We start from the raw sequence: 218,625 nt of genomic DNA on the forward strand, positions 1-218,625 counted from the left end.
GTGCATTCAGGACCACGGCCAACTGGGGGTCCCCGGGACTCTGCCTGGAGACCGCCTTTCCTCAGGAGCAAAGAGACAGAACCTCACCCAGGGCTAAGGCAGCAGCTGCAAGTGTCCCCACTTTCGGGACACTTGCCTTGTCCCCCCCACAGTCCCCGGGGGAGGAATGCTCCCTGGCTCTGGGCTCACAGTCCAGCTCCACTGCAGCCTGCAACGCTCCTCCCCAGTAACAAGTTCCTAGGGAACAGCCCCGACTGGCCCAACTTGGACCTACCAGCTATGGCCTGGGGTGAGCAAACGTGCTAGAGGGGTCCCCTGTAAAAATGTCAGGATGACAGAAAAGCCACAACAGGACCTCCACCAAGACTGAGCCAGGCGAGGCCAGATGGAGGCGACCAGGGCAGACAGGGACACGACCTTGCGGCTGCCCTCCATGGGCAGCCAGTGAGGAGTCGCAGAGGAGGCAGAAGCAGGCTTCACAAATTGCCTTCAGGCCCCCAGTACCCACTGTCTGATCTGCACTTAATTCAACCATTGTGCCCTGTAGCCTGAGCAGAGTTCTGGCTTCATTTAAGTGGCTCCCACCTAAAAGCTGGTCCAGAATGAGAGCAGGGATGGGAGGGTCCATGGGGAACGGATGGAGGGGTCAGGAGAAGGGACCAAGGTAGACCTCTGACCCCTGGGCACCCACCCTGTCATCACTACTCCAGGCCTTTGCTCAAGCTGTTCCCTCTGCCCAGGCCATCCTCGGCCCTGACTGTATCTGACCCAATCCATCAAGGTTGGCTCAAATGCCGCCTCCTCCAGGAGCCTGCTCTGACCCCATATGCCATTCTTCCTCCTGCACGCTCAGATCATTTGCTCATATCTGCGTCAACTGAACAGTGGCCTACCATGGGTGTGTAGACAGGCGCCTCCGGTTAGCTTCCTGAGTTGTCACTGCCCCTAGCTCAGGTCTCGAAGCAAGCCTGGCTGAGCTGATGTAGGGGAGGCCCTCCTATGCTCCACCTCGGTGACACTCCTCTCTCCTCCTCCAGGGTCCTGGAGATGCCTGCCCCAGTGAGGAAGAAGTGGGCAGGGGCAGGGGCAGAGGTCCACAGCCTTTGGCTCCTCTGGGCCCAGAAGCCAGGGCTGGAAGCTTGGCTGCAGCTGGTGGCCTTTTAAGCGCTTACTGGGAGCAGCTGGCCTGGAGGAAGGCTTAAAATCCAAGGAGGGCGCCAGTAGGTGCTAGCTCGGAGGCAACCATTGGAGGAGGTCCTACCTGCACGTCCCCTCATGTGGCCTTTTAGTAGCCATGCTCTCTTCCCACCCCCCACCGAGGCCTGGCTCCAGAGGGTTTTGTCGGACCCTGAGGCCCAGGGCTGGGGGGCCTGGAGCCAGACCAAGAAGACCCCTCTGGAGCCTGAGTATGGGGACAGGAAGGAGGAGGAGGAAACAGGGAAAGAAGAGGACAACGAGGAAGACTCAGACTTCCCTCTGTTCCTGCTTGAGATAGAGAACCTGCCCGAGGACCTCCCGGAGGACCTGCCCAAGCACCCAGTGCCTGACCAGGTTAACAGCCTTGTGGAGCACAGCTGCTTGGAGCATTGGGCGAGGGCTGGCAGGAGACCTCGGGCACCCTGTGTGGGGGCCTGGGGTGGGGGCAGGGGATGAACTCCTGCAGCTCTGACCTCAGAGCTGTCCCCAGCCTTGAAGGAGGGAGTGGGGGTGCCATTGTCCCCTGCCTGGAAGAGGGTACTGGGGGTGCCCAGCCCTGCACAGGCTGGAGGGAGTAGGGCGGCCTCTCTAGAGAAGCCTTGCTGTGTTGGGGGAGGATTACAGGGACTTCTCTGTGCCCCAGTCCTTTCCCTTGGAGAAGCTCCCAGCATGTTTCCAATGGGTCCCCAGCCCTGAGGATCACTGGGATCAGGCCTGCCCACCTTTTCCCTCCCTCGAGAGAAGCTGGGGCTCAGCCTGGGGCTGTGTACTGGCAGGAGCTAGAGGCCATCAAACTGAACCTGTGGGCAGTGGAGCAAGCCCAGGAGCCAGAGCTGCCCAGAGCACAGGGCCGGGCAGGAAAAGAGGAGGGAGCTGGGTCCGTGCTGGCTCCACAGCTGCTGGGCCCTGAGACAGGTAGGAGCTAGCAGGCCAAGCAGACCCCTTCCCTGGGAAGGTGGGTGGCCCCCAAATCCTTGGGCGTGTGGCTCTGAGCCCCCTTCCTGCTCTGTGTATCAGGGTGGGCCGTGAGCTGCTACTGGGAAGGGGCCAGCTAGCTCCCAGGGAGTGTCAAGCTGGCAGGCGACAGAGGTCCTTCCAGAACAGGCCCAAGGAGGACCTCTCTCCCCAGGCCTGAGGAATGAGCCATAAACATGAAGTACCTGCCCTAGCAGCTGCAGAGCGCCCCAGCCGGCAGTGAGGCCCCCACACCCAGTCTGTCCTGAGGCTGCTCTCTCTGCAGGCTGCCCCTGCCCCGAGGCCCCCGTGGAGAAGGCAGAGGCGGACCCCAGATCCATCTACGTGGGCAACGTGAGTGCGGAAGGGGCGTGAGATGGGGTCTTTTCAGGCACCACCACAGGTCTGCTGCCTCCTCCTGGCTGTGAGGGTTAAAGGAAGGGACACGTCTGGGGCACGCTCCAAGGCACACAGGCCTGAGGGGAGAAGCGGGAGGGCGGGTCTGCCCTGGCGGGGGAAGGGACTGCGGGCTGCGTTGTCACGTGCTCTGATTCCCCAGGGAGCTGGGGGTCGGCATGTCCACACGAAATCTCCCTGGTGGTCAATCAGTGGCAACAAATTCCACTTTAAAAAGCCATATACTCTTTGCACAGGCCAAATGCACACAGGAGTGTCACCTGACATGCTGGGGTTGGGGGGTGGTTCATCTCGGTCTCCAGTCCGCCTCCAGCAGGGGTGAGGGCCGAGGCCTCCACTACCCCCACAGCCTGGGCTCCAGCGAGCCCCTCTCTAAGGAGGAAACATGCTACAGGAGGGCCAGGAGGGGGAGGCCTCTGCAGGAGCGCCGCCCCCCCAGGCCATCCCTCTGCCAGGTGGACTACGAGAGCACTGCCGAGGAGCTGGAGGCCTATTTCAACCTCTGCGGGGAGGTCCAGCGGGTCAGCATTCCGTGCAACAAGTTCTCCGGACACCCCAAAGGGTCAGCACAGGGCCTTGGGGAGGGGCCAGGCGCCCGAGCGCAGTGTCCCGCATGGGTGACCTGGGTCGGCACTCACCAGCCCTTGTTGCACCCCAGCTATGCCTACATAGAGTTTGCTACTGAGAGCTCAGCCCACGCTGCTGTGGGGCTGGACCAGAGCGTCTTCCGAGGCCGAGTCATCAAGGTGTGTGAACCCTGTGAGTCACCGGGACACCTTGAGGTGGGGGTGCTGGGGTGCGGGCTGTGTTCTGAGCTTCTCTACATTAGCCCATTAACCCCCAAGGTGCTGGGAAATGCAGGCCTAGGGAGGCTGACAGAAGGGCCCAGCCTGACCTTCCTCCAATCTCCCAGCATCTCTGGGCACACCTGCTGGGCAGCAGGAGTGGGGCGAAAGTCCCCAAGACTCCAAAGGGTTTGGCTTGTGTGTGGCACTGGGGAGGTTCCCCTCCCAAGCTGGACCCCATCCCACAAAGGGGGAGATGTTGGCTCAACAGGAACAGATCACGTGCTCACCGCTGCAGCTGGACACTTTAGGCCTAAGCGGGATCTTGCCAAGGTTGAGAACAAGGGCCAGGTCTGATGCCTCAGGAGGCCCCATGCCATGGAGGCCTGGTGGGCTCTGGGCCACCCGCTGTGGGCCTCTAGCAGAGAAACCCAGGAAGACTTCCTGGAGATAGCCTCAGTCCTGGGATCTGCCCTGGGGAAAGGATTTGGGCTGCACTGAAGAGGAGGGTGTGAGAACAGGGTCTTGGACCACTCGGCTTTTGGTTCCAGGTAATGCCCAAAAAGGCCTGCTTACCAGGAATCGGCTCCACAGACCGAGGGGGCCTGCAGGGACACCCAGGTGCCAGGGGGACACCCAGGTGCCAGGGGGGCACCCTTCTCCCACAGCAGCAGCCTCCGGGGCGGGGCCCGCTTCAGACAGCGAGGGCAGAAGAGGCGAGTGCTGGTGGGAAGGACTTGGCCCAGGGTGGGCAAGGCTCTGGGCGGGCGCTCACCCCCCATTCTCTCTCTGCACAGGAGGTGTGGAAGAGTCTCACTGTACTAAAGGAAGGACCAGATTTTGAGAGTGGGGCTGGATCAGGATTACACAGCTGTGCTCTGTGGGGAACCGTGGACTCCGGGGGGCGGGTCTGGGGTGCTGTGGGGTCCCAGAGCAGGCTGGCGGGACAGCAGCAGCGGGGAGAGAGCATGAGGCTGGAAGAGAAAGGAGGGGGTCAGTGGAGAGCTGCCTCCTCTGTGCCCAGAAGAAGCCACCCTGCGGGAAGACGGCCCGGGCCACGAGGGCCACGCATGATGGCCCAGACTGACAGCTAAAGCCTCAAGTCACTAGCAGGGTACAAGATGGAGCCGGGGGAGAACGTAACTTGGAGCTTTGTGGGGCACCGGGCAAGCCGCGGGCAGGGGGGGCCCAGGCAGTGCTGAGCCAACTCAGGGCTGTCACACTCGGGGCTCCTCAACTACCTCCATTTAAGGAAAAAATAGAAACTTGAGTCTTAATGGTAAAGCATTAATTATTAAATCTGAGTGATTTTTGAAAGCACATGACAACAGACCTCCCTTTATTCGTCTCTCATGGACACGCATTCACTCTTTCTCAGGTGCAGATGCCACAGAGAAAGGCAGGTGGTAGGATATGGCTGTGAGGCCAAGACCCACCACCACCCACTTCACTAAGAGCCAATGGGCAGTGTCGGGGCTTACGGTGTTGCCATTGACCCCCATGCTACGGGGGATGCAGCAGCTAATTCTGCCTTCACCCCAGGTCTGGTGGCCTGCAGAACACATGATCCCCCCACAGTGAGTGACCCAGACACTAGCCATTGTGTGTCCTCACTGTGAGGGAGTGCAAAGGGGCATGCGCCTTGGGCACCCAGCACAGGTCCGGCCTCATCAGCAGTTCAGGAAGCGGAGGGGAGTCTGCTGTGCTTCCTGGGCACCCTGACTGCTGTCCTCTCTGGCACGGACATACTGGCTTTCTCCCTGAAGGTGCAGCATGTTCTCCGGCCCCCGACCGCACTTGGAGCTGGGAAAGGAAGCCTGGAGCCAGGTGCCCGCACACCTGGGTCTGGCATGAACTATTGTGGAGCCCTCTCTGAGCTTTTCAAAGGCAGCTCTCTCCGCCTTGTTATGCTTATTTGATGATCAATTCCTTAAGCTTCAGACAGAATTGGCTTGTGCTTCAATCTACAGGTGGGGCCACCCAGTTAGTCCTCAGATGGGTTGGTCCCTGTCTCTGTCCCTGGCTCCCATTCTCTAGCATTGGCGAAGGCAGGGGATGGTGGACTGCCTCGGCTCCCCACCCACGTGTCTTTAACTTCCTCCCCCAGGTCAGGTTCACTTGCCCCTTGTGGTGGAGTGAGCGATGGCCTTCAAGAAAAAAGATGTCCACATCCAAAACTCTGTGAGTGTGATCTTATTTGGGAAGGGGGTCTTCAACAATCTTGAAATGAGATCACCCTGGATCATCTGGGAACGGGCCCTGAACCCAATAACTCACACTGGATCTGAGGCAGACATGGAAGTCGGGGTGATGCGTCTCACGTGGAGCCCCGAGGGTCACGGGCAGACACCGGAAGCTGGAGGGAGGCCTGGAATGGAGCCTCCCCCGAACCTCCAGGCAGACTCCACTCTGCCGATACTTTGGTTTGGCTCTGGCCTCCAGAGCTGCGAATCAGTTTCTACAGTTTTGAGACCACCCCACCCCCTGCCCCAGTGCAAAGGTGGGCAGGAGGTCTGTCAGGAAGCCTTGCCGAGGTCCCCCAGCAGCTCAGGGCAGAGCCCAACTGGGCCGTGGGCCTCCTGTGCCAGTCGGGACCAGGAACAGCAGGGCTGCCGGGGAGGCACACCCTCAGACATCCCCAAGCTGCAGGCTAGTAGCACCGGGCAGTGACCCGGCTCCTGCTAGCTCAGCACTTCAGGCCTCAGTGGGGGGCATCCTCGTGGGTCTTGACACACTCACTGTGCACACTGGCTGTGCTGCTAAGGGCCTGCTGAGTCTTATACCCCGAGTAGTCAGTTCCTCTTCAGAAGCATTCCCCTGATGCCCTCTGTGTGCCCACGTCAAGGAGAGAGTGGGCCTGGGAATTCCCTTCCCAGGGGGTCTAGGCCTGAGCAGGCCAAGGTGGAGGGGGGCAGAAAGCACTCCTGGACGGAGCCACCACGTGGGCGGTGAGGGCTCTGAGCAGACCCGAGTGGCCATGTCTGGAGAAAGCTGAGACACACATTCCCCTTGCCCCATCCAGTCTGGGGCAGAGGAAGGAGAGAGAGGCACTGGTGCTGGGGGGAGGACCGCCTGACTGCCGGCAGGAACTTCAGCCGAAGAAGGGACCTGGAACAACAGTCGGGCTGACTAGGAGACACACCCGTGGGGCTCAGCCATGGGGGTGGCACAGGGGACAGGCAGGCAGCAGGGCCTCAAGGAGGCTACCTCCTATATAAAGATGTAAAACTGCCATCTGACAGTTCTGCTGGCAGAACAAGACTAGCAGATTAGTTCTAACCCTTGATCTCCTCAGGCTTAATATGCTAATGCTACCTGACATTGTGTGCGGAAACTCCCTAAGCAGACAGCATTCATGGGTTGGTCTGGCTGCACCAACAGAAAAATCCAAATAGCAATGGTTTCAACAAGGGTTTGTCTTTGTTGTTTGTTTTTTACATAAATTGCTGAACACGAGTAGCCCAGGGCTAGTGTCCCAAATCGGCTCCTGCTAGCTTTTTGCTCCCTGTCCTTAGTGTCTGAATCTTGCCGTGTTCTCAAGATGGCTGCCAGGGCTCCAGCCATCAGATTCAAGTTCTAGCCAGGAAAGAGGAAAAAGACGGAGGGACTCCATCTGCCAGATGAACCTCTTTAAAGCATCTTTCCTGCAAGTCCCTCCCACCACCCACTTACATGCCCTAACCACCTATCCTGTGCACTATGAAAGGTAGGAAATTATTGTTTGTCTAGGCAACTGTCCTCAATAATACTGAGGAAGTTAGAAAGAAAGCAAGGAAGAGTGGATGTTGGGTCAGCAACTTGCAATCCCTACTCAGGCAGGAGAGATCGCTATCGGAGCCTCACCCACAGACTGCAGGGAAGACACCCTGTATGCAGGCGGCCTGGGGCCCCCCAGCACTGCAACCAACGCCCATGTGTGGGCACTTTGCAGCCCTACTCTAGGTCCCCAATTCCATCTGCAGTTGAGAATGGGGGTGGGGGGCTGGAACTTGTTCTTAACTCACATTCCTACTTACTTTGTTTACTTGGGTAAGTTAACAAATTACTCCTGTGCTTGTTAGACGGGAGAGAATCCCAAAGAGGTGTAGAGGAAAATCCATCCCCCAGCTCCAGGCTGACCGATGCTACATGTAGCCTCTCCCATTCCCCAGGGGGATCCGGGCCACCCTCCTCCTGGTCAGGGACCCTCTCCCCAGCCACCGAGGCGGGGGAGGGAGGGACTCACAACTGCCTTGGGGCACTGACTTGAGGAAGCCAGCCACTGGCCGTGCCAAATATGATGCAGAGCAGCCTGTGCAGGTGGAGTGCAGGCTCAGCAGGTCCTTGTGGCCTCCCCACTTCATGGGGCACAGTACCAAAGTGTACAGGGTGTTAGAACGTGGGCTGCCTGGCCCCAGGAGGGGCTGACACCTCAGTCACAGTAAACTCTCAGCACCTGTCCTCTGGTCGTGGCTGAACAAGCCTCTGGGGCAGCAGGATGCAGACAGACACCCAACTACATCAGCTGCTCCTCAAATGCAAGCCTTGTCCCACCCAGGCAGCTTGCCCACGGGCTGGAGGGCAGCAGGGGCCTCATTCCCTAGCCCTGTCTGGCCCTCAGGCCACTAGAAACCCCAAGCACTAATAGGCAGAAGAGGTCTCCTTCTGCACAGAAAGCAAGCACCCACAAGCATGACCTGCCGGTACACGAAGGGTCCTAGACCTTGTGATGGCTGCCTCCTGAGGCTGGGCCAAGTCCAGACCTCCGGCTGGTGTGAGACCAGAAAGGGCACTTTGCTGTCCCTTGGGCCCCTCTAAATCCAGCTATAGGCACAGGAAGCCCTATACTCCACGCCCCCTGGTCAGCCACTGGAGGGTGCTGCAAGAGCAGTCGGTGGAGCCGAGGCTGCCCACAAGTCCCTCTGCAGCCTCCACCGCTGCAAGCTCTGTGGACTCCCGCCACCCAGCTCCTGCTACCCCTTCATGCCTTGTGGGGACCGCAGTTCCCTGCTCTGTCTGGTCCCTCACCTCTCCCCCTCCTTGAAAATTGCTACATTAAACTCTGCAGTTAAACCCTCTGGAAACACAGAAGGAAAACACCAAATCTGACATCACAAAACATTTAGTTGATATGTGCTACATCAGGCCTTGCCCCTGTATGGCACATTCGGAAAGTCTGTGATATTCGGGGAGAGGGAAAGGATAATAAATACACCTCTACACCACATGGTTATATACAAAACACTTCTCTTCAACCAACGGGCAGCAACGTTCTCACTCAGCAGACCTGTATCATCATCGATGTCACCATGCTGTCAAAGGCCCTGAAAACAGAAAGAGACCTGTTGGAGAAGAGACCCGCTCCGTACCCCTTGCCGACGCAGGGACAGGCTCGGTGGCACTGCTTGCGTGTGTCCCAGCACACTTCGGGAGTCAGTCTCGACCATCCAGATAAATGAACTTGGCTGAGAAGCTAGGATGTTGTCCTGCCATACCTGGCGATGGGAATCTAAGTCTCCTGCCTCCTACTCCCCTTCGGTCTCCAGGCAGGGATGAGGAGAGGCAGCGTGGGCACGCAGGGCTGTGGCTCAGCGGGAACAGGGGCCATCGAGGCCCTGCACGGCCCAGGAGACACGGAGCTCTACATAACGGCACTGACTTCTCCCCCCCAGGACCCAGGATGACCCAGAGCAGTGTCACAGCTAAAAGGCAGCGCCACGGAAGGACCTGGCTCAGGTCGCTACAGTGTCCTCTCACCTGCTGGCTACAAGAAGACCCTTGGGAAACGTGTCTAGAAATGTAGGGGATTCGCAGGAGCAGGCTAAGAGGGTGGCAATGCTTCTTTATGAAGCATCTTCATGATGTTCCAGTATTCAAAGACTGTTTATTTGAAGTTGATTTGAAGATCTCTGCAATCCACTTCCCTCAACATCCAAGTTCAATATCAAAGAATTAGGCAATGGCAGGAGGATGTTTTCCCAGAAGGCTCTGGTCCACATGCCTGGGCCCTCACTGGGTTCTGTGATGGCGCCCCAGGAACGGCTGGGCACACGTGGGAAAACAAACGGACAAGCCCCGAGCCCTAATTCCCGTTTCACGTGGGGAAGATTTGTGTGAGAGTCTGTTCGGAAAACACAGGGTTCTGCGGCACCACAGCTGCCACCTGAGGAGGGCACTGCCCGCTGCCTTAAAAAGGCCCCCTCCCTTACTTCCAGAACCACTGCCCCTCAGCGCGCCAGGGCCTGCCAACGATGGTGGAGAACCTAAGAGCAGAGGGCCCACCTGGACTGGATGCGGTCCCCTGGGTTATAGAAAGGGTTACACATCACGTCTGTGTAGGAGTTGTGCAGCTTCCGGAACATCTGAAACAAGAGCCAATGGTTTTAACTCACGTGTACCCACAATTACTGCCGTATTTTTTGCTTCCCAACATTCTAAAACAAAGGAAAAACAAACAGCCCCAGGCACGGCTTCTAAACCCCCTACACTTACACTGCGGATCTCATTGTCTCGAAGCGCCGGGTTGGAGGAATCTACCACCATAACAAACTTCACCTTGGAGTTGGTCACGTAACCGTATCTGCACAGCTGGTTAGGGAACACACTGTGAACACAGGGACTCTGTGGCAGCACGACACACGGCCTCACTGTGTGGACAGTGTGAAAGCAGAAGGCCATCTGTGCACGTCCCTGGCTCCGAGGCCACTTTGGAGAAACATGAGCAACCTTGCATCACAGGAAGTGCCCCAGGCTGGGCCTGTCTCGCAACACCAGGAGGACCACATGCGCCACACAGGGTGTGACTAGACACTTCCTCGGGGCAGCTTCTGGTGTTGACTAGAAAAGCAAAAGGCAGGCGGCTAAGCCACGTCCTGATTCAAACCTCGGGGCTGCTTGCCTCGGCCCTGTCCTCTACAAAAAAGTAGAAAAGTAGGGGTCTCACAAAGGGTAGAGCCTACCCACCGCCCTCAAAGCCACTCCGTCTTGTAGAACACGGGCTCCCAGGCAAGCGTCACTGTGGGCAAGCTACACTACTGCTCAAGGAACAGCTCCGAAGTCCTTGGGTTTCAAGCCATTTGGCCCTAGGGGAGTGGTCAAGATTCTACAGTGACTCGTAGGGGGATGGGCCTGACAATGAAATAAATGAACTGATCATCCCTTGCTCAGTGGTGGCAGCCCCTCTGAGAAAGAAATCCTTACAAGCACAAAGTAAGAACATCCCCAGCTCTTCGATAAACCTAACAAAGGACAGATGCAGACTGTCCTTTGCACAATTCCCTAGGTAATTCAAGCCTGGCTTTTCCCACATTATCCTCCTACTTAAAGGGAAAGGGACAAGGTCTGAATCAGCCCCAAGCTGCCCTAATTTCCCCTGGGCTAAAGGCTCTCACCTTTTTTTTTCAACCAATGGTTGAAAATGCCTTTCAAGGTTATCTGATCCTACATAGTACACCACACAACTGCAGGTGTAGTCCCTGGATTCGAACCCTGTGGGGAGAGGCCCGCCAACAGGCCCCTGCTGGGCGTGAAGGATACACCTTATAGTCCTCTGTGGGGTACAGGAGGCCCAGGTAGAGCTCCCTCTGGTCCACCAGGGCCTTCCCCATTGCGGAGATCTTCTCATCCACCACGTCCAGGGACGTGTGCACCATGTAGTGGAACTTCAGTTCGTTCTCCGTGGGGACACTGCGGATGTAAAGGGGGTAATTCTGCAAGAGAGGATGACAGCAACTGAAGTAATGAGAAGCCACCCTGTGTGCACCAATTATGAAAACGAGGCCAGAGCACTCAGGGTGGAGGACCAGCCAAGTGCCAAGTAGCCACAGAAAAGCACTGCCTTCAGGGAAGGTTTACATATGGTCTATGCAGGGGTACCAACAGGGTGGGCAGGGAAAAAAGATGGCTCACAAAAATGGGTTTGAGCACAGCCTGACAACTAACCATGTCACCTGGACAGGTCACTCACCTTATGTGTGAGGTCCAGCCCCAGCACATGCTCTCCTCCTGGCCCTACAATACTGGCTGTTTCCTGATAAGGTGAAGTTTCCTGCAATCTCGTCACCTTAGCAGAGGCGCTGGCATGCCCTCTCACTTAAACCCTTCAGGGCTTGGCTCAAACCTCCCTTCTCTCTGCACATCCACTGCTGACCATCTTAATCCAGAGTTAACAGGATCTGCCCCAGGTTCCCTCATGCCACAATTCACTGCTTCCGTCCCTCACCTGGAGCTGCCCAGATACGGTGAACACTACACCGCCCCTACTCTAATAGGGCTGACATCTGGTAGACAGGCAACAAATCCGCCACCCAATAAATAACGTGTTGTAGCACGTGCTAAGAAGGAAGCCGGCAATCAGGAGCTTCAAGGTGGCATACCTCATAAGCCTGATGCAGAGGGCACAAAAGGATCTAGTTAACAGGAGCATGTGGACAACTACCCAGCGCAGTGTCAGGATTCAGAATCGGCTTTCTAGAGGAAATGAAATCTACAGTGGCCAGTGAAGGGGATGGAAGGTGGAGGAAGGGGGTCAAGGGGAGAGGAGTTCCAGGTGCAAGGCCGAAGGTGAGAAAGCAGATCCTGTCAGGGAAATGCAAGTGCTTCCGCTGGGTTGAAGCGGAGGGTGTTAGCGGTATGGGGGAGGGGGGCGAGGCGACCAGATTATTCAGATATTAACCTAAGGTAATGAGAAGCCACTGGAGAAATTTTAGGCGGGTGCATCACACGATCGAATTTGTTTTTAAAGTAGCACTGTGATATGTGAGTCAGTTGGCCGAGTGGGGGATGGCATGGCCGGCTGGTGTGCGCGGTGCAGCAGGACGAAGTGGCAGGTGACTGGGGCAAGACCTGTGGCGGGCAGGGAGGGCAGAGGCCCGGGGCCCGGGGCCCGGAAGAGAGAGGAGGTCCCGGCTTGTGGGCGCCGGGGGATGACGCTTCCGCAGCTGCAGAAGCGGGCGTGGGCGGCGCCTCCCCCGGAACCGCCCCAACGCTGTCGGCTCCGGGAAGCCCACCGGCCATCCCTCCAGGGCCCTCGGAACACGGGGAAGTGGGAAGGCCGGGAGCTAGGGCGCGACCTAGGGAAAGGTCCCGGAGAGCGGCGAAGCACCGCAGCGCCCACCGCCCGCTAGCGTACGCACCTCCTTAGCGATCACGGCAACGCAAACCGCCATCTTGGGAGGCCGGGCCGGCCACGTCACGTGATACCAGCGGATCACGAGGCCCTCAGGCCCCGCCCTCTGTCAGTCAGCCGGTCCCGCCCCGTCCCGCTGCCCTAGCGGGCAAGCCGCCCGCCCTGCCGCGGCCGCTCGCGCTGGCTCGGCGGAGCCCAGTGTGGTTGCCATGGCGGCGGTTGCTGCAGCGATGAGGTGGCGGGTGCTGCTGGTGCTGAGTGTGGCGGGACTAGGGGCAAAGGGCACCCCGCAGCCACCCAATATCCTGCTCCTGCTCATGGACGATGTGAGTGCGGGCCGGGCTCCCGGGGAATGCTCCGCACGGGGCAGTGGGTTGGGACGACCATGGGTGGGGAAGGCCCGTGGAGGGTGGAGTGTGGGTTGGAGGAGTCCCATTGGGAGAGCGGCCGTGGGCACGTCAGCCTGTGTAGGGAGGGGTAACACCTGGCCCTCCGAGCTGCAGCCTCATAAGCAGGTGAAACTGAAGCGAGATAGTCGTGTCCAGGTTGGGAGAAGATCCCCCTACATTGTTCCCTTTCTTGCCCCTTTTGCTCTGGAAGGGTGGAAGGGCAACCCAGACCAGCTGCCACCCGGGCCAGGTGAGGACTCGCTACGTAGCAGCCCGTGCTCACCCCTGCCCTCCCACCCAGTGGGGGAGGGGCAGGGAAGGGGGGTGTCAAGCCCACTACGAGCCAGGTTCTGCGTACCTAGAAAGCCGATTTCTCTGCACCTGCCCTGCCCCAGGGCTGCCCCTGTTCGCCTGGTCAGGCTGCTCTGACCCTGTTGAGAATTCTAGTGAAAAGTCTGATCTTTAGCTGAAGCAGGAAGAATGTCCCCTGTCAGGTGTATGTGTTCAGCCCCAGACACACAGTCACACTTGTGGGTCAGCCATTTGGAGAGTAGGAAGATATCAGGATTGCTGTCAGGGAGCTGAGTCGTTCAATTGTCCCTTTGCAACTTTATCCCCTGTGCTCCTTTCCAGAAGAAGCAGTGAGTGAAATGCAAACTCTGAAATTAATCAGCGTGAGGCTTTGTGGTACCGTGGGCATGCAGACAGCCTGGGTGGGTGGATCCTACTCCCTGAGCCTGGAGAAGTGACTGAAACTGATCCAGCCTTGTCTCCGTTCTGTCCAGTTCTCCTCACGGCGATGTGACGACCGAGGCAGGGCAGAGGACAGGCTGTGATGTCGGGTCCCATGGTATGATATAAGACAGTGTTCTGGCATACAGCTCCTAAAACCCTTGGCGTGATAGCGGTGTCTGTGGTGTGCTAATGAGATGGCTGGGGCCCTGGGTAGCTTCAGGAAGAGGTCCTCAGAAGACCAAGGTATGATCAGAGGGTTGACGCTTTCAGCGCAACCCTGACCTCCTGGGAGAGAAGAGTGGCTAGAGATTGTGTGCCCTCACCAGAGGTTGATGATGATGATTCAATCAACTGTGCCTTTGTGATGGGGGGGCCTAAATACAGGAACACATGGAGGAACTGGGAGGACAGCAGGAGAGGGTGGATAGCTCCTTGCCCCTTCCCCATACCTCGGCACCTCTTCCTGAGGTGTGTCCTTTATAATGAAGTCATAATAGTAAATACAACACTTCCTTGAATTCTATGAGCTGTTCTAGCAAATTTTGGAACTTGAGCAGATCTGTACCCCCAACTATAGTAGGTTGGTCAGAAGTTCAGGAGACTGGGGACTTGTGGCTGAAGGGGGGCAGTCTTGGGGGACTGAGCCCTTGACCTGTGGGGTCTACGGCGACATCCAGGTAGATAGCGTCAGAACTGAACTGAATTGTTGGACTCGCAGCTGGTGGTGCCTGGAGGGTTGGAGAAGTGGCTGGTGTGGAATCCCCCACATAGGTGGCGTCAGGAATGGGAATAAATATAGCTCGGAGTTCCTCAAAAGGCCAGCACAGCGCTCACAGGAGCCTTTGGACTAAGGCCAGGAGCCTCACGTGGCTGTTGGAGAGTCCTCGGTGGTCGGAATTGAGAGGTGCTGAGTGTGTGAACTACTCTCAGATTTTAAAGAAGACTCAATACAAGAAAAGGAATGCTTAAAAAAATCTCAATAATTTTTATTACAATAATGATTTTGATTATAAAAAAATAACAACACTTAGGTGAGCTTGCAAAAATCATGGAAACCCATCCATAATTCCACCACCCAGAGATAACACTGGACCTGCTTCTTTTTATTTTTTAAAGATTTTATTTTATTTTTTAGAGAGGGGATGGGAGAGGGAAAGAGGGAAACATCAATGTGGTTGCCTCTCGCACGCCCCCTACTGGGGACTGGGAATTGAACCAGCCACCCTTTGATTCGCAGACGGGCACTCAACCACTGAGCCACAACTGCTGGGACTGGACCTGCTTCTTTTTAGTCTCATAAACACATCCAGATGATGACTGCTTCTAAAGCAGGCCCTGCAGCCCCTCAGCCAGTCCCATGCTAATGGCCAGTAGAAAAACCACTTCCTAACAACACTTTAGTCTTGGAAGTGCTTGCTTTTTGTTTCAGTATTAGTCTTCTCTAAGTTGGAGTCCCTGCCAAGGCTTGTTTAAGCAGTCTCTTTTGGATGGTGAGACTCCAGCAGAGTGCTCTTTCAGATTTCTGCCCCTACCCCTTCCCTCCAGGGTGGCAGTGGGTGTGTGAAACAAGTCATGTGCCCTCCAGTTTATTGAAGGCTTGTTAAAACTGTAATATTTGGATATACACACGTACTTCAGAGACTCTGCAGGTCTAGTCCCACCACCGCAGTGGAGCAAGTATTGCAGTAAAGAGAGTCTCACAATAAAGCAAGTCGTGATCTTCTTGCTGGTGGAGAGTCTTGCTTTCAGTTTGTTTAAAAAAAAAACATGAAACACGTGTGAAGCAAGATAGCAAAGCGCAATAAAGTGAGGCTACTAGGAAGTGCAAACTTACGCAGGTAGCTCCTGTGTATTTCTGTTGTTTTAGGCCCTGGAGGTTCTGAGTGGTGGAGCGTGACCAGTGCTGGGAGTGTTTTCACTCAAGGGCGCTGATATGAGAGCCTCCCTGCTTGAGTGTGCCAGGGTGGGGTAGCAGGAACCAGAACAGTGACCAGAAGCCCCAGTGCCAGGCCTCTCCGGTGCAGGTTCCTTCTTGTGGCTTTGGGGTTCTCTGGCAGCTGAAACCAAAGAAGTCTAGAAGACCTTTGTCCCAGTCAGCAAATGTGAATAAGCCAGGCAAATAACAGAAAATGCATGCAAAGTGCCTTAAGCAAAATAAGAAAACCAGCTCTCCTGACTAGACAGGCTGGAGCAGCTGTGACTTCTGGTAGCAGCATCCAGAAGCCCCTCAGTGTGTCCTCACCTGCCCTTACGGTCAGCAGGCCCAGTGGGAGGGCAAGCTGCCTTGCAGACTCAGTCTGCACCCCTGACCCAGGCTCACTGGCTAGGGAGGGGTCTGCTGGCCTGTGCAGCCAGGGCTCGGGCCCATGCCCTGCCCCACCCTCAGAGAGCCAGTCAGGGGGCAGGGTGGGATAGGCGTGCAGACCCTTTCATCCAGGGGGGTCCTGGCGGGGGTAGGGATAGCTTCTGCCTCCTCTTTCCCCAGTGTGCCCTCAGATCCGAGACAGACCCCTGTAGACATGCATTGGCTGAGTTTGGATGTTGAGAACCGTTTCTTCGGTGAACCTGACTCAGCTCTGTTCTCCAAGGCTGATGAGGCTGAAGTCGGTGGGGACAGAGCTCCCTCCCGGGGCATCTCAGCCCAACTGGGTCCAACACCACTCCTGCGGCCGGGGGCCTGGCTCTCTTCGTGTCTGGGTCCCTTGTCTGTAGAACAGTACTAAGGAGGGCCGCCCTGACTGCCGAGGAAGTTGAAGTCCAGCTGCACGGAGGCCAGCTCTGAGGTGACCAGGGTGGGCTCATCAAGCAGGTGCCCCCAACCTGAGCCTCCGGAGCCGGTCAATGGACCCTGGGAAGTCCTTCAGTCACGTGTGTCTTTATAACAGTCCCTAGTAGCCAGCGGTGAGTGATGCCTGCATTGCTCTGAAGTGTCAAGATTCTTGGTGAAAGGAAGGTGGAAGGCAGGAAGAAGATTAAGTCCAGAGACCCAGCTGGCTTTTGTTCCCTGTGAGCGTGGGTGGTCCTGCAGGAGAGGGAAGAAGATACTAAACACTGCATGTGAGATGATTTCATTCATTCCCTAATAATTGCAAAGTGGATGTTAAAATTCCTATTTTTGTAGCTCAGAAAGCCAATCAACAAGTAATAATAGAATGGTATTGAGCCGAGGAAAGTTAACACAGTGGGCCAGTGACTGCTGGCTGCAGAAAGGCCTCCCTGTGAGTAGGCTGGCCCTCGGCCGGCGTCTGGGACCTGAGATTTGGGGAGTGTCCTACCATTCCCCAATAAGAAGGGCTCCCTGTGCTTACACTGTTTATGCGAATGTGATGGATATTGAGCACCTGCCTTCCTCCTAGGAGGCTGGAACTTGGGTGGGTGCCAGGCAAAGGGCACCATGTGACCAGCCCCCCTGCCTCTGTTCCTCCAACTCCTAGAGGGACCGCAGCTCACTTGTGCCTGTGAGGATAAACCGCACACAGGGTGGCGTCAGGGTGGGGGCAAGAAGGACCCTTGAGCATGCAGCCTGAGCGCCTTCTCCAGGGCAGGCCTCACACAAACTGTACCGTCTCAGCCTGCGCCAGGACTCTTGCTAAGTCAGCAGGCACCACTGAGGATGCTTTCCTGCCGCCCCCCCGCCCCACCATCCCCACTCAGGGATGCAGCCTCTGTCCCTGGACACGCAGACTTCCTGCGGGGCCTCGGGTACTCGGGCACATTATCCCTCGTCCCCGGAGAGCACCTCACCTTCCTTTCTTCTGTCATCCATCCTTCTCTCCAGGCACATTTTTATTTCAGCTCCTCTGGTTACCAAATGGAAAAGCCACTTCAGTGACTTCAAAATAAACCGTCTCCAAAGAAATCCAAAGTTGCAAGGGTCTAAAGCAGGGCCCCACAACCATAAGGGCCTTGGAGAACAAACGGCACAGTGTAAAGGCGAAGGCCCTGGGTGGGTTCTCAGACCCTGTGTGTCACGGCCAGCCCACAGCTCGGAGACAAGGACAACTGGAGATGGTGGTGCCTGGGAGAAGCCTGGAGGCCAGACGTCACCAGAGGCAGTGTCACCCTCCTGCGCTCAGCCTTACGGGGAGGGCGGCTATATAACCATGCATGCAGAGAAGGGGCATTAACGATTTCAGTCAGAGAGCAGACTGGCTGGGGCCATCCTGGACAAATCTGCGCTTGCAGCCACCCACGTGTGACCCAGAGCTCCCAGATCCCTTGATGAGATCACTGGACCCGACTCCAAAACCTCTGCAGAGTCAGCCCAGTGTTTCGGAGTTTTCTGGGTCAGCACACTGCCGTGTCCAGTCTTAGGCGAGCCGTTCAGACCCCTGTCCTTGCATGCAGGCCTGAGACTTCTCGGCCAACTCACCAGAGCCCAGTGCATGAGAAGAGCGGTAAGAGGCCCCTGGTGAGCTGGGGAAGCACCAGGGTGTTACAGACTTCAGCAAAAACCAAGTGCCTGCACTTTTCTCACTGCTCTGTTGAGATGTGGTTCACAGTAAGTGCAGCTCACCCAGTTGAAGTGCACAACTCAGCCTTGTCTGGCATGGCTTAGTTGGGCATCACACTGAAAAGTGAAAGGTTGCCAGTTCGATTCCCTGTCAGGGCATATGCCTAGGTTGTGGGTTTGGTCCCCCATCAAGGCACGTGAGAGAGGCAATGATGTTTCTCCCTCTCTTCCCCTCTCTCTAAAAGTAGGTAAATAAAGTCTTTTGAAAAACAAAGTGTACAATTCAGCGATTTGTAGAATAGTCACAGCCTTGTGAAGTCATCACCACAGGCAACCTCAGATCATTGTCATCACCCCAAAGAGGAGCTCCATCCCCACTGGCAGTCACTGCCTCTTCTCCCTTCGCTCCTGGCCGTTCACAGTCTGTTTTCTGCCTCTGTGGTTTGCTTGTTCTGGACATTTTAAAATAAATGGAATCATATAATATTTGTCCTTTTGTGATTGGCTTCTCTCGAAAAGCATCATGCTTTTGAGATTCGTCCATGTCATAACATGCATTAGTATTGAGATGGCCAAGAAGTTCATTTGTTTTTTTCTATAAGATGGCTCTAGCAGTGCTTAGTTGTCTTTTACATCATTTGAAACAATTTTGTTAGATTGTGTTGTGACAGCTGTCATATCAGCATGCATTTAAAACAACTTATCAAAATTGGTGAATTTTTGTGTCGCCATTTTAGTATTGAAGATGGAAGGAAATTGTCACCATTTTCAGCATATTATGCTTTATGATTTCAAGAAAGGTAAAAATGCAAAAAAAGACTTGTGCAGTGTATGGAGAAGGTTCTGTGACTGATCGAATGTGTCAAAAGTGGTTTGTGAAGTTTCGTGCTGGAGATTTCTCACTGGACGATGCTCCACTGTCGGGTAGACCAACTGAAGTTGATAGCGATCAAATTGAGACATTAATTAAGAACAGTCAATGTTATACCATGTGGGAGAGAGCCAACATACTCAAAATATCCAAATCAATAAAGTTATTGATGAAAATTAAAAATATGTCTTTTATTTTACCAGAAAAAAAAACTAAACAGGCTTTTTGGCCAACCCAGAACTTCACTCCTTTTTTTGTGGCTGAGTAGTATTCCAGTGTTTGGGTGGACACATTGTGTTCGCCCATCCTCAACTGGCACTCGGTCATCTATACCTTTGGCACCTGGGAGCATGCTGCTGTGGACGTCATCCGTGCAGTCACACACAGACACGTTTTGGCCTGTGTTGCAGAGACACTGGGAGTGGAATCACTGGGTCCGAGGGTCACTGCAGGTCTGGTGCTCAGACACTTTGTCAGGAGGGAGAAACGTGTCTCTCCATAAGGGGAGGCTGGAGGCTGGAACAGCCTTGGCTCTCTGGGTCCTGTTCCACAGCTGGGGCTCTTTCCCCCGCTGCCCCTCATCCAGGAGAAGAAGGGACGGCAGTTAGCCACTATGGAAGTGACGCCCTAGGGGCTCGTGCTGAGGGGAAATCTAAGGAGACCCAGCCTGGAGGAACCTTGTCACATTTCATCTAGGCCATAGTCATGCTCCATAGTGTGTGTATTCATTTCCTGGGGCATACCAAGTTACCACAAATTTGGTGCCTTAAAACAACAGAAAACTTTTCTTTCCCAGCTCTGGGGGCCAGAGTCTGAAAGCAAGGTGTTGGCAGAGCTGGTTTCTCCTGAGACTCTGAGGGAAGTGCCCCCCGCCTCTCCTCCTCGGCTCGTAGACACCTTGCCCCAGTCTCTGCCTCCGCTGTCTTCCCCTGTGTCTATGCCTCTCCTCCTCCTATGAGGACTCTGGTCCCTGGGTTCGAAGCCCACTCCACCCCAGCATGGCCTCGCCTCAGGTGACATCTGAACTTCCTTGTAAGATCTCATTCACAGGTTCCAAGTGGACATAAACTTGGAGGGCTGCTATTCAACCCCATGCCAGTTGGATAGACCATGTTGTGTTTATTTATTGCCCACTTAATGGACATGGGGGTGTTCCCTCTGGGCCATCACAAACTGTACTGCTGTAGACGCACATGGAGTTTTGTGTGGTGTGCGTTTCAGGGGTGGAACAGCTGGGTCACATGGCCACACTCCACTGAGCTTTGTGGGGAGAAGTTCCGTCTCAGCCTGTGCAACAGACTTAGAGGGCTTCTCCACACCAAGGCCAGGGTGGAGCTGAGCCCCGAAGCTCAGCCATTGCCCATGCTTTCTGTGCCGGGGTCAGGCATGGGGTTGTGAGGAAGCTCTGGGGCCCAGACCCCAAAGGTAGAAGGAGGTTCAGTCCACCCATCCATGCTTTTTCCTGCAGATGGGGTGGGGTGACCTGGGCGTATATGGAGAGCCTTCCAGAGAGACCCCAAATTTGGACCAGATGGCCGCCGAAGGCATGCTTTTCCCGAACTTCTACTCGGCCAACCCTCTGTGCTCACCATGTAAGTGAAGGCTAGCCCGGGGCACAGGCGGGTGCGGGGGTGAGCACAGCAAGAGAGAGCAGACACAGTGAACAGGCATGGGCCAGTGGGGTGGGGGGCATGAGGAGCAGACAGCCCTGACAAAGGCAGCAGCTTCACTGCATCTCCTCTGAGGGCCAGGAGGTCGGGCAGGCATGTTCCCCCTTCCCATTGGCTCCTGGACACGCTGGGTCCTGGCTCCGTGCTGTGAGGGGGCGGGGCCTGAGGCCACTAAGGGCTTGTCCCCTGTAAGGATCTTTGAGGCCTAAGTCGCTGTATGTGGTGGTGCTGATTTCCAGGTACTAAGTGCTGTGGCTTATTCAAAAGCTCTTGACTGGGAAGTGGTTCTCCACTATGGGGAGGGGGTCAGGGTCACAGGGCTGTAGCAGCCTATTCTTTTCCACGTCCCCCCCGCAAGAAGCACTACTGCTGGGGGGCTTCTACACAAATGCTAACCTTGAGGAAGAGAATGAATGCTGGCTCGGGGAGGGGGATGGACATGAGGGGCCATGTGGGCCCCACTACTCAGTGTCCCGGGAGCCAGAGAGAGTAAGGGGGGGCTGGATGGTGCTGAGCTGCAGGGCCTGGCCAGAGCTCCAGGGGGCCCCCCCGAGCCAGTCAGTGCTGGGATGGCCTGCCCACCTGACTCAGAGGCTGGTGGACTGGGAAGCTCCTCAGAGCGTCCTGACTCGCCATGTGTTCTCACCATGTCTCCGTTTTTTTCACCTCCACACAGCCAGGGCGGCCCTGCTCACCGGACGTCTGCCCGTTCGCAATGGCTTCTACACCACCAACGGACAGGCCAGGAACGGTGCGTGTGTGCTGGGCCTCGCTGAACGTCTGGGAGGCTGGGGACTAGAGGGGGCAGGGCAGCATCTGTCCCCTGTTCTCACATGGGACCTTCCTTCTCTAGGACAGCACTTACTACCCATGGTCAAGGGCTTTGTCTGGGATAAAACAGGTCACAGCACTTTCATCAAAAATTGTGCATTTTAGGCAAGTAGAAAGGAAGGTGAGGTTAATGTGAGGTCTTAGGGACTCGGGGCAGAGCTCCTTCCTGCCTCCTTCTTTGAGGAGGGTGGCCGAGGCCGATGAGCATGGCACACTGGTCCTTCCCTGCCGTATCCTGTCCCAGGACTGCCCGACACAGCCTGTGAGTTGGGCATGCTGCCCCCTGCAAGGGGCTGCTGCCGGAGGAAGCCAGGTACCGGGAAGTTAGTAGGGCACAGCCCTTAGAGAAACATAATGCAGAAAGCAGAGGGGAGCCCAGCATGGGTGGGACCCTTATGGCATCAGATGGCATTTTCTGGAGACCTCTGGGCAAATCAGCAGAAGGGGTAAGAGCCGGGGACTCTGCCTGATAGTCCCAGCTCCTCTGGGGTAAGGGGCACAGTCTGCCCTGTCCGTCCCCACCCAGTACTGTGCACACTCTGGGGAGGGACCTGGAAGGCCCTAAAAGTACCACGCGCCAGTGTCAGCTCCTCACCGGCTTTTCCCATTGACTCAGAAAGGCCAGTGTTCAACTCTGTTACCCTCTCTGTTAGCCTGCTCTGTGGGTGTGGGTGGTTCACGCATCGTGGTTCTCTTCCAGCTTACACACCGCAGGAGATCGTGGGCGGCATCCCGGACACCGAGCTGCTCCTGCCCAAGCTGCTGAAGCAGGCCGGCTACATCAGCAAGATCGTGGGCAAGTGGTGAGTGCCGACACTTGCCGGGCTGGGCACATTCACACAGGGCCATTGCTAAACATCTCCAAACAGGGAAACCTCCTGGGTGGGAAATGGTATCTTTGGGTTCCAGGTCCGTTTAGATGCCTGAAGCATTCCTTTAGAAGCTGGGGTGGCCGTGCCACTGGGTCTTCCCATCTCCAGATCAGAGTGTGGTCTGGGAGCCCATCGTTCTCGAATATCGCACACCCCCACCACCTGCCCCTTCTCTCCGTCTGCTCCCTGTGCTGCCGCTACCACGGCGTCACCAAAGGAGCCACACCATGACACCCGAGGTACTGCCGTGGATGGCACACTCTGTCAGCAAGCACAAGGGCTCTGTCCGGTGGTGAAATGCAGAAGCAACCAGTGGTCAGGGTGGCAGAGTAGGTCAGTGTGCTCACCACCTCCCACGACCACATCACGTTAAAGCTAAACTACAGGACAGCCATCACTGAGAACTGCCTGAGGTCTGGCTGCACAGAAGTCCAGTAGCTAGGGATGCCCAGAAGATGCCATGCTGAGACTGCTGTGGTTATCAGAGGTGTTTCTGTGTCATTCAGAAATATTGTATAATAGTCTTTAAAATCCTGGGTTAAAAAACATTGAGAAGCAAAAAAAGAAGCAGCAGCAAACAGTAGGTAGAGAATCGTCATGTGGTCATGCAGTATGGAGTCCCTAGTGTTAAATGATCACAACTGAAGAGGCTCACATGACCACACATGGTGTTCACGCTGTTTTAAGCATCTTAAGTGGTTTCTGTTGCTTACTCCCTGAGGATGCCTAAGTGGGTTGGTGTAAAGGTCAGACATCCTCATTTCTTTTCTGGGTGTTGAGGCCTTGGGAAACAGGAAGCCCACTTCCTACAGGAAGCCTCCCATGATTTTCAACACACTGTGAACCCTTTTCCCGTAATCACTCTGACACTCAGCAGTATTGCTCTCTCAAGGGTGAACGTCTTGTCTGTGCCCTTTGGGAACTGCTGCTCTTTGCTTGTTGATCGTCACAGGGATAGGCAATCTGCAGACACTGGGAGAGTAATCATCAGAGGTGATCTCAAAGCTGCCTAATGAACACTTTCTCCCTCCTGAGACAAGCCGAGAGCTGCCTGCCAGGCAGGCAAGCCCAGAGGAGGTGGTGGCTGCACAGCAGAGCTGGTGGAGGCATATTGGGCTGCAGGAGCCCTTGTTGCCCGCACGGTGCAAAGCATTAGAAGGCCCAGGGAGACTGGCAGAGGCCGGCTGTGAGGCCTGCCAGAGCTGTGTCAGGGCTGCGCTGGCAGAAGGTAGAGCCCCCAGTGACCAGAACTCAGTGCCTGGCCTGGCAGCTCTTCACTGGCTCTGGCAGCCTCCCACTCATAGTCATTGATGGGGGTAGCCAGGAGAGCTGGAATGGAAGTGTATCTCCATGAGGAGAGGTGAGCACAGATGCAGAAGAGAGCTGGGCGGGGCCCAGAGAAGTAGCTCTGGGTGAACTCGAGGAGGTGGACTCAGCACTGGTGGGTGGGCCAGGGTCAGGGCGGCCATGGCCAGAGTGAGGATGGGGTCTGGGAGGCCCAGCGGAGTTCCCAGTCTCAGTGGGGGTCCGTCCATAGTGGGGGGATGTTGGCTGGCATGGTTGTGACTGCCCTGACATCCTGCCTCTGGGCCCCAGCACCACGGATCTGGGTTTCCTCGGCCTAACCAAGGCCTGGGGTGGATGGAATTTGGTCTCCTGTAGAGGCCACTCCATCTTCCCTGAGCTCCAGCAAGCTGAGATGTGATGCAGACCCCACTTGCCTTTGGGTAGGGCTGGCCCTGCTGCTGCTTTGAAATAAGCACTTGGAATTGACAGCTTAGCATGAACAGGTCCCTGGGTGGTGTTTCTGCCAAGCAAAGGCCGTTTGAGCTAAGGGACATAGGAACAAAAGAGAGTCACACACAGCCAGTGCTAGAGTGAGGCATTTGGAAATGACTGGGCATGTGGCAGCAGCCCAGAGAAGACACAAGTCATAAACAGGAAGCACAAAGCCCAGAGGTCACCGCAGAGCTGACATGCACCTGGCAGAGAGGCTGCAGAGGCCCAAGGTGGGCACCAGGCAGCTGCGTGGAAGCAGAGCATTTTGGAACCAGCAGTGGGGAACTGGGGCCCCAAGAGACACACTTACTGTCGCCCAGACTCAGGCTGGCTGGCTCAGTTCTGGCCTGCCTCACTGCCGAACGTCAGGTTCTCTCTGACTGAGTGACTAACTGGGGCACTGAGCTCATGGGGACTTGGGACTTGGGACTTGTGAGACCCGCTGCAGGGCCTCTTGAGTGGTCATGATGGGGCCTGCCCAAGTGCAGCAGAGGGACAGGACCCTGTTCCCTGTGCTCAAGGGATGCAGCTTTCCAAACTCATCTCTGCAGGAGGCTTTCCGCAAACAAAAACCTAGGAAACCCATCCACTCTGCAGGGTGGGGTTGGTGCTCTCTGCAGAGCCGGAACCCAGAACCGCGGTGCTCTAGAACTACCTTCATAGCTCTGTACTCCCAAGAACAAGTGGGGCTGGGCTCAACCACCACTAGAACCCAATTTGGATGGGAGCATCTCAGCACCTCTCATTGGCGAGAGGACCCTACATTAGGTGCCCCCAAGGGTAAGGGGCATGTGAGGAGGGAGGAGCAGGGCACAACCCAGCGAGAAGCGCTCTCGGCCTTGCATGGCACCCACAGTATGTGGCAGGAGTTTGCAGTCAGCCACTCCATTCCAAGCAGACACCTGGGTATCTGAGCAGTTGGCAGTTGTCACCCTGTAGACGCATTGCTGTGTTTTCTTCTGGTCATGCCCGTCCTCCTTCCTGGCCAGGGCACCGAGCTGGTGAGCAGCAGCAGCCTGTCCTGGCCCTGCTGCAGCCTGACCCTTAGCTGTCAACCTGGCGGAGTTCACTGGGGGAGGCAGGTGGTCCTGACGCCGCCTTGAGGGCAGGATCTTTCAGTGCTGGCCTTAGCACGCTTTGGGTGCTGGGGAAATGTTTCCTCACTGAATGCTCTGCAAAGGTACTGGGGTGTTGCTGCTCGGAACTTTGGGGTGTCCCCGTGCGGGGCTTCCTGAACTGTCCTGGATTCCTGTTCCTAGGCATCTGGGCCACAGGCCTCAGTTCCACCCCCTGAAGCATGGATTTGATGAGTGGTTTGGATCCCCCAACTGTCACTTTGGACCTTATGACAACAGGGCCAGGCCCAACATCCCTGTGTACCGGGACTGGGAGATGGTCGGCAGGTAACAGTCCCTTCCCTTCTCGCCCTTCGGTGCTGAGCCCAGCAGCCTTGCCCCCGTGGCTGCCCAGGAGCTGGACGGAGTTTCTGGAAGCACCTTCCCACCAGCACTGGTGTCCCGGGACGCTGGGCCCTGCTTTGGCAGCTGGTGGCCCTGCCCAGAACCTTCTAGGACTCATGGCCTGGGCTACTGTTCAGCCACACCTAGGGGATCTCTCACCTTTTTAGGAACTATGAGCTTTCTGTGGTTTGTAAAATTCTTACCTGATAAACAATTTAGGACAGTGAGAGAAAGAGACAGAGAAAAAGAGGACGAGAAAGAGAAAGAAAATAGGAGAGCCAAAGATGCTCTCCAGAACAAGGTTTGTCCACACGGTAGCCATTCACTTGGTTTCCGGGCTCAGGTCCTGGGCCCATTTCAAAGGCCCTCTGCCCTCTGCCCTCACAACGTTGATGTGTCGGCTCCACATTAGGTGCTAAGGACATTGGCATCAGCACAGAGGGCCTGATGGGATGAGGCCTGCTTCCGAGCCTGCCAGGAGTGAGTCACCACCTGAAGGCCGGGTGGCCCCGGGACGGCCCTGGTCTTGCCTGCAGCCCGGCAGTGGGGTGCCCGGCAGTGGGGTGTCCAGCAGTGGGGTGCCCAAGCATGGCCGTGGCAGGCAGGACCCTGGTCTCTCGTGAGTCTTGCTTGGCTTCATCTTGTTTCATCTTTTTTCATTATTAATTTTTGGTTGGACCTAACTATATATCAGTAGACCGAGACACTAGGCCCATTTGTTGCCTTTTTCTTTTTTTTTTAAGATTTTATTTATTTTTAGAGAGGGGGGAAGGGAGGGAGAGAGAGGGAGAGAAACATTGGTGTGAGAGAGAAACATCTATCGTTTGCCTCTCATGTGCACCCCAGCGGAGGACCAGACCTGCAACCCCAGCACATGCCCGACCAGAACCTAACTGGTGACCTTTCACTTTGCAGGACAATGCCTAGTCAACTGAGGCACGTTGGTCAGAGCCGCTCATTACCTTTTTCAATAGTAGCTTTGTTAAGAGAATTTGCACACGAGACAGTTCACCCATTTAAAGTACACAGTTCAGGGCTTTCTGGCACACTCACAGCCATGCAGCCATCACCCACACATCTGGAATGTTTGTGTCGCCTCAGAAAGCAAACCCGCACTCATTCATGTCACCCCAGGCCCAAGTGCCTCCTGCCTGCCTCTCGCTCACTATCCTCTCTGTCCTTTCACGGCGCTCCCCATCCTTCTCCCAGACGATGCCCAGGCTCAGCCCCACGTTGACCGTGACCTCAGGAGCAGCGTGAGCTTCCGATTGCATTTGTTTGTAGATTGAACATTTCCGTCATTCTTTTAAATGAGGCTCGTGAGTTTGCCTATGAAATCATGGAGAAGAGGCTTTTTTTTTACCTGAAATCTGATTTCTGTCTGGGTGTGTTCATTCAGATTTTATGAAGAATTTCCAATTAATACGAAAACTGGAGAAGCCAACCTGACCCAGATCTACTTACAGGTAACCGAAGCCCGGCTGGTCCGGCTCCGGGGCGGGGGTTGGGGGGGGCGTCCACCTCCGGGCAGAGGCTCACGGTGTGTTCTTCTCCCCAGGAAGCTCTGGATTTCATTAAGAGGCAGCAGGCAGCCCAGCGCCCCTTCTTCCTCTACTGGGCCATCGACGCCACGCATGCACCTGTTTATGCCTCTAAGCCTTTCTTGGGCACCAGTCAGCGAGGGCGGTGAGTCCTTGGTCATAGAGACATAGACACCCCCCCCACCACCACCTACACGCACTTGGGAGGTTCAGCCATGCTTGATTACTTCCAGGGACATGGCATTCAATGCTATCATGCTTTTAATGATCAGTTGTAGAAAAAGACAGAAGCATTTGTGCCTCTGAAGCTATCCACCAGCCCAGGATGAGTGGGAGGAATGCTACAGTAGTGTGGGCAGCTCTCTCCTAGACCAGCTCTGAGAACTTGAACTTTCCTCCTCCTCCTGTGAATTCAGCCAGTCCATTTCATCGTCCATCCCTGAAGTTATGATTTAACTGCTGTTTAATCACACTGATGCCCTCGGGCACCTGGCAAACGTTCCATCTTCCCCATAGCTATGGGGATGCTGTCCGGGAGATCGACGACAGCGTGGGGAAAATCCTGAACCTTCTTAAGGACCTGAGGATCGCGGAGAACACGTTTGTTTTCTTCACATCCGACAATGGTGCTGCCCTCATTTCTGCTCCCAAACAAGGCAAGTGTTCAGGGTATTCCCTCCCGAGACAAGGCTGCACTTGGGAACTCTGGCCCCCTGAGACACTCCGGGTTCCCCCAACCCTCCCTGGGGGCAGAGTGTGAAGGGGGCTCAGCCCACAGGGCCCAGCCATGGGGGAGATGCCCACTCTCCCCCGAGAGCGCTGCTTCATAAGGGAGATGTGCACTGTCCTCCCGGGCCCCGTCTAGTGGGAGCAGATGTGAGGAGGGAGACGCGAGAGCTGCCCCGTGGGATTGGCTGGGGCCCAGCCACTCACAAGACGGCAGGGCTGCCTGCCAGCACCTGCGTTCTGTGATGCACTCTTCTCCCCAGAAAGGCTGGAGCACCTTGGCCTTTCCTGGCCCAGGAAGGGTGTGTCAGTGTGTGAAACAGCAACTGCCCAGGCCCCTCTTCTGAGTTGTTCATTGTTTCAGCTCCCGCAGAGGGGCCCGGTCAGGAGGGAAAGTCAGTGGGGGAGATGGAGACCGAGGCCAGGACTGCCATCCTGTTCTAGCTGTGCCACTGATTGGCCCTGGGAGCGGGTGACCTCAGCCTCCTGCACATTTAGGAGCTGAATGAGGTCACTTCTGGGCTTTCTTCTGTGAAGCTCTGATGTTCTCCATCAGCGTTTTTATTCTAGACATGGTGGCCATTGTCCTGTGCCTAATCAGCCACACTTGCCCCTTTTTCTGAGTTTAGGGACCCTCCCTGCATGTGGTGGCAATGACCACCTCCCTTGGGAGCTAAAAATGCAGCAGACACACTTCCCAGACCCCCTGACAGCTAAGCCCAGACCCCTGCCCCCCAAAGCTCCCTTACCACGACCTCATGAGGGGTGGTGCCCACAAAGGAAGGGACCAAGCCCCCCCGCCACACAATGCTGGCTAATGGAAGCACCCAGAGCCCCACATCCCCCAGACCTGCTCTGGGTCTCTGTGCAGGAGCCAGCCAGGCCTGCAGGCCTCCCGAGGCTCGTGACCCCAGGTCCCTCAGTGATCTCTGACCTCCATCTCACAGAGTGAGCTGGCCGCACGCACCCTGGCGTTTTGTTGTCCTGTTAGAGTTTCACACTAGTGGCTGCTTATCTTTTGACCCCATTCTTCTAACAAAATGCTGGGGCCAGTGGAGGGCCCTGAGGCACCCAGACAGCTCTGGAGGGAAGGCCACAGATGGCAAGAAACCCCCTGGGGACAGGCCTGCATGCGCAGGCGCTGGGAGACCCTGTGGTCGGGGGCTTTCAGGGGCTTCAGGATTTCAATTGACAGGAACAGCGCAGCTGGCTCAAGTCAAGAAGAAACCCTGTTGAAGACAGAACAGCAGTTCCGGGTCCAGGCCCAGCTGGTCCAGGGCCCCAAGGATGCTGTGTGGTCCATCTGTGACCCAGCCCCACTTCTGGGTGGTCTTCATCTTCTTGCAGCTGACAGTCTCGGAGAGGGCTGGACCCCCATCTCCTAGCAGAGGCCCAGGGCCAGCTGAATGTTGATGTCACCACCAGCCCCCGAATGGGATCCACAGGAGAGTCCTCCCCTGAGAGCCCAGCCTTGCCAGAGCCACCAGCCTCCCAGTGCAGGCTTCAGCCGAATCACCGCAGTCTTCATTTCTGCAGTGTGGAACGGCACGTGCGGACAGAAACGTCCGTGTACAGCTCTCAAGTCTAAGTGACGATGCGGTGAAAATCCACGCACCTGCCAGCAGCCTGAGAAACAGAAGGAGAAAGGGAGCGGGCCCTCGCCGGCACCCTGAGCCCTGACTTCCCAGGACGAGCGGGTCCCCCGCGTGGTGCTGCACGTCGCCTCACTCTCCCTGTGCTCGCACACTCAGAATCTGTCCACGCTCCTGTGCTGCCCTTCACGTGTAGGCGCTGCTCGCCCCCTGAGACTGCCCAGGCTGACGTGTGGAGGCGGCGTTCAGGTTCCGGCGCAGGGATGGGCTGAAGCGCTTCCTGCTAGAGACACACTGCTCCAGTTCATTTTCTCCGTTTTCCAGGGGCCTGAGGCGAGCCCTGGGCAGTTCGTGCTGCAGCCGCCGCACCCTGTTTGTCCTCGGGAGCCGGCAGAATGTCTGGGCAGCCAGGGCTGGGGCTCTGCCCTCTAACACTTCCCCGAGCACGGGTTAGGGACCACCTGCGCACAGCAGGGCCTGCCAGAAACGACTCTGCATCTCGTGCGCAGTGGGACACCCCTCCGGGGCCCAGGGACAGGGCTCCCCAACCCCAAGCACACATGGACACTCATGGGCACCAACATTTAAGAAGGGTCATACCCGAACAGCAGCAGGAGTCCCGGTGACCTGGGTCAGGGTGCGCTCCGTGGCTCCACTGGGAGTGCGTCTGCATCCTGTGCCAACAAGGGCGGTCACGTTCTCCAGTTCTGCGCTGAGTTTCTCCAGCTCTTCATCTTAGGACGGAAAAAATGGGACACGATGTACAACCAGAACACCTGTGCCTGGGGCGGGCGCCTGGGTCAGAGCCATCTGAAGGTGTTCCGACCCTGTGGCCGGCCCTCCACCTGCGTGATGGTCTCGGTGCCTTGGTGTATCGGCAGTGCCACCTTCCAAAGGCTGGGTGGGACCAAGTGCCCAGCAGGGCGTATGTTGTTGCCCTGGGGACTCAGAGCAGAGACAGCTAATGGGCAACACCTCTCCCTCCCCAGGAGGCAGTAATGGCCCCTTCCTGTGCGGGAAGCAGACCACATTCGAAGGTGGAATGAGGGAGCCAGCGATTGCGTGGTGGCCTGGTCACATCCCAGCGGGCCAGGTGAGTCAGAGGTGGCCACGGGGCCGGGCCTGCGGTCATTCTGGCGTGTGGAGACTTGGCCCCCTCATAGGCCTGCTCACTCGCTCCACTGGCTGCTCTTGTCCAAGCAGGGCACTTCCTCGGGGGGACGGCTAGTGAGTGGAGGGTGCATGGGATGGGCACCAGAGCAGCCTCCCACGGACACGGCATGGGGTGCTTGTGGCTGCCATGGGGGAAGGAGGCATCTGTGGTCAGTCCGTATGGCAGCCCCGAGCACCACCGAGTGGAGCCGGTTTCTTTCCCACAGGACCTGTCAGAGCCCTCCCCAGTGTGCTGATGAGTACAGCGAGCTGCTGGAAGGGGCATAGAGCAGGCTGCGTTTTTTAAGTCTTGTTTGGCCCTAGAACCTTCGTTTCCAAAGTTCACCTCCCAGGCCACCGTTCTGCGGACGCGCTCCCAGGGACCGCAGCCACCCGACCGTGTGGCTGGGGTCTACCTGCAACGCACAGTGCAAACCGCAGGGCTGGGCGGCCTGGTCCTCCCGCTGGATGAGGTGGCCTGTGTCCTGCTCCTCAGAGCCCTCACTCAGTCCCCACAGCTGAGCGTGGGGTCTTCTATAACCGGGCACCTTGACTGAGACGCCCTTGAGGTGTCCAGACTAACGTTTGAAAGCCGTGGGTCACTGTTTCGGCTGGCCGTTCCCCTTCCAGTGAGCTTCCCCAGAGAACACTGTTCGCTGGGCTGGTGTCAGCCCAGCCCTCAGAGCAGAACCCCGAGGGGCCTCTGAGTCCTGTGGCCACTGAACAGTCACTGCAACAAAGGGCTGGAGCCACACATCCGAGTGCTCTCTCAGCCTGGGGGGCGGGGTCCAGCACCGTCTCCCGGGGCTAAAACCAGGGGCCTCGGGGCTCGCTCCTCCTGGATGCTCCGGGGAGAACCCGCTTCCTCGTCTTTTCTGACTTCTTGGCCCTTGGCCCCTCCTTCCCTCCATCATCCAGGCCGGCAATGGCCGTTCGAGTGTCACCCTGTCACCCTGATTCTGGCCCTCCTACCCCTGTCCCAGTATTAGGACCCTCTGACTACCCTGAGCCCACCCAGGTGCCACCAGACAGGGGCCTGGCCCTGAGCGGGGCTACCCAGGGTCAGCTGGAGTGTGTGGGTTCTTGACTTTGTGTAGGACAGACTTCACACCGTGAGTCCAGGTGGCTGTGAGGCACGTTTATTAAAGCCGGGGACAGAGGAACAAAGAAGGGCCGAGCATAGAAGAAGCAACAGGAGAGCCCGGGCTGGGCTGCCCCAGCTCACTGGGCAGTCAGAGAAGAGGGGCCTTGGGGACAGGCTCAGGGGATCGGCCTGGGACAAGCTGCCACTGCCCACTGCCTAGAGTTTAGGAGACCCGTGCCTGTGGGGGAAGAAGCGGGGAAAGAAGAAGGTAAAGGGAACAGTGGGGGCTGCTCCCCAGAAGGAGAGCACAGGGAGCTGAGTCCTTTGTCTTGAGTCTTGAGGCTTTTATCTCTCTCTTGCAGGCAGGAATCTTAGGGGAGTCTTGGGGCAGTTGTAGGAGAATATTCGTCACCTCTCCAGGTGCTTTCAGGGTCGTCATCTCCACTGATTGGTCAGGGACAGGGCAAGGGGTCTTCAGTCATCGCAGTTGGTCCTGGCGTTGCCCACCTGGTTCTGCTGCTTTTCTGGGCCTGGAGCTGAAACACAGCTGAGGCCTAGATGTCACCTCCAGGGAGGCGACCTTTTGTATCTGGCCGTGAATTGCTCGGCCACTGTGTCCAGCTGTCTGCCTCCGTTTCCCTGCTCTCCTTCCCAGGGGATTTTCCCAGCTTCTCACTGTCCTATCTCACAGGGCCCCAGGATCAGCCTGTTTAAGGTCAGCTGATTGACAACCTGAGTCCCCTCCTCTGGCAGGGGTGTCCAACCTTTTGGCATCTCTGGGCCACACTGGAAGAAGAGTTGTGTTGGGCCACATAGTAAATACATTATGACACCTAATCACAAAAAAAGTCAGTGTTTTAAGTAAATTTACAATTTTGTGTTGGGCCACATTCACAGCCATCCTGGGCTGCATGCGGCCCATGGGCCCCAGGTTCAACACCCCTGGTAAGGCAAACTGTTCAACAGGGCCCAGAGTGGGGGCCTGTCTGGAGCCCACTCAGCTCGTGCACTCCTGGACACTGGGCCTGGAGGCGGGAGCTGGGACAGTGGGGAGAGCCCAGAGAGCCTGTCACCATCATCACCCCCACTCTAAATGTTGGCAACTGAGGCCCAGCAAGAGGCAGTCTCTTGTCCAGGACCCCCAGCTGGCAAGTGGCAGAGCTGAAGCAGACTCCCAGGTGTTGGGGGTGGAGCCCACCCTCCTTCCCCACCCCTCCCCGCACTGCCTCTCCCCTAGGACCCCTTCCCCACCTGCTCTGCCCCGGGGAACCTCCAGCCTTTGGGATCCTCTGCGTCTTGCCTGCCTGGCTCCCTGCCCCTCCGGGCCCTGCTCCCTGGAGGAGGATCAGTGCACAGAGCTCCTCGCTCAGCCGCCTTGCCTGCACCGCGTTTCAGGGCGCACACTGAAATTGAATTAGACGGGGCCATCAGGCCTGCGCCCTGTGATAACTATGAGAGGATTTCATTTAAAAACACCCTGCCATTTGTCCAACCAGTTTCAAATATTTAACTCTCCCCTTCACGCCTGGCGGGGTGACTTTATTAATTGTAGCCTTTGATTCTGAGTTAAGTCTTGAAAGTGCTGATAACAGCCTCAGTGACTTCCTGCCACGGGCCCACGGCAGACAAATTGCATTTTCTTAAAGGCATTACGTGCACATGGAGAGCGTCTATTTTTCAAAAAGAGCATCTTCCGTGAGTGCGCACAGCTGGTCTGTGCTGATATGAGGACTTCAGATACCCGCTCCTTCCCACACCGCCCCCACCCGGCACTGCAATCTCTCCTCCTCATTTATTTTTCCAGAGGGCTTAAAGTATCTGGATTTCCCTTCCTTTTTCTTTCTTTCTTTCTTCCCCCTCACCTACCTCCTTCCCTTCCTTCCTTCCTCCTAAAAAGAAAACTGAGAAGAGAGGGGAGCCTCCCTCTCCCCTGCCCCCTCCCGCTTCAGACTTTTTGAGCCAAATGCTGACCTTCATGCCCCAGCCTACCCTGGGCTGCAGGACAGATGACACCAGTGGCTGTCACACGTGTGCAAGGTTTCTGCAGCTTCTTCCTGTGCAGAGGAAAGGGAGTGAGCGTGCGCCAGGTTGTGGAGAGCGCTGAGCTGGGCAGTGGCTCCAGTTCTCAGCCGAAGGCAGGAGTAGGCAGGAGTGAGGGGTGACGGCCTTGCCAGACCTGCCCGCAGGCTCCCTGGGGCCCTCCCTCCCCAACCTGCTCTTGCCCCCAGATCCAGAGTCTAGGAGTAAAAGGGTGGGAGCAGTTCCTGAGGGGCAGAGCCGTGCTCGGCCAACGTGCGCCTGGCCCTGTGAGAGGCCCCTCTCCGGGAGCAGTCTGATCCTCGGCCTGTCCAAGAGGTGACCTCCCCCGGCCGGCTTTGTGCAATTGGACCATCATGTTTGGTGGGCGTGGCCTCTGGGAGAGGGGCCAGCCTCACCCCCTCCCCAGTCCATCTGCTCTCCCCTCTGTCCCCGCCCCCACACCTTGCTCTCCACGCTGCTCTGGGCCTTGGGGGCCTGTTTTCTACCCGCACTCGTACCTGAATCGGGAATTCACGGTGTCAGTGTTAAAACGACACGACAGCCAGGCTCAGAGAGGGCAGCCTCCTGAGGCGGGACGCTGCTGCTGGTGGCTCCCTGGGGGGCCGCATCTGCCCCTTTCTGTCCGGCTCCCACTCACAGGCACTTGGCAGCAACAGGGGCTCGGCATGGGGGACAGGACAGGGTCCTGCCTGTCTGGGGGAGGCCACTCTTCCAATGAGGAGAGTCATCCCTCCCTCTCAGGCCCTGAGGTAGGAGAGTTGTGTGGTGACCACACTCAGCCAGACACCTGGGGATGCGAGGAGTTCTAGGAGGCCTGGGGTCAGGTGGGATGGGGGCCCGGCTGGGTGAGGTGGACAGGGCTGGGCACGTGCAGACACACGCGCATTGTGTTCTCATGTGTGGGCACATTGTAAGGGACGTGGCTGCCAGTCCGTGTGTGTGAGCACGCGTGCCTCTGTAGACCCAGCTGGACGGCGGCAGAGCACACACACAAGGGCTGGGTGTCCTGAGCGAGTGGCCACGCATGTCCATTTCAGGTGAGCCACCAGCTGGGCAGCATCATGGACCTCTTCACTACCAGCCTGTCCCTTGCGGGCCTGGAGCCACCCAGCGACAGGGTGATCGATGGCCTTGATCTCCTCCCCGCCGTGCTGCAGGGCCAGCTGGCGGACAGGTTAGTTCCCGCCGGGTGCCCTCCCCTGCCCAGCCTCACAGCACCCAGTGACCCAGTGACGGGCCCAGGCTGGCTGACAGAGCCGGTTTCCTCACCTGGCTGGCTTGGGTGATAAGACCTCTGGGACCTTCTGGCATGAGATGTGTCCTCCCTGTGGGGTCCATCACTCTGCCCTGACCATGGAAGCAAGGAGGGGACATCCCTCTGCCGGGGTGACCAGCTACCACAAACCTCGGCAGCCTGGCCGAGTCCTGCCTCCCTCTTCTGCACCAGAGCGCCTATGTCCAGAGTCAGCTGCTCTTCAGCTTGAGCAGAGACCTGCTCCCCGTTCTGGGTTTAGGGCATGGATTAGATGGGCTTATGTTCTGTTCTTTTTTCATTTTACTGTGGGGCAGGGAAGGTGGGCCCAGTGAGCCGTCCGCCCCTCAGGGGGACCAAGCTCTGGCAGCCGTCCGCTGCCGCCTCATCCCGCCCGGGCCTCCCGAAGCCGAGGATGACGGGCACCATGGGCTCACCCCGCAGCACCAGGGGCCTCGCAGCTGGTGCCCGTGTGGTTTTGGCATGGTCATTCCCATAAAGCCTCAGCCCTGACTGTGTGCCCACAAGCTCCTCACGTCTCCTGACCCTCTCCTCCCTCCCTAACAGGCCGATATTCTATTACCGTGGCAACACACTGATGGCAATCACCCTCGGCCAGTACAAGGCCCACTTCTGGACCTGGACCAATTCCTGGGAGGAGTTCAGTCAGGTAGGGAGGCTGGGGGCTGTGACTCTGCACCCCCATACCCAGTCCTTGAGGAGGACACAGCCGGGCAGAAAGGGCTGGCAGTAGGCTTCTTTGGAGCGGTGATAGCCATGTGGTCTTGTGCTTCCTACCTTGCATGTTTATCCATGGCAAAAATTGGGGGCACCGTGGTGTGGCTACGAGGACGGCCCCTTAGGATCCTGGGGCACCCCATCCTCTCAGGCCACCCAGTGCCCAGGGCAAGGAGCCTCTGGGCAGGCTCGGGCTCAGACCCAAGCCAGACACCTCCAAGTGCAGGGGAGCCCAGGGTGCCTTCCCCCGAACCCCTCCTGCTCGTCCCCCTCCAGGCCTGGTCAGGGGCTCTGTGGCCCCTCTGAAGGGCTGTCATAGTGTACGGATCATGGTGCCTGCTCCAAGGGCTTGTGGGTAAAATGCCACATACAGGCGGGGTCCCAGAGTTCTCAGCTGTTGTTCTGTGATTCCCGCTGCCTCTCAGGGCACCTTTCCGCCACTGCCCGTCGTGCCTGCCACTGCCTCCTCCTCCACAACCCCTCCCCGCAGCGTGCAGGTCTTTAGGCACAGGAAAAGCCTGCTAATGTGCTGTAATTGGGATGAAAAGCAATTTAAGTTAATGAAAAACCTAAGTACTGGAACACTCCGTATCACTTGGGACACAGATCGCAGATTTCGTAGCCCCGGGTCTGGTCCCGGGCTGAGTGGGCGGCACAGCCAGGGGCCACCTGTGCGGTGCCCAGACCCAGGTGCCTCGTGCAGACGTGGGTACTTGGGCAGAGCCGAGGACGGCGTGTGCTGCTGCCATGTGGCCCAGTGCCTGAAACGCACTCTGGCGTGGGGACGGCGCAGCTGGACCAAGCGAGCCTTTGCTTCTCTTCTGCCCTCTGAGCTCCTGAGCGGCCTGTGGGCTTCGTGGACTTTGTGACAGCAACCCCCAGCCTAGCCTCTTCTAGAACTCTCAGTGAGCAGCATGGCAGAGCCATGTCCTCTGGGCACACTTACCTCCCCAGCCCCCACTGGCCCTTCTGACTTGTGACCATCACCTCCTGTCCCTGTTGCCCGACAGGCTGGGCCATGCCTGGCTTGCCCTTTTTGAGAATCCGTAGGTGCACCCAGGAGGGGCCCAGGGATTGGCAGTCTGGGGACCCTAGGGGGCAGCTGTGAGGCCTCGCTTCTCCCTCCCTGCCTCTCCTAATCACACCCACAGCTCCCACCTGGCCTCTAGGGTCCCCATCATTGGCTGCTTGGGAGTCTGGGAGGCCAGCTGGCAGGTGTGGCTGGTGTTCTGGGAGCCACCCCCGCCCCCCGGGCCTCCCTGTGGCCACGTGGGCTCTTGTGGCCTCTCAGGGCAGGTCCCGTCAGCCCTGACCCCAGTGAGACAGTCCAGCTCCCACCCACCTGGGGCTCCAAAGGGCACACGGCCTTCGTCCCTCGAGAGGTAAAGCACAAACCACCCCTCTCCTGCGTGTGCAGACACCAGAGGGGCCCTCCTCTCGAAGGCAGCGGCTGGACACAGGGTCAGGCTGCGGATTCACTGCGTCACGGTGCACTCGCAGGGGCGGCTGCACTGTTGTTTGATGGCCATTCTGCCCCCAGGGGTCAGTAAAGGGGTCAGTGAAACTAAGGGGTGCATGGCGTGGGAAGGCCCTGTGGCCATCAGTAGCCCCCCTGAGCACCAGTGGAGACGTCGATCCTCCTCCAGAGGATTGACACCTTAGGGACAGCTCTGTTCAGAGGCTCCGGAGGGCCCAGCTGGGGCCCAGCAGCCAGTCCTGGGCTAATTCTCCCCAGGAGAGGGGGAGGCCCGGGGTATGGCCTAGCTGTGTGTGTGCCAGTCTGTGGTCCCCAGGTCTGGGGGTCACCTGAGTGCATCTTATTAGCTTCCTGGCTATATGCTTGTCCTAGGGCATCTCACATCCCCTGTAGGAACCCCCTCCCCAGTCCTGGGGTCCTGCTGTGTGGCGACCGCCAGCCCAAGCCCCGGGCCTTCCCTCTCCTCAGGACCGTTGGATGGTGGAGGCCTGACGGAGGCCACTGCCCCAGGTACGCATGCCCACGACCTCCCACCATGGGGGCCGCCTGGGGCCCTGGGTAAGAGGCCAGAGGGAGGCATCTTCCAGCGCCTGCATTTCCAGGGCACACCCCCCCCCATACACCCCTTCTCACCCTCCAACAAGGCCAGGGCAGCACTGCAGGTTCACTTGCTGGAGAGGAACGGGAGGCTGGCTCAGCTGTGATGCCCCCAGGGCGAGGCCTCCCTCACAAGACAACAGTTGTAAGAGAAAAACCCTGTACTAATTAGCAGGATCTTAATTAAATAGCTTCTTTGATTTGCATCCAAATTATAATTTGTGTCTCCTGTCTAGACTTAGATACTTCTCCATGAACTGCTCAGCATTTTTACGCTGACTGCAGTTACCTCTCCCGCTGTTCCGTCCACGTTTGCTCTCTAGCAGCTCTGCTCCCGGAAGGCCAAAGGGTAGCCCTGCGTGCCTGCTGCTGGCCACCCTCAGTGACTTGGACCGCAGCCCCTGGCATGAGAGTTGACTGCTCAGTGCAGATAAATGGAATTTCGTGGGCTCCTAACTTCCCTGCTTTATTGAAAAGCATAATGTTAACTGCTCCAGTGACCAGCTGTCAATTACAGACACACCGGGCTTAGAAACAGTCTGCCCGTCAGCAGCACTAACACAGAAAGCCCATTAGGTGGTTACCATACGTGAGTCGTGGCTACCTCTCCGGACCCGTCGGTCGTGCCCTGTGTTGGCTGGGGACTGACACCAAGCCACTCGTGGGGCCCGGGGTCACCAATGCCTCAGGATGCGGCCCTTGGCCTCTTCTGATTTCCCCAGGTGGCGGGGGGAATTTTTCCAAGTCGGAGAGACCCAGGAACAGCCTTCAGGCCTTAGGGACAGAGTTCCAGACTGCAGGCCACTGCTTCAAGGGAGCCCCTGGCCCAAGGCCACCTTGGGGCCTCAGAGCCACCCCAAGACCCAGGCAAAGCTCAGACCACACACAGACGTCGGAAGCCCATTCCACATGCACATCAGGCGGTACAGCCTGATGTACCAGGGGCCCTGGGTGCCACACCTGAGCCTTGGGGGGCCTGGTGTTATCTGCTCTATCTCTTCCTGTTTCTTGAAGATATTCACTGTTGTCATTTTAGGGTCCCTGCCTGTTAACTTGGGTCCCCCGAGGGCCATTCCTGTCTCTGTGTATCTCCAGCCTTCGGGCCGTGGTGCCTCCCACCAGTGAAAGAGCCTTAAGCGAATGCTGAGCCTTGAAGTGGATTGAGTGATGGTGAAAAGCTTTGCTTTGAAAGAGCGATTTTCAACCAGTGCGCTGCGAGAGTTGTTGAAACATGCACACCTGACTGTGCAGTGGAGGGCACTGACTTCTTTTCTCTTAGACTGTCACATTTTTTAAAATGTGTCGACAGCCAACACAATAGCCACCTGGTTCAAATGACTCAAAATTATATCCAAAAATTATATCAAAAATATATTATTTTTTGTCAGATCAGCAAAAAACATTTTTTGGTGTGCCACAGAAATTTAGTAACTAGTTTATGTGTGCATGAAATGAAAAAAGTTGAAAATCACTGCTCTAGAAATTAGAGGTAGTCAAGCCAGGTGGCTCAGTTGGTTAGAGCATCATCTGGTACACCGAAGGGTTGCAGGTTCGATTCCTGGTCAGGGCCCTTACCTAGGTCTCAGTTCAGCCCTCGGTTGGGTGTGTGCAGGAAGGAGGCAGCCGACTGATGTTGATGTTTCTCTCTCACGTCCATATTTTTCTCTCTCCCCCTCTCTCCCTTCTTTTCTCTCTAAATTCAATAAACTGGTCCACAGGTGAGATTTAAAGAAAGGAGGAAAAAGAAATTAGAGGTAGTCAAGATGTGAGATGGGCTAAAATAGTTGAAGAAGGGGGTTCCGGAAAGTCCAGGGGCCAGTACACGGGGCATCACTGCTCAGCAGCCCTGGGACCAGGGGTGGCTGGCGGGAAGGCTCCGTCCGCCCTGTAGGGCCCACCCACCGGCCTGCTGGGGCCTTCACCACTCAGACTTGTTCAGGGCAGACTGGCCGGCCTTGCGGCAGGCGCTCCCTCCGAGACTGTGCTCACCCGCCTCCCCTGCCTCTCGTTTCAGGGTGTGGACTTCTGCCCTGGACAGAATATCTCGGGAGTCACCACCCACACGCAGGAGGAGCACACAAAGCTGCCTCTCATCTTCCACCTGGGACGAGACCCGGGGGAGAGGTACCCCCTCAGGTGAGCAGGGCACAAGGAGGCCTTGAAGCCCCAAGGAAACGTTAGCCAGGCCCAAGCAGTGCAAGCACACGCCAGCGTGCTGAGTTTTCTAGAAGGGACAGCATGCTGTGTGGACACCGGAGATGCATGAACGCAGGAAGGGAGGCCTGGGGCCTCCCCTCCCCCTGGAGCTCTAACACCTGTACTGCGGTTTTCCACGTGGGGCGTGCGTGTTGTGGCCTTTCCTCCCCAGGTGCCCCCATCTCTCCCGTTTGTCTCCTCACTCCGTGTGGCCCAGCAACAGACAGGACTTCTGCCCCAAGCTGCTTTCGGGGATGGCCTCGGTGGATGGGGACAGTCCAGGCATGGTGTGGATGGGAACCTCTGCACATGGCCACCCTCTGCTGTGACAAGCAGCACTAAGGACATGGATGGCAGCACCGCCAGCCCAGAAAGACCCCCTGGGGGTCAGATGGGGCCTCTCCACGCTATTGGGGAGCTCTGGGGGATCTCTCAGCAGCACCTCGCTCTATTGGAGCTCTATCCAGCTCAGTGGCTGGGACCATGGGGAAGAAACGTGGAGGGCCAACACCGTGGATGAAATAGCATTCCCTCAAGTCGGTGGCCACCAGGGCTTTTTTATAGGCAGACCGGTCAGGGCGCACATTCCTGCCCTCGCAGCCTCCAAGCCTTTAGCGCACCTTGCTGATCCCCTCACGGCTGAAGCGAACATGGACACCCAGGCTCGGGACCCCTCGAGGTCAGGAGGACAGAGGGGGCAGCTGAGCCTCCGATCGCCCAGCCCTGTGGCAATGCATACAGTGTGGCCTCTCAGAGTCAGATGTCCACCTGAAGGTCGGTGCAGTGAGCTGGCTGAGGTGGACAAGGCTGGGTACAAATGCTCCCCCTGCCCCTCACTGGCTGTGGGTGTGGCCAGAAGGCACCACTTCCTGCCTTCACAGTCCCAGAGACGTGAGGTGGTGGTGCCTGCTACTCAGAATGAGGTTGTGTGGACCTCACCCTCCTGAGAGAGCCCTCCTTAGATCCACACTGTCACAGTGCAGGGATGCTGTGGCATTCAGGGTTATTGCCCCAGCTATAACTGGATGCCCCCTTGGGCACCCACTGACATGCCCTGCTCCCTCACAAGCTCACAGCACCTTGATCCTGGGCTCCAGAAGAGGAGGCTGGGACCTGGGTTGGGACATGACCTGCCCAGGGCCACTTAGGGGGCACGGCTCTGGGCAAGAAGACCCTGGGGCCATTGCCTGGGCCGGAACCGTGCAGGGCTGAGAGCAGAGCCTCCCGGAGCCTCCCACCTGTGCTCACACTGTTTAGAGGAGCCTCGTCCCCAAACTGCTGGACCTGGCTAAGCCCCTCTTTTCCAGCGCATTCGGCGACGGATCCTGGAAAGACATGAAACTCGCCTGGGACCTACTTTGAGTAGCCTGGGGGCTGTGTGGGGAGGAGGCACAGCCAACTGAGCAGGGGCACCGGTCTGGTGGGGGGCCTGAGGAGCCAGGCTGGCCTGGGGGCAACAGTGTCAGATGGGCGAGATGCGGCAGTCGAGGCAGGGCCAGCCACACCTGAGAGAAACAGATCTGGGCCTCCTGGTCCCCAGGCCTCTTTCTAGCCCAGCTGGGAGCCTAGCTGGGTGTCCCGCCACACCCACCCTGTCATATCACGGCCCTCCCCGCCTCACCGGTCTGGTGCTCTCTCATCTCCAGCTTTGCCAGCACCGAGTACCTGAACGTCCTCCACAGGATCACCCCAGTGGCTCAGCAGCACCAGGAGGCCCTGGTCCCCGGGCAGCCCCAGCTGAATGTATGCAACCGGGCGGTCATGGTAAGGGTTTATGCGTGGCTATGGGTGCTGGGAGGGTGCAATTCCTGTGTGGGGCGTCCCCAGAACCATGAAAGTGCTGTGGGGTCTGTGCACCCTGGCTCAAGAGTCCCAGAGACTGGGAAAGAAGAGTCTTTAGTGACTGGAGGCGAGGGGAGGGGAGGCAGCTGACCTGGCTGGGACGCTGCCGCCATCTCCTGGCCACTGCAGGAACTGCCACAGCCTGACCACCCCTAGAATGGGAGAAAGTAGAGAAGCCCCCTCATACGTCGAAAGTGAACAAGACAAGTGGGAACAATGTGGGTCAGCCTCCAGACTTAAAATGAGCAGCCACAGGGGAGATGTGTGGATTTACGTGTGTGTGAGCACAGGTGGGTGCGTGCAGAGTGTGAGGGGTCCCCCACGTGTACTGTCCATACCCCTGGCCCTCCTCAGTCCCTGGATGGAGGAAAGGTCTCACTCTATGTTCTTGGCCCCTCCTTCACACATACCCCCAAGCTCCGCCCTGGCCCCCATACTTCCACCCTCCCCGCCATGCTTCCAGGCCCTCCAGCTAAGCCCTGAACCTCCCCCCCACACACACTTCCAGCCCCCCAGCTCAGCCCTGGGCCTCATATACCCAGCCCCCCAGCTCTGTACTGAGCTCTCCTCATTTCCAGGCCCCTCAGCTCAGCCCTGGACTCTCCCACACACTTCCACCCTCCAGCTCACCTCTGGGCCCCTCAGTTCTGGGCCAGCCCACCCGAGGACTCAGTGTGGCGGCCTCTGGGCTGACAAGCCCAGTCCCATGCAGCCCCCTGTGGCCATTGAGCAGTGGTCGGCTGTCCTGCCCCAAGGCCCTGGCCCTCCAGAACCCCCAGACTCATAGGCCAGGCCCAGAATCGGTTCTGCGGGAACTTACTGCCCTCTCTGCTCTACCTGAAAAATCAGGGACAGCTTCCTCATGCACACCCGGCTGGACACAGATGGACAGCCCCTCCCCACATTGGCAGCCGGGGCTGGACAGAGCTTTCCCTATTGTTGATGCTCCAACTCATTAACACTCAGGTCTAAGATCCTGTCCCAGGGTACTGCCCCCAGTGATTCTGAGTCTCCCAACTGTGGCACAGGGACAACCCCTGGACACTAGAGGACATGGCAAAGCCAGAAGACTCCCTCTTAAGGTTATGGGGGTGTGTCTGTCTCTCTTTCTCTGTCTCTCTCTGTTGCCAGGAAAAATGTGGCCACATACAGTAAGTCTGCATGTCAAAGTACACGGCTGGGCTAGGGCTGCGCTGGAACGGGCCAGCTCTCCGCTGGAGAAAGGGTTGCTGACAAGAGCTCTCTGTGGGGAATCGTGCGGAGGTGTGTGGAGTCTCCCTGCCCCTGCTGGAGCACAGAGCTCCCTCTCTATCACAGCAGGCTGTGTGCAGGCCCTGGCCTTGGATCTGCTTGGGAACATGGCCAGGGTTTGGGGCAGATAGCAGACGGTCCCCACCCGGACGATAACAGAGGGCTCAGAGGCGGCCCCGCCCCCAGTGGCCACTCACACCATAAGGCCTCATGCTTTTGCCCTCATGGGTGTCCGGGAGGGCCTCCTGTGCTGACATCACTTGGGTTGCAGTGGAGACAGTGGTGGCTTCCATGCCACAGCCATCGAATAGGCCGGGTCAGGGGCCAGGCAAGGGAGCCATCTGAAACCTGCTAGGTCCAGAAGTGCTCAGTGTCGAATAACTGAACATTCTCTTTCTGAATTTTCATTTTCCAGAACTGGGCACCCCCAGGCTGTGAAAAGTTAGGGAAGTGTCTGACACCCCCGGAGTCTGTCCCTGAGAAGTGCTCCTGGCCCCATTAGCACCTGCTCCGGCCCAGGCCCTCCCACTGGTCCTGCAAGTGCCTGGGGGTAGGAGGGTCTGGCTCCACACTGGAAGAGCTTCAGCTGCCCTTTGCCCCGCCACCACCAGGGGGATGTCACCGGCAGCCTGCAGCTGGACCTGCGAGGCTACACTGCCTGGCCCTGAAGTCACTCCTCAGCCCTCTTCCTGGCCCACCTGGCCCTGCTGCCTTGAGCCCTTCATCAACCTCTGAGCTAAACGCTGTGCTGACTACAGGTCTTGGTCCTCCCATCTGTCTCATCCCCCCGCTTGTCTCTTACCACCTTCAGACTGGCCTTGTTCAGGCCTGGCCTTCGTCCCGGACCCGGAAGTCATGACTCACCGTGGATGCCCTGGCCTGTCAGCTCAAGCACTTCGGCACCAGTGTCAAGGGAGGCTGTGCCAATCCTGTGTTGAGCCCCTTGGCGCTGCACAGGGAGATCCTGGCCCCACCTCCCTGCACCACACCACATGGGGAGGCAGATGGCCTCCCTGACCTGGACCCTGCATTGCCAAGGCCTCCCCCACTCAGTGGGGGCCGCTGCTGCTGCTGCTGCTTCCCTGCAATGTGAGGAGGTCGGCACCCTCGATTCTCCACCTTCCATAGGGATCTAGACCCTGGACTGCAGCACACTGTGAGGTGTGTCTCTCCCGCACAGGAATCCTGACTGCCTGCCTCCCCTTGGTGCCTGCTGCGGCAAAGCACAGGCCCGGCCCGGGTCGGGTTGGAAGAGCCCAAGCAACTGAGCGCAGACTCCAAGGTCGCTCCCTTGAAGGCATGTGGAGCTCCTTCCATTGAGCAGCTTTTCACACCTGCAGTGATTATCTGCCCAAACTGTAATTGCTGTAAGTCAGGAAATTATAAAGAAAACAGTTTCAGAATAAAGTAACAGGCATTTTAGCTCTTGTTTTTTAAGCTGAGATTATGTTTTAGGGGAATTGTCCCAAGGGTACCATGGTGGGGGGCTTCGGTGGTGCCGCCCTTAGCCTCCTCCACAGACACAAGCACCTTGCTCTCAGAGGCAAGCCTCGGCCAAGCCAAACATTCCAACCTCCCTCCTGCCCCCTCCGCAGAAAGGCGGGCAAGGGCTTCCACCTACTGCAAATCCCACCCCAAGCCAGGCACCAGGCACCCTATGTTCGGGCTTCCACCACTGGTTCATGTCCTTCCCTAGCCAACCCAACCCAACCCAGGCTCTCTGGTCCTCCCCGAACTGTGCCCCAGCTCTGACCCTCCCCTCCAGGCTACTGTACGACACTGCTCTCCCGCTCAGTACAACTCCCTCCATCCTCATTCTCGCCCCCGCCCCCCCAGTCCCTGGAGGGAAGGCCCAGACCACTCCTGCACATGTCTGCACGTGCATCTTTGCATCTTCGGTGTGCATGCTGCCTGACTGCGTGCCACACCCACAGACCCACCCCCTTGCACCTCTCAGCAGGAGATCAGCCAGACTCAGGGATGTCAGGAAGGGCAGGGCACAGCAGCAGCAAGAAGAGTCCATACCGAAAGCATGGCAGGACCAGAATACATCTGCCCCTGGCCTGGGGGTCCCTGCCAAAGCCTCCCAAAGGGCCTGCCAGATGCACTCAGGAAAGCCAAAACCAAGCGAGGGTCTCCCCCCAAATCCGACCCAGCCTGCATAGAGGCTCTATCCCATTGACTTTGATTTGCACCTTGTCCCCACACAGATGTCCCCGGGGCAGGACGTGTGTGTTCAGGGTAGGAGAAACAAGCAGGCAACTTCTGGTAAAGATGTCAACATAGGTAAATGGATACTCAAATCTTCCCACATCAAAATACATCAAAAATACAACTGAGCTACTGAACAGCCATCAAGTAGAACCACCTAAAATCTAGCTGAATGGAAGTCCTGCACTAGGGATTTAAAGAAGCCACTTGGAGACCAGAAGAAGGGGCAGAGACGGGATGGTCCCACACCCACATGTGATGAGAAAATTGGGAGGGATACCTTGGCTTCAGAGGTTCCCCCTAAGGAACAAGGAAGCCCCAGCCCCACACCAGACCCCCCAGCCCAGGCTTCCAGTGCTGGAAAGACAAGTCCCCACAACTCCAGCTGTAAAAAAACCAGCAGGGATTGTGGCTGAGTGAGACACAGGGCTTCTGGAGTCCCAGGCAGGTCCTCTTAAAGGGCTCACTCTCAGACCTACTCAGACTCACTCCCTCTGAGCTCCAGCCCTGGGGCAGCAGCTTGAGAGGAACCAGAGACATACAGGGAGGAACTGAATTGTCTAGAATCAGGGCGAGAGTTGGGAGGGGGCAGCTTTCTGCCAAACAAAATTGCTGGCAGAGGCCACTGTTCCTTTCATGAGGCCCCCCGCCCCAAACACAGAGCTGACAGGTGGGCACCATATCCGAGTCTCTATCAGCTTGGCTCACACAGTTTGCCCCCCCGCCCCCTACCCCCCGTGATTCCCTGAGAACGGGCCCCATCCAACTTGCAGCCTCATCCAAGTGGTTTCCCTTGGCTTTTCCATACAACTGGCCTCTTTTGCCTCATGCTTCAGACTTTCCTAAAATCCCTCAGACAAACAGCATCTGGCCTCTGCATACTGCTAACCTCTTGCTGAGTGGCCCCAGACCTGGCATTAGCAGCAGCTGGCCTTGGTTCACGGCTTGGCCTCTCTTGGGCACCTCCAAGCCCAACACAAGTAGCAGCCATCTGCAGATTGCTTTGGAGCTCATGCTGGGTGGCCCCAGGCAGGGCACAGGCATTGGCTGACTTTGCGTCTCCCAGTAGGCCCCAGAGCCAGTGTACCCTCAGACCATGCCAGCTCACGACCCCACCACCTCCACCAATGACACATTCCTCACAGATGATTGAATGGCCTGAGGGTCAATCCCTCCCAGTGACACCAACAGCAGTCAAGGTTCAACTACAACAGGACAGTGCACAGAGCCCACACAGGTGCACCCGGAACACCCAGCTCGGGTGACTAGGGAGGCTGGACCATGGGGTGCTACAGGACACCTACTGCCACTCTAAGGATGCTCTAAGTCCGGGAGATGTAGCAGCTCTACACAATACATAAAAACAAACATGGGGAAGGGGCCAAAATGTGAGGACAAAGAAACAGGTCCCAAACGGAAGAACAGAAGAAATCTCCAGAAAACAAAACTAAATTAAATGGAGGCAAGCAAACTACCAGATACAGAATTCAAAATAATGGTTATAAGGATGTTCAAGGAACTTAGTGAGAACCTTAACAGCATGAAAAAGAACATAGAAACCATAAAAAAATGGTTTCTCCGAAATGAAGGATACACTGAAATGAAGAAATGAAGGCTACACTAACTGAAATTAAGAATAATTTACAAGGAATCCACAGTAGAGTAGATGATGCCAAGAATCAAATCAGTGATTTGGAATATAAGGAAGCAAAAAAAAAAAAAATTAAAACAGTAAAAAGAAAAAAGACTCCAAAAATATAAGGATAGCGTAAGGAGCCTCTGGGACAACTTCAAGCCAAAATATGCATAATGGGGATGCCAGAAGGACAAGAGAACGAGCAAGAAATTGAAAACCTATTTGAGAAAATGACAGAAATCCCTGACTGGGTGGCTCAGTTGGTTGGAGCATCATCCCGTAAACCAAAGTCTGCAGGTCTGATCCCCAGTCAGGGCACATAAGGGAGGCATATTTCCCTCTCACACTGATGTTTCTCTCTCTCTCTCTCTCTCTCTCTCTCTCTCTCTCTCTCTCTCTCTCTGTAAATACATTCTTGGGTGAGGATTTCTAAAAACAATAGAAAACTTCTCTAAGCTGGTGAAGCAAATAGACATACAAGTCCAGGAAGCACAGAAAGTCCCAAACAAGATGAACCCAAAGAGGCCCACACAATGACATATTAAAATTAAAGTGCCAAAGGTTAAAGAGAACCTTTAAAGCAGCAAGAGAAAAGCAGTTAATTAATTACTTACAAGGGAACTCCCATAAGACTGTCAGCTAATTTCTCAACAGAAACTTTGCAGGCCAGAAAGAAATGCAAGAAATATTCAAAATGATGAAAAGCAAGGACCTACAGCCAAGATTACAATACTCAGCAAAGCTATCATTTAGAACGGAAGAACAGATAAAGAGCTTCCCAGACAAGCAAAAGCTAAAGCAGTTCATCACCACCAAACCAGTATTACATGAAATATTCAAAAGTCTTTTTTTTAAGGAGAGGGGGGAAAAGAATAACAAATGTGAATAAAATGGCAATAAATACATATCTATCAACAATTGAACCTAAAAGTTAAAATAAATGAACAAGCAGAACACATACTCATACAGAGAACATTTTGACCATTGTCAAATGGGAGGGTGTTGGGGGAACAAGTGAAGGAATTTAGAAGTACAAATAGGCAGTTACAGAATAGTCATGGGCATGTAAAGTACAGCATAGGGAATCCAGTCAATAATATTCTAATAACTATGCATGATGTCAGATGGGTATGAGATTTGTTGGGATGTTATATAATGTCTAATCACAGGGGTGTACACCTGAAACTAGTATAATATTGTATGTCAACTATAACTGAAAAATAAAAAGTGATTTTAAAGTTTAAAGAAAGAGCTAGAAAAATACGTAAACACAGGTCTTAAAACCTAAAACCAAAGGCATGTAAGATTCCCTAAAATACGGAACTTCCTACTGGAGCCAGCGAGCCCCGCCCCTGGTGTCCAGACCAGACCAACCTTCCCTCCAAACAGGCGCCAGTTCCTCTCGCGCTTATCCGCCCCTGCGCAGGCGCAGCCGTCCCGCCCGAGGACACGTGCGGAAGCAGCAATGGCGGACCCTCAGCTGCAGCTGGTGGCACGGCGCATCCGCAGCTTCCCCGACTTCCCCATCCCGGGCGTGCTGTTTAGGTGCATGCAGGCAGGCGCGGGTGGGCCCCCTGAGACCAGGCAACCTGAGGGCTCTGCTGGGCGTTGGGCGGGCTGTCCGGGTGCCGTGGGATCCTCCCCAGGGTACCGCCGCCTGCACGCGGGGACCCATTCCCAAAGTTACCAGGCCTGTGTTTGCGCACCAGGGACATCAGTCCCCTCCTGAAGGACCCGGACTCCTTCCGCGCTTCCATCAGCCTCCTGACCAAACACCTGAAGAAGACCCACGGAGGCAAGATCGACTACATTGTAGGCAAGTGGAGGGTCCGGGGCGGGGCTCCTGTCCTTTTGGGATCATGAAGTGAAGGGGTTACTGGGTTTGGGCCAAGCCCCAGTAGGCGGGTTGTGTGGGGTTCCTTTCTCCTAAGCCAGGCAGAGAGGAAGGGGCGGCTCCACCTCTGCTCGGGGGAGGTCTTTGGTGGGGCTTCCTCAGGGGACCCGCCTGCAGGGTGCTTAGGTACTAACTCTGGCGTGGGCTATAAGGATAGGCCCCCACTACTTCGCAGCCTTATGAGGTGTAGCTGGCCCCTCCAGCTCCCTGGGGAATGGCCTCTGCTGGGTGGGTGCTGCCTCGCGGGCTGTGGGGCTGGAGGACAGCCCTCCCGACGCCCACCCAGTTCCTGGTCTCCAGCTCCAGGGAATATCTCTAGGGAGTGTCTAAACCAAAATACACTGGGCTGGCTGGGCATGCTCTCTTGTTCCCCTTCTACAAGCACATATTGAGTACCCACCCTGTGCCAGGCCCTGGACCCAGTGTGGGGCCTCCAGAAGGGAGCAGAGGAGATCAGGGAGGACTCCGGGGTCTTGTCTCCCTGTGGGAGCCCCACTGCTGACCCTCCCATGGAACCCGCCTGCCTTGAGGTCACAGCACTGCTGTTCCCTCTTCACTTGTGTGTGCCCCCCAGAGGATTCTCTCAGAAGTCCTCTCTCACCCCACGTCTCAGCACACTGTGAGAGATGGCTTGTCACTGCCTCTCCTGGAGAAGCTTCTGGGGCAGACACTGCTGTTAAAGACAAGAGTACTGTGCTGAACGTGTTTCGTAGTTACTACCAGCCCCATTAGAGATACAGCTGAGCTTTGGAAAAGAGGTCAGGTGACTTCCCCAGGGTCACTTGGTTATTTACTCAACAATGTAGGATGGACTTAGTCCCACTCTCCAGCACCCAGCAGTCCATGCATTTTAGGTCAGCTTTCTCTAACTGGATGGATGTCACTGGCCTTTTAGCTGGCACCAACAAGGTCAGGCACCCTAAGTCACTGGGGTGACTTCTTGTCATTACCCAGCCCTGACCAGTGGGAACCCTCAGCTGCCTCCCAATACCTTGGCTCTCTCCAACAGGCCTGGACTCCCGGGGCTTTCTGTTCGGCCCCTCCCTGGCCCAGGAACTTGGCTTGGGCTGCGTGCTCATCCGAAAGCGAGGAAAGCTGCCTGGCCCCACAGTGTCCGCCTCCTACACACTGGAATATGGGAAGGTGAGAGGGCAGGGGCTGCTGCTATGGACCTTCCATTCCAAAAGGGAAAAGTGTAGAATCAAGGAGAGCTGCCACAGTTGGAGTGGACAGTGGAGCTCAAACAGGCTGATGCACTGGGCCAGGTTCACACAGCCAAGCCACATGTGTTACAATTGGGACCCAGGTGGCAGCACCCCCCCACCGTCCTGGGCTCCGCACACCAAGGCCATTCTCAGATGTGTCGACTACACACCTGCTTCCCACTCACAGGCTGACCTGGAAATCCAGAAAGACGCCCTGGAACCAGGGCAGAAGGTGGTAGTCGTGGATGATCTGCTGGCCACTGGCGGTAAGGGTCTCCCCAAGTTTGTGGGGGTGGAGGTGGCTTGCTGTGTGTGAGAATTGGACTAGGTCCTTGACACTAGTTCATCTGCCTGCCAGGAGGGAAGCCTGTTGCAATGCCAGCTCCTTCCTCCCCCAACCCCCTGGGTGGCCTAGGCCACGTGGGGGACCTCACTCTGCTCCTCTCCCGCCCTACCAGGAACCATGTGTGCAGCCTGTGAGCTGCTGGGCCAGCTGCAGGCTGAGGTGTTGGAGTGCGTGAGCTTGGTGGAGCTGACATCACTGAAGGGCAGGGAGAAGCTAGGGGCTGTGCCCTTTTTCTCCCTCCTGCAGTATGAGTGACTCAATACCCCTGCTCACACCAACTAGGAAAAGAAGAGATCCGGCCTCCACTGCCTGCCAGCAGGCACTCACAGCCCACCTGGACTTCATCTAGCACCCAGGAACCTTCCTGTGGGTTCTGGAAGTGCAAAGGCCTGGAGCCCATAGCCCAGGGCAAAGCCAAGCCCAGGGCAAAGCCAAGCCCAGGCCGCTCAGCTTCATTTATGGTGAAATAAGAACATGTATGACCAACTTTACTAGAGTGGTATTCTTCAGTGCCCAGGATGGGATCTGGGCCTCAGGACGGGGAGGTGTGGGAGGGGTGCGAGGGGTGCAGGGACCCTGTGACTGGCCTGAGTATGCATGTGCATGCTTTCAGAGCATTTATAGCAATTTATGGTTCTCGTCTCTGGTAGGGGAGCAGGCTGATGCAGGAAGCAGGTGCTGCTCAAATTGGCTTGGTTGCCCATTGCTGCATCAGAAGATGCAAATTTGGAGGCTTAAAACTTTAGAAGTCCCTTGTATAAAATGGCATATTATTTATGCCTTGGCCAGTATGGCTTGGTTGGAGTGTCCCATAACCAAAAGGTGGGTTTGATCCCCAGTCCAGGCATGTACTGGAGGCAACTAATCAATGCCTGTCTCTCACATTGATACTTCTCTCCTTCTCTCGAGCAATGAAAAAATGTCCTTAAGCAAGGATTAAAAAAAAATAGCACTGTATTTACATATAACCTCTGCACTAAACAGTTGTTATACTCTACGAGGGAATAGACTCATCCATATATGTTCAGTACAGTCTCAGGATCCCTCCATGGGTTTGGGGGAGGGGGTTATTCTGCCAACCACACTGCCCAAACCCACTCTGGTAGGCACTGAAGCCACCCTACACCTGCATTCCATGCAGCGAAAGACAAAGCCTAGTGAAACCAGTTTAATGACAGCATACTATGTGAGGTGGGCACACCACCCACACTGGCCAGAGAATTTCCCCAGGCCCTGCAGCCAGAGCCCAGCTAAACCTCTGACACTCATGGGGACTCGGGAATGGGGGAGCAAAGTGCATTACATTCTTCAAGAATAAAACAGGCATCCAGGGCCTGGCCAGAGCTTGAGCTCACATGTGTGTTAGTGCACAGCCATCAGGCTCACAGCACCTCCTCGGCACGGGTAAGGCGAGCCAGCCGTTCAGTGACACCTGCCAGGTCAGCAGCCTTATCCAGCTTGACATATGTGTCCATGCGGATGCGGTGCAGGCTAAGCCAGTCTGGCAGCAGTTCAGATAGGAGCTGCACATGTTTCTCCATCTCCCCTGCAGAGAGAGGAGGCCTGTGAGCACATCTATAAGAGGGTACACACAGGTGCTGCTCCCAGCATCCACCCCCACCCCCAGTACTCCCCCCAGAAGGACTAGGGTTAGGGCAGTGACTGTACAACTTTCCCAAGGAGGTGGCTCTCCCAACTGAGCCTGTCACATGTCCCAGCCCTCCAAGATGCTTAAGCAGAGGTATCCTGAAGCTCTGGGACCAGAAGCCTCAAGGGGAGGGTAGTCTCCTGGGACCTCAAGGGCAAAGGCCAGGTTTGCAAGGTAGAGGCTGCCTCAAGTGGCTACAAGGTTAAAGTGACCAGGTGGAGACTCAGGAGATGACCTCAAGGGTGCTGTGCCCAGTCAATGCACACAAATGTGTGTAGAGAATAGTTCCCACCCTCAACTGGGACTAAGGGACACAAGGATTGGCTCCTGCTCCTGCACGCACCTGGGCTCATGGCCACGTGATAGCTGCTCACCATCCTGGCACAGGCAACCTCCATGGTGAGTGCTGGCTTGCGCTCGGACACAAAGATGCTACGCAGCACCCGGGCGAGCTCAGGCAGCCGCTCAAGCCGCTGCAACCTCTGTTCCTGCTCTGGACGCCGTGTCATCTGTGCCAGCTGCTTCTGCATCTCCTTGGCCCTGATCTGCATTGGGCATGGGGAGTGGTCAGTGGACAGCTGGCCCCACTGCCCCCATCCCTGGACCCCAGACACTCACCCGCTCCAACAGGTCCTGGGACACCCCCTTCAGGGGAGCGGGTGGAGTGGGCGGTGGGGTGGCTGGCAGTGCTGGGCTGAAGGACAGAGGGCTGCTGGGCTCAGCTCTGCGCAGGGCCAAGTCACTCAGGGCCTTCTCCATCTGAAGCAGGTCAGAGAGGAGAGCTCAGGAGAGGCCTCTCCTGGCCCAGCCACAGAGGAGGCCCCTCACACTCCATTTGTGTGGACCCCCTGCCCACGAGGCCCTCTTACGTCCAGCCCAAGTTTACCCCAGAATACCAAGAGACGTGTGCTGGGCACCCCAGGGTAAAACCTGCCAGTGGGCAGCACTCTGAACACAGGGAGGGCACATCCTACTACCACTGAGGCCCATGTGGGGGGTCAGGCTACCCCACCCTGAGGGAGAGGGTCCAGCCCCACCCTGGGTGACATCAGGCTGCGGGCTCGGGCCAGCACGTCCTGAGCGGTGGCCAGCTTCTCAGTGGTGGGTGGCTGGGGCAGCTCAGCAGGCTCGATGTCAGGCACTTCATCCACATTGAAGCGGGGGTGCCAGCGTGTCAGCTGGTCCTCGGGTACCACCATGGGGGGGCTCAGGGAGGCCAGGAATACCTGTCCAAGTAAGGGGGGCACAAGATGACCCTTGGCTCATCTGGCTGGGGTGTAGCAGGGCTGTCCTGGTTCCCATTCCCAGCTGGGCACCCTCAGGCACGAGTAGAGGACCCACCAGCACCCACTGAAGTTACCACAAAACTTCTAAGCCTTGAAAGAGCATCTCTGAGCTCCCTGCTCCTGTGTTCAGGACAGCCTGCCTCAGCTGGGAGCCAGGGCCAGGGTCCCCATTCAGCCCACACCCACCCCATCCATGAGACGACAGCCCAGTGGTGGAGAGGAGAGCTCGAGAACACTGCGTCTCAGGCAGGCCCATCTGCTGCTGGGTAACATGGGGCTCTGACAACAGGACAGAACAAGCACTGGCGGAGGGACAGAGCACAAGGCTCAGCACAGAGATAACTCGTACAGCTACGGCTGAGCTAGTCACCTCGGGGCTGCCGGCTCACCCTGTGGTGCTCACGGACGCGCTCCACCAGATTCTGGCTGAAGACCTGTCGTCGCTGCAGAAGGTGTGAGGCTGTGAGCTGGGTGGCTGTGTTGCCATCCTCTGCAGGAAGAATCCAAGCCTGAGCCCCTGGGCCAGGCCCACCTAGTCGCCAAGCCCCACAACCATGGGTCTCAGACCAGGGGCCCTGTGCCCAACACCTCATGCCCATGCTCAAAACTGCAGGGTCACAGGTGCGCCCATAGCACACTCACCCTGATCTAACAGTGGCTCGATGGTGAGCTGGTAATCAGACCTCTTGACATCATCCTTGAATGTGGGAACATTGCGCTCCTGGCGGAAGCGGTAGGAAGCAGGATACACGGTTTTGATCTGGCCCACATTGCGCTCCTCAAAGCGCCTGTGGGATGAGGGGGCCACAAGTCAGAGAGCTGGTCCACCTCCACTGCATGACACGACCCTTACCCTCCCAGGGACCCCACTCACTTGCGCATCATATCCTGGACGCCCTTCTTGACCTTGGCAAAGGTCACAGTCTCCAAGCGGTTGAAGAGCATGCCCACAATGGTGTCCATACTGCAAAACATCTCAGCCAACACCTGGTACTTATAGGGCAGCACAAGGCCAGGAGGCCCTGGCTGGGCCAGGGCATGGAAGCGCTGATAGGCAGGTGCCTTTTCTTCACTGCCAGGGAGGAAGCCAGGCATTGAGAGAAGCATCAGACCCACACCCCCTCCAGGACCCAAGGGCTGGCAAAGCAGCTGGGGATACCCCAGAGCTGGGGCTTACAAAACTGCCCCCACGACACACTGCATACCACATTATAAATTCCTTGTATGCCCAGCTCCCCATGACAAGCACTATCAGGGATGGAATCAGAAAAGGGTGGCTTCCAACCCAGCTCTGCCATGTCCTGCCCCATCACCTAGGGAGGTCCCTGGCCACCCCTAGCCATGGTTTCCTTATCTCTAAGAGACACATGATGACCACAGGAACTGGGGAAAACAGACATAAGGACAGACCTCAATAACAGCTGGCAGTCAACATCATTCGAAATTCACAAGGGCCCGCTGAGGCAGGAATTGGACCCCTCTTACAGATGAAAGAGGTAGGGAGCTAGTGACTGGCACCCCTGGGGTCTGAGTGCCCTATGGACTGTGCTGGCTCTTTTACATAGCAGCCCCAGCCCTGTCCACCCCTTCCCCTACCAGGCCTCCCACCAGCCTACCCTTTCCTGGGGTGCCTGACCACCCAAATTAAAACTCACCTTGGCCTGGATGAGTGCCCATTGGCCTCCAGCGCGCTGGGTTCCCCAGCATCATTCCTCTGGGCACTTGCCTTCAGCTCCTGGACCCGTGCGCCCAGCTCCCGGGCCCGTTTCAGGCACGACTTGAATTCTGAGAAGGTGATTTTTGAGGGGACCTAAAGACACAGGGTGCTGTCAGCCAGCCAGTCACCCATGCCCACCCCCAGCCCTTTGTCCAGCCTCCCCACCTTGTCCTCCTGGGGTGCCAGTCTGGGCAGTTGACCTGCTGAGAGGGCAACCTTCTTTGTCTTCTTGCTCAGAGAGGAGTGCTCCGGGGAGCTAGGGGCCTCTGCAGAGCCAGGGCCAGGGACCTGGGGGAAAGGACCCCATAGGTGAATAAATGATAAGACTCTGTGGGGTGCTGGCTCTACACAAAGAGAATTTTCTGCTGCCCTCAGTCTGGCCTCTTAGAAGCATCTCCATTAAGGGAAGGACCTGGCCCACCCACCTGTTTGTTCTTTTCATGAGAGTTACAGGGCTTGACCCCCAAGCTAGCCCTGCAGATGGGCCTGGTATTTACCAGCCCGCTCAGCTCTGGCCCTCCCCAGCATCCGTCAGATCCGCCAGCTCAAAACTGCTCCCCTATCACTCAAGTCCTCTCCAAGGCGAATCCTTAGGGTGGCCCCAGTACGCCGGCCTGGCGGCTCGGACTTAGGTCCTGCAATGACTCCCAGTCTGTTCTCTCGCCCAGACCAATGCCCAGTCCTCTCACTCGGTGCCTCGGTGTACACCCCTGGTCCGCGTCCTCCCTCCAGGATGTGTCTCTGCAGAAGCCCTCCGCGGCCTGCCACCCTCCCCGCACCGCCCCGGTCTCTTTGCACCCTCACCACATCCGCGGTCAACTTCAGCTTCCTGCGTGCGGGCGGCGCGGGTTCGTCGCGCGTGGGCTCATTGCACGCGGGATCGTCGGGCAGGCGGGCGCGCTTGCGCCTGCCGCCCGAGTTGGGAACGCGGACGTGGGGCGCGGGCTTGGCGGAGCTCGGGGTGCCCCAAGTCGGCTTGGTACGCGACAACGCGGCTCGGGGTCCCGGGCGGCGGTGCGCAAAGAAGTCAGTGAGGCGGCGCTGAGCCATGACGAGGATGAGACCCGGGCCGGGAGCGGGAACAGGGCAGGGGAAGCCAGACAGCGGGAACGAAGAAGCAGGAGACCGGCAGGGAACGGAAGTGAAGCCGCGCTTTGCTCCGATTCTCCCGCCACTCGTGGCCCCGCCCCCTACGCGGGCGGAACCATGAGCGTGGGGGTGGATGGGAAATGGACGCGTCCAGGCCCCGGCGCTAGAGCGCTCTCTGGATTTGCGGACGGTGCGCACGGATCTCAGTGCTGCTCTTTCTGTGGGTTCGCTGATCTTCCGCTTTTCAGGCTCTCCATGGAGTCTGCGTGGGATGGCGCGATTGGGCTTGGTTACCAAGCCAGTGCAGTATGGGAATATGATACAGTGTGTTTCACAGGAAAATGCTACGCTATTTGCAGCTTAAGTTTAAATATATTGCAATAAAACTAACTGCGCTGTGCAGGGGCGCCGGGCTAGGTGTCCGGGCGTCACCCGGCTGTACACGTGACCTAGCTGTGCACGTGACGAGAGCGGGGCGCGAGTCCACTTCTTGGCGCTTCCTTAGCACAACCAGGGCTCTGTGCGCGGGTACTATAGACAAGGAAAGTCGGGTCCAGATCGTGGGCGACTTCTCCAAGGTCCCCCCAGCTGGAGAGTGATCTTGGCGGGGGGGCGGGGGAAACAATCCGAAAGAAAAATGTTCTGGAATTAGAAACATAAAAAAACAGAATTATATACTGTTTTATTCTTTTTATTTTTTTTAGAATTGTATACTTTCTAAAGAGTGAACTCTATGATGTGAATTATAGCTCGTTTGTTTTTATTTTAAAGAGTTGCTGTGAAGTTAGCTGAGTTTAAAAGAAGTGTTCTTAAAACCCAAAGCTTAGTTTGAAAGACTTGAGAGCCTGATGGCAGATAAGCAAATCCCAATGCCTCTGTGATTCCAATCACAGAAAAATGCCGTTCCTCCGGTCCTGAAGTGGGCCTACAGATCTGAGAGAAAAAGAAATCACAGGTGTTGTCTTTGGAAAGGGTAAGGGCTGAGAAAGGGGCTTTACTTTCTCAAGTTTTCTGTAAAAAGCATGAATTGGGCCTATTAAAAAAAGAAGTTTAACAGAAATACCAGGTGATGCCATTGGTGCTTGCAAAACGACAAGAATGAAAGTCAGAGGTTGATAAAACAGGTGGGTGAAGCATCACATTTCCTATTTGTACAAAGGGTGCCAGCGATTAGCACCTTGGTTTGTAAACAGCCAGTGGCAAAGTATTAGCAGAACAGAAAGCAGTGTGGAAGGTTGTGGCCAGCATGTTTAAGGCCATGTCTTTGTTAAACTTGTTTTGCTATGTGTGCTGTGGGCCATCACTTAAAATTTATTTCTTAAAACAGCAGTAGGGGGGTAGAGGCAGGAACTGACTTGAGCCGAAGTGGAGCACTCCCAGTGAAGCCTACTGTTCAGCAAAGAGGGAAAGCTTGCATGATTCTGGAACTGTAACGGGAATGTAATCTCTTGAATCACAGCTGCTCATCAGGAGAAAGGGAGTTATCTACTCGCCCAGTACATGGTGGCTCCCCACTCTCTGTCTCACATTTAGAAAATAAAGAAGCACCTGCTATTGGAAAGGTACAGGCAGCTGGATCTCACTGCAAGAGGTATGTCAATTCCGGCTGCTGGCACTTTGGCCCTGCACCTGCCCTCTGTAGATAAGCTGATGGTCAGAATGTGACCAGTAGGCCTCCTCAGGGCTTCCAAAATGCTGAGCAGTCTCCACCAACATTTCATTTGTCTTGCCACCTGCCCACCCACAGAGTGGTGGAACCACAGAGTTCTTTCCTGGGCTCATGCCATCCCAGTGCTGTGCAAAGCGGTTGGAGGCAGGTCCCAGGGTTGTAAGAAATGCAGGAGACCCCCTGAAGAGGTGACTCCCTTCCCGCCTGACCACCATACAGCTGTGTGACGGGCATGCACAGCCAGGCACATCCACCTTAAGGGGACCCCTGGGAAGGAAAGAGTCAGGCACAACATTGCAGTCATTTTGGCCAGCCCCAGGGCTAGAGCCTGGAGGCAGGAGTGGGCCCTAGCAGCCCCAAATGGCTCTGAGGATGAGCTAAATCCTGGATGGACCATCCAAGGGGTCTTGTAGATCTAGAACATGAATGTAAAATGAGTCTGTCTCATGTGGGACGAGGGGCCAGAAATGTTAGCACTCTGGGGACCTAACAGTGTGGTCTTCATTGACCCCTCGCCATCAGCCAGCAGGAAGGGGGCATGCCACACATCAGGGTCCTCGGTCACCTCTCCAGTGCTATGGCCAGGAACCGTGCCCAGACATGGGGTCTGGCTGGGCCACTGTTATCCCTAGGGAGTAAGCCTTTTGGGGACAGCACCTTCTCAAAACTTTCCTACCCACCAACAATGGAATGCAAAGTGTATGACAACCCCCCTATCTCCCGAGGAGAGGTGCAAAGCCAGCCAGTCAGATCCTTCCCTGGGACCTGAGATTCTGGAGCTAGAATCACCTCTCTGTCTTTTTTGATTTCAAGAAGTGAGATGGAGTAGGGTGACAACGTCTACCATGTGTGTCTCCAAACACAGAAGAGTATGGTTTTATTCCATAGTGCCAACATGCAGTAGAAAAACCAGTGAATGAAGAATAAGTGCTGTGCCTTGCTTTAACTCATTTCTGGCACATAGCAGGCACCCAAATATATGGTGAATATGTGGCCCCAGAGAAGGTGCACTGGTTCTCTACTGCTGCATAACAAATCTTCCCAAACTTAGCAGCTTAAAATAATCATGTTATGTTGCACAGCTTCTGTGGATCAGAAATTTCAGGGTAGCTTGGCTAGATGGTTCTGACTCAGGGTCTCATGTTGCTGCAGTCAGATGGCAGCTGGGCCTGGAGACACCTGGAATGCTCCCTTGCAAGTGTGGCATGTGGGAAGAGTTTGGCACCTGGGGCTGGAAGAGTGGGGACTGTGTGGGCCTCTTCTCTCTCCCCACCTTCGTCCCCGCCCCCATGGGTCTCTCCCTGGTGTTCAGCATGGCACCCTCAGGGTAACTCTGGGCTCCCCAGGTGGGACAGTGAGACAGCATGCAGGTTGCATTCCCCCCGCGCACACACACACACTTTTATTCAAAGCCAGTCAAATTTAGCACTGGGGGCTTGTATACCAACTTCAATGACACTGACAGTATCAGGTTCTGGTAACCCACTACCATCTGACCGGCCAGGCTGTATACCTTTTTTTTTTTTTTTACTTTTTTTTTAAGATTTTATTTATTTATTTTTAGAGAGGGAAGGGAGGGAGAAAGAGAGAGAGAGAAACATCAATGTGTGGTTGCTGGGGGCCGTGGCCTACAACCCAGGCATGTGCCCTGACTGGGAATTGAACCTGCGATGCTTTGGTTCGCAGCCCACGCTCAATCCACTGAGTTACGCCAGCCAGGCAGGCTATATACCTTTTTATGGCTGATCCCTGGAAGTCCTTCAGTGCCACTTCAGCCCTTCCTGAGATGGAGGGGTTGCACAGGTCCACCCAGGCTCCAGGGGAGGGAATGTAGGCCTCGCCTCTTGATGGAGCAAGGCCCTGTCACATTGCAGGAAGAGCTGTCTGGAGGTGAGGTAGTGAGCTCCAGCAGTGAAGTTCCACCAGGACAGGGGATCCGAGCACTGAATGTTGACTGCCAAAACGCAAATGCTTCCTGTGCACCCTGCATGGTCCTAAGAACTTTACACATACTGTCACGCTTGATTCACAAAAGCCACCTAGGTTATGGATTCTACAAATATGCTCATTTCATGGGTGTGGAAATTGATACTAGAGAGGTCGAGCCACTTGTTTCTGACCACGCAGCCTGCAAATAGCAGAGCTGAGATTCAGGCCTCACCTGGCAGGGCCACCTCTCAGGGCTACCCAGGTGGTCCCCGTCCTGGACTGTAATGGCTTGGGTCTTCCCCCGACCGGCTCCTGAAAAGCTCATCAACTTCATTTCTTTGCCAGCAGGGTCTGTGCTGGGACTGGCATATGGTTGATATTCAGTAGTTGTGGGATGACCTAAACTGTTGACACACAGTTTGGCCTGGAGGACTGTCATGGTCTCTGGTTTGCTTTTCCTGCAGAGTTCCGCATCCCCGTTGTTGGTGCTGCATCAGTAAGCAGCTATACCTTAAAGACCCAGGAAATCTTACGCTTTTCACTCTGTTTCTGCACCCTGGTCTCAGCCCATGTCCTCTCCCACCTGGACATCCACAGTCGCTCTCCACCGTGTCCCTGTGGTCACCTGGCTTGGCTCAATCCTAAATTAGAGAATCTATAGTTTTAGAGTTTACTGAGGTGTCGGTATTCCGACATATGATATACACACAGGAATCGTTCACAGTCTTTATTTGCATGCCCCCAGAAGCAGACCCTGACTCAAGGATTTGGGGGCAAGTCAATTATTTGGGAGATGGTCCCAGAAAGGAGGCACTGGAGAAGCAAGGCAGGGAAGGGCCAATATGCGGTGAGTTCCTGAACAGGTGATCACCTAGGGTGACAGCTGAGGATGCTGGGGCTTCCTTTCTTCAGGATCTCTGGAGGATGCTGTAGAACACTCTCGGCATCATCTCAGCTGGGACTGAGGAAGCTGGGTGTTTGTACACAGACTGTCCTCACTGGGTGGGGGCTGCTCCCAGGGGCCTTAGCCAGCCCTTCATGCCTGCACTTTGCAGGTCCAGACTGCTCCACCTTTATGCAGAGAGACCTGGGAAGCCGTTCTCATGAAGGGAAACTGCTTACAAGTCACCCTCAGGTTACTCCTTGAAGGAACTGGGGTGCACTATCATGAGTGCCTGCTACACTTACAGACGGTGTGAGTAAACACAGAAGCATGTCTGTACAGTTGAGCAGTTCTCAAAGTGCGCCCCTGAGGTCAAAACTGTTTTCATAGCCCTGGCGCCAGTGTGGCTCAGTTGGTTGAGTCTCATCCCACAAAGTGAAAGGTCACCGGTTTGATTCCTGGTCAGGGCACATGCCTGGGTTGCAGGCTTGGTCCCCCGTCAGGGTATGTGTGAGAGGCAACTATCTCACATTAATGTTTCTCTCCCTTTCTCCCTCCCTTCCTCTCTCTCTAAAAAATAAATATTTTTTTTAAAAAACTGCTTTCATAAACTTACTGAAAAGAATGTCCTAATTATCTGGAGAGGTTATTGGAATACTTTCCCCTGTTCCAGCTACTTCCTGTGTGAGGCCAGATTTTCTTCATATTCTTTGACCAGAACAGCTCATCACAGTCATGAGCTGCAATGCAGAGCAGCTGTGAGAATCCAGCTGTCTCCTACGAGGCCACACATTAAGGAGATTGGCAACAAATAATTGAATGCCACTCTTTTCACTAAAAGTTTTGGCTTAGAAAATACAATTTGTATTCAGAAAAAATGTTATGGGTTTATTGTTATTTTTAATGACTTACTATGTAAATGTGTCTTTTTTCAATTTTATTTTAATCATTGTTCAAGTACAGTTTTCTCTCCTTTATTCCCATCCCAGCCCACCCACTCCTTTCTCCCCACCTCCCTCCCATTTCCACCCACCTAGTTTTTGTCCATGTGCCCCTTATATTTGTTCCTGTAAACCCTTCCCCTTTTCCCCTGACATTCCCCTGAAATTCCCTCCCCTCTCCCCTCTGGTCACTATCAACCTGTTCTCTATTTCAGTATCCTTGGCTATACTTGTTTGTTTTGTTGTTTAGGTTCCTGTTAAAGGTGAGATCATATGGTATTTGTCTTTCACTGCCTGGCTTATTTTGCTTACCATAATGCCTTCCAGCTCCATCCATGTTGTTGCAAAGGGTAGGAGCTCCTTCTTTCTTTCTGGTGCATAGAATTCCATTGTGTAAATGTACCATAGTTTTTTGATCCATTCATTTACTGATGGGCGTCTTGGTTGCTTCCAGCATCTAGCTATTGTAAATTGTGCTGCTATGAACATTGGGATGCATAGGTTCTTTTGGATTGGTGTTTCAGTGTTCTTAGGATATAGTCCCAGCAGTGGAATTGCTGGGTCAAAAGGCAGATCCATTTTTAGTTTTCTGAGGAAGTTCCATACTGTTTTCCATAATGGTTGTACCAGTCTGCAATCCCACCAACAGCACACCAGGGTCCCCTTCTCTCCACAATCTCTCCAACATTTGTTTGTTGCTTTGTTTATGATGGGCCATTCTGACTGGTGTGAAGTGGTATCTCATTGTGGTTTTAATTTGCATCTCTCTGATGACTAGCGATATTGAACATCGTTTCATGCGTCTTTGGATCCTCTGGATGTCCTCCTTGGAGAAGTGTCTGTTCAAGCCCTTTGCCCATTTTTTAATTGGGTTGCTTCTCTTCTTAGAGTGGAGTCATGTAAGTTCCTTATATATTTTGGAGATTAAACCCTTGTCTGAGGTATCATTGGCAAATATGTTTTCCCATTCAGTTGGTTCTCCTTTTATTTTAATACTGTTTTCTTTAGCCATGCAGAAGCTTTTTATTTTGGTGAGATCCCATTTGTTTATTCTTTCCTTTATGTCCCTTGCTCTAGGGGACATGTCAGTAAAAATGTTCCTGTGTGAAATATCTGAGATTTTCCTGCCTATGTTCTCCTCTAGGACTTTGGTGTCATGGTTTATATTTAAATCTTTTATCCACCTTGAATTTATTTTTGTGTATGGTGTAAGTTGGTGCTTGAGTTTCATTTTTTTTCGCATGTAGCTGTCCAGTTCTCCCAACACCATTTGTTGAAGAGGCTATTTTTACTCCATTTTATGTTGCTGCGCCTTTTGTTAAATATTAATTGACCATAGAGACTTGGGTTTATTTCTGGGCTCTCTGTTCTGTTCCATTGGTCCATGTACCTGTTTTTATGCCAGTACCAGGCTGTTTTATTACAGTGGCCTTGCAATATAGTTTAGTATCAGGTATTGTGATCCCTCTTATTTTACTCTTCTTTCTCAAAATTGCAGCAGCTATTTGGGGTCATTTATGGTTCCATATAAGTTTCTGAAATGTTGGTTCTATATCTGTGAAATATGCCATTGGTACTTTAATAGGTATTGCACTGAATATGTAAATTGCTTTGGGTAGTATGGACATTTTGATGATGTTAATTCTTCCAAGCCATGAACATGGTACCTGCTTCCATTTGTTTGTGTCTTCCTTAACTTCTTTCTTCAGTGTTATGTAGTTTTTCTGAATACAGGTCTTTTACCTCTTTGGTTAGGTTTATTCCTAGGTATTTTATTTTTCTTTTAGCTATATCAAATGGGACTTTTTTCTTGATTTCTGCTTCTGCTGTTTCATTGTTGGTATACAAAAATGCCCTTGATTTCTGGATATTGACTTTATATCCTGCTGTTTTTCCAAATTCATTTATTAGGTCAAGCAGTTTTTTGGTGGAGTCTATAGGATTTTCTATGTACACTGTCATTTCTGCAAACAGTGACAGTTTTATTTCCTCCTTTCCTATTTGGATGCCTTTTATTTCCTCTTCTTGTCTGACCGCTGTGGCTAAAACTTCCAATACTATATTGAATAGAAGTGGTGAACATGGACATCTTTGTCTTGTTCCTGATTTTAGTGGAAAAGATTTTAGTTTTTGCCCATTGAGTATGATGTTGGCTATAGGTCTCTCATTATGGCCTTTATCAAGTTGAGGAATGTTCCCTCTATTCCCACTGTGCTGAGTGTTTTTATCATAAATGGGTGCTGTATTTTATCAAATGCTTTTTCTGCATCTATTGATATGATCATGTGATTTTTGTCTTTGCTTTTGTTTATGTGATGTATTACATTTACTGATTTGCGAATATTGAACCATCCTTGCATCCCTGGGATGAATGCCACTTGGTCATGGTGTATGATCTTTTTAATGTATTGTTGGATGTGGTTTGCCAATATTTTGTTGAGGATTTTAGCGTCTATATTCATCAGTGATATTGGCCTGAAGTTTTCTTTCTTTGTTGTGTCTTTGTCTGGTTTTGGGATTAGGATGATGCTGGCCTCACAAAAAGAGTTTGGGAGTCTTCCACATTTTGGATTTCTTGGAATTGTCTGTGAAGGGTAAGGGTTAGCTCTTCCTTAAATGCTTTGTAGAATTCCCCTGTGAAACCATCTGGTCCAAGGCTTTTGTGTATCCACAGTTTTTTTTTTTTATTACTGCTTCAATTTAATTTGCTGTTTTTGGTCTGCTGCTTCTTCATTGAGTTTTGGAAGATTATATTTTTGTAGAAATGTGTCCATTTCACCTAGGTTTTCAAATTACTTGGCATACAGTTCTTCATAGTAATTTCTTACAATCCTTTGTATTTCTGTGGTATTAGTTATAATCTCTCCTCTTTTATTTCTGATTGTGTTTATTTGGGTCTTCTCTCTTTTTTTCTTGATCAGTCTGCTTAAAGGCTTGTTGATTTTGTTTATCATTTCAAAGAAGCAGCTCCTAGATTCATTGATCCTTAGAATTGTGCTTTTAGTCTCTATGTCATTTAATTCTGCTCTGATCTTGGTTATTTCCTTCCTTCTACTTACTCTGGGCTGTCTTTGTTGTTGTTCCTCAAGTTCTTGTATACGTAGGGTTAGGTTCTTTGTTTGAAATGTTTCTATCTTTTTTAGGTACACCTGTATCACTATGAACTTCCCTCTCAGGACTGCTTTCTGTGTGTCCCATAAGTTTTGGGTTGTTGTGAGTTCATTTTCATTTGTTTCCAGAAACTTTTTTATTTCTTCCTTAATTTCATTCTTGACCCATTCATTGTTTAATAGCATGCTATTTAATCTCCATGATTTTGAGTGTTTTGGGTTTTTTTCCTTGGGTTTGGTTTCTAGTTTCAGTCCCTTGTGATCCAAGAAAATGCTTGGTATGATTTCAATTTTCTTGAATTTGTTGAGGCTTGTAAATGTTTTTAAGTGTTAGTTTTAATTTCAAATATGAGAAATATTAATAGATATAACCCACATCAACAAAAGCCCTGAGGGGTCCTCAGTAATTTCTAGGAGTGTATGACCCATGGGGAGAAGAGGGTCTGACTCTGACTTGTAATGAAGGGAGGAGTATGGGTCAAGTCTGGGACCTGCAGTCAAATTGCCCAAGTGTGATCTGTGAGACTCTGCAAAGGTGGGCTGCGCCTCTCTGAGCCTCAATCTTCCGATCTGTAACAAGGGGTGATAGTGATACTACTTGGCTCATAAGGAGCTTATGAGAATCAAATGTGGGTAAAGTGCTTAGCACAATGCTGGGACCACAGTCACATCACCATCATTATCACCACCACCACCATCACAGTCATCAGCACCATTGTCATCCCCGTCACCATCATCTCCGTCACCACCATCATCACCATTTCAACCACATTCCCCAAAATGGTTCGAGTTGCAGTAGGTTCTGAGTTTGGACCTCAGCCATGCCTGACCTTCCCTACCATCCCCAGAGGTCACCCCAGCCCAAGTCCTGCCCTGTCAGTTTGCCACCCAGCACACACATGGTGAGCATGGCTGCTCCTCAACTGCTGTGACCTGCTGCCATAACAGCAACCACACACGGGTGTGCAGTACCTTACAGTTTCCAAAGCAATTTCACAAAACAAGAACTGCTGACCTCTTTGGAGGCGTGCTATGTGCAGACCCCATTGCCATAACTGGAACGCCTTATTTGCCTCACCCTCAAAGCGAACGTACACGTGGGTGAAGAAGCCGAGACTCACAGGGAACAGAGCTGGTGCACCAGGGAGCTGGTTCTGAGCCCTGACCTCTGCCTCTCAGTCAGCCACTCTCCCTTTCCCAAGAGACCAGACAGGAGCCAAAGACTAATGGAATGCAGGCTTTCAGGGACCCCTGTGCCCTGCAGAGAGCCTGTCATCTACAGCTACGAGGGAACTTTTTAAGGTCTTGGTTTGTAATTCAAAGTCCACGGCCAAGTCTGGAGGCAGCTTTCACCCTCATTGAGGGTGTTTGGGTCTCAGCCAGGATCGATGTGCATTTGTCTCACTGCCCCACCACGCAACTTTGGAATCCATTACGGAAGGGACAAAGAGAGTGGACAAGCTGCTGCTGCCCATAAACTGAGTGACCCTGGAATTCTTTCCTCCCCAAGCCTCAGTCTTCCCATCTGTACCAGAGGACCTCAACCGAAACTGCTCTCAGCAGGGCTGGCTGCTGGGAAAGTGAGCTAAGCTCCCAGTTCCCAAACGGTAATGACAAACCCCTCACCACATACTGGGTTTCAGAGAGTATCTGGGCGGGAGAGGGCGCTCTGGGCGTTGACCCACATGTGAGCATCTGGAGCAGCACTGTCCAGTAGACATGGAGTGGGAGCTACAAGTGTCACTTGAAAACTTATAGTAGCTATATTTAAAAAAATAAAAAGAATCAGGGGACATAATTTTTTTATACCATTACATTAAAAAGGTTATTTCAACAAGTAATCAATATAAATTTCATTAATGAGTTATTCCACATTCTTTTGCTCACCACCATCACAACCGTTATAATCATGGCTAAGTACCATCACTACCACTAATCATACAAGTGTAGTGTGTACTTTACACTTGCAGCAAATCTCAGTTTGGAGCACGTTCATTAAAATACTTGATCTTTATTTAGATTTCATGAAATTCACAGCTGGAAAAGTAGACTCGCACGTCCAAGTTGTTCTAAATAGACTTAGAAGTTTTCCAATAACTGCATAGGGTATTTAAGATTAATTAAAAATAGGTGCAAGCGCAAGCCCAGTTCCCTGCTCGGATCAACAGGGGCAAACCAGGTCTGCCCACCCGGGTCCACGGGGACTGCAAGTACAACGGACAATCGAGGACCCTTCCACCCGCGGGCGCCCACGACCAGACAGCCAGCCACACGAAAAAGACGGTGCCAGGGTCCTGGAGCCGCAGTAAGGCACCCTTGGCAGCCAGAAAGACTCGGTGACTCCAGCCCCGGGTCTGCACAAGAACGAGAGAGCTGGCTTGAGGCCCGGGCCTGGTGCTGTCAATCAGTCAATCTCGAGGTAGCAAAAGTGGGAGGTATGGGGCGGGGCTTAACTCTCAGGTTACGCGCAGGGTCTAACAGGAGGGGCGTGAGCAGGGAAGGGTACCAGTACTGTCCAGGCAGCGGATCCACTGGATCCGTGCGAGGTGGGGTGGGGCTTAGCGCCTGGAAGGGCGGGTCAGCGAGGGGCGTGGCTGAAGGCGGGGCAAGTCTGAGGGCAGATGATGGCTCTGGAGTGCCGACTCCACAGATACGATCCACAGGTTGGCCCTGCAGGCGCCAGCTGCGGGGGTCACCAGGGCCATTCTGGGTCACTGCAGCCCTAGGATCCTGCCAGATCTGGCTAGACTGCAGGCACCTCCTGTCCTGATACCTATTGCGCTCCAACGCACTTAGTGTGCTGGGGGGTGGCCCCTCCGTGGGAAGGAGCCCTCCACAGTTATAAGAATCCACGGAAGAACACCTGGAACTACAAGAACAACCTAAGAAACACAGCGCAGGCCGAGCCTGAACCTGAGGACCATGTCCCAGAGGAAGGCCAGAACACCCGAGCCTTTGCCAAGCCACTAGGTTCTTAACCCCTCCCATAGAGAAGGTGGGCATCTGCCCTTCCAACGGCAGCCCTCACTGACTGTTGTCGCAGTCAATGGACTGCTCTTGAGGGACCTGTAAGCGCCCCTCATTTAACAACGACTTTGAAGGTCCTGTCACAAGCCACTCCTGTGCAGCATGCGTTAGATATGTCCTGTGTGTGTTAGATATGGCCCGGCAGCAGGAGACCATTGTCCACCCAGCAGTGTTCACTGAGCTCCCACTACATGGCAAAGCCCCAAGTGTCTGCATACAGGAGGGGAAAGGCCAGACCCTGGAGCTTTGGAAGTTGAAGGGACGGCATAACTGTGCAGCCAGAGAGGAACGGTCACCAGATCACAGTGGAACTGGAACTTCCTCATAAGGCTGGTGGGGAGGGAAGGTGAGCAGGCCTCTGGGAGGAATTCTTGGCGTGCTGGTTGCAAAGCACTGTGCTGAGAGGTTTGTGAAACTCCCCATTGCTCCTTGAGGCTGCAGAGCATCCAGGCGCTGGGTGCACTTAGAGCAGGGGTGTCAAACTCATTTTCACCTGAGGCCACGTCAGCCTCGAGGTTGCCTTCAAAGGGCTGAATGTAACTTGAGGACCGTATAAATGTAACTACTCCTTAACTAGGGGCAAGGAGCTGCACGCTGCCGCTGCCGCCAGGTAGAAACAAGGTGCCAGGCCAGATAAAACAAGGTGGAGGGCCGGATTCAACCCTCGGGCCTTGGATTTGCCACCTGTAACTTCTCACTGGAAAGGCCAATTCAGATAGCAATTGATCCTGCATGTGGAGGAGTCTGGGTGGTTTTCTCTCTGTAAGAGGAGCAGGACACTTTCCCAGTAAGCCTCATCTGTGCAGTTGGTTCCCGCGGCCACCATGCTGAAGTTGTAAGGAGGCCACTCAGCTTGCAGGCACTTGTTACTATGTTACTATGTTACTATGTTCTAGTTACTATGACACTAGATTACTTCGAGTGTCCCCATGACTTCCGCAATGAAAGACTAGGTAGGTGCTGAGGCCAGTAAAGACGCAGAGGAACCAGAGAAGGTCTCCTAGTGAGGGAGCAGTCAGTGTGTCTGTGGGGAACACAGCCCTCGAGTCGGGGTGGGACCAGAGGCTCCCAGCTATGGGCTCTGCCCCGTCCTCAGACCAACTACTGCTGGGGCTGCCCTGGAAATCACACATATGTGTTCTTAGTGGAGGACTCTCCTCGCCAGAGAGTGGAGCCCCGGATGAGGCCTGGTATAGGAATTCCCTAGGGCAGTGCCTTGGGGAGCTCAGCAGGGGCTCAGGGAGCAAGGCAGGCGGAGAGAGCCAGTGGCAGACTTGTCTGAACACAAAGTTGATGGCTCAGTGGCACATGACCTTCCCCTCAAAAGTCCAGTAGATCACCCTTCAGGACTCCCCAGGGGAGGAAGGTGAAGAGTTTATCCACTGACTTCCATGGATCAAAGGTCAGCTTTGCTCCCCTTCTGCACTGTGCATGTGTGGACATAGTCAGGGTCGAGGGTCACGGACTCTGGGCAGAAGGGGGGGCAAGAAGGTGCATGGGAGGGGCACCATCAGGGTCGGGGGTACTCCGTGACTGTTGTCTGTTACCACCTTGAGCTGATTGCTTGGCAGCTGCTGTCAGTGGCCTCTGCAATGGCATCTGATAAAGGCACTGACCTCACACTCATTCTGGATAGCTGGTGGCCCTTCTATTTTCAGGTGCTGTGCTGGTGCTAGGAGTGTAGCATCACCTCAGGCAGAGCCCCAGGAAGCCCCCGTCTCATGGCTACAAGTAACCACACCCTGAGAGGTCAGGGCTGTCAAAGAGAGGTGACCACCTGGGCGGGCAGGAGGGCTGGCGGAGGAGAGACTTCTGGGTGTTCCAGAAGAGTGAGGAGGAGTCTGCTGGGTGGGGGGACGGCACTTCCAGTGGAGTGGGACAGAGTGGGGCCCCTGCAGGATCCCAGCAGCCCCATGTGGTTGGTCCAGGTGCAAAGGTGATGGAGAAATGTGGCTGGTGGCCAGGGTGCTGGAGCAGGGCACCAAGACCCTGTGGGTGATCCAGGCTGTTGAAAACCCTGACAAGAGGAGTGCGGTGGTCAGGTTCCCAGTGCCCAGAGGCTCACAGCCCCCTGTCTCCCTCCACTGCCCTAGTTAGTGCCCCTGGGCCCGGGAAGTCACTATTCCACCTGCTTTTCCTCAGACATCACTGTACTCTGGAGAGCCAGCTGGGCCTCTGCCCACTGTCCACCTGGCAAGGGGTGCTGTCCCTTCCCTCGGCAAGCAGGTGACATCCACAAGCAGGTGACGTTCATCAGCAGGAACACAAGCAGGAGCCAGTGGTCAACACCTCACCAGTGGTGGGCCAGGACAGGCAACCGGCGGGAACCTGGAAAGTGCTTGGGCTGGAGGGTGCGGGGTTCATTGGTTAAAACCTCCGTGGGGAGCTTCCTGCATGTGAGCAAGATTCAGGGTGAGCCTTGCCTTCCCTGTCCACCAAAAGCTGATCCAGCCAGTCCAAGCCCAGGAGTATGAGCAGGTTGAAGGCCAGGTCCTGGGGGTGTTTCTCTTTCAGCTCTGACCAGGCCCCTGCATAGTGGGCCCCAATTTGAGGGTGGGCGGGTCAGTCAGCAAGGCCAGAGGAGCTAGCATCTGATGAAGGCTGGAGAGTGGGCAGGCCTTTGATGAGTGGGCATTTGAACCCCCAACCCGGCGCCCGGCCTCAGCCTGACAACGCCTGCCTTGACCTGGTTGGGAAAGCATGGCGGCTGAGGCTGCCCAGCCTTGACTAGCCCGTCTGCTGCTCTGCCTGGGGTGGGGTGGTGGATCCATCAGACTGCTGTTTCTGGGGGCGGTGAGATTTCCAAGTTTTGCGCCAAGACCAGACTGAAGAAGAGCGTTTTGAAGTTGGGCCAGCCTCCTGCTATTGAGAAATACTCTTTTTCCCACCCACGCCCTCAGCACCTGGCTTGACCTGGCAGAGTGGACTCCAGAAGAAATTAATCCTTTGCATAGAGTGGCCCCAGTCCCCCAAGGCGGCCTGGGCCTTGCCCGCGGCAGGGCCTCCCAGCCGGAGCCCTCGCTCTCGCACCCCCAGGATCTGGCAGAGGGTGGGCAGGTTGACTGCCCTTGAGCCAGGCATTTCCCTTTCCTGAGCTCAGCTTTTTCACCTGACATACACCCGTTCAGTCTTATTTGTTTTTTTCTTAAAGATTTTATTAATTTATTTTTAGAGAGAGGGAAAGGGAGAACGAAGGAGAGGGAGAGAAACACTGAGGTGAGAGAGAAACATTCATTGGTTGCCTCTCCATGCCCTGACAGGGGCCCGAACCCACAACCCAGGCATGTGCCCTGACCGGAAATCTAACTGGTGGCCTTTTGCTTTGTGAGAATGATGTCCAACCAACTGAGCCACACCGGTCAGGGCTGGCTTATTTCCCTTAAAACTAGTGGTGCTCTTTTGACCCTGGCCGCCAGGCCCTGGTGGGTGATGGCCCACCTCACTCTCAAGTGCTTTCCTGTCTGCCCTGGGCACCGCCTTGGGGAGGAGCAGCGCCCAGCACACCCTGAGGAAGGCTGAGCCGGAGGGAGCCCCAGTCTTGCCAACAAGGATTTCTCCGTGGTTCCACTCCAGCATCAACCTGCTCCTTCTCTTCTTCATTCCCCTGCTTCGTTCATGTTTGGATGGCAGGCATTTTGTACAGCCCCCACCCCCGAGTCCGAACGGTGGAAATGATCCCACTTCACAGGGAAAGCCCGTGGTCCTCTGGCACTGAGAGCCACACTTCAGGTCACTCTCTCAGCCAGCCTGGCCTCGGTGCTCTGCTGCTCCACGCCACGTCCTCATCTTCGCCCTGTCCCCACTGCTCCAGAGACAGTCGTCCCTCTGAGCTGAGCCTTCTCAGGCACAACTGGAGAGGCCCCAGGTGCTGGTGTGGGTCAGGCAACGGGCGGCTGGGCAGAGCCCTGTCTTAGCTGTGTGTCCCCCCTCTGAAGCCCCTCACTCCAACTGGCCCCAGGTGACACGGGATACTGTCAGGCTGATGGATGCAGGTCCAGATAGTGCCTGCTGCTCAGGTCTGGGTTGTGAGCCTCCACTTGATCTTGGCCTTGTCCCTCCCGTCATCCCAGCCATCTGGACTTCAGCTTTACTGCTGAGATGGGGGCAGGGCTGCTGCTGACAAACGTCTACAATCTGGGTTACTGTGTAAGATGCCAATTACTCATCAGGCCACCTTACTGCAGGGATGGGCTCGGTTCCCGGCTGCCGTGAGTAAAAGGCAGAATCCTGGCCACAGGCACCTGTCAGCATGTTTCTGCACAGTTGGTTCCAGCTTCTAACCTTCCAACTGACACAGGTCTGTGAGGCCAGCAGGTGGGTTCCAGACCCACCCTGGAGCCATGGGGGTGAAGCCAGGTGCCACTGGTGACCCGGGTCCAGGCATGTCCTGAGCAGACAGAGCTGAATGCTGGGCCTCAGGTAGCAAGGAAGCATGGTCACCCGGCTGATTCCAGGTGGCAGATGGGGAGGAGGGACAATCACTCAAGGCCAACTCTGTGCCCTGGTGGGATGTGCCTCTCAGGAAAGTCTTGGGATCCTCTGACATATGGGAACGGATGTGTGCTGATTCTCCGCTGGATCCATTCCTGTTCTTTGTTTCCAGGAAAGGGGGCTGGGGTAACTCAAAGGCAATGCACCTGGGAAAACAAAAGTGGCATTAAGTGCATTAACATTATTGTGTAACCACCACCACTGTTTCCTGAACTTCCTTATCATCCCAAACAGAAACTGTCCCCACCAAGTTATAATTCCCCATCCCCTTCTCCCCTCAGACCCTGGGAACCTCTCATTTCCTTTCTGTTTCTATAGATTTGCCCCTTCTAGGTGTTTTTTTAAAAATGTATTTATTTATTTTTAGAGAGAGGGGAAGGAAGGGAGAGAAAGAGGAAGAGAAACACTGACATGAAGGAGAAACACTGACGTGAAGGAGAAACATTGGGTGCCTTTCATGTGCACCCTGACCAAACCTGCACCCCAGGCATGTGCCCTGGCCAGGAATTGAACTGACAGCCTTTGGTTTTGTGGGATGATACCCAACTAACTGAGCCACACTGGTTAGGGCTAGATTGTTTTGTTTTGTTTTTTTTTAAATAAATGCAAAGTACAGGTGTTTTTTAAAGAATTTATTTTTATTTATATTTAAAGAGAGAGGAAGGGAAGGGGAGAAACATCAATGTGTGGTTGCCTCTTGTGTGCCCCCAAGTGGGGCTTGGCCTGCAACCCAGGCTTGTGCCCCGACTGGGAATCGAACTGGCAACACTTTGGTTCACAGCCCGTGCTCAGTCCACTGAGCTACACTAGCCAGGGCTACATTGTTTTTTAAATAAGTGGAATTATATATTTGTCTGTGACTAGCTCCTTTCACTGGGCATCATATTTTTAAGGCTCATTCACTCTGCAGGGTGTGTCAGCTTCACTTCTTTTTATGGCTGAATAATTCTGCACTACATGGATGGGCCACAGTTTGTTTATCCATTCCACTGTTAGCAGACACTTGGCAACCCTAGTGTCTATTAATTCCTCTTAAAATTAATTTTAAGTATAGACAAGTAATGACTATATTATCCTTGGCGACAAAGTTAAACCTCAGTGGTAACATCCCCTCTGATGACCCTCTTGTCTTTGCCCTTTCTTCCTCTCCAAAATTAAATCACTATTTTAATCAACAGCAACAGTGTGGGAGGACCCTGAACTGCGGGGTCTGGAGAAAAAAATGGCTTTGGACTCGGAGTCAGGGAAGCTGGCCTCAAGGCCCGACTTATCCTTTGGCAAATAACCTCCCCCCCAAGCCCCCTGCCCCCCTTTCTGTGTTCTCATCTGCCAAGGATCGCAGCAGGAGTTACTGACCCACCAGGACTGCAGGGCAGGCGGGGCTCCCTGCTGCCCCCTGCCTGGCAAGTGGGTGGGTGGGGAAGCCCTTTTCTGAGAATCTATCACTGCTGTGCTCATTTTAAATGTATTTTGTGAATAGTGATACATGCATATACATAGCAAAAAGTCAAACGAGCACCAAAGTGTATTTCATTCACCACTACGTGTCCCTCCCACCCAGGTAGCACAGTGACAGCCCTACTGGTCCTGTATGTCCTCCCAGAGAGACTATCCAGCAGGCATGGGTGCTACCCTGCTGCTTTTTTCCAGTTGTAACACTGTATCTTAGAGATCAGTATTCCCAGTTGTAACACTGTGTCCTCAAGATTGTTCCATATGGATACACAGAGAGTTGCTTGATTCTCTGCAACCATGGGCACTACTCCACCGCAGGATACATTGTAATTTATTTACCTTCTGCTGCCAGTGAACAGTTAGTTTTCGCCCAGTCTTTTGCTCCTCACAATCCTTAAACACACACATTCTGTTCTTTTGGAAGCACACCTGCAAGTCAAGTTCTGAGACTTCTGGTTTCTTTGGAGCAACTGTACTGGAGCCTAGAGCCTGGAGGGTGGGAAGCTCTGTGAGCCAGGTCCCCAAAACTACTGTGGTGGGTCTGGGGACTCTGGACATGCCTCACCCCCCTTCCCTCCTTCTCACCCTTGTGTCCCCCTGCTCCCGTACAGATCATGCTCTTGGGAAAGGGTAAAACCTTCCATTCTGGGCTTTAGGACTTAGCTTAAAGGAATGGTTTTTAAACTTTTTAAACTTTTTTTTTTGCATTTAAACCTTTTATGCAAACAAGATTGTCTTATATCACTTCAAGGCCCTGTGCTGGTGGGCATCAGTGTCCTGAGAGGGAGCCCAGCTGCCTCTGTGATTTCCCCGAAGGGGGCCAGGCAGAGGAGGGGTGAGGGGAACCCTAGCAATGTCTGTTCTGCCCATTTCCACTGCTGGCATTTTTGCAAACCTTTCTCTCTCTTTTCTCCTGCCCACCTCTCCCCGGGCCCCAGCCTGACTAAGAATGATAATGGGGGAAAACCCAGGGGACAGATGGTGGCCCCTCACTGGGTGCGTGTTGCTTCAATCTACTTTGGCATGGTCTCCTCTTAAATCTTCACAACTCCAAGGCTTGGGGCCACTGCCCTATTTCATAGACACTCCCAAGGCACAGAAAGTGGGGGACAGCCTCCTGGGGCCGTAAAGCAGGCAGCCAGAGGAGCTGACTCGGGCTCTTTCTCTGGTCCTCTCCAATGACGATGATGCGGCCCCAGGGGGAAGATGTAGGGCTTCTCCTGAGGGTGGCTCCGGCTGTTCGCCCAGAGGCTGGAAAAGGCACATTTGCAGGGGGCTCCTGGGGCTCTCAACCGTTGCACCCAATGTTCCCAGCCTCCTTCATGCTCCGACCTTTGAAGAGGAACCCTGAGGCTACCAGTCTCAGATGGTGAGGAAAAGTCCAGAGTCAGACATGACGCCCGCTGGGCAATGAGACAGGAAGGAGCAGGGGGAAAGGTGAGGAGAAAGCCAGTCGGCATCTAAACACCAGACTTCACACAGCTCCACCTTTTTGGCTTTTTAAGAGTCGGAGGGTCTGGGCCTGTGGTCTGGTTGGCCTGGGTTGGCTGGCCTGGGTCAGTGCTGGCCGCAGGCTTTCCAGCCCCACCACAGCCCCCAGGCTGCTTATTCCCTCCTGCTGCCAAATCGGGGGCCTGGGCAGACTCCAGCCATATCCCCAGAGCTCTGCCTCTGACCCTGGGGGCCCTTCCCGGTTCTTTCCCAGTCATCTCAAGGTGGCAAAGGTCAAACTGAGGTGGCCTGGTGAGATGCCCAGCACACCCTGGACTCAGACCCTGGCCTGTCCGCCTCAGCGAGTGCTCTGGCTGTTATCACTTCTGCCTTATTGCAAAGTGATGAGCGCACAGCTCGGTGTCAGTGGCCGCAGGCGCGGCTGAAGCTGCCCCAGGCTACCCACAACCAGTCCTCCCACTCGACCCCAGACTGGCCCAGGGCTGGTCTTCTGTGCTGGTAAGCCAGCCCAAGGGCCCTAGGGGGCGCTGCTTCCTCACATCTGCAGCAGCAAAGCGAAAGTCTCACCCCCGCGCAGGACGCTGTCGCGCGTGGGGTGCTGCCCAGGTAGCCAGGCACTAGGGAGTGTTTCTTTGGCGCTCCAGCCTGGTCCGCAAGGGAAAAGCACCCCCTGCCCGCCCCCAAGAGCACACCGAGGGGCAACTCCAAGGTTATTGAGGGGGTAAGGGTCTCGGGTTCCCTTGCCAGCCCCAGCCCGGAGGGCTGGCGGGTCGTGAGGGCGCGTGGGGCAGGAGGGGTGTCGGGAGCTCCGGGCCGTCGAGGCAGCGCGGAGGCGGGCACGCTGTGGAGGGCGGGCAAGCGGGCGGGGGCCGAGCTTATAAAGGTCCGCGGGCGGCGAGGGCGGGAGGCAGCAGCCCAGCCGCCGTCCCGCCCTGCTGAGTCTCTCGGAGCCGCCGAGAGCCGCGCGCTGCGCTCGCCACGGGGCAGAGCTGTTCCCGGAGTGGACGCGGAGCCCGGACCAAGCGGAGGCGCTTGGGTCCCGGCCCACAAGCCAAGGGTCCTAGCCGCGGCCCCGCCTTGTGCACCATGGCGCGCCAAAACCGGATGCCCCGCGCCGCCCCTTAGCGCCGCGGCGGCCCAGCGACCCCGGGCCCACCCCGCGGGTCCCCCGGGCATGGAGCCGCACGTGCTCGGCGCGGTGCTCTACTGGCTGCTGTTGCCTTTCGCGCTCTTGGCCGGTGAGTAGCGCAGGCGCGGCGAGCTCTGAGCTGGGACACGGCTGTGCCCTGCTTCCCACTTCCCCGCCCCGCCGCCAGCCAGTCCGGCCGGGGCCGTGCGCGGGCGGGCGCGGAGATTCCCCAGGACGCGTGGCCCTCCGCGCCCGCATTCCAGAGGCATGACTGCGCCGGGGCCTCCGGGGAGCCGGGGCGGCGAGGGCTGTCTCAGCAGGACCCCCGTCCGAGCGTCGAGCTGGGAGGGCGGCGGCGGAGTGGAGAGGTGGCAACCGGGTGGCCACGGTGCGGCCCCACGAGCGCCCGGGAGAGCGCGGCTGGTGCCTCCGCCCAGGCGCCAGGGAGAAGAGCCTCCGCGAGGGAGTTGTATGTCCCTGTAGGACCTGCTGAAGAGCTGGTGTGGGGGGGTCACAAATCTCTTTTTTCTATTTCATGTTAAAAAAAAAAAAAGGCAAACTTGCTTCAGGACTTCCTGACCAATGTGGGAGAAGGCGGGCTTCCTGCCTGGAGCTGTTTAATCTGGAGCCTCCGGAGCAGAACTAACGTCTGTGCCCTGGGTGCGGCCCTCCCACTCTTCCCCGCTGTTCCCCATGCCCCGCCGGACTAGGGCAGGCCCGTGCCTTGGAAAAAATAGTTCGAGTTCCTCCCTGCCCTTCCCCTCTGGGTGCCCTGGCGTACTCCATCGCTCTGCCCGGTGCTGCGGCAGGGTCCTGGGCAGCTGGGCCCAGGGCTGGGAGCGCGAGCGCCTTCCAGGAGGCTTGGGCCTTGGAGTCAGAGCAGAGGGTATCCAACCCTGACATCAGTGTCGCCCTGGAAACCCCTGGCATCAGCGCTGCCCCTCCCAAAAAGCACATCCTGTGGCTCTCAGTGCTGCAAGGCCTCTCCCTTGCACCCCCCCCCCCGCCCCCACTGTGCCCAGGGCGGAGTGCCCAGGAACTCACTCCACCCTCCACTCTGCCCCCAGCTCCCTCCACGAGGGGCCGTCTCTGCTGAGTGTGAGCTGGAAAGGACTGTGATTAAATTCACAGAACCTCGGAAAGGTTTGCTTTGGGTGCAAACGTTTGTTTGTTGGGTGAAGATCTGTCCGGCTATGGTGGGTGGGGGTGTTTTTATTCTGAAAGCCTTTCCAGAGCCTCCTAACGCACTCCAGGTAGGCCTCTGCCAACTCCTGTTGTAGGCAGGGGCAGGCTCCCGGCGGGGCCAGGAATGTGGGACATCCACAGCGGCCCGCAGTTTGGCTCCTAGACAGACTGTGTTTTGATTTGTAGCAGAGGAAGGTAGTGAAACTTGGGAAATTTTTCGAGACAGGAATCAATGGAAACATTGAGGTCAGAGAAGAAGGTTGGAGTCCCCCTCGTGTGGGTGGGATGGCCCGGGGTGTGCGTGCGGGAGTGCAGGGTCCGTGAGTCGTGTGCCGCGCCACTGGAGAGCCAAAGGGCATGGGCAAGCGGGAGGGACCCAGCTGGAGGCTGGCTTGGGAGCCGGTGACAGGAGGGGCCGTGGGGGACAGGCGAGCTTCTCGGTGGTGCAGGCTCACGTGTCCTGCCCACAGGCACCTGGAGCCTCCTCGGCCTGGCCCTTCGAGGTGTGGGGAGAACCAGATCACTCAGGCCAGGGGGCGGGGGGCCGCCCCTCAAGGGCACCCATCCCCTAGATGGGGGAGTCTCCTTACACAGGGTCAGCGGACTTTTTCTCTGACGGGCCAGATAGCAAATATTTTCACATCATGAAATGTTCGGATATTTTTCCAACCGCTAAAAAATGTAAAAACCACTCCTAGCTGTGGGCTCTGCCAGAACAAATGATGGAGCCAGATTTCAGCCCACGGCCCAGAGTCTGTTAACCAAGAATTAGGCAGGGGTCCTGGGTTCTTCTCTGGGCCCCAGCTGCTCCCCACATGGTGACCAGGGGAGTTCTCTTGTCCCTGGATGTGGGGGTGACACAGCTCAGGGTTTCCACCTGGGCTCCGTGGGAGTCATCTGGAGAACTTGATGACTAATTCTCTCTCCTTGTAGCTCAGTGTTTCTATCAACTTCACGGCCCCCCAAACTGAGTCTATTAATTAAAAACAGAAGCGCCGATGCCCTGGCCGTGCCCCACACAGATTCCGGGCCTGCCTGCGGGGCTTGGGCTTCAGTGTTTTCTCTTACGCTCTGAGAGAGGGTAATGCTGAGCCGGCCTGACCGGTGATACCTGAGACTCTCTGTCCAGAGTGTGGGCAGCTCCCATCCCTCGGGACCTGCTGGCTGTCCTGCTGCCACCAAAGCCGTGCTGCCGAGCTGGAGGTGGCAGGTCCGCTCTGTCGTCTCCTGAGCCCCTCGCCTCCTCCCTGACAAACTCCGACTGGAAACGGCTACCTCTTCCGTTTGGGAAGTGAGAGGTGGGCGCTAGGTAAGGCCTTCAGAGGATATTAGTCAGACGCAGGCCTTGTGCTGGCTCAGGCAGCAGTCGTGGGGAGGGTTTGAGTCATCCTGGGGTGCCCCTCGCCCCACACCACTCCCCTTGTGGTGCAGGCTTACTGCCCAAAAAGCCCAGCCCAGCCTCTGGGTCGTGATCGACTCCCTGCCTCTCCCGTGAAAGGTGGAGGCCTCAGGTGGCTCACCACCTACTGTCCTTGGAGCCCTGGAGGGTCAGGACCCAAAGCTGGAAACTTCTAGAGAGATGTCAGGGCAGGACGTTTAGTGATTCCCATAGAACAGGCAGCACCCCCTGACTCTGGACCTGACAGGGCAGCCGGAAACAAACGTGGTAGCTGAAAGTGCGGTGGTTAGAAGGCAGCCCTGGTAATGCAGGACGTGGCTCTGCTGGGACAGGGCCTCCCACCTCGAGGGCACGCCCACCGCACACTGGGGCGTCGCTTGCACCACCAGACTGTCACCGAGAAGCACTGCCGTTTAGAATGGAACGCTTCCTCCTTTGCAGAGTGCTGTCATCATCGCGGTCTCCACACCCGTGAGGGAGGCAGGACGCGGCCCTCTCTCGGCCATGCGAAAGTGGGGCATGGCCTTGCAGCATCGTTAGCACTTCAGGTCTGAGGGCCCGTTTGCCCGGTAACCCCTTAGGGGTGGCACCGTGCCCAGCTCTCCCCAGCAGAGGCCGTGCTCTGAGGTGCCGCTAGGAAGGAAAGAACCGAGACCGAGGGCCCGTGGCGTGGGGGTAGGTCCCGCTTCCCTCTGTGGCCCTGGGGGAGAGGTGCTGCCTTCTGCTGGGCTCCAGGAGGACTGAATTGGTGAGCAGGACTACGGTGCCTGTTGACCGGCCTGAGCGGGGGGCGGTGTGTGTGTGTGTTTGGGGAGGGGCCCCTGTCTGCCCAGAGGTTGAGGATGGGTCACTTGTGGTCATCTGCAGGCCGCCCCGCTGGCAGCCAGGGCTTGGAGAGCACAGGGCCCAGGCGGGCAGGGTCGTACAGAGGAAGTATTGTCTCTGGAGGTGGGAGGAGTGCCTGGTCTCGGATCCCGGCCCCACAGGCTGCTTCCTGGGCGTTGTCTCCCCTGTTCTGACAGGGCACTGAATTTGCTTTCGGCACCCGAAGATGGAGAAGGAGAGCAAGCACAGGGCACTGCTTTCTGTGGGGTGGGAGAGGGGACCAGCCCCCCGCCCCCGCCAGGGGTTGTGGCTGTCTCCACTCCTGCCACCGCAGTCTCCAGGGCCCACTGTGTCCTCCTCTTACAGGAAGCCACTCTTGACCACGCCAGTCCTCAGAATTCCCCTTTTCTTTAGAATTCAACAAAATGTTGGGCTTTTCTTTGTTATCTATTTTAGAAATATATAGACTTGTTAAATGTAGATTTTCGTCCTCTGGTTGCCAAAGCTGTTTGCTCCTTCCTCTAGGAGGGAGCAAGCATCCCGAAAGCATTTGGTAAGGCAGCACTCGTCTGCTGGTCCGTGAACCCTCATGAGCGCCTGCCTCGAACTTCTCCTCGAGGGCTGTGGGGTGGCCGGCAGCCCTGGCCCCGCCCCTGCCCCTTCAGCCTGAGGCTCCCGCAGAGGCAGGCAGGGCAGGGCAGGGCAGGGACCGCCTGCTCTAGCTCCTCCAAGTGTGGCCTGTGTTCCGGATGAGGGGCCTGGGTGTGGGGGCAGTTATTTCACTTACCCAAGATCATGCAGGTAGAAAGCGAGGGAGCTGGGTATGAGATCTTTCCCGTCCTGGGGCAGCTGAGTCCCACCCCTGCTGGCAGGGTGTCCCCTGGGGGAGACCCTAGGGTGGAAGGTCCTGGGGATGGAAAGGGGAGGGAACAGAAGGGGGGGACAGGATCAGTGGGGAGGTTCAGCTGACTGCTGGAGGGTTTGTGGGCCACAGCAGCCCCTGCCCTGCTCTGGACCTGCCAGGCTCTCACCCCTCTCTTCAGGCCTCAGTTTCCCCACCTATAAACAAGATAGTAAGAGTGTGAAGGCTGCTGCCAGGCCTCTGAGCTCCTGGACTGCAGGGTTCCGGACACCAGCAGAGGCAGGGCAGCCCCCATTTCCAGGCCTGGTGGGCCGGGGCACCGGAACCCTTTCACACAGGTGCCAGCATGCGGGGCCCATGTGCTGGTGGCTAGTGGCCAGGTCGGGCCTTCAGGGAGCAGAACGGCAGGAGCTGCCCCCCACTGGGTCCGTGCAGCACAGGGCTGCCCAGCCAGCAGAGGCAGGTCCCAGGAAGGGGGAAGTGAGGTGTCCGGTGCCGGCCAAGGGCCTCGGGTGTCTACAGCCTGGCACTGGGCCAGCATGCACTATGCCCACTGCACAGACTCCTGTGAGCTCACACAGAAGCTTTCCTTGAGTTTTTCCCAGATTAATTCAAGCGTTCTCTCATCTCGGTCTTGAGGGACTGAGCTCTGGACAGGAGCCAGGGGCCTCAGTTCTGGTTCAGGGCCAATGGTGGTGGCTGTGGGAGGGGCTAGAGTGCACCCTGCCCCCTTTCTGACCAGGCTGTGGTTTCCTTGGCTGTAAGAGGGGGCCTGGGGTCTCCCAGCCCCTGGTGCTTTGGTTCTGCAAGTGCCTTTGCTGTGTGTGTTCTTGCAGCGGTGTGCTGAGCACAGATGGGCAACAAACAGTGTGACAAATAAGCCTCCCAAGATGGGGTTCCAAACACTGCTGTATATAACACGGTCCGGGCTGGCACGGGGCCGGATGGGGCCGGGGTCAAGCGAGCACCAGGCAAGGACAGTCTTCTGGAAGGGGAGAAATTGGCAGCTGCAGCACCCCCAACCAGTGCAGCCCCCCAAGGTCAGGCCTCTGTCCCTGGAAGGAATCAAGTGGGGACCTGGTGGGTGGGGATGTTGTGGGGTGTGCATTTTTGTTTAGGCTCAAATCCTTGGTGGTGGCCAGGTGGGGGTGAGGCAGGAGGACTAGAAAAGCTGAGTGGACAGTTGGGACCAGAGGGACCCGAGACTTGATCCCCTACTCCCAGTTTGGATTTTTAAAAATCAGATAAGACAAAGTTCTTGTTCTAACCCTTTGGGCCTGTTCCCCCCTCGCCGCCCGCAGAAGGAGCCTGGCCAGTGCACCTCGGGCCCCACAGGAGCCCGTCACCCAGGCCTGCTGCACTTCTGTCAGAGGGAGGGCATTTCTGCCTGCAGCCCGTGTCCTGGCCTCCCCGCCAGCTTCCCAGGCGGGCACCTGCAATCACTGTGCCCCCCCAACCCCCCAGGAGCCGAGGCTGCTCCCAGGCCTTTGAAATCACAGCAGTGCCCCCTTTCTCCGAGTGTTTCTCGGGGGTGGAGATGGGGCCAGGAGCTTGCCACTTTGCAGATGAGCAGCTACAGGCCAGGCCTGGGCAGCCCAGTAGGTCCTGGGGCCGCTGCCCCTCCGGGGGAGGTGAGAGCGGCTGGGAGCCAAATGGGACAGCGTCCGGGCCCAGGCCAGCGCCCTGGTGTCACCCCCAGGCTGATGTGCGCGGCCTCCTGCTTCCCTGCAGTTGTCTGGGGGCCTTTGCTCGGTGGGGTGGGTCCATTTTTCTGGTGTGTTTTAATAACATAATTATAGGGAGTATTTTTAGGTTCCCGCTAACGGGCCAGCTGTTTACCAGGCTTCTATCTGCACACTGTCTTCTCTGTAAGTATATATAGCCAAGGCCACTTCTTCCTTGGGTTCAGGCTAAAGAGGGACTGTGGCCACCTCAGCCACCTCCTGTGGTTTCCTCTGCCAGTGAATGGGCAGCTGAGATGGGCCCGAGAACCAGCCAGGCCCTGCGGAGCAGGAAGGGGCTCAGGGTGCTGGGCCTCCACCCCAGGTCCGTGAGCCACCAGGCAGGGAGCCACTGTCCCATGCAGGGAACGGGGAGCAGACGCTGGGGCAGGACCTGCTTCCTCAGGCCCCGTCCAGGCTGCTCCCAGCTCAGCGCAGACCCAGCCGCGCCCGGGTGTGCCTGTTAGGCCTGGCCCTCCCCCAGCTCTCCTCGCCTCTCCTGCCCTTCAAAGGCCTTCCTATGTATCCTCCGAGGGAAACAAAATAATAAAATTGTCACACAAACGGATTCCTCAGGCCTCTAGAAGCAACCAAAGGCTTGTGATTGTGGCCGGGAGCGGAGGGCAGAGCAGAAGAGGGTCAGGTGTGGGCTTTCCAGGCAGGGACCCCTTTGAGGAGGAGTACCACCGACTGGCCTCAGGCCTGGGCCTCAGTCTCACCTCTCGGAACCACCAGCACCTGTGGCCTGTGGGCTGCGATCCCCGTCACACCCCGACTCCTCCACCGGGCGGGCCCAGGTCTACCCTGTGCAGGCATTGCTGCGAGCTCCCTGTTTCCCTCCCCGCCTCCCATTCACTTGATTTCTGTTTACAGTTAAAACACCATTCAACCAGCACATCATTGTAACAACTCCAAAGGGGTTTTTGAAAGGGGAAACAAAGTCATCCATTCACTACTCTTAACCAAGCTGTTCATCTTTCCTTTTCCTTTCCCGGTGGCTAGGGATAGTAAGGACCGCTGCAAGCCAGTAGCTGTCAGGAGCTCCTGAGCCCCGGGTTTGTGCTGTGTGTGTCCGCCTCCCCTCTGGGTGAAGGGGGTGGGACCATGTGCTCTTGTGCTGTCTCACAAAGGAGTGGGCCCTCCCAAACCGCCCGAGGTCTGCCCTCGGGTGTGAGTGAGCCCTGGCAACTCAGACTGTAGGTGCACTTGGGCCCTGGTGGGCTGGGTGCATGTTCGCCCCAGCCCTCCTGAACTCCCTGCCCTTGGTCTCCACCTGCGGTGCGAGCCACCTGTGCCGACCGCGAGCTGTCTCCCAGCCCCTGAAGTTGTCTCGCCGCCTCCTCCAGCTGGCTGGCCACTTGGGCACAAACCCCTGCACTGTTTCTCTACCTCAGTGCCATTCACCTCCGACCCCTTCTGCAGCCTCCACTCATGTCCTCTGCCATCACATCCGAGCCTGGAACACACGTGGCAGCCTCCTTGCCCCGCCCCCCCAGCCCCGGGCACTGGCCTTGTATCCAGATTCGTCCTTAATGGCCTTCCCGAGACGTCTGAGCAGCAGCTCCTCCACGTAAGGCCCTGAGAACTGCCCACTGCCCACGTGAGATCCCGGCTCTTCTGGGCTCCGCTCAGAGCGACTCCCCAGCTTCCCTGCTGCTGCTGCTGCTGCTGTTTGAGGCACTCTACAGTCGGGGAGCGCACTCACTGCTCCTAATGGGGGGAGGTAGTGACCACATCTCATGGACAAGGACATGGGGGTGATGTCGTGGAGGCAGATGCTAGTTGCACCAGGTCTGCCTGTCCCCAGAGCCAGGGCTCCTGCCGTGACACCCCTGCTTCTCAGGAAGCCCCGGCCCCCGTGCCTTCAACCTGAGTGTGTATTGGGTGGCTCCCCAGTGCCTCTCCCCGGCTGTGCCTCATCCCCTACAAACACCCAGCTTCTGTCAGGCCTCCACACCCTGAACTTGTTCTTGCCCCGGGGGCCTGCCGGCTCTTCCCTTTGCCGCCATCTTCCTGGGGCTGCCCCTCCTCCTTTCCAGACACTGGGGCGCTCTGCTGCCTTCCGCCACCTTTATTCCCTCGCCAGATGTGCTTGGGGACTGTTTGAAGCCAGGTCTTGCGTTAAGCTTTGGGGGTCCTGACATAGTCCCCAGTGGAGGACAGCACTTAATCTGTGCACCATGTCTGTAGCCAAGATATCATGAACAAGCTTCAAAGTGCCCAAACCCTCGGTGTCCCGCTTGGTGAGTTTCGACAGTTGAGTACGTTCGTGTAGCCACTTCCCCACATGAGATAGGGGTCACTTCTGCCCCGTGCCCTCTTCTGGCCACCCCCCATGACTCTCTGCCTTCTGTCATCCTACATCAGCTTTGCCTGAACTTGAGGTTGACCTTCCAGGGACCACCCGCGCCACGCACTTCTGTGTCTGGTGCGTGTGCTCAGCGCAGGGTTGCCGCAGGTGGTCCAGGCGGTCAGTGGCCCCTTGCTTTGCGTGCTCGTTAGCGGTCCTGTTGTACCTGCCACGCTGGGCCGTGCTCCGAGCTGGGTTGGCGATGGCGGGCCAGGCTGCCAGTGTGGGTGTCTTCCTGTGGACACCCGCAGAACTTCACTCACTCCTGCAGTCCCGGGCGTAGGCTCGCCCAGTTCTCCAGGTCACGTGGTTTCCCCTCCCGCAAGATGGTGCTGGGGCCTCTGATTTTCGCTGGTTTGCAGGGTGAGGTGGTATCTTTAATCTCCACCACCCTGATGTTAATCACCTTTGGTGTCTTTTGTGATGAGTCTCAACGTCTTTCACCCACTTTTAAAAATCTGTGGCTTGTCTTTTTATACCTGACTTAAGGGAGTTCTTTATGGATTCTAGGTTTTAGGTCTTTATCAGCTATGCACTGCAAAGAGAGTTCAGACAAACGTAGGTCTCCAGTTGTGAGTACACAAAACACAGTTTATTGTATTATTTAGTAATTGTATTATTTTCCATATGAACAACTGTAACTACTTTTGGCCAATCCAGTGTTTTCCCCACCTGTGGCTTACTGATTCGAATCATTTTCTGAATGGTGTCTTTAGAAAGGCAGGTGTGTTAACTGCAAGTCCCGTTAGCTTGTTGCACGCTTTGTTTAGGTGGCCGGCTCCCCGTGCCAGAGCACTGGGAGGGCGGCTGCGGCTGGGACCCGGGCACGGGGCCTCTCCGAGTTTCCTGACAGGTGGGCCGCCCACTACAGTGGGGCGGGTCCCCTCCCGAGCTTCCTGCTTCTTGCCTTCGCCTGTGCCCTTTGTCCGTCCCTCACCCTCAGCTCTCAGAGCCCCTCCCAGGGTCTTTGTTCTGCTGTCCGTGGGGACCACCCCTCACTCACTCGCCCTCGTCCCGGGTGTTGTGGGCATGGCAGGGGCTCTGACCTCTTAAGCACGCCCCCCTGGGCCGCCTGTTGGATGAAGTGGATTCCTTTCAGTCTCTGCAAAGTGACATCTGGGGCTCCTGGCACACCATCTCCTGAGGTCCCCAGGGGTGCAGTGGCCGTCTGTGGGTGCTGGTCATGTTTCCTTCTCCCTGTTACCCCTCAGGAAAAACTTCCAAGCAGACACTGCACTCGGGTGTTTGGTGAGTGCGCCTCCACCTGGCCCTGGGGGGTCTTGTCTCGTTTGATCCTCCACAGAGCCCTGTGCAGCCCTGTCACTCTCCAGTGTCTCCCTAGGAGATGAGCTGCCATGTGGGTTCTTGGGGCCTGTCCTTGTCCAGGACGGCCACACCTCCCTGGGATCAGCACTGTGGCTCCTGCTTCCTCCTGTCCTCCTGAGAGCCAGCGGCACAGCAAACACACCTATTTCTCCTCCGCTTTGTGCGGAGAGGCACCCACCTGCTTCCCAGACACCAGTGCCTGGGTGGGGTCTTGGTGGCTCCTCTTGGCCTCGTTCAAGTCCTTGCTGATGTTATTATGGCTTAGTCAGGCCCGGTGAGGTGGCAACTTGAGACATAGGCAGGGACTGTGATAGGCTCATTGCTTGAGGCAGTGCTTTCTGTTGTGCAGACCAGCTCCACTAGCTCCGAGCCTGCCTGGGGGCACTTCCTATCTCGCTGCTGGAGCTGCAGCCCAGACCTATCAGTGAGTGCAGATCTGCCCAGCTGGGGAAAGGTGGCGGGGCTGCACCCTAATCTCCAAAGATCAGGAGCGGGGGTTTGTCAGTCCCGGAGGGATGTGGAGGACTCGCAGGGGGTGTGGGCGAGCCAGGGGCTGTGGCTTGAGGCCCCCTGTGGGGCCAGGGGCGGAGGCTGAGACGACCTTCAGGGCCGCAGCCTCTTTTTCCCAGGGACTGGCTGTGTGATCCCGCGCCTGAGCAAGTTTGCTCTGTGACCTTGGCGACAACCTCTCCTGCCTCTTTCTCATCCTGGAAGATGGGCACCTAAGGGACCTCGTGAGGATGAGATTAGCACAAAAGCAAAGTATAGAGTGTTATCTGGCCTGGAGGTCAGTCTGCACAGATCCTGGACCTGGAGGGTGGTGGTGAGCGTAAGGTCTCTGTCCATGTGTCTTGTGCCTAAGGAAGCCGCGGGACGCCGGCTCTCTTCCCTCCGGCAGAGGCGGTGCCCACCCACCACCCGCCGACTCTTGCCCGTGTTGCTTTGCATCCCGGGGGGTTGCAGGTGGAGACCCTCCAGTTCGGGGTGGCGGGAAGGGACCACTGTCTCAGTGCTTCCAGAGTGAGGCCTGGCATATACCAAATAAACAAAACCTAGGCTTTCGGGAGGCCACACACGGAGGGAGTCTGCTCCACTCACCAGAGTCTGGCCTCCCGCCTGACTTCCACCCACTCACCCCCTTCCCAGAGCAAGGCCCCTCTTCTCCTGCCCTGTCTCCTCCCTGGCCCCCAAACTGGGTGGGTAAACCTTGCTTCCCGCGGTTCCCCATTCAGGTGTCCCTCTTAGCTCTCTGCTGTTGGACCTCTATGCTGTCCCACTCTTGTCCCCTCCTCTGTCCCCTCCTCTGCCTCAGGTCCCTGCCCTGGAGAGCAAGGGATGAAGCCTGGAACCCCAGAGTTCTTTGCAAGGACCCAAGGGAGATGTGCTCCTTTGAAGGCCCTGTCTGAATCATGGAGACGCAAGGGGGGGAGACCCTGACCCTGCGGGGCTGGAGTGGAGGAGGAGATGGCGGAGTGATTAACTGCTGCCTCCAGAGGAGGCTGGAGAGGCTCCTGGGATGGACAGGCCGCATCACATCCCAGAGCCTGAGAGACACTTCCAGGCCTCCCCGGGGCTGGGAGCCTGGGCCAGCATTTGCGTGGCAGTGCCCATGCCTGTGGGGCAGGGCCCTGTGCAGGAGGGCTGCGGGCTTTTGAGACAAAGTGGCCCCTGGTGGGGGACAGTGCTGCTTGTGACACTTCTCAGACAGGGCAGCCTCAGGGCCTCAGCCTTTGCACAGGGTGACTTTAAGAACATGGACAGGAGCTGCTGGAGGTCAGCCCTCAGAGGTGGAGGAGGTGACAGGTCACTGGAGCCGTCTCCTGGGAGAAAGCCTGGAGCTGTGCTTCTTTGCTCCCCCTCCCCCCGGACTGGGGCCTGCCTGGGAGCAAGGGGCCTGGCGGTGTGAGCCAGCCTCTGGGGCACTCGGGCCCTAGCGTCTCTTCAAAGGCTGGTTACTTGCAACTAGAGGCTGGTTTCTTCATTGTGCTATGTTCTTAGTGGCAGCTCCTGCTGGTGGCCAGGCCATAGAGACCCCCGTGGCTGTGCTAGGCACCCAGCAATGGGTGCAGCAGTAGCTTCCTCACTTGCTACTGTGCTGAGGGCCCGGGTTTCTGCTGCTGTCACCCAGCTCTCACCACAGATGAGAGGTGTCAGTCCGTGGATACAGAGGTGCTAGACTCGGGTCACGCCTGTGCTGGGGTGGTCATGCTGGCAGCCAGGCAGGCGGGGAGTCAAGTCTGCAGCCAGAACCGGCCCAGGGCATCGGGTGTTTGGTCGTGCTGTGGGTCCTTACTCTGTTCCCACCTGCTCTGTGCACCAATAGAGAGTGGGGGCCCACTGGGGCGGCCTTGGGACCCCAGGTGACCCAGACTTCTGCCTCATCTTGGATGGGGAGAGGAAGAAACTTTTCTATACTACTAGGTTCTTTCACCTGGTCTAGTGATTAAATCGACATGAGACAGGTTAACAAGAGACAAGAGCCACATTTAATGAGGCAGTATGTACGGGAACCTGCATATTGTACCTGAGAGAGCCCGAGACCCCACATATATAACAGGTTCCGAGACAGAGGGGAGGATGAGGCGCTTACGGCATTCCGAGCGAAGGATGAGGCCAGGCACCTTGGGGCTTCGGAGGGGAGGGAGGTCACTGCAGGGTGGCGAGAGCAGAGGGGCAGTTTGTAGACATTTGCCCTGCTGATTGATAAAAAAAATTACCTCTGATAATCTATTACAGGCAAGGACCCTAATTTGAATTATTCTAAGCAGTTAAGGGGGAACCGAAGTTTCTGTTGTGCCTCCAGGGTCTCACTTGCCTTTAGCTCAAAATAATCCATGCGCCACAGAGGCACATCTTGGGGCAACTCGTCTAAAACCCTGCAGCCGTCACTGGGGCACTGCAGGGTTTGGCCATGCTGGGGTTCGAGCCTGAGTATGTCTGGTCTGCACGCCAGGTGCAGCCGGGCAGGGAGCGTCTCCAAACCAGTGGTTGAGGAGGCCATGTGCTGTCCTCTGCCTGCTGGGTGGCACGGGCGCCCACGGAGCAGAGGCAACAAGACGGAAAGCTCCCAGGCCCACTTCTTGTCTCTCCCCCTCCTGCATGGCCGAGCTCCAAGTTCTCTCTCTTCTGCCGGGTGCCCTGGAGCAAGTCACTCAGCGTCTCTGCGCCTTTAAGGACTCACCTGTACAGGTGGGACACGGCTACCCACTGGGCCGCAGGCAGGCCTTCCGGAGCAGAGCCTGCTCCGCCAGGCATCTGGCACCAGCAGCCACCCTTCCACCCGTGGGGTCTCTCCAAGGCCAAGTTGTTTTAATGTCCACTTGTAAGATTAGTGTCTGCTCTGCTTGGCCTCGTGGCCCTGGGCACGACCCACCAGGTGCTGTGGGTAGAAGAAATACCTTGTGAAGCTCACCTGCATGAGAGGTGGGGCTAGTGCTGCCTCTCCCACGCCCCCACTGCCTTTGCTGAAAATGTGATGACCAGCCTCTTAGTCACCCACCTCTCCGGACCAGCAGGGCTGCCTCCCACGTCGTCACGGAGCCTGGCCAGGACGCAGCTGCATACCATGCACTGTGACCGAGGAGCCCTTGGGCACGTTGGTGGCCTCACCAGGGAAGAATCTGAGGCACAGAGTTGTCCAGCAGCTTGGTGACATCCTGCCACCAAGGCAGGGGCTGGTGGGGTGACGACACCCAACTTGAGGCCTGCTCGGGCAGGAACAGTGGAGTCTGCTGGGTCTTGCTGAGTCACAGGCTGCTGGCTGCTCCGACAGGACAGCGGCGAAGGCACTGAGTGGCCAACTTTGTGGGCTGCTTTCAGAAGGTCCTCCCCAGTTCAGGCAGGAAGGGAATGGTTTAAGCAAGCTCATCCTGGCCCATGACCTGGAGCCCTGGTGCTGACAGCCACCTCTTTCGGCCCCTTAGAGTGTTGGCGGCCTCGGGGACTGTCTTCTTGTGCCCCCCTCGAGGAAAGACACCTGGCTCCACACCCTGGGGAACATCACCGGCTCTGGCTGGGAAGCTCCAGGGCAAAGGGCGAGGCCTCACGAGGCAGCTCCCTGCTCCCAGGACAGGGTTGGGCATTGGCTGATGGAAAGAACAAGACAGGGGTGCCCTGTAGGACCCCCCGGAGGCCCCTCACCGTCTCTGGGCCCCTGGCTGAGTGCCTGAGGGCAAGCCTTCCTCTCGGCTTCCCGTCTCGTCAGCCATGAAGTCTTCCTGTGGCCTTTTGGGGAAGCCACTGAGTCAGCTGTGTTACAGGGACAAAGGTCACATCTTGAAGAGGTTAAGCCAGTTCTAAGTTTCACAGCTGGAAAGGACAGGAGCCAGGAGTCAGCTCTGGGGCCCAGGCGGCCGGTCACAGGAGGGTGGCTGTGCAGTTGGGTCAGGGCACAGAGGACTGGAGAGCCGCTTGCTGGGAATAGGTGTCACGCTGTCCCTGCGGGCTGTCTGTGCCTACTCAGGGTCCACAGGACCTGCTTGGGGCAAGCCTGTGAGGATGGAATCATCACATTTGGCTGGCAGAGGGGGTGGGGAGGGAGCCCAGCCAGTGGGGCTAGTGCCAGTGAGCATGTCTGCATGTAGGTGGGGGCTGTACCTGGCATTCAGAACCGCCCCAGGTGAGAGGGACAACCCAGGGAGCTGTCAGGAGCCAGTGTCTGTAGCCTGCTGGGCGCCGCATGGGTGCAGGTGACGCCGGGCCTCCCTGGCCCCTGTCTTGAGCTTACCTGGCCCTCCTGCTCTCTGCCTCTCACGGGCTTCCCGCCATTGGCTGCAGCAGCTAGGGGAGGCGCACAGGAGCCACCTGTCCCGGCCCTGGTTCGCAGAGACTCTGGGAACACGGCGCAGGCCTGGGGTGGGGCGTGGCACTGCCGCCCTCCCCTCTCTCCTCGTGCTGACTGGGGCCTGCATGTTTCCAAAGGCTCGTCCCTGCCGCACAGGAGAAGGGGTCTGGCAGGGTGTCTGTGGGCAGGGGGCAGGGAGGGGAAGGAGGGCACGAGGCCCAACTCCAGTCCCAGGCTCCGTGACTTCGGGTCGTGACCCTTTTTGAGTGCAGGCTTCAGCCTCCAGGACTGAGCACAGGCTCAGCCCCAGGTCGGGGACAGAAAATGCTCTGCATGTTAATAGAGAAAACAACACTGATACAGTAGCAATAAGAATCAACTCTAATACCACCGACGTGCCCCCGCTCTCTACAGGGCACGACCCTTGGCGCCTTGGAGGTGGACGGGGTTGGCATTCCTATACTGCAGATGAGGAAACTGAAGCTCAGAGCGGTCACACATCCCACAGAAGTGGGGCCAGGCCTCCAGCCAAGGCTATTCTGACTCCAGAACCCAAGTCCTGCAGCCACTAGACCACCAAGCTCAGAAACATGTCGTCAAGACTGGTGGCCTCTCTGGTGCTTTCTGACCTGCCGTCGTGGGCAGCGTCCCAGAGGGACAGGGCCTGTCGGGAGCAGGGTGCAGCTGAGACTGGGGTGTGTAGACGAGAGCCAGCCCAGTCCTTGCTGCTGAGCAGAGGCCATTGATCGCCGGCCTCCCTGGGGTGGGGGCTCTGAGTGCCGGGTGGGGCGGGCGGGAGCGGGCGGCTGGCTCTGCCCTGCTGGACCATGGGAGCCCTCCCACCTCTCGGGTCCCGTTCATCATGGCCTCTTGGGACCCCTGAGGATGTCTGCTGCTTGCTTTGCCGTTAGGAATTAGATTAGTTTTCCATAAAAACAGGATGTGGTGGGTGAGATGGCTGTGTCGGTCTTTTCTCTCACTCCTCTTTTTCCAGGAACTGAATGTATAGCTTTAGCTGGGACTGCCCTGTCCCCACCCGCTGCCTCCCTCAGGCTGCGGGGAATGCTGCTCTCTGCTCTTAAGTGGCTGCTTAAGCAGCTTCTCCTCTCATCTGCGGAGCTCACTCCATCCCCAGGAGCCAGCCCGCCCACGGTGGTTCTGTCTGAGGGCCCAGGAGGCTGTGGGCCGAGGCTGCAGGGCCCAACTGCAGCTCCAAAAGCCACCGTGCCAGAAGGGGGGACTCTGTGCTGGCCCTGTCTGGACATCTGCGGTGCTGGACTGATGCTTGGGTGATGACGGCCTGTGGGAGCTAGCAGGCGCCTTGGCCCCTCCCCCCAGGAGGACACTCCCAAGACAACCCAAAACTTAGGGGTTCGTGAGTCCCCTTGGCAAGTCTCAGTCTGGAGGGTCCGTTGAATTAAGGAGGTGGTGGAGAGCTAGGCGGGGTGAGGGGCATGCCTGGCCCATGTACTCGGGGTGGGGACCTGTGTGTGGGAGCTGCGTGGCCACTTTAGGAAAGAGTCCAGTTGCCGGGAAGACACAGGCATGTTTGGGAAGGCTGGTGGGGGTGGAGGGTTGAGTGAGGGAGTTTGGGTTTTGTCCTGCCAATGAGGAGAGCTGTCGAATCCCCTGGCCGCCCTCTTCGCTCTGTGTTCTATGAAGGGGATTGCCCCACAGTTAAAGATCCAGCTCAGAGCAGGCTGGTCCAGCCTGGCTCTGTCACTCACTGGCTGTGTGGCCTTGGCTTGTGACCTGTGGGGACTTTCCTTCCCCAAGCACAGTCCCTCATGAGCAGATAGCAGTGGGGCCTCCCTCCAGTGGGGCCCCTCCTGTGAGTGCGCTGCGCCTTGCCTGGCTGAGAGCTGACGGCATTACACTTTCAAGGGTGTGAGAGAGATGAGGCGAGGGGAGTATGTTTTCCAGCGAAGCTGGCTCCCCTCTCAGTCACTTCTCAGCAGGCCTGGGCTTCATGTCTCCGGAAGTGTCAAAGCTGACTTAAGAGGGGGGAGAGCCTGTGGCCAGCTTATGCAGAAGGACAGGACCTGCCCCACTTCCGCTCTCATCCCGAGCTGTCCAGGCCTCTGCTCCACTCAGCAGGACTTCGCTGGGCAGCCGGCTGGGGCCTCTGTGTTCCAGGCTCTCAAACATTGGGAGTGACCAAGATAGGCCCACAGGAACCCCGGCGAGGTTGGCACCTCTTTGGTGGCACAGGGCCTGGCCCAGGAAGGCCAGCACGCTTTGAGGCCCCAGAGAGGCCACAGACACAGGCCGGAATGCCCTGTAGAAATGAACCCGGGTGGAATTCCAGAGATCAGAAGTGGCTCTGTTCCGGAAGATCATCTCAAAATTCATGAGTACTCTTTTCCAGCGGAGGGGAGAGGAACTGTGGGGAGATGGGCAAAGGGAACTCCAGCGTAATCAGTGGAGTTTCCTTTGGTAAAAGGTACATTAGGTGGAGAATCTTACGAGACATACGGATGGTACCAGGAGGAGAGGGACTCAGTGCTTATTACTCTTTGTAATTCCCTGCATCTAAAAAAAAAACTTCTGAAAACGAAGAAAAGGAAAGTGCATGTTGTACAGCTGGTCTGTGACCTTTCTTGCAGAAGGGAAACTGAGGCTCACCTCTGGCCTGAAGGAGTCCAGTTCCGTCTTGCCAGGCCTGCACAGGCCATGCCCCCGGATGCTTGGAGCAGCAAGGGCTGGGCCCCTGTTCCAAGGGCTGGCTTCCTGGGGGTGGGGCCAGGCTGCTTGTTATGAGCAGACTGTGTTGATTTTTCCCTTGGTCACTTCATGAGCTTGTTGAATTTCCAGAGAACACGTGGGGCCCCCGGCACCCCGTCAGAGCAGCCACCTGAACTTCAGAGACGGGCAGACCAGGCTGGTGTTCACAGTGCAGGACCTCCAGGTCAGCTGGATCAACCAGGGTTTTCCAGAGAAACAGAACTAGGAGGGTACAGATAGATATGACATCTTAAGTAAGATATAATACATACTTATACATTTATACATGTGTATACACACCTATACCTGCATGAGACAGAGAGGAGATGATTGATTGATTGATTGATTGATTGATTTTTAAAAAGAGGGAGAGAAACATCAATGTGTGGTTGCCTCTCACACCGCCTACTAGGGACCTAGCCCAAAACCCAGGCATGTGCCCTGACTGGGAATGGAACCAGCAACCCTTTGGTTCACAGGCCGGCACTCAATCCACTGAGCCACAGCAGCCAGGGCACATTCACTGTAAGGAACTGGCTCACACAGTTACGGGGCTGGCAAGTCTGAAATATGTAGGACAGCCCAGCAGGCTGGAAATCTAGGCAACAATTGATACTCTTGGGTCGAAATTCTGCAAGGCAGCCTCCTGGAGTTTTCCTTTGTCGCCAGGGGCACTCAGTCTTTGTTTCTAAGGCTTTCTTCCTGATTGTGGCCAACCCACCTTGGGCAGGGTCACCTGCTTCACTCAGAGTGGACAGATTGAAATGTTAATCCCAACTAAAACATGCCTTCACTGCAAACACAGATGTGTTTGACTGAACTCGGCGCCCAAGTTGACATGTACAATGATCCACCACACCCAGGCCGCGCCGTTACAAAGGCACCCAACCTACTGCTCTAAGAATACACAAACCGTGAGCTGATCTACACAGGACGTCTCTGGCCACACCTCCAAGCTTTCAGGCAAGTCCCCTGACCCCGTGCCCTCATCCAGAATGGAAATAGCACGTCAGGTTCTCCAAGGACACTCAGATGGCACCTGTCAGCTGGTCCTCACACCTGCCTCTGCAAGGTGCCCTCTCAGTCACACGTTTGTGGGGTGCCTCCTGGGAACCAGAGCTGTGCTGGGGTGCACGGCTGCTGGGGAGCACAATGGTCAAAGGGCAAGTGTCCTGTTTGACCAAAGGGGAAACCATGGCACAAGGCAGGCAGGCTGAGTCTCCTGCTGAAATGTGCATGGGTGGTGAGAGCCCCTTCCTAACAGCCAGGCAGAGACACCTTCCCCACCCAGCTCCCTCACCCCGGCAGGTCAGGGCTCTGAAGGGGCCTGTGGCCCTGCTCTCCTACCGGGCCAGGCTGCTCTCAAGAGCCAGTGACCCTGCCCCCACCTGCCAGCAGGAAGCAGCCAGGTGGCATTCCTCGCTAGGTGTTGTTAAGGGCCTTAGGGAACAGGGCCTGCCATACCGGACAGGCCAAGGGACTTGGGGTGCTGGGAGCCTGCTGAGTCACAGGGTGGGACTCTAAGTCAGCACCCCAACCTTGTGTCCTGTTTCTTGAGCTGAAGAGGAGACTTGGGGGCCGGCTCTGCCTGGGGTGGGCCCCCCATTTGGGCAGGTGGCCCAGGAGCTCTTTGGAGGCCCCCATTGCTTCTGGGCCTGGCTGCTGTGGGCTGTCCTTAAGGAGGATGAGTCTCCACTCTGGGGAGAGGTGGGCCAGTGCGAAGACAGCCCACAGAGGGCTGAAGGACAGGTGTCCCCTACCACACAACCAGACAGAGGGCTTTTGTCCTTCCAGGGGAGGCCCAGGGCACACTGTCAGGTTGGACACCACCCATCAAAAGATAGGTCGTGGCAAATAGATTGCGATGAATAATTGGTTGCTTGTTCCTTCTGAACTGGAAGAAATATGCACCAATGTCCTTCCAGCTCCTGAGGTCATCGTCCTTCTGTAGGGTTCTCCATGTCTCCTTGGGGCGTCACAACACAGATCGCAGGGCCCGCCCCCACAGGGCTGGGGAGCCTGAGAGTCTGCATTGCCACCAAATCCCTGGGTGTACTAATGGTGTGGCCTGGGAACCCACTTTGATGACCACAGCTCTATGAAGTGGGTCACACCAAATTTTGTCACAGTGAAGAACTTGTTGGGAAAGCGGCATGGCCTGCTGGCTGAAGGGGACTGTGGGAGGGCCCAGTCTCCTGTGATGGAGACCCAGATACTACATATGGCCTATGCCATGTGTCACAGCCTGTCCTGCCGCTCTGCTTGCCCCCTGCTCTCTCTGAGTCCCCTGACAGCTCCCAGCGCATTTCTACCCCAGGGCCTCTGCCCTGGGTGTCCCTCTGTGGATTCCCTGGCTCGGGCCCCATCTGTTTGCATTACTGAGTTTCTGACCACACCTAACACACACGGACTGGTCCGTGTGTGCTTGTTATCTGGGGCCTGAGGCAGATGCTATCTGGGGCCCTCATCCTAACTCACAGCTTCCACGCTCCCGAGTGGGAGCCAGCTTCTGAGCTGGAGGTGGGTGCTCTGTGTCGTGCTCTCTCACCCTCTGTCCTCTGTGAGGAGGAGCGAGGTGGCCACCCTGGCCCCAGGCCCCGGATGGCTCGAGTAGGGTTACTGTTGAGGGCTGAAGAGGCCCTGCCTGGTAGCCAGTGCTGGGGGGCTCTGTCTGTGTGAGGGGATCCAGGTGGCCCGGGCTTGTGGCCTGGAGGAGGAGGGGTGAAGCCTGGTGAGAGGCCTGTGTCCTCTCCCAGGAGAGTCCTCTGCACAGCACGGCCTCATCGTGCCCATTATTTCAGGTGCAGCCGCTGGCACAGCCCCTGTAGAAATCCCCGTGCGGTGCAATGGGGCCACCTCTGTAGGAACCTAGTCATGTAATTTAGCCTGGAATTCGGGGGTAGGGGTGGGTATGGGAGTGGCTTCAGGTCATGGAGCATCTTTGTTTACCTAGAGCCTAATGCCATTCCCTCTCTGTGCTAATCAGCGTGGTCCCAGAGGCCTCTGCACCATGGGGTCAGACAGATAGTGTGAGGGACTGTTGAGGCCGCTTCCTCCACACGCTCCAGGATCCAGGTTTTACAGTGAATGCACTCCTGAAGCCAGCTCACCCCTCCCAGCACTTCCACCCTCCACCTGTTTCTCCCCAGAGAGCCCCCCACTAGCCCCTGAGGAGCACACGCCTACCTATCTCATTGGATCTTCACAGTCACCTGGGGAGGGCGGAGCCAGAATTGCCGTCTCCACTTGTCTCCACTTTCTACGTGAGAGAAGGAAGGTCAGAGAGGAGAAGCAGGTACTCGCCTGGGGCCTGGGGCCTGGGGCCTGTGGCCAGCTCAGCTCACGGTGGGCCCTGCTGTCAGCCAGCCTTGGGCCTCTCCCAGCCGTGGCCTCTCGCACGGAGGAGCCATTTGCACACCTCTGTCCCCACCCTCACCGCCAGCAAGGCCCCACCTACCCCAAGGGGCTATGCCCTGCTGCAACCTCACAGGAGGAGAGCACCAACTGTCCTGTCACCGAGTCTGCTTCTGGCTGCACCCCTCCCAGATGGGCACCCTTGTGACGAGGCCACCTGCGGACGCTCTGGCAAGTGGCGCAAGAGGAGCCCCCTGCTGGCACAGAGCCCAGGGTCAGGCCGGGCCACTCTCACGGGGTGCGGTGGGGACCCTGTGTGACCTAGTGAGAGTCACCGTGCACACGGCCTGCCCTTCATCGTCTGGGGGTACAGTTCAGAAGGGAGCCCCTTTTCCTGAGGTTAGAGGGGGTCCTGCCTATTCCTGGAGATTTCTCAGTGGCAGGGCTGTGGCAGGGCAGTGACCTGGGATCAGGCTGAGGCCCTGAGCAGTCTGACCCGCTTGGAGAGGTGGAGGCTTCCCACCTCCCTCATGTGGCCGGAGGGCTCCCTGTGCTGGTGGCTGGCCTTGGGGACCCCGTTAGGAAGGGTGACTGAGTCACACTGTCAATGTGGCCCCCCACGCAGGCCCCAGCTGTGGCCCATTCGGAACCACAGCCCACGCAGAGGCAGGGCCACCACACACCAGGGCCACCACCCCCTCCCTGTCCATAAACTACTCCCTGGGGGCCCTGCCTCTGGCCTGTTTACCTGTGTCAGCTGCAGAGATGTCCGGGCAGATAAGAGCCTGCCCGGCCCCGCCCCTGTCCCGCCCCACCTGCCTTCCCAGACCCCCTGCTCTAGGAGGCTTGGGGGGCGGGGCAGGGGTCATCTCTGCAGGGAGTTCCCTCCCTGTGGAATTTGGGCCCCGCCCCTGCTGTGGAATCTGTCTGCGTCAGGGCAGCCATTGCTGACCCTTCAGGGGAACCAGGCACATAAATAAATACTGCTCTTCCCCCAGTGGGCTGTGGCCATGGTCGTCCCTGTTTGTGGGGAGGAGTGTTGGCAGTGGGGAGGGTCCCAGGAGAGGGGGGTGGGTCTGGTGTGAGGAGAATGTTTCCCAGGCAGGGAAGAGGGGCTCCCGGCAATGCTGTGGAGGGGGTCTGAGCAGACTTGAGGGGTACAAAGGTCCCCTCCTTGTTCCCCTGTGCAGAGGGCGCCTGCCTGTCTGCCTGCTGTGGGGGAAGGGAGGTGACTCCACAGGTGGACACCTGGCTTGGGACGCCTGTGCCCCGAGGAGCAGCCCCTGTCAGCAAACATCACCCAGCCCGGGCCCCTCAGGCGAGGCAGTGCAGGTTGAGAACTGGGGCTCAGGTGTTCAAGTGCCCTGGGTCCAGCTGCCGCACCTGTGAGCCATCTCCCACCAGCCGCAGCCTGCTCTTCTGTGAGATGGGCACAGCCTGCGCTCGTGTGGGAGTCTCCCAGGCGATGCTGGCAGAGTCGTGGCTGGTGGGCTGTTGAAAGAGTCTCCCTGCCCGCTTTCTGGGCTGTCGCAGGCACAGCGCCTACCTTCTGGGCCTCTCGGCACTGGTCCTGCAAAGTGCTGGCCTCATGCTGTCCACTGGGCTCCTGGGGAGGTGGCCATCCCCTCCCATCACCCATGTTGTCCCTTTTTCCCTTGCACCGTCCCCTGTCAGCAGCTCCCCTTGCCCCTGCGCCCACTCGAAACAGGCGGTTCACCAGCACCAGGCCGGGGACTGACTGTGGCCGCAGGTGCTTTCCCAGCCTACGGAGACCGAGCGGGGCCTGTGGTGGGTACTGTGGCCCCCTAGGCCCTGGGCACTCACCGTGGCCTCACAGAGCTAGAGCAGGCTTGCAGGGGGTTGGGGGTGGCCATCCTCCACTTGTCCTGTATGGGCCAGGTGAGCCATAAAACCAAGTGCCCCAGACACCATACACATTAACCTAGACACGGTGCTAATTAAACACGAACCACGGCGCCCAGGCTTTGTGGCCCAGCTCCAAGTAGATAACACAGGGTCCCCTGGCTGCTGAGGGCCCTTCCCTCTGCCCTGACTGCCCCGCCCCCCGCCACGGGGGCTCCTTCACCCCCGTCCTCTGTCAGCTCTGGGCAGACAGATCCCTTTTCTGCCGTGGGCCACACCGGGAAGGTTTGAGTTTTTAGAGCTTTGTAAACTGAAGCACCATGGAAACCACCCCTCTTCATGCCCAGTTCTGCACCGCACTCTGAAGAGGGGTGCACCTTCGATGCTGCCCTTGTTTCTCCCAACGCCCCTTGTCCTGTGGGGCTGGGATGGGCAGGGAGGTGGGAATGCCACACAGGGTCCCACCCCAGTGACTGTCCAGCCAGCTGTGGGAGTTAAGGCCCCAAGAACGCCAGTGTGTGGCCCATCTGCAGTTGCCATGGGGACAGAGAAGGCAAGGACCCTCACTAATGTGGGCTTGGGCGGGCATGTGCTGCAAAGTGGGTCACTGAGGGTAAGGAGCAGGATTGGAAGGGCGAGGGCTGAGGGGGTGGGTGTCTCAGCAGACTGGCCAGCTTCGCTGGGCTGTGGGAACAGAGGGCAGGCGGAGGCTCTGGGCGGGCCAGGCTCCCTTGGCTCCCCTGCCCACCTTCCACAGTCTGCGTGCTCTTGAAGAGTCCCTGCAAGCCCTGAGTTCTGAGATGCCAGGCCCCCCTGCCCATGCTGACCCTGACCGCCCTTCTTGTCCTGAAGGGTGAGGGATACCCGACCGCCCACGGGGCTGTAGGCCGACCTCACCCGCTCTCTTCTTCCAGAAAGGTGGGGTTGCCCTAAGTCCTGGGTCACCTTTTGGTCTGGGCCCAATTTTTGTACGCTGTCTGTGGGCATGGCAGGTGTGACTGCCTGGGTGCTGTGAGGGCCACTGTGAGAGTATAAGGCCCAGCTCCCTGAGCAGCTCCAGAGGAGGGCAGTGGACAGCCAGTCACTGCCCAGTGTCCCCTCTGCCACATCTGTCTTCCCTCTTTCTCTTCTCCTTGCCCTGCCTGCCTATTGGCAGAAACTAGCTGGGAAGTGTTTATGGGTCTCTTCTCCCAGCCAAATAAGGCAGAGGAGAACTCAGGAGATGCAGCAAGCCTGGGGGAGGGGCGGGACCAGGACCCTCACCCCCAGCAGCTGCTCTGGCCTGACCACTGTTGTCTGGGCACCCTAAGCCTCCCATCTCTGGGCCCTGCTTGGCCTCCGAAGAGCCTTGCCTGGTTGGTGGCAGAAGGAAGGCTTGCAAGGTGCCTGCCTAGTCAGGAGATCCCGGGTCCAGTCCTGCTGCTACCACAGCCCTCTGGAGCCATAGATGACTCATGTCCTTCCCAGCCTCTGGCCCCTTCTGTGAGAGGCTGGGCTGTGCGACCCCACCCTCTTTTGTGGTACATTTCCCCCAGTCCTCTCCTGCCCCCTGCCCCCTCCTTCCACTTGCTAACAACTCCAGTGAGGCATGAGAACGTTCTCCTTGTAAAAACGGAAACCTCACAGGTACGGCCAAGGACCCTGCTGCACAGGTGAACACTGACATCAGCTTGGCGCTGATCTTTCTGGGCCTTTTTGTCTTTAATCCTCACACAAGGATTTGTCTATTGATTTTTAGAGAGAGGAAGGGAGTGGCGGGGGGAGATAGAGGGAGAAAGGGAGAGACACATCGTTTGATTGCCTCCCAAAAGTGCCCTGACCGGGAATGGAACCTGCAACCTTTTGGAGTGTGGGATGTCGCTCCAACCAGCTGAGCCACCGGCCAGAGCACTGGGCCTTTTCTAGTCCGCATGCACCAGTACCGTTTGTGTTTCCGGGTCAGTCTCACACAGGCAGAGTAGCAGTTGCACAGAGGAGTGTCTGTGGCCCTCGGCGTCTGGCGGCGCCTCAGCAGCGGGCCTGCGTCAGTTCCCCTGACTGCGTGCCAGGCACTCTCTGCTGCAGCCCCTGAGCGGCGAAGGCTATGATCTCTCCCACTTAACAGCTGAGGAACTGAGGCACAGAGAGGCCCCGCCTCCTGCAGAGCTGGGCAGAACCACCAGATCACAGACGCCAGCCCTGTTTCACAGATGAGGAAGCCATAGCCCAGAGGAAGGCTGTGATGTGTTCTGGTCCCTGGTTGGGCTGTGTGCCACTAAGCCCCCTCCTTACAGAACCTCCTCCTGACTACTTAACCCTTGGCCGTCAGCCCTTCTCTCTTTGACCCAGAGGGCCGGCCCAGGCCCTTGGCGCCCCACCCCCACAGGAGCACGGTGGGAAGCGGAGGAAGCGGCTGGGTGATGGGCAGCAGCCCTTGGATCCTCCCTCTGGCCCCCTCAACTCCCTCTCCTCCCTGTGCCATGGCCCTGCTGCCTCTGGAGGGCCTGGTTGTCCCCCTAGCCAGGTGGGAGGGTGGGCAGCTGTACCCTGGTCCTGGCTTCCTATGCTGGGCCTGCTGACCAGGTCCCCTGCACACCAGTTGCCCTCTGCTAGCCCTGGACCAACCCTCCTTACTGGTCTGTGGGTCAGTTCGGCAGCCACTGCACCCTGGCCTGGGGATGACCCTTGTCCCAGTCCTTCTGCACTCGGGCCACCGAGACCCACACCATTTCCAGGGCAGCGTTAGCCCCAGTCCCTGGGTCTCTCAGTTTCCTCACCTGCAAACTCCAAGTAACAGTAGTGCTCCCCACAGGTGTGTGGGGACCGTGGCCGCGAGGGCCATGGCATGTGTGTCTGCCCCTCGCCCAGGCCTCACCGCCGTCCCCTGGAACATTGGCAGCTCCGGCCATCATTTCCGGGGCCACTGCCCCCCACCCCGGGGGGGGTGCTGCAGGACAGTGTGCTGCCGTGCTCAGGCTGCTGGGTCTGTGTCCTGGAGCATCCCTGCAAATGGCACTAAAAATGCCCCCCTCAGAGCGTCGACGGGAAGACCCCGTGAGCAGCCTGGGTGAGATGCCCACCCACCCCTGCCGGAGGCCTCGAGGCTGTGTGGCTCCTCCACTTCTCAGATGCGGAAACCGAGGTTCAGAGCAGGCAGCCCCGGCACAAGCTCGGGTAGGACTGGGCGGGGGGATTCCAGTGGGTTCCAGGCCCGGCGGTCTCTTCCCCTGAGGCATAGGCAAGACTCTGGGGGGCTGTCCCAGGAGCTGCTCGTGGTCTGGGGGTCTCGGATGTCCATGTCCCCCTGGCAGCCTCCGTTCTTCCTTCGGGCCGTGGCTGTGGCTGCCCAGCCCTCTGCATGGAATGTCCTTCCTGGCTGAGCGGTCCTGGATAGTTGTGACTTTCCCTCGCCCTGCCCCCTTCCCCTCCCTGCCTGGCACCAGCTGAGACCAGGGGGCCATCTGTCCCCTCTCCAGGCCTCAGTTTCCTCATCTACAGGACAAGTATTTGCCTGCTGGATGGAGGTCTGGGAGGGGTTGAGCTTGTGCTCATGGGGGTAAAGGGGCCCTTTCCTGCCCAGGGTGGCTTTCTCTCTCCTCCCACCTCTATCCTATTGTTTCTGGCTCAGGAAAAGGCATATTTCCCCCATGAGGTCACCATCCTGGCCGCTGGCAGCTCCCGAAGGGGAGGTGGGAGCTGTCTGGGCAGGGCAGGCCCTGTCCCCACTTCTCTGATGTCTCTGGCCCCCACCCCCTCCCCAGCCGAGTTCTTCTTTCTCTGTTGGAGCCTGGGGCTGGGGCTGACAGAGTCCTCCAGCCTTCCCTGAGCCTTAGTCTGACTTCAAAGTGGAAAGCAATGCCACCTCCTCCGGGCAGCCTGCTCTGATGTCCTAGGCCTCCTTGATAGGCGCAGCCACACTGAAGCCAGATTCCTGGCCCTTAGACCAGTGACCTCAGTGGATGGACACAGAGTGTCGTGAAAGTCCTGGCTGTGGAGCCCAGGCCTGGCCACACCACCGCCACCGAGGCCCTCCCTGAGAGCCGCTGTTTCCTCGTCTGAACAATAGGGGAGTTTGAGAGTTGGCCAAGGTTCTGCTATTGAGGCCAGTTTGCCTCTGCTCCCGTGCTGGCCCGAGGTCACTCTTGCTCTGCTGGCTGGCCTCTCGCCCTGTCCGCAGGCCCTGGTGTGGGGGAAGGGCAACAGGATGGGAACACAAGCCAGCGCCTGCTCTTCGCCCGCTCCCCTGCCTGCTCTGTGGGCCGGGGGCCAGTGGCCCAGCTTTCGCAGCTCACTTCCCGCAGACCAGTGTCTGGGGCTGTCCAGGAGCCCCTTGCTTGCCCAGGGCTAGCTTCCTGGCAGGGCTGATGGCAGAAGATGGAGTCAGGGAGGCCAGCCAGCCAGGGCTGGCCTCTGTCACAGCCTCTCTTGGGCCGACCTGGCATGCTCTGGTGAGGCAGCAGGGCTTGGGCAGGCTGCGCTCCAAGACATCCCGGGGGCCCTCAGAGGGCCGGAGCCTGGTTTCCTCATCTGTGTGGGTGGAGACCCTCACCTCCCAGAGCAGCACTGCTTTGGTCTGAGTGGGCAACGTGCTCCCAGAGCACTGACGGTGACTTCCGAGGGCCGGTTCAGCTCTGTGGTGAATGAATGAGTGAAAGAATGAATGATTCTGCTGGGGCATTGCTACCCACACCAAGGCAGGCCCAGTGCTAGGCCCAGGTGGAGTCGGGTGTGGGGGCAGCAGCCCTCGCACCCTGCGTCTGGCTGCCGGGGCTGCCGGGGCCGCTGGGGCTGCCGGGCCCCGTGCAGTCTGCTCCACAGTGCTTTCCACACACTCCCCTCTGACCCTGCTCGCTCGGACTGGTCATCTCCCATCTCCCGCTTTTGGCAGACATCGCTTCTCGGAGATTCTTTTCCTCCCGCTCGGCCTGGGGGCGGGGAGGAGGGCGGCCTGCCCGCGGCTGCGCTGGCAGCAGAAACTGGGCTTGAGCCAGCTGCTGCCCCTCCAGCTCTGGCTTCTGAAGTCCTTCCCTGATTTCAGGGGCTATTTGTTTAATTGTGGGGAAACACCCATAACGTAAAATGTATCATCTCAACCCTTTGTAAGTGAGCAGTTCAGTGGTGTTAAGTGTGTTCTCAGTATCGCGCCGCCGCCAGCACGTCCACCCGCAGCACTTCACCATCGCCCTAAACTGAAGCCGCACCCATCACACACCGACTCTGCACCCTGCCCCAGCCTCAGGGTCTCTTACTCGGCCAGGCCGGGAGACCGCAGGAGCCCTCTGGAGGCGGGGACCTGTCCCTCCTCCTCGGGAGCTGCGCCTCTGCCCCCAGGCGCTCCCCTGGCGCCCACTTCCCTCCAGGTGCCCTGTCACTGGCTCTGACGGCCAGCCTCGGTGTGCGTGTGCCTGCTCGGTATCTGGTGCCCCTGGCAGATCAGAGCGTGAGTGCCGTAGGGCAGGGGCCTGCAGAGCAGGTCCTCAGGGGAGAGTTACTCGGGTGGGTAGGTGGGGGAAAGATTGGATAGATGGGTGGGCGGATGGCTGGAGGGTAGGTGGGTAGATAGGTGGGTGGCTGGGTGGATACCCCTGGCTGGGGAAGCTCTCCCCAGGCTGGCACAGACCCCCAGGAACAGGGCCGGGGCTGGCACTGCGGTGGGGATGGCAAGGCCCAGGCCTGCAGAGTGCAGCACCGGGAGCGGAGAGGGACTCTAGAAGCCTCTTCTTTAAGTGCCCTTCCCTGCTGCCTCTGGGACCAGAGCAGATTGATTTTTTTAAAATGAAAATGTATAATTATTGAAAAACTTTAGCTTTAGTGTCGCACTGATCACTATAGCTAGTGTGAGTAATGGAAGGAGGTGGCATCTTAACTTCAGGGACAGCCCCCCAGGGAGCGGGACGTGCGTCAGTGTCCAGGAAGGCAGGCGGGTCACCGGAGCTCGGGACGGCAGGGCTGGCCGCAAGGTTCCTCTGGGTCCCCATGTCTCTGGGGTGAGAGAAGGGGCTCAGTCGAGCCGTCGGCGGGAAGAGCAAAACCCGGCAGGCATCTCAGCCCTGCACTGGGCACCTCACACGTGTGGTCCAGTTGAACCTCCCGATGACCCTTTGGGCAGGGGTTTCTCTCCCCACTGCACAGAGGCAGCGGCAGCCCTGAAGAGCCAGCCAGCCGACCACAGGGCAGCTGGGCAGGGACGAGGGCTGGCCTGGTGGTGCAGGCTACGGCTCTGTCTCCCACTCAGCCTCGCTGCTGAGGGAGCTCGGGTTCCTCTCGCCACCGTCCCCTCTCACTTCCTGTCAGACGCCTGAGCGCCCAGTTTGGGCAAGAGACTTGGTCCCGTGGGCTCTGGTGAAGGTGGGGGTCGAGGAAGGAGGGGTGTAAGCCAGGCTGTGCTCCCTCTGAAAGGTGTCCTGGGGCCCCAAACCCGGCAAGGACTGGGGGCAAGCAGAACTGTGGTGCCACCGGCAGCCAGGGCCCTGGGCGTGGGGGGGTGTGTTGGCAGGCGGGCTGCTGGGATTTCAGCAGTCTGAGGTCTTCGAGGAGTTCCTCCTTTGTCCCCGCCTCTGGGGTGGGGCGGCTACAGCCTCGTCCTAACTGCAGGGGCCTCAAGAACCAAGCTTTCTAGCGCAGGAGGGGAAGCCTCCATTGCCAGCTTGTGCTGCCGCTTCTGCAGAGGCACAGCCCTCGGCGTGGTTCAGATGCTCCTGCCTCCGGAGCCCCCAGGAAGGCCCCTGTGATCAGGGCAGCTGGAGGCCATGGGGCAGGCAGGGCCTGGGTCACACCCCCAGGGGGCCCCCCTGTGCTTGGAACGTGAGGGTGGGGTGCAGAGGCCTCTCCCTAGTGGCCTGTTATTCTGGTCGATTCGGCTTCTGGGGGAGATGACCTGGCTCCAGCTTATTTTTAGTACACTGCACCTGGCCCTGTCGCCTCTCCGGGTGGGAAGGAGAGGGGTCAGGTTCCCCTGCTCAGTCATAGACATCTGGGCTGTCAAGGAGGACACAGGTTCATGGAGGGTCCTGGCGCCTGCCAAGTTCTGTGCTGTCCTCCTGGTCTGGGGCGGGGGTGGGGCTGGGCCTGCTCGCTGTCAGTGGCAGTGGGAGAGCGGAGCGGCCCGAGGGACCGGCAGCCCTGGTGGACTCACCAGTGGTGCCCATGTCTGCTGGCCCCCGTGGGCAGTGTGCAGCACCTCTCGGGCACCCCGGGAAAGGCTGAGTGGGCCCCAGTTCCTGTGATGAGACCTGCTTCGAACGTGCAGCATCTCCCCCTTATCTCCTGGTAACTCTCTATTCCTGGGGGGCCAAGGAGGTTCCCCCAGCCGCCTGCTGCACTTTGTCAAGATAGGGTCAGATAGGGTGAGACTCAGCAAGGTGCCCATGGGGTGGGCAGACACATTGTCAGGTTAACAAGAGGAAAGGCAGGAACCAGCCAATGGTACAGAGGCAGAGGCAGGAGCCGGCCCAACGCTCTGCGCTGGGCGGTTCCCTCGTGTGACGTGTCATGTGCTGGGGAAGGCACAGCCGCCGAGACCGGTCCAGCCGTAGGGGCAGAGCTGCTGCAGAGGTGGCTCCCTGCCTCTGGGGAGGGTGGGGGACGGTCCTCATGGCTGTACACACGTGAAGGCTCAGAGAGCTGGACCCCAAAATTCAGTTATGCTGTATGTTAATTAAAAATATAAAAATTTTAAAAGGAGAAAAAGCCAGTTAGGAAGATCGGTCGCCACCTCCATGCCTGCCCACAGGAGGCCGGGCCGGGCTCTGGGGCGTGCGCCTGAGACACACTGACAAGACGAGACTCATGTGTCTGTCGGGAACAGTCCCTAACGTGCAACGCTGGTGAGCAGACTGTGATGAGGACCGAGTGACGGAGTTCGTGTGCTGAGTGGCGGGATGTGTCACGTGTTGTCCACACACACAGTGTGGCACGGACATGCTCTGAGTGACAGGTGGTGTGTGGCACGTCGTCCGGACACAGGGTGACAGTGTATGAGTGCCAGGTGACAGGTGACGCGCCCTGCACTGGACGGGGCGGTCTGTCCGTACAGGGAGGTGAGCAGCCTCGCAGGGAGAGGGGCACAGCACAGAGGGGGCCGATGTTATGGGGCGGTGTCAGGGGGTGGTGTTTGGGGGCTCTGTCCAGGGGATGGTGTGGGGGGTGGGGCACGGGCCGGCCGGCCCCTGCGAGCAGCGTGCTAACCACCGTCTCCCCTGCAGCCTGCCTAGTCCGCTCCAACGCACTCTCGCTGGTCTACCTGCTGTTCCTGCTGCTGCTGCCCTGGTTCCCGGGCCCCTCCTGGCACAGCATCCGAGGTGAGTGCCGCAGGGGCCCTGCCCGAGGGAGGGGGCTCGGGGCTCAAAGCTCTTCGTCTGTCTGTCGTGTGCACCCAGCCCAGGCACCTGGGGGAGGGGGCTGTTGGGTGCTCCTCAGAAACCCTGGGCAGCACAGGACTTCCTCTGTGGTTTTACAGCTGTGGGTAAAGGCTGAATGGTCCCAAGTCTCATTTTTGTCACAGACCCCTGCTAACTTCAGCATCTCTTTTCTGACTGTGTCACAGGGACCTGCCAAAGGGAATGGAGTGGGGGCACTGGGTGGATCCCCCTAACCCTGAGGTGCCCCCCCCATAGGGAGGCTTAGGCCCAGGGCTGGGGGCCGGCCAGTCTTCCCACCGACTCCTTCGCCCACTCCTGACCGTCCACGCATCTCCTCTGCCCTGGGAGGCTGCAACCAACCCTTTAGTCCAGCCGCTGCACTGGCTCTCCCTGCCCAGTCACGGCCAGCTCCCTCTGTGCTCGCTGGGCGCTCTGTAGGGCCTCGGCTGACCGCCAGCCTCCTCGCAGTTCAGGGAGCCTCACACACCTGATGGGGAGCTCTAGGTCCTGCGCCTCTGCGGGGGGTGGGCACAGTCTCAGTCCTCTGTGCCCCCCACACAGACAGACAGATGCTGGAGAGCCTGCCAGGGAGTTGTGCCCACCCCCAGGGGTTAGACAGGGAAGCCCACAGCACAGACCCACCCCAGGCAGGCAGTGACAGGCAGGCTCTTGCCCCATCTCAGGATCCGGGTCAGAGGGGGACAGAGTAAGTGTGGGCACCCCGCGCCCCACCCAGCGCACCCCCGTGGCAGGGCCCCTGCGACGGGATGTCAAGTTGCAGCCGGGTGACATGGGACAGGCAGCAGGAGGAGCCCCACCCCTTCATTTGGGGGCTCCTGCACCCCACTCTCTGGGCACTTCAGTGTCCATTTTGTGCCAGCTTTTCAGTCAGGGCATGTGCTCTGGGGCCCGTCCCCAAAGGTTGTTGCCCTGCATCCCTGGGCGGAAGGACTCAGGTTTCAGAGGGTAAGAGAGGCACCCAGCCTTGAGAGAGGGTCCCAGGGGAGCAGGTAGTCTGCAGCAGGAGCCCCACTGCCTGTCAGAGGCGGGAAAGTCTGGCTCCGACCGTGAAGGGAGCCAGGCACTGCCCTCAGAGGCACTGGCTGCGGCAGACCGGCTGTTTGGGGACCTTGGGGCCTCCAAGAACTGTGGCTGCTGAAACCTTTGCTGCACTGAGGGGGTGGGGTCCAGCACTGCCTCCCGGGGCTAAAACCCGGGGCCTCGGGGCTGGCTCCTCCTGAGGCTCCAGGGAGAACCAGCTTCCTTCTCTTTTCCAGTTTCTTAGGCCTCGCCTCCTCTCTCCAGCATCCAGGCCAGCAATGGCCGCCCAAGTGTCACCCCCATCACCCTGAGTCTGACCCTCCTGCCCCTCTCCCCCCTTTAGGGCCCTGTGAGTACATTGAGCTCACCCAGGGACTGAAGATCAGCCTGTTTTAAGGTCAGCTGGTTGGCAATATGGTTCCCCTTCACTGTGTAAGGAAACGTATTCCCGGATCCAGGCGCTGGGGTGTGGATGCCCCGTGGGGAAGAAAGCTGCTTCCCAGAGCGGGATAGGTCACCCCCTTTCTAGCCTGTCACACTGGCTCTAACTGCCCCATCAGGCTGCCTCCCTGCTCAGGGTGTTTGCAGAGAGCACTGCCCTTAGGACACGGGGCTAGTTCAGGTGCAGAAAGGGGAGGAGGCCCAAGCACAGGCACAGTACTGGGTGCTGCCGGGGACCAGCCAGACCCTCCCAGGCTGACTCAGCTGTTTGCCCAAGGCTCCCGGCTCAGGCCAGCTGCCCACCCCGCGGGGAGGGTCTGCTGGGCAGAGTCTGCCACCCATGTCGTCCTCTTCTTCTCTCTGTGGAGCCCGTTCTGTTTGTTCCCAGGCTCTAGGCTAAAAGCTGCTTGTCCTGTAAACATTTCAGCAAATATTTCATGCCCTTTACATGATTGGAAACACTCTCCTTTTGTTGGCAGTGGAGGGAGCTCGGGCCCCTGCCAGAGCCAGGGCCAGAGGGTCTGAAGGGAGGGGGTTAGGACACCGCGGGAGAGGGCACTGGGCAGACTTCCCTCCTGGCCTCCGTCTGTCCATCTGCCGGCTCAGAGGCCCTTCAGGGACAGGGAGGCTGTGGTTTTTCCGGGCGGGAAAGAGGAAAGCGGGCGGCCTGCCCGTGCCTGAGCGCCTGGCCACCGGTCACGAGTGGTACAGCGCGGGGCCTTGGCTCCGGCACCTGGATGAAGGTCTGATGCTCCCCGGGGGGCCCCCATGGGCACTCCCCCCTGGCCCCGTCCCCACGTGGGCGTCAACCTGACCCCAGGGGCCCCAGGGGCCCCAGGGGCGGAGCCCCCTGTGCGGGAAGGGGAGGACTCCAGAGGTGTCCTCCTCAGTGTCTCCTCAGAGAAGTTCCAGTTCCTTCACTGGTCACTAGGAGCCACCAGGCGGGAGCTGGTTGGTGGGCGTGGGCCCCGGGCCCATGAAGGGCAGTGCAGGGCAGGGGCTTCCGGGAGACCACTGGGTCAGCTCCCTGCGACCAGATGAGCATTTAGGGACACAAGGAGGCCTGTTTCTGCCTTAGAACGAAACCCACCACATGCTGCCCTGCTCTGTGGGCACCTGGGCTTTGCCTTAACTCGGGTGCTCCTGTGAAGGGCCTGGCAGGCAGGGCCCTGTCCAGTCCACACATCAGAGCAGCGCATGTGAGCACCGCTAACGTCTGCGGGGGGATGGGACAGGGCCCTTGTGTGTTATTCCCGTCATCCTTGCCCAGACGGCACATCTTGTGATCTCCTGCCTGTGAGCAGATGATGCCCCCACCGCCCTTAGGTCTCAGCAGACCAGGCAGTGCACCCCCCACAGGGCCTCATGGCTCAGACTCTGGTTTGCCCCCTGCCCTCCGCTCTCTGGGCCCTCCTCAGTGAGATGCAGCCTCGGACAACTGGAGGACGCCCCTTCTCAGAGCACTTCCTGGAGCACCCCTGTGCCATCCTGGGGATCCCCAGATATAACCTGCCCTGCTTGGCCTTTGCCTGGATTGTGTGGGTTGGGGGGGCCCTCATCACTGCCCAGGAGCTTAGCCCCGGGGTTGGCACCACATCTGCTCACGCTGCCCCAGAAGAGGGCAGTGTGAGCGGGGCCTTCACAGACAAGCAGGAGTTCGGGGGTCCGTGAACTGGGGCTGGGGGTGCGCAGCAGGTTCAAGGCCCTGCTGAGGGCGGGGACACCTGGAGCCTTTGCAGACGGAGCGGCCACCCTCAGGCCACTTCGAGGGGCTCAGACCCAGGACCCCCACTCTAGGTCAGATAGATGCTCTTTTGCAAACCCCCTCTCTGGGAGGAACCCCCATCCTTGTGCTTTTGGGACCCTCAGTCTTCCAGCCCCTCTTACTGTTTTTCTGGAGTTTCCCTCCTGGGCATGAAGCCCCTGCCTGGAAGCCCCAGCACCCCCAGGATGGGCAATTTCTGTGCCACGGACAGAGGGTCCTTGCCCGTGTGGGCCTTGCATGGCAAGTGAGTGCCACTAAGGCCCCCAGGGGAGAGGGCAGGCAGCACCTCCCAGCAACCGTTATGAATGGGCCGGTGCCCTCCTCCCTACTGCCCTCCGCTCCCCCCTCTGCCCACCATGGTAGCCGTTCGTTCTTCCAGTAGGTCTTCCGCACTGAACCTCAGAGTCCCTGTAGGGACCTCTTTCAGCACCTCTAATGGGCCCCAGCTGCACCCCTTCTGCCTCCTGAGCAGGTGCAGGAATCTCCCACCTGCCTAGCACCTGCTCACCCAGCCCAGAGTCATCCTCTGGGTGGGCCCATCCCTGCGGCCGGCCACCCAGGTGTGAGTTCCCGAGCCCAGGGGACTGGCTGCTCCCCACTCAGTTGGGCTCGAGCAGGCGAGAGAGCATCTCGGCGTTGGTAAGTGATGTGTTGAGTGCCAGGCCAGCACCTCCCCCGACCCCCTTCTTCCTGGAGGCAAGGCCAGCATTGGAGGTGGAGGAGCTGACCAAGTGAGGGGGCAGGGGCTCAGCAGGGCCTGGAGGTGCAGGAATTCGAAATGCCGCCAGGCTCCCAAGGAGGCATCAGGAGCTTAGGGCTGGGGGCGGGGTTAGAAACGGACGTTTGGGCTTCTGGCAGGTAGATGTGGGTCCATAGCCAACCCCCAAGAAGAGGGCCAGGCTGGAGCGCCTGCCTCAGCCTCTGTCTGTCCCCACAGGTCAGTGGTGCCTCTCGGACCCTGTCTGCCTCTACCAGCCAGAAAGGAGGATAAAGCTGCAGAGCCAGGGCCCCGGCCCTTTGGCTGGGTGCTGGCACGGGGCCCGGGACACGGCAGCCAGCCGAGAAGTGAACCGGGAAGGGGAGGGGAAGACAGCGGGATGCTGGGTTCTGACACGCCTGCAGATGGAGCCCAGGGTGCCGGACAGGAGGGCTGTCGGGAGTGGGCCTTAGGCCTGGGCATCCCTCCCTGACCTACGGGAGCCTGCCCATCTTTACGGTCACCCTCAGGTCTTTGTGTCTCGGGAGCAGGGGGAGTCCCTGGAATAGGACAGGGGTGGCCTGGGCAGGTGCCCTCCCACCACATCACCCACGGGGACTTCCAGGATCTGCAGGGGAGAAGCCCTGTAGATGAGCCAGACAGAGGGGAGGCTGAGAGGTGGTGTGGGGTGAGGGTGGGGGGAAGCTTTGCCTTTGAACCCTGTGGCTCCTGTGGGCTCCTGGTAGGGAGGTGGAGCAGGCTGGCTCCTGGCAGGTTCTCTCCCCCAGGAACCCTGCCTAGCGCCCCACTGGCAGCCCAGCTCCGTCTGTCCTCCTATGGGGAGGCCTGTGGCCTCTCCCTCCTCTTGGCCTGGGGCTCTGAGCACAGGGGCCAGCCAGGGCCCAGGGCCAAATTCTCCCATTCATTTTCCATTCCTCCTTCTTGCCAGCGGGCTGTTTCTTCCACCAGCTCCACCCTGCTCTCCCCCTTGCTCACCCTGCTCACCCCTGCCCCTGGAAGTCAGAGGCTGTGATCGAAGGGCCCGAATGTCAGGGCTAGGAGGGGCGTGCAAATGACTGAGGCACGGGGTCCTGCCAGGTGCCTCCCTAGGCTGCCTGAAGGAGCCCCCCACCCTCTCTGAGCGCGGCTTCCCGTGGTGAAATCAGGCGAGACAGCAGGTGGACGACGAAGGATTTGGCCTTTACCGTGGGTGTTCACATGTCCCTCCAGAAGTGTCACCTGCTGGGCCAGCCCTGGGGGAGGCAAGATGGGCCAATTCTGAGTCTATTCAACAAGTGGCGACTGTGCTGAAAGATAGTGAACGGAACAGACACGGGCCCCGAGCCTGCCAGTCTCGGCAGGAGAAAAAGAGCTGGTGTGATAGAGGCCCCAACTGCCCCGTGCTCCAGGAAGTCAGAAGAGGGGCCAGCTGCTCTGCACGTTGTCATTAGCAAATCAGCCTGCCAGAGGCAGTGAGGGCCTGGGGGCTCCTGCCAAAAGGCCAGGGGCTGGAGGAGGAAGCTGAGGCAGCTGGTTCCTGAACCCGGGACTCAGAGCTCAGAGTGCGGCAGTAAGAACCACTCGGGGTCTCTAGCCCTGGTCCCGCATGGACCGGGGGCTGCCCACCCACTCACAGGGCGGAGGCGGCCCCAGGACTTCCCAAGCCCTGCTCCCTAGGGGGCAGAGGGCAGCCCTGGTTATGAAGGCCACGTCCCGCCCGCCAGGTGTGAGGAGCTGTGTGGGCGCTTGTCCAGGACTGCCCCTACCTGAGCTCACGGGCCGTGGCCGGCTCGGCTCTCAGACCCCCGCCCCCACCAGCAGAACAGGCGCTGTCGCACATTCTGCACAAATGGGAAGCGTTCAGCTCCTTGGCGGTCCTCAGGAAGGCGGGGCTCTCCCACTGTTCCCGAAGAGCCAGGATCCCAGTCCCGTGCCCCCTCGCCCCCCAGCCCTGGTGATTGTTCTCAGCCCACACCACAAGGCGAAGCAGCGCTCTGCAGCCAAGGCAGAGCAGGGTGACTGGGACGCTCCCTGGACCCCTGAACAGACCTGAAGGTGTCTCCCCAAGTGTGGAGGGCCTTTCCTGTCTGTGCTGGCTCCTGCCCCCGACTGCTCCACCCCCTTGCCCTCCCTCCCCAGGCAGCAGATGGGCTGGTGTGCTGTGCTCTGCTGAGTCCCTGCTTTGTGACTGTGGTCCTGTCCCCTCAGCTCTGTCTGTAAATCAGGACACACGATAGTGCCCGCCCATGGGGCTGCCATGAGCAGTCAGTGGGAGGGAGCGGAGCACTGCGTGAGACTGGCCGCTGACAGCCCCCCGGGACCCCACGCACATGCTCACTGTGTGTCCAGGGCTGGTTGATGCGGCCTGGCTCAGGGCTAGTGACCAGGGCTGCGTGCTGGCCTCACCCCTCCCCTCTGCCCACAGGTCACACTGGCCGCCTCCTCCGAGCCTTGCTGGCCTTCAGCCTCCTCTTCCTGGCAGCCCACCTCACCTTCCAGATATGCCTACATACCGTGCCTGGCCTGGACCAGCTTCTGGGGTCAAACTGTGAGTTACTGAGGGAGGGGGGAAGGGGTACCTAGGGGCAGCAGGCCTGGGGGAGAGCTAGCGGCTAACTGCAGGGGAGAGGTGAGAGAGAGCCACCGCAACCCTGCAAGAACCTCAGGTCTCCCGAGGAGGTCGGCTCCTCTGTCCCACCCGGGCTTTGCCCAATAGGGGCCACCCGAGTGCCTGTCCGTGATTTTCATCCAGCTGAGACGGCCCGAGCAAAGTGCTGCCTGTGGGGCTGGACCAAGCACCCACGGGGCACTCACCCCAGAGCCCAGAGTCCCACTCCGGGGCGGCCCTGCCTTCTCAGGCCCCTGTCTGTCTGTCGGCATCTCCCTCCCGTGCCTGCTGGGGCTTAGAGACTCTGCCCCACCGCCCCACCGCCCTTCACCCTTTCACCCCCAGCCAGTCCCTCCACGGGCACCCACCCTCAGACTCCATCGACGCCAGTACCCCAGTCTGCAGGTGAGGGGGCCTTAGGCTCCCAACCCTCCCACCTGGGGAGGGTCTCCCACCTCCAGGTCCTCACACCCAGCCGCGTGGGCGGGCGGGGTGCCGCACCTGTCTTCCCGATTCATTGTGCAGTTCAGGCACCGGAGGGAAGTCGGGGCCTCGAAGGTGTGCTGGCCCTGGTGGCTCTGGAAGCAGGCCTCCGACTCCAGCCCCTGAGGTGCAGCCGGCTTCTGCAGATGGGTCTGAGTGCCCAGCCCGGCCTCCCAGCCACGTGGGCCCTGCCGGACAGAACCGAAGGGCCTTCGATGCACCTGGCTTTCCTGGCCGGGCCTCAGTTTCCCTATCAGTAAAGACAGTGTTTTTGAGTACCTCTGAGACCAGCCATGGGTGTTCTAGAGACCAGGCATTCTGTGACCCTGGGGCTGCAAGGGCCTCCTGGTGGCAGGAGGGGGCGGCCCACCCACCTGATCTAGTCCCCACGTGTCTCTCTGCAGGCAGCCACTGGGAGAACCTATCCCAACACATAGGGGTCACGAGGTAAGAACCCCTGACCCCCCTCTGGGATTTCCCAAGCCCAAGGGGAGGGTCCACACCCTCCCTGCTGGCACCTGCCCCCCTGGGCTGACCAATGGACTCTCCTGCCCTTCACAGGCTGGACCTGAGGGACATCCCCAACGCCGTGCGTCTGGTGGCCCCCGACCTGGGCATCCTGGTGGTCTCTGCTGTGTGCCTCGGCCTCTGTCGGCGCCTCACACGGGGAGCCCGGCGGGGCCGGCGCTGCTCCCAGGAGCCGGTGAGCTGTGGTGGGCCTGGTGCACGTGTGTGGGGGAGGGGCTTTCCGGAGCTGAAACCCGGACCGTTGAGGATTACTTTTCTTTTTTTTCTTTTATAACAAATGTGGGCTTTTCCTTGTAAAAGTCAGTGTGTGCTAATTGTGAAAAGACAGGGTCCCAGAGGGGCGAGAAGAGGCCCGTCCCGTGGGAGCGGAGCACTAGCAACGCGGTGAGAGTCTGGCAGGGCTCCCTGGAGGCGGGTGCGTGCAGGGAACCCAGGCAGCGTCTGTGCCCTTAGAGACGTCCTCAAGGGGATTCTTGGTGGCCACGGGGGGGGGGGCGGGAGCGGGGAGGCAGCGGTGCTGCAGGGCGGTCTGTGCCAACCATCCGGGAGCCTAGGGACTGACAGACGGAGGGGCTGACGGACACAGGGGCGGGTGTCTGAGAAGCCACTCCCATGACGGCATCAGTGGGCTTGTGGGCAAGGTAGGGGCTGTATAGGTCCAGGCCAGTAAGGCCCTAAATCAGACACTGTCCTTGGAAGGCGCTGCCCTGGGTGAGGGGCCTTCCCTGGGCCAGGGGTGAGCATGGGGCCCTTGGCGGCCTCCTCAGGTGAAGGCTCGGCGTGCAGCTATCGTGCCCGAGGGCCCCAGTCCAGAGCCTGCCTGGGCCCTGCATCCCGCAGGGCCTGGTCTCCAGGGCTGGGTGAGATCTGTGACCTTGCAGGGGTCCTGGCACAAGAACCTCCTGGGGGCCTCAGGCTTCTCCCCAACCCCGGCCCAGCATCCCTTTGTCCTATGGCCAAGGCTCACAGGGCACGAGGGCCTCAGCCCACAGAAGAGTCCATAGAGGGGAGGGGACTTCCCAGAGCAGGTCAGGGCAACCTGGCCTGTGGCTGACCCAGCCTGCCGTCCCCCCATTGCTGCCCCATCCCACAGGTCAAGGCTGACACTAACATTTTAGGGGGGAAGTAGGGACCTGGAGGTTGAGTGGTTTTTCCAGGCCTCTGTGGAGGTTGATCCAGGGCAGGAACTACCCTCCTGCCTGCCCTTGGGCCCCCTCCCAACTGCATTGGCCCCTCCTTCCCCACAGGGGCACGTGGACACCAGCAGGTGCCTGGGCCAGGACTGCCTCTGGTTTCCTCATTAGCAGAGCCCAAGCTTCCTGGAACAACTTTGCTAGGAAGGGGCTGGACTCTTCCAGAAATCTGTGGGTGGGCAGGAGGGGTGAGCCCCTCACTACATGCTGCCCATCACGGCTGGACTCTGGTCTGCCAGACAACCGGGACAGGTCACCTTCGCCCAGGTGTCCTCGGTGGCATAGAGCCTGTGCCCCCTGCTGACCGAGGGGCGGCAGGTGTGGACAGGCCTCGAAGCAGGGTGGTGGGGGCACTCTTCACATGTGCCCAGTGTGAGAGCCCAGATCTAGAAGCAGCCCATGCACATACACAGTGCCCGTGCCACATGCATGCATATACCCTGACTGTCCCACCCAGCTGTGTGCATGTGCTGAGGGGACGAGATGGGCCATGGGAGGGGTGAGGAGACGAATGGCCATTTCTGCCCAGCTTCCTGGGAGGGCCTTTGGGAGCTGAGTCAGGGGCTGGGCCATGCTGGGCCAGGCTGGACACCACGGGTGGCCACCAAGCACCTGCCTTTCCACCCAGCAGCTGCCTGTGTCTTTCATTCCTAGACATGCTCATTTTTCATGGGCCTTCTCAGAGGCTTTCCCAGGGCTGGGGACAGGCTGGGGTGGGGGTGAGCTCAGGCCAGGCTGCCCCACCTTCCAGCAGCCATCTCCCCCTTCTCAGCGGGCTAGGGCCTCCCACTCCTTGCATTCCGGGGTCTAGAGGGAACCCTGGTTATGAGTTCCAACCTCAGGGCCCTGGGTCCTGCTCTGACCCCCAGGGTCCTAGGTGTCCTATAGTCCTATTCCCCTGGCCTGTCCCTAGGCTGAACTCAACCACACCTCCCTGGGGCCTCCCCACCCCGTGCCCAGGCTCTGTGAGGACGAGACCTGTCTGGTTCATCTCCCCTGTCTGGTCCCCACTCACGTCTGATGGGTAGGAAACAAATTCAGAGAGGTTAGGTAACTTGCCCAAGGCTGCACAGATGCGAGATGGGACCTGGGATGGGACCCGGTTGCCTCGTGCTGCCTCAGCGGCTGGGAAAGGAAAAGGCAGGGTGCCCCTTTTACAAATGGGGGCCTGGGGCACAGCCAGGGCATCTGACACACAGTCCATGTTCTTTCTGTCTGGTGCTGGCACCCCCTGATGTCCAGGAAACAGCTCCGTTCTGGGAAACCGTGAGGCAGGGCCAGGGAAACAAGTCCTGTTGGACCTCTGTCCCCACCAGGGGTAGGACAGGCCTGGAAGGGCCATCCTGTTTCCTCCTGAACAGGTGGCTACCTCCATCTGCCCAAAGGGTTGGCCCCAGAAGTGGCAGGGGGCACCAGGAGGCCCCAGCCCCACCCCTGGGGACCTGTCCACCACTCTCGGAGGTCATATATGGGCAGTGGAGAGGGAGCAGGGTGCAAATGCCTGCGTAATTTGGTGTCTCCTCTGGGCCTCTGCTTCTTTACTTGTAAGGAACTTGCTGCTTCGGCCCGTGGAACCAGGTATGGTGGTGTAACGATGCTCTGTGAACTGCAAAGTGAAACACGCATGTATGTGTGTGTACCACCTTCCCTTCTTCCTAAAAATCCCCGTCAGTCTGCGGCCACATCACCCTGAATGTGCCCGATCTCGTCTGATGCGATCCCTGCTGAGGCCCGCTCAGGAGCCAAACTGAGCAGGGCCAGGGGCTTGGAGGATTCACTTAGGAATCTGTGGGGACTGCCTGTCCTTGAGGGCCCCTGGAGTAGATGGGGAGATAAAGGAGAGGCCCTCGAGGGGTTCTAGAATAGTCCACAGTCAGCCCGCACATGTGGGTCACCGTGAGTACCAGGGCTGGGCCGGCTGCCTCCAGGAAGGCCTGTGTGGCCGTGTACTTCAGTGAGGTGGCGGCGGGAGGGCGGAGACAGGGGCCTTGGGTGAGAAGGGCCGCACCGGTCTAGGCTGGGGCTGGCAGCACTCCCCCTCAAGGGGCAGCCCCTTCCTCCCTGGTAGCTTAAGTGCCATGCCGCTGACCTCCATTCTTCTCTGTGACCTTGGCAGGACGATGACGACAGGGAAGTGGACACCAGCTCCCCGGCAGCACTGCAGGGAGCCCCTGTGCTGGCCCCCAAGCGGAGGTTGAGGCTGGCCACCCGGTTCCGGATCACCGCTCACTGGCTGCTGGTGGCCGCCGGGCGGACCCTGGCCTTAGTGCTGCTGGCGCTGGCAGGTACCCGCTGGGGAGGGAGTGGGGATCTCAGCACTGCATGTCACACCACGAGGGGCCTTGGCACCTGCTGAGCTCCCTACTGAACAATGAGACGAGGTCGCACAGCCCTGGCTAGGCATGACTCGCACGCCTCCGTCTGGTTCCACAGGCATCGCCCACCCCTCGGCCTTCTCCAGCGTCTACTTCCTGTTCTTCCTGGGCATCTGCACCTGGTGGGCCTGCCACTTTCCCATCAGCTCCCTGGGCTTCAGTGCACTCTGTGTCATACTGAGCTGCTTCGGCGCCGGCCATCTCATCTGCCTCTACTGCTACCAGATGCCCTTCATTCAGGACAAGCTCCCACCTGCCGGCATCTGGGCCAGGTGAGGACTTGCCTGAATAGGTCCTGTTCCATCCCCTCCTCCTGGCCCTGCCCCCCCCGGCCCCTCCTCCCCAGCCAGAGGTCAGTGCCATGCCTTCTCTGGGCAGGGTTTTCGGACTCAAGGACTTCGTGGTCCACACGAACTGCTCCAGTTCCAACTCGCTGGTCCTCAACACCAGCCACGACTGGCCTGTGTACGTGAGCCCCGGCATCCTGCTGCTCCTGTACTACACTGTGACCTCGCTCCTGAAGCTCCGTGCACACCGCCCCCCGGACCAGGTGGGCGCCCAGGGCCCGCAGCCCTCCTCTGTCTTCAGACCTTTGGACACCCCTCCTCCTTCAGGCCTCAGCTCTTGGGAAGAGTGGGGAACTGAGCTCTGCTCTGGTCTCTGCAGACAAAGGTGGCAGTTGGTGACGTCAAGGAGCGGGAGGTGGAGCTGACAGAGGTGGACCGGTGGCCCCAGGGCCAGGCCGGGGCTGCCCAGGTGAGGAGAACGGTCTGAGTAGTGGGGCTGCACCCCCCTGCCCAAGGGCTTGGCTCACCGAGTCTTGGCTCTCCTCTTCAGGGCTTGATGCCCACGCCCACGGGGCCTGACCCTGAGGCTGACAACTGCATCGTGCACGACCTGACCAGCCATAGCCCTGTCCAGCAACGCCCCTGTGAGTACCAAGCTCCTGGGGCAGCAGCCTAGGGACACCTCCTTTCGTTCATGCTGGTGCTGCCCCCTAGTGGCCATTGTATTGTGCCGCCTTGTTGGCCTCTTCCACTGTGCTGGTCTGAATCCATGCTGCGGACCTGCAGCGGGTGGGGGTACCCCAGGTCTCTCATCCTCTCCCCACCTGCCTTCCTGTTTCCGGAGGACTTGACTGCTCTGCCTTGTGCTGGCCCAGAGGCCTGGGGTGGCTGTCATCCAGGCAGATGCCAGCTGAGGAGGACTGGGACATTTTCTGGGTGCTCTTTCTTTGTCCTAAGCCTCAATTTCCATTTTGTGAATTGCCCCTGCATGAAGTGGCAGCTGTCGCTGGCCTCGGGCCTGGCGCCCTGGGGACTTGCACGCCCACAGAACTGGAAGGCAGTCAGGGCCACCTTCTCCATCCTGTCCCTTCAGAGCCTTGGAAACTAAGGCCTGAAGAGGGTCAAGGACTGCCCAGGGTCACGTGACAGCTGGGGGCAGGGTCATATAGGCGCCCACCAGGTGCCAACTGCGGAGCAGCTCCCTCCTCCCACGGAACTTCCGCTCCAGCATCCCAGCCTCGTTATAGGGCAAAGTCAACTGCGGGCAAGGGGCTCTGGCCTGTTGATGTGGGAGCTTCCGAGGTGACCCCTGCCCCCACCCTGCAGTGTGCTCCAGGCTGGCTGAGCCAAGAGAGACGTCTGTACTGCATGGCCTGGGCCACATTGTCATGAACCAGAGCTACGTGTGCGCCCTCATCGCCATGATGGTAAGGAGTGGCCAGCCTCGGGGGCCCCTCCTGTGGGCTCCCCCACACGCAGCGAGAGGCGGACGGTGGTCCGTGTTTCCCAGCCTGATGCTTCCTTACCAGAAAGGGGTGGAGCTGTGTCCTGCTGGGCCACAGGCAACCCCGGCCAGCCCATAGCTGCGTGTGTGAGCATGTGTGTGAGCATGAGTGTGTGAATGTGCGTACGTATGAATGTACAAGAGCACATATTTATGTAAATGTGTGTGGTGTGCACGTGCATGTGTACTTGTGAGCATGTGTGTATAAGTATGTACATGTGCATGTATAAGTGCATTTGTGAGTGTGTGAGTGTGTATGTGGCCATGTGTATGGTTATGTGTTTATGTGTGTGATGTGGGGGGTCTTGTGTCCTGTGCCACTGTGCCCCAGGCTGATGGGGCATGTTTGCCTTCCTGTCCGAGCACCTCCCTGGGGGCCCGGCCCCCTTGACACCCTGGGGGAGCGGGTTGGGGCCGGGCCAGGTAGACTGCGCAGCCATGCCCACCAGCCCCTGCCATCCAGGTGTGGAGCATCACCTACCACAGCTGGCTGACCTTCGTGCTGCTGCTCTGGGCCTGCCTCATCTGGACTGTGCGCAGCCGCCACCAGCTGGCCATGCTCTGCTCGCCCTTCATCCTGCTCTACGGGCTGGCACTGTGCAGCCTGCGCTACGTGTGGGCCATGGACCTGCGTTCTGAGCTGCCCACCGCCCTAGGTCCTGTCAGACTGCGCCAGCTGGGCCTGGAGCACACCCGCTACCCCTGCCTGGACCTGGGTGCCATGGTGAGTGCCCCTCATGCCAGGGCAGCTGTGAGCACGTGCTGGCACCTTGGGTTTCTACGTGAGGGCCTGTGATGGTGCCATTCTGTTTATGGCCAGCTCCCAGCCGAGTGGGAGTCCAGGACGGCAGGCCCTTGTCTGGTGGTCACCACAGGGTCCCTAGTGAACAGCCCAGAGTGGTTGTTCGAGTGCATGAGTGCTGACCTTGTGTTTCAGGGGGTGCTGCCCCCGTCTGCCTTGCACAGATTCTGTCAGCATTGCACACTACCCCTGGGTCTTGGGGGTTTCACTGTGCCATTTGTTTGAGGCCACACAAGCATGAGTGTGCACACGTGGGAGTGCATGTGTGGACCTCTGCATATATAGGCATGAATGCATGCAGATGTACGAACCTAGTGTGCAAATGGGCATACTTGTATGAGAATTTGTGTGCCGGTGTGTATGTGCCGGGGGAGCTTGTCCCTGCAGGGGGCCTAGCTGACCGCCTCCCTGCTGAGGGTCTCTCCCACGCCCATATCTTCTTTGGCGGGGCCCTGCCTCTGGGAGGGGTGCCAGGCCACCTGCCCCTCAGTGACACAGCCCTGTCCCACCCCAGCTGCTGTATACACTGACCTTCTGGCTCCTGCTGCGCCAGTTTGTCAAGGAGAAGCTGCTGAAGGGGAAAAAGGCCAACTCTGAGCTGATGGAGATTACCGTGGCGGACACAGGTGAGTGGGTGGGGCAGCTGGGCCAGTTCCCTCCTTCCTAGCCCTTAAGGCACACCCCCGACCCTCTACCCGTCCCCTGGCCGGCCCCCAGAGCACACGCGGACCTGGACGCTGCTCCAGAGCCTAGAGAGGCTGGTCACGGGACTTTCCGCCAAGTACTGGATCTACGTGTGCGCCGGCATGTTCATTGTGGTCAGCTTCGCGGGCCGCCTCGTGGTCTATAAGATCGTCTACATGTTCCTCTTCCTGCTCTGCCTCACCCTCTTCCAGGTAGTACTTGGGGGTGGGCAGGGGGGACCCTCAGGCGGCCGGCCTGACCACTGAGGGGCCTCACACCACTTGTCCTTCAGGTCTACTACAGCCTGTGGAGGAAGCTGCTCAAGGTGTTCTGGTGGCTGGTGGTGGCCTACACCATGCTGGTGCTCATTGCTGTCTACACCTTCCAGTTCCAGGACTTCCCCATGTACTGGCGGAACCTGACGGGCTTCACTGATGAGCAGTGAGTCATGGGCGGGCGGACGGGCGGGTGGGCACCTCCCCTCCTCCGGCCAAGGCTCCCCGGGCAGTACTGACGGTGCCCCCTCCCCAGGCTGGAGGACCTGGGCCTAGAGCAGTTCAGCGTGTCCGAGCTCTTCTCCAGCATCTTCATCCCCGGCTTCTTCCTGCTTGCCTGCATCCTGCAGCTGCACTACTTCCACCGGCCCTTCATGCAGCTCACCGACCTGGAGCACATCCCCCCGCCCTCTGCCCACCGCCCGCGCTGGGTCCACAGGTGCGCCCACCCTTGCCTCTGAGGTTGTATGGGCTCTGATCTTGGCTGGTGGGGGCATGGGGGTGGGGGCATTTGTGGATTGTCCCCCCCTTGAACCTCCACAGAGAGGGGCCTCGTCTGGGAGGGGAGAGGAGGCTGGTGGGATTTGGATGGCAGAACCCAGGGCAGTGAAAAGGCCTTGGCCATCACCTTCCAATGCTGAGGAGCCTCAGGTTGGGGGTGTTTTCTCTGACCCAAGGGTGTCTCTGCAGTGGGGTGTCAGCTGGGTGGCATGCTCCTACCTAGTGGCTACAGTGCCAATGACACAGGTCACCCAGAAGAGACAGGAGGCATTGCAGGCAGGGTCTTCTGTTAGCCCCAGGAGGACAGGAGTACTAGATGAAAGTGACACTTTTGGGCCCTGTCCTAGGCAGGAGGCAGTAAGCGGGACCCCACTGTTGCATCTGGAGGAGGAGGAAGAGGAGGGGGACCCCAGGGGCAAGGGGCTGGGCACAGCCAGCCCCCGCCAGGCCATGCAGGTCTCAGAAGGTGAGTCGGAAGGGCAGCGTGCAGCCCCTGGGAGGTGAGTGTGGAGAGCCCAGGGGCCGGGGCTCTGGGTCCCCTGGGAGCCCTGTCCACACAGGGCAAAACAGCCCCGGCCCCACCGCGCTATGCCCCTCTCACCACCTGCCGCCCCCACAGGTGCAGCCAACAAGTGGGGCCTGGTGGCGGAGCGCCTGCTGGACCTGTCCGCCAGCTTCTCGAACGTCCTCACCCGCGTGCAGGTGTTCGTGCGGCGCCTGCTGGAGCTGCATGTCTTTAAGCTGGTGGCCTTATACACTGTCTGGGTGGCCCTGAAGGAGGTGAGAGCAGGATGCACCCCTTCCTGGTCTGCAGTGGGGTCTCTCGGGGAACCTCGTCGGCCTCCCTGGATCTCAAGGCCCACAGGAGAGGGAGCTGCTCCACCTGCCCGGCTATCTCACAGGTGTCGCTGATGAACCTCCTGCTGGTTGTGCTCTGGGCCTTCGCCCTGCCCTACTCCCGCTTCCGGCCCATGGCCTCCTGTCTGTCCACCGTGTGGACCTGCATCATCATCGTGTGCAAGATGCTCTACCAGCTCAAGGTCGTCAACCCCCATGAGTACTCCAGCAACTGCACTGAGGTACGGGCATGGCACTGGGCACCATGTCCCAGAGCTTTGCACACCTCCCGCAGGTTGGGGGCTGCAGAGGCTGCTTCTGTATTTAGCTCAGCATGTGAGGGACAGATGCAGAGGGCTGTCCCCAGGGCCGGGGGCTTCCTAGAGGAGGCATCCTTCAGTCCAGTCTATGCAGGACCCACTCCCCATGCCAGGGCACCTGGAGAAGCACTCTGACCCAGCCAACTCCCCGATGCTGTCCAGGCCGCAGAATGAGGTGGCGCTGAGGCCACCTGCCTCCTCCAGGGAAAGTGGGGAGCCCCTACCCAGAGCTTTCTCTTTACTGTCCCCTCAGTCTCTGCCTCAAGCTTCCCCATCCCTGGTCACCCTGGCCCCTTCTCCACTAAGGTGGGCTGGGATTCGAGGCTGACAGCAGCTCCGTGTCCCCAGCGGGGGCGGCAGTCAGTGGTCTGCCCCACGCCTGTCCTGGAGGTGCTGTTGGGAGCAGGGACCCAAGGAAGGGCCAGTGGTCCCTGGTGTCAGCATCCAGGTACCAGCTGGGGAGTAGTTGCTGACATCGCCCCCGTCCCCCAGCCCCTCCCCAATAGCACCAACCTGCAGAAGACGGAGATCAACCAGTCCTTGCTGTACCGGGGGCCCGTTGACCCAGCCAACTGGTTTGGGGTGCGGAAGGGCTTCCCCAACTTGGGCTACATCCAGGTGAGAGCAGGGTCCAGGTGGTGGGTGGGGGTGGGACCAAGGGGGCTAGCACATGCCGGGGACGGGGCTGGAGTATCCTGACTGTCCCCCTCCCCAGAACCACCTGCAGATCCTGCTGCTGCTGGTGTTCGAGGCCATTGTGTACCGGCGCCAGGAGCACCACCGCCGGCAGCACCAGCTGGCCCCGCTGCCCGCCCAGGCTGTCTGCGCTGAAGGCACCCGCCAGCAGCTGGACCGGGACCTGCTTAGCTGCATCAAGTACTTCATCAACTTCTTCTTCTACAAATTTGGGCTGGAGGTGAGGCTGGGCACCAACCCTCGCCCCCTGCCCAGGTGGCGCTCAGCCATTGGAGGTCTGTGGGGCCTTGGCTGAGCATCTGCAATGTGCAGGCCTACAGGGGCCGTGTGGGAGTACAGGGGCGGACCACCAAGGGTACTGGGTTCTCCCAGATGAGGTCCACCTGCAGAGAGAGGGTGATGGGGGTGGGGCAGAGCCAGGACACAGGCTGGAGACTTAGTCTCGACTGTGCCACAGAGCCCCCAGCCTTAGTTTCCCCCTGCACGTTGGAGACATGGCCAGCTTCTCCAGTCCTCCAGGAGGGCGGTGTGGGTGGCCTCGGGCCTGGGCTCCGTGCGCAATGCCTACTTCCTCTAGACAGAGGTGCTTTGCTCCCAGCCTGCCTGACCACTGTGTGGTCCTCTGAGCCAGCCTGCTGGGCCTGAGGCTGCCTAGAGGCAGGTCCAGGAAGGTACCTTCCACCGGTTCCCTTCATCTCTCACTCTCGTCCCCTCCCCCATCTGCCACCCCCAGATCTGCTTCCTGATGGCTGTGAACGTGATTGGGCAGCGCATGAACTTCATGGTCATCCTGCATGGCTGCTGGCTCGTGGCCATTCTCACCCGCCGGCGCCGCAGGGCCATCGCCCGCCTCTGGCCCAAATACTGCCTCTTCCTGACGCTCTTCCTGTTGTACCAGTACCTGCTGTGCCTGGGCATCCCCCCAGCCCTGTGCATGGGTGAGCAAGGCGCGGGCTGTGGGCAAGGTGTGGGACATGCACACTAAGTGAGCTGTGTGTGGCTGTGGCCTCTTGGGTGTGCACAGGGGCATTTCCCACGTTCCCCAGGCTCTTCCCATCCCGGAGTAGGCCCCAGCCCCTCACCACTCCACAGCCTGGCCACCTGAGTTCATCCCCAGCCCCACCCAGACGCCCCAGTGCTCTCTTGCACCCCAGGATGTGACCGTGGGCAGCTGTCTGTCCCTGGACAATATGCTGATCTGTTATGCATCCTACTCAGTGGCCCGTCCTTGTGACTAGGTCCTTGGTGGCTGTTTGCTTCGATGCAGGACCTGGCATTTGCATTCAGCTGTCCTCTCCTCTTGTCTCCTCTTCGCTCATCTCCTTTGGCCTCGCCTGTCCCAGGCTCCATCTCTCAGAAAGCTCCCCTAGTCCGGCCAGAGGGTTTGCGGAAAGCTCTGAGTGTGGGTTTGCTGGGTTCCCAGACGCACAGGCGGCGCTCGGTGGTGCTGTCCTCGTGCAGCCCCTGACTGGGAGTCCGCTGGCCACGGGCCCGCTCCAGGGTCCCTGGCCGCCCTGTGGAGGGGCAGCTCTCCACCGTTCGCCGTCACCGTGTGCGATGTCCTCATGCGTGACTTCTTCCATCGGTGGGACTTTATGAAGTGGGTGTTTTCATTTCTGTGGTTCCTTGTGCCTTTGTTAGTTGGCTTTGCTGTGAAAAGAGCTTCATTTCTCACCCTTCCTGTTTCTGTTTCTTCTTAATCATCAGATCCACAGTTCCTTTTTAAACGTGTCGCATAAAACCCATCCGTGTTCTTCCTTTCACATTCAGAGCCTCTCAGCTGTGGCCTGTGGGAGCCCTCAAGTGGCCCTCTGGCCTGCTCCACCGCTGCCTGTGAAAGTCAGGTTCCCTGGGGCTCCATCCAGACCCTGGGGAACGCCCCTTCTTAAGTGTGCGGTTCTGAGCCTTGCCCAGAGTCATGTGACCACCACCAGTGAGACCCAGAAGTGTCCCCAAACCCCTGCCCCTGTGTGCAGACCCTCCCCACGGCCTGGCCCTGGCAGCTGCTGGTCGGTCACTTCTGCCTTCTCCAGGGTGCCTGGGAAACGGGCTCGGGTCAGGTCGCCTTTGAGTCCGGCCCCTTCCAGAGAGGACACTCAGTGTGTGTGTCAGCGTTTCCCTCCCGTTGGTTTGGTTTGGTTTTTAACTGTGCGGGTAGGCTCACAGAAGGAGGGATCCTACAGAGTTCCCAGACTCCCTCTGCCCAGCCTCCCCGCCGTCCGCCTCTGTAACTACCGGGTCCAGTGACCAAAACCAAGAGCTGAGCATGGACGCAATGCCATCAGCTACCGATGGAACCACAGACTGTGCACCCCCCACCCCTGCTGCTCAGCCGCCACCACTCGCTGGCTGTCCTAGGGCCCCACGCAGACCCCACGGTGCGCTTTGTCACACCGTCTCCTCTGCCTTTTCCCATTTTCCATGACCTTGAAACTTGTGAGGGAGACCAGGCTGTTGTTTTGTAGAATGTTCCTCAGTCTGGGATCGTTTGGTGCTTTTTCATTAGACCGGGCTGTGCATTTTGGGCACAAATGCCATGGTTGTAACACGGCCACTTCAGCGCGTCACACGGGGCCAGTGTGTCTCACCACGGTGACGCCTCCCGTCCCTGCCGCCCTGGGTCGCAGTGCCGTCTGCAGGGCTTCTCTGCTGTGAAGGCCGCGTTCTCCTCCTTCTGATTCATGCGTGTGTCTTTGGGAGGAGACGCCTCGGACTACCCACACGCCTTGTTCTCCTTGAGTCGCGCCGACTAGTCTCAGCATCCACTGCTGGATCCTGCCGCCGGAATTACCAGTCGGCTTTCTGATGGTGACTCTCAATTTCCCTGTTTCTCTTGTAGCTGTTAATGGGCACCTTCTGTGGAAAGAGCTGGCGTCTGTCCCCTTGCAGTGCTGGTTGGTTGTTTACTCCCGTCTGTGTGGACTCTGAGGGCTCTTCTTTGGGTTCCGCTCCAGTCCCGGCGCGGTCGGCTGGGCATTTGCGCTGCCCCAGCGTCGGCCTGGGGAGCTCCTCGGGTCTGGTTCCTCTGTGGTCAGTCTGCCCCCAGCCGCCCCACCCCTGAGCACACATGCTTCCTGTTGCTGGGCTTTGCCTTTTCCAGAATGTCATACAAGTGGAATCGTGCAGGCAGCCTTTGCGTCTGGCTCCTCTCCCGTAGCACTCAAGGTGCATCCGTGCTGTGCTGTGTGTCGGCACTTTGCTCTTTTCCTTGTGGGGAGCGTGTGGATGCGCCATGCTTGGCTTGACCTTTCACCTGTGGGAGACATCTGGTTGTTTCCAGTGTGGGGCTGTGAACGTCGGCATATAGGTTTTTGTGTGGGCGCGGTCCTCCTCTCTCTGGGATAAATGCCCAAGGAGGCCGTCTCTTCTACCTCCCCGCGGACGTGGGACCCAGGCCTTCCACGCCCTCGCCAGCGTCGGTGTTGTCACGGTTCTCTGTTTCCGCCACTCTGATGGGTCTGCAAGGACATGTCATCTGGGCCATCCCTACCATGGCCACCGCTCAGGGAGGCTGCCCTGCCCACTTGCCTGCCTCTAGCCAGCACTCGGTTCCTCCCTCGGGGGCCCGTGGCACCGGCTGTGCCGGGAGTGCGTGCTAGAGCGTGTGCCGGGAGCTCTGGACCCGTGTGCTCTCGGGGCTCCAGATGAGCGTGGGCGTGTTTTTGAGGCTGACTGTGCGAATGTGTGTGAATGTGTGTGGGGGGTGTAAGAGCGATCCCATGGACACTGGACCCCTGGAGGCTGTGGGCCAGCAGGTGGGGGAAGGGGCAGGGCGTCGGGAGAACTGACGCACACCCTCTGCCCACAGACTATCCATGGCGCTGGAGCCAGGCCATCCCCATGAACTCGGGACTCATCAAGTGGCTGTACCTGCCTGACTTCTTCAGGGCCCCCAACTCCACTAACCTCATCAGTGAGTGTCCACGCCAGCTGGGCCCCTTGTCCACACACGCCGCCTGCCAGTCCCACAGAAGGCCGAGGAGGTTGTCCATGGGGATGCACAGTGGGCAGGCGCATACTCCCCTCTTCAGCAGCAAGGGGCACGCTGTCCAAGCCTCGCCAGCGGGTCCAGTGCTGTGGTGCCTCAGCAGGATGGGGGGCTTTTTCTCCTGAGCGTGTCTAGTCCTACAGGTCCTCCCCATGGGACTGAGGCCCACCTCACATGGCATACCCTGCCATCAGACACGCATCTGCTTGCCTGTGTATGCAGGTGTGCACACAGGTGTGGGTGTGGGGGGTGGCTACTGCTCCGCACACAGGTGTGCACAGTGTGGGAAGAGGGACAGATGCAGGTGCGCACAGACTGACGCCCACAGGGTATGTGGTCAGGCACACGTTGCCTCATTTTCTGATTTGTGTGCCATGTACATAGAGCCACATGTACACGTACAGATATGCAGACCATACCTGTACACAGGCAGGCATGGTCCCTGGCATCCATGTCCACGTGCAGACGTCACTTGCCGGTGTTCACGCTCATAGACCTGTCCGCCCAGCCCCCACCCCCACATGCATACCGTGCTTCTCTTTGGGCTGTGTGCAAGGTCGGTGCCCCATGCCCACTGTGCGCAAGGCCTCCGCACGGCCCGTGGTTCCCGGGGTGAGAGCATCAGTGCCTCCTGTGTGTCCGCAGGTGACTTCTTCCTGCTGCTCTGCGCCTCTCAGCAGTGGCAGGTGTTCTCGGCCGAGCGCACCGACGAGTGGCAGCACATGGCTGGCATCAACACCGACCACCTGGAGCCTCTTCGTGGGGAGCCCAACCCTGTACCCAACTTCATCCACTGCAGGTAAGTCCCAGGGTGTGGCCAGCCTGCAGAGCCCGGCCAGGGCCAGGGCCCCCAGGGCTGCATAGGCGGCAGGTCGGCACAGCCGACGGGCACCCCTGGCTAGGACTAAGCCTGGGACAGGTGCTGCCAGTGGTGTCCTGTGACAAGATGAAGGGTGGACACTGACCGGGCAGCAGAGGGGTCTTCTGGAGTTCCTCCGGCCCAGGGCTGCGGGAGCCCACAGTGACACCCCGCCTGGCAGGTCCTACCTCGACATGCTGAAAGTTGCCGTCTTCCGCTACCTCTTCTGGCTGGTGCTGGTGGTGGTGTTCGTCACAGGGGCCACACGCATCAGCGTCTTCGGGCTGGGCTACCTGCTGGCCTGTTTCTACCTGCTGCTCTTCGGCACCTCCCTGCTGCAGAAGGACACGCATGCCCGCCTTGTGCTGTGGGACTGCCTCATCCTCTACAACGTCACTGTCATCATCTCCAAGAACATGCTCTCGGTGAGCTGGCCGGCCTGCCTAGCCCAGCCCCAGCCCCAGACTCAACCCCACGGGCTGGCTGACCCTCCTCCTGCCCCCAGCTCCTGTCCTGTGTCTTTGTGGAGCAAATGCAGAGCAGCTTCTGCTGGGTCATCCAGCTCTTCAGCCTTGTGTGCACGGTCAAGGGCTACTACAACCGTGAGTGGGAGAGGGCAGGTGGCTGGGGGGGTCAGGGACACACACTGCTTCTGGGACCCAGACCCCTACCCCTTCCTCCCACCGCTGCCTTGTGTCCCTGACCCCCAACGGTTGTGCTTGACCCCTGCCTCTGACTCAGCTTCCTAACCCCTCACCCCAACCCGCGCTCCGGCCCCGATCATACCCCTGACCCATGCTGGCATCTGTCCCATAGCCAAGGAGATGCTGGGCAGGGACCAGGACTGCCTGCTACCTATCGAGGAGGCCGGCATCCTCTGGGACAGCATCTGCTTCCTGTTCCTGCTGCTGCAGCGCCGCGTCTTCCTCAGCTACTACTTCCTGCACGTCAGGGCTGAGCTCCAGGCCACCGCCCTGCAGGCCTCCAGGTTGGCTCCCGCCTGGGGCTCCCTGGGCCCATCTAGGATAGGGTGCTGCTCCCTGACGTGACATGTGAGAATGTGGGACCACAGGCCTTTGGCACCTCCCCAGCCCTGGCTCGCGTGGGCTGGCATTTCAGCCCCATTACCACCCCCACACCGGCCTGAGGCGCACCCCACTGGAGGGCCTGCTCTCCTCACCCTGCGCTCTGGCCAGAGAGCCAGCGAGTCTCCCCGCCCTCCCACCCCCCGGCCTCTGCAGCTCCCGTGGCCACCTCTGCATTTGCACACTTTCTAGTCCATGAGACTGGAGGTGGCAGGAGGGGTCCTCTTCCTGTCACTGCCGCACATGTCGGGGTGTCGTGTTGGAGGGCTAGTCCTATATGCAGGGAGGGCCTGGGTGGGCAGGCTCAGCCCAGAGGAGGGGAGCCCGTGCAGCTGGAGCCAGGCATCCCAGGCCTCACCGACCTTCCCACAGGGGCTTTGCCCTGTACAACGCCGCCAACCTCAAAAGCATCGACTACCACCGCAAAGCCGAGGAGAAGTCCCTGGCCCAGCTGAAAAGACAGTAGGTGCCGTCTGCGGGACCAGGGTGGACATGGGGTGTCTTCCTGACTGGCTCGGTGCTCAGAGTCGTCTCCCAACCGCAGGATGGAACGCATCCGAGCCAAGCAGGAAAAGCACAGGCAGGGCCGGGTGGACCTTGGCTGCCCCGAGGACCCCCTGGACCCAGGCCAGGAGCCAGGTGAGTGTGGGTGGAGCCTCAAGGGCCCCCGAGCACTGGCACATCTGTGCCGCTGGAGCCTGCCCGCGTTATGTGCCACGTGACGTCACACGGGGCTTCCAGCCCGTCTGTCCTGTGCCATGTGGTCACGCTCTGTCCCTGCAGGCCACATAGCCTGCCAGTGATTGTCCGTCTGCACTTGTGAGCTGCCCTCCACCCCCACAGCACCACGAGGGGGTGCTCGTCACTGACGGGGCTCTGTGTCTATCTCTGCCGAGGGGCCACCCTCGCTCCCCTGTGTTTCTCCCTGCTGGCTCATGCTTGCCACCCCCTCCCCTTCACAGGGCCCGGCAGTCCAGGGGGCTCCTCCCCGCCACGGAGACAGTGGTGGCGGCCCTGGCTGGACCACGCCACAGGTACCACCCCAACCCGGCTCCCGTGGCCACCTGGTCAAGCCGTCATGTGCTGGGTAGCCTCCCCCTCTCTCAGTCGCTTCCGAGTTTGGGGTGGGCAGAGCTCACCAGGGCTGACCCCCAGCCTGTACGCAGGCTCTCAGATCCCACCCCAAGCCATGCAGTAGTAAGGGGCTGCGCCTCAATTTCACTGAGCCCCTCATAGCAGGCTGCACATTTTTCTAACTCAGCGAGTCAGAAGCCTAGATCTTCACAGCCTCTCTCCTTTCCTGGCCCTGCACCCTCTGTGTTCCTCTTGTCCAGTCTGGTCTCGTCCCACCACGCTGGCCTGTGTCCTGTGCATGTGCCTCCGTCCCTCAGCCTGCCACTCCCTGCCTCCAGCCACTGTGGCTGTCCCTCAGGGGGAGGGTGGCATGTGGGTCCTGGCCAGTGGGGTCACAGGGTGCTAAGGGAAGCCAAGCTGGGCAGCACAGCCATACTTGTTATGGGGTCCACCCAAACCCATGAACTTGAGGGTCTTGCAGAGCCCAACCCTGGGTTGGGGAGGCCAGCTCTCAGCTCCACCTTGCCCACAGTCATCCACTCCGGGGACTACTTCCTGTTCGAGTCCGACAGTGAGGAGGAGGAGGACGCCCAGCCTGAGGAGCCCAGGCCATTGGCACAGAGCGCCTTCCAGGTGAGCTGGGAGGTCCCCTGTCTGCTCTCTGCTGTGCAGGGAGTGCCTGGGCCAGGGCAGCACAGGGAAGCCGGATGCTCCCAGGGCCTAGGACGCCAGCCCAGCCCCATGCAGCTCTCCCGAGGTAGGCACAACAGCCGTCTGTTTGGGCATAGGTTGTGGCAGCCACGTGCCTCTGCCTACCTCCTCCTGAGGTCCCAACTCTGACCACTCAGGCCTTGGTGGCCATGGGTGGCCTGGTCTTTGAGAAAAGCTCACTGGGTTTGCTGGCCACACATCTGTCTCCTCAGCCCACAGCCTCTTGTCTACTTTGGGTCCCTGGTTCTAGCCCAGGGCCCAGGAGAACCATGGTGTGCAGGCTCGGCTGTGTGAACCACCCTGTCCTCCTACAGCAGTCCCACGATGCCCGCTACCTGCTCAGGCTCAGGCTGAAGGTCCCCAGCTGGGCCATCTGACCCTGGGCTCCTCCTTCCCCTCCACCTCAGGAGCTCAGAGGTGGGTCTGATGGGACTTGATGGTTTGGGAAGCAGGGTGCTAACCTCATGGCCCTGTCTGCAGATGGCGTACCAGGCATGGGTGACCAATGCCCAGACAGTGCTAAGGCGGCGGCGGCAGGAGCAGGCGCAACTGTGTGAGAGTGAGTCCGGCCGAGAGTGGGGAGGGAAGGGAACGCAGGGCTCTCAGTTGCTGACCACCCCCCTTATGCCCAGGAGGCAGCCTGAGCCAGGAGGCAGAGTTGGTGGAAGGCCCAGAGAATGAGGTGGCAGGTGCGTGGGCCTAGGGGGTTGAGGGTTGGGGCTCTCCCAGTGGCTGCCCCTCCAGGGTCCCCCTGCCAACCCCTCTCCCTGCAGCCCCTCTCCCTGCAGGCCGCAGCCATGTGATGCAGCGGATACTGAGCACCATGCAGCTCCTGTGGGTGCTGGGACAGGCACTGGTGGACGAGCTGACACGCTGGCTGCACACCTTCACACGGCACCACCGAGCCATAAGTGACGTGCTGCGTGCTGAGCGCTACCTGCTTACACAGGAGCTGCTCAGGGTGGGTACCACCACGCCCTGACCCCATCACACCCCGGTCCCGCCACCATGCCCTGCCACACTCCCCCACCCCTGTGCATGCCCTGCCCCTGCCTCGCCCACACTGGGGGCCGGAGCAGCACTGGTACTGCATCCACTGCCCTAAGCGCCCCCACATGTCCTGCAGGGTGGAGCGGTGGACCGGGGTGTGCTGGACCAGTTGTATTCAAGTGAAGCCGAGGCCACGTCAGCAGGCCCCTTGGAGGCACGGGATGCACCTAGCACAGTCTCGAGGTGGGTATGGGCCGTAGTGACTCAAGAGGGAGCCAGGACCCACCCCACCTGGCTTGCTCTCAGGCCCAGAGCCAGGGCTGCCCCAGCCACTGCCCTCATGGGCACATAGCCTCTTGGCCGCTGTCCCCCAGGGATGTTGAGGCTCTCCCACCACCTCTGTAAGCAGCCTCCCCTCCCACAGCGGGCTCGGGGCCGAGGAGCCCACGAGCAGCACGCCTGAGGACATCCGCAGCACCCTGAGCACAGGCTACGACACCCGCAGCGGCAGTGAGGAGATAGTCACTGAGCCCAGGGCTTCCCCGCATGGCTCCCAGGAGCTTCCTGCCAGCGCCCGGACCCGGATGCGCACAGCCAGTGAGCTGATCCTGGACAGGTGTGCTCGGGGAGCGGCTTGTGGGGCAGAAAGGGGTGGGGTGGGGTCCCAGGCCCGGGCCAGAACCTGCCTGAACGTGACCCCTGCAGGCGCCTGTCCATCCCTGAGCTGAAGGAGGCTGAGCGGTTCGAGGCTGGGCAGGGCCGGGCACTGCGGCTGCTGCAGGCCGTGTACCAGTTCGTGGCCGCGCACTCTGAGCTGCTCTGCTACTTCGTCATTGTTCTCAACCATATGGTCACTGCCTCCACCGCCTCCCTTGTGTTGCCTGTGCTGGTCTTCTTATGGGCCATGCTGTCCATCCCGAGGCCCAGCAAGCACTTCTGGATGACAGCCATTGTCTTCACTGAGGTGGGCGGTGGCCGGGGTGGGGGGAGGAGGGGAGGGGAAGGGTCCCGGCCCCACCATGCTGAGCACCCCCTCCCCGCAGGTCATGGTGGTCACCAAGTACCTCTTCCAGTTCGGCTTCTTCCCCTGGAACAGCCACGCGGTGCTGCGGCGCAACGAGAACAAGCCCTACTTCCCTCCTCGCATCCTGGGCCTGGAGAAGGCCGACGGCTACATCAAGTACGACCTGGTGCAGCTCATGGCCCTCTTCTTCCACCGGTCCCAGCTGCTGGTGAGCGCCGGGGCCAGGGCCCCCCCCACCCCACCCCAACCAGCCCCGCCATCTCGTTCAAGGAGGGAGGCCGGATGCCACGGGTCCCACGGTGGGCCTAGCCTTCTTGTCTGGTCGAAAGCTGCCTGGTGTGCCCAAGCCCACCTCCCCATCACCCTCCTTCCTTCCCTCCAGTGCTATGGCCTCTGGGACCATGAGGAGGACCCAGTCTCCAAGGAGTCTGATGGGGGCCACAGGAAGGAGAAGCAGCCTGGGGAGGAGTCTGCCCTGCTGGGGCTCCAGACCAAGGAGGTCACAGGGCCCCAGGAGGAGGAGCTGGGGGTGGCTGGGGTCCCCGCCAAGGAGGCCATTCCAGAAGACATGCAGGATGGGCCCCAGGAGCCACAAGTGGAGCTCAAGCCCCGCGACACGAGACGCATCAGTCTGCGCTTCAGGAGGAGGAGGAAAGAGAGTGTGGAGCCCAGAGGGCCGGCAGCCATTGGTACGTGTCCCTGTCAGCCCCCCCCCCCGGCCCAGCCATCATGCCGCAGTCCAGCCACGCCCTCTGTCCGCATGCGGCAGCCCTGCTGGCCCGCTGCTGGCGACCCTGGGAGGGCCCTGTGCTCGGCCTGCTGGTCTGACATGGGGTGATGGCAGCCCCTTTGGGGGCTCTCAGGGTGGTCAGGAGCTGAGGGAGGCCCAGCCCCCTGTGCTCTTCCATTAGCAGTGACTGCTCCCCCACAGAAGCCGAGACTGAGGATGAGGAGGAGGCAGCCGCTGCCTCTCAGAGCAAGAAGAGGCGGAGTCGCCCCCGGGAGAGAGTGAGGGCGGTGGGCATCCGGCTGCAGACCTTCTGCCTATCCCTGTGAGTGACCAACCTGGGAGTGGCCTAGGGGAGGGGTGGGTGGGAGCTGCCAGGGGGCACTGAGCCGAGCGCCCGCCCTTCCACCACCCGCAGGGCTCAGAGTGTGTACCGGCCCCTGCGGCGGTTCTTCCACGATATCCTGCACAGCAAGTACCGTGCAGCCACCGACGTCTACGCCCTCATGTTCCTGGCCGATGTCGTCGACTTCATCATCATCATCTTCGGCTTCTGGGCCTTCGGGGTGAGCTGGGCTCAAGGGCACCCAGTGAGCACAGAGCCCAGTGGCCACCCCAGCTCTCCCTGACCTCTCCTTTCCCGGCCACAGAAGCACTCGGCGGCGACGGACATCACGTCCTCCCTGTCAGATGACCAGGTGCCTGAGGCCTTCCTGGTCATGCTGCTGGTCCAGTTCGGCACTATGGTCGTTGACCGTGCCCTCTACCTACGCAAGACCGTGCTGGGCAAGCTGGCCTTCCAGGTTGTCCTGGTGCTGGCCATCCACATCTGGATGTTCTTCATCCTGCCCGCAGTCACTGAGAGGTGGGTGCTGGCGGGGGCGGGGCGGCGGGCAGGCCTAACCTGCAGAGACGTGCTCTGTGGTGCCTAGCAGAGCCCGAGCTGGGTTCATGGACTTTGGAGCTCCAGCTGCTGGACTCAGGCCAGGTGCCCTGATCTGGGCTTCCTGTCCCACCTAGGATGTTCAGCCAGAACGCAGTGGCCCAGCTGTGGTACTTCGTGAAGTGCATCTACTTTGCCCTGTCCGCCTACCAGATCCGCTGCGGTTACCCCACCCGCATCCTCGGCAACTTCCTCACCAAGAAGTACAACCACCTCAACCTCTTCCTCTTCCAGGGGTGAGTGTGGGCCAGCCTAGGGAGGACCCAGGCCGCCCTCTCTCCACACGTCCCCTGATGGGCCCCCCGGTCTTGGACAGGTTCCGGCTGGTGCCGTTCCTGGTGGAGCTGCGGGCTGTGATGGACTGGGTGTGGACGGACACCACGCTGTCTCTGAGCAACTGGATGTGTGTGGAGGACATCTTCGCCAACATCTTCATCATCAAGTGCAGCCGGGAGACAGAGAAGGTGCCCGAGCCCGAGGCAGGGGTAGCGAGGGGGCACCGGTCACTCCCCACTGGGGCAGGCGGGCACTGCGAGGAATAGGCAACACTGCCGGCCCTCCACCGGGTTCACCACCCACGTCAACACGAGGCCAGAGAACGTTTCCGGAACTCTTTCTGGCAGCCAGAAGGGGCTTCTCAGAGATGGGAGAGTGACTTCAGCCCTGCTCAGGCAGACAGTCGGCAGAGTGGTCTGAGCTAATGCCTAGCGGAAGAGACCTGTCCATGACGTTGAGTTCTTGTTCTTTTCTAGCAGCTTTATTGAGAGAATTCATACACAAGATTTCGCCCACCGAAAGGGTACGATTTGGTGGTGGCTAGCATTCTGAGAGCTGTGCAGCCACCACCAGTCAGTGTTAGAACTTGCTCGTTGCTCTAAAAACAAACCCCGTCCCCACTAGCACTCTGTTCCCCGTTGTCCAGCACCTGGCAGCCACCACCTACTTCCTGACACGGATTTGCCTGCACTAGACACTTCATACAAGTGAAATCACACCATGTTTGGCCTTTTGTGACTGGCTCCAACTCCGCACGTGTTAGCATGTGTGACTCTCATTTGTTTTTAGGCCTGAGTTTTCCATTGTGCAGATAAACCACCTTTTTTACTAGCTTTTTTTTTTTTCCTTTTGGTTAGGGTTTGGGTTCTGGGTAGAGCTAGGTTTAGAGCTAGAGATAGTGTTAGGATTAGAGTGACTTTTAGGGTTTGGGGTGGAGTTAGGGCTAGGGCTAAGTGCAGGGCTAGGGTTAGTGCTAGTGTTGGGTGAGGGCTAAGCCCAGAGTCAGGGTCAGTGGTCCGGCCGGGGGTAGGGCTGATGCGGGGCTTGGTCTGTGTGGTTAGCATTCACGCCACACTCTGTTCACCCAACTGTTCCAAGGGGTGATGGACAGTTGAGCTTTTTATTTTAAAAAATGCTGCCACGCAGTGACCCTAAGATCGTGCACACTCGTTTCCATTTCTTCTGGGTAGACACATACGTGGAACTGCTGGGTCATGAGGTATCTCTAGGTTTTTCTGTCAAGTAGTTGTTTTCCACAGTGACACCATTTCAGTCCCACCAACCTCTCCCACGTCCTTGCCAACACTTATGTCCTCTTATTTCCCACCCTTGTGGTTTTGATCTGCCTTTCCCTGATGGCTAACAATGAGCATCTTTTCCTGTGCTGACTGGCCCTGTCTGCCTTTGGAGACACCTCTGTTCAGACCCATCACCCACTTTCCCTTGGGTTAAACAATGGCTGGATGAGCAAAAGCTGGCACATCTATACCCCTCATCGAGCCAAGGGAGTTCCACAGTCAGTCTAGGTACTAGCCTCTATCAGATACATGATTTATGTTCTCCCCTTCTGTGGACTGTCTTCTTAATTCTTACTCTTTTGATAGTACCCTGTGAAACACAGAAGTCTATTTTTTATGTCTAGTTTAGTTTTTTTCTTGTTGCTCAGGATTTTGGTGTTAGATCTGAGGGTCACTGCCAGATATAAGGCAGCAAAGATTTGCCCCAAAGAGTTTCACTGATTTAGGCCTTACAGTTGAGTTCTACATACTGTATTAGATGAAGGTCCACCTTTATTCTTTTGCATGTGAACATCCAGACCTCCTTTCTTCACTGAGTGGTTGGCACCTTTGTCTCACGTGTGGGTTTGTTTCTGGGTTCAAACTCTTTCCATCCCACTGCCCTCTGCCTGTCCTGTGCAGCAGCAGTCTTAGCTGCTACCCGTTTGAGTGTCCAATCAAGGCTGGACTTTATGGGGCCTCTGGGTAAGCCCAAGACCGTGGCCTTGAGGACAGGAATGGCGGAGCACGGAGGACAGCTCTGGGACCCAGCAGGGAAGGAAGGGTCCAGGGCAGAGCTTATGGCTGGGAAACAAGGACGGAGGCCTGCGCAAGGCAGGGCAGGGCAAGGGCAGAGCCGAGATGTGATGCATATCCTGCCCCCTGCCAGAAATACCCACAGCCCAAGGGGCAGAAGAAAAAGAAGATTGTTAAGTACGGCATGGGCGGCCTCATCATCCTGTTCCTCGTGGCCATCATCTGGTTCCCACTGCTTTTTATGTCCCTGGTGCGCTCTGTCGTTGGCGTCGTCAACCAGCCCATTGACGTCACTGTCACCCTCAAGCTGGGTGGCTACGAGGTGAGCGGCCACCTTCTATTCCAGCTAGGGGCAGCAGTGCAGGGGCCATCTCTGCTGGCCCACTGAGGGGTCTGCCAGGCAGCCCCAGTCCCCACTCCTCTGCTGTCTGGTCCTCGTGGCCCATGCAGAGCTGGGCCTGGTTGCTGGCAGCCCAGGGGGTCAGGGAGGACCCCCGCCACCACGTTACTGTCCCCTCCCAGCCCCTGTTCACCATGAGTGCCCAGCAGCCGTCCATCGAGCCCTTCACACCCCAGGCCTATGAGGAGCTGTCCAGGCAGTTTGACCCCCATCCGGTGAGTAGCCCCCCCACTGACTCTGCCGGGCAGGGGACAGGATGGCTTGGAGGAGGGGTGGCCTGGCTCCACCCCACTGAGTTGCCGCCCTGTGCCCAGCTGGCCATGCAATTCATCAGCCAGTACAGCCCTGAGGACATCGTCACGGCGCAGATCGAGGGCAGCTCCGGGGCGCTGTGGCGCATCAGCCCGCCGAGCCGGGCCCAGATGAAGCGGGAGCTGGACAACGGCACTGCCGACATCACCCTGCGCTTCACCTGGAACTTCCAGAGGTACGCCCTGGGCTTGCACGGGGGCGGGGCGGGGTGCACCCCTCAGTGGTTTACGCCACACCCCCACCTGCAGGGACCTAGCGAAGGGCGGCACTGTGGAGTACACCAACGAGAAGCACACCCTGGACTTGGCCCCCAACAGCACTGAGCGGCGGCAGCTGGCCAGCCTGCTGGAGGGCACTTCAGACCAGTCAGTGTGAGTGGGGGACAGGGCTTTGGGGGCTCGAGGAAGGCCAGGCCAGAACCAACCCACTGGACTGCTCCCCACAGGGTCATCCCGAACCTCTTCCCCAAGTACATCCGTGCCCCCAACGGGCCTGAAGCCAATCCTGTGAAGCAGCTGCAGCCTAGTGAGTGTGTTCAGGGGAGGGTGGCGCTGGGTCCCAGCTGCTGCCCTGTAGGAGTGTGATGGCCCTTACTGTCCCACCATTCTGACCCAGATGAGGAGGCTGACTACCTCGGCGTGCGCATCCAGCTGCGGAGGGAGCAGGTGGGCTCAGGGGCTGCTGGCTTCCTTGAGTGGTGGGTCATCGAGCTACAGGACTGCCACGCTGACTGCAACCTGCTGCCCATGGTCATTTTCAATGACAAGGTCAGCCCGCCCAGCCTAGGCTTCCTGGCTGGCTACGGGTGAGTGTGCAGCGACACGTGGCCTAGGGGCTCGGGGTGTGGCTGTGGCCAGCAGCCCCAGGACTTACCCACCCCTGCCTGGCAGGATCATGGGGCTCTACGTGTCCATCGTGCTGGTCATCGGCAAGTTTGTGCGTGGCTTCTTCAGTGAGATATCACACTCCATCATGTTCGAGGAGCTGCCATGTGTGGACCGAATCCTCAAGCTCTGCCAGGACATCTTCCTGGTGCGGGAGACGCGGGAGCTGGAGCTGGAGGAGGAGCTGTATGCCAAGCTCATCTTCCTGTACCGCTCACCGGAGACCATGATCAAATGGACACGTGAGAAGGAGTAGCGCCAGGCTCCTGGTGCACTGCGAATGAAGGAGCCGGCCTGGCACGCAGGAGGGCGTGCTCCTCAGGCCACAGGAGCAGAGACCCCAGCCCAAGGCCACCTGCTGTGACAGGTCCTCCCGGCCCACTGAGCCCTGATGCTGCTGTCAGAAGGAAGCTGCGGCCCCTCCACGGCCCAGCGCAGGACTGCTGTCCCTTTCCGTCATCCCTGCTGGGCCCAGTGCCAGACACACTGGGCCGGGGGCCCAGCCCTCCTTTCCCCATGTGTACTGTAGTTTTTTAATTAAAAGCATTTTTATTTATACAAATGGACGGTAACAAACGGCCTGCCCATCCTTGCTGTCCTGCTCCAGCTCACTGGAGGTCCGGGTGAGAGGCCCTGAGGGTCAGTCCCCAGGCTCAGTTCTCACCAGTCTGCGCCTCATCGTCACTGTCCTCAATCAGATACTCCTGCAGCTCCTGCAGGATCCAGGCCCTGGGGAAAGCCACACAGTGGGAGTCAGCTCGAAGGTGCTGACGCCCACAAGGGCCCCTCCCAGGGCTCTCCCAGCACAGCAGGTGCCAGTACCTCTGGCTTCGGAGGTGGGCCTCGGTCAGGATATAGGGTGGCAGGGGGTCCAGGGAGGGCTGCAAGAGAGAGCTGGCATGGGCGAGGGGCTGCATGGCACAAAGCTGAGCCAGTGCCAACCTGCCACCCCACCTCCAGGAGTGGGAGGGCTTCCCTGTGGCCAACACAGGGCAGGCATCCACTCACCACGTCCTTCATGTTCACACGGCACCCGTAGCAAAGCTGCTCGATGACATGGGCTCGGGGGTCCTGCCTGTGAGGGCAGAGCTGGGCCTGTGTGCCTGGTCCTGGCCCTTCAGTACAGGGCCTGGGGGCTTGGTCCCAAGCTGTACCACCACCCTCTGTGTAGCCGCAAGGGACCAGCCATGGGATGGGATGGGTCAGGGAAGGGACTCACCTCCCACAGGGCCCCGGCCCCTGGCAGCAGCCCTGGGCCCCGCCCACTCTTGCAGAGCAGGGTATTGTGGGTGCTTCAGCTGGTGGGGTGGGGGGCTGCATCTGGGAGAGATGTAAGGTCTGGACCCCGAAAGCCGTGGCACTATCTGCAAGCAGAGGTGAGCTGCAGGGACCTCAGAGACTGCTGAACCCCAACACCCACTTGCAGGTACCCCTCCCTCTCCGCCCAAGCACCCTGAGGAGACGCGGCACAGACCAGCAGTGTCGATGTCCAGTGTACACATGCAGAGCAGGCAGCGGGGCCCTGGGGGACCACTAGCACTGCCGTCCCTGGGGGCCTTGACCAGCTTCTCACTCGTCCTGGAAGCATGGGGACAGGGCACAAACTCACCACCGGTTGGCCGAGACCTTGCTCCTACCCTGGCCTGAGCCCCAAGGAGGTGAGCTCAAGTGCCCACCCTCCCACCCGAGTCCAGGGGCCACACACACAGACCTGTACACAGTGCTGACCGTGGAGGGGAACTGGGCCTGCAGCCTGAGCATGAAGGCTTCCATGAGCCGATGGATACTGGACTTCTCGGGGGCCTAGGGACAATCAGATGGCGGCTGCAGAAGTGGCCCTGGTGCAGAGGGACAGCCCCCAGGGCCAACCATGGGTTTCTCCACACCGTCAGCTCCCGAGAGCCTCCCACGTCGGACTGAAGTGAACCAGGGCACACACTTCTACCGTGTCCTCGTTGCTATACACAGTCATTATTAAAAATTAAGTTACATAAAAAAATTTAAAGTGTCTCTGACAAAAGCCATCTTGCCCCTCCATCATGTCCATGACCCCCCGGCTGGGCACCTCACCTTCCCAGGGAAAGGGGGCAGCAAGTTCCTCTCCCTGTGAATCCCCGCCCCCCCGAGGACACCAGCCTGCCCTCCAACTCAAAGGGATGGCCAAGGACGCTGGGGGACCCAGGGACTCCACTACAGCACCAGGTGGCAAGCACTGAGGCCAGAGGACTGGTGTGGACACAGCATAGGCTGCTGAAGGTGTACCGGTGACCCCTCCCCTGTCCCTGCGGGTTACCTTGGTGTCAATGGCCGGCGTGAATACAGAGGGGACAGCAAACAGGCGGTTGTAGAAAGCAATCTCCTTCAGTGTGTGGTCACGCATGGGCCGCACCACCACCACATCACCATGCCGCTCGTCGGAGAAACCCTGGGGGGAAGTTGTTCGCTGCACCCAGCTGACAAGCTCACGGCCCCCTCCTGCCCTGCCAGCTGGGGAGGCACAGCCTCCTCCCTCCACAAGGCAGACCCCAAGGCTGATTGACAAGACTACTTTCAAGTGAAGGGGCCTATGGGACAGGGTGCAAGGGGCCCCTGTGCAGCCTGCCCCCAAGTACCGTGTCCCAGGCCAGAAAGGCTCCTCTCCCCAGTGCCAGGCTAGTCATGAGCTTGATGGCCAGGCGGGTGCAGCTGTCCCCCGTCATCACCTTGGAGTAGCCATGGGTCCGGGCCACATGCAGAATCAAGTGGGTCCTGCAAGTAGGGCAGAGCATCTCAGACCCAGGTGGGGCAGGGCCGGGACCTGGGGGAGAGGGAGGCTCACCGCAGGGTCTGCAGCAGCTCCTCCTTGGCTGTCAGCGTCTTCACTGAGTTGAACAGTCTGGACAGAGCCTCAGTCTGGGCAGCTGTGGGTGGCTGGGCCTCCGTTTGGGCAGCTGAGGGTGGTGCAGCTGGGTTCTGGGGGTCCTGGATGCCAGGCTGGCTCAGCCCCTCCTTGCCCTGGGCTGGTGCATGCTGTTGCTGGAGGAAACTGTCCACAGCTGCCTTGTAGGCCCCCTTGGTCCCCAAGGGCTCCTGGGCAAAGCAGCGAAGCACAGATGGCGGCAGGCTGAACACCTTGCAGGATGGGGGAGGGTGGAAGAGGCTGTATGAGGCCCAGGCCCAGCTCTGTACACACTGCGGAACAGGCCCAGGCAAGAGGCCCACAGCCACGCCCCAACCAGCAGGCATGTACCCACCAAGGACATCCTCCAAGGGCCTTTCTCCCAGGCAACCCACCCACCTCTTCTAAAGCAACAATGTGCCAGCGAAAGCCAACTGTCTGCAGGATTAGCTTCATCTCAGCAAGGGTTTTGGCTCTGTCCTCCAGGCTCTGTCCGCAGGCTGCTCCCTCTGAAACAGGCAGGCAGAGTGGAATTGCAGCTCACAGGGGAAGAGCCCCCAGCTGGCAGGATGGCAGGATGCCAACGCACAAGAAGCTCCTCAAGGCTGTACACTGCAGCATAGAGATTTCTGTAAGAAGCACAGACTGCAGACCTCCTCCTTGGAGGAGAACTTTCGGAATGGGTGTAGGGTTCTTTGCAGTGGCTGAGGGGCCAGGCGGGAGGGGAGGGGAGGGGAGGGGAGGGGAGGGGAGGGGAAGGTTAGCATCCGGCCCTCGGGCAATGAACTTGCCTGTCTCACTCATAGCCCTAGACCCCACAGAGGAGGCCAGGCGGACGCTCCTGCCTGACTCTGGTGGTCTGACTTATGGCAACAGCAGTGCCACCTGCTGCTGGATGTGTGCACTGTCTCCAGAGAAACGCCCCCACCAGGGCCTTGGCATGGTCACAGTCCGGCTGTTTCAGAAGGCCCACCCAAAGCAGCCGGGGCCTGGACGGAGAAGTGGCCACACGTACCATCGATGTAGACGACCCCTGGCACAAAACGCAGCCTTTTGGCAGAATCTCGACTCAGGCCCTGGAGAAGGGAAGGGACTGGGCCTCAGCCCCACAGCCAGAAGCTGCAGGACAATTTCCTACAGAGACCCATCTCCGTCTGCACTGGGCACCCTCTGCAAAGGGGCAATGACCCCACCTGTAGCAGAGAGGTGGCACACGGAAGCCATGCAGCCTAACTCACTTCGAACTGGCCCTGCCTGGGCATCTGCACTCTCCCTTGTGAAACCCACCCTCCCCAGTCTGTCCCTGCTGCTGGCAATGGCCTAAAAAGCAGCTGGGTCCACATAGCTACCGAAGCCCCTCTGGCTGCTCGGCACAGGGCAGGACAACAGGATAAAAACAAGGAATCGCTACTCAAATGGAAGAGTGGTGCCAGGGGCTGGACAAACACCTGGGGGAGGAGGTGCTGATCTCACGTCACCCAGCCAGGTTTAGGGGACAGGCAGTGAGAGCAGAAGCACCACCCTAGGGCCCTAGGCACCTCCCAGGACCCAGCACAGACCACCCCATGGCTGCAGCCTTGTGCCCAGCATCTCCAGTCTGCACCCCACAGGGAGTGCAGAAGGTCCTTGTGGGTCCCACCCCTGGGTTAAGGCCTCCACAATGCCCCGTCACCATCAGGGAAGCCATACTGTCCCCGACACTGCGATCTGGGCAGGCTGGCAGTCCGGTGCAAAGGCCCCCTGTCGTCTCTCACCTGCACCTGCTTTCTCCCCTCCCCATCTTCACATGAGCTGTCCTCTCCAGCAACACTGCTTCGCCTGGCAACGTCTCTCATCACGCCACTCATTCTCAAGGAAACTGCCAGGGCTAAGCCACTTTTTGTCTCCCAAGGCACCTGCTCCTATTTCAATGTCTTGTCCCAGACCACTCCCTGGCTGAAGGGAGGCCCATAGCTTCAGAGCTACCTCGAGTGATGCTCTGCTGTGCCCCCTGAGACATGCATTTCCCAGTGACTACTTCTCTATAGTAGGGCAAATGGGAGAGGACTAAACTGGGGCACAGCTGGGCACTCCAGATGCAGCTCTGGAGGCCTTGTGCACCTCTTGTGTACACATCCGAGAACCCTCCAGGGCTGGCCCCACCCTCAAGCGTGGCTGGGTGGTGGCCTGGGCCCAGAAGAACCGTGTGGAGACGCACCTCAAGGACCTGCCAGACCATGGAGCTGGACGAAGGCCCCCCGGACCAGGCCAGGAGCACCTGGGAGAGAAGGAACATGGCTGGAGGGCAGCACATCTCAACAGGAGCATGCTCGCCCACCCCCACCACTGTGGGTGTCCCCAAACATGGGTCCATCCTCAGAGTCCAGGCGCAGGACGGCGGAGAGGAGGTGGCAGGATGCAGGTGGGACAGGCCACCTGCAAAACAAGTGGCAGGGGCATAGAACCAGGGCCCGGGTGGCCAGGCCACCTAGTTAGGGACTCCACAGAGGAGTCACCTCACACTCTACCTTCTCTCCTGGAAAGATCAGCCGGTTCTTCCCAAGCACAGCTCTGAACTTGTGGACGTAGAATGCCTTGAAACAGTCCCTGCAACAAAACCACCATTGGCTGCGGCCACACAGCTCAGGCTGCCCACCGTCCATGCTAAGATAGGGAAGCTGCTTATACGGCCTCCACAGGGCAGCAGCCAGATGCTTGCTCAGTTACTGTTTTCTTCTTGTCCCAACTTCCATCTTTAGAAGCAACATCTTGACACTGAGGCTCTACCCAGAGGCCAGCATGTAGGGGTTCTCATCAGGTGTGGTCATCCCAAGCTGAGTCTCACACCCCATGGGAAGTGCCTGAGTCACCCCCACAACCCTTATCAGTGCGAACTGATGTCTCAGGGGCCGGGAGCCCCGTGCTGCCTGCAGCCACAGGCACTCAGAAAGGCCCAGCTGGTGAACAGATGGGCACAGGCATGTGCAGGACAAGGCCACCCCAACCCTCTTCTAAGTGGAGTTGACGACCTCTTCCAAGACTCCCACAGAAAGAAGTACCACCTCTTGGAGTGAAGGCGGAAGCCCTGGGCAAGCTGTAGGGGTCCAGCACCCTGAATCTCCACGAAGGCCTTTCTCTAATTTCCTGATCCTTCCAGGACCAGAAATGCCCAAGAAGCTTCTGTCAATGCAGAGTCCTGGGCTCTTCCCCAAACTCACAGATCAGAACTTCTGGCATAGCCCTGGCTGGTGTGGCTCAGTGGATTGAGTGCTGGCCTGTGAACCAAAGGGTCACAGGTTCAATTCCCAGTCCAGGCACAGGCCTAGGTAGTTGGCCAGGTCCCCAGTAGGGGGAGTGCAAGAGGCAACTACACACTGATGTTTCTCTCCCTCTCTTTTTCCTTCCCTTCCCCTCTCTCTAAAAATAAATACATAATTTTTTTTGAAAAATGAACTTCTAGGGCAGATCCTGGGAATCTGTGTTCTTGATAAACCTTCCAGCTGATTCTCAGGCTCACTAGGTCAGAGGTTATCGGCCTTGACTGCATATTAGAATCACCAACTACGTCACAGTGTATTGGGGATGAGGCCCAGGCATCTGCATTTTAAAGCTCCCTGGCAACCCCAGCAGCGAGGGCAGAGAACAGCAACTTGAGCAGAGGGAGGCAACACTGCCCCAAGGGGGTTGCCCCCCCATCTGCCACCTTCCTCCTGCTCAGATGTCCTTGTGTCCACAGCAATCCCCCCAACACTGAACAGAAACTCCTTATAAGGGAGGCTGATCAAACACCCCACAGGTCCTTTGAGGACAGTTATTCAACTCGGTGTTTAACAGCAAAATGCTGGAGCTCTGGGGACCCCAAGTAAGCAGCCATGGGAAGGGACTCCCAGGAAACCGGGTGTGGAGAGGCTCCCCCAGCAACCACAGATGCTCCACTTTACCTGCTCACCGGAGGTGGGGGAAATCACCCTGCGGCAGCCCCACTCCACGTCCTCCCTGCACAGCTAGTGTCCTGAAACCACACGCTCCCTCTGGGTCAGGCCACAGCTTCCCACGTGATCCTCACACTCATTGAGGAAACGTGCTCAAAACCGAGACTGACACGCTCAGAACCTATAAGCAAAGAATCGGCTGCCCACCTTCTCCCAAAACCGAGCGAGCACAGGCCAAGGGGCTCTGGCCCGGGAGGAGCCCTGCAGCCTCCCCTCCTATCAGCACGTTCTGCAGGCAGACTGGAGAGACCACCGCTTTAGACTCACTGAAGTGATTAAAGTGGTGGCTTCCACGCCTAAAATGTATTTCCTGGTGGCACACGCCTTGTTCTACTAAATACGCACCAAGTCTACTTGGTTCCCAAAAGACGTTCAGGGACAAGAATATTTTTGGAAAACAACTTACTGAGTCCCTTCAGTTTCCTTTTTGGAACATTTTAAAAAGCAGAGTCCAAGACTCTTGGAGACCAATTTAAAGATGTGAGCCAGTCACTCATTCAACAAATGTTCATTTGATGTACAAAGCATGCAACATCACCAGGAATTAACAGGGATAGAAAATGGGAGAACACGGCCAAGATGGAGGCATAGGTAGACACACTGGGCCTCCTCACACAACCAAAATTAAGGACAACAAAAATTTAGAAACAAAAAAACAACCAGTACTGACAGAAAATTGAACTGTATGGAAGTCCGACAACCAAGGAGTTAAAATAGACACATTCACCCAGACCGGTAGGAGGGGTGGAGTCAGGCAGCCAGGTGAAGAGGGGCCCTAGCAAAAAAAAGCAGTGGGTGGCGGACCGGGGTGTGCAAGGCAGCAGCAGGCAGACCCAGCAAGGTGGCAGATTGTGGACAGGCATATGCACAAGGTGGCTGGCAGACCAGGTGGCCCCACATTCACACGCAGATAAACCAGGCAAAACTGGGGAACAAGACAGACTGCGCAACCCAGGACTCCAGCGCAGGTAAATAAAGCCTCAAAACACCGGCTGAAAACACCTGTGGGGGTTGAGGTGCCAGGAGAGACTCCCAGCCTCATAGGAGAGTTCAATAAAGAGACCCATAGGGTCCTAGAACATACACAAACCCACCCACATGGGAACCAGCATCAAAAGGGCCCAGTTTGCTTGTGGGAAACAGGGGAAGGGACTGAAATCTGACAGAAAGCAGAGCAAGTGCCCTTGTTCCCTCTCGGACCCCTCCCCCACATACAGCATCACAACCCAGCAAAGTGTGTGACCCTACCCTGGTGAATACCTAAGGCTCCACCCCTCGCTACGTAACAGGTGCGACAAGACCAAAAAAAAAAGGCCCAAACGAAAGAACACATCAAAGCTCCAGAAAAAATACAACTAAGCGACGAAGAGATAGCCAGCCTATCAGATGCACAGTTCAAAGCACTGGTGATCAGGATGCTCACAGAATTGATTGAATTTGTTTGCAAATTAGATGAAAAAATGAAGGCTACGCTAAGTGAAATAAAGAAAAATGTACAGGGAACCAATAGTGATTGGAAGGAAATTGGGACGCAAATTAATGGAGTCGACCAGAAGGAAGAAAGAAACAACCAAACAGAAAAGAATGAAGAAACAAGAATTCAAAAAAAACGAGGAGAGGCTTAGGAACCTCCAGGACATCTTTAAACATTCCAACATCTGAATTACAGGGGTACCACAAAGGGAAGAGGAAGAACAAGTGGAAACATTATTTGAACAAATAATAAAGGAGAACTTCCCCATTCTGGCAAAGGAAATAGACTTCCAGGAAGTCCAGGAAGTTCAGAGAGTCCCAAAGAAGTTGGACCCAAGGAGGAACACACCAAGGCACATCATAATTACATTAGCCAAGATTAAAATGAAGGAAAGAATTCTAGAAGCAGCAAGAGATAAGGAGACTGTAACCTATAAAAGAGTTCCCATCAGACTGTCAGCTGATTTCTCAAAAGAGACCTTGCAGGCAAGAAGGAGCTGGAAAGAAGTATTCCAAGTCACGAAAGGCAAGGACCTACATCCCAGATTGCTCTATCCAGCAAAGCTTTCATTTAGAATGGAAGGGCAGATAAAGTGCTTCTCAGATAAAGTCAAGTTAAAGGAGTTCATCATTTCCAAGCCCTTATTATATAAAATGTTAAAGGGACTTATCTAAGAAAAAGAAGATAAAAAACATGTACAGTAAAATGACAGAAAACTCACAATTATTAACAACCACACCTAAAACAAAAACACAAACAAAAACAAAAACAAAGAAAAACAACTAGAACAGGAACAGAACCACAGAAATGGAGATCACATGGAGGGTTAGCAACAGGGGAGTGGGAGGGGGAGAGAGGGGGAAAAGGCACAGAGAATAAGTAGCATAGATGGTAGATAGAAAATAGACGAGAGGGAGGGGTAAAATAGTATGGGAAATGTAGAAATTAAAGAACTTACAAGTATGACACATGGACATGAACTGAAGGGGGAAATGTGGGTGGCAGAGGGTACGCAGGGGGGAGGGGAGTGAAGGGGGGAAATGAGACAACTGTAATAGCACAATCAATAAAATATATTTTAAAAAAAAAGAAAGAAAAGGGGAGAACAGACCTGCCTTCATGGAGCTATAAATCTAGTAAAAGTGATCAGACATTTTAAAAAGTTATGATTCATGGGGGAGGAGTAGGGAAAAAATGCAGACAATTGTAATTAAACAATAAAGTAATTTTAAAAAGTTATGATTCAAGGGTGATATGATAAGGGCACAAGAGTTTCAGACAAAACAGAATGTGCTGCTGCCCAGCCCCTCTGAGAATAAGCCTCTGCTTCTCCAAAGGACCCCCAGAGATGGAGGCAGGCTAGGCCTGCCTTCCACTCCTCTATCCCTCAAAGTATTGGGTTGGCCAAAAAGCTCGTGAGGCTTTTTTCCATAACATGGCTCTAGTAGTGCTTAGATGACTTTAACTTCATTTGAAACAATTTTGTTATGGATTGTATTGTGACAGCTGTCATATTAGCACGCATTAAAAAATAAACTTATCAAATTTGGTGAATTTTTTGTAGCCATTTTAATATTGAAAATGGAACAATTATGCAATATTTTTGGCATATTATGCTTTATTACTTCAAGAAAGGTAAAAATACAACTGAAACACACAAAAAAGATTTGTGCAGTGTGTGGAGAACATCTGTGGCTGATTGAACGTATTAAAAGTGGTTTAAGAAGTTTCATCCTCGATAATGCTCCATGATTGGGTAGACTAGTTGAAGTTGACTACAATCAAATCAAGACATTAATGGAGAACAATCGATGTCATACCATGTGAAATACAGCCAAATTACTCAAAATATCCAAATCAATAAAGTTATTGGTGAGCCCTAGCTGGTGAGGCTCAGTGGATTGAGCGCTGGCCTGTGAACCAAAGGGTCACGGGTTCAATTCCCACTCAGGGCACATGCCTGGGTTGCAGGCCAGGTCCCCAGTAGGGGACATGTGAGAGATAACCACACATTGATGTTTCCCTCCCTCTCTTTCTCTCTCCCTTCCCCTCTCTCTAAAAACAAATAAATTTTAAAAACAGCTATTGGTGAAAATAAAAAATGTGTCTTATTTTACAGAAAAAAACATATGGACTTTTTGGTCAACCCAATAAAACACATCAGGCAGAGCACCTGCCCAAGATCCTAGAATGCTCCAAATTACCCCTAGATGTGTTCTAGCTGCCCAGAAATGCTCATCCCACCTACACCTCATTCACTCTGATGGTCAACCCTTCTTGTAAGTCCATCACATACCTTCCTGCCACCTGACCCACAGTTGAATGATAGGAGAATGTTACTTATACAGGAAACCAATACTTCCCCCACCAACACCAGAGTCACCAAGAACAATGTTAGAACCAGAATTAAAATGATTAAATGCTTCTAAAAGCAAGACATTGACCTGGCTGGCATAGCTCAGTGGATTGAGCATGGGCCGCGAACCAAAGCATCACAGGTTCAATTCCCAGTCAGGGCACATGCCTGGGTTGCAGGCCACAGCCCCCAGCAACCGCACATTGATGTTTCTCTCCCTCCCCCTCCCTCTCTCTCTCTCTCTCTCTCCCTTCCCTCTCTAAAAAAATAAATAAATAAAATAAGAAAAGAAAGAAAGAAAGAAAGAAAGGGAAAGGAAGGAAGGAAGGAAGAAAGAAAGCCACGCCACAGAAATGGAGGGAAAGGAAAGGAAAGGAAGAAAAGAAAGAAAAGAAAAAAGAAAAGAAAAGAAAAAAAAGAAAGAAAGAAAGAAAGGAAGAAAGAAAGAAAGGAAGGAAGAAAGAAAGCAAGCCACGCCACAGAAATGGAGGCAATCCTGGCTGCTGAGCAAGACCATTTGCCAGGGCCTCCTACCTACCTCCAGGCCTCACCTGCAGAAAGCATCTCCTGCTCGGATCACCACAACGGGCAGGCCTTCCTTGCACTTCACACATTTCTGCTCACCACTTCAGAGACATGTGGGAGAAGACAGAACAGGAACATAGATTAGCCCTGGCTGGTGAGCTCAGTGGGTTAGAGCATCGTCCTGATATGCAAAGACTGTGGGTTTGATCCCCGGTCAGGGCACATACAAGAATCAACCAATGAATACACAAATGGGTGGAACAACAAATCGATGTTTCTCTCTCTCTCCCCTCCTTCTTTCTCTCTAAAATCAATCAATAAAAAAACGTTTAAATACAGAACACAGATTACACTCCCCCTCCCAACCGGTTTCAGAGAGTCCTGTTTCTCATCCCAACCCTGTGTAGAAGAGACAATGTAGGGGCCTATACACACACAAACCAGGGCTTGTGTCTTATCCAAAATACCAGTCTGACAAAAGACAATGGCCCTGGAGATTGCCAGTCGACTAAAGCCAGCTCAGGGGGCACATAAAGGCCACCTCTCAATCCCTTCAGGGCTGGCACGACAGGGGAGACAACTTGCTCTGTGTGGCTCTGGACCGGAGATACGGAGCCATGAGTGACGACTGGGAAGCCCACTTCCTCTTCCAGTAAAGATAGAATGGTCAGCGGCACAGCTGTCCCAATGAATGCAAGAATTTGAGGTGCGAGCAAGCAAAGGGAGCCCCTTCTGCCAGTGTTCACCACAGGCTTGACAGGCACGCCCCGGGTGCTGCGGAGCCAGGTCCAGGCCCCACCCGGGACCCTCGGGCTCCCGGGCTCGCCCATGGTGGTCTCTGGGTTTTCTGGGGTGCAGGGCCCGAGACTGACCCCAAAGCGCCAGACGAGGGCCTCAGGGCAGGACTCTGCGCCGGCTGCGGACGCCGGGCAACCGAGGGATGCGTGTGGCGCCCAGCTCTTACCCAGGCCGCGGAGGCAGCGGCCCCTCAGCCGGGGTCTCCGCATACTCCTCCCCCGCCTGGCACATGGTTGTACCGGATTGAGATGAAGACTGTGGCGCAGCGCATTCCGATGACGTCACCGCAGCGCCGTCGCAGCTGTGACTCTCCGACGTCAGCGCAGCGCCGTCGCGGCCGTGACGCGCGGGCCGGGCCGGGCCGGGCCGGCCGGGACAGCGGCGGCGGCGGCGGGCCTGGCCCGGGGATGGCGATGTTCCGCAGCCTGGTGGCCTCGGCTCAGCAACGACAGCCGCCGGGCGGGCCCGCAGGCGGTGACAGCGGCCTGGAGGCTCAGTACAGCTGCCCTATCTGCCTAGAGGTCTACCACCGGCCCGTGGCCATCGGCAGCTGTGGCCACACGTGAGTGCTCCGGGCGACCGCGGGGCCGGCGCTCCGCCGCAGGGAGGGTTCTGTGCCCAGCCGAGAGGGGCCCGAGGCCCACGGCCGCCGGGCACAGCCGGAGAGCCCGGCGCCCGGAAGACTCGGGGGCGGAGGCCCGGGGCTCCCTACGCAGCGCCGGCCCTGCGCCCCCGGCGCGTGCATCTGCCTTAGCCCAGGCTCCGCCAGCCCCGGGCACTCGACCCCACCACCTCATCGGCACACAGAGGCGACCGAAACTTTGTCCGGTTCGGAGTCCCCGCGTCCCTGGGGCTGCCGACGGCCTCGGTGGGCCTCCCTGGGTACCCAGAGGGCAGCAGGCGCGACCTCTGCGCCAGTCGCCTTGGATTCGGTCCCGTGGAGACTGGAGTGGGCAGTTGTAAATAAATGCCTGTAGTTTTTACTGTCAACTCTTTTTCGGACTTGTTGTCTATTGTCTGGACTGCTGAGGAGAGGAGTTCCCTAAAGTTAGGAGAGGGGCTTGTTTGGAGTCTGATGTTTTGTTTTGATGGAGAACTTGGGTCATATTGATTAGCAAGCAGCCAGGCAGGCTTGGCCCTCAGGGGACCAGTCGCTAAGCACCTTGCTACGGTTTCCAGCTGCACTAGGGCACACAGCGGGCTTCTGCGGTCGGTTTCAGGAACAGAAACCTGAGGATGTGGCTCTCCTCCCAGCTGACAGCTGCACTCAAGTCTAATCGTCAGCCTGTTTGGGAGGGAGCTGAGATCAGAGTACCCACTGAAATCAGGAAGATGGGGAGAGGGGGGCTAGAGGACTTGGCTGTCAGTGGAGCTGCTGAGTGTGTGGGGCTTTCACTGCAAGGGACCGAGCTGAGGTGCACCCAGGCTGATGGGAGGCCCTAGAACATTTTGCAAACAAGCTGACTTGGGAGGCTCTCGATACAAAGTGGTAATTGGAACTGCTGGGTGGGTGTGTGACTGCTCATCACTCAGAGAAGTGGCAGAGATGGTGTCGGGTTCCAGGAAGCCTTCACTTCCTGTCCCACACCTCCGTGTCAGGCAGCGTAGGAGAGCGCTGCAGGTTTGTCCCGAAGGGCACTGCACCTCACTTTTTCATGGTTCTTGTGACATTTTGACCGGGGCAGCCTCTGAACAGGACTTGTTTCTTGTAGGCACATACCAGTATGTGTTTTAAGGTGTGTTCTGCATCTTTCAGTCCAGCAGTGAGAGAGCTGTAAGGCTTCTAATTTTAGAAGACCTTCCCTAGGCCTAGGGTGGTGTCCCCTCCGCACCAGTGCTCACCCAGCTCTGGGCCACACTGTTTCCAGTCTCCTGGTCTGCACAAATTTGTATTTTCCAAGCGTGTCTTTTCTTACAACATGGTTTCCAGAATACAGAACTACACAGAATTGTGAAATGTCTTATAAACACCCCTCCCCCATCTTTTTGTTGTTGTTGTTGTTGCTGTTGCATAATCTGACCCCTCTCCTATTTCTTAGGCTTGTCGTACAAGAGCCTTTTCTACAACTTCTGCCTTAAAAAAGACTTACTCCCATGCTCTCCCTGCTGGCTTGTTTTCCTAGCTATTCTGTTTCTACTTCTTACTTCCTCTAAGTTTCTTCCCCAGTGTTGTGACTACATGTGTGCAGATGAGCAAAGAAGATTTAAAGGCTCTGCCTTTACTTTTGAAAACCTTGCTGGTGGTTTGGTTGTTTCCCCCCACAGCTACCTGACTAAGCAACTTCCTTCCGCAGCATGAATTTTCTAGTGGTGAGAGCAGCTCTGTCTGGAACAGACAGTCAGTACCCCGGCAGAAGGAGGGTTCACAGGGCTTTCGAGCAGGATCCCCCTCAGTGGAGCCTGTGGAAGAGCTCCCAGGAACTTCCCAGGGGCCCCAGGGGAAGCCAGTTTTCTGTCACACTCAAGGGACATTCTGGGCAGTGAGCCACATCCGGAAACAGAAACTGCTTAGCTGTTTCTAACTATCTCATAGACCCTCCCCCAAGGCCTGTGTTTGTTTGGGGCAGAGTTCAGCCCAGGCTGCCTCTGGCTTCTCTGTCTCTTCTGTCATCCCCCCTACTCAGTGCTGTCACACCTGTCCCTGCATCTAAGTGTCCTCACATACAATTTGTTAATGAACAGAGATCATAGAACAAAGCTCATGTATAAGGGGAACTGTAAGGAATGATAATAATAGATGTTTTCTGAGTGCTCCCTGGGAGGCAGGTACTGTCCTTATTCCTTAGTACAAGAAGCATGAGACAGAGAGGCTCAGTCAGGCTCCCAAAGTGTCACAGCAAAGCCAGGATTTGAGCTTGGGCAGCCAGGCCCGCCCTACCTCTTAGCCACACGCCCCCCACCACCTTCAGCGCCCCCTCCCCCTGCAGTTTTGTAGCAGTGATACAGACCCTGGAGACCAATGAGACTTTACAGCCCTCTGCCCAGCTGCACCCAAGTCCTCGAGCTGGCTTCTCTGGGTGGGGTTCCAGAGGCCTCAGGAGTTTCTGGCACTCCCTGCTCAGCTGCCCGAGAGCACTGGCCTCAGACCCATGGAGGCCTGGGCCCACAGGTGGCTCACCTGGATCTTCGAGTGGGTGAGCCCAGCCAGGTGGGTCAGGGCATGAGCCAGTGAGTGACCATGGAGAGAAGGCTTTGGAAGTTATCCTCCTAGCTCAGGACAGCTCCAGGTGCCTGGGGCCCAGCCTGCTTGCCTTCCTGCGTCTCTGAAACATTGGCCTGTGCTGGTGCACCTGAGTGCTGCGCTGTAGCCTGGAGTCCATGCAGCGGCCATCATGCTGTTGCAGCTGTACCTGCGGGCCTGATTGAGAGAGCAGACCCCTCAGCTGCCTCCTTCAGTTGGGAAGCCGTCCAGCACCAGCCCCTTGGGCAGATGTGGGCAGGAACCGTCTGTGGGAGAAGTGGGCACTCTTCGTCTGCATGGCTCTCAGCGCACCGTGGTGATGGTGCTGGAAATTAGGCCGTGAGCTAAGCTACTATGTGGACACCTGGTTCTGCCTCTAGCTCCACAGGGACTGGGACATGGAGACAAGCAATGCTGTGGGGCTGGCGGGTGAGTCCAGGGCCATGCAGGGGTCTGTGTATGCCTTCTTGATACGAGTCCCAAAGTTCCCCTGCCTGCTGCTGGAGGACAGTGGGGCACTCTTCACCCCAACCTCTGTGTCTCTTGTCGGAGGCCTGCTCCTCTGGAGGCCTGCACCAGGCCCTACGTTCTCCTGATGACATGCTGACAGCTCGTCCCCACGTGTGGTTTTGTGTCCTTTCTTTCTGCACATGTTCTTACAGCTTTATTGAAATCTACTTGCCTTATTTGAATTGTATAAGTCAGTGGTTCACAGTATATCCACAGCACTGAGTAACATTGCCGCAGTCAGTACGTTCTGATCACCCCAAAAAAGAAACCTTGTCCCCATCAGCAGTCAGACTGTGTACGCCAGCCCCACACTCACTAATCTGGTTTCTGTCTCTGTGGGTTTGCCTGTTCTGGATAGTTCACGTGAATGGAATCATACTCTGGTCCTTTGTGATCAGCTTCTCTGACTTAGCGTGACTTTTCCAAGGTGCCCCCAGCTGTCGCACCTGTCAGCCCACACTCTCCCTTATGGCTAAGTTGTAGTCCGTCAGAGATAGACCACGATCTGCGTGTCCGACACCTGTCGTTGGACACGGGGTCCCTTCTACCTGGCTGTTGTGACTGGTGCTGAGTGAGCACTCGTGTGGGCTTTTTTCAGCTTCCACGTTGTGACCGTCCCGCCAGCACTTTCCCCCGGAGACTGGGTGAAGGAAGAGGCTTCTTCCCCCAGCTGTTAGGCTAAGCATATGCTGAGACTGGCGAGAGGGGCAGTCCTGGAATCCTCACTGGAGTTCCGGGGTGGGTGCGTGGTGTCCCCTTTGCGTGCCTGCCGTGACGCCTGGCGAGCCCTCCCTCGGTGCAGGATGTGGCAGGGGGCCCACCTCCTTACTCTGCAAGACAAAGCCTAGCTGGACCTTCTCTCACATGCAGACGTTAACATGAGAGGTGGCCGGCCAGGTGGTGGCAGCACCAGGGCCAGTGTGTAGGAGGAGGGCCTTGGGTTGGGTAGCATGAGGGACTCCAGATCCCCTTGCCTGGGGTTTTCTTGGAGAAAGAGGTGAAAATATGATGGCGAAAGGGGCCCCGACTCCTTAGCTTTGCTGCATTGTCTGGACGCTCAGGAACATTCTCACGCCCATGTGTCCTGTACAGCTCGTGTCCCCACCGTGGCCCGGCCTGCTTGACATACTCAGGTGGGGGCAGAGGCATGCGCACCCTGCAGGTTCCCTGCAGTTTGCAGAGCTGCCACCTTTCTCATGCATCGGGCCCGGCCCCTGTGATGGGATGGAGCGCATGCTTTTCTGGGGCTGTGAAGGTTCCAGGTCTCTGTCTCAGCTACGTGGTCCCCACAGCACTTTCTAAAGCTCGACTGATGTGGTCCTGCAGTCAAGCGCCTACCCCCTCTCACCCCCTATGACCAGCTCTGCTCCCTGCCATGAGCAGCCTGCTCCTCTGCAGCGTGGATGGTGGTTGTGAATTCCAGCTGAGGGTGCGTGGGCAGGAGGGCTCACTGCACATGAGCACACACAGGATGGGGCACCTCCAGGGATGGTGCTGAGAGCTCGGGGCCACAAGAAGCCTCAGGTGCCCAAGTGCATGCCCAGGGCCAGGAGTATCACTGCTGAACAGTCGGGGCCCGAGCACAGTCCCTCCTGTCACTGTCCTCCATTCAGGCCAGTCAGGAGCCCTTCCTGCCTGAGGAGGGGTCACTGTTCCATGGATGCTCATGCTCACCTGCCCCATCCAGTGAGTCCTGCTTCCCTGGGGCCCTGCAGTTTCCTCTCTCACCATTGTTAGTGATTTTACTCCCCAGAGTTTAGTGGGTGGGGGGTCTCCAGGGTCCCTTGTACTGTCCCTTAGTCCTCTGAGCCCCCTGAGCTGTAGGTACCACGTGGCAGTGAGATAGGCAGGCCGAGCCTGGCCTCCTCCTACAGCCAGAGCTCTTGCCGGGAACAGGGCAGTGGGGCCAGCACAGGTCCTAGAGAGCCACAGCCACAGCTCTGCCCAGTTCCAGGATGCGGTGGAGGGGCTCTTGGGGCTCTTAGGAGAGGACCTGGGGTCATTGTTCAGCCAGATGGTGCCCATCCAGCCAGTGGGACCCAGGCTCAGGAGTGACTGTCTCCAGAAACTCCCAGTTGACAGCAGAGGTGAGTTGCCCTGCGGAGGCTGGAGCAGGCCGGCCTGTGACCTCGGGCCCATGTCCCCTGCCCCACTGCAGGTTCTGCGGGGAGTGCCTCCAGCCGTGCCTGCAGGTTCCGTCTCCCCTTTGTCCGCTGTGCCGCCTGCCCTTCGACCCCAAGAAGGTGGACAAGGCTGCCCAGGTGGAGAAGCAGCTCTCATCCTATAAGGCACCCTGCCGGGGCTGCAACAAGAAGGTACCCCACCCCAAACAGCTTCCTGGGTCCAGGAGACAGCTTTTTTTTTTTTTTTAAGATTTTATTTATTTTTAGAGAGCGGGGAATGGTGGGAGAGAGAGATGAAGAGAAACATCGATGTATGTGAGAGAAACACTGATTGGTTACCTCTCACACACACCCCAACCAGGGGCTGAAACCCCAAACCCACGTGTACCCTGAGGGAATCGAACCAGGGACCTTTCACTTTGCAAGACAACACTGAGCCAAGTGAGCCACACCTGTCAGGGCCAGAAGAGGATTTTGAGTGCTTGGGGCCCTGGTTCTGCCCTCCAGCAAAGGAGCTGGGCTCTTCCCCTTCCAGTTGAGAACCCTGCAGCTCTGCTCGGCCCCTCCCGCACAGCACGAGGCATTTCTAGATGGCCCTGCCTCTTGTCCCATGTTGCACCCCCCACACCCGACTCCACTGCCTGGCCTGGGCTCTGGGTTGCTTGTGTGCACTGTAGCCGATACAGGGACACGGGCTGAGCTGAAACCCACCCCAGACACAGCCTTGACGCTCCAGGGATCCACTGCCCACTGCAGGCATTGACGCAGGGGAGAGGAGGGCAGCTGGGGCCATGGGCTGAATGTAGCGCCTCACTCTGTGGCCTTGCCACCCTCCCCGGCCTGCCTCGGGCGTGCTGCCCTGGAGCCCACCCCACCGCTGTCGTTGCACCCACTGCTCCTCCACGCCTGGGGGGCCTCCTCCTGGTGGACAGAGCAGGAACTGAGTTTGAATTTATTTTAAGACTTAGCCATCTCTCTGGTTAACAAGTTCTACTAATTTAGCACAGTGGAAAAACAGCCCTTGATTGCTTTGCCCTAAAGGTCAAAGGTCTGAACTTCCTGAGCTGCCCTGAGGATCTCTGGGAGGGGCTACTGGCGCTTCCTTCAAGCTCACAGAACCCCTGCCCTTCGCTCCATGTCCCCCAGCCCTGGGCAGAGCTGGTATTGAAAGTCTGCACTGTCACCCCAGACGCTGGGTCAGGCCTCAGCCCTGGGGACTGTTCCCTGCACTCACGGAGGCAGCTGTGTCCCTGGCTGCTTCCTCAGTTCCGTGAACTGCTTCCCTATCTGTGAAATGTTTACCTTCCAGCCTCAGCATAGGCAACATGGCGGGAAGGTGGTGTCCGCATCTCAGGGAGGGCTGAGCAAGGGTCCTTGTCAACTCTCACCTCCCCCCTACTCCGGTCTGACCTGGGACAACTCCGCCCACCCCCACTGCCCCTAGAGTTTGTGGCTCGGGCAGCTGAGGACAAGGTTGTGCTGTGTTTGGTTTGGTGCCTTTGGGTAAGGAGTGTTGTCCGCTGTTCGATGGTCTAAATGAATTTGACCCATTGGTTCCTGTTACAAGGGACGTTTTTCCTGAATGACCCTACCTTCCCGTTCCCCCAGGGACCATCTTTGCCCTCAGCTCCCCGGAGACCCCAGTGGGGGTGTCCTCCCTTTCAGGAGCTGGTGGCTGGCGCCAGCCACCTGCAAGGTCCCGGCTAAAGCAGGGAGCACCCACTGCTGGGTCGAAAGTCCATCTCCTTTCCTCAGCACCTTTTCTCCAGCAGATGCTGCACCCCCGAGAGAAGCCCCAGCGTCTGCTCACTGAGCCACTAGGCTGTGAACGGCAGGAGCAGGACCTGCTTGCTGACTGTTCTCTGGTCCAACAGAGCCTGAGGCTTTTCCTGCCCCCCACCCCCGACGGCCTGACACCCACCCTGCCTGTCTTCACAGGTGACACTGGCCAAGATGAGGGTGCACGTTTCCTCCTGCATGAAGGTCCAGGAGCAGATGGCCAACTGTCCCAAGTTTGTCCCTGTGGTGCCCACATCCCAGCCCATTCCCAGGTAGGCTCCCCCGCCAGAGGCCCTCAGAGGCCCTGTCCCTTGTTGGAGCAGCTCCTGGTCTGCATCACTAGGTGGGGGCAGCGCTGCTCCACCCTGACGAGGTGGGGGGCTCTGCACTTCCTCTGGGGGAGCCTCACTACCCTGCAGGAAGGGGAACCCCAGAGGTTCCATGCCAGGCTCATGCATCACCTCCCAGCAGGGGAGCGCTGACCCCAGAAAAGCTGGGTCTGGACAGATGCCACCTCTCAGGGCAGGCGGCCTGTCCTCAACCTGCTTTCCCAGCCACGTCGGGGGAGGAGAGGGACTGGGAGTGCGTGAGGTGGCAGTCGGCTCCAGAGAAGTTGCAATGGGGTGTGCAGGGGAGCAGGGCAGAGGGTCCCATGACAGCCAAGGTCTCCTGATGGGGAAGGAGGAGCGGTGGAGTGTGAGGACAGTGATGGGGTGGTCTCCGGGGCAGGACGACCGGAGCAGGCAGGGGTGGTGATGGAGGCCAGAGAGCGGTGCGCTGCACTCAGCCCATGGCCCCAGCTGCCCCAACTCCCCTCTGGCTGGGCCTCCTTCTCACCCGCTACCCAAGGCAGAGCAGGACACACCTATGTTGGGGCAAGTGGGGCCAGGGTTCAAGAAGGTTGGCAGTGCCCAGGAAGGCCATCGTTCACCCCTCTGCTTCCTGCCCCAGTTCTGTCCCCAACAGGTCCACCTTTGCCTGCCCCTACTGCGGCGCCCGCAACCTGGACCAGCAGGAGCTGGTGAAGCACTGTGTGGACAACCACCGCAGCGATCCCAACCGCGTGGTGAGCGCCTGCTGCCCGCCTGCCTGGGTGCCTGAGTCCCGCTGTCTACCCACACTGCCTTCCTGGGATCCCGGGGCGGGGGCCTCTCCACTCCGGCTCGCCTTCACCTCAGCACCCCTGTTTTAGGTGTGTCCCATCTGCTCAGCGATGCCCTGGGGTGACCCCAGCTACAAGAGTGCCAACTTCTTGCAGCACCTGCTCCACAGGCACAAGTTCTCCTACGACACCTTCGTGGTACGTGTCTTGCCTCCTTCTCCCCCGCCCTTAACCAGCCTTAGACCCACGATTCAAAGGGAGCTGAGCACACAGAGGCCCCCTGGGTTTCTGTGGGAGCCGCCAGCAGGCTGGGTGCTCGTGGCAGTCAGGCCCTGGGGCCGCTGGAGGGCCTCAGGGGCCCTGGAGCTTCACAGAGCATTTCAGGGGGGCTCCTTGGCTTTTTGGGGTCTCTCACCACAAGTTCTCTTCACATTGGGGGAGTAGGGGAGCTTCTCTGGGAGAGGCGGCCACGGGTACAGTGGCTGTCACAGGACACTGTCTCCCGAGCCCTGCCAGCACAGAGAGCCCCGTGGAGGCTGACAGACTGGCCTTGAGTGCTTGTCGGAGAGAAGCCGGAGGGAGTTCACCACCCGGAAAACCTCCAGCTCATTCTCCCTCTCCCACCTGCTTGGGCTGGAACCACGCAGGCTCCTCCTCCTGCTCAACCCCGCCCCACCCAGCCCTGTCATCCTGTCCCTGCTGGCCGCAGGTGCCCGGGCTGTGTGGGACAGTCACCTGTGCTCCCGTTTGCCCCCGGCCTCCTGGAGGTTAGAGGCATGCAGCTCTCTGGCTTCTCTGCTCATCTCAGAACCCCGGTTTTCACATCTGAGGCAAAAGGACAGCTCTTTCTCCGAGTGTCTGCCCCTCCCACAGTTCCACTGGGCAAGGTGTCCGCTGGACGAAGTGTCCCCTGAGCAGCTGCAGGGACCCTGTGCAGCCCTCGGGGTTGGGAACCTGGGGGAAGCCCGATACCCCACATGTGGGCAGCACTTCAACCTCCAGCAGAGCTTTCGGTGCGTGACCGTGATGATCCCGTGACCCCACATGACTATCCAGGGCCTCATTCTTGTCCCGGGTCATCCTGAAAGGAGGTGGAGAGACAGGAAGTGGTACTGCTGGTCCGTTTGGGGTGGCTGGACAGAGGAAGTGGTCCTGAGAGGTCGCTAGCACAGCCGGCCCTCTTGCCTGAGCCCGTGAGCCCCGGCCCATCTCCACTCCCTGTCTTCCAGGACTACAGCATCGACGAGGAAGCCGCCTTCCAGGCTGCCCTGGCCCTGTCTCTCTCCGAGAACTGAAGGCACAGCCCCGCTGCCGGGACCCACCCCTCTGGCCTCGAGGGACGGGGCGTGCTTGCTCTCTGGCCCGGCACCTGCACTCGGATGCGCTTTGTGGGCCAGGTGGGGCCTCCATCCTCTCAGAGGAGAGGTGGTACTCAAGATCGCCAGGGCCCAGGAGAGACCACTGTCCCCTCGCCATCAAGAGGATGGCCGCCTGTGCTCCTGGCCGAGCATGGCTGGTTTCTTCGGTGCTTGGGGCCACGCAGGCGGCCCTCTCAGGGTCGGCCCCTCGGGACTGAGAGCAGTCAGCTGCCTGTCTCTCTCAAAGCCATGACGTCCTTCCTGTGCGGAGGGGGAGCCCCGGCGACACCCGGCCGGCTGCCAGCGTCTGGCAGCGCTGCCCCTGTGCGCCCGGTACTGGCTTTGTGATACCTAGGAATTCCAGCATTTTTCTATATATTCCAGTGTGATAGCCTTTTCACATTTTATAGAGCAGAGACAACGCAGTTACTCTTCATATTGCAATATCTGTGTTTGACTAGGAACAATAGTATTTTTATGGAACATTTACAAAATTATATTTTTAAAAAAAAATCGAAAACAGTTGAGGGATCAAGCTGGGGAGGGAAGGAAAGAGGGGGCAGATGCTGGAGCCAGAACGAACCATGAGTTTTGCTTGTGCGCACAGGATGGAGGGGGCCCCGTCCCAGGTTGTCTCCGCGTTTTCCAGGGTTCCTGCGGTGGGTTCGTCATTTCCCTTTGATAACGACCTGGGAGAAACCCCAGCACCTTGGCCACTTCTGTGGCTGCTGGGCTGTGTGAGCCCTCTGCCTGGGGTCTCGGCTGAAGCTGGCACCTTTCCAAAGCTGGCCACCCTCTGCCGCCCCCAGCGGTGGTAGACCTTGGGGCGGCCTGTGCAATAGTGGGCTGGACCGGGAAATGCTTGTCTTGTTTGGTTCATGGCATAAATTATTGCTGTCTTTTTAAAAAATTTAAATAAAATGTTTCAAAGCATCTATAGCAGCCTGGTGGGTTTCATTCTGTGAATATAAAAAGCAGAGGACCAGTCCTGACCGGTGTGGTGCAGTTGGTTGGGCGTCATCCCACAAACCAAATGGTCACTGGTTTGATTCCCGGTCAGGGCACATGCCTGGGTTGTGGGCTTGCTCCCTGGTCAAGGTGCTTATGAAAGGCAACAGATCGATAATTCTCCTGTCAATGTTTCTCTCCCTCATCAATGTTTCTTTCTCCTCTCTTTCTCCTTCCCTTCCCCACTCTCTAAAAATAAGTAAACTCTTTTAGAAAGCAGAGGGCTGGTGTATAGTCACCACAGCCTGCCTTTGCGAATGTGTTTCTGTCCCCAGACAGCTCCAGCTCAGAGTGGAGCTGGCTCCAGGGCCACCGTGGAGAGCACGCAGGGCCAGGAGGAGCACCGTGGGCCAGCACCCTGCCCACCCCTCCTAGGCCCTGTCAGCCTCGGCCACGAGCGGTCACTGGGAAGACCAGGTCCTCCTGTGAGCACAGTGCTTCCTGAGGGCACTGGGGGTTTCTCAGCCCTCACCCCTCACACCCTGGCCTGTTTCTGCCTCTGTCAGAGCAAGTTCTTGAACTGCATCTGGTCCCTTGTGAAAAACCCAGGCAAAGGTTTGCTGGGTATTGGTGGCTTTCACCTCCTTCTTGGTCCTAGGACAGGGTTCACGGAGGCCAGCAGGCTGGCTGGGCACCTACCCAGGCTCCCTGGCCAAGCCTGGTCAGAATGGGGCCTGTTCTGGGGCCCAGAGTAGGCCGTGGTGGTCTTCAGGGTGCCCTTGGGGCAAAGCCCCACAGCCCTACAGTCCCCTTCCAGCAGCTACTCTCCTTGCTGCTGGCTCTTGGCACTCTGCAGCCAACCCAATAGCCTGCCTGGTGCCCCCAAATGTAACCTTGGCCCCTGAGCCTCAGCCACTAGAGGATCACAAAGAGCCATTTAGACATTGGCACCCTGCCTTCCTCCACAGCAGCCCCCACCTAGGGACTGCACTCCGGGGCCACCATCGGTGCCACAGCCTCTGCAGCTCCCCAAGTCACCGTGGGCCTTTCAAAGCTGGCAAGAATCACCTGCCGGCCAGGATCCTGGCGGCTGGTCATCAGAGCTGAGCCCTGCACCTGCCTCGCTCTTGTCCATTTGTCACCAGGCTGTTTACCCAAGCAGGCCTGTGTTCTGGACCACTCCTCTGGGGAGTTGGGTCTCCTGAGCTTACAGCTGTGGCAGGGCAGGGCGAGAAGGTTCCACAAGCCCGAGGGGAGTGTGACGTGGTCTGCAGTTACCCCCTTTGGAAGCAGTCGGCCTCAGACGCCTTCACTAGGAGACACCCTCCCTCCGACCAGTCTTGGACCCCGCTGGCCAAGGGTGCCAGGTTCCAGGGAGCCCCAGAGCCGCCTGCCAGCCTGCCCTTTCCGTGGCCTTTAGAGGTAGCCCGGGTGCAGTGTGCCCCGGAGGAGCTCTCTGGGTCCTGCCCCAGGCGCCCCTGGGGCTGACAGGAGAGGCAGGGTGGTGCGGCAGCTAGGGTCCCCTCACAGGAGGCCAGACGGCTAGAACCCCAGGGCCTTGGCTGCCATGAGGCCCTCCCACCCCACACTGCCGACTGGCCACCAGACTCTGGGACACAAGGCCACTTTCCCCAGCCTCACTGAGAGGGAAGGACCAGAGCCTTCCAGCTCCTCAGGGGATGTGGAGCCAGCTGGGGCAGTGCTGACAGTCACTCCCTCCTGTTGCCCCATCTCTGCTCTGCCCTCTAACCCGGCACCGCCCTCCTCCCGGGAACCTCCCTGGCACCTGACGCTCTAGGTATGAGGTTGGCAAAAAGTTCGTTTAACTTTGTGCATACAGTGGGTCTAGCTGGGCTTGGTTGTCTTTAACTTCATTCAAAACAATTTTGCTAGATTGTATTGTGGCAGCCGTCATATCAGTGTGCATTTAAAAAATATTAAAATTGGTGAATTTTTGTGCCGCTATTTTAATATTGAAGATGGAAGAAGATAGGCAATATTTTTGGTGTATTATGCTTCATTATTTTAAGAAAGGTAACAACTGAAACAAAAAAAGATTTGTGCAGTGTATGGAGAAGGTGCTGTGACTGATCAAATGTGTCAAAAGTGGTTTGCGAAGTTTCCTGGTACTACTGACAGTTTGGCCAAGTAATTCTTTGCTGTGAGGCTGCCTGATGCACTGGGAGATGTTTGGCAGCACCCCTGGCCTCTGCCCACTAGAAGCTGATAGTGGGAGATAGCCAACACACTCGGAATATCCAAGTAAGTAAAGTTATTGATGAAAATGAAAAATGTGTCTTTTACGGAAAAAACGTAACAGACTCTTTGGCCAACCCAATAGTAACCTCCTCCAGAGCCAGCCAAGCCTTCCTTGAGCCAGGACCCTTGTCCGTTCTTCCCCCAGAGCTGCCTGGACACAGTCTGTGGTTCTGGGCCATCCAAGGGAGCATGTGTCCTGCCTCCAGTTAGGCCTTAAACCTTATCGCAGGGCTGGTGCCAGCATGCGTGCTCACCACTCGGCCACTGGCCAGGCCTGTCCACACCCGGTCAGCACCCCCCACCGCCTCCTGGGGGACAGGACGGTGCTGCTCCCACAGGCCCAGGCCACTCAGTCGCCATGGCCCTCGGTGCCCAGGAGCCCTGGAGGTGGCTACAGAGCATCTCAGCAGGTCCTGACTTCACCATGCCCTTGCTTGCTGTCCACCCATCAGGGAGATGGCTGGGTGATGGGGCCAGATGGGATCAGACCGCCACACGGAGCACACAGCACACACAGGGCAAATGGGGACACAGGGCACACACAGGCCTGTGGGAACATATGGACCATGCCAGCCACACCATTGCTCCAAACCAACGTCCAAGACAGCCTTCCCAGGAGAGAGCATCTGCATGAACCCCATGGGGGGAGGCGTGTGAGGCCTAGACCGGCAGCCTTGCATGCAGTGAGGCATCAGGGGGCACCTCAGGGCGAAGCTGCCGCACCAGCAGCCTCCTCTTACTTTGGATAAAATCTGAAGCAGAGCTTCCCAATGAGGACGGGGGCCTAGACTGCAGCTGGGGTAGGAGCCAAACACCCAGGCCAGCCCCTCGTGTCCTTCCCCAGGTCCCACCACAAAGCCACAGGGCAGCCGGAGCCAGCGCTGCCACCCGGCTGCGTCCCAGGTTTCCCCCTGGCCCAGCGTGTGGGCTCAGACACAGGGCCCCCTGCTTTGTGATGGGAGTTCCTGAAGCTAGGGTCACTCCCTAGGACAAACGCAGGGACTGACAGTCCCTGGCAGCTTGTCTCCTCCGCACAAAGCCAAGCAGTCCTTACATTCAGGGTCCCCTTAGGCCTTTGCCCTGAAGTGTACCCAGCTGGAGGTGCCATTTGCTTTTGTTCATGTTAGGTGCTCCTAGAAAGTGCCTCTTTGTTTGCTGGTATCTGGGACTTATCTTGCTAGGAAGGGAACAAGCAGCCAGGCCGCCTAAAGGAAGGACACTTGCAGCACAGGGCCCCGGGCCCAGGCTGGGTTCCCTTCAGTAGCTCAGGGCTCCCGAGAACTGGCCACCAGCTCCGGGCTCAGGGAGGACTTACAGGGCAGACTGGACACAGCCGTGCCTCCTGAGCAGCCTCCTGGCGGTCTCGGCTCAGCCTGGGTGTGTGGGACCCTGGGCGGGTCCTTGCAGGAAGTACACATGTGTCCAGGGGCCTGGCACCAGGAAACAAGTGCCTGCTTCCCCTCATCATCAGGGGCCCCGCACACCTGCTACACAGGGCTGTGGCCCCCCTCAACCCCCTGGGTGTGGTGCCTGATGCCCAGGAGGGACAGGGCGAAATTACTGCCCCATTTCCCGAAGGAAGAAAGAAATTCCAAGAACTTGTCACAAGGGATGAAAAGCCTGACATGCCATAGCCATGGACTCCTCCTACTGAGGTACCCTGACAAGTCCCGTGTGGGGGACAGGATGCCTCTGCCCCTGGGGTCTGGTGTGAGGAGGGACACTTCCTCATGACACAGCTGCAGTGAGCGCGCTCACGGGAGAAGGGCCTTAAACCCGCTCTTGACAAGGCATCCTGGTGGACGGGGTCCGAGGCGCCCTCCCGCAATCAGCCTCGGGACGCATCTCTAGACGCTCACTCTCAGTCAGTCAGAAGCAACTGGGGGAGGCTGGCCTCTGGGCCACAGCCTGGGCTTCAGCCGAGGAAAAGGACAGGCGAGCCAGTGGGAACAAGGTGGGCTGGAACAGGTTGGTTTCCTCCCAGTGCAGCCTTCACAGCCACGGGTCCGGCCAGCAGCTGGGCTCCTGGCTTAGGGTCCTCCGAGTGAGGAGCAGGAGAGGCAGGCACCAGCAGGCTGTCTGGTGGGCCTGCGCCTCCCCACGTGTCTATGCTATCAAACCTCTGGACACACTTAGAGAGGAGGGGCAGGCACAGGAACAGGCCACTGGGAAGTGCAAGCAGCACCAATGTGGCATTTTTCTAGAATCTCTGAGCACATTTGATGTGTGGGTTTGTGGTGCTGTGCTTTGTTAGTTCTTCTTGACCAGGTGGGCCCTCACAGCAAGTAGGGGACAGCAAGGGCTGCTGTCGGGGTGAGTGTCCTGGGCGACTATAAAAAAAACCCCACAGCTATGTGGCTTCCACAACACAAATGGATTCTCCCATAGCTCAGGAGGCCAGAGGTCCGGTGGCCAGGTGTGGGCAGGGCTGGTTCCTTCTGAGCGCTGTGAGGGAGCATCCATTCCGCCCCTGCTCTCCGGCTCTCCCAGGCTGGCTCCGGCAGCCGCCACATCCTCGGCTCATAGATGCGTCACCGACCCGTCGGCTTCACGTGGCATTCTCCCTGTGCCTTCACCTCATTAGCTGTCTGTGTGTGTCTGTGTCCAATTTCACCTTTTATCAGAACACAAGTCATCAGAGAGGGGCCACCCTAGTGACCTCCCTTTGACCTACAAAGACCCTATATCCAAGTAAGACCACAGCCACAGGTGCTGGCGTTAGGACTGCATGTCAGTTCACCGTCAGCACACGCTGAATAGGGAAGCACCAGGCGTGAGCTGCAGCTTGGTGCTGCCTGGAAAGGGGTGGCAACGGGTGTCTGTAATCTTGTCACACTCTCGCTCCATTGCCTTGTGGATTTCTGGAGGGTGCTGGAACCACCGCTTGGCACCAGGGTTGCTGAGGGCCCCTTGAGAGGTGACCCACTGCCCTGACACAGCCTGGAGACAGAGCCAGTGGGCTCCTGCACAGGTGTACTGCTCAGTGTGGCAACCAGCACGCCTGGCCAGGGAGCCTGTCCAACCCACTGCAGGCTCCTTTGGGGTGTGCCTTGAAGAGACTCCGAGTCCTGCAGTGGGAGCCTTCTAGAGAGCCTGCCCTAGGCCAGGTCGAATGCCAACAGGGTTCCCAGGGCCTAGGAGGTGCACCCTGGAGTCCTGGGCATGCTCTTGCTGGCAGGGCCCAGCTCCTTGACTGGCAGCTGCTGCAGAGGTGAGAGCCAGCGAAGACGCCTCTCCGGCAGACCTCAAGGACAGGACGGACCTTGCTGCTCTCTGTGCCCTGGTGGTGCGGTGAGCAAGAGAAGCACAGCCCACCAACCAAGTGGACTCAAGACTGTGAGTGTCGAGGTTCGGACATTGCACTAAGGGCGGATCAGCACATGAGCAGGTCCAGCTATCACTGTGAGAGAGAACCACCCAACACGTGGCTTTTTGAGTCTCTCCAGCAACCTGCGGGGGACAAGGGGCCAGCTCCACTGTGTGGGCAAAGGAGAGTGCAGAGAGGACTCATTGAGGTAAGCAGGTGGGAATTGAGCTATGGACTCAACAGACCCCTCGCTTCAAGGCCAGGGCTCACCTGCTGATGCCTGACCTCTGCATCACACAGGAACAGCTCCTGTGACCTCACACACTCACCCACATGTATACACACACACACATATGTTGTAGGTGTGCATGTATAGGACACAGGTCTGCACATGTGCACATACAAGCATGCACACAAACTGACACAGACACACATAGCACATCCCTGCTGGCCACTGCTCAGTTCTTGCCTTTCATGCCCCAACCCCCAGCACCCTCCTCAGCACCCAACGTCACACTCTCTGCACGCCCTAAGGTGTCTAGGCCTCTGCTGCCTACCATATAGGCTGTGTGCGGAGGGACAATGTCCTCTCTCAGTACCCCCGTATCACACAGGATGTGTCCACTGACCCTCTATTTAAGATCCAGTATCACCTCTAACCATCAGGCCTCCAAATGGGTTGAGAGGAGCAGCTGTGAGCAGTAGTGAGTTTGCCTTCACTGGGGGTGACCAAGCGCACACTGGCCACCAGTCTGACCAGTCGTTGGGAGCTGGAGCGTTGGATCCGAGTTTTCACAAATCCATCCCCTTGGATAGTGTGGGGGTACCTCAAATTGGGGTTTCCCAACTACGGTCACCACTCCTCAGGAATGCTCCACACACTGACACAGGGGGCCACTAGGGGGCCACTGTCACAGTGGCTGGTGCCCCCAGCTCAAGGGCCATCTGCTTGCAGCCTGGGACAGACGAGCCCAGCTTCAAGGACCAGTTCTGAGCACTATTCCCAGTCCTGGCCCCAGGCTCACCCTGGAGCCTGGTGCCTTCACACCCATGTGTTGGGAGCCGCCCTGCCTGGTTTCAGAAGCTGTAACCCCCCATGGCTAAGGCTGAGTGAGTGACCTTCGGACCAGAAGCCACTAAGGAGACAAAAACTTATCTCCTTGGCAGGGGCACCACTTCTGCTCCTTTTACTTCATCCATAATTGGCCCCCAGTGCGTGATCGGTTAGCCAATGACGGGTAAGATTCCCCAAGGGGGGAACAATCTAAGACAGGCACGATCATGTGGAGGCCCCAAGGAAGGACTTGGGGGGCTACAGCAAAAGGGGGTGATGGACCCTCGCCCCTCAGCTTTGACAGAGCCTGAGTCCTCATTCTGACTGCGAGAAGTCTCCTAGTCTCCTGGCTACCTTGCTTTCCCTGCCTGATTTAAGCCTGAAACAATGACAGAGGGCGGTGCAGCCTTGTGCTAGAAAGGGCAGGTTCCACAGGGAGATCAGGCCTAAGAAAGAATAGGTAAAATCCGGTGAAACCTGCTTTGCTAAGAATGCTCTCAATTAAATGATAAGGGTCCGGGCAGGAAATGAGTTTGTTTCCCAAAGTTTTGTAGCCCTTTAGCTAACAGACCCTGACTCAGAATAAGCCCTTGTAGTTCTTTGTATGCTGTCTATTGTTTAATCCTTACTGCCTGACAATGATTAATAAACTTTACCTGTATTCCTGTGCAAATTGAAAGCCAATAAAAACCTGCCAAGGCAAGGGTTGGGGCACTCTCCCCTTGAGAGAGTAGCCATGCCATCATCCTTTTTCCTCCACAGGACTCGGTAGTCTGTGTGAATTTGTCTCGTATCTCATCCATAACACCGCGGGCACTGCGGGCTGGTGTCTGTGTCACCCATCTCTGCAGTCAAGAGCACAAACAGGGCCCCCCCCCCGCCCCCAGGGACATGCGCACCTGGGGCCAGGTTATCTGGGGACTTGATGCTTTTCCATCTAGTCCGACAAGTACTGTTGAACACCCACTGTGGACCTGAGTACTGCGGGTGCTGTGCGGGAACAAGAGTTGACTCTCATCTGGCCCAGGGGAATGGGGGTTCCCACACTGACAGAGGCCGATGCCCCCGATGGGGGCGGGGAAGCAGCCTGGCTCTGGGAAGCTGACACCCCCCAGGTCCTAGGGGTCCAGGGAAGACTGCTGTGGTTTCTTCAGGAAAGGTAGACCTCGGTTCCCAGCAAGCCCCACCCTGGGTGAGAGGGGGATGCTGAGAAGTGTATTTCCCACCACAGGGTGGGGCGTAAGACTTCACCCGTCAGGCACAGTGGCTGTTCTGGAGACAGGAGAGCACAGAGCGGAGCAGATGGGGACCACTGCACCCCTCTTCCGAGGCTGCACAGGTATGGACAGGCAGATGCTGAGGTTTTCCTCTGTTGGTACCGCTTGGGTCCCACAGCCAAAAGGCAGTCTGTGCCCTCAAGTTAGGGCAGTTCCGAGATGTTAGCAGGGACTGGAAACTTCCCTTTGGGCTATTTGTTACGGCAGCCCCAGGAATCAACTGCTCCTACCCAAAGGCTCTCCCAGGACCCTCGGGTCCCTGGTGCATTTCCAAGATGAGATTGGCAGATTCTCCACAAGAGTGCTCGAGCTTTCCTAAATAACAGTGTCTCTCTGGGGATTAAGGAGGAGGGGTGGCTGAGTGAGGAAAAACAGTATGGGCAAAGGGTTGGCCCAGGTGTCTGCAACTGTTATCTACGTCTGGGAGGGGAAGAAAGGGTATAAATAGAAAGCTTTCGAGGCCCAGGAACAGGTGAATAAGCAGAAGGCAGTCACGTGTCCTCTGAAAACCACATGCATGGCAGCATGGTGCCAGGCCATGGCCCATAGGAAAGACTAGTGTCTTCTCCTGTCAGCATGACCTGACCTTCCATGTGCCCTCACCAAGCAACAGATGGGGTACACACACCTCGGGTTAGGTTAGAAGTGTGGGCCCAGGCCCCAATTCTACCACTTCCCAACTCCTCGGAAGTTCTCTCATCTGTAAAACTGTGGGAATGTAAGGCACTGTGTGACATGGCCCTCCCTCCCACTGCCTGCACGGGTTCTTCTACAGACTCGCCGCCATAACTATCGTGGCTCCCCCGTCCAAGCATCGAAGAGCACCACAGCATCAACGCAAAGCACCTGGGCCTCAAAAGGTTCTGCTGGGAAGGCAGGCTTGCTGCATCGCCAAAGAAACACCTGGAGCTCTCAGGGGCTGGCCAGGTGCTCTGTCTGCCCACCCAGAGCCTGCCCCATCTAACCCTTGAATTCACGAAACGTCCACATCAAAAGGGACCGGACACCCAGAACTGATTCACCCAGCTCTTTGTGGCACTGAGGATTCCAAAGGACACTGGAGGAGGAACACGGCTGCCCAGAGTCACAGGCAGGCTGTTGCGAAGTGCACGTGCTTTGCCCTCTTTGATTAAACTTCCAGTAACCACATGTCTGAACCCCTTGGAATTCCAGAATTCTTTGTCCTTTCTCCCACCAAATGAGCTTTCTGGATGCCTGGGGCCAACCCCTAAAGCACTGTCTCCAAAGGGAAGGAGCCCACTGGAAAATGGTCCCAGCTCCATCAGGCCTGCTGACAACACTGGTTACCATTATGGCTGATCAGCTGGGTTAGCTTTAGAGTTCAGGGCTTGTGCTCATCAGTCCTACCGCTGCGGGTTTCAGCAGGAGGTGGGGCGTGAGTAACAGGGTGGAGCGAGGGTTACCCCAGGTTGGGCTCTGGGCACGCTCCCACGCCGTGTGCACTGGAGCTGGCTGGGCTCGTACCAGTCCCTGGCCTCCGCTATTTAGTGCCATTTAGTCGGCAACCAGTGGGTGCGTCAGGCCGCAGGGGTCGGCGTGACTCCCGGCGCGCGCCAGGGAGGTCCCGTGGGCAGGCCACGCCGGCCACGCGCTCCTGCCCCCACGCCGCGCACCTGTCCTGGGCGTGGCCCCAAACCCCTGCCCCGAGGTCCCGCCCCGCCCCGCCCCGGCCGCGCGGCGTGCTGGTTGGCCGAGGCAGCGCGCTATGCTAATGAGCCTGACCCTGCCCGGCACCTGCCGCGGAGCTGCGGACCCGCGTTCGGTGGACTCGCAAGTGAGACCCGCGCCTGCGAGGAATAATGCCGCGCTCCTTCCTGGTGAAAACGCACTCCAGCCACAGGGTCCCCAACTACGGGGAGCTGGAGACCCAACGAGGTAGGGGCTGCCGGGCTCCGCAGCTGCCGCCCAGGGCTCGAGCTTCCTCGGGGCAGGAGAGGGAAGCCCCTGGGAGCGGGGAACACCTGTCCCAGGTAGGAAGAGAGGCGTTAGCTCGCCAGCACGGCTGGCTCCGAGGCCTCGAGGCTGGAGGTAGGTTGGTGGTCCCAGTCCAAGTCCGCCGGAGCGCGTGGGCATTCTCTCCACTTAGAGAGGTTTTTAGGCCCCCAGTCACTCTGGGCTGTCCTGCTGTGGCCTGGCGCGCCCATCCCAGCTAAGGGGACCAGGAGCCATCTTCCTGGGGCAGGAGGTTTGGGAGGCGTCCCGGAGATGGTGGGAGAGACCTGGGGCTGCCGTCCAAGGACTCCCGAGGAATATTCTGGTTTGGGTGGCGAGCACAGGGTCGGGGAAGAGTGACCATGGGCTCTCTGGTGCCAAGGCCCAGCTCATTTGGTGTTCCGAGGGCTCCTCCTGTGCCTCCTCGCTCCTCCTGAGGGTCTCCTTCCCTCTGGCCTCCCCTCACCCCAGTTGAGGTTGCCCAGAACAGGCTGGGCTAAAGGGCTGCAATCCTATTCCCAACGAGCTTGGTCGGGATGTGGGAGTCCAGGACCCAGCACTGTTCCCTCGATCCCGTTCCCTACTGGGCATCAGGACTCGAAGAGGCCCCAGAGTAAAGCCTCTAGAGCAGTCAGAGCTGTCCCTCCTAGCTCAGCAGCTTCTTGGGGCTAAGACCCCCTGGGGGACTGCTTCATGACTCAGGGTGGGAGAGGGGAAGGGGAGAGACTGTGGTAGCCTGAGCACCTCAGAGCCTTTATTGCTCTCAGAACCCTGTGTGGGGAGGGAGTCTCTGGCCAGTACCAGCGTGGGGCCGCCACCAGGGGGCACCTTCCAGGACCAGAAGCCTCACTTCTGGGTTCTGAGATCAAGTTCGAGTCACCAGCAGCGATTTTATAAAATAAAATAGAACAGAAACCATCAGAGTGCAGTGCACCAGATAAAGGAAACTTTTTTCTAGCTTTATTTTCAAATTAAATTTATAGGGGCGACATTGGTAAATAGGGTCATATGGATGTGAAGTGCACATTTCCATGATCCATGATCTGTATATCGCGTGGTGTTCCCATCACCCACAGTCAAACCATCTTCCATCTGCACATATCTGGCTCCCTCTGCCCTTCCCTACTCTCCACCCTCCCCCGTAACCACCATACTGTTGTTTGTGTCTGAGTCTCAGTTTTATATCCCACATCTGAGTGAAATCATATGGTTCTTAGATTTTTCTGACTTATTTCACTTAGCATGATATTCTTAAGGTCCAGCCATGTTGTTGCAAATGTCAGTATTTTATCCTTTCTTATGGCTGAGTAGTATTCCATAGTATGTGTGCACCACATCTTCATTACCCAATTCTCCCCTATCGAAGGCGGCTTTGGTTGTCTAAGAAAACTTTTGTTCAGATATATATGATGGAAAGCCAACCTTACATGGGTCACAGTTTTAAAAGTTTAAAAACCATGTGTAGGGTCCGGTCACACAGTGTACCCACTTCACTAATTGAATATGCAAATATGGGCAGCTCTGCAAGGCCCAGTGATAGGCTGTCCAGGAACAGCCTTGCAGCCCATTAGCTCCCTGCTTCCCTCCCTCTCCCCTTCCTTTCCCAATCTGGGGCCAGAGATTTATTTTAACACATAAGGAATAAGAAGTGGGTTGTGGGCTATTTGGAGATGTGGGCTTTGGGGAGATGCAGAACTGCCACCTGCTAACATGTTCACTTTGAGGGCCTGCCACTCCAGGTCAAGGATGGGGTATGCTGGCTCTCGAACATGGTTGTAACAGGCTGAGGGCAGAGGACAATCCCTCTGGACCAGGACAGCTGGCAGGAGGCTGTCTACATGCACCAATGTCAGATATCGAGGGGTGACCGGGAGGCGACTGGAGGCTAATTAGTTATTTTCCATGGGGTGGCCTGCTGTCACGTGCTCTGAATTAGCGATGCGTGGGAGCCTGGGGGTGCCCTGGGAGCTGGTCCTGTGGGTGGACAGGAGCTCAGAGAGAGGGTCCACCCTGCCTGGCAGTGAAGGAACCTTCCTCGGCCCCATGAAAGCTGTTTCGGGACTCTGTAAGGTATTTCTCTTTGTTTGTTCTTAACAAGGAACTGAGATTCCTGCTCTAGATCCCATGGTTTCCAGGCTGCTGTCACTTCCCCAGCTGCCACCTCCATCTTTCAGGTCTTTCCCTTTATGCCACGCTGCCGATGGCCGAAAGACAGGCTTGGAGCTGGACCTGAAATTAAGTTAGAGAGCAGACCACGTTGGGACTGAGTCTTCACCTTTCCTTTCTCTCTCCTTCTGCCCTTCTAGAAATCAATGGCTCCTGTTCTGCCTGTGGGGGGCTGGTGGTGCCCCTCCTCCTCCCAGACAGCATGGCCCCTCCCATGCCTGGTGACCTTGCCCAGCCCTGGGACCACATCTCTGGCATCACCTGCATCTCCCTGCCCCTCCCGGAAGCTCAGAAGGCCTCTGAGCCATTGGACCCCTTGGACGTCAGCTTGATGGACCCTCGTGCTGCCCGGGCTCCCAGCATACCCCTCAAAGACAGCCTGAACCACCTCAACCTGCCCCCACTGCTGGTTCTGCCCACACGGTGGCCTCCAATACTGGGCACAGATGGGGACCGGGCTCCAGACAGACTCCTGAGGGCTGAGCAGGCCCCCTACTCCCCAGGCGGCTTCCAGTGTACCCACTGCCACAAGCCCTACCACACACTGGCTGGGCTGGCCAGGCACCAGCAGCTGCACTGCCACCTGCAGGCTCAGCGCTGCTTCACCTGCAAGTACTGCGACAAGGAGTATTCCAGCCTGGGAGCCCTCAAGATGCACATCCGCACGCACACGCTGCCCTGCATCTGCACCATCTGCGGCAAGGCATTCTCTAGGCCCTGGCTGCTTCAGGGCCACATTCGGACCCACACAGGTAGGACAGCGTCGGGTCCACCGGAGGAGTCTGAGCAGAGGCAAGAATGGGACCTGGAAGTTACAGAGAGGGAAGGGGGGATTTTATGAACAGGAGGATGGACGTTCGCACAGCTTTTGCTCTCCAGTGTATCCATGTCTTGGGGCCGCAGCACAAAGTCCCACAATCTGGGGGGTCTCGAAACATCAGCAGTGTCCTCCCTCACTGTCTGGAGGCCAGAAGCCCAAAGTCCAGGTGTCCCAGGGTTGAATCCTTCCTGTCTTTTCCAGCTCCTGGAGGCTGCAAGCATCCTTGGCTTGTGGCCACATCGCTCCAACCTCTGCTTTCGACCTCACATGGCCTCTCCTCTGCGTGTCTGTGTCCAAATTTCCCTCTGGTTATAAGGACACCAGTCATATTGAATCAGGGCCCGCAAACTGCAGCATGACCTCATCTTAACCCGATGACATCCGCAAAGCCCCCATTTCCAAATAAGGTCACAGCTTCAGGTACCGGTGTTTAGGACATGGATGTCTGGTTTTTGGAGGACACAGTTCAACCCCTAACACCCAGGAAAGTGTAGGATGCACAGAACTTCAGCAGGATCTGACTTTCCATATTTCACAGCCTTCCAGAATTCTAGAAGGAGGAGTGGGGAGCAAGGAAGGCCTGGGCTGGGGGTAAGAACCCCAGGGGTCATAGTTATCTGAAGGGCAGAGATGACAGCTGGGACTTCACTCAGAAGTTGGGGACCTGGAGCAAACCTGTCCCTGGGTAAGAGGGTGGCCAGGAGCCCGCAGGAAACAAGGGAGAGAGGAGCAGCTGTGGCGAGGAGACAAAGATAGAAACAGAGAAAGGAGAGGAACGTGGACAGGAGGCTGAAGGAGGCCCGAAAACCTTGGCCTTCTCGTGCTGTATTATAGCGTACGGCCCAGAAGGAGCAGAAGGCCCCTGCCACGGAGAGGGGCAGCTAGTAGCTGGAGTGGACCTCAGTCCGGGGCTTCGCCAGAGCCCAGGACTTTGTTGAGCACACTGTGCGAAGTGGGAGACAAGAACAGAGGACACAGGTCCCAGAATAAGTGTCTGGTCCTGATCACAGACCCACAGTTGCAACATGCACTTTCTGTAACAGGGGCCTCCCTAAACCTAAGTCACGGCTCTGGGACTGGAATCTTCTGAGTCACACGTGGGCAGAGGCTGGAAAGAAGGGTTTCACTGGAAAGGAGCCACTTTCCTTCACCCTTCACTAAGGATGTCACCCACCATCAGAGGCTCAGTGCTCCTGTTCTGGGAGCCAGGATGGGGCAGTCCCCACGGGAGGCTGACCTGGCTGGGAGTGTGCCTAGGTGTCGTGCAGTGGGGACCTTGGGCTGGTATCTCTTGGGACTCAGTAGGGCTGCAGGACGGGAAGTCGCTCTGCACAGACAGAGAACAGGTGACTCTCAATGACCCTTCCTTTTATACTCGTCAAATCATCCTGGGGCCAAGGCCCCAACAGAAGGGCTTTGTCCAAATCCCTGGTGGTCTGACTGGAGGCGGCCTGAAGGATACAAGGACTTTAGCTATTCCTAAATGCCCTTCTGTTGCAGGAGGAGGGCTCACTCCTTCTAGCACCCCTTCTGGGAACCTGGCCAGTCCCTACCACTGGCTTTCCGTGGGCAGGTGCAGCTGCCAGAAGGTGCCCGTGCTTCTCACATCCAGATCTGGGTGGCAAAGGGCCTCAGGAGAGCTCTTGCAGAAGCAGAGAAGGATCCAGCAGCTGTGGTAGATGTAGCAAAGATGTGCTGGACCTTAGCTCTCAGGAAGGGTTATATATGTCATTCCACCCTGTCCACTTCGGTGCTTGTGTGGCCTCTGGGCCTTAAAGTCTCCTCCTTAGGCTGGGCTCCAAGGCCCCTGTCACCTGTGTCCTAGGGAGGGGGTGATGAAGATAGATGAATTGGAATTGAATGAGCATTTGGAGAGGGAGGGATGGGTTATAAACAGGGACACTCGAACCTGGAGGCCACCTTCCCAGCACACTCCAGATAGTCACACACCTGGCCCTTCCCTCTTCCTTCCCCAGGGGAGAAGCCCTATGCCTGCTCTCACTGCAGCAGGGCCTTCGCCGACCGCTCAAATCTCCGAGCCCACCTGCAGACACACTCTGACACCAAGAGATACCAGTGCAAGAGCTGCGCCAAGACCTTCTCCCGCATGTCACTCTTGTCAAGGCATGAGGAATCTGGCTGCTGCCCCTGTCCCTGAGAGGTACGGCTTTCGTGCAGGTAGGAAGGACAAGACCTCAACCCAAAAGGCCACAGCTGGCGCCCCTCTCAGCCGCCTCCTGCTGCCTGGTGCACTCAGAGGAGCCAGAAGTCCTGGAGGGCGGGAGCTCACTGCCCCCACCCCTGCCCCCGCCCCCACCCCGGGCCCTGCTCTCTAGCCCGCCCCCCTGCTTTCCACAGCAGGCGTCTGTTCCGAACCAGAACAGCCCAGTGGGCCGCCAGGGTGAGCGAGGGCTGGTGCAGGTCTCCCACCTCACTCTGCCCACTCAGAGAGCACTTCTCTCCCAGGGGTGACTTTCAGCCAAACAAGAACCACTGTCTCATTTTCCACTTGCTCTGGTTTCAGCTTCTGTTTCTTTCAGAGTTAAAGACTGATGGGGAACTGTCGCCAGCGTGGACAACCCTGCCATTAAGATGATGGACAGGGCTGCCTATGGAGCTCTTCGCAACTGCACGTGAACAGCCTGACTTGTGCCGAGCACATTGCGCAGTCTAGCCCGCATGGGCGTAGCTACCTCAAGGCTCACCTCCCCCTGCCTTTGGTTTGGAATCTGGGCCACGCTGCCTCGTGTCACACATGCGCACCCACGCCCTCCCGATCTCTGAGACGGAGCAGCACCGAGAAGACCAGCAGCTAGGTCCCCATCCACAATTGTGGGGCAATAAAGAGTCTATACATTCAGGCCTGTTGTGTCCTCTGGGGGTCTATGTTTTCCCGGTCCCTTGCATCTACAAAGGAGGCCCAGCTCTCAGAAATTCTCCAGAGGTGGCAGGATTCCTGGCCACAGAGGAGGAGGAGGAGACTAGGAGTCAGGGCATCAACCTGTGATGCTGCTGTGGGTTGGGGAGCAAGGCTGCAGGAGGCAGGGTCTAGGTGAGCACAGGTGCCTTCTTCTGGAAGACAGACAGGTGCTGGGAATGGATCAAACAGTGTGGAAGGATGACTAAAGGGCAGGAACCTGGGGATGAGCAAGCGCTTGCAAGAGAGGGGTGTGGAAACTATAGCTGGGAGGAAGCACCAGGTGGACTGAGCACTGCGTGGCTGGATGCTCATTTCCCCCAAGGTCTAGGTTAGAAGAGAGAACCAGTGCTGTGTCCGCATGTCTGTCCACTGTCACCAAAGGATTTGTCTTCATTGCACCATCTCTCATCAAAGGGCCACATCCCCATGTCTGCCCACAGTACTGTTGCCTTTTTCCAGCATGCATCTCTTGAGGCCACAGGCATCTGAACTGAGTGAGTGGCCCAGAGCTTCGACCCCACCCAAGACACACATGCCTCACCAAACCAACTCAGATGCCAACACATAAGCACCTGCCCCCCCCCACTGCCCTAGTGTCCTGTGCCCACTGCACCAGCGTGGTGGCATTATGTCCTTCTCACAGGGGGTGTCCTTTCACCCCCAGGCTCCTGGGTGGTCACCTATTGGACTGGTCCTGCCTCTTGCCAGCGTGTCTCAACCATCTTCAGCAGGACCCTTCAGGGAGGGTGGCATCCAGGACCGAAGAAGGAGGCCTGAGTCTAACAGAGACTGACTGAGTCCTTGACGTTGGGAGGGGACACCTGCTCCTCTACAGGAAGGGTGGCCTGTGCTGCTAGCGGCTCCACTTCTGTCCCCAGCCAAGGGAGAGTTAGGCTCCTTCGTTCTGGCCTTGGAATGGAGCCACACAGCAAGCTGCAGAGGTCTCCCTCTCAGCCCTGAGCCACCAGACGCTGAGCCACCTTTACATGTGAGAACATTCGGGAGCATTTACCAGGACCACACTGGGTGCTAAGTATCCTACTCTGCAGCCACCTCTGCTGCAGTTCCAGCCTTGGTGGCCCCCACTGTAGACTCTACCTGATGCTCCTCAGAGGATGAAGGGACCTGGGTGGCTGGTGTAATGATGGCCATTGGAGGGGCCTGTGGGCATCCCAGAGGAAACTGACCTTGGTCTTGGGCTTCTTTGGACCAAGGTGATCTTGATGAAGCAGACCACCCAGGAGAGGCCCCTGCCTGACATACACCAGACCATCATAGTGGCCGGAATGCAGATGCTTCTGAGACTGGGAATTTAGCTAATATATCAGTTTGCTGCGGTTACAAAGTCCCACATGCTGAGCAGCTTAAACAGCAGAAATGTACTCTTTCATAGTCCTGCAGGCTAGAAGTCCAAGACCAAAAAGCTGGTGGGGCTGGTTCCTCCTGACGCTGTGTGGAGAACCTGTCCAGGCCTCTCTCCCAGTCCTGCTGGCCTTTGATGTTCCTGGGCTTGTAGAAGCATCACCCCATCTGTGCCTCCATCCACACAGGGCGTCCCCCCTGTGTGCACGTCTGCCTGTGTCCAGATTTCCCCTTTTTGTAAGGAAACCAGACATCTTGGGTTAGGACACACCCTATAATGATTTCATCTTCACTACATCTGCAACTTCCCGATTTCCAAATAAGGTCACATTCTGAGGCACTTAGGGGTTAAGACATCAACATGTAGGTTGAAGGGACATCATTCACCACCCCCAACAGCTGATGAGAACACACGATTTGCCAAGAGATGCTGGGTGGCTCCGGTGCTTGGGCCTAAAGCGAGGAGAGCCACATCCTATTCTCCCCCAGCCCACAGAGCACCAGGGGTCAGTGGGTTCTCACTGACAGAGTTACTAGAAATACCCCCTCTGACGGTCTGAGTCCTCTTGCTCAGTACCTGGCCCCCCGCTAGTGTCTGGTGTCTGTGCCCCTCCTCTCCACCGTGCCAGAGGGCCCTGCGGGGTTGAGGACGGGGCCGTGCCCTGAAAGGGTGATCCAGCTCCCAAACCATCTCTCAAGGCACCTGGCTCCTCTGCTGAGGGGATCAAGCTGCCTGTGGGTGGGTGCCCCTCCCCAGGCCTGGCAAAGGTGAAAGCTCCAGCCAGCGTTGGTGCTGCACCTGGCCAGCTAGCAGGAGGCTCTATTTCTTTTTCTTTTTCTTTTTCTTTTTAAATAGCATCCAAATGCCTGAAGGAAGCTATATTGTAAATTGTGTTCTATTTCTGGGCCCCAATATCTAAATGAAGCAATGCACCTGTTGGGTATGAAGGAAGAGAATTTCACAGGCCTAAAATAAAGTCAAATGTTTGCCCTTCTGTACTGGCCCATGGAAAATGCTCTTATATTTATATCTGGGCTGGTGCAGGGCAGGGTAGCGGAGCATCAGTTGGCAGAGGGGTGAGGAAAGGCCCGGGCACCTGCCAAGAAACTGACATGGGATGAATGGGGGGGACGTCCCACTCAAAGCCAGTCAGCAACAGCCAGGCTGCGCTGAGGCCACTCACCCCCATGGGCCACGCTGCCTGCCGCACACTGGGGTTCATAGCCTCCCACCCTGACCCACCTTTCTTCGTTATTTGGCCTGATCACAAGAATTAATCCGGATGCCCGTTCGACATTTGGGTTTCTGGGGCCCTCTCTCCACCCCTCCAGAATGAGAATCAGAAAGGGGTCTAAGGCTGGTTCACATTCATCCCCAGGGGATGTTGGCGTGACCAGCTCTTTTCTTGAGGGACTGTTATTTGGCCACTCTCCTACTCAAATCTTTACTCAGCACGTTCCCACTCTTCTCCCTAAAGAGAGCCTTTTGGTCACACTCCCTCAGGCATGTTGCTGGGACCTCTCTCCAGGGTGGGAGTCTGGGACCCATGGAGTTGGAAGCAGGTGTTTTGACGGCAGCTTGATTAAGTTTGGGCAAAAGCAGGAGCCTAAGAAATCAAGAGGATTCTGGGCAAGAGAAAAACCGTATAGTGGGCTCTCCAAGTTTGGGGACAGCAGCTTCCCAGAGCAGAAAGTGCTTCCAGGATGGCACCAGTGTGCCCAGGAAAGAAAATCACTGGGCAGGACAGGCTTCCCCTCTCCTCACTCACAGACACGAGCGCCTGGCCCCCACCAGCTCAGCCCTGGAAACAGCTGCGAGAGGGACACCCAGTCCCTCAGTGGCGGGGCCCTCCGCCCACTCTGTGGGAAGAAACCTCTCTCTTGCAACTACAGACACTCTAAGGTTATGCCTTCCCTTCCAGTTCCCAAAGGGCTCTATAAATATCATTTTGGCCCTGAACATTTGGGGGTTCTCTGCAAGTTTGAAAATAGCCCACTTGTTACTATCTATATTCAGAGAACCCACTCTTGGCCCCACTCGGTAGCTAAGTATAGCTCCCTGGCAAAGTTCATTGGAACAAAAGTTTCCAGGCCTTCATCACCTTGTGGACGGTGGAACATTCCAGGGAGAGCACCTCGGTGGCCAGGACTCAGAGGAGCTCAGAGAGAGGCTAGACCTGATGCGGGGCATAGGCAGCACCCTCCCTCTCCCTGGGCTCAGGCTGAGGAGTCCGAGGGCCCTTGGCAGACAGGGGTGTGCCGGCCACATCCAGAAGGGAGGTGCTCTGATCCGGTGCCGTGAGTCCATCGGGGCCGAGCCAGTTCCATTACGAAGACTTGGGTTCTTCATCCATAAAAAAGAAATCATGCCGACCCCTATTTCGGCATTCAGGAAAGCACCAAATAAACATAAAAGTAAAATCAGACACCTAGGTCAGTGAATATAAAATATAATTACTAACTTCAAACAAATTCTCAGACTTAACTCCTCATAGAATCTGTCCGTTTCTTGATCACCAAGTTCTGGCTGAAGTAACTCTCTGCTCCTGCTGCCCGGCCCAGCCGTGAGCTGCCTGAGAGCTGGTCCAGTGCCAGCCCAGGGCGTCCGTCCGTAGGTGCCAGCAGAGCTCTGGATGGAGCTGAAGTGTGTGAATGGTGCGAAGGGCAAGAGGGGCGAGGGGCAGGAATTCAGACAAGGTCCCTCCTGTTGCGTGAGCATGTACCGTCTCCGGGTATCGAGTAGAGGAGCTGCAGGCTGCCTTTCCACCACATGAATCAGTGCTGCCCCCACCCGCGGTCTCACAGCCAGCTCTCCCTCAGGGGAACCAGGAGCACTGGGGCGCTCCTCACCTCCCCTTCCCCGCACCTCTGTCCCTCAGGGAACCTCCTGTTTCTCTCTTTGGTCCTTCTTGCGAGGATCAGCTGCAGCTGGTCCTTAGTCGCTCCCATTTTGCTTATCCAGCTCAAGACACCCGCTCCCAATTCCTTCCCCCAAAACACACAGCAACCCCTTTGTGGGCAGCTCAGATGAGAGGCCCGAGGGCGGTGGGTGGAATCACAGAGGTTCTTCTGTGAAAGCTGCATATGCACCTTTTGAACAGTAACTGTTTTGACTTTGCCAAAAAGAGAGGCTGAGATTGAGGACACTTGGGGCCCAGGTCCTGCTGCCATTCCTTCGCCGAGCATGGAAGTAGGGACGGCCTGCTGCCCCCAGGACCCTCCCTCGCACCCGTGGGTGAGGGATGGCCTGCTGTCCTGTGGCTCCGTCACCTCTCCTCACAGAGCCAGCACCCTGGGCCAGGAGATGTCACAGGCTGCCTTCAGACCCCTCTCCTGGGGGCTCTGCCTGAAGACGCTGCACGCCAGTTGGCACACATACTGAAAGTGCCCACGCAGTGGGGGTGACGCCGCGCCCACCAAGGCAGCCCAGGCAGAAGTGGACGGGAGAGCCCAGCAGCTACTCTCAAGGGAGATTCACAAAAATGGACTCAACTCACTAAGACTTTGTTTCAGAAAAGAGTTACTTTTCACAGAAACATTAACATGTGATGGGTTCATTAACAATGATTTTAAATAAATTCAATAAATTCTCTTTAAAATGTATCAACTTTATAGCTCTTTGGGGTCTTCAGTCATTTTGAAGAATATGAAAGGGTTCTGAGACACAGAGCTTAAGAATCACTATGCCTGCCCTGGCTGGCATAGCTCAGTGGATTGAGTGCAGGCTGCAAACCAAAGTGTTGTTGGTTCGATTCCCAGTCAGGGCACATGCTTGGGTTGCCAGCCAGGTTCCCAGTGGGGGCCATGTGAGAGGCAACTACACATGGATGTTTCTCTCCCTCTCTTTCTCCCTCCCTTCCCCTCTCTAAAAATCAATAAGTAAAATCTTTTTTTTTAAAGAATCACTATTCCATATGTAATTCTAATATTCCACATGTGATTCTAATATGCAGATATGAACCCATTGGTGCCAAAGAAACAGCCACCCAGCCCAGTGCTGGAAGAAAAGCTTGCACCAGCCTTGGAGAGACAGCTCTGTTGTCTCATGGGTGACTTTAGGAGTTATTAGGGGTAACTCTATGTATATATTCTGCTTTGTCCACGAACTCTGGAACTTCATCACCAACCCACTGCATCAGCGGGAGAATGGCCCGATAGTCACTGCTGGAAACCCCTACACTCCTGAGACCCATGTCTAGTTAAGTCTTTCAGACCACCCTCTTCATCTTGATCCTCAGGGATGCTGCCTTAGTTCACACTCACAATTTCCATCTTCGATTTGTCTCCCAAACTGCACCCCTAATGCACCTCCACTACCCATTCGCCACCCCTCCACACTGCTCCAACCTGGGACAGGGTTGTCTGTCCCTGCAGTCTCAAGTTCAAGTCCATAATCCTTGGCATTGAACACAAAGCCACTTCCTCCCACAGACTCCCACTGTATTGTACCACCCTGTGTGTGCCATGTGCCCAACCTGTACTTGGCCGGGTTAGACATTCAACAGACATCACGAGAATAAAGGATGTTCAACAGGGAACACGGCAAGGCTCAATCTAAACCAGACTTTTTTTTTTCTTTAATCCATCCCTGGGGTTAATCTCACAGGCATGGCTTTTTCTCATCCTTGGAAAGAAATCTGTTCTCTTGAGCACAAACATAATGAGCACTGCTAACACCAAGAGGCAAGCAGCCTCCTGTATACCCAGACTGCCTGAACCAAGCCCTGGATCGGTCTACCCAGGCGGGCTGTGGCACCAGACAGCGGGAGCACGTGCTTGAAGGCAGGTGAGCTGGGTGCACGTACCCTTGACAAAGGAAATGCTTTCCAGGCTGAGTGGCTCAGGCAGAGAGACGCCAAGGCAAGTGCAGAGCAGTGGTGCCAGCCAGCCGGCCGGCCCCATCTGGCAAGGTTTCCTCCCCACGTGTGTACAGTCAGGGAGGGCATCTTCAGAGCCCAGGGTTTAGGAAACTGGAAGCTACAGAAGCCATGTGAGTTACTTACTGCTTTAACCAAATGAACATGCTATCCCTTTTGAAAGGGACTCCTCCTGGAGCTTCTGTGGGGACCAGTAATAGCCACCCCTTCCTGTGGACTGACACAGGCGTGACACTGACATGACACTTCTCAGGCTGCATCCTCTCCTACAAAGGAGGAGAAAGATACAAAGAGGTTAAGCAGTTGGTCCAAAGTCACCCAGCAGGTTGGTGGCAGAGCTGGGATTTAAGCATAAAGCACTCTGGATCCAGAGGCTGTCATCTTTGTCACCCACTAAAGAATTCTGAGCATTCCTTTCACTTGCAGATCAGAACTGGGGAGCCAGATCAGGATGGCAGGTACTGTTTTACAAGCTGGGGTCAGGGCATGAGGTGAGACGGTCGAGGGTGACCGTGAGGTTGTGCGGGAAGGGCAGCCGCCTGGGCCTGGAGGAAAGCATTTTGGAGCTCTGGAATTCCAGGGTGTGAAGCTAGTTCTCCTCCATCTCCTGGTGAGGGGAGAGAAGGCGTGATAAACGGAGGAAAATAGGGCTGGAAGGAAGTTTAAGAAACAGGGAATGCTCAAAATGTTATATAGTCAACCAGGATTTTAGGAAACGAGGGAGTGGCCAGGAGGAAAGGAGACAAGGAGGTCAAAGGGCAGCAGTGGAGCAGTGGCTCCAAAGGTGGATTAGGAAAGGATCTCTCCTGAGCCGCTGAACAGCTTGGCCTGGAGCCTCAATAACCGGCCCAGTGGAACACCTGGCATGCAATAAGTGCTTAATAAATGCCCAGCCCTCTGCACTCTATGACTCACAGTTCTGTGTTTTTCTGGTTTACCATGAAAGAGACCTTCAGCCATTTCTGTAGGAAGCACAAACTTTGCAAGGAAAGATCGGCAGCCAGATGCTACCAGGCGGCTGGAAGGCACCTGGTCATTGCCAAAATGCTGGCAGGAGCAGGGACAGTGAGGGGCGGCCTCGAGGCAGGTAGAGACACCACAGAGGATCCCCGTCACTGTCCACAGTTAAGTGTGCGCCAACAGGCCTGCTCTGGGCTGGTTTCTCCCGAGGCCTCTTTCCTTGCCTTGCAGACAGCTGCCCTCGTCATGTGTCTTCCCATGGCCGTCCCTCTGGGAATATGTGTCTTGTTTTATTACTCCCCCTCATGCTGCTTCAGAGCCCACCCCACCAGCCTCATTTTTAACGTAATTACCCCTTTAAAGACTCTGCCTCCCAGCAGTCACATTCTAAAATCCTGGGGGTTGGGACTTCAACATATGAATTTTTAGGGATACAATTCAGCCAATAAGAGCTTCCTTTCAGAACCACTTTAATAGTTATAAATTTATTGATTTTGGAGGAATAAAAGGAAGGAGGGAGGGAAGGAGGGTGGGGGGGGAGGGGGGGAGAGAGAGAGAGAGACGTCGATTTGTTGTTCCACTTATGCATTCACCGAGAATCCCGCAAACTTGGGCATACGAGGATGATGCTCTAACCAACTGACCTACCCAGCCAGGGCTAATCCTATTTTTAAAATGAGACACTGACATGGCCCCCCAAGTGCTGTCGTGCCCCCAGGCCCCTTTCCAGGGGTCAGCCTCTTCAGCTCTTGGAGGGTGCTGCTGTTCTAGCCCCATTTCAGGGGTGGACACACTGGCACAGGAGGTGAACTGACCTGTCCGGGCTCTCCCTGCTACAGTGATGGGATTGGGCCTTGAACTCAGCAGCCTTCTCCAGGGCTCCTTCTCCAGACTCAGGAACCCTTCTCATGCTCTTTCCTCCTGGGAACAGCAGCTCTTTCTGAGGACGGATGGGTGGACTCTGATCAGACAGGTTCCTTGATTTTTCCCATCTTTACAACAGTAAGTCTTGGCCTTCCTGGGAGCAGATTTGGAAGCCTGCAGTCTAGCCTGCCCTCCTGCTCTCCAGCAGCTCCTCCAGGGGTTGGCTCTCCAGGCAACAGGACCCCCACCCAGCCTCCCGGCTGCCCCACCCTGTCCCAGAGGTCCCCTGGAGGCTCTGACTAGAGCAGCAATTCCACGCCCAACACATATACCGAAGACCAATTCCTAAGCACAAATACATAAAAAAGGAAGTTAAAAATCTAAAAATAAAGTCCACTCTTCTATTTTTCTTTGCTAATGGAGAGAAAAGGGAGACAATTAACATTTGCTGAGTCCTTGCTTCCTGCCAGCAGTGTCAACTCCTAACAGGCTCACAAGAAGAAGGATTCAGTGGGAAACGGGAGTGCTCAGAGGCCACGCCCTGGGAAAGGCTCACCAGCCAATGGCAGAGCAGGGTTTCAAACTCCAGTCTCCCTTCCTCCAATGAGGCAGACAAGGCAGCTATGAATGGAATTTAGAAGTGGAACAAAGGAGCACCTGGAGTACGGCAAATTGTGAGTAATTTTGAAAGGGAGGAGTAAGAACTATACAAACAGACAACCTCAGGCCTCAGGCCGTGGTGCTGATGGAAACAGTTCCTTCAAGTTTCTTCCTTAGTGTAACAGGCCTTGCATAGGACACGCTGCACTCTGGTGAGTGCTCTGCTACTGTCATCTTGAAATTCTTCACTCTTTTTGAACACTTTCAATTTGTACCAGGTCCTGCAAATGATGTCTCTACACTCAAGAATGGATTAACAAAGACATGAATAATCAAATAACTGCTTAAAACTTCATCAGTGAAATATGAGGTCTGTCCAGAAAAAGTCCAGCCATTGTTGATACAACGAGAACGGTTTGTGCGACATCCATGTAACCTGGCAGCCAAGGAGACTGGACTGGAATGCACATGCATGAACAATGGTGACTTCACTGTACTAATCAGTGGGGGCAGTAGACGCTGTTGAGTGTGCATGTGTACTGTGTGGCTATTACATTCAAAATGACTGACAGCAGAACAACAAATCTGCAACAAATCTTGCATTAAGCTTGAACATTCCTCTGCAGAAACTACTGGGATGATTCAGAAGGCCATCAGCTATGGGCAACTGGTGATTGGCAGCTTCATTACGACAACATGCCTGTTCATGCATCACATCTCATACAGAGTCTTTTTGCAAAACATCAAATTGCCCAGGGGACTCAGCCCACCTACAGCCAAAATTTGCACTGTGCAACTTGTGGCTTTTTCCAAAACTAGCATCACCTCTGAGAGGGAAGAGATTTCAGACCATCGATGAAACTCAGGAAAATACAACAGGGCAAGCTGATGGGGACTGAGAGAACTGTGTGAGGTCCCAAGGGGCCTATTTGGAAGGGGACTGAGGTGTCATTGTCCTATGTACAACATTTCTTATATCTTCTTCAATAAATCTATTTTTGATATTACATGGCTGAATACCTTCTGGACAGACCTTTTATTTCTTCCTCATCCAAAGTCATCTTCATGATCCCACTTATGGAATTTACTCATGTTCTACCTTAAAAAAAACACAAAACATAACTTTATTCTGCTTCTAAATAAAAAGGAATGGGAATGACAACGACAGACAAGGTTTTACCACCGAATATTGTGATGGGCGGCAGCAGTCTCATAGTTGAAACTCAGTAAGGAAACGACTGCATTCCTGCTTTTCAAGAACAGCTGAATATGCGGGTCCAAAAAATGAAGATATTTTTAATTGCCTTGTTCACTCCAAAGCCCATTCATCTCTTTCAGCATCCCAAAGATCAAGCACAGGTTCTGCTGAGCCGTATAATACAGTGGCAAACACTCTGCACCACTGACATCACAGGACAGGTGTCTATAAAACTGACTTCTCATGCTGGGCTCCAGCTTCCCTTTCTCACAGGTCCTCATCCCCACCCAGGAGAGGGGTGGTCTGAGCAACCTCTAGACCATGGTCATACTGTGCTGCCAGAGCTGGGTCCATCATGACCTCTGGTGGGGCAAGAGCAGGCATGGTTACAAACTCCAAGTTAGGGTCTCCAATTACTTTTCTAGCAAGCCGGAGGAAGGGCTTTTCAAAGTTGTAGTTACTTTTGTTAAACACACAAAAAAATATTTTGATTTATTTATTTTTAGAGAGAGGGGAAGGGAGGGAGAAAGAGAGGGAGAGAAACATCAATCTGCAAGAGATACATCGATCAGTTGCCTCTCGCATGCCCCCAACTGAGGACCTGACTGGCAAACCAGCCATGTGCCCTGACTGGGAATTGAACTGGCAACCTTTTGGTTCACAGACCGGCACTTAATCCACTGAGCCACACCAGCCAGGGAAAAGTTGTAAACTTCTGGCAGAGATGTTGTAATACTGAAGATTCTTCTTTCGGTGGCAGACAATTGATTTTGCCTTAACTTTACTATCCTTAATATCTACTTTGTTGCCACACAACATGATGGGGGTGTTTTCACACCCTTGTACCAGATCTCTATGCCAGTTAGGCACGTTCTCATAAGTGACTCTTGAAGTTACATCAAACATTATTAATGGTACACTGGGCTTGAATGTTAACAGCTGTCTCTCAGCCCACCGAACTTCTGGCCCAGTCGAGCAGATGGACCTCAACACGCAGGGTGGCTACATGCTTCTCAAATTCACCAGCCAGATGACATTTCACGAATGTAGTTTTCCCAGTCCCACCATCACCAAGCAATACAAGTTTGAACTGAACTTGGGGTTCTCTTTGTGTAGCCATCTAAGTTTTTTGTTGTTGTGAAGAAATCTCTTATCATCAGGGCATTCTGACTTTTTCAAAGCAACTTTTCATTAAATATCAGTATGTAGCAATGTTTTATTTACCCTAAATATTATTTCAATTGTAAAAACAATCTCTGGATACAAAAAATAATCAAAAACCTTATTGAGCCCTGACTGGTGTTGCTCAGTGGATTGAGTGCCAGCCTGGGAACCGAAAGGTTAGTGGTTCGATTACCAGTCAGGGCACATGCCTGGGTTGTGGGCCAGGTCCCCAGTTGGGGGCACGCACAAAGCAACCAATCAATGTATCTCTCTCACACATCAGTGTTTCTCTCCCTCTCTTTCTCCCTCCCTTCCTCTCTCTCTAAAAATAAATAATATGTTTTTTAAAAAACACCTCATTGAGCGCTGGCCAGTGTGGTTCAGTTGCTTGGAATGTTGTTCTGTAACTGAAAGTTTGTGGGTTCACTTCCCGGTCAGGGAACATACCTGGGTTGCAGGTTGGCAACCAATCAGTGCTTCTCTCTTGAATCAATGTTTCTCTCTCTCCCTTTCTCTCTAAAAGCAATGAAAAAGTGTCCTCAAGTGAGGATTAAAAAACAACAACTATTGAGCCCTGGCTGGTATGGCTCAGTGAATTGAATACTGGCTTGCAAACCGAAGGGCCACTGGTTCAATTTCCAGTCAGGGCACATGCCTGAGATATGGGCCAGGTCCCTAGATTGGTGTGTAAGAGGCAACCACATGTTGATGTTTCTCTCTCTCTCTTTCTTCCTCCTTTCCCTTCTCTCTAAATAAAATAAATCTTTTTTAAAAAGCTATGGAAATTTCATTTGCTTTTACAAATACCCTAAAACATCTTAAGCTATACAATAAGTAGAAAATCACTAATTTTTTAATTGTCTGGTACATACATTTCTGTGGTTTATGCATATATATGTGTATGTGTGTGTAAAGATATACAAAACTTAGTTTCTTTTACAGGAAACCTTACTAGAATTTTATCACATTAACCAATGTAAAATCAAAGCAAGAGCTAATCACCTTTTAACAAAAATATTCTATATGCAACAGTTTAAAGTATCAAAGACATTATTTACTGGTTGATAATTAACTACCACAAAATAAGAAACATAATACATTTAATGGATTGTTTTTCAGAGTACAGCTGCCCTTTGGCACCCAAAACAAGGATTTCCTGTAAATAAAAGCTGCACAGTAATTCACGTAGTGGTTAGTTTAGGTCAATGCTTTTTCCTCTCTATTGTTATTTTCTTCTTCCTTGGCCCCCCACCCCACAGTGGCACCCTATTATTAAACACATCAAGTACCTGGGATTTATGCTTTGGATCAAGACATCATTTGAGTAATTTCAAATCATGTACAGCTCCTCATGTAAAAAAGATGTTTGGTGGTCATGATTACTTCAAAAAGTAATTATATTTAAATAACCTGACATAACATGCCTTAGCAATTATAGAATGTTTTTTGAGAGGGAGAAAAGCATTGATCAGCTGCCCTCCCCTCGTGCCCCACTGGGAATGTGCCTCGTTGGGAATGTGCCCTGACTGGGGATCAAACTGACAACCCTTTGGTTTGTCTCCAACTGAGCCAAACCAGCCAGGGCCAAGGAACCAAGATTTTGACACATGGCAATTAATAAATTAGGCAAATGGGAAATGCTATAAGATGTAAAGAGTTGTTGTTCTGTTTAAGCTTAAAGTGCTGCAGATTTCTGATTTTATTTCTGACTTTATTTTTTCAGTTAGCATAAACAGCCCTGATACAGCACACTAAGTCACAAAGTACAAATCCAAAGAAGGGAATACCTTCGTTAAGTTACAGAACTTTGGCAAATCAATACAGTATTCTTTAATACAATAAAATAATATTTTTGTTGGAGTTATATATTATTTTAGTGATAATATTCCCTCCAAAAATGCCCTTTAAATATCAAATTAAAACACTAGTTTTTAATGGTGGTTTATAGCAGACCAAGTTATTTTATATAAATTAATGTCTCTTATTAAAAAAACTGTACCTATAATACAGTTGCATTTTTTAAATAGCAGATATGTAATGCAGCCAGTAGAGAGCAGCAAGACTGGGCGCTGCACACCAGCTCTGATCGTTTTTCTACAGATGCTTCCGCCGCCGTCAGTATCCTCAGGCACCTTCCTGCTGGAGCTGTCAATTCTGCAGCTTCGGCATTTATTTAATGTACCCACTCCATTGCTTCTCCACCTTTATTCTCGTTTGAAAATACTGTACTTGTCATCAGACCTCCGTGATAACTACTGAGACTGACTCCTTTCATAGTGATTATGGCCCCTGGAGTCAAAACGGTTTTTTTCTGGGTCCTGAGGATGTGGTTTTTTTACATGCCTTTCATCTAATGAAACTATATATGTAAATGAAATACTACTGGATTTAAGTGCCATTATTTATAGGCTCAACTACAGAATGTTCTTGCACATGTTTTGGTTCTTGCCGCACCACCAAGAGATTTCACAAAGGCAGGCAGTCCCTACTTGGTGCCGAGAAGTCTGTGGCTGTACAACTTCCCAAAAGGATCTATATGTCTGTCCAGTACACCAGCTCCAACCACAGTTGGGTTCATAGGGTTTGGGCATTTCAGCATTGCAGTTGTTGTAACAGTTCTCCATGGGTGGTCAAAGACGTGCTCTGAAGTCCAGACCTTCGTGGTGTTGGCGGCCTGTGTGACGTCTTGGTGTCGCAAAGAGGCAAAGTATTTGTGCTGCATTTATTGTCATTTGAATGCCCTTTTTAATATGTTTATGCCAGGTTCAAACAGTACATTTTGATTCCAAAACTAAGTGGCAAATATTTTTAGATGAGCAGTTGAGTGAAGACGACCCCCAGAGCTCGGACGTGATAAGGACACTGGATACCCTCAGAACCCATTCAAGGCTGTAGAAGTAGAAGCCAGCCCTGCACCGGACCATGGCCCAGGGCCAAAGCCAGCCCCCACCTGTTTTTGGATAGCCCAAGAGCTAAGAATGGTCGGGTCAAAGCAAATCAAAAGGCTATGTAATTCACAATAGCCAAAAGGTGAAAACCACCCAAGTGTCTGTCGATGGATGAATGGATAACCAAAATATGGTCTATCCATTCCATGGAAGATTATTCGGCCATGAAAAGGAAGGAGATTCTGACACATGCTACAAAATGCATGAGACTTGAGGACATTATGCTAAGTGAAATAAGTCAGTCATAAAAGGACAAATACTGCATCACTACATTTCTATCAGGTTCCTATAGTCATTGAATTCATAGAGACAGAAAGTAGAATGGTGAATACCAGGGCCTTGGGGAGGGAGAATGAGGAGTCAGTGTAACGGGGACAGAATTTCAGTTTGAGAAGATGAGAGAGTTCTGGGGTGTTTGGTAGTGATGGTTGTATTAATACTGAATGTACATAATGCCACTGACTTGGACACTTAAAAATAGTCAAAAGCAAAATTTTGTGTTATTTATATTTCACCACCATAAGAATATACCAAAAAATCAAAAGAGGAAGATTTCATGACCTGAAAATTACGTGAAATTCACATTTTAGTGTCCACAAATAAAGTTGCATTCACTCCCTCATTCTGTATGGCTGATTTGGATCTGCCACTGCAAAGGTGAGTGGTTGAGGCCGAGCCTGTGCGGTCCACAAAGCCAGCAATATTTACTATCTGGCCCTTTACAGAAGAGTCTGCAATGCCTGGTCTAGCGCTAGCTTGGGAAGCCTACGGGAGAGTCTGTGCTTGCTCAGGAGGCACACAATCAGAGTATTGGACCTTAAGAGGTCTAGTTCAAACCCTTTATTTCCAGGGCCAAAATAATACATCCCATAGGAGTTTAGAAGAATGATTGAGAGGAAAATTTGAAATAAGGTATGGGGATAAAATTTGGGGTAGGGGTATCTCCTAGAAACTGGGCCTTCTCCCTCTGAACAGATTTATCTTCCCATCAGCACACAGAAGGGTCTTGGCTACCTCTTCCCTCTTAGGTTAGCCTGGAAGACAGAGGAATTTGTCCTGGCAAATTCTCTCTCTTCCTCCTTCCCTCCCTTCCCCTCTCTCTCTAAAATCAATAAATAATTTTTTAAAAAAGAGAGGGAGCCCTGGCTGGTGTAGCTCAGTGGATTGAGCGCAGGCTGCGAACAAAAGCATCGCAGGTTTGATTCCCAGCCAGGGCACATGCCTGGGTTGCAGGCCACAGCTCCCAGCAACTGCACATTGATGTTTTTCTCTCTCTCTCTTTCTCCCTCCCTTCCCTCTCTAAAAATAAGTAAATAAATCTTAAAAAAAAAAGAGAGAGAGAGAGGGAATTTCCTCTCGGAGGGAGGGCTAGGAATGATCTGTCCCCACTCACTCTGCTACCACCCTCCTACACCACCGGAATGTTCCTTCCCTACCTTCTGCCTCCACGTATCACACCCATGTTACATCACGGTCACCTTGGCACCCACCCCAATTCCTTTCACACTTTAGCATCTGATTTACATATTTGCCCTAGATAGCTTGTCTGCTCTCCACCATTTGTATCATCTTGGGTTGCAGTTTATCTGTCATCACATCTACAATATAACCTTTTATATAAGTGTCAAATTCCTACCCGCCCACCCCCAACTGCAAATCCATAGAGAGGAAACATTCCTTTCCTCTGGCATTGCCTAGCTCATGGTGTTTCAAATTTGCTGGGTTCCAGAAAATCTCTGTAGTGGATCAGGTTTAAATGAAAGGAAAATAACCCATGTACAAATGCATGCTTTCCTTTCAAGTCACTTACTTCCTTCTTTGCCCCGATGCCTAGGCTGGGGCCGAGAGGACAGGTGAGGCAGCCAAAGCCACTGAGGATCACCACACAGGACACTCTGCAGCAGCTCTGCTCTCTGGTCCCCTCTGCTGGCTGTCCCGACAGCCCCTAGGTGGGAGGAAGGGGGACAGATGTGCGCCAGCACTCAGACCCAGGCGAGGCTGGCCTGCTCCTGCTTTATCATCCGCCCTTGCTCACCACACCGTGTACCTGCACTTAGTGAAGCACAGTGAAGCACAGAAGACACATGGCCAATGTTAACTGAATGAGCAGAAAGCTTTCCTCACACTCTCTGTAGCTCCAAGGCACAAAAGGCTCGAGGACCAAGTCAGGAGTGCCCCCGTCACATATATGGTGCTTGACAATGGCACCCGAGGACCCCCACTTCTTTGTCTCTGACTCAGCAGCTCTGCTTCATCTCTCTTCACAACATGAATCGGCCAGATAGCAGCTTTGATGAAGCTCCTCATTTATTCTGTGCTTGTGTCAGAAGACTTGCACTGGCAATTTATAACTCTGTAGGGAGCACGACTGCCATTTTACACGTCAGGAGACTGAGGTATACTACAGCTGAGACCTATTTATACACTAGGTCTGCCAGCCTCCAGAGCCCATGTGGTCTCTGTCATCTATCTTTGCTACTCAGGGTGTGACCCCTGGATTAGCAGCATCTGCCATTGGCATCCCCTGGGCACTTGCTAGAAATGCAGACACTTACGACCCACTCCAGACTTGCTGAATCAGAATGTGCATTTTAAAAAGCTCCCTGCCCTGGCTGGGTGTGGCTCAGTGAATTGAGTGCCAGCCTGTGGACCAAGGGGTTGCCGGTTCAATTCCCAGTCAGGGCACATGCCTGGGCTGTGGGTCAGGTCCCTGGTGGGGGGCGTGCAAGAGGCAACCACACATTGATGTTTCTCTCCCTCTCTTTCTCCCTCCCTTCCCCTCTCTCAAGTAAATAAATAAAATCTTAAAATAAAATAAAATAAAATAAAAAGCTCCCTAAATGATTTGTATTTCCGTTAACATTTGAGAAATAAGATCCTACACTTTCTCTCATCAACATTGGGAGAATACCTTAAATAAAAGAAAAACTGGGAATATAAATCAAAACTACAATGAGATACCACTAAACACCCATTAGGATGGCAAGAAGGAGGAGAAGACAAGTGTTAGCAAGGATGTAGAGAAATCAGAACACCCCTACATTGCTAGTGGGAATTTAAAATAGTACAGCTGCTGTGGAAAACACTGTGGAAGTTCCTCAAAAAACTGAGAAGGGAAATGACCGTATGACCCAGCAATTCCACCTCTGGGTATATAACCAAAGGAAATGAAAGCAGGGACATTAACAGGTATTTGCACACCCATGTTCAGAACAGCATTACTCGCAACAGCCAAGAGGTGGCAGCAGGCCAAATGTCTACCAGTGGACAAGGGATAAGCAAAACAGGGCTGTTTGTACAGTAGAGTATCACTCAGCCTTAAAAGGGAAGGAAATCCTGACATGCTACAAGACAGATGACCCTTGAGGACATTATGCTAAGTGAAATAAACCAGACACAAAAGGACAAATACTATATGACTCCACTTATATGAGGTCCCAGGAGGTGTCAAATTCAGAGACAGAAAACATGATGGTGGTTGTCAGGGGCTACAGGAGGGGATGGAGAGTTGGTGTTCAATGGGGACAGAGGTTCAGCTGGGAAAGATTAAAAAGCTCTGTGGATGGATGGGGTGACGGTTGCACAACAATGTGAAGACACTTAACAGCACTGAACTGTACACTTAAAAATGGTTAAGATGGTAAATTTTACATTGTGCATATTTTACAATTTTTAAAATGCTTTAAAACAAAAATGGAAACCTAAGAAAGATTGTGGGACATGTAATTCTTTCTTGCTCCTAAGCCTTAAAATTTTAAGCTTTTTCCCCTTCTCTAAAAAGAAATAAGTAAAATCTTAAAAAAAAAAAAGAAAGAAAAGAAAAGAAAAGCCCTGGCTGGTGTGGCTCAGCAGATTGCGTGCCTGCCTGCAAACCAAAGGGTCACTGGTTCCATTCCCAGTCAGGGCACATGCCTGGGTTGTGGGCCAGGTCCCCAGCTGGGGGTGTACAAAAGGCAACCACGAATTCATGTTTCCCTCTTTCTCCTTTTCTTCCCTTCTCTAAAAATAAATAAAATCTTTTTTAAAAAATTTCAAGCTTTACTCCATTTTTGCATGCCCTTTGAGACACTTTATAGGGACAAATTAATGTGTGGATGTATTTTAAAATTCCTGTCATCTGGTTTATAACCCCCACCATGATCCAAAAGCATTAACTCCACAACCTATTTGATAAAAATGTGAATATAGGTAAAACATATGTATTTCACAGTTATTTACCAAAGAGACCCTGTAATGAGTTTATTTCATACGTGTGCATAGGTTGACAGTTCAGGAGGACTTGGGCTGAAGGTGTCAGTGTGAGGATCTGTGTCTAGCCCTCTTTTAGGGTTAAAGGGGCTGTTCATTTAAGGTTCTCCACTAAGTAAGGGAGCTCTTGCCTACATGGCTCAACTGTGAGTATGGTACACAATCATAATAATGAAAACAAGGAACACCCATTTAACTGATTCAGGAGGATGGCGGGGGAAGGAATGTGGTTGGGATGGAAGAGAATTCCTTCTCTCTCCTTAGTGGTAATCAACAGGTGCTATCTAAAACTGGAAGGATGGAAGGATGGAAGGAAGGAAGGAAGGAAGGACGGACAAAAACAGAGGGAAAAAACATGTTATTTAGAAACATGGAGGAAAATAAAAGATTTGAAAGTGGATGCTTGACAAGTGGAACCTGGCGGAAAGCAGACTAAGACAATATTATATATACTTAGTTTGTTCTGGCTACTAGAACAAAAATATACTACAGACAGGGGAGTTTAAGCAACCACCATTGATTTCTCTCAGTTCTGGAGGCTGAAGTCCAAAATCAAGGTGCTGCCAGATTCAGTGCACTGACAGCCTGATTCCTCATTTACAGATTCCTGATCTTCTTGCTGTGTCCTCACATGGTGGAGGTGGGAAGAATGATCTTTGGGCTCTTTTATAAAGACACTAATCCCATTCATGAGGGCTCTGTTAATCACCTCCCAAAAGCCCTACCTCCTGATACTTTGATTATAAGTGATAAAATCAAAGTTACCTGTATAACATAGACAGTATCTGGCACAAAATATATGATTAATAAATGTCTGTGCTTTCTCTTCCATTGCTACCATGCAGAACATAAATTACTGAGGCTCACAGGTGACTTGTCTTCAACCCTTTCCTCCGTAGCTCAGAGGTTAGTTACACCATGACTATTGTCCAAAGCAATCCACCATTAACTCTTCAAAAGAAGTTTGAGAGGATTTGCATGAAAAAGAAAAGTGATTGCAAGAAAAACTTATAATAATCATCTGAAATGCAAGTGTAAACAACAGCCTTGTGCACACTTGATTTCAACAATCAATTCAACTTCCAGAGACAACTTGCCCACAGCTGTCAAAATTACTTCAGGCACATTTCACTTGGCTCAGCGATTCCAAGTCCAAGAATTTCTCCTATAGAAATACTCACACATGCACAAAATGTATGGAAAATCAGCTTATAATATAAAAAAAATAGAAATGACTCAATTGTCCAATAGCAGGGGACAAGTTGTCTACTTATATTATCTCTAGACAACAAAACCAGGGAGCTTCTGTGTACCAAATTGAGATGCTCTCCAAGAAGTACGGAAGTAGAAAAAACAAGGTGAGAAAAAAGCTACATGTTTGTACAGGCATATCTCACTTTTTTTAAATGTTATTTTCCATGCTTCAACATTCAAATTGATTTATTCTTGTATTTCTTTTTTTTAAAGATTTTATTTACTTATTTTTAGAGAGAGGGGAAGGGAGGGAGAAAGAGTGGGAGAGAAACATCAATGTGTGGTTGCCTTTCACTTGCCCCATACTGGGGACCTGGCCCATAATGCAGGCATGTGCCCTGACTGGGAATCGAACTGGTGACCCTTTGGTTTGCAGGCTAGCACATGCATACATTTTACTGCACTTTACAGATACTACATTTTTATCAACATCAAGACAAGACCCTCCACCAGCAAACAGATTATGAGTCGCTAAAAGCTCAAATGTGGTTAGCATTTCTTAGCAAAAAAGCACTTTTAAATTGAGATATATACAGTGTTACATTCATAGAGAACATTTTGATAGTTGGCAGGTGGTTGAGTGAAAAAGGAGAAGGGATTAAGATGTACAAATTGCCAGTTATAAAAAGTTATGGGGCCAGGGGCCCTGGCAGGGTGGTTCAGTGGGCTGGAGCATTGTCCCATACACCAAAAGGTGGCAGGTTCAACTGATGGTTGGGGCACCTATGGGAAGCAAGTGATCAATGTTTCTCTCTCTCTCTAAAATCAATAAATATATCAAGTGAGGATTTAAACATTTTTTTTTAAAAGTCACAGGGCCCTGGCTGGTGTGGCTCAGTGGATTGAGCGCAAAGGATCACCATGGGTTCCATTCCCAGTCAGGGCACATGCCTGGGTTGTGGGCCAGGTCCTCAGTGCAGGGCGCTTGAGAAGCAACCACACACTGATGTTTCTCTCTCCCTCCCTTCCCATCTCTTCCCCTTATTTATTAAAGTAAATAAATAAAATCTTTTAAAAATAGTCATAGGGATGTAAAGTACAGCATAGGGAATACAGTCAATAATACTGGAAAAACTGTGTGGTGTCAGGCAGGTACTAAACTTATGGGGGTGATCACTTTGTAAGTCAGATGTCTAATCACTATGCTGTACACCTTGAACTAACATAATATTGTATGTCAACGGTAATTTTTAAAAAATTATTTTAAAAAGGTACACAGTGGTTTTTTTGACATAATGCTACTGCACAGTTAAGACTACAGTACAGTGTAAACATAACTTTCGTATGTTCTGGAAAATTTTAAAAACTCACATGACTCACCTTATTGCAGTGGTCATGAACCAAACCTGCGATATCTCCAAGGTGTGCCTGTATTTTGCATTAAATGTTGATGGAAAGATACACCCAAAAATCCAATAACAGGGCCCAGCATGGGAGATTTCTTATTACTCTTAATTGTCTTAATATCTTGACTGAAACCTGAACCATTTTAAAGCTAAAAATAAGCTTGTATAAAGGGAAGGGAAAACATGGGGAGTCACTGTTCAATGGGCAAGGAATGTGAGTTTAGAATGATGAAAAAGCTCTGGAGCTGGATGGTGGTGATAATTGCACATCAATGGGAATGTACTTAAAGCCACAGAACTGTGTACTTAACGTGGTTAAAATGATAAAACTTCACCTTATGTGTATTTCTTGTAATCCTCGCCCAAGGGTATGTTTACTGGTTTTAGAGAGAGGAAGGGGAGACAGAGAAACATCCACCGGTTGCCTCCCACTCGCACCAGACCTGGATGGAAGCCGCAGCCTAGGTTTGTGCGCTGACTGGGCATCCCACCCGGCAAACGCCACCCCCACCCACTTTTTTCCCGGTGCCTCGCGCTCCAGCCAACCAAACCACCCGGCCCGGGCACGTTAAGGGTATTTTAGTACAAGAAAAAAAACAATGTACGTATATGTGCAGCAATCCATTTCAACCCTGAAAGAAACAAACCCTTTGCTTATACGGAGCTTTAAAACGGAGTTTGGGGTACAAAGCGCCAGTCTCTGAAGCAGTTTACCCCTTAGCGGCCGCCACCCAGCGGCACTGGTCAGGCCCGGTAACGCGAAGCTCTGGGACCCCCAGGTGGTGGGGCCTGTGCGGAAACGTGGGTTGCGGGACCCCAGACAGAGGGAAGGACCCGGGGCGGCGGGACCGAGACGCCGGGCGTGGCGAGCTGCCCTGCTGGTAGCCTGTTAACCTCTGGCCCCAGGAGCTCGCCGGCCCGGTCACCCGAGTCTTCCGACCCGTGCGGCTGGGATAGCTGGCCTCCGGCGCCCCACCCAGCCTCCTCTCAGCTAGGAAAGCTCTTCAGCTCCAACCTACCCACCGCGTGAGGATACCGGCACCCTCGCTGGGGGTACTTCGTGCGCTAAGGCCGCGGCCCCCCGTTCTAGGCTGCCACCCCGTGCCTGCGCACACCCCTTACCTACCCGCCTACCCGCCAAAGGAGGTGCCGCGCCTGCGCACACTCAGAGCCTGCGCAGAGCCGGCGCCGGTAGGCGGAGGATGAAGGGGCGGGCTCGGCGTCGGCAGCCCATCGTTCGATCCCGCTCATTGGCTGAGAGTTGGAGCTTGGGAAAGACCCGCCACTTATTGGACGACGCTCAAACACCTGGGACTGCGTGGGCCAATGGTCCTGCTGGGGCTTAAGTTCCGACCTTCGGAAGCTGTGGGCTGAGTTCCCTGAGTTCTACGATATGGCTTCGGAGAAACCTCTTGTGGCAGTGACCTGCACCGCGCCGGTCAACATCGCGGTCATCAAGTACTGTGAGTGCGCGGGCCGGGGGCTCAGTCGTGGGGGCGCCGTCAACCCGGCGCGGGGGCCCGGGTCAGGGGACACAGTTCACTCAAGATGTCTATCCCTAAGCTGAGGGGCGGGTGCTCAGCTCCCACGGTCACGCCCACCCCATCCACCTGGGGCCTGCTCTTCATGTCTAGCAAGTTCTCTTTGCAAGAATGGAATCGTTCAGCATGTAACGTTTTGGGATTGGCTCATTTCACTCACTATACTTTCTGGAGGTTCATCCGGGTGGTAGTGGCATCAGTACTTCGTTCCTTCAGTGCTGAGTCCTGTTCCCTGGTGTGGGTGGGTCACAGGTCATACACCCTTTGAAAGGCAACTAGGTTATTTCCAGCGTTGGTCTATGAGAAGTAAAGCTGCTATAAACTTGTGTATGGGTTATCTTTTTAAAAAAAATCTATTTTCAGAGAGAGGGAAAGGGAGGGATAAAGAGAGGGAGAGAAACATCCATGTGCGATGTGCGAGAGAAACATCAGTTGATTACCTCTTACGTGCCCCTAGCCAGGGACCTGGCCTGCAACCCAGGCATGTGCCCTGACTGGGAATCAAACTGGAGACCTTTCTTTCTGTTCACAGGCCAGCGCTTGATCCACTGAGCCCCACCAGCTAGGGCTGTACGGGTTTTGTGTGAACATGAGTTTTCATTTTTCTAGAATAAATGCCCAGGAGTTCAATTGCTGGGTCATAGAGTAGTTGCATGTTTAGTTTTTAAAAGAAACTATTAAATTGTTTTCCCAAGTGGCCATACCATTTTACATTCCCACCAACAATGTATATTGTTTTTTGGCATTTGGTGGTGTTACTGGTTTTTGTTTTAAGTGATACCTCATTGTGGTTTTGGTGTGCATTTTTCTATAGGCCAAGATGGTGAACTTTTATGGGCGTATTTGTCATTTGTGTGTCCTCTGGTGAAATGTGTCTTCTTGTCTTTTGTCCATGTTTTAATTGGATTGTGTGTGTTTTCACCATTGAGGTTTTTTTCCCCAAAATTTCTTTTTTTTTAAGATTTTATTTATTTTATTTTTTAGAGAGGGGAAGGGAGGGAGAAAGAAAGAGAAAGAAACATCACTGTGTGGATGCCTCTGGAGCACCCCCAGCTGGGAATCTGGTCCACAACCCAGGCATGTGCCCTGACTGGGAATTGAACCGGTAACCCTTTGGTTCACAGTCCAGCGCTCAATCCACTGAGCCACACCAGCCAGGGACCACTGAGTTTTTGAGAGTTCATTTTATATTGTAGATACTAACCTTTTGTTGGATATGTGGTTTGCAAATATTTCCCCTCACTCCAAGTAGCTTGTCTTTTCTTCCTCCTAACAGGGTCTCCCAAACAGCCAAAGTTTAAAAAAATTTTGGTGAAGTCCAATGTAAATGGAGTAACTAATGTTATTCCATTTATGGATCATGCTTTTGGTGTTAAATCTAAGACCTCTTTGCCTAGCCTTACATCCTGAAGATTTTCTCCTAAAAGGTTTACATTTTAAATTTAAGTCTATGCTCCATTTTGAGTTATTTTTTGTGTAATGAAACTTGGGTCAAGGTTCATCTGGTGACCTATAAATGTCCAGTTATTCCTACATTTCCCAAAAAGGCTGTCTATCCACTGAATTGCTTTTGCACCTTTGTCAGAAATCAGTTGGGTGTATATACGGGGTCTCTTTCTGGATTCTCATATATCACCTGCCAGGTATGAATCTTTATTATCTCCTGTAGCTCTGCCCATCCCCCCAAACCAAAAGTGAAGCATATTGTGTGTGCTTAACAAAGAGTTTCAAAATTTTCAGAAAGTTTGCTTTGTTTGTCATGAGATGCCAAGAGGAGAAGTGCTTGGCAGAAGTGGAGGCAATTTTGATGGTCTCCAGGGAGTATGAGCAGTGAGATAGATTTAAGGTGCTTTCAGTAACTGAGGTTCTTTCTGTTTGGGTGAAGGCAAAAGCCTAACAATTGAGCATTCAGTATCTACCTGGTAGACACTCCAAGGTGGTTTGTCCAGTGAGCGAAGAAGATAAAACAGAAACAATGAAACAGGAAGATAGCTGGTCTCCAGCTCTGCTTTGGCACCTGGAGCTCAGTGAATTGGGGAGCAATCTGGGAGGGCTTCCTGAAGGTATGGATACAGCAGAAAGAGGACTTAGACTGTGCACTGAGAGAGCAGGGTCTAGGTGAATGGGGAACGGTGCAATGGGAGTGGGGGTGACTAGGGAGCACCATGGGGGAGGTGGGGCTTTGGTGGGTGGAGGCAACAGTGCCCTGGTTTGCAGGGTTGGGAAACTGACCAGCCTTGCCTTGGGTTGTCTGTTTCAGGGGGAAAGCGAGATGAGGAGTTGATCCTACCCATCAATTCCTCCCTGAGTGTCACTTTGCACCAGGACCAGGTTAGTATGGACTGGCAATAAACACCAAAGTAAAAATTAACTAAACTTTTGTTTAACAACTGGTAGCAATAAACCCCTAGCTCACGAAGTGTCTGTTCCATGCCCCAGTGTTAGGAATGCTCCTTGCACCTTCCCCCCAAAGTCACCGCTGAGGTTCTTTCCTTTCACTCTTGTGTCCGGTTCTGCTGTGGGAGATGGAAGCATTGGCCTCATCCTGTGTGGAGAGACCAGGCTCGGAGCCGAGCCTGCCACTGCCTGACTCCCCTCTTGCCTTGGCCTTGAACTCCTGTTCCCAGCAAGTCTGTCCCTGCCCCTGAGTGGGTGACGGTGATAGGCCACGGCAGGAAAGGCCTCCCCAGTGGAAAAGGGTGCCTAGCCCCTGAGGGGGGTCCTGCATTTTCTTCTTCAGTTGAAAACCACTACAACAGCTGTCATTAGCAAGGACTTCACTGAGGACCAGATTTGGATCAACGGCCGGAAAGAGGACATAGGGCAGCCGCGTATCCAGGCCTGCCTGAGGCAGAGTGAGTGGGAGTCCCGCATGGGACATGGGGGACAGTGTCAGCCTGTTCCTTCTCCTTCATTGCTCTGGGTGGAGGCAGAGACCACAGCAGGTGCTGCGGCCTCTGCCCTCCCCACCGGGCTTGGAGAGCCCCCCAGTGGTGGGACATGGGGACACCTGTTAGCATGGCCAGATGTGGGTCTGGGGCTCCTCCCAAGAAGCAGGCTTGCAGGAATTTGGGGGAGATGTCCAGTGTCAGCTGTGCCTCTGACCCACAGCAGGCGAGCTGCCAGGAGTAGGTAGAGCAGCTCTGCCCGGTTGCTGTCTCCCCCTCCACAGTCCGCCACCTGGCCCGAAAGCAGAGGGGTGGTGAGGAGGAGGAGGACCCGCTGCCTGTCAGCCTCAGCTACAAGGTGCACATCGCATCGGTGAATGACTTCCCCACAGCTGCAGGCCTGGCCTCTTCGGCTGCCGGCTATGCCTGCCTAGGTGAGTGCCTACAGGGAGACTCGTGCTCTTGCAGCTTTCGCAGAGCCCTCGGCACGTGCGGCTGAGGCCTTGGTCATCTCCCATCTGAGTGTTAAAATCTCCTGAGTCTCTACATGACAGGAGTCCACCTCAGCCTGGCTTAAGTGTAAAATAGGGACAGTTTCCTGGTTGATGGAACAAAATTCCAAGGGGTACAGCTGTTTCCAGACTCTCCCACAGCCTCACTGGGCATCCATTTCTCTCCCTGGAAGTTCTGGCTTGCTTTCCTCTGCATTGGCTCACTCTCCAGTAGGGCCTGCTCACCTAGGCACAAAGCTGGTCACTAGACCAGCTGGTGGGCATCGGGCCCACACTGTCCTTATAGCCACAGTGGCCTGGTGGAAACTCCAGGGACGATGCTTACTGGCTTGGCTTGGCTTATGTACCTGTGCCTAAACCACCGTTGGGGATGGGTGGTGGGTAAGCCAGGCCAGGAGGGGTGCCAGTGTCTGGGGCAGAGCTCTTGCCTTGTGGACCCCAGCTGTGCATCCTGGCATCAGACCCTTGGCCAGGCCCAGCCCTGCTCTGTCACTCCCAACATGCTGGCTACCCTGGGCATGTACATTCTTTAGGCCCCTGTGCCTTGGTGTCTGCCCCAGATAGCACCCCTAAAAGCCCAATTTTGTGTCACTCCTTGGAGACTCTGGCCCCTCAGCACTTGGTCCTTCAGGTCCCCAAGAGTGGTTCCCCTCCATCGCAGTACCACAGGCTCTAATGGTCTCTATGTCAAGTGTGCACCTTGAGAATGCTGAGTGCGTGGGCACGTAGGGCCGTGCGTGGGTGAGGAAGTGAGTGCTAACCATGAGAGTCAGTGGCTGAAGCTCTGTCATTTCAGAATTTCTTTTACTTTCCTGTAGGGCACGTTCTCGTAGGGTGCTGAGCACAGCATGGGCTAGGACCCCTGTCCCCTGCATATCTTAGTTCCCCTCCCCTGTTCACCCTCCCTCTTGTGCTTACAGCCTACACCCTGGCCCGAGTCTATGGGGTTGAGAGTGACCTTTCGGAAGTGGCCCGTCGGGGCTCGGGCAGCGCCTGTCGGAGCCTATATGGAGGCTTCGTGGAGTGGCAGATGGGGGAGCGGGCTGATGGCAAGGACAGTGTTGCCCGGCAGGTGGCCCCCGAATCACACTGGCCAGAACTCCGAGTCCTCATTCTTGTGGTGAGTGAGACCGCGGTGGAGTGAGGAGTCCTCTCGGGCCAACCTGAGAGCAGGAGGAGATGAGGCTTCGCCTGCCTCTCAGGCCTGCTGTGGGTGACGGGATGGCGGTCTGTGGAGCGCTCAGGAATGACTCCCATGCTCAAGGGGGGCTGCAGGTCTTTACACTGCTGTTCCCAGAACTATATCATCTCCGCCACAGTCCGGAGGCCTCTGTGGTCAGGAGCCCCCACCCTGCTGTCTGTACCAGCTGCGGGGAGGGACAGGACAGGGTGGGTATTTAGGGCTGGGGCCGGGGGATGAGGTCCAGGCCATCTCTCCCTCGGTGCAGGTGAGCGCTGAGAAGAAGCTGACCGGCAGCACTGTGGGCATGCAGACCAGCGTGGAGACCAGCCCCCTGCTCAGGGTAAGGCCGGCACCAGGGCGGGTGCCAGCTCCCCGGGGTACAACCTGCATGTCAGGACACTGGCCAGGCTCCACCCACGTCCTCTGCAGCTGAGCTCCTCTGCTCTGCAGGGTGTGTCAGTGGATGCTGAGGCCTGGGGGAGGCTCTCCCCAGAGCCTGTGCTGTGGCCACAGTGCTGCAAAGCCGCAGGCCCGCACTGGGAAGCACCTTTGCCTTGCAGTTCCGGGCTGAGGCAGTGGTGCCAGCGCGCATGGCAGAGATGATCCACTATGTCAAAGAAAGAAACTTCGAGGGCTTTGGCCAGCTGACCATGAAGGACAGCAACCAGTTCCATGCCACCTGTCTGGACACCTTCCCACCCATCTCTTACCTCAACGACACTTCCAGGCATATCATACACCTGGTGCACCGCTTCAATGCCCACCACGGGCAGACCAAGGCAAGGTGGGCCGGGATAGTGCGGGAAACCCAGAGAGTGGGCCTCAGGCCACGAGTGTCAGTGAGACCAGCACATGCTTGTCCGTGACAAAGCTCCACAGAGTCTGCTTTATGCGCTTGTGTGCAGAGCACCGACAGTTTCTGTCTGTTGCATTTGGTTCCATGACTGTGGGATCTCACCTTGTGCTTAAAAGCACTGGTGTGGCGACCCACCCACCCTGACCCACTCCTGCATTGGTGGGCAAAGGTGCCACAACTCCACTCTGGGGCAGCCCCATGGGCACTGGGAGGCCCTGGGTCTCCAGGCAGACCAGAGGGGCAGAGCCGGGCAGAGCCACTGTGTAGATGTTGACGGTGACAACCTGGGTTCCAGGTGGCATACACGTTTGATGCAGGCCCCAACGCAGTGATCTTTACCCTGGATGACACTGTGGCTGAGTTTGTGGCTGCCGTGAAGCACTGCTTCCCCCCTGAGTCAAACGGAGACAGGTGAGTGTTGTGCCCCCGCATTGAGGAAGCCATGGAGGGAGGGGCAGGGTCTGCTGCTGGGGTCAGGGACGGCTGCACCTAAGGCTGTGGTGCTAAAGGGGGAGTCTTGCAGGAGGTATTGATCCCTTTGGGGGCCACAGGCAGTGTGTCACCAGTGTGTCTTGCCATGAACGCTTCCCCATCACACGTCCCAGCCCTTTGTTCACAGAGACACATACACATGCCTACGGCCTCATGGCTCCTGTGTGGACAGTGACTGCAGCCCCACCCTGGGGACAGAGCACTTGGATGTTCCCTTCCCGTTGTATTAATGGTCCCTCCTGAGTGTGGGACACCCTCCTGCTGGGGCTGCTGGAAGGAGGGGGCTGTTGTACCTGTTTCTGTATCTGGGGCAGCACTACACTGTGGGCAGTGCTGATGGCTAGAGGGTGGGCGGCCAGCATGCTAACTTCCTCACCAAGTGGAACGGCCACGATAGCCTTGGAGGCCGGTGGTCCCCCATCAGAAGCTCTGTTCTCACTGCCCTTGTCCCCGCAGAGGGTGGCGTGCAGAGGAACATGGTGGTGGGCTCGTGCTCGAACTGAGGCATCTTCTTCTTGTTACCCCACTGGGCAGAGCGATAGCCATGGGCCATGGACGAGCCCCAATCTCGGGGAGGTTTCCTGAAACCAGCCCTTCACAGTGGCCCCAGCTTGTCCCTTGGTCACTCCAGTGCAGTTTTTTGTGCGGATGGTCAAAGACAGTTGGAAATGGAAAGTTCAGGAGGAACATGGACATTCATTGTTGTGCGACCAGCAGTTCTATGTGGTTCCAGAAGGGTGTGTCACCCCAGAAGAAGCCCCGTTCCCATTGGCAGTCACACCCCTTCTGGTCTGATCTGCATGTCCTCCACAGCACAGCTCCCGTTGGTGGGCACACAGCACACCCTGCCTTCCTTCCCCCAGGTTTCTGAAGGGGCTGCCTGTGGGGCCGGCCCCACTCTCAGACGAGCTCAAAGCTGCACTGGGCATGGACCCCACTCCCGGCGGCATCAAATACATCATTGCCACTCAGGTGAGTCCTGGCACCGGGACTCACAGATCCCTCAGCCCGGGATCTGGGGCCCCCGCGGCCCCGCACCCCTGGGGAAGTGCCCACCCAGCGCATAGGCTTCACGGCCCTGGACCAGTGTGGCCACCAGGTGAAGGGGTTCCCTGCACCCTGGCTCCATCTGGGATGGGAAACTGAGTTGTTAAGATCGACAGCAAAAGTAGGAGCGCCGTTCTTCCGTTTCCGAGGCATCTGCTGCACTTGTTGGTTTCACTTGGTCTTGAGGTGGACGTTTCAGGACATGTTGTGACTTGTGGGCCACTGGTCTTGGTGTGGACATTTCCGGACACACTGACTCGTGAGGCCACGAAGAAGGAGTTCCCAATGATGAGGGGAGAGGGAGGGGGTGGGAGTGGAGACTCAGGGATCCTGGGGACCCTCAGGCCTCACCCACGGGAAGCAGATTGGGATCGTTGCTCAGAGTGGCTGAGCCAGGGCTTCACTCAGGTCACCCGATTCCAAGTCCTTGTGACATCCTGTGCCCAGGCCCCAGTCTCTACCCTTCGCACCAGTCTGTGTAACTGACGGCTCTCCCTGCAGGGTCAGGGTGTCGTCACACAGTGGTCAGTTTCCCTGCAAGGGCGGGTGTACACCTGTCCCTCCCTGTCACCCCAATTTGACATTGATTTCTCTTCCTGCCAGGTGGGGCCTGGGCCTCAAATGCTGGACCAGCCTCATGCTCACCTCCTGGGCCCTGACGGCCTGCCAAAGCCAGTGGCTTGACCCTCCTCAACGGGAACCCTGGCTGCCACTTGGAGAAGGGACTGCTTCGTTGGGAATGGGGTGCTGTGTGTGGTGGCAGCTGTGCCCTGCTTGTTGGGACCAGTGGGTAGGCACCTGGCCCCGGGCTAGGAATTGTGCTGTGGCTAAGTGTGGGCAGTGGGGTGACAACCTACAGACCCCCAGGTGGCCAGGAGCAGGCCCCCCACCAAGTGCCTCAGCTCCCCCACCAGTGCTGTGCTGAGATGAGGCATAGGGTGACATGTGGGACCTGGTACATCCAGCAATAGGGGTGAGCGGCCGGGGTGTTCCCCACGAAGGACCTCTGACCCTGAGCTCTGGGGCCACTCCCACTGCCTAAACAGGACCTCTTCCACCTGAGATGATGGGGCATCAGTGTCCCTCTTTGGAACTGGAGGACTGATCACTGTTCGGGGGCAACCGCTGCAGACTTAGGACCCTCAGAGCAGGACGGTCATTCTAGCTCCTCTGCCGACCTCTGTCCGCTGGGTGTGGATAGCACGTTTCTCCATAAAAGACCAGGAGTGTGTCTCCGGTGGGAGGTGGGAGAGTAGCCCCAGACGTATGGTCACACAGGAGCCCCATCGACTGGCCACTAGGAATAAAGCCAGAGTTGCTGACAGGGCCTGGCGTGCTTGTGTGGAACCAGTGTTGCTGTGTGGGCAACAGGCGGCACTCATCGGGAGGTGGGGAGGCCATGGCCATGTGCCTCCTCCTGCAGGACCGGGGAACCTGGAACTTGCCCATTCACTGGCTTGCTCTTGAGGAAGCTGCCTTCTGACCCAAAGTGCCCCTTCAGTTGCCCAGCCCTGTGGTGGGGTGTTCAGCACTCAGCCTCCCCCATGGCCATGGGCCACACTAGGTGGCTGACAGGGTCACCAGGACTCCGACAGGTGTGGGGACCTCGTTTTGGTCTGGTTTTATGTTTCCAGCACGCAGGGGGAAGCACGTGTGCAGGAAGGAGCACCAATTTGGGATGGTTTGAATCCCAGAAGCTTAGGGTTTCTGGAACCCAGGAATGGCTGTTACGTTAATTTTCCATTAGCGCACAGGTCAGTGCACTCTTCCCCACTCCCCTGGGAGGGTCAGGTGCTGCTGCTGGCACATAAGGGGGTGGGCAGAAGGAGATGACAAGTGGGCAGGAACTAGCATCCCTACATTCTAGGTTTCCCCAGCTCTGCACACCTTGCCCCCCTCCCCTAAGTGAGTCCTGTCAGCAGAGGGCTGCCCACCACACCCTGGCTAGCCCAGGGCCGGCATGGGGTGGGCCTGCCACTGTCTTAGGAGCAGACATTGACTTCCATGGAGGAGCCCCCCAGGCTCAGAGGCTCTTGTCTGAGGCCCTTCTCCCTGGAGGAGAGCTCCCCTGTGGGCATGGTGAAGGCCCTGAACCTTCAAGCCCTTCTAGGAACCTCTTCTGAAGAAGCCCATGTTGGCACCTGTAAGGAGCTCGGCATTCTGGGGGGACTCTGCCCGCAGAAGCAGGTGTCTTCCTCACTGGGTTCCCCCTCCCCTGTGCTCACAGGAGCAACCTTAGGACGCTCCAGGTTGGCCCGGGGCGGGGCTGGCAGTACAGGCGCCTGGCATCAAGCAGGCATCCGAGTGGGAGGGGCCCCGCAGTTCGCTAGCGGGTGCTGGAGGTGGTGAGCCAAGAAGGTATGGGGGGCCGGGCAGGCCTCCCGAGGACCCGGTCAACCTCGGTGCCGGGTTCCCCCCAGTCCTCTTTCCAGGGGGCGGGGCCGGAACCCGAGAGGCGAAGCCTTTCGGCCTGGCGGGGCGGGGCGGGGCTGGGGGTGGGCAGACCCCGGGAAGCTAAGGGGCGGGAGGTGGTGCCGGAACTCCGGGCTGGGAGTTGGCGGTCGAGCGGGGTTCAGTGTCCCAGCCAAGCCAGCCGTGTCGGCAGTCAACATGGGGCAGATCGAGTGGGCCATGTGGGCCAATGAGCAGGCGCTGGCGTCCGGCCTGAGTGAGTGCGCCGAAGCTCGGCACTGGGACCGGGGCCGGGGCAGGACGGGACGGGCTGGAGATGGGGACGTGGGGAATCAGCGACCCATGGCTGTGGGCTGGGGCAATTGGGGCGCCGGGACCCCAGGGCGCTGCGAGGGACGGGGTGGGCTGGAAACGGGGCGAGGATCCAGAGTCCTGAGGGGTCAGAGGCTCCGGGCTGCGGGCCGGGAGGCGTGAGCTGAAGCCCAGAGGTGGGGGGCCCGAGAGTCCTGCAGAGTCCTGCAGGGACCTGCAGCTGCGGGGCGGGGAAATGGACCTGCGGCAGGCTGGGGTTGGGGGGCGGCCGGGCGGTGGGAGACGTTGGGCTGCGGAGGTTGTCCGGAGACGCCCCTGCAGATTCGTCTGCTTCGTCCCCTCCCTCTTCTGTTGCCCTCTCTTCACCCCTCCACCCTGCCCAGACCTCCTGCCCATAGAGGAAGTTGCGGCCAGGGTGGAAGAGGCTGTCGTCCAAGGTGGTTTCCAGCGAGTTACTGCTCTCCAGGATTGGGAAACCTGGGCAGGACCCCCTGACCCCCCGCCTCTCCAACCCTGGAGTGGGCTTCTGCCCAGGGGGTGCCTGCCGGGCGCTCCCTCTCTGGCCCTGGGCTTTCACCAGACATCTAAAAAACGCTCATAGGGACCCCTCCTAGCTCCGCTTCCAGAGACTGCTTCTGGGGAAGGATGACAGGCCCCCGTCACCCTGAACCTGTGCTCGGAGCCCTGGGGAAAGCACAGTGGGGTCTGCACCCCTGTGCTGCACTGGGAAGGGGAACCGCCCAGGAGGGGCTGAGGGAAGAGGAAGTGGCCCAGAAGCTCTGTCCGCCTCTGGGGATCTGCCACTCCCAGGAAGGACCTGTACCCCATGGAAGTGTGTGTGGGGGAAGACTGTGGAGAATGGGGTAATGAGGAGGGTCCCAGCCCACCACCATTTCCCCTGAGACCCAGCCGGAAGCACCCCCGCCACTGGTGGGCTGGAGGAGCCTGGCGAAGCTGTGGGAGGGAGGGAGGGAGATGTAGAGGAAGTCCCTCTGGCCTTGAACTGTGAGGTCGCATTTTGAGGTGGGCAGCTTGGGGCATGAGACCCAGTGGTCTGCTCTGTGTCGAAGCAGATCATCCCCCAGTGGGTCAGATCCTCCTCACTTGTCCCTAGAACTGACCCCAGGCTGTCCCCGTGCCTGGCTGTAAGGCCTTAGATGGCTGAAGACCAGCCTGCCTTTCTCCAATAGCTCCCAAACCCCTGTCCCACCCCCAGGAAGTAGAAGGTGACAGAGGACACCAGATTCTCTGTGAGAATCCTGGGGTCTAGTCCCAGTGGGTGCAGACAGGGACACTCCTGGTGTCCCGTTCATGGCATGCCTGCTGTGTGCAGGCTGTCCCTTCCTTGACGTAGCTAATGTTCAGTGTTGTGAGGCCAGTGCAGTTCTTAATCCACTTGACATTGAAGTCGAGTCCTAGAGAACTCGGAGCTCTGGCCCCATCCCCTCCACCATGAAGTGAGGCAGCTTGTTGGAAGTTCTTCTGGGGCCCTTCCCACTCTGAGTTCCCCCCTTGCTGACTTTTTTTACTGACTCAGAATGGACTGCAGCCACCAGGGACTGTCGGGCCTGGCTGGGCCCTACCAGCAGATGCATCCAGCAGGCTTCTTTTTTGTTATAGAAAACCCCATCCAATCACAGCATGTCACCTCCTGTCGAAAACACTGCAGTGGATCTCACTGGGAAGAATCAAAGCCAGATTCTGGCTGTTGTGCCCCTGCCCCCTCCCCGCACTGTCACTGCAGTTGCACAGGCCTCCTTTCTATCCCCGGATCTCCTGGGAACACGCCAGGGCCTTTGCAGAAGCAACACCCCCATCCGAAGCACCCATGGCCGGCTCCTCCATTCGTCTCTGAGAAGTCTTTCCAGAGCACCTGGAAATCTCTGTCACAGTCCCCTGTTCTAGCTCACCACTCTCTGGTGTTTATTTCTGTTCCCTCCTAGACACCGTAGCCCATGCGAACAGGGGCCTTACCTGCCCCGTCCCTTGCACCTGTGAGAGATCCGCTACACAGCAGAGCTGCCAGCCTCATGCCTCCCTGGCCAGCCAGTGGCCGCTTTGCCCAGCGTGAGAAAACGACACCCCCAGAGATGAGTAGACGCACACTGATTGAACGTGCAGGGAGAGTACCCTTCCCTCCCAACTCAGAGGAGTGCTGATGAGCAAACTGAAGAGTAATTGCGTAGCTGAGCTTAACTCCAACAATAGGAAATCTGGCCATAAAAGCACAGTGAGGTTCCCAGGACGTGGGGCTAGGGCAGAAGGAAGGGGCACCTGGGAAATTGGGACCAACAGGGGCTCAGGCTTTTACCTAGTGGGATTTACGGGCCCCATTGTAAAAAAAAAAAAAAAAAAAGGGAGGCTGAAATGAACTGTATGCCTCAGGTCGGAGCCAGGAAGGGCTGCCTGTACAAGAACCCGACTAGAAAACTCTCCCATCCAAGGAAGCCTGTCATTTGCTGTTAGAACCTGGATGAGTAAAGTCACGAACAAGACAGAACCTCCAGAGACTTAGGCCTGGGCTGTGCATGGGGTGAGGGCTGAATCCTACCCTGTGCTGCAAGGACCGACAGCCAAGAAATTCAGATAAACTGGATCCAGGACTGGAGAAGCCCATCGGCCCCATGCAGAGGCAAATGTGAAACTGTTCTGTAAGGGCAGTTCCTCCACCAGGGCACACAGACTGCTGCAGGAAGACAGGCCCTGTGGGTGCAGCTGGCAAACGTCCCGCCATTTGAGGAAGTAGACACCAGGCGGGCGAATGTGCCTCCTTAGCGTCAGAACTACCAGTGCCATGAGGAAGAGACTCGAGAATATGGGTACAGACATGTAGGTATGTTAAAACTGTTCAAGGAGATAAAGGAATAGAAAATTATACAGGGTGATGCAAAAATGACTAATATAGGATGTCTAGAAATAAAATATAAAGCCATTGAGGGTTAATTGAATCAAGCACAGTGTAGAGGTGAAGAGAGACTTAGTGACGTGGAAGGTGGGTCTGAGGACACCACCGAGTGTGGCTGAGTGAAGCTGAGTCGTGTGCAGGACCCCACACCTACAGGATGGCATTTCCAGAGGGAAGAATCAATGGCATGAAAAGAGGCAACACAGAAGGGAAATTCCAAAATTGAAGGAGGAAACAATGTTCCTTCCAGAATAAAGGCATTTGTTTAAGTTCCTTCTGAGACACATTGTAATGGAAATACATACCATTGAAGGAAATCGCCAAATTTACCAGCTAATAAAGTGAATTAGTATCAGACTGATGTCAGACTTTTCATCATCAATAATAGATGCCAAAAGACAATGAGATAATGTCTTTGGTGTTGAGACAAAAAACATGAATTTAGTATCCAGATAAACTATTATTCCAGCCAGAATGAGGGCATTTTCAGGTATCCAGAGAGATGCTGCTAAGGGAACCTCACGGAAAGGACTACTGAAGGATGTACTTCAACAAGAGAGAAGTTAAATATAGAAGAAAGGAAGGGGATGCAGGAATGAAGACATTGGTGACTAAGTATTGACTGTAAATAATTAATGGGTAATTTAGGGGGTGAGATTGAAGTTAAATGTTTTGAAGTCCACTTGTGGTTCAGGAAAGGGAATTTTAAAATTAAAGTTTAATCAAGCCAGCAGGAGGAACAACAAAAACACTTGGTAAAGAGAAAACAAAATAAAATAAATTCCAATTACCTGCAATCACAGCCAATAAAATCTGTTAAATTCACTATCAGATTGGTTAAAATATTAAAAATTCAGTTACATCAGCCTATTTGTAATAGCCCCAAACTAGAAGCAATCAAATTTCCCAAAGACAGAAGGATGGATAAATTGTGGTTGATTCACACAATAGAAAACTTCATGAAAAGAATGAGCTAGTGACCCATTCAAACCCTGTGAATGACCCGGACAGCCTTTGGTCGAGCATAGAAGCCAGATCAAAGGTTCCAGAGTGGACTTGACTGGGCACAAGAGAGCTTTCCGGGAAGGTGGGAATCTTGACTTGGGTGGAGGTCATACGGGGGTGCACATGTGAGAAGTCATCAAGCTTACGCCTTTCTTTTATTGTATGTAATAATTATACCTCAAGACTTGCTAGAAATTCTGGGGGTGGGTACACAACAGTGTGAATGTACTTAATGCCACTGAACTGTTCACTGTAAGACGGCTAAAATGGAAAATTGTATGTCCATTTTACCACAATAAAAAAAATATGTCTTGGGAGAAAAGACCCAGCAGGACCACACAGAGCTGGAAGTAAAGGGGCGGAAGAGCTGACAGGTCCGAACCAAAGGAGGGTGTAGGAGTAGCAGCATCAGACAAACCGGAATGGGGTGAGACACAGGAGCGGGGCAGACAGGAACCATGCAGTGAGGAGAGGCTGTCCGCACAGCCGACGCAAAATCCACAGTCAACGATGTGGTCTTTAAATGCAAAACCTCAGGATGACGGGGTCAGAGAGCTCAAGAGTGAGTGACCAGGCTGCAGTCCAGGCTCCTCCTGCCCAGGGCTGCGAGGCAGCCTCTCCCACCCCAGCTCCAGGGATGCAGGCCCGGCTCCACCAGCTTCAGCCCCTTCCCCTGCCACGTGCCACTTCCTCGGGGAAGGCATCCTCCATTATCTGCAGGTGCCTGCAGCCGCCTGGGTCCCCTGCTGGGCAAAAGGGTTGACAGACTGGAGGGCAGCTTGTGGTGGTCTGTTGGCCCAGCTGTGGAAGGGGGGTGCACAGGGGGAGGTGGTGGTCAGAGCCCCCTGTGGATCCCAGCCCCTCGGGGAGGGGGTGGAGGCAAGTCTTTCCCATGGGCAGGGGCTCCTACTAACCCACTTTTCTTCTGCCCACAGTCCTCATCACAGGCGGCATCGTGGCCACTGCTGGCCAGTTCACCTTGTGGTACTTCGGCGCCTACTCCATGTATCCTCCCACGGTAGACCCAGCGGGTGGGTGGCACCACCAGGTGCTGGTGGCCTGGGGATGGAGATGCCACTGCCTCCGTGGCTCAGCACTTTACAGTTTCACAGTGCTGCTCACACACCTGCTCCCTTTAGACTCAGCAAGTGGGCTCAGCTGCAGTTTTGGAAGCCGAGGCTCAGCAGGGAAGGGACTGGTCTTGTGCCCGGCGAGGAACAGGAGGTGTCACACCCCCAGGGATCCTCTCTGAACCCTCTTTTATCAGTTGCCCTGTTGCCTGGCTGTTCCGGGCCCTCTGAAACCCAAGACAGGCAAGGGAGAGGGAGGGTGCAGGACCGGCAGCCTAGTGGCCAGACCTGTGGGATCCCGCCTGCCTATTCCCCCCGTGTGGCTCCAGGTGGCACTTGCATCTGTCTGTTTCTCAGCAGAGGGGCTCACGCGGCCCCTCAGGCTGGGCCGGGCTGTTCCTTAACCGCAGCTTCAGTGTAGCAGGCGTGTTCGTCTGCCTGCTGGAGTACCCCCGAGGGAAGAGGAAGAAGGGCTCCACCATGGAGAGATGGTCAGTACCCCCTGCCCTCAGTCCAACCCAGGGGCTGCTCGAACCCGCAAGGGTGGGACAATCAGCCAGGGGTGCTGCGGGAGCTGGGCCCGTCCCTCGGAAGCTCCGGGTCCTTGAGGGGACAGCAGCCAGGGTGCTTTGGGGCAGCGTGGGTGTGGGGGTGCCAGGCAGGACCCAATCCATCTTCCCTCCCTCCTCACTCGGCCTAGCGGACAGAAGTACCTGACAAAAGTGCTGAAGGTGTTCGGGCCCCTCTCCAGGAATTACTACTTCCGGGCCTTCCTGCACCTGGGGTGAGTCCTGCCCACCCTTGGGCTCCGGAGGGCCCTGGTGCTCCTCCCCACGGGCCTGGCCTGGCGGACTGCACAGGAGCACTAGGGGCAGGGCAGGTCCCTCTCAGCCCAGCTGTTTTCCAAACAAAACCCAGGCCCCAGGTTTTGCCGGAGGCCCCCCCAAACCTGTATCCATCATCTCCTCCTGCTTAACAATTCCCCCCAAACCCTAATGATGGGGGGGGCGGGGTGCAGCTGGGCAGCCTGCTGCCTCACACGCGAGTCTGGTGGTGACTGCAGAGGCCAGCACATCCTCCTGCCCCTGCTGCTGCGTGGGCCTCCCCCTAGCATGGGGGAGGGGCCGGGGTCAAGGGTTCCAATGTAGTTAAGGTACAAGTCAAGGCGGAGGACAGCTCCAGGGACCCGAACTTAAAAGCCCAGCCTTGGCAGGGCCAGGTGTGCCCTCCGTCCACAGTCCTGGGGACAGCACACTCACGGTCTGTTTCGTAGCAAGATCTTAGGCCTCTGCCTAAGACCTGGAGCTCCCTCGGACTGCTCTTCTGAGCCTCCCATCCCCCCACACCCACCCCCTCCCCAGGCTGTCGGTACCAGCTGGCGTCCTGCTTGCCACCATCCTGGGGACAGCCTGCTTGGCCATAGCAAGTGGCATCTATCTGCTGGTGAGTGGTGTCGTCTGTGGTTAGCCCTGCTGATGCTTGACGCCTTGGCCCCTGCAGCTGCCTGCAGGCCGAGCCAAGGCCAGGAGCCGGTGTCCGTCCCCGTGGGATGGGGCCGGGAGTGACTGCATTTCAGCAAGTTCCCTGGTGCACGCTCTTCACTCCCCAGTAGGCCCGGGCGCCCTCGGGGAGGCTCCAGGCCGGGTGGGTCCAGGCCGAGTGGGAGCTGGCCCTCCACGGCTCTCCTGAGCCCCTACCACCCTGAGTGCTGCCTGCCTCGGGACTCACCGTGATGGCCACGCTGGCCTGGCCTGCCTGGCCTACTCCTGGGGGCGCTCTGGGAGCGTGCACCTGGAAGTGGCTTCCAGGGAACCTTTCAGAAACACAGGAGTCCATGCCCCTCCTGCTGGCAGGGTCCCTCTTGACATGGTGGAATAACCCCAGTTTGGGGTCAGGCAGAGCCTCCGGCCAGCCTCTTAACCTCTGAGCCACAGCCCCTGCAGGTCTAATGGGATTCAGTCTGAGTTCTGTTCTGTGCCCTGGTAGGGGTGTGGGAGTGCAGGGGTGGGGCCAGGCTGGGCGTGGGCCCTGGAGGCCCCCAGAGCCCAGCCCCTCTGTTTCGGGCAGGCGGCCATCCGTGGTGAGCAGTGGATTCCCATTGAGCCCAAGCCCAAGGAACGGCCACAGGTCGGGGGCACCATCAAGCAACCACCTAGCAACCCCCCACCCCGGCCCCCAGCTGAGGCCCGAAAGAAGCCCAGTGAGCAGGAAGAGGAGGCAGCAGCAGCAAGGGGCCCCAGCGGCCCCCATGAAAACCCTGTGCCAGTGACCGATGAGGTCGTGTGACCAGTGCCGCCGACTGCTCCCTGAATGGCCGCTGTCTTGTGTAGCTTTTGGGGGGGCACCATCCAGACCCCAAGAGCAGCCCCTAACCTGCCTGGCAGAACCATAGGCCCTCTTCTGCTGTCATTCCCAGAAGCCTGTCATCTTTCTCCATGGCACCTGAAATCACGGCGCTTTTTCTATTCCATGAAATAAAGTCTCTGGAATTCCAAGTATTTGAGTTTCTACTCTAGAAATGAAGTCCCCAGGCCTGGGAGGAGGGAATGTGTGCCCCCCCGCCCGAGAGCTTTCCTGGACCTGCCAGACTCACCTTGTGGAGCCCCCTGGTCCCACCCCAGCAGCTGAGTGCAGCGGGAGTGCAGGTGAGCGAGGGGAGGCCCCGGGGGAGCCCCGCGGGCCTTCACCTTGGTGTCGGCCAGGCCAGCTGTGGGGGCGCCGGGCCTGCCCTTGCCTCTCCAGTCCTCAGGCTGCAAACACACACACCAAACATCTCTCGCTCTTTCTCTCTCCTCTCCTCTCTCTCCAGGAGGGGGCCAGACATGGCCTTCCTAGGTACTGTCTTTTGCTCCCTAGTGGGGAGCCCAATGGCCCCCAAGCTTTGCCTGGCTTCAGCTCACATCCCAGCCTGGGAAGACTCCTTGGTGGGCTCTCCCCAACCACCTGCTCTCTCAAGGTCTGGAAAAGTCCCTAAATCCCTTGCCTCTCGTTTGCCCCACCAGCTCTCAGCAAATCCTGCTCTCAGACCTGGAATTCCAAGTATCTGGGGCCCTCTAATGCTCCAGGGCCAACTCAGTACCAGCAGCCTGGGCCCAGGAAACGGCCACTGCGGCCTCCCAGAAGGACAATAAAACTGCTGGCCCCTGCTCTGCCCTGCCTCCTGCAGGCCATTTCCAGCACCGTGGTTGACCCACCTGGCACCCACTCAGACCCACAGACCCCCACAGTCCAGGACGACACTCTGTGCACCCTCGCCCCACAGTTACCCTCTGCTCCCTCGGCTCCAGCCAATGGGCCACCCCAACCCTCAGACACAGGCACGCTGCCTTCTCAGGGCCCTTGCATGGGCTGTTCCCTCCGCCAGGAACATAGGTCCCTGGCTGGCCATCCAGGCCTTGGCTCAAGTGGCCTCCATGGCCGTGTGGCCTCTGTTTGAAATTGCAGCCCCTCTGCCTACTGCATCACTGTCCTTAATTCCTTCACCAGCCCTAACGGAGCACCGTGTTACTTGTCCTGTGGTGGTCATTGTCACCCCACATGTGGGCAGCAGAGGTCTGTCCATTTTGTCCACGTCTCTATTCCCAGCACCAGGCACACAGACACTCAGCAAATATGTGCGGATC

The 218,625-nt window shown here is 56.6% G+C and overlaps 11 protein-coding genes, 1 long non-coding RNA gene and 2 pseudogenes across 21 annotated transcripts; 8 read left to right on the top strand and 6 right to left on the bottom strand.

The window, feature by feature from the left end:
• Positions 1-1,275: 1,275 nt before the first annotated feature.
• PABPN1L (PABPN1 like, cytoplasmic) lies at positions 1,276-6,023 on the top strand. The gene is made up of 8 exons (XM_045819115.1): positions 1,276-1,551; positions 1,974-2,112; positions 2,438-2,505; positions 3,024-3,130; positions 3,227-3,314; positions 3,905-3,993; positions 4,025-4,079; positions 5,847-6,023. Exons 1-8 carry the CDS (start codon positions 1,276-1,278, stop codon positions 6,021-6,023), a joined length of 999 nt encoding a protein of 332 aa, XP_045675071.1.
• Positions 6,024-8,438: 2,415 nt separating this feature from the next.
• Positions 8,439-12,586, bottom strand: TRAPPC2L (trafficking protein particle complex subunit 2L). Of its 3 annotated transcripts, none has more exons than XM_045818745.1 (5): positions 12,467-12,586; positions 10,869-11,041; positions 9,825-9,912; positions 9,615-9,694; positions 8,439-8,656 (listed from the first exon to the last, which is right to left on the bottom strand). In XM_045818745.1, the coding sequence occupies exons 1-5, from the start codon at positions 12,497-12,499 to the stop codon at positions 8,611-8,613; spliced, it is 420 nt and encodes a 139-aa protein (XP_045674701.1). In that variant the 5' UTR covers positions 12,500-12,586; the 3' UTR covers positions 8,439-8,610. The 3 variants fall into 3 exon arrangements, with proteins under 3 accessions (XP_045674701.1, XP_045674704.1, XP_045674702.1); XM_045818748.1 differs by having other exon boundaries at positions 10,869-11,018; positions 12,467-12,583; XM_045818746.1 differs by lacking the exon at positions 12,467-12,586 and adding an exon at positions 11,299-11,565.
• Positions 12,587-12,653: 67 nt separating this feature from the next.
• GALNS (galactosamine (N-acetyl)-6-sulfatase) lies at positions 12,654-44,429 on the top strand. 2 transcript variants are annotated; one of them, XM_045818743.1, is made up of 14 exons: positions 12,654-12,785; positions 20,376-20,499; positions 21,254-21,328; positions 22,109-22,211; positions 25,319-25,462; positions 26,919-26,985; positions 27,078-27,205; positions 27,577-27,716; positions 30,368-30,471; positions 34,692-34,828; positions 35,474-35,576; positions 39,733-39,854; positions 41,561-41,678; positions 43,423-44,429. In XM_045818743.1, exons 1-14 carry the CDS (start codon positions 12,669-12,671, stop codon positions 43,507-43,509), a joined length of 1,569 nt encoding a protein of 522 aa, XP_045674699.1. In that variant the 5' UTR covers positions 12,654-12,668; the 3' UTR covers positions 43,510-44,429. The 2 variants fall into 2 exon arrangements, with proteins under 2 accessions (XP_045674699.1, XP_045674700.1); XM_045818744.1 differs by lacking the exon at positions 12,654-12,785 and adding an exon at positions 12,961-13,098.
• Positions 44,430-48,266: 3,837 nt separating this feature from the next.
• On the top strand, positions 48,267-50,790 carry APRT (adenine phosphoribosyltransferase). Its single transcript, XM_045819242.1, has 5 exons — positions 48,267-48,399; positions 48,564-48,670; positions 49,758-49,891; positions 50,141-50,219; positions 50,412-50,790. The coding sequence occupies exons 1-5, from the start codon at positions 48,320-48,322 to the stop codon at positions 50,552-50,554; spliced, it is 543 nt and encodes a 180-aa protein (XP_045675198.1). The 5' UTR covers positions 48,267-48,319; the 3' UTR covers positions 50,555-50,790.
• Positions 50,791-50,907: 117 nt separating this feature from the next.
• On the bottom strand, positions 50,908-56,074 carry CDT1 (chromatin licensing and DNA replication factor 1). The gene is made up of 10 exons (XM_045819241.1): positions 55,755-56,074; positions 55,116-55,238; positions 54,889-55,043; positions 54,108-54,305; positions 53,876-54,021; positions 53,623-53,723; positions 52,985-53,173; positions 52,566-52,706; positions 52,291-52,492; positions 50,908-51,845 (listed from the first exon to the last, which is right to left on the bottom strand). The coding sequence occupies exons 1-10, from the start codon at positions 55,998-56,000 to the stop codon at positions 51,682-51,684; spliced, it is 1,665 nt and encodes a 554-aa protein (XP_045675197.1). The 5' UTR covers positions 56,001-56,074; the 3' UTR covers positions 50,908-51,681.
• A 19,829-nt stretch (positions 56,075-75,903) lies between these two features.
• Positions 75,904-139,761, top strand: PIEZO1 (piezo type mechanosensitive ion channel component 1). 3 transcript variants are annotated; one of them, XM_045818594.1, is made up of 51 exons: positions 75,904-76,234; positions 106,701-106,796; positions 113,226-113,348; positions 114,296-114,338; positions 114,453-114,594; positions 117,729-117,897; positions 118,046-118,259; positions 118,366-118,537; positions 118,654-118,743; positions 118,825-118,918; positions 119,601-119,701; positions 120,242-120,502; positions 121,095-121,206; positions 121,298-121,476; positions 121,557-121,705; positions 121,796-121,978; positions 122,388-122,506; positions 122,660-122,820; positions 122,943-123,119; positions 123,690-123,815; positions 123,913-124,113; positions 124,627-124,831; positions 127,702-127,806; positions 128,527-128,680; positions 128,922-129,165; positions 129,246-129,342; positions 129,557-129,728; positions 130,198-130,287; positions 130,370-130,464; positions 130,788-130,859; positions 131,432-131,532; positions 132,091-132,169; positions 132,243-132,299; positions 132,384-132,571; positions 132,737-132,843; positions 133,025-133,216; positions 133,306-133,564; positions 133,644-133,832; positions 134,007-134,313; positions 134,556-134,676; positions 134,770-134,917; positions 135,002-135,216; positions 135,372-135,530; positions 135,611-135,758; positions 137,737-137,925; positions 138,126-138,218; positions 138,318-138,490; positions 138,564-138,686; positions 138,761-138,840; positions 138,931-139,120; positions 139,206-139,761. In XM_045818594.1, exons 1-51 carry the CDS (start codon positions 76,171-76,173, stop codon positions 139,453-139,455), a joined length of 7,578 nt encoding a protein of 2,525 aa, XP_045674550.1. In that variant the 5' UTR covers positions 75,904-76,170; the 3' UTR covers positions 139,456-139,761. The 3 variants fall into 3 exon arrangements, with proteins under 3 accessions (XP_045674550.1, XP_045674552.1, XP_045674553.1); XM_045818596.1 differs by having other exon boundaries at positions 132,399-132,571; XM_045818597.1 differs by lacking the exon at positions 130,788-130,859.
• Positions 88,257-90,094, bottom strand: LOC123805831. The gene is made up of 2 exons (XR_006783386.1): positions 89,293-90,094; positions 88,257-89,172 (listed from the first exon to the last, which is right to left on the bottom strand). It is a non-coding gene; the product is annotated as an uncharacterized LOC123805831 (long non-coding RNA).
• Positions 139,762-139,787: 26 nt separating the features above from the next.
• CTU2 (cytosolic thiouridylase subunit 2) lies at positions 139,788-151,482 on the bottom strand. Of its 4 annotated transcripts, none has more exons than XM_045818598.1 (15): positions 151,368-151,482; positions 150,430-150,504; positions 144,585-144,663; positions 144,275-144,334; positions 143,093-143,153; positions 142,477-142,586; positions 142,018-142,310; positions 141,812-141,947; positions 141,493-141,624; positions 140,911-141,002; positions 140,674-140,777; positions 140,419-140,563; positions 140,208-140,274; positions 140,022-140,080; positions 139,788-139,928 (listed from the first exon to the last, which is right to left on the bottom strand). In XM_045818598.1, the coding sequence occupies exons 1-15, from the start codon at positions 151,430-151,432 to the stop codon at positions 139,853-139,855; spliced, it is 1,554 nt and encodes a 517-aa protein (XP_045674554.1). In that variant the 5' UTR covers positions 151,433-151,482; the 3' UTR covers positions 139,788-139,852. The 4 variants fall into 4 exon arrangements, with proteins under 4 accessions (XP_045674554.1, XP_045674556.1, XP_045674555.1 ...); XM_045818600.1 differs by having other exon boundaries at positions 150,417-150,504; positions 151,368-151,468; XM_045818599.1 differs by having other exon boundaries at positions 150,417-150,504; positions 151,276-151,444.
• A 46-nt stretch (positions 151,483-151,528) lies between these two features.
• Positions 151,529-162,191, top strand: RNF166 (ring finger protein 166). Its single transcript, XM_045818602.1, has 6 exons — positions 151,529-151,763; positions 157,051-157,207; positions 158,954-159,066; positions 159,746-159,860; positions 159,987-160,094; positions 161,126-162,191. The coding sequence occupies exons 1-6, from the start codon at positions 151,609-151,611 to the stop codon at positions 161,189-161,191; spliced, it is 714 nt and encodes a 237-aa protein (XP_045674558.1). The 5' UTR covers positions 151,529-151,608; the 3' UTR covers positions 161,192-162,191.
• Positions 162,192-171,857: 9,666 nt separating this feature from the next.
• Positions 171,858-177,842, top strand: SNAI3 (snail family transcriptional repressor 3). 2 transcript variants are annotated; one of them, XM_045818973.1, is made up of 4 exons: positions 171,858-171,995; positions 174,359-174,970; positions 177,015-177,199; positions 177,563-177,842. In XM_045818973.1, exons 1-3 carry the CDS (start codon positions 171,920-171,922, stop codon positions 177,194-177,196), a joined length of 870 nt encoding a protein of 289 aa, XP_045674929.1. In that variant the 5' UTR covers positions 171,858-171,919; the 3' UTR covers positions 177,197-177,199; positions 177,563-177,842. The 2 variants fall into 2 exon arrangements, with proteins under 2 accessions (XP_045674929.1, XP_045674928.1); XM_045818972.1 differs by having other exon boundaries at positions 177,579-177,842.
• A 10,244-nt stretch (positions 177,843-188,086) lies between these two features.
• Positions 188,087-188,939, bottom strand: LOC123805943 (annotated as a pseudogene).
• Positions 188,940-190,935: 1,996 nt separating this feature from the next.
• On the bottom strand, positions 190,936-191,858 carry LOC123805942 (annotated as a pseudogene).
• Positions 191,859-200,103: 8,245 nt separating this feature from the next.
• On the top strand, positions 200,104-208,625 carry MVD (mevalonate diphosphate decarboxylase). Its single transcript, XM_045818739.1, has 10 exons — positions 200,104-200,242; positions 202,581-202,651; positions 203,061-203,175; positions 203,493-203,642; positions 204,641-204,840; positions 205,169-205,243; positions 205,464-205,682; positions 206,055-206,170; positions 207,115-207,223; positions 207,902-208,625. The coding sequence occupies exons 1-10, from the start codon at positions 200,173-200,175 to the stop codon at positions 207,980-207,982; spliced, it is 1,206 nt and encodes a 401-aa protein (XP_045674695.1). The 5' UTR covers positions 200,104-200,172; the 3' UTR covers positions 207,983-208,625.
• A 1,186-nt stretch (positions 208,626-209,811) lies between these two features.
• LOC123806190 (cytochrome b-245 light chain) lies at positions 209,812-217,497 on the top strand. The gene is made up of 6 exons (XM_045819239.1): positions 209,812-209,966; positions 214,868-214,937; positions 215,419-215,493; positions 215,703-215,786; positions 216,364-216,445; positions 217,070-217,497. The coding sequence occupies exons 1-6, from the start codon at positions 209,909-209,911 to the stop codon at positions 217,286-217,288; spliced, it is 588 nt and encodes a 195-aa protein (XP_045675195.1). The 5' UTR covers positions 209,812-209,908; the 3' UTR covers positions 217,289-217,497.
• The last annotated feature ends 1,128 nt before the right edge of the window (positions 217,498-218,625 follow it).

This window comes from Phyllostomus hastatus, unplaced genomic scaffold (genome assembly GCF_019186645.2).
Source record: "Phyllostomus hastatus isolate PE091 unplaced genomic scaffold, TTU_PhHast_1.1 phas_scaffold_345, whole genome shotgun sequence".
Lineage (NCBI taxonomy): Eukaryota > Metazoa > Chordata > Mammalia > Chiroptera > Phyllostomidae > Phyllostomus > Phyllostomus hastatus.

Excerpts from the sequence above, each read along its gene's own strand:
- PABPN1L (XM_045819115.1), top strand. The coding sequence starts at position 1,276 with ATGTGGCCTTTTAGTAGCCATGCTCTCTTCCCACCCCCCACCGAGGCC. Across the intron at positions 2,113-2,437 it reads GCTGCTGGGCCCTGAGACAG|GCTGCCCCTGCCCCGAGGCC; the intron begins GTAGGAGCTAGC and ends CTCTCTCTGCAG. Across the intron at positions 3,315-3,904 it reads TCCGAGGCCGAGTCATCAAG|GTAATGCCCAAAAAGGCCTG; the intron begins GTGTGTGAACCC and ends TTTTGGTTCCAG.
- TRAPPC2L (XM_045818745.1), bottom strand. The coding sequence starts at position 12,499 with ATGGCGGTTTGCGTTGCCGTGATCGCTAAGGAG. Across the intron at positions 11,042-12,466 it reads TTGCCGTGATCGCTAAGGAG|AATTACCCCCTTTACATCCG; the intron begins GTGCGTACGCTA and ends CCTCTCTTGCAG. Across the intron at positions 9,695-9,824 it reads GAGACAATGAGATCCGCAGT|ATGTTCCGGAAGCTGCACAA; the intron begins GTAAGTGTAGGG and ends CTCTTGTTTCAG.
- GALNS (XM_045818743.1), top strand. The coding sequence starts at position 12,669 with ATGGCGGCGGTTGCTGCAGCGATGAGGTGGCGGGTGCTGCTGGTGCTG. Across the intron at positions 25,463-26,918 it reads GACTGGGAGATGGTCGGCAG|ATTTTATGAAGAATTTCCAA; the intron begins GTAACAGTCCCT and ends GTGTTCATTCAG. Across the intron at positions 41,679-43,422 it reads TATGCAACCGGGCGGTCATG|AACTGGGCACCCCCAGGCTG; the intron begins GTAAGGGTTTAT and ends TTCATTTTCCAG.
- APRT (XM_045819242.1), top strand. The coding sequence starts at position 48,320 with ATGGCGGACCCTCAGCTGCAGCTGGTGGCACGGCGCATCCGCAGCTTC. Across the intron at positions 48,400-48,563 it reads ATCCCGGGCGTGCTGTTTAG|GGACATCAGTCCCCTCCTGA; the intron begins GTGCATGCAGGC and ends TTTGCGCACCAG. Across the intron at positions 49,892-50,140 it reads ACACACTGGAATATGGGAAG|GCTGACCTGGAAATCCAGAA; the intron begins GTGAGAGGGCAG and ends TCCCACTCACAG.
- CDT1 (XM_045819241.1), bottom strand. The coding sequence starts at position 56,000 with ATGGCTCAGCGCCGCCTCACTGACTTCTTTGCGCACCGCCGCCCGGGA. Across the intron at positions 55,044-55,115 it reads TGGCACCCCAGGAGGACAAG|GTCCCCTCAAAAATCACCTT; the intron begins GTGGGGAGGCTG and ends CTGTGTCTTTAG. Across the intron at positions 54,022-54,107 it reads GTCCAGGATATGATGCGCAA|GCGCTTTGAGGAGCGCAATG; the intron begins GTGAGTGGGGTC and ends CTCATCCCACAG.
- PIEZO1 (XM_045818594.1), top strand. The coding sequence starts at position 76,171 with ATGGAGCCGCACGTGCTCGGCGCGGTGCTCTACTGGCTGCTGTTGCCT. Across the intron at positions 132,844-133,024 it reads GCACCTAGCACAGTCTCGAG|CGGGCTCGGGGCCGAGGAGC; the intron begins GTGGGTATGGGC and ends CCCCTCCCACAG. Across the intron at positions 138,491-138,563 it reads TTCACCTGGAACTTCCAGAG|GGACCTAGCGAAGGGCGGCA; the intron begins GTACGCCCTGGG and ends CCCCACCTGCAG.
- CTU2 (XM_045818598.1), bottom strand. The coding sequence starts at position 151,432 with ATGTGCCAGGCGGGGGAGGAGTATGCGGAGACCCCGGCTGAGGGGCCG. Across the intron at positions 141,625-141,811 it reads CCTTTCTGGCCTGGGACACG|GGTTTCTCCGACGAGCGGCA; the intron begins GTACTTGGGGGC and ends ACTTCCCCCCAG. Across the intron at positions 141,003-141,492 it reads CGCCGGCCATTGACACCAAG|GCCCCCGAGAAGTCCAGTAT; the intron begins GTAACCCGCAGG and ends GATTGTCCCTAG.
- RNF166 (XM_045818602.1), top strand. The coding sequence starts at position 151,609 with ATGGCGATGTTCCGCAGCCTGGTGGCCTCGGCTCAGCAACGACAGCCG. Across the intron at positions 157,208-158,953 it reads GCCGGGGCTGCAACAAGAAG|GTGACACTGGCCAAGATGAG; the intron begins GTACCCCACCCC and ends CTGTCTTCACAG. Across the intron at positions 160,095-161,125 it reads TCTCCTACGACACCTTCGTG|GACTACAGCATCGACGAGGA; the intron begins GTACGTGTCTTG and ends CCTGTCTTCCAG.
- SNAI3 (XM_045818973.1), top strand. The coding sequence starts at position 171,920 with ATGCCGCGCTCCTTCCTGGTGAAAACGCACTCCAGCCACAGGGTCCCC. Across the intron at positions 171,996-174,358 it reads GGAGCTGGAGACCCAACGAG|AAATCAATGGCTCCTGTTCT; the intron begins GTAGGGGCTGCC and ends CTGCCCTTCTAG. Across the intron at positions 174,971-177,014 it reads CCACATTCGGACCCACACAG|GGGAGAAGCCCTATGCCTGC; the intron begins GTAGGACAGCGT and ends TTCCTTCCCCAG.
- MVD (XM_045818739.1), top strand. The coding sequence starts at position 200,173 with ATGGCTTCGGAGAAACCTCTTGTGGCAGTGACCTGCACCGCGCCGGTC. Across the intron at positions 202,652-203,060 it reads TCACTTTGCACCAGGACCAG|TTGAAAACCACTACAACAGC; the intron begins GTTAGTATGGAC and ends TTTCTTCTTCAG. Across the intron at positions 205,683-206,054 it reads CCCACCACGGGCAGACCAAG|GTGGCATACACGTTTGATGC; the intron begins GCAAGGTGGGCC and ends CCTGGGTTCCAG.
- LOC123806190 (XM_045819239.1), top strand. The coding sequence starts at position 209,909 with ATGGGGCAGATCGAGTGGGCCATGTGGGCCAATGAGCAGGCGCTGGCG. Across the intron at positions 215,494-215,702 it reads GGCTCCACCATGGAGAGATG|CGGACAGAAGTACCTGACAA; the intron begins GTCAGTACCCCC and ends CACTCGGCCTAG. Across the intron at positions 215,787-216,363 it reads CGGGCCTTCCTGCACCTGGG|GCTGTCGGTACCAGCTGGCG; the intron begins GTGAGTCCTGCC and ends CCCCCTCCCCAG.